This window comes from Muntiacus reevesi, chromosome 20, assembly GCF_963930625.1.
Source record: "Muntiacus reevesi chromosome 20, mMunRee1.1, whole genome shotgun sequence".
Taxonomy (NCBI): Eukaryota; Metazoa; Chordata; class Mammalia; order Artiodactyla; family Cervidae; genus Muntiacus; species Muntiacus reevesi.
Genome location: NC_089268.1, coordinates 30,450,649 through 30,739,006, shown reverse-complemented (window position 1 = coordinate 30,739,006; position 288,358 = coordinate 30,450,649). Strand labels below are relative to the sequence as shown.

The 288,358-nt window shown below is 37.0% G+C and overlaps 17 protein-coding genes, 1 long non-coding RNA gene and 2 pseudogenes across 18 annotated transcripts in view; 6 read left to right on the top strand and 14 right to left on the bottom strand.

Annotated features, from left to right (window-relative positions):
* Positions 1-14,893: 14,893 nt before the first annotated feature.
* On the bottom strand, positions 14,894-15,844 carry LOC136151795 (olfactory receptor 10C1-like). The gene has a single exon (XM_065913217.1). It carries the CDS (start codon positions 15,842-15,844, stop codon positions 14,894-14,896), a length of 951 nt encoding a protein of 316 aa, XP_065769289.1.
* An 8,185-nt stretch (positions 15,845-24,029) lies between these two features.
* LOC136151642 (olfactory receptor 2B11-like) lies at positions 24,030-25,210 on the bottom strand. The gene has a single exon (XM_065912936.1). The coding sequence runs from the start codon at positions 25,208-25,210 to the stop codon at positions 24,272-24,274; it is 939 nt and encodes a 312-aa protein (XP_065769008.1). The 3' UTR covers positions 24,030-24,271.
* Positions 25,211-43,457: 18,247 nt separating this feature from the next.
* Positions 43,458-44,408, bottom strand: LOC136151793 (olfactory receptor 10C1-like). The gene has a single exon (XM_065913214.1). The coding sequence runs from the start codon at positions 44,406-44,408 to the stop codon at positions 43,458-43,460; it is 951 nt and encodes a 316-aa protein (XP_065769286.1).
* Positions 44,409-52,602: 8,194 nt separating this feature from the next.
* Positions 52,603-53,783, bottom strand: LOC136151682 (olfactory receptor 2B11-like). Its single transcript, XM_065913004.1, has one exon. It carries the CDS (start codon positions 53,781-53,783, stop codon positions 52,845-52,847), a length of 939 nt encoding a protein of 312 aa, XP_065769076.1. The 3' UTR covers positions 52,603-52,844.
* An 18,246-nt stretch (positions 53,784-72,029) lies between these two features.
* On the bottom strand, positions 72,030-72,980 carry LOC136151794 (olfactory receptor 10C1-like). Its single transcript, XM_065913215.1, has one exon. It carries the CDS (start codon positions 72,978-72,980, stop codon positions 72,030-72,032), a length of 951 nt encoding a protein of 316 aa, XP_065769287.1.
* Positions 72,981-76,603: 3,623 nt separating this feature from the next.
* On the top strand, positions 76,604-249,547 carry LOC136151537 (uncharacterized). Its single transcript, XR_010660062.1, has 4 exons — positions 76,604-76,691; positions 121,077-121,145; positions 202,917-202,949; positions 249,440-249,547. It is a non-coding gene; the product is annotated as an uncharacterized lncRNA (long non-coding RNA).
* LOC136151597 (olfactory receptor 2B11-like) lies at positions 81,174-82,535 on the bottom strand. The gene has a single exon (XM_065912851.1). It carries the CDS (start codon positions 82,352-82,354, stop codon positions 81,416-81,418), a length of 939 nt encoding a protein of 312 aa, XP_065768923.1. The 5' UTR covers positions 82,355-82,535; the 3' UTR covers positions 81,174-81,415.
* Positions 105,330-106,292, bottom strand: LOC136151816 (olfactory receptor 10C1-like). Its single transcript, XM_065913244.1, has one exon. The coding sequence runs from the start codon at positions 106,290-106,292 to the stop codon at positions 105,330-105,332; it is 963 nt and encodes a 320-aa protein (XP_065769316.1).
* LOC136151536 (olfactory receptor 2J3-like) lies at positions 118,264-119,190 on the top strand. The gene has a single exon (XM_065912743.1). The coding sequence runs from the start codon at positions 118,264-118,266 to the stop codon at positions 119,188-119,190; it is 927 nt and encodes a 308-aa protein (XP_065768815.1).
* Positions 149,708-150,643, top strand: LOC136151544 (olfactory receptor 2J3-like). The gene has a single exon (XM_065912766.1). The coding sequence runs from the start codon at positions 149,708-149,710 to the stop codon at positions 150,641-150,643; it is 936 nt and encodes a 311-aa protein (XP_065768838.1).
* Positions 166,129-167,071, bottom strand: LOC136151735 (olfactory receptor 2B11-like; annotated as a pseudogene).
* LOC136151815 (olfactory receptor 2B11-like) lies at positions 179,480-180,424 on the bottom strand. The gene has a single exon (XM_065913243.1). The coding sequence runs from the start codon at positions 180,422-180,424 to the stop codon at positions 179,480-179,482; it is 945 nt and encodes a 314-aa protein (XP_065769315.1).
* LOC136151778 (putative olfactory receptor 2B3) lies at positions 197,242-198,183 on the bottom strand. Its single transcript, XM_065913180.1, has one exon. The coding sequence runs from the start codon at positions 198,181-198,183 to the stop codon at positions 197,242-197,244; it is 942 nt and encodes a 313-aa protein (XP_065769252.1).
* Positions 226,610-227,554, top strand: LOC136151814 (olfactory receptor 2H2-like). The gene has a single exon (XM_065913242.1). It carries the CDS (start codon positions 226,610-226,612, stop codon positions 227,552-227,554), a length of 945 nt encoding a protein of 314 aa, XP_065769314.1.
* On the bottom strand, positions 234,715-235,658 carry LOC136151811 (olfactory receptor 2W1-like; annotated as a pseudogene).
* On the bottom strand, positions 243,317-248,906 carry LOC136151809 (putative olfactory receptor 2B3). The gene is made up of 2 exons (XM_065913232.1): positions 248,834-248,906; positions 243,317-244,266 (listed from the first exon to the last, which is right to left on the bottom strand). The coding sequence occupies exons 1-2, from the start codon at positions 248,904-248,906 to the stop codon at positions 243,317-243,319; spliced, it is 1,023 nt and encodes a 340-aa protein (XP_065769304.1).
* Positions 249,548-261,303: 11,756 nt separating the features above from the next.
* On the top strand, positions 261,304-264,548 carry LOC136151221 (olfactory receptor 2H2-like). Its single transcript, XM_065912167.1, has 2 exons — positions 261,304-262,214; positions 264,416-264,548. The coding sequence occupies exons 1-2, from the start codon at positions 261,304-261,306 to the stop codon at positions 264,546-264,548; spliced, it is 1,044 nt and encodes a 347-aa protein (XP_065768239.1).
* A 2,822-nt stretch (positions 264,549-267,370) lies between these two features.
* On the bottom strand, positions 267,371-268,318 carry LOC136151220 (olfactory receptor 2W1-like). Its single transcript, XM_065912166.1, has one exon. It carries the CDS (start codon positions 268,316-268,318, stop codon positions 267,371-267,373), a length of 948 nt encoding a protein of 315 aa, XP_065768238.1.
* A 5,833-nt stretch (positions 268,319-274,151) lies between these two features.
* LOC136151219 (olfactory receptor 2W1-like) lies at positions 274,152-275,090 on the bottom strand. Its single transcript, XM_065912164.1, has one exon. The coding sequence runs from the start codon at positions 275,088-275,090 to the stop codon at positions 274,152-274,154; it is 939 nt and encodes a 312-aa protein (XP_065768236.1).
* Positions 275,091-288,082: 12,992 nt separating this feature from the next.
* LOC136151592 (putative olfactory receptor 2B8) overlaps positions 288,083-288,358 on the top strand; it is a 939-nt gene continuing 663 nt past the window's right edge. Inside the window, exon 1 of the mRNA XM_065912838.1 lies at positions 288,083-288,358. This exon is cut by the window's right edge and continues 663 nt beyond it. Within this exon, the coding sequence (XP_065768910.1) occupies positions 288,083-288,358 (276 nt within the window).

Below are 288,358 nucleotides of genomic sequence, written 5' to 3'. Positions count from 1 at the left end.
TGTTGAGTAGAATTGCATTGTGTGTATAATACCACATCTTTATCCATTCATCCATCAATGGACAATTAGGCTGTTTCCATATCTAGGCTATTGTAAGTAATGCCACAATGAACATATAGCTGTACAATCTTTTTGAGCTAGTGTTTTTGTCATCTCCAGATAAATATCAAAAATTGGAATGGCTCAATCATATGATAGTTCTATTTTTAATCTTTTGGAGGAAACTACATGTTATTTTCCATAGTGTCTCCCCCAATTTTCATTCCTATGACTCATGAAAATGTTCTCTTTTCTCCACATTCTTACCAACACTTGTTATTTCTTGTCTTTTTGATATTAACCACTCTGACATGTGTGACTTTTTTAAATTTTGATTTGCATTTCTCTAATAATTAGCCATGTTGAACAGCTTTTCATGTACCTGTGGGCCATGTGAGTGTCTTCTTCAAAAAATTGTTTATTTGGAACTTCTACCTATTTTCAGTTAGCTTTTTGTTATTTTAATATTGGGGTGTATATTTTGGATATTATTTTGATAAATTTTTGCCTATATGATTTGTAAGTGTCTTTTCCCATTCTCTAGGTTGTCTTTTTATTTTGTTCATGATTTTCTTCACTGTGAAGAAGTTTTTTTGTTTGATGTAGACTCGGTTAATTTTTCCTTTTCTTGCCATTGCTTTTCAGGTTAGATACAAAAAACCTATCACAAAGAGTGATTCCAAGGAGCTTACACTTTACTGTTTTTTCTGGAAGTTTTTGATCTTGCATTGGAGTCTTAAATTCATTTTGAGTTAATTGTGTGTATGGTGTCAGATAGTGGTCCAGTTTCAACCTTTTGCATGTAGCTTTCCAATTTTTACAAAGTCATTTATTGAAAAGATTGTTTTTTTCCCACATTATTCTTGCTTCCTTTTGTGCTAACCATGTTTTACTGCTTTCTCAGAAATGTCTCCTGGAATTTAATCTTATTCATTCCCTCTTCCTTGCTTGCTCTCTCCCCCTGTCCTTAAGCTAGAAATTCTGGCTGATGAGTCAGTGTTAGATGCTGTTCTGAACGCAGGGCAAACCCCCTCATCTTCAAAGATTTTTCTTTACCACTCTCATGTCATTACCTCTGGACCTCTTGGAAGAAGCCTCCTTAATTCCAGTGTTCTGGTCTCTGTCTTACTTTAACTGCTCTTAGTTAAAGATTGCAAGATAAGTTGTCAATAAAATATGTGCTCAGCATTTTCTTGGGGAGTTGCTTCTCTGCAAGCTCTCCCTGCACTGTCTGTCATAATCCTGTGTGTTTGTGAGAATTATTCAGTGTGAAACCGCCACATACTTTGCCATAAATTAATCAATAATTAACTGTATGTGGATGGGTTTATATCTGGGCTCTCTGTTTTGATTCATTGATTTCTGTGTCTGTTTTTATGCTGGTACTACACTGTTTTGTTTACTACCACTTCTTTTATTAAAAAATATTAATTTATTTGTTTTAATTGGAGGATAATTTCTTTTACAATATTGTGGTGTTTTTTTGCCATACATCTACATGAATCACCCATGGGAGCACATGTGTCTTACTTAGGATAGTTTGAAACCAAGGAACATGATGCCTCTGGATTTAGTCTTCTTTCTTAAGAATTTTCTGTTTATTCAGGAACTTTTGTAGTTCCCCCAGTATTCTTGCCAAGAAAGTTTCATGGACAGAGGAGTCTGGCAAGCTACAGTCCATGGGATTGCTAAAGAAATGGACACAACTTAGTGACTAAACAACAACAAGAAAGATTTAAAATTAATGCCATTGGGATTTAACAGGAAATTCATTGAATCTGTATATTGTTTTGGGTAATATGGACATTTATATTAATTCATTCAACCATGAGTGTGGAATATATTTCCATTTATTCGTGTGTTCTTAAGTTTCTTTCATCTGTTTCTTATAGTTTTCAATGTTCTAGTTTTTTACTTCATTGGTTAAATTCATTTCTAGGTATTTTATTCTTTTTGATGCAAATGTATATGAGATTGTTTTCTTAATTTCTATTTCAGGGAGTTGTTGGACAATAATTTTTAATAGGATACCATTAGAGCAAAGCTAATCTGAGTAAATGATTCTGGAGGGTTTAAATGTTTTCCTACATGTTTTATTTATTTGTACACTGTCTCACATAAGATTTAATATTCCTGACCATACAATGAAGGGTATACAAAAATAAGTCGAAGAGAAAAGAGAAGAAAAACCCATAAGTGGTTTTTCCAGCAAGGAGGAATAAAGTGACATTAAAAAGTTTTTCAGAACATTTAATGATTTTTAACATAAAGATTAATTGAGTTGCTCTCTTAACCTCTGACTCTCTCTTGCTTAGTCTCTCTTTCTCTTACACATAAACATTCCACATAATAATAATCAGATTTGTATATAGTTACACACAAAATCCATGTTGTTGTTCAGTCACTAAGCTATGTCCAACTCTTTGTGACCCATGGACTGCAGCATACCAGGGTCTCCTGTCCTTCACAGTCTTCTGGAGTTTGCTCAAATTCATGTCCATTTAGCCAGTGATGCTGTCTAACCATCTCATTCTTTGTCACTCCCTCTCATTTTGCCTTCAATCTTTCCCAGCATGAGGGTCTTTCCCAGTTAGTTGGTCCTTCACATCAGGTGACCAATGTATTGCAGCTTCAGCTTCAGCGTAAGTCCTTTCAATGAATATTCAAGGTTAATTTCCTTTAGGATTGACTGGTTTGATCTCCTTGCCATCCAAGGGACTCTCAAGAGTCTTTTCCAGCACTACAATTCAAAAGTATCAACTCTTCGGTGCTCAGTTTTCTTTCTTTCTTTCTTTTAATTGGAGGCTAATTACTTAACAATATTGTGGTGGTTTTTGCCATACATTCACATGAATCAGCCATGGGTGTACATGTGTTCCCCATCCTGAACTTCCCTCCCACCTCCCCGCCTATTGCATCCCTCAGGGTCATCCCAGTGTACCAGCCCTGAGTACCCTGTCTCATGTGTCAAACCTGGACTGGCTATCTATTTCACATATGGTAATACACACCTTTCAATGCTATTCTCTCAAATAATCCCATTCTTGCCTTCTCCTACAGAGTCCAAAAATTTGTTCTTTACATCTGTGTCTCTTTTGCTGTCTCACATATAGAGCCATCATTACCATCTTTCTAAATTCCATATATATGTGTTAATATACTGCATTGGTGTTTTTCTTTCTGACTTACTTTGCTCTGTATAATAGGTTCCAGTTTCATCCATCTCATTAGAACTGATTCAAATGCATTCTTTTTAATAGCTGAGTAATATTCCATTGTGTATATGTACCGTGGCTTTCTATTCCATCCATCTGCTGATGAACTAGGTTGCTTCCATGTCCTGGCTATTGTAAACAGTGCTGCAGTGAACATTGGGGTATACATGTCTCTTTCAATTCTGGTTTCCTTGGTGTGTATGCCCAGCAGTGAGATTTCTGGGACTTATGGCAGTTCTATTTCCAGGTTTTAAGGAATTTCCACATGGTTCTCCATAGTGGCTGTACTAGTTTGCATTCCCACCAACAGTGTATGAAGATTTCCTTTTCTCCACACCCTTTCCAGCATTTATTGTTTATAGACTTTTTGATAGCAGCTATTTTGACCAGCATGAGATGGTACCTCGTTGTGGTTTTGATTTGCATTTCTCTGATAATGAGTGATGTTGAGCATGTTTTCATGTGTTTGTTAGCCATCTGTATGTCTTCTTCAGAGAAATGTCTGTTTAGTTCTTTGGCCCATTTTTTGATAGGGTCATTTATTTTTCTGGTATTGAGCTACATGAACTGCTTGTATAATTTTGAGATTAGTTCTTTGTCAGTTGCTTCGTTTGCTATTACTTTCTCTCATTCTGAAGGCTGTCTTTCCACCTTGCTTTTAGTTTCCTTCGTTGTGCAAAAGCTTGTAAGTTTAATTAGGTCCCATTTGTTTATTTTTGCTTTTATTTCCATTACTCTGGGAGGTGGATCCTAAAGGATCCTGCTGTGATTTATGTCGGAGAGTGTTTTGCCTATGTTTTCCTCTAAGATTTTTATAGTTTCTGGTCTTACGTTTAGATCTTTAATCCATTTTGAGTTTATTTTTATGTATGGTGTTAGAAAGTGTTCTAGTTTCATTCTTTTACAAGTGGTTGACTAGTTTCCTCAGTACCACTTGTTAAAGAGATTGTCTTTTCTCCATTGTATATTCTTGCCTCCTTTGTCGAAGATAATGTGCCCATAGGTGCGTGGATTTATTTCTGGGCTTTCTATTTTGTCCCATTGATCTATATTTCTGTCTTTGTGCTAGTGCCATACTGTCTTGATGACTGTAGCTTTGTAATATAGCCTGAAGTCAGGCATGTACGTTGATTTCTCCAGCTCCATTCTTCTTTCTCAAGGTTGCTTTGGCTATTCGAGGTTTTTTCGTATTTCCATACAAATTATGAAATTCTTTGTTGTAGTTCTGTGAAAAATACCGTCGGTAGCTTGATAGGGATTGCATTGACTCTATAGATTGCTTTGTATAGTATACTCATTTTCACTATATTGATTCTTCCGATCCACACACATTGTATATTTACCCATCTATTTGTGTCATCTTTGATTTCTTTTATCAGTGCTTTATAATTTTCTATTTATAGGTCTTTTGTTTCTTTAGGTAGATTTATTTAGGTGGATTATACCTAAGTATTTTATTCTTTTCGTTGCAACGGTGAATGGAATTGTTTGCTTAATTTCTGTTTCTTCATAGTTAGTGTATAGGAATGCAAGGGATTTCTGTGTGTTAATTTTATATCCTGCAACCTTACTATATTCATTGATTAGCTCTAGTAGTTTTCTGGTGGTGTCTTTAGGGTTTTCTATGTAGAGGACCATGTCATCTGCAAACAGTGAGAGTTTTGCTTCTTTTCCAATCTGGATTCCTTTTGTTACTTTTTGTTCTCTGATTGCTGTGGCTAAAACTTCCAAAACTATGTTGCATAGTAATGGTGAGAGTGGGCACCCTTGTCCTATTCCTGACTTTATGGGAAATGCTTTCAATTTTTCACCATTGAGGATAAAGTTTGCTGTGGGTTTATCATATATGGCTTTTATTATGTTGAGGTATGTTCCTTCTATGCCTGCTTTCTGGAGGGTTTTTATCATAAATGGATGTTGAATTTTGTCAAAGTCTTTATCTGCATCTATTGACACAATCGTATGGTTTTTGTCTTTCAATTTGTTAATGTGGTGTATCACATTAACTGATTTGTGAATACTGAAGAATACTTGCATCCCTGGGATAAAACCTACTTAGTTCTGATGTATGATCTTTTTAATATGTTGTTGGATTCTGTTTGCTAGAATTTTGTTAAGGATTTTTGCATCTATGCTCATCAGTGATATTGGCCTGTAGTTTTCTTTTTTGTGGCGTCTTTGTCTGGTTTTGGTATTAGGGTGATGGTGGCCTCATAGAATGAGTTTGGCAGTTTACCTTCCTCTGCAATTTTCTGAAAGAGTTTGTGTAGGATAGGTGTTAGCTCTTCTCTAAATTTTTGGTAGAATTGAGCTGTGAAGTCATCTGGTCCTGGGCTTTTGATTGTTGGAAGATTTTTGATCAGATCACAGTTTTTATTTCCGTGCTTGTGATGGGTGTGTTAAGATTTTCTATTTCTTCCTGGTTCAGTTTTGTAAGGTTATACTTTTCTAAGAATTCATCCATTTCTTCCAAGTTGTCCATTTTACTGGCATATAGTTGCTGAGAGTAGTCTCTTATGATCCTTTGTTTTCCTCTGTTGTCTGTTGTGATTTCTCCATTTTCATTTCTAATTTTGTTGATTTGATTCTTCTCCCTTTTTTTTCTTGATGAGTCTGGCTAATTGTTTGTCTATTTTATTTATCTTCTCGAAGAATCAGTTTTTAGTTTTGTTGATTTTTGCTATAGTCTCCTATGTTTCTTTTTCATTTATTTCTGTCCTAATTTTTATGAGTTCTTTCCTTCTGCTAACTCTGGAGTTCTTAATTTCTTCTTTTTCTAGTTGTTTTAGGTGTAAATTAGGTTATTTCTCTGATTTTTCTCTTGTTTCTTGAGATACTTGTATTGCTATGAACCTTCCCCTTAGCACTGCTTTTACTGAATCCCATAAGTTTTGGGTTGTCATGTTTTCATTTTCATTCATTTCTATGCATATTTTGATTTCTTTTGTGATTTGTTGGTTATTCAGAAGCGTGTTGTTTAGCCTCCATATGTTTGTATTTTTAATAGTTTTTTTTTCTTTCCTGTAGTTGACATCTAACCTTACTACATTGTGATCAGAAAAGAAGTTTGAAATGATTTCAATTTTTTTTGAATTTACCAAGGCTAGATTTGTGGCCCAGGATGTGATCTATGCTGGAAAATGTTCTGTGTGTACTTGAGAAAAAGGTGAAATTCATTGTTTTGGGGTGAAATGTCCTATAAATATCAATTAGGTCTTTCTGATCCATTGCATCATTCAAAGTTTGTGTTTCCTTGCTAATTTTGTTTAGTTGATCTATGCATAGGTGTGAGTTTATAGGGGTTTAAAGTCTCCCACTATTATTGTGTTACTGTTAATTTCCCCTTTCATATTTGTTAGCATTTGCTTTACATATTTCAGTGCTTCTATGTTGAGTGCATATATATTTATAACTGTTACATTTTCTTGTTGGATTGATCCTTTGATCACTATGTAGTGTCCTTCTTTGTCTCTTTTCATGGCCTTTATTTCAAAGTCTATTTTATCTGATATGAATATTGCTACTCCTGCTTTCTTTTGGTCTCCATTTGCGTGAAATATCTTTTTCCAGCCCTTCCCTTTCAGTCTGTATGTGTCCCTTGTTTTGAGGTGGGTCTCTTGTAGACAGCATATATAGGGATCTTGTTTTTGTATCCATTCAGCCAGTCTTTGTCTTTTGGTTGGGGCATTCAACCCATTTACATTTAAGGCAATTATTGATAAGTATGATCTCATTACCATTTACTTTGTTGTTTTGGGTCCGAGTTTATACACCCTTTCTGTGTTTCCTGTCTAGAGAAGATCCTTTAGTATTTTTGAAGAGCTGGTTTGGTGGTACTGAATTCTCTTGGCTTTTGCTTGTCTGTAAAGCTTTTGATTTCTCCTTCATATTTGAATGAGATCCTTGCTGGTTATAGTAATCTGTGTTGTAGAGTTTCTGTAGAAAGATCAGCTGTTATCCTTATGGGAATCCCTTTGTGTGTTTTTTGTTGCTTTTCCCTTGCTGCTTTTAATATTTACTCTTTGTGTTTGATCTTCATTAATTTGATTAATATGTGTCTTGGGGTGTTTCACCTTGGGTTTTACCTGTTTGGGACTCTCTAGGTTTCTTGAACTTGGTTGACTATTTCCTTCCCCATTTTAGGGAAGTTTTCAGTTATCTCCTCAAGTATTTTCTCATGGCCTTTCTTTTTGCTTTCTTCTTCTAGGACTCCTATGATTCAAATGTTGTGGCATTTAACATTGTCCCAGAGGTCTCTGAAGTTGTCCTCATTTCTTTTATTTCTTTTTTCCTCTCTGCTTCATTTATTTCCACCATTCTATCTTCCACCTCATTTATCCTACCTTCTGCCTCAGTTATTCTACTGTTGGTTCCTTCCAGAGTGCTTTTGATATCAGTTATTGCATTACTCATTATTGATTGACTCTTTTTTATTTCTTCTAGGCCCTTGTTAAGCATTTCTTGCATCTTCTCAATACTTGTCTCTAGTCTATTTATCTGTAACTCCATTTTGTTTTCAAGATTTTGGGTCATCTTTACTATCATTATTCTTAGTTCTTTTTCAGGTAGATTCCCATCTCCTCCTTTGTTTGGTTGGGTGGGCATTTATCATGTTCCTTTACCTGCTGAATATTTCTCTGCCTTTTCATTTTCTTTAGATTGCTGTGTTTGGGGTGGCCTTTCTGTATGCTGAAAGTTTGTGGTTCCTCTTTATTGTGGAGGTTCCTCCCTGTGGGTGGGGTTGGACTAGTGGCTTGTCAAGGTTTCCTGGTTAGTGAAACTTGTGTCAGTGTTCTGGTGGGTGGAGCTGGATCTCTTCTCTCTGGAATGCAATGAAGTATCCAGTAGTGAGTTTTGAGGTGTCTATCGGTTTGGTGTTACTCTGGGCAGCCTGTATTTAATGCTTAGGGCTATGTTCCTGCATTGCTGGAGAATTAGCATGGTATGTCTTGCTCTGGAACTTGTTGGCTTTTGGGTGGAGCTTGGTTTCAGTGTAGATATGGAGGCTTTTGGATGAGCCCTTGTTGATTACTATTCCCTGGAGTCAGGAGTTTTCTGGTGTTTTCCAGTTTTGGATTTAAGTCTCCTGCCTGTGGCTTTCAGTCTTATTCTTACAGTAGCCTCAAGACTTCTCCATCCATACTGCACAGATGATAAAACATGTAGGTTAATGGTGAAAAAATTCTCCACAGTGAGGGACACCCAGAGAGGTTCGCAGCGTTACATGGAGAAGAGAAGAGGGAGGAGGGAGATAGAGGTGACCAGGAGGGGAAGAGGGGAAGTCAGAAGGGGAGAGACCAATCTAGCCAGTAATAAGTTCCCTAAGTGTTTTCCACAGCCCAGAACACCCAGAAAGATTCACAGAATTAAGTAGAGGAGAGAAAGGGGAGGGAGGAGATAGAGGTGACCTGGGGAAGAAGACAGAGAATCAAAAGGGGAGAGAGCAATCAGGCCAGTAATCACACCCCTAAGTAAAAATTGGTACTGAAGATTAGAGTCTTAAAGGTACAACATTGATAACAAATACCAAAAATCAAAGATGAAAAATCTAGAGTAGAGGTTAGACTCTCAAAAATACAATACTAAAAATATTAAAAAATTCAATTACAAAAATTATAAATATATATATATATGAAATTTGCTTTAAAAATAAGAAAGTGAAAGTGAGGTTGCTCAGTCGTTTCCAACTCTTTGCGACCCCGTGGACTGTAGCCTACCAGGCTGCTGCATCCATGGGATTCTCCAGGCAAGAATACTGGAGTGGGTTGCCATTTCCTTCTCCAGGGGATCTTCCCAACCCAGGGATCAAACCCAGGTCTGCCACATTGCAAGCAGATGCTTTACCCTCTGAGCCAGGGTCTTCTATATGTGAGACAGCAAAAGAGACATAGATGTAAAGAACAGACTTTTGGACTCTGTGGGAGAAGGCGAGAGTGGGATGATTTGAGAGAATAGCATTGAAACATGTATATTACCGTATGTGAAACAGATCGCTAGTCCAGGTTTGATGCATGAGACAGGGTGCTCAGGGCCAGTGTACTGGGGTGACCCTGAGGGATGGGATGGGGATGGAGGTTGGAGAGGGGTTCAGGATGGGGAACACATGTACACCCATGGCTGATTCATGTCAATGTATGGCAAAAACCACTACAATATTGTAAAGTAATTAGCCTCTGATTAAAATAAATTAGTTAATTAAAAAATAAAAACAAAAAATAAACTAGGATTTTTTTTTCAAAGTAATAGGTTTAAAAATGAGAATTAAAGGAGTAATAAAGAACTTAAAAATAAAAAAATGATAATAGTAAAAATATCTCTAGGAATTTCTCTGGAGCTGTTGAGGGCAGTGTAGGGTCAGTGCAGTTTCAGATAGTTCCTTGTTCCAGCTTATGCATCTTCTCAAGGTCTACGGGCCCCTTCCAATGCTTAGTCAATGCTAACTACAGGGTTTTAATCTGTTGCACCTGTCACTTCCAGAGTGGTTCCCTTTTCTTTGTTTATTTTGGTTTCCTCTGTTTGCAAGTCTCTTCAGTGTCTAATTTCTGCCTTGACACAAGGGGGTGAAGGTGCTCACTTAGTTAGGCTCACTTGTTCAGTTGTGCTGTGGTGAGGGCAGAACACTGCAAACAAATGTCACTGGCCTGTGTGGGGAGTGCTCACAGTCTATGGGCCACACTGGGTTTGCCCCAGCTCACGTTGTGTGTGCTTTTCTGGTCTACACTGCTCAGGCTCCGGGTTGCTCTGCAGGGGAATTGTCCAAAGTGGGCCCTGGGTTTTGTGTACTTCCTAGGTCTAAGCTGCTCAGATTCAGGTTCTCAGGTACTCCACAAAGGCACAAACTCGGTTGGGCCTGCGTTTTATGCCCTTCCCAGGTCCCAGCAGCTCAGGTGACCAGGTACTTGGCAAGCACACTGTCCCAGGTGAACCATACGTCTTAATCACCTCCCCGGTCCTGGCCACTTGGTTTCTTGGGTACGCGGCATGAGCGCTGTCTCAGGTGTGCTGTGTGTCTCCCCTGGGGGGCTGATCTCTGGCTGTGACCCTCCTGCACTGACCCTACACTGCCCTCAACAGCTCCAGAGAAATTCCTAGAGATATTTTTACTATTATCATTTTTTTATTTTTAAGTTCTTTATTACTCCTTTAATTCTCATTTTTAAACCTATTACTTTGAAAAAAAATCCTAGTTTATTTTTTGTTTTTATTTTTTAATTAACTAATTTATTTTAATCAGAGGCTAATTACTTTACAATATTGTCAACCGTCCAGGGTCCCAGGAAGACATGGTTAGCAACTAGGAACCTGCTCACAGTTTGGTGGGGGATGCTGTCTCTGGGGCCAAGATTGCCCTTTGCTTTCTGGTTCTGGCTATCGCCAGCCTGCCTCTCTGCCTCCCGTGGGTGGATGCGCCCGTCTGCAGTCTCTCCTTCTCTGGTATTCGCTCAGTCCTTTGTTATGTGAGCAGGCCAGGCTGCACCTTAGGTTAGAACTTTTCGCAGGAAAGTTCTCTTTCTCTTTTTTCCCCTCTCTCTGGCTACCCCACAGTTTGGGTTGCTATCTCATGTAAGCTCCCTTAGATTGTCCTCAGGGCATTCAGGCCCGGTCCTTACCCTAAGCATGCAACCTGCGCCTCCCTGTTCAGCCCCCGCTCGCTGGTGGCAGATGCGAGTGTCTGGGCTACTTCTCCGCTGGGGGTTGTGGTTAGGCGCCTATTCTGTGGGGTTTTTTTTTCCCCTCCTGGTTATGTTGCACTCTGAGATTCCAAAACTCCCCACAGGCCCGCTGGTAAAAGGGTTTCCTGAAGTTTGGAAACTTCTCCTTCACGACTCCCTCCCTGGTATGGGTCTCCGTCCCTAACTCTTTTGTCTCTCTTTTTGTCTCTTGTATTTTGTCCTACCTGCTTTCAAAGAGAATGGGCTGCCTTTCTGGGTGCCTGGTGTCCCCTGACAGTGTTTGGAAGTTGTTTTGTGGAAGTTGCTCAGCATTCAAATGATCTTTTGATGAATTTGTGGGGGAGAAAGTGGTTTCCCCGTCCTATTCCTCCACCATCTTCCCTATTTCCAATTGTTTAATTTTTCTAAATTCCATGTAGAAGTGATAACATGGAGTGTTTATATTGATATTTAATATATGTGTGTCATATGTATATATATTATAACCTCCCCTTTATCTCCTTATCCATTCAAATGTTGCTGAACACTAAGGTTGCTCCCATATCTTGACTATTGTAAATAATGCTGCAGTGAACGTTGGATTGTACATATCTCTTCAAATTAGTGTTTTTGTTTTCTTCAAATATATACTCAGGAATGGAATTGCTGGATTGTAGAGTAGTTGTACTTTTAGTGTTTGAAAACCTCTAGGAAGTTTTCCATAGTGGCGCATCAGTTTACATTCCCATCAAGAGTCTAAAAGAGTTTCTTTTTTCCACATTCTTGCCAACATTTGTTGTTTGTAAAGTTTTGGATGATAACCATTCTGATAGGTAGGAGGTAATGTCTCATTCTGGTTTTGATTTGCATTTCTCTAATAATTAATGATGTGGAGCATCCTTAAATGTGCCTGTTAGCCATCTATATGTCTTCTTTGGAAAAATGTCTATTCTTGCTTTCTGCCTATTTTTTGATTGAATTTTTTGGTCTTATTGATACTGAATTATATGAGCTGTTTATATATTTTGGATATTAACCACTTACCAGTCATATATATCATTTGCAAATATTTTCTCCCATTCAGTCGGTCATCTTTTTGTGGATTGTCATTTTGTTTTATAAATATATATATATATTTCCTGTGCAAAAACTTTTTAACATTAAATAGGTCTAGTTTGTTTTTGCTTTTGTTTCTTCTGCCTTAGTATACAGAGTCAAAAAAAAAAATATTGCTATGATTTATCTCAAAGAGTGTTCTGCCTCTTTTCTCTCTTAGGAGTTTTATGGATTCTGGTCTTAAATTTAGGTCTTTAATCGATTTTGAGTTTATTTTTTTAAAAGATGAGAGGAAATGTTGCAGACATTCTTTTACATATAAATGTTCAGTTTTTGATCATTTCAGACTTATAAAACTTTTCAAAACTACTTAACTAAACAGATATGATGATGCTATACAAATTGTTTTTAACTTGCCTTCCATGCCATGCTCAGTCGCTTCAATTGTGTTCAACTCTGCGACACTATGGACTGTAGCCTGCTAGGTTCCTCTGTCCATGGGATTCTCCAAGGCAAGAATACTGGAGTGGGTTTCCATTCCCTCCTCCAGGGGATTTTCCCAGCCCAGGGATGGAGCCTGTGGCAGGATGGAGCTCTTGTGTCTTCTGCATTGCAGGCAGATTCTTTACCACTGAACTCCCCAGGAAGCCTGGCACTTGCCTTAATTTTTAATAAATCATTCATTTTTTAAGATTAATAAACACATGTAAAAGTAATAATCTTTATTGCTTCCAGATAACTCCTGCCTACTTCTATAGCATAATTGTTTAGTTATTTTCACATGTTCAGATTATTTCTATTCTTCATTAGGTGCACACAGATACAAATAAACACTACAGTGTATTATGTTTTGGTCTTTGGTGAACTAAATAGCTTTTGGTAAAATGAGCATATCTGGCAAAACACATTTTGGTTATTAGTGAACATCACTACCATCCTGTGATTGTAGAATTATCACATCTTTTTCTCAGCTTTATTGAGTTAAAATAATAAAAATTGTCAAAAGTTAGACTTAAGGTGGATAATGTGATGATTTTATGTTGTCATTGTGAAATGATTATCACAACCAAGTTAAGTAACATATTTACTATCTCACATAGCTATGTGGGTGATAGGAACAGTTAAGGTCTACTTTGTGAGCAAATTTCAAATACAATACAGTATTATTAACTACAATCAGCATGCTACATGTTAGATTGCTATAACTTATTCACTCTATCTGTAAATATTCATGGCAGCAGTCAGAGTTCTCCTTTCCTTGTCACATTATTACTACTATGAGTAGTTATTCATCACTTATAGATCACAGCACCTCCCTGAGAACTTGATGTTCAAATTTAAGGTAATGCTTCTATAGATGACTAGAGGAACTTGATTGTGTTGTAACTATGTTCATTTCTCTTAAGAGCAAGTTTTTGAATGAGTTCCAAATATATTCTGTCAGGATTCATCTGCACATATGTACATTTTGTAAACTACATAAAAATTAAAATTGCTTTTATTAATTACATTTAATTCAGCTTTCTTCTTCTTTCCTTGAATTTAAATCTGATTTCTTGTTCTTTTAAAAAAATTTTTTTACTATGGGAACTCTTGGTAGAAATTTCTCATATTCTGCAACAAATTCCTCTGAAATTTATGACTTTGTTCTTTTGGATGTTTACATATTTTCATAGTACCTATAACTCAAAAAAGAGTTATTTAACTCTATATCATGTACCAATTATGAGGGATAAAAAAATTTTTAAATGTTTTTATGGAAGGAAATAATTCACATCATAGAGTTCTTGGGGAACTAAGAGTTGCGAGAAACAGATATTTGTGGAAGGGCTACCCCAGTGACCAGAATGTGAAAGTGAAAGTCGCTCAGTCCTGTCTGACACTTTGTGACCCCATGGACTGACCAGGGAATTCTCTAGGCTAGAATACTGGAGTAGGTAGCCTTTCCCTTCTCCAGGGGATCTTCCCAACCCAGGAATGGAACCAGGGTCTCCTGCATTGCAGACGGATTCTTTACCAACTGAGCTATGAGGGAAGACCTCCCAGTGACCAGAACAGAAGTCATATGAACCTCTCATGGACTGGTGGTGGTGGTAGTTTAGTCGCTAAGTTGTGTCTGACTCTTGCGACCCCATGGACTGTAGCCCACCATGCTCCTCTGTCCATGGGCTTTTACTGGAGTGGGTTGCTGTGCTTCCCAGCACAAATCAGGGGATCTTCCCATCCCAGGGGTTGAACTCACATCTCTTACATCTCCTACATTGGCAGGTGGGTTCTTTGCCACTAGTGCCACCTGGGAAGCCCCATGTTAAGTCTGTACATTAGTCTAAACTGAAATATTTTGGAAAACCTGTCTAGTACTGGACTCACCTATCAAAATTCTTTGGTAGCCAGTTTCATTCCAGAACTTGACAATCAGAACTTTAGCAATAAGAAGACTGCTGTCTCCAAAATTACAATTGCTGTTACTAAAGAAGGTTATTACAAAACAATTTGGCAAGTACATGTTTTTCTTCCTTCCTTCCTTTTCTTTCTTTCTTTTTAGATTGAGTGTGCCTCTTTTTCAAAGAGAAATTTTTATGGTCCTCTAGTATCTCATTGGAAAAGACCCTGATGCTGGGAGGGATTGGGGGCAGGAGGAGAAGGCGATGACAGAGGATGAGATGGCTGGATGGCATCACCAACTTGACGGGCATGAGTTTGAGTAAACTCCTGGAGTTGGTGATGGACAGGGAGGCCTGGTGTGTTGTGATTCATGGGGTCGCAAAGAGTCAGACACGACTGAGCTGAACTGAGTATGTTGTTGCTGTTTAGTCACTAAGTTGTGTCCAGCTCTTCTGCAACACCATGGATTGTGCCCTGCAAGACTCTTCTGTCCATGGGATATCCCAGGAAAGAATGTTTAAGTGGGTTGCTATTTGCACCCATGAGTCAAAGCTTTTTCTTGCCCAGAGTTCTCCAAAGAGCTGTCTTGACTTCCTTGTTTCGTAAGCTGTAGATGATAGGGTTGAGCATGGATGTCACCACAGTATAGAAAAGGGCCAGGAGTTTATCTACCCCAGGTGAATGACTAGTCTTGGGCCTCAGGTAACTGACAGACGCTGAGCCATAGAAGAGTGTTACTACCAGTAGGTGGGAGGAACAGGTGGAAAGAGCTTTTCGGCGACCTTCAGGGGATGACATGATCAGCACGGCAGCTAGAATTCTGCCATAAGAAGCAACGATTAATAAAAATGGACTGGAAATGCAAAGAGTGGCCACAACAAAGACTGCCGCCTCATTATGGGATGTATCCCCACAGGCTAGTGCCAGAATAGGGGGGAGATCACAGAAGAAGTGGTTTATTTCACAGGGGCCACAGAAGTCCAAAGAAAAAATATAGTTTGTTTGGCCCAAGCTTACTACACAACCCACTCCCCAAGAAACCATTGCTAAATGGACACACACTCCACGACTCATTCGTGTGGCATAATGAAGTGGGGAGCATATGGCCGTATAGCGATCAAAAGCCATGGCTGCCAAAAGATAGCACTCACTGATCCCAAATAAGGCAAAGAAAAACATCTGTGTAGCACATCCCTCCCGAGAGATTCCTCGGGCCTCACTCACAAGGCTCTGCAGCATCTTGGGTATGACAGAGCAAGTGTATCCAACCTCCAAGAGAGACAAGTTGGCCAGGAAGAAGTACATAGGAGTATGGAGGACTGGATTGGTCCAGATGGCAAGGGCTATGAGAGCATTGCCTGTCAGTGATACTAAGAACATGAGTAGGATGAGGGTAAATAAAAGGAAACACTGTTCGGTGACCTCGGAGAATTTGGTAAATGCAAAGTGTTTCACAGACATGCTATTGTCTCTCCACAAGGAACAATTGATGCTCATGACCTGAAAAAAAAAAAAAAAAAAAGAAAGGCAAGGTCATCAAAAAGATTCTTTTAGCTGGAAAAATAAATCTTCATATTGCTCTTAACAAGCTCAAGTCAGAGATAAATTTCTTACCTCTAATTTGAAAAGTTTGGAAGTTACACTGATCCTGTTGCCAAATCTAGTCAGCAGATATAAAATGGAAAAAAATTTCCTTTTTATATCTAGTCAGCAGGCATAAAATGGAGAAAATTTCGGCACAATTAGCTTTTATCCCATTATTTTATCAAATAAAATTATCATATTTAAATATTTATTTCCTACTCTCTTGCCACTGACTTGCTTTCTTCACTCATTCATTCCACAAGTATTTATTGAATTCAGAGTATTTTCAGAGTATTTTTCAGTTACTGTTCGTGGGTCCTGGGATTAAACAATGGACAAAAAAGGACGAAAACAAGTGGACTCGTTCAAAATTCTGTTAAATAGGAAATAACAACTCTGAATGATTACAGAACCCTTGGGGGATATGATTTTGAAAAATTTGTTCACACATTAAGTATTCTATTATGATGTATTTACACTTAAAACATTTATAAACACTTATCGTGCTCTGTATCTAGTTAAATTAATTAATATAGTTTAATGTATATATTCCCCATGTAGCAACACAATTCACTTAAGGTTATAGTAAAGAAACAGCGATAATAGTCTATTATCTTTTTTTAAACCCAAAACATTTTCTTAAATATCTTTACTTCTAAATAATAGCCTATGCAGTTGCATAATAACTCTGATTGTGGAGAAGTTGCCATCTCTTTTATCAGTTAAATATACAAATATGTTATTAATATAATACTTACTAATTCTATCTTCCTGTACCTGGGAAGAACTGCAATTTCCTCAGTGACACTGATGGAGGAAACAAGGAAGAAATCCCAACCAGAAATGGAGAATACCTCACTCTTTCTTAAGTAGTGACATCACAAATGTTTCATTTCATAAATATATTGTCCCATTTAGACTGCAGACAGTAAATGCAAATGCTTGTGTTGGGAGTGAGAGTCAGGGTCGTGAGGCATGGGAGAAAACAACTGGTGGATGATACACTGGAGGGCTGACTGTGCAAAGGCCAATGCATGCTGTCAGTCATTTGATATTCTTAGCCCCACAGGGTATTCTTAGTCCCACAGAATAAATTGTTATCCTGTGATAAGTACTTCTTACAGCTTCACAAAGTTCAGAGATAATTGAAAAAATAAGATGTCCAGAAAGGTCTGTGAGTGCCTCTAAATAATTAAACTTACAAATAATTATTTTCTGTCTATAAATAATTATTAGATAATAGAGAGATAAATGTATGGGTCTGCCGGAGGTGAGAATACAAACAAATGTAGTCAAATTCCCTTCTCCCTCCCTGTCACTGGGAATAGTACTACACCAAGCAAAATCTGATGTTTTTCATTACACTTTCTGTTTTTTTTCAGGATTTACTCCCTGTTGACCTTTGTCCAGGGACCCTGAGATTCATGTAGTAGAGGTCAGTTTTATGTACATATGAAGAATATTTAATTTTAATCATTGTCTATAGAAAGAGAGTGAGATCCTCCAGGGCAGCTGTCAGGGGTCTGTAGATAGGGTCATCATAGCAGTACAACATCTTGGCACAGACATTCTTCAGACTTTTACCGCATACGTTTTCTGGACTTAAAGCTTCTAATTAATCATTTCTGTGAAGAAAAGATGATGAAGCCCTTCCTGTCTTTCTTGCTGAGTTCTTTTGAGTTAAAATGCAAACATTACAGAGGCAAACTATGAATGAAAAACAAGGAATTAAAGTGCACTTCATCAACATCAAAACCGCTTGTCTCTTACAAGTATCATGTTAAGAAACTCATAGAATGATGTGTGCCATATCCTGTATATAATCAGTCTATAGAAATAATCTATTTAATGTACATATGTGTAAAAATAAGTTTGCTGTACAGCAGAGACAGACACGGCATCTTAAATCAACTATACTTCAATAAAAAGCCTATGTTAAGATTCAGTCATCAAGAAAATAAGCACTGTGATATTAATCTAAAGATATAGGAGTTTCATGCCCAATAATAAATTGTATTTGTCTCTCTCTACTCAATGTGATAAGAGATTAAGTGACCAATGAACACCGACAAGATTCTGATGGTTTGAATTTTGGATTGGAGGTTCAGTGATAGTTAGATGTATGAAGAGATAGAGGAAGGAGACAAGATAATTTTAATAGCTCAATGGATTGGCTTCATGTGCTACCTTACCCAGACCCAAGATCCAAGACAAGTATATTCTATATAGTTCTGCTTTGGAAATAATCTAGCACAAGTGATTCATTTTGTGTCCTTGGCGCATTATGAGAAATGCTCCTTAACTGATTCAGTCCCTTATTAATCTCTGTTCTCTTAATGAAATGTTTCTTTGTTTCCCATCAGTCAAAGGAAAACATGAGACATTATTAGATATTTTACCTGAAACACTTAGTACAGTGCCTGGCATACAAGAAAAATTCAATAAATATCCAACTTTTTGCAGTCCAATTGGCTATACAGTCCATTGAATTCTACAGGCTAGAATACTGGAGTGGGTACCATTTCCCTTCTTCAGGTGATCTTCCCAACCCACGGATCAAACCCAGGTCTCCCACGTTGCAGGCGGGTTCTTTACCAACTGAGCTATAAGGGAAGCCCCAGTAAGTATTAACCTTTGTTACACTGAAATTGTCATTTCTAAATGATCGAATAGTAGATACTGTTTATGGAAATTGGTCATTAGTTTGTAGAGAAGATTTCCCATTGCTCTCTACAATTCACCCGTAGTCATTTCACTAATGAGGACCTAATATTTAGCTGGGTGATGCCTTAACATAACCCAGATGAACTATGTTATCATTTTATTGGAATAACATGCACAGGATAATCTAGGCATTTCTATTACCCAACAACAAGAGATATATCTGTTTCCTGAGAAGTAATTATTTTGGAACAATTTGCGGCAATATTAATGACAGAGCTACTGGCACACTGAGTAGATCTTTAGACGCTTCAGAGAAGGAGAAAAGAACTTGTTAAAATAATCTCCAGAACTGAATAATGCTTTGGGTGTAATCTATCCATTTTAGCATTTTAATTGACCATCTTCCACAACCTTCTTTATTCAAGACATTAATTTTATCACATACCTTTAATCCTAAAATTTGAGTGAAAAAAGTAAATGGTTTTACTTCTGATGAGCCAGTAGCTGATTTTGTCTGCACGCTCCCCATGTAACCTCCCAAAGTTCAGAGGATATAAATCTCCACATCCTCACTTCTAAGACCATGCCCTGAGAAGATTTTGCTGTAGTCAGGACCATGTCTTATTTCATGAAGACTGTGTGTCTCTTAAGAGAGCATCATGTCCTTCCTAGCAATACTCTCATGGCTGACACACAAAGACACACAGACACACACACACACACACACACACAAGCATGCAAGACTGTGCTGATTACATAATGATGATGTTTGCACTTTTCTCATCCTGAAACATTAAGAATTATGAATACTTATACTTCATTTCTTCTTCTTGTTTTGAATCCATATCCTGCCATTTCTTTCTCAGGAGACATATTCTTCTCACTAGAGTATGTCAGGAAGCAGTTTGATTCTCTCAGGAATTCCCTTGGACGGGTCTGTCTCTATGTGTTGGTGAGTATGAGTATTCAGAAAGCAAAAGAAATAAATATAAAAGGTAATGTAAAAAGAAAAGTAAAAGTAAATCAACAGCAATATATAATGAATAACCTATAGTATAGGTAGCTGCTATCATAGACTGTGTACACAATGTGATATTAATTCAAGGGAAATGTACTACTGGAAACAAATATGTATGTGACCACTCTATAATATTAATATAAAATACTCAGATTTAAATTTTTGTTTGAATTAAACTAAGTAGTTATCAAAAGTAATTATGAAAATGGTGTAACTTTCATGTCATATTGATAGTATATTGATGCAGGATGCAGTTAGTATTTACTTTGATTATTATAAAAGACTAAATAAATCATAATAATCTTCTAATCTTCTAGTAACATGAATTTGACAAAGTACCTTTTTGTTTGTATCAAAAGTAGAAAAACCCGAGTCAAAGATATATATTATGATGATGAAAAAACTGTATGATACTTAATATTTTTTGTTTAAATAATATAAAAAAGTGGATAAGATAATAAATACCTATTATTGACATGATATGAAGGCAAAGGAAAAAGCCTACATAAGAGTAAGTTGTCATCTGTTTTTTTAATTGGAGTATAATTTCTTTACAATGTTAGTTTCTGCTGTAAAAGGACGTGAATTATGTGTATATACATACCCCCTCCATCGTGAATCTCCCTTCCCTACCCACAATTCCACCCTTACCAGTCATGCACAGAACGCCAAACAGAGAATCCTGTGCTATACAGCAGCTTCCCGCTAGCTAATTTTGCTACCTGATTCTAAAAAAAAGTTTCAATTCTTCCTCTTTTTTGTGAATATGGCTTTATTCCTCTGTTCAGATTCATATTCCTTTAAAAATTGTTGTGCTTCCTTTAAAAATTGTTGTGCTTCCTTTAAAAATTGTTGGGCTTCCCTGGTGGCTAAGCTGATAAAGAATCTGCCTGCGATGTGGGAGACCTGAGTTCGATCCCTGGGTTGGGAAGATCCCCTGGAGAAGGGAATAGCTACCCATTTCAGTATTCTGGCCTGGAGAATTGTATGGACTGTATAGTCCATGGTGTCTTAAAGAGTTGGACATGACTGGGCAACTTTCAAACATGCATGCTTAATACACAAAAAGTTGGATATATTTAATGTATGCATTTTGATAAATTTGGAATTGGGCCTGTACATATGATACTGCCATCACAAATAATATAAACCATCACCTCCAAAGACTGCTTGTGCTCCATGCATTTTATTTTGTTTGTTTGATTAGCACTGGTCATGAGTTTGTGCACTTTAAAACTTAAGAGGGCAGAAACCCATTCTTGAAGGTGTATTTTGTCACTATTGATTTCTGAGTGGAAGAAAATTACAATTCTGAAATGAGTTGTCTTTACAGGTCTAAAAGATAAAGAAGTGATCTAAACAGCTCTAAAGGGTCTCTATAGCTAAGTTTTCAACTTAAATATTGAATTTTGTCCTGTAAACAGAAGTTACCATTTTGTCTAACTAAGACTAAGTTAAACAAAACTTGTCTTAACTAACAAAAATGATCAGAGATATTATATAACATCACAGAATTTTTATTTTTCTTGCTTTGTGTGCATGTTTGTGTCAAATTTAAAAACCTCTTATGGCACATCAGCTACCTATCAGCCAACTTTTAAAGTTGTTTAGAATTATTTTCAAAGTAAATATAGCAAAGTCTATTTGTCTCAAGAACTGGATCAAGCACCAAGATGGTCTGTTCTGTTTCAAAAAAGTAAATCTGTATTGCAGTTAATTTTTGTTCAGGAAAACATATGACCTATCATCCAATAATTTGCTTACACCTTGATTTGCTAGACCAGAAGACATGCCAGAAATATATCTAAATCACTCTTGTTGTTATTACCTATTATGCTGATTTCTGTATTGGCAGGCAGATTCTCTACCACTGCACCACCAGGGAAGCACCATAATGTTGATTTCTAGCTGTATTTTAAACAGCAAATAAATGTAATATTCTTTAATTTGCTTTAAAAAATGTGATGTTTTATGACAGAGTTTGAAGTTTAATGTGAGTCCTAGAACTAATTTTGACACTTTCAACTTTTAATGATACAGATTCTAAACCTCAAAATTAGACTCACATTGTTGAAGTAGTCAATTTGCTGTCTATTCTAGAAATACAAATTATTTCTTTCTCATCCTGATTCTTGCACAGTTTCAAAAAGCATTCATGGCTGTTCCCATTATGCATGAAATGGTTCCATGTTGTGATTCATTATTAATACCACTATCTTGTTCTCTCACTGATTCAGAAGGCTCATGCTTATGATATATACAAGGAACATTAAGAAATCCATGTGTTTTGCCCATATATTTTATTCATTTTATATTTAATGATACATTCCTTAATAAAAATTATAAAGCATTGCATACTTGCTTGTTAGAGTAGCAATGGGTTGTTAAAGGATTGTAGCATTTAGATAAATGGAGGTTGATAAACTTGTGGCCTTAGGAAACATCACTACAAACAAAACTAGTGGAGGTGATAGATTTCCAGTTGAGCTATTCAAACCCTAAGAAATGATGCTGTGAAAGTGCTGCACTCAATCTGCCAGCAAATTTGGAAAACTCAGCAGTGGCCACAAGGCTGGAAAATGTCAGTTTTCATTCCAATCCCAAAGAAAGGCAATGCCGCAGAATGCTCAAACTACCACACAATTGCACTCATCTCACATGCTAGCAAAGTAATACTCAAAATTCTCCAAGCTAGGCTTCAGCAAGTACATGAACCATGAATTTCCATATGTTCAAGCTGGTTTTAAAAAAGGCAGAGGAACCAGAGATCAAATTGCCAAAATCTGCTGGGTCATCAAAAAAGCAAAAGAGTTCCAGAAAAACATCTATTTCTGCTTTATTGACTATTCCAAAGCATTTGACTGTGTGGACCACAGTAAACTACGGAAAATTCTGAAAGATATGGGAATACCAGACCACCTGACCTGCCTCTTGAGAAACCTGTATGCAGGTCAGGAAGCAACAGTTAGAACTGGACAGGGAACAACAGACCGGTTCCAATTAGGGAAAGGAGTACGTCAAGACTGGATATTGTCACCCTGCTTATTTAACTTATATGCAGAGTACATCATGAGAAACGTTGGGCGGGATGAAGCACATGCTGGAATCAGGATTGCCGGGAGAAATATCAATAACCTCAGATATGCAGATGACACCACCCTTATGGCAGAAAGTGAAGAAGAACTAAAGAGCCTCTTGATGAAAGTGAAAGAGGATAGTGGAAAAAGTTGGCTTAAAGCTCAGCATTCAGAAAACTAAGATCATGGCATCTGGTACCATCACTTCATGGCAAATAGATGGGGAAACAGAGAAAACAGTGGCTGACTTTATTTTTTTGGACTCCAAAATCACTGCAGATGGTGACTACAGCCATGAAATTAAAAGTAATTTTAATTTTACTCCTTGGAAGGAAATTTATGACCAACTAGACGGCATATTAAAAAGCAGAGACATTACTTTGCCAACAAAGGTCCGTCTAGCCAAGGCTATGGTTTTTCCAGTTGTCATGTATGGATGTGAGAGTTGGACTGTAAAGAAAGCTGAGTGCCAAAGAATTGATGCTTTTGAACTGTGGTGTTAGAGAAGACTCTTGAGAGTCCCTTGGACTGCAAGGAGATCCAACCAGTCCATCCTAAAGGAGATCAGTCCTGAGTGTTCATTGGAAGGACTGATGTTGAAGCTGAAACTCCAGTACTTTGGCCACCTGATGTGAAGAGCTGACTCATTTGAAAATACCCTGATGCTGGGCAAGATTGAAGGCAGGAGAAGGGGACTTCAGAGGATGAGACGGTTGGATGGCATCACCGACTCAATGGACATGAGTTTGGGTGAACTCTGGGAATTGGTGATGGATAGGGAGGCCTGGCATGCTGCGGTCGATGTGGCATGGGGTTGCAGAGAGTTGGACACAACTGAGCGACTGAACTGAACTGAACTGAAACTTGTGAGATAAATTCATGGTTGGTCGAAGGTGTAGAGTGCCTCACACTGAATGCACAGTGGCACCTTGCTGCCCACTTAGATGTGGCAAATCTTGCAGAGAGTGATGAAATGTTTCTTATGTGCCAAGGGCATAGGGGAGCTTCCCAGTTGGCGCCAGTGATAATGAAACCACCGGCCAATGCAGGCGATGTAAGAGGTGCAAGTTCGATCCCTGGGTTGTGAACATCCCTTGGAGGCTGGCAGGGCAATCCACTCCAGTGTTCTTGTCTGCAGAATACCATGGACAGAAGAGCATGGTGGGCTACAATCCATAGGGTTGCAAAGAGTCAGACATGACTAAAGTGACTTCATACGCACATAGTCATTGGAAGTCCAGTGATGAATGCTGCCATGCTATTTTATGACTAGCTTGAACTGATTAGTTTATATTATAGTTTACAGTACTTTTATTTTTTAGTGTTTAACAGCCACTATTTCAGTATGTATTAAACAAAATAGAATGATTTTTAAAAATACATTTCCACAGAATGCCCTTACTGGTGTGTATTAGCCAAGTTTCACCCTTGCCTAAGAATATGAGAAACATGACATATTTTGCAAGAAGAACATCTATTAGTAATATGGTATGGGAAAGTATGAGACAAGAATGAGTTATTAAAGAAAGCTCTATATACCTACTAAATGGGTAAATAATTTCATCTGATGTCTACCAACTATCACTTGGAAATGAAAATGCTCCTCATCAGATTGCCCAGTGCCCCCTTTACATCCTTATTCCTCAGAGTGTAGATGAAAGGATTGAGTGTAGGAGTCACCACTCCATAGAAGAGAGCCATGAACTTGGGCTCGTCCCTTGAGATAGAGGAGGGGGGCTGAAGGTACATGCTAATGGCTGGGCCATAAAATAAGAAAACTACTATGAGATGGGAGGAACATGTCCCAAAGGCTTTTTTCCTTCCCTCCAAAGATTTAATCTTAAATACAGCATGTCCAATACAAGCATAGGAAACAAGAATTAAGCATAGTGGCACAGCTAGGAAAAAAATGCATACCACAGAGAGTGTGAGCTCATTAGCACCCTTTTCACCACAGGCAGTCTTTATCAGAACAGGAATCTCACACAGCAAGTGGTCCAGGGTACTGTGACCACACAGTGGTAACTGTAATGTGATGGTGGCCTCTGAGACAGCATAAGTCATTCCACTCAGCCACACAGTGGCCACTAATAAGATACAGATGCACTGATTCATGATGAGGGTGTAGTGTAGAGGCTTGCAGATGGCCACGTAGCGATCAAAAGACATAACAGCCAAAAGCAGACATTCTGTGCCCCCCATTATGTGGAAGATATAAAGCTGAACTGCACACCCCATATAGCTGATAGTCTTCTTAGACGTTCCCAGGTTAAAGAGCATCTGAGGGACAATGCTTGTGGTGTAGCACATGTCCAAAAAGGAGAGGTTGGTGAGGAAGAAATACATGGGGCTGTGCAGACGGGGGTCTAATTTGGACACCAGAATGATGGCTATGTTTCCCATCATGGCCATGGGGTATGTTATAAGCAGAATAATGAATACAGGAAGCTCTAGCCAAGGACGGTCAGCAAAACCTAGTAGAATAAACTCTTCAGGATGGCTTTTGTTAATTAGCTCCATTATCTTCAATTTGTTTCACCTATAGCAGGGAAATGGCAAGAAAGGTAGAAATATTGTGAGAAATGACAAAACACAATTATGCAGTGTGTGCAATTAGGCATCCAGTCATAAGAGATTGGGTATAGTAACTGGGTGGGGGAGGGAGGGAGGAAGATAATGAAAAGAAAGTGACACCATGTGACTTAAATTTCTTTTCATGAGTTTACAAAATAAAGGTAACTACTTTAAGTAATCTAACCTTTTTGAAATTGAATTCTGTTTTATATATAATAAAGATGGGGCTTCTCAGTGGCATCGTGGTAAAGAATCTGCCTGCAACGCAGGAGACGTGGGTTCAGTCTCTGGGCCAGGAAGATCCCCTGGAGAAGGAAACAGCAACCCACTCCAGTATTCTTTCCTGGGAAATCCCATGGACAGAACAGCTTGGTGGGCTTCAGTCCATGGGGTTGGAAAAGAGTTGGACATAACTTAGAGACTCAACAACAATAAAACGATAAAGATGGCAATAACTATGTCCTTGGGCTATGGTGAGGATTAAATGTCAAATAGAAGTGACTCTGTTTTGGATACTCCAAAATAATGCTTTTTATACTTTGCTTGTGTACATATCAGATGAGGAGACAGTTAAAATGATGTTTATTAGTTCCTATCTTCAGGTGCCTAGTACAGTAAATGTGGCATGGGAACTAGGAATCAAATGGGTCTTTTTCAGAATCACTGTTGCAAGATATTACTGAAGCATTAAGACTTAAAGTGTTAGGGTAGCTATAGCCCAAGAAGGACATGATTAAAACCCTGCACTTAAGCATCATCAAGGTAGCCTTGTTCAGATACAAGTATATTATTATAGTTGAAGAGTTATATCATTGTCTTAGGAACTGACAAAGTAGGTTTTATTCAAATTCATCTTTGTAATTTAGAACTGAGCAAGAAATTTAAACATTTTCCTGTCAGTTTTGTGAAGCATAAACTGAGAGAGTTTAACTATGACATATGTTTTCCTTTATTCAAAATTTTGTTTAGAGTGTAAACTTTCTTGCATAACTACTTCGTTTAAACTGAGCTATTGATTTTTCATGTTAAATCTTATTTATCTATCTCATAGGAATTTTTCTTTATTGAGTGGACTTATCCTGTTTGCATATAAGAATTTAGACAGTTATCAATGATTTACTTAATTCTTTGTAGCTACAAATTCAATCTTAATGTCCAGGGAAGTGGACCAGGAGGAAAATCTTTAATCCAGTTTAGGATCAGAGGCTTATTGGTTTAGGGGCAATAGATTACATTTGTAGGGTTGCAAAGCACAGCTTTCACATTCTCTATTTCATTAAATGCTCAAACCCATCCTGGGAAGTGTCACATAAAGTTACTCAGGGTGAAGATGTCACTATATGACCCTTTGATTCCACACTACCCCTAGGTCAGATGTGTGTAATATAATAATAAAATAATAATTCCAACTAATCTTGAATGAGCCCTGTATGTCAAACACTACAGGAAGCATTTTACACCCATTAAATCATTTAGTACCAATCCCAAACCCTTTGACAAAGGGGATTTTAGTATCCATATTTTAAGATATTGTTATTCATCTATCCCAATTGTTTACTAATAACTAGGGAGGTTCTAAATATCAAAAAGCAATCAATTCTTTCAATCAGGTAGTGAGATAGAGTATAAATTCAGATTTCAAGTTTCCAAAGATGTGTATTTAAGTTGTATAATTCTATCCTAGATTTTTAATCTTTCCCATCTCATTCTCATGATATTTCTTTGCTTTTAGCTCTCAAGTATCATGACATTTTAATACAATTTTTGATCTACTTCCAGTGATTTTTCCATCACTGTTTGACCACATAGGGATCTCTTTATCTGTGAAGATTTAAAATCATTTGTGTTTCTACTAACATTTTCATTCTAGTGTATCTTTTTGTAAATAATTTTCATTACACAGTATTTTATTTATATTTACAGTGATTTAAAGTTTTTTGTGGAAAAGATTAGAGAAGAAAGAAAATCTTTTTATCTGATTTCAAAATCTAGATGAAACATGTGAACAATCAATCCATCAGAATTTTACTACATATTAAAAATGTTCACATGATTGAATGAAAGTTACACACTTCATTCAGGTATTTAATATCTGTCAGATACAGTGTTTATTAAAATTTACATGCTTTTAAGGTAGGTTCAAGTTAGAGACTTAGTTGACTTACAAAGAAAACTCTAGTTGCTTTCTGTAGGCACCAAGCTAGTTATTCCCAATGTTTAAAGAAGTCTCCCAGAAATAAAATACTTTCAGATTTTCCTTCGAATATTTGGTGTTATGATATACACACATTCCAATCTTCCCCAAGAATGGATAGCTTTTAAAAAAGTTTTTTTACTTACCCTTATTTAGATAAATATCTCTTAAGAAAAAGGCAGTGTGAAGAAACACACTTGAATTTGTCAAATTTTCAGAGAAAGATAGAGAAACTAGAGTATGCAGTTGAGTACATAAGAATTATCTTCAGAAGTGTGAGTTAGCCATTTGATAAAATGCTACCACAAAGAAAAAACCCAGATTAGGAAGAACTTAGTAGATAGTATCAAGAGTGCCTTGTGGGTGTGCAATTTTATTATATTCCTCAGACTCTTGGGCATTATTTTCAAATAGGCCCATTTATGGTTATCCCAGATGAGTTAGTAGACAAAGTTCCTTGGGACAGAGTTCTCCATGGGAATACTCCTTATGTACAATTAGTTACCTATTGAATTGAAGTTGGTAAACCTCCTCTATTGCTGGATTTGTTTTAAAATAAACTCATTTGATTTCCCAACATCCTGGAAATTAATTTTGTGCTATTCATTTATATTCCTTTCTAACATGCTTTTATGGTCATAATTTTTTAAATTGAAGTATAATTGACATACATTATATTATTTTCAGGTGTAAAACATAATTTGACATTTGTATGCATTTTGAAATGGTCATGATAAATCTAGTCATTGTTGCTCATTATATAAAAGTTACAATTTTTTCTTTGTAATGAGACCTTTTAATATTTCTTTTCTTAGTAATATGCAAATTTGCAATGTAATATTATTGAGTATATTTTCTATGCTGTACATTATACCCCCGTGAGTAGCTTATTTTACATCTGGACACTTTTCAACTCTCCTTCCTTCTGGAAAACATTAATCTTTTCTCTATACATTTTGTTTTGTTTATTCAGTTCCTTTTTAAAAAAAGTGTCCATATATAGAGAAATTATATATGTCTTCATCTGTATGACTTATTTCCTTAGCATAATATCCTCAAGGTCCAACTATGTTGTTGCAAATGACAAGATTTCATTCTTTTCTTTTGTTGAGTAGAATTGCATTGTGTGTATAATACCACATCTTTATCCATTCATCCATCAATGGACAATTAGGCTGTTTCCATATCTAGGCTATTGTAAGTAATGCCACAATGAACATATAGCTGTACAATCTTTTTGAGCTAGTGTTTTTGTCATCTCCAGATAAATATCAAAAATTGGAATGGCTCAATCATATGATAGTTCTATTTTTAATCTTTTGGAGGAAACTACATGTTATTTTCCATAGTGTCTCCCCCAATTTTCATTCCTATGACTCATGAAAATGTTCTCTTTTCTCCACATTCTTACCAACACTTGTTATTTCTTGTCTTTTTGATATTAACCACTCTGACATGTGTGACTTTTTTAAATTTTGATTTGCATTTCTCTAATAATTAGCCATGTTGAACAGCTTTTCATGTACCTGTGGGCCATGTGAGTGTCTTCTTCAAAAAATTGTTTATTTGGAACTTCTACCTATTTTCAGTTAGCTTTTTGTTATTTTAATATTGGGGTGTATATTTTGGATATTATTTTGATAAATTTTTGCCTATATGATTTGTAAGTGTCTTTTCCCATTCTCTAGGTTGTCTTTTTATTTTGTTCATGATTTTCTTCACTGTGAAGAAGTTTTTTTGTTTGATGTAGACTCGGTTAATTTTTCCTTTTCTTGCCATTGCTTTTCAGGTTAGATACAAAAAACCTATCACAAAGAGTGATTCCAAGGAGCTTACACTTTACTGTTTTTTCTGGAAGTTTTTGATCTTGCATTGGAGTCTTAAATTCATTTTGAGTTAATTGTGTGTATGGTGTCAGATAGTGGTCCAGTTTCAACCTTTTGCATGTAGCTTTCCAATTTTTACAAAGTCATTTATTGAAAAGATTGTTTTTTTCCCACATTATTCTTGCTTCCTTTTGTGCTAACCATGTTTTACTGCTTTCTCAGAAATGTCTCCTGGAATTTAATCTTATTCATTCCCTCTTCCTTGCTTGCTCTCTCCCCCTGTCCTTAAGCTAGAAATTCTGGCTGATGAGTCAGTGTTAGATGCTGTTCTGAACGCAGGGCAAACCCCCTCATCTTCAAAGATTTTTCTTTACCACTCTCATGTCATTACCTCTGGACCTCTTGGAAGAAGCCTCCTTAATTCCAGTGTTCTGGTCTCTGTCTTACTTTAACTGCTCTTAGTTAAAGATTGCAAGATAAGTTGTCAATAAAATATGTGCTCAGCATTTTCTTGGGGAGTTGCTTCTCTGCAAGCTCTCCCTGCACTGTCTGTCATAATCCTGTGTGTTTGTGAGAATTATTCAGTGTGAAACCGCCACATACTTTGCCATAAATTAATCAATAATTAACTGTATGTGGATGGGTTTATATCTGGGCTCTCTGTTTTGATTCATTGATTTCTGTGTCTGTTTTTATGCTGGTACTACACTGTTTTGTTTACTACCACTTCTTTTATTAAAAAATATTAATTTATTTGTTTTAATTGGAGGATAATTTCTTTTACAATATTGTGGTGTTTTTTTGCCATACATCTACATGAATCACCCATGGGAGCACATGTGTCTTACTTAGGATAGTTTGAAACCAAGGAACATGATGCCTCTGGATTTAGTCTTCTTTCTTAAGAATTTTCTGTTTATTCAGGAACTTTTGTAGTTCCCCCAGTATTCTTGCCAAGAAAGTTTCATGGACAGAGGAGTCTGGCAAGCTACAGTCCATGGGATTGCTAAAGAAATGGACACAACTTAGTGACTAAACAACAACAAGAAAGATTTAAAATTAATGCCATTGGGATTTAACAGGAAATTCATTGAATCTGTATATTGTTTTGGGTAATATGGACATTTATATTAATTCATTCAACCATGAGTGTGGAATATATTTCCATTTATTCGTGTGTTCTTAAGTTTCTTTCATCTGTTTCTTATAGTTTTCAATGTTCTAGTTTTTTACTTCATTGGTTAAATTCATTTCTAGGTATTTTATTCTTTTTGATGCAAATGTATATGAGATTGTTTTCTTAATTTCTATTTCAGGGAGTTGTTGGACAATAATTTTTAATAGGATACCATTAGAGCAAAGCTAATCTGAGTAAATGATTCTGGAGGGTTTAAATGTTTTCCTACATGTTTTATTTATTTGTACACTGTCTCACATAAGATTTAATATTCCTGACCATACAATGAAGGGTATACAAAAATAAGTCGAAGAGAAAAGAGAAGAAAAACCCATAAGTGGTTTTTCCAGCAAGGAGGAATAAAGTGACATTAAAAAGTTTTTCAGAACATTTAATGATTTTTAACATAAAGATTAATTGAGTTGCTCTCTTAACCTCTGACTCTCTCTTGCTTAGTCTCTCTTTCTCTTACACATAAACATTCCACATAATAATAATCAGATTTGTATATAGTTACACACAAAATCCATGTTGTTGTTCAGTCACTAAGCTATGTCCAACTCTTTGTGACCCATGGACTGCAGCATACCAGGGTCTCCTGTCCTTCACAGTCTTCTGGAGTTTGCTCAAATTCATGTCCATTTAGCCAGTGATGCTGTCTAACCATCTCATTCTTTGTCACTCCCTCTCATTTTGCCTTCAATCTTTCCCAGCATGAGGGTCTTTCCCAGTTAGTTGGTCCTTCACATCAGGTGACCAATGTATTGCAGCTTCAGCTTCAGCGTAAGTCCTTTCAATGAATATTCAAGGTTAATTTCCTTTAGGATTGACTGGTTTGATCTCCTTGCCATCCAAGGGACTCTCAAGAGTCTTTTCCAGCACTACAATTCAAAAGTATCAACTCTTCGGTGCTCAGTTTTCTTTCTTTCTTTCTTTTAATTGGAGGCTAATTACTTAACAATATTGTGGTGGTTTTTGCCATACATTCACATGAATCAGCCATGGGTGTACATGTGTTCCCCATCCTGAACTTCCCTCCCACCTCCCCGCCTATTGCATCCCTCAGGGTCATCCCAGTGTACCAGCCCTGAGTACCCTGTCTCATGTGTCAAACCTGGACTGGCTATCTATTTCACATATGGTAATACACACCTTTCAATGCTATTCTCTCAAATAATCCCATTCTTGCCTTCTCCTACAGAGTCCAAAAATTTGTTCTTTACATCTGTGTCTCTTTTGCTGTCTCACATATAGAGCCATCATTACCATCTTTCTAAATTCCATATATATGTGTTAATATACTGCATTGGTGTTTTTCTTTCTGACTTACTTTGCTCTGTATAATAGGTTCCAGTTTCATCCATCTCATTAGAACTGATTCAAATGCATTCTTTTTAATAGCTGAGTAATATTCCATTGTGTATATGTACCGTGGCTTTCTATTCCATCCATCTGCTGATGAACTAGGTTGCTTCCATGTCCTGGCTATTGTAAACAGTGCTGCAGTGAACATTGGGGTATACATGTCTCTTTCAATTCTGGTTTCCTTGGTGTGTATGCCCAGCAGTGAGATTTCTGGGACTTATGGCAGTTCTATTTCCAGGTTTTAAGGAATTTCCACATGGTTCTCCATAGTGGCTGTACTAGTTTGCATTCCCACCAACAGTGTATGAAGATTTCCTTTTCTCCACACCCTTTCCAGCATTTATTGTTTATAGACTTTTTGATAGCAGCTATTTTGACCAGCATGAGATGGTACCTCGTTGTGGTTTTGATTTGCATTTCTCTGATAATGAGTGATGTTGAGCATGTTTTCATGTGTTTGTTAGCCATCTGTATGTCTTCTTCAGAGAAATGTCTGTTTAGTTCTTTGGCCCATTTTTTGATAGGGTCATTTATTTTTCTGGTATTGAGCTACATGAACTGCTTGTATAATTTTGAGATTAGTTCTTTGTCAGTTGCTTCGTTTGCTATTACTTTCTCTCATTCTGAAGGCTGTCTTTCCACCTTGCTTTTAGTTTCCTTCGTTGTGCAAAAGCTTGTAAGTTTAATTAGGTCCCATTTGTTTATTTTTGCTTTTATTTCCATTACTCTGGGAGGTGGATCCTAAAGGATCCTGCTGTGATTTATGTCGGAGAGTGTTTTGCCTATGTTTTCCTCTAAGATTTTTATAGTTTCTGGTCTTACGTTTAGATCTTTAATCCATTTTGAGTTTATTTTTATGTATGGTGTTAGAAAGTGTTCTAGTTTCATTCTTTTACAAGTGGTTGACTAGTTTCCTCAGTACCACTTGTTAAAGAGATTGTCTTTTCTCCATTGTATATTCTTGCCTCCTTTGTCGAAGATAATGTGCCCATAGGTGCGTGGATTTATTTCTGGGCTTTCTATTTTGTCCCATTGATCTATATTTCTGTCTTTGTGCTAGTGCCATACTGTCTTGATGACTGTAGCTTTGTAATATAGCCTGAAGTCAGGCATGTACGTTGATTTCTCCAGCTCCATTCTTCTTTCTCAAGGTTGCTTTGGCTATTCGAGGTTTTTTCGTATTTCCATACAAATTATGAAATTCTTTGTTGTAGTTCTGTGAAAAATACCGTCGGTAGCTTGATAGGGATTGCATTGACTCTATAGATTGCTTTGTATAGTATACTCATTTTCACTATATTGATTCTTCCGATCCACACACATTGTATATTTACCCATCTATTTGTGTCATCTTTGATTTCTTTTATCAGTGCTTTATAATTTTCTATTTATAGGTCTTTTGTTTCTTTAGGTAGATTTATTTAGGTGGATTATACCTAAGTATTTTATTCTTTTCGTTGCAACGGTGAATGGAATTGTTTGCTTAATTTCTGTTTCTTCATAGTTAGTGTATAGGAATGCAAGGGATTTCTGTGTGTTAATTTTATATCCTGCAACCTTACTATATTCATTGATTAGCTCTAGTAGTTTTCTGGTGGTGTCTTTAGGGTTTTCTATGTAGAGGACCATGTCATCTGCAAACAGTGAGAGTTTTGCTTCTTTTCCAATCTGGATTCCTTTTGTTACTTTTTGTTCTCTGATTGCTGTGGCTAAAACTTCCAAAACTATGTTGCATAGTAATGGTGAGAGTGGGCACCCTTGTCCTATTCCTGACTTTATGGGAAATGCTTTCAATTTTTCACCATTGAGGATAAAGTTTGCTGTGGGTTTATCATATATGGCTTTTATTATGTTGAGGTATGTTCCTTCTATGCCTGCTTTCTGGAGGGTTTTTATCATAAATGGATGTTGAATTTTGTCAAAGTCTTTATCTGCATCTATTGACACAATCGTATGGTTTTTGTCTTTCAATTTGTTAATGTGGTGTATCACATTAACTGATTTGTGAATACTGAAGAATACTTGCATCCCTGGGATAAAACCTACTTAGTTCTGATGTATGATCTTTTTAATATGTTGTTGGATTCTGTTTGCTAGAATTTTGTTAAGGATTTTTGCATCTATGCTCATCAGTGATATTGGCCTGTAGTTTTCTTTTTTGTGGCGTCTTTGTCTGGTTTTGGTATTAGGGTGATGGTGGCCTCATAGAATGAGTTTGGCAGTTTACCTTCCTCTGCAATTTTCTGAAAGAGTTTGTGTAGGATAGGTGTTAGCTCTTCTCTAAATTTTTGGTAGAATTGAGCTGTGAAGTCATCTGGTCCTGGGCTTTTGATTGTTGGAAGATTTTTGATCAGATCACAGTTTTTATTTCCGTGCTTGTGATGGGTGTGTTAAGATTTTCTATTTCTTCCTGGTTCAGTTTTGTAAGGTTATACTTTTCTAAGAATTCATCCATTTCTTCCAAGTTGTCCATTTTACTGGCATATAGTTGCTGAGAGTAGTCTCTTATGATCCTTTGTTTTCCTCTGTTGTCTGTTGTGATTTCTCCATTTTCATTTCTAATTTTGTTGATTTGATTCTTCTCCCTTTTTTTTCTTGATGAGTCTGGCTAATTGTTTGTCTATTTTATTTATCTTCTCGAAGAATCAGTTTTTAGTTTTGTTGATTTTTGCTATAGTCTCCTATGTTTCTTTTTCATTTATTTCTGTCCTAATTTTTATGAGTTCTTTCCTTCTGCTAACTCTGGAGTTCTTAATTTCTTCTTTTTCTAGTTGTTTTAGGTGTAAATTAGGTTATTTCTCTGATTTTTCTCTTGTTTCTTGAGATACTTGTATTGCTATGAACCTTCCCCTTAGCACTGCTTTTACTGAATCCCATAAGTTTTGGGTTGTCATGTTTTCATTTTCATTCATTTCTATGCATATTTTGATTTCTTTTGTGATTTGTTGGTTATTCAGAAGCGTGTTGTTTAGCCTCCATATGTTTGTATTTTTAATAGTTTTTTTTTCTTTCCTGTAGTTGACATCTAACCTTACTACATTGTGATCAGAAAAGAAGTTTGAAATGATTTCAATTTTTTTTGAATTTACCAAGGCTAGATTTGTGGCCCAGGATGTGATCTATGCTGGAAAATGTTCTGTGTGTACTTGAGAAAAAGGTGAAATTCATTGTTTTGGGGTGAAATGTCCTATAAATATCAATTAGGTCTTTCTGATCCATTGCATCATTCAAAGTTTGTGTTTCCTTGCTAATTTTGTTTAGTTGATCTATGCATAGGTGTGAGTTTATAGGGGTTTAAAGTCTCCCACTATTATTGTGTTACTGTTAATTTCCCCTTTCATATTTGTTAGCATTTGCTTTACATATTTCAGTGCTTCTATGTTGAGTGCATATATATTTATAACTGTTACATTTTCTTGTTGGATTGATCCTTTGATCACTATGTAGTGTCCTTCTTTGTCTCTTTTCATGGCCTTTATTTCAAAGTCTATTTTATCTGATATGAATATTGCTACTCCTGCTTTCTTTTGGTCTCCATTTGCGTGAAATATCTTTTTCCAGCCCTTCCCTTTCAGTCTGTATGTGTCCCTTGTTTTGAGGTGGGTCTCTTGTAGACAGCATATATAGGGATCTTGTTTTTGTATCCATTCAGCCAGTCTTTGTCTTTTGGTTGGGGCATTCAACCCATTTACATTTAAGGCAATTATTGATAAGTATGATCTCATTACCATTTACTTTGTTGTTTTGGGTCCGAGTTTATACACCCTTTCTGTGTTTCCTGTCTAGAGAAGATCCTTTAGTATTTTTGAAGAGCTGGTTTGGTGGTACTGAATTCTCTTGGCTTTTGCTTGTCTGTAAAGCTTTTGATTTCTCCTTCATATTTGAATGAGATCCTTGCTGGTTATAGTAATCTGTGTTGTAGAGTTTCTGTAGAAAGATCAGCTGTTATCCTTATGGGAATCCCTTTGTGTGTTTTTTGTTGCTTTTCCCTTGCTGCTTTTAATATTTACTCTTTGTGTTTGATCTTCATTAATTTGATTAATATGTGTCTTGGGGTGTTTCACCTTGGGTTTTACCTGTTTGGGACTCTCTAGGTTTCTTGAACTTGGTTGACTATTTCCTTCCCCATTTTAGGGAAGTTTTCAGTTATCTCCTCAAGTATTTTCTCATGGCCTTTCTTTTTGCTTTCTTCTTCTAGGACTCCTATGATTCAAATGTTGTGGCATTTAACATTGTCCCAGAGGTCTCTGAAGTTGTCCTCATTTCTTTTATTTCTTTTTTCCTCTCTGCTTCATTTATTTCCACCATTCTATCTTCCACCTCATTTATCCTACCTTCTGCCTCAGTTATTCTACTGTTGGTTCCTTCCAGAGTGCTTTTGATATCAGTTATTGCATTACTCATTATTGATTGACTCTTTTTTATTTCTTCTAGGCCCTTGTTAAGCATTTCTTGCATCTTCTCAATACTTGTCTCTAGTCTATTTATCTGTAACTCCATTTTGTTTTCAAGATTTTGGGTCATCTTTACTATCATTATTCTTAGTTCTTTTTCAGGTAGATTCCCATCTCCTCCTTTGTTTGGTTGGGTGGGCATTTATCATGTTCCTTTACCTGCTGAATATTTCTCTGCCTTTTCATTTTCTTTAGATTGCTGTGTTTGGGGTGGCCTTTCTGTATGCTGAAAGTTTGTGGTTCCTCTTTATTGTGGAGGTTCCTCCCTGTGGGTGGGGTTGGACTAGTGGCTTGTCAAGGTTTCCTGGTTAGTGAAACTTGTGTCAGTGTTCTGGTGGGTGGAGCTGGATCTCTTCTCTCTGGAATGCAATGAAGTATCCAGTAGTGAGTTTTGAGGTGTCTATCGGTTTGGTGTTACTCTGGGCAGCCTGTATTTAATGCTTAGGGCTATGTTCCTGCATTGCTGGAGAATTAGCATGGTATGTCTTGCTCTGGAACTTGTTGGCTTTTGGGTGGAGCTTGGTTTCAGTGTAGATATGGAGGCTTTTGGATGAGCCCTTGTTGATTACTATTCCCTGGAGTCAGGAGTTTTCTGGTGTTTTCCAGTTTTGGATTTAAGTCTCCTGCCTGTGGCTTTCAGTCTTATTCTTACAGTAGCCTCAAGACTTCTCCATCCATACTGCACAGATGATAAAACATGTAGGTTAATGGTGAAAAAATTCTCCACAGTGAGGGACACCCAGAGAGGTTCGCAGCGTTACATGGAGAAGAGAAGAGGGAGGAGGGAGATAGAGGTGACCAGGAGGGGAAGAGGGGAAGTCAGAAGGGGAGAGACCAATCTAGCCAGTAATAAGTTCCCTAAGTGTTTTCCACAGCCCAGAACACCCAGAAAGATTCACAGAATTAAGTAGAGGAGAGAAAGGGGAGGGAGGAGATAGAGGTGACCTGGGGAAGAAGACAGAGAATCAAAAGGGGAGAGAGCAATCAGGCCAGTAATCACACCCCTAAGTAAAAATTGGTACTGAAGATTAGAGTCTTAAAGGTACAACATTGATAACAAATACCAAAAATCAAAGATGAAAAATCTAGAGTAGAGGTTAGACTCTCAAAAATACAATACTAAAAATATTAAAAAATTCAATTACAAAAATTATAAATATATATATATATGAAATTTGCTTTAAAAATAAGAAAGTGAAAGTGAGGTTGCTCAGTCGTTTCCAACTCTTTGCGACCCCGTGGACTGTAGCCTACCAGGCTGCTGCATCCATGGGATTCTCCAGGCAAGAATACTGGAGTGGGTTGCCATTTCCTTCTCCAGGGGATCTTCCCAACCCAGGGATCAAACCCAGGTCTGCCACATTGCAAGCAGATGCTTTACCCTCTGAGCCAGGGTCTTCTATATGTGAGACAGCAAAAGAGACATAGATGTAAAGAACAGACTTTTGGACTCTGTGGGAGAAGGCGAGAGTGGGATGATTTGAGAGAATAGCATTGAAACATGTATATTACCGTATGTGAAACAGATCGCTAGTCCAGGTTTGATGCATGAGACAGGGTGCTCAGGGCCAGTGTACTGGGGTGACCCTGAGGGATGGGATGGGGATGGAGGTTGGAGAGGGGTTCAGGATGGGGAACACATGTACACCCATGGCTGATTCATGTCAATGTATGGCAAAAACCACTACAATATTGTAAAGTAATTAGCCTCTGATTAAAATAAATTAGTTAATTAAAAAATAAAAACAAAAAATAAACTAGGATTTTTTTTTCAAAGTAATAGGTTTAAAAATGAGAATTAAAGGAGTAATAAAGAACTTAAAAATAAAAAAATGATAATAGTAAAAATATCTCTAGGAATTTCTCTGGAGCTGTTGAGGGCAGTGTAGGGTCAGTGCAGTTTCAGATAGTTCCTTGTTCCAGCTTATGCATCTTCTCAAGGTCTACGGGCCCCTTCCAATGCTTAGTCAATGCTAACTACAGGGTTTTAATCTGTTGCACCTGTCACTTCCAGAGTGGTTCCCTTTTCTTTGTTTATTTTGGTTTCCTCTGTTTGCAAGTCTCTTCAGTGTCTAATTTCTGCCTTGACACAAGGGGGTGAAGGTGCTCACTTAGTTAGGCTCACTTGTTCAGTTGTGCTGTGGTGAGGGCAGAACACTGCAAACAAATGTCACTGGCCTGTGTGGGGAGTGCTCACAGTCTATGGGCCACACTGGGTTTGCCCCAGCTCACGTTGTGTGTGCTTTTCTGGTCTACACTGCTCAGGCTCCGGGTTGCTCTGCAGGGGAATTGTCCAAAGTGGGCCCTGGGTTTTGTGTACTTCCTAGGTCTAAGCTGCTCAGATTCAGGTTCTCAGGTACTCCACAAAGGCACAAACTCGGTTGGGCCTGCGTTTTATGCCCTTCCCAGGTCCCAGCAGCTCAGGTGACCAGGTACTTGGCAAGCACACTGTCCCAGGTGAACCATACGTCTTAATCACCTCCCCGGTCCTGGCCACTTGGTTTCTTGGGTACGCGGCATGAGCGCTGTCTCAGGTGTGCTGTGTGTCTCCCCTGGGGGGCTGATCTCTGGCTGTGACCCTCCTGCACTGACCCTACACTGCCCTCAACAGCTCCAGAGAAATTCCTAGAGATATTTTTACTATTATCATTTTTTTATTTTTAAGTTCTTTATTACTCCTTTAATTCTCATTTTTAAACCTATTACTTTGAAAAAAAATCCTAGTTTATTTTTTGTTTTTATTTTTTAATTAACTAATTTATTTTAATCAGAGGCTAATTACTTTACAATATTGTCAACCGTCCAGGGTCCCAGGAAGACATGGTTAGCAACTAGGAACCTGCTCACAGTTTGGTGGGGGATGCTGTCTCTGGGGCCAAGATTGCCCTTTGCTTTCTGGTTCTGGCTATCGCCAGCCTGCCTCTCTGCCTCCCGTGGGTGGATGCGCCCGTCTGCAGTCTCTCCTTCTCTGGTATTCGCTCAGTCCTTTGTTATGTGAGCAGGCCAGGCTGCACCTTAGGTTAGAACTTTTCGCAGGAAAGTTCTCTTTCTCTTTTTTCCCCTCTCTCTGGCTACCCCACAGTTTGGGTTGCTATCTCATGTAAGCTCCCTTAGATTGTCCTCAGGGCATTCAGGCCCGGTCCTTACCCTAAGCATGCAACCTGCGCCTCCCTGTTCAGCCCCCGCTCGCTGGTGGCAGATGCGAGTGTCTGGGCTACTTCTCCGCTGGGGGTTGTGGTTAGGCGCCTATTCTGTGGGGTTTTTTTTTCCCCTCCTGGTTATGTTGCACTCTGAGATTCCAAAACTCCCCACAGGCCCGCTGGTAAAAGGGTTTCCTGAAGTTTGGAAACTTCTCCTTCACGACTCCCTCCCTGGTATGGGTCTCCGTCCCTAACTCTTTTGTCTCTCTTTTTGTCTCTTGTATTTTGTCCTACCTGCTTTCAAAGAGAATGGGCTGCCTTTCTGGGTGCCTGGTGTCCCCTGACAGTGTTTGGAAGTTGTTTTGTGGAAGTTGCTCAGCATTCAAATGATCTTTTGATGAATTTGTGGGGGAGAAAGTGGTTTCCCCGTCCTATTCCTCCACCATCTTTCCTATTTCCAATTGTTTAATTTTTCTAAATTCCATGTAGAAGTGATAACATGGAGTGTTTATATTGATATTTAATATATGTGTGTCATATGTATATATATTATAACCTCCCCTTTATCTCCTTATCCATTCAAATGTTGCTGAACACTAAGGTTGCTCCCATATCTTGACTATTGTAAATAATGCTGCAGTGAACGTTGGATTGTACATATCTCTTCAAATTAGTGTTTTTGTTTTCTTCAAATATATACTCAGGAATGGAATTGCTGGATTGTAGAGTAGTTGTACTTTTAGTGTTTGAAAACCTCTAGGAAGTTTTCCATAGTGGCGCATCAGTTTACATTCCCATCAAGAGTCTAAAAGAGTTTCTTTTTTCCACATTCTTGCCAACATTTGTTGTTTGTAAAGTTTTGGATGATAACCATTCTGATAGGTAGGAGGTAATGTCTCATTCTGGTTTTGATTTGCATTTCTCTAATAATTAATGATGTGGAGCATCCTTAAATGTGCCTGTTAGCCATCTATATGTCTTCTTTGGAAAAATGTCTATTCTTGCTTTCTGCCTATTTTTTGATTGAATTTTTTGGTCTTATTGATACTGAATTATATGAGCTGTTTATATATTTTGGATATTAACCACTTACCAGTCATATATATCATTTGCAAATATTTTCTCCCATTCAGTCGGTCATCTTTTTGTGGATTGTCATTTTGTTTTATAAATATATATATATATTTCCTGTGCAAAAACTTTTTAACATTAAATAGGTCTAGTTTGTTTTTGCTTTTGTTTCTTCTGCCTTAGTATACAGAGTCAAAAAAAAAAATATTGCTATGATTTATCTCAAAGAGTGTTCTGCCTCTTTTCTCTCTTAGGAGTTTTATGGATTCTGGTCTTAAATTTAGGTCTTTAATCGATTTTGAGTTTATTTTTTTAAAAGATGAGAGGAAATGTTGCAGACATTCTTTTACATATAAATGTTCAGTTTTTGATCATTTCAGACTTATAAAACTTTTCAAAACTACTTAACTAAACAGATATGATGATGCTATACAAATTGTTTTTAACTTGCCTTCCATGCCATGCTCAGTCGCTTCAATTGTGTTCAACTCTGCGACACTATGGACTGTAGCCTGCTAGGTTCCTCTGTCCATGGGATTCTCCAAGGCAAGAATACTGGAGTGGGTTTCCATTCCCTCCTCCAGGGGATTTTCCCAGCCCAGGGATGGAGCCTGTGGCAGGATGGAGCTCTTGTGTCTTCTGCATTGCAGGCAGATTCTTTACCACTGAACTCCCCAGGAAGCCTGGCACTTGCCTTAATTTTTAATAAATCATTCATTTTTTAAGATTAATAAACACATGTAAAAGTAATAATCTTTATTGCTTCCAGATAACTCCTGCCTACTTCTATAGCATAATTGTTTAGTTATTTTCACATGTTCAGATTATTTCTATTCTTCATTAGGTGCACACAGATACAAATAAACACTACAGTGTATTATGTTTTGGTCTTTGGTGAACTAAATAGCTTTTGGTAAAATGAGCATATCTGGCAAAACACATTTTGGTTATTAGTGAACATCACTACCATCCTGTGATTGTAGAATTATCACATCTTTTTCTCAGCTTTATTGAGTTAAAATAATAAAAATTGTCAAAAGTTAGACTTAAGGTGGATAATGTGATGATTTTATGTTGTCATTGTGAAATGATTATCACAACCAAGTTAAGTAACATATTTACTATCTCACATAGCTATGTGGGTGATAGGAACAGTTAAGGTCTACTTTGTGAGCAAATTTCAAATACAATACAGTATTATTAACTACAATCAGCATGCTACATGTTAGATTGCTATAACTTATTCACTCTATCTGTAAATATTCATGGCAGCAGTCAGAGTTCTCCTTTCCTTGTCACATTATTACTACTATGAGTAGTTATTCATCACTTATAGATCACAGCACCTCCCTGAGAACTTGATGTTCAAATTTAAGGTAATGCTTCTATAGATGACTAGAGGAACTTGATTGTGTTGTAACTATGTTCATTTCTCTTAAGAGCAAGTTTTTGAATGAGTTCCAAATATATTCTGTCAGGATTCATCTGCACATATGTACATTTTGTAAACTACATAAAAATTAAAATTGCTTTTATTAATTACATTTAATTCAGCTTTCTTCTTCTTTCCTTGAATTTAAATCTGATTTCTTGTTCTTTTAAAAAAATTTTTTTACTATGGGAACTCTTGGTAGAAATTTCTCATATTCTGCAACAAATTCCTCTGAAATTTATGACTTTGTTCTTTTGGATGTTTACATATTTTCATAGTACCTATAACTCAAAAAAGAGTTATTTAACTCTATATCATGTACCAATTATGAGGGATAAAAAAATTTTTAAATGTTTTTATGGAAGGAAATAATTCACATCATAGAGTTCTTGGGGAACTAAGAGTTGCGAGAAACAGATATTTGTGGAAGGGCTACCCCAGTGACCAGAATGTGAAAGTGAAAGTCGCTCAGTCCTGTCTGACACTTTGTGACCCCATGGACTGACCAGGGAATTCTCTAGGCTAGAATACTGGAGTAGGTAGCCTTTCCCTTCTCCAGGGGATCTTCCCAACCCAGGAATGGAACCAGGGTCTCCTGCATTGCAGACGGATTCTTTACCAACTGAGCTATGAGGGAAGACCTCCCAGTGACCAGAACAGAAGTCATATGAACCTCTCATGGACTGGTGGTGGTGGTAGTTTAGTCGCTAAGTTGTGTCTGACTCTTGCGACCCCATGGACTGTAGCCCACCATGCTCCTCTGTCCATGGGCTTTTTACTGGAGTGGGTTGCTGTGCTTCCCAGCACAAATCAGGGGATCTTCCCATCCCAGGGGTTGAACTCACATCTCTTACATCTCCTACATTGGCAGGTGGGTTCTTTGCCACTAGTGCCACCTGGGAAGCCCCATGTTAAGTCTGTACATTAGTCTAAACTGAAATATTTTGGAAAACCTGTCTAGTACTGGACTCACCTATCAAAATTCTTTGGTAGCCAGTTTCATTCCAGAACTTGACAATCAGAACTTTAGCAATAAGAAGACTGCTGTCTCCAAAATTACAATTGCTGTTACTAAAGAAGGTTATTACAAAACAATTTGGCAAGTACATGTTTTTCTTCCTTCCTTCCTTTTCTTTCTTTCTTTTTAGATTGAGTGTGCCTCTTTTTCAAAGAGAAATTTTTATGGTCCTCTAGTATCTCATTGGAAAAGACCCTGATGCTGGGAGGGATTGGGGGCAGGAGGAGAAGGCGATGACAGAGGATGAGATGGCTGGATGGCATCACCAACTTGACGGGCATGAGTTTGAGTAAACTCCTGGAGTTGGTGATGGACAGGGAGGCCTGGTGTGTTGTGATTCATGGGGTCGCAAAGAGTCAGACACGACTGAGCTGAACTGAGTATGTTGTTGCTGTTTAGTCACTAAGTTGTGTCCAGCTCTTCTGCAACACCATGGATTGTGCCCTGCAAGACTCTTCTGTCCATGGGATATCCCAGGAAAGAATGTTTAAGTGGGTTGCTATTTGCACCCATGAGTCAAAGCTTTTTCTTGCCCAGAGTTCTCCAAAGAGCTGTCTTGACTTCCTTGTTTCGTAAGCTGTAGATGATAGGGTTGAGCATGGATGTCACCACAGTATAGAAAAGGGCCAGGAGTTTATCTACCCCAGGTGAATGACTAGTCTTGGGCCTCAGGTAACTGACAGACGCTGAGCCATAGAAGAGTGTTACTACCAGTAGGTGGGAGGAACAGGTGGAAAGAGCTTTTCGGCGACCTTCAGGGGATGACATGATCAGCACGGCAGCTAGAATTCTGCCATAAGAAGCAACGATTAATAAAAATGGACTGGAAATGCAAAGAGTGGCCACAACAAAGACTGCCGCCTCATTATGGGATGTATCCCCACAGGCTAGTGCCAGAATAGGGGGGAGATCACAGAAGAAGTGGTTTATTTCACAGGGGCCACAGAAGTCCAAAGAAAAAATATAGTTTGTTTGGCCCAAGCTTACTACACAACCCACTCCCCAAGAAACCATTGCTAAATGGACACACACTCCACGACTCATTCGTGTGGCATAATGAAGTGGGGAGCATATGGCCGTATAGCGATCAAAAGCCATGGCTGCCAAAAGATAGCACTCACTGATCCCAAATAAGGCAAAGAAAAACATCTGTGTAGCACATCCCTCCCGAGAGATTCCTCGGGCCTCACTCACAAGGCTCTGCAGCATCTTGGGTATGACAGAGCAAGTGTATCCAACCTCCAAGAGAGACAAGTTGGCCAGGAAGAAGTACATAGGAGTATGGAGGACTGGATTGGTCCAGATGGCAAGGGCTATGAGAGCATTGCCTGTCAGTGATACTAAGAACATGAGTAGGATGAGGGTAAATAAAAGGAAACACTGTTCGGTGACCTCGGAGAATTTGGTAAATGCAAAGTGTTTCACAGACATGCTATTGTCTCTCCACAAGGAACAATTGATGCTCATGACCTGAAAAAAAAAAAAAAAAAAAAAAAAAAAAGAAAGGCAAGGTCATCAAAAAGATTCTTTTAGCTGGAAAAATAAATCTTCATATTGCTCTTAACAAGCTCAAGTCAGAGATAAATTTCTTACCTCTAATTTGAAAAGTTTGGAAGTTACACTGATCCTGTTGCCAAATCTAGTCAGCAGACATAAAATGGAAAAAAATTTCCTTTTTATATCTAGTCAGCAGGCATAAAATGGAGAAAATTTCGGCACAATTAGCTTTTATCCCATTATTTTATCAAATAAAATTATCATATTTAAATATTTATTTCCTACTCTCTTGCCACTGACTTGCTTTCTTCACTCATTCATTCCACAAGTATTTATTGAATTCAGAGTATTTTCAGAGTATTTTTCAGTTACTGTTCGTGGGTCCTGGGATTAAACAATGGACAAAAAAGGACGAAAACAAGTGGACTCGTTCAAAATTCTGTTAAATAGGAAATAACAACTCTGAATGATTACAGAACCCTTGGGGGATATGATTTTGAAAAATTTGTTCACACATTAAGTATTCTATTATGATGTATTTACACTTAAAACATTTATAAACACTTATCGTGCTCTGTATCTAGTTAAATTAATTAATATAGTTTAATGTATATATTCCCCATGTAGCAACACAATTCACTTAAGGTTATAGTAAAGAAACAGCGATAATAGTCTATTATCTTTTTTTAAACCCAAAACATTTTCTTAAATATCTTTACTTCTAAATAATAGCCTATGCAGTTGCATAATAACTCTGATTGTGGAGAAGTTGCCATCTCTTTTATCAGTTAAATATACAAATATGTTATTAATATAATACTTACTAATTCTATCTTCCTGTACCTGGGAAGAACTGCAATTTCCTCAGTGACACTGATGGAGGAAACAAGGAAGAAATCCCAACCAGAAATGGAGAATACCTCACTCTTTCTTAAGTAGTGACATCACAAATGTTTCATTTCATAAATATATTGTCCCATTTAGACTGCAGACAGTAAATGCAAATGCTTGTGTTGGGAGTGAGAGTCAGGGTCGTGAGGCATGGGAGAAAACAACTGGTGGATGATACACTGGAGGGCTGACTGTGCAAAGGCCAATGCATGCTGTCAGTCATTTGATATTCTTAGCCCCACAGGGTATTCTTAGTCCCACAGAATAAATTGTTATCCTGTGATAAGTACTTCTTACAGCTTCACAAAGTTCAGAGATAATTGAAAAAATAAGATGTCCAGAAAGGTCTGTGAGTGCCTCTAAATAATTAAACTTACAAATAATTATTTTCTGTCTATAAATAATTATTAGATAATAGAGAGATAAATGTATGGGTCTGCCGGAGGTGAGAATACAAACAAATGTAGTCAAATTCCCTTCTCCCTCCCTGTCACTGGGAATAGTACTACACCAAGCAAAATCTGATGTTTTTCATTACACTTTCTGTTTTTTTTCAGGATTTACTCCCTGTTGACCTTTGTCCAGGGACCCTGAGATTCATGTAGTAGAGGTCAGTTTTATGTACATATGAAGAATATTTAATTTTAATCATTGTCTATAGAAAGAGAGTGAGATCCTCCAGGGCAGCTGTCAGGGGTCTGTAGATAGGGTCATCATAGCAGTACAACATCTTGGCACAGACATTCTTCAGACTTTTACCGCATACGTTTTCTGGACTTAAAGCTTCTAATTAATCATTTCTGTGAAGAAAAGATGATGAAGCCCTTCCTGTCTTTCTTGCTGAGTTCTTTTGAGTTAAAATGCAAACATTACAGAGGCAAACTATGAATGAAAAACAAGGAATTAAAGTGCACTTCATCAACATCAAAACCGCTTGTCTCTTACAAGTATCATGTTAAGAAACTCATAGAATGATGTGTGCCATATCCTGTATATAATCAGTCTATAGAAATAATCTATTTAATGTACATATGTGTAAAAATAAGTTTGCTGTACAGCAGAGACAGACACGGCATCTTAAATCAACTATACTTCAATAAAAAGCCTATGTTAAGATTCAGTCATCAAGAAAATAAGCACTGTGATATTAATCTAAAGATATAGGAGTTTCATGCCCAATAATAAATTGTATTTGTCTCTCTCTACTCAATGTGATAAGAGATTAAGTGACCAATGAACACCGACAAGATTCTGATGGTTTGAATTTTGGATTGGAGGTTCAGTGATAGTTAGATGTATGAAGAGATAGAGGAAGGAGACAAGATAATTTTAATAGCTCAATGGATTGGCTTCATGTGCTACCTTACCCAGACCCAAGATCCAAGACAAGTATATTCTATATAGTTCTGCTTTGGAAATAATCTAGCACAAGTGATTCATTTTGTGTCCTTGGCGCATTATGAGAAATGCTCCTTAACTGATTCAGTCCCTTATTAATCTCTGTTCTCTTAATGAAATGTTTCTTTGTTTCCCATCAGTCAAAGGAAAACATGAGACATTATTAGATATTTTACCTGAAACACTTAGTACAGTGCCTGGCATACAAGAAAAATTCAATAAATATCCAACTTTTTGCAGTCCAATTGGCTATACAGTCCATTGAATTCTACAGGCTAGAATACTGGAGTGGGTACCATTTCCCTTCTTCAGGTGATCTTCCCAACCCACGGATCAAACCCAGGTCTCCCACGTTGCAGGCGGGTTCTTTACCAACTGAGCTATAAGGGAAGCCCCAGTAAGTATTAACCTTTGTTACACTGAAATTGTCATTTCTAAATGATCGAATAGTAGATACTGTTTATGGAAATTGGTCATTAGTTTGTAGAGAAGATTTCCCATTGCTCTCTACAATTCACCCGTAGTCATTTCACTAATGAGGACCTAATATTTAGCTGGGTGATGCCTTAACATAACCCAGATGAACTATGTTATCATTTTATTGGAATAACATGCACAGGATAATCTAGGCATTTCTATTACCCAACAACAAGAGATATATCTGTTTCCTGAGAAGTAATTATTTTGGAACAATTTGCGGCAATATTAATGACAGAGCTACTGGCACACTGAGTAGATCTTTAGACGCTTCAGAGAAGGAGAAAAGAACTTGTTAAAATAATCTCCAGAACTGAATAATGCTTTGGGTGTAATCTATCCATTTTAGCATTTTAATTGACCATCTTCCACAACCTTCTTTATTCAAGACATTAATTTTATCACATACCTTTAATCCTAAAATTTGAGTGAAAAAAGTAAATGGTTTTACTTCTGATGAGCCAGTAGCTGATTTTGTCTGCACGCTCCCCATGTAACCTCCCAAAGTTCAGAGGATATAAATCTCCACATCCTCACTTCTAAGACCATGCCCTGAGAAGATTTTGCTGTAGTCAGGACCATGTCTTATTTCATGAAGACTGTGTGTCTCTTAAGAGAGCATCATGTCCTTCCTAGCAATACTCTCATGGCTGACACACAAAGACACACAGACACACACACACACACACACACACAAGCATGCAAGACTGTGCTGATTACATAATGATGATGTTTGCACTTTTCTCATCCTGAAACATTAAGAATTATGAATACTTATACTTCATTTCTTCTTCTTGTTTTGAATCCATATCCTGCCATTTCTTTCTCAGGAGACATATTCTTCTCACTAGAGTATGTCAGGAAGCAGTTTGATTCTCTCAGGAATTCCCTTGGACGGGTCTGTCTCTATGTGTTGGTGAGTATGAGTATTCAGAAAGCAAAAGAAATAAATATAAAAGGTAATGTAAAAAGAAAAGTAAAAGTAAATCAACAGCAATATATAATGAATAACCTATAGTATAGGTAGCTGCTATCATAGACTGTGTACACAATGTGATATTAATTCAAGGGAAATGTACTACTGGAAACAAATATGTATGTGACCACTCTATAATATTAATATAAAATACTCAGATTTAAATTTTTGTTTGAATTAAACTAAGTAGTTATCAAAAGTAATTATGAAAATGGTGTAACTTTCATGTCATATTGATAGTATATTGATGCAGGATGCAGTTAGTATTTACTTTGATTATTATAAAAGACTAAATAAATCATAATAATCTTCTAATCTTCTAGTAACATGAATTTGACAAAGTACCTTTTTGTTTGTATCAAAAGTAGAAAAACCCGAGTCAAAGATATATATTATGATGATGAAAAAACTGTATGATACTTAATATTTTTTGTTTAAATAATATAAAAAAGTGGATAAGATAATAAATACCTATTATTGACATGATATGAAGGCAAAGGAAAAAGCCTACATAAGAGTAAGTTGTCATCTGTTTTTTTAATTGGAGTATAATTTCTTTACAATGTTAGTTTCTGCTGTAAAAGGACGTGAATTATGTGTATATACATACCCCCTCCATCGTGAATCTCCCTTCCCTACCCACAATTCCACCCTTACCAGTCATGCACAGAACGCCAAACAGAGAATCCTGTGCTATACAGCAGCTTCCCGCTAGCTAATTTTGCTACCTGATTCTAAAAAAAAGTTTCAATTCTTCCTCTTTTTTGTGAATATGGCTTTATTCCTCTGTTCAGATTCATATTCCTTTAAAAATTGTTGTGCTTCCTTTAAAAATTGTTGTGCTTCCTTTAAAAATTGTTGGGCTTCCCTGGTGGCTAAGCTGATAAAGAATCTGCCTGCGATGTGGGAGACCTGAGTTCGATCCCTGGGTTGGGAAGATCCCCTGGAGAAGGGAATAGCTACCCATTTCAGTATTCTGGCCTGGAGAATTGTATGGACTGTATAGTCCATGGTGTCTTAAAGAGTTGGACATGACTGGGCAACTTTCAAACATGCATGCTTAATACACAAAAAGTTGGATATATTTAATGTATGCATTTTGATAAATTTGGAATTGGGCCTGTACATATGATACTGCCATCACAAATAATATAAACCATCACCTCCAAAGACTGCTTGTGCTCCATGCATTTTATTTTGTTTGTTTGATTAGCACTGGTCATGAGTTTGTGCACTTTAAAACTTAAGAGGGCAGAAACCCATTCTTGAAGGTGTATTTTGTCACTATTGATTTCTGAGTGGAAGAAAATTACAATTCTGAAATGAGTTGTCTTTACAGGTCTAAAAGATAAAGAAGTGATCTAAACAGCTCTAAAGGGTCTCTATAGCTAAGTTTTCAACTTAAATATTGAATTTTGTCCTGTAAACAGAAGTTACCATTTTGTCTAACTAAGACTAAGTTAAACAAAACTTGTCTTAACTAACAAAAATGATCAGAGATATTATATAACATCACAGAATTTTTATTTTTCTTGCTTTGTGTGCATGTTTGTGTCAAATTTAAAAACCTCTTATGGCACATCAGCTACCTATCAGCCAACTTTTAAAGTTGTTTAGAATTATTTTCAAAGTAAATATAGCAAAGTCTATTTGTCTCAAGAACTGGATCAAGCACCAAGATGGTCTGTTCTGTTTCAAAAAAGTAAATCTGTATTGCAGTTAATTTTTGTTCAGGAAAACATATGACCTATCATCCAATAATTTGCTTACACCTTGATTTGCTAGACCAGAAGACATGCCAGAAATATATCTAAATCACTCTTGTTGTTATTACCTATTATGCTGATTTCTGTATTGGCAGGCAGATTCTCTACCACTGCACCACCAGGGAAGCACCATAATGTTGATTTCTAGCTGTATTTTAAACAGCAAATAAATGTAATATTCTTTAATTTGCTTTAAAAAATGTGATGTTTTATGACAGAGTTTGAAGTTTAATGTGAGTCCTAGAACTAATTTTGACACTTTCAACTTTTAATGATACAGATTCTAAACCTCAAAATTAGACTCACATTGTTGAAGTAGTCAATTTGCTGTCTATTCTAGAAATACAAATTATTTCTTTCTCATCCTGATTCTTGCACAGTTTCAAAAAGCATTCATGGCTGTTCCCATTATGCATGAAATGGTTCCATGTTGTGATTCATTATTAATACCACTATCTTGTTCTCTCACTGATTCAGAAGGCTCATGCTTATGATATATACAAGGAACATTAAGAAATCCATGTGTTTTGCCCATATATTTTATTCATTTTATATTTAATGATACATTCCTTAATAAAAATTATAAAGCATTGCATACTTGCTTGTTAGAGTAGCAATGGGTTGTTAAAGGATTGTAGCATTTAGATAAATGGAGGTTGATAAACTTGTGGCCTTAGGAAACATCACTACAAACAAAACTAGTGGAGGTGATAGATTTCCAGTTGAGCTATTCAAACCCTAAGAAATGATGCTGTGAAAGTGCTGCACTCAATCTGCCAGCAAATTTGGAAAACTCAGCAGTGGCCACAAGGCTGGAAAATGTCAGTTTTCATTCCAATCCCAAAGAAAGGCAATGCCGCAGAATGCTCAAACTACCACACAATTGCACTCATCTCACATGCTAGCAAAGTAATACTCAAAATTCTCCAAGCTAGGCTTCAGCAAGTACATGAACCATGAATTTCCATATGTTCAAGCTGGTTTTAAAAAAGGCAGAGGAACCAGAGATCAAATTGCCAAAATCTGCTGGGTCATCAAAAAAGCAAAAGAGTTCCAGAAAAACATCTATTTCTGCTTTATTGACTATTCCAAAGCATTTGACTGTGTGGACCACAGTAAACTACGGAAAATTCTGAAAGATATGGGAATACCAGACCACCTGACCTGCCTCTTGAGAAACCTGTATGCAGGTCAGGAAGCAACAGTTAGAACTGGACAGGGAACAACAGACCGGTTCCAATTAGGGAAAGGAGTACGTCAAGACTGGATATTGTCACCCTGCTTATTTAACTTATATGCAGAGTACATCATGAGAAACGTTGGGCGGGATGAAGCACATGCTGGAATCAGGATTGCCGGGAGAAATATCAATAACCTCAGATATGCAGATGACACCACCCTTATGGCAGAAAGTGAAGAAGAACTAAAGAGCCTCTTGATGAAAGTGAAAGAGGATAGTGGAAAAAGTTGGCTTAAAGCTCAGCATTCAGAAAACTAAGATCATGGCATCTGGTACCATCACTTCATGGCAAATAGATGGGGAAACAGAGAAAACAGTGGCTGACTTTATTTTTTTGGACTCCAAAATCACTGCAGATGGTGACTACAGCCATGAAATTAAAAGTAATTTTAATTTTACTCCTTGGAAGGAAATTTATGACCAACTAGACGGCATATTAAAAAGCAGAGACATTACTTTGCCAACAAAGGTCCGTCTAGCCAAGGCTATGGTTTTTCCAGTTGTCATGTATGGATGTGAGAGTTGGACTGTAAAGAAAGCTGAGTGCCAAAGAATTGATGCTTTTGAACTGTGGTGTTAGAGAAGACTCTTGAGAGTCCCTTGGACTGCAAGGAGATCCAACCAGTCCATCCTAAAGGAGATCAGTCCTGAGTGTTCATTGGAAGGACTGATGTTGAAGCTGAAACTCCAGTACTTTGGCCACCTGATGTGAAGAGCTGACTCATTTGAAAATACCCTGATGCTGGGCAAGATTGAAGGCAGGAGAAGGGGACTTCAGAGGATGAGACGGTTGGATGGCATCACCGACTCAATGGACATGAGTTTGGGTGAACTCTGGGAATTGGTGATGGATAGGGAGGCCTGGCATGCTGCGGTCGATGTGGCATGGGGTTGCAGAGAGTTGGACACAACTGAGCGACTGAACTGAACTGAACTGAAACTTGTGAGATAAATTCATGGTTGGTCGAAGGTGTAGAGTGCCTCACACTGAATGCACAGTGGCACCTTGCTGCCCACTTAGATGTGGCAAATCTTGCAGAGAGTGATGAAATGTTTCTTATGTGCCAAGGGCATAGGGGAGCTTCCCAGTTGGCGCCAGTGATAATGAAACCACCGGCCAATGCAGGCGATGTAAGAGGTGCAAGTTCGATCCCTGGGTTGTGAACATCCCTTGGAGGCTGGCAGGGCAATCCACTCCAGTGTTCTTGTCTGCAGAATACCATGGACAGAAGAGCATGGTGGGCTACAATCCATAGGGTTGCAAAGAGTCAGACATGACTAAAGTGACTTCATACGCACATAGTCATTGGAAGTCCAGTGATGAATGCTGCCATGCTATTTTATGACTAGCTTGAACTGATTAGTTTATATTATAGTTTACAGTACTTTTATTTTTTAGTGTTTAACAGCCACTATTTCAGTATGTATTAAACAAAATAGAATGATTTTTAAAAATACATTTCCACAGAATGCCCTTACTGGTGTGTATTAGCCAAGTTTCACCCTTGCCTAAGAATATGAGAAACATGACATATTTTGCAAGAAGAACATCTATTAGTAATATGGTATGGGAAAGTATGAGACAAGAATGAGTTATTAAAGAAAGCTCTATATACCTACTAAATGGGTAAATAATTTCATCTGATGTCTACCAACTATCACTTGGAAATGAAAATGCTCCTCATCAGATTGCCCAGTGCCCCCTTTACATCCTTATTCCTCAGAGTGTAGATGAAAGGATTGAGTGTAGGAGTCACCACTCCATAGAAGAGAGCCATGAACTTGGGCTCGTCCCTTGAGATAGAGGAGGGGGGCTGAAGGTACATGCTAATGGCTGGGCCATAAAATAAGAAAACTACTATGAGATGGGAGGAACATGTCCCAAAGGCTTTTTTCCTTCCCTCCAAAGATTTAATCTTAAATACAGCATGTCCAATACAAGCATAGGAAACAAGAATTAAGCATAGTGGCACAGCTAGGAAAAAAATGCATACCACAGAGAGTGTGAGCTCATTAGCACCCTTTTCACCACAGGCAGTCTTTATCAGAACAGGAATCTCACATACCAAGTGGTCCAGGGTATTGTGACCACACAGTGGTAACTGTAATGTGACAGTGGCCTCTGAGACAGCATAGGTCATTCCAGTCAGCCACACGGTGGCCACAAATAAGATACAGACACGCTGATTCATGATGAGGGTGTAGTGTAGAGGCTTGCAGATGGCCACGTAGCGATCAAAAGACATAACAGCCAAAAGCAGACATTCTGTGCCCCCCATTATGTGAAAGAAATAAAGTTGAACTGCACACCCCGTATAGCTGATAGTCTTCTTAGACGTTCCCAGGTTAAAGAGCATCTGAGGGACAATGCTTGTGGTGTAGCACATGTCCAAAAAGGAGAGGTTGGTGAGGAAGAAATACATGGGGCTGTGCAGACGGGGGTCTAATTTGGACACCAGAATGATGGCTATGTTTCCCATCATGGCCATGGGGTATGTTATAAGCAGAATAATGAATACAGGAAGCTCTAGCCAAGGACGGTCAGCAAAACCTAGTAGAATAAACTCTTCAGGATGGCTTTTGTTAATTAGCTCCATTATCTTCAATTTGTTTCACCTATAGCAGGGAAATGGCAAGAAAGGTAGAAATATTGTGAGAAATGACAAAACACAATTATGCAGTGTGTGCAATTAGGCATCCAGTCATAAGAGATTGGGTATAGTAACTGGGTGGGGGAGGGAGGGAGGAAGATAATGAAAAGAAAGTGACACCATGTGACTTAAATTTCTTTTCATGAGTTTACAAAATAAAGGTAACTACTTTAAGTAATCTAACCTTTTTGAAATTGAATTCTGTTTTATATATAATAAAGATGGGGCTTCTCAGTGGCATCGTGGTAAAGAATCTGCCTGCAACGCAGGAGACGTGGGTTCAGTCTCTGGGCCAGGAAGATCCCCTGGAGAAGGAAACAGCAACCCACTCCAGTATTCTTTCCTGGGAAATCCCATGGACAGAACAGCTTGGTGGGCTTCAGTCCATGGGGTTGGAAAAGAGTTGGACATAACTTAGAGACTCAACAACAATAAAACGATAAAGATGGCAATAACTATGTCCTTGGGCTATGGTGAGGATTAAATGTCAAATAGAAGTGACTCTGTTTTGGATACTCCAAAATAATGCTTTTTATACTTTGCTTGTGTACATATCAGATGAGGAGACAGTTAAAATGATGTTTATTAGTTCCTATCTTCAGGTGCCTAGTACAGTAAATGTGGCATGGGAACTAGGAATCAAATGGGTCTTTTTCAGAATCACTGTTGCAAGATATTACTGAAGCATTAAGACTTAAAGTGTTAGGGTAGCTATAGCCCAAGAAGGACATGATTAAAACCCTGCACTTAAGCATCATCAAGGTAGCCTTGTTCAGATACAAGTATATTATTATAGTTGAAGAGTTATATCATTGTCTTAGGAACTGACAAAGTAGGTTTTATTCAAATTCATCTTTGTAATTTAGAACTGAGCAAGAAATTTAAACATTTTCCTGTCAGTTTTGTGAAGCATAAACTGAGAGAGTTTAACTATGACATATGTTTTCCTTTATTCAAAATTTTGTTTAGAGTGTAAACTTTCTTGCATAACTACTTCGTTTAAACTGAGCTATTGATTTTTCATGTTAAATCTTATTTATCTATCTCATAGGAATTTTTCTTTATTGAGTGGACTTATCCTGTTTGCATATAAGAATTTAGACAGTTATCAATGATTTACTTAATTCTTTGTAGCTACAAATTCAATCTTAATGTCCAGGGAAGTGGACCAGGAGGAAAATCTTTAATCCAGTTTAGGATCAGAGGCTTATTGGTTTAGGGGCAATAGATTACATTTGTAGGGTTGCAAAGCACAGCTTTCACATTCTCTATTTCATTAAATGCTCAAACCCATCCTGGGAAGTGTCACATAAAGTTACTCAGGGTGAAGATGTCACTATATGACCCTTTGATTCCACACTACCCCTAGGTCAGATGTGTGTAATATAATAATAAAATAATAATTCCAACTAATCTTGAATGAGCCCTGTATGTCAAACACTACAGGAAGCATTTTACACCCATTAAATCATTTAGTACCAATCCCAAACCCTTTGACAAAGGGGATTTTAGTATCCATATTTTAAGATATTGTTATTCATCTATCCCAATTGTTTACTAATAACTAGGGAGGTTCTAAATATCAAAAAGCAATCAATTCTTTCAATCAGGTAGTGAGATAGAGTATAAATTCAGATTTCAAGTTTCCAAAGATGTGTATTTAAGTTGTATAATTCTATCCTAGATTTTTAATCTTTCCCATCTCATTCTCATGATATTTCTTTGCTTTTAGCTCTCAAGTATCATGACATTTTAATACAATTTTTGATCTACTTCCAGTGATTTTTCCATCACTGTTTGACCACATAGGGATCTCTTTATCTGTGAAGATTTAAAATCATTTGTGTTTCTACTAACATTTTCATTCTAGTGTATCTTTTTGTAAATAATTTTCATTACACAGTATTTTATTTATATTTACAGTGATTTAAAGTTTTTTGTGGAAAAGATTAGAGAAGAAAGAAAATCTTTTTATCTGATTTCAAAATCTAGATGAAACATGTGAACAATCAATCCATCAGAATTTTACTACATATTAAAAATGTTCACATGATTGAATGAAAGTTACACACTTCATTCAGGTATTTAATATCTGTCAGATACAGTGTTTATTAAAATTTACATGCTTTTAAGGTAGGTTCAAGTTAGAGACTTAGTTGACTTACAAAGAAAACTCTAGTTGCTTTCTGTAGGCACCAAGCTAGTTATTCCCAATGTTTAAAGAAGTCTCCCAGAAATAAAATACTTTCAGATTTTCCTTCGAATATTTGGTGTTATGATATACACACATTCCAATCTTCCCCAAGAATGGATAGCTTTTAAAAAAGTTTTTTTACTTACCCTTATTTAGATAAATATCTCTTAAGAAAAAGGCAGTGTGAAGAAACACACTTGAATTTGTCAAATTTTCAGAGAAAGATAGAGAAACTAGAGTATGCAGTTGAGTACATAAGAATTATCTTCAGAAGTGTGAGTTAGCCATTTGATAAAATGCTACCACAAAGAAAAAACCCAGATTAGGAAGAACTTAGTAGATAGTATCAAGAGTGCCTTGTGGGTGTGCAATTTTATTATATTCCTCAGACTCTTGGGCATTATTTTCAAATAGGCCCATTTATGGTTATCCCAGATGAGTTAGTAGACAAAGTTCCTTGGGACAGAGTTCTCCATGGGAATACTCCTTATGTACAATTAGTTACCTATTGAATTGAAGTTGGTAAACCTCCTCTATTGCTGGATTTGTTTTAAAATAAACTCATTTGATTTCCCAACATCCTGGAAATTAATTTTGTGCTATTCATTTATATTCCTTTCTAACATGCTTTTATGGTCATAATTTTTTAAATTGAAGTATAATTGACATACATTATATTATTTTCAGGTGTAAAACATAATTTGACATTTGTATGCATTTTGAAATGGTCATGATAAATCTAGTCATTGTTGCTCATTATATAAAAGTTACAATTTTTTCTTTGTAATGAGACCTTTTAATATTTCTTTTCTTAGTAATATGCAAATTTGCAATGTAATATTATTGAGTATATTTTCTATGCTGTACATTATACCCCCGTGAGTAGCTTATTTTACATCTGGACACTTTTCAACTCTCCTTCCTTCTGGAAAACATTAATCTTTTCTCTATACATTTTGTTTTGTTTATTCAGTTCCTTTTTAAAAAAAGTGTCCATATATAGAGAAATTATATATGTCTTCATCTGTATGACTTATTTCCTTAGCATAATATCCTCAAGGTCCAACTATGTTGTTGCAAATGACAAGATTTCATTCTTTTCTTTTGTTGAGTAGAATTGCATTGTGTGTATAATACCACATCTTTATCCATTCATCCATCAATGGACAATTAGGCTGTTTCCATATCTAGGCTATTGTAAGTAATGCCACAATGAACATATAGCTGTACAATCTTTTTGAGCTAGTGTTTTTGTCATCTCCAGATAAATATCAAAAATTGGAATGGCTCAATCATATGATAGTTCTATTTTTAATCTTTTGGAGGAAACTACATGTTATTTTCCATAGTGTCTCCCCCAATTTTCATTCCTATGACTCATGAAAATGTTCTCTTTTCTCCACATTCTTACCAACACTTGTTATTTCTTGTCTTTTTGATATTAACCACTCTGACATGTGTGACTTTTTTAAATTTTGATTTGCATTTCTCTAATAATTAGCCATGTTGAACAGCTTTTCATGTACCTGTGGGCCATGTGAGTGTCTTCTTCAAAAAATTGTTTATTTGGAACTTCTACCTATTTTCAGTTAGCTTTTTGTTATTTTAATATTGGGGTGTATATTTTGGATATTATTTTGATAAATTTTTGCCTATATGATTTGTAAGTGTCTTTTCCCATTCTCTAGGTTGTCTTTTTATTTTGTTCATGATTTTCTTCACTGTGAAGAAGTTTTTTTGTTTGATGTAGACTCGGTTAATTTTTCCTTTTCTTGCCATTGCTTTTCAGGTTAGATACAAAAAACCTATCACAAAGAGTGATTCCAAGGAGCTTACACTTTACTGTTTTTTCTGGAAGTTTTTGATCTTGCATTGGAGTCTTAAATTCATTTTGAGTTAATTGTGTGTATGGTGTCAGATAGTGGTCCAGTTTCAACCTTTTGCATGTAGCTTTCCAATTTTTACAAAGTCATTTATTGAAAAGATTGTTTTTTTCCCACATTATTCTTGCTTCCTTTTGTGCTAACCATGTTTTACTGCTTTCTCAGAAATGTCTCCTGGAATTTAATCTTATTCATTCCCTCTTCCTTGCTTGCTCTCTCCCCCTGTCCTTAAGCTAGAAATTCTGGCTGATGAGTCAGTGTTAGATGCTGTTCTGAACGCAGGGCAAACCCCCTCATCTTCAAAGATTTTTCTTTACCACTCTCATGTCATTACCTCTGGACCTCTTGGAAGAAGCCTCCTTAATTCCAGTGTTCTGGTCTCTGTCTTACTTTAACTGCTCTTAGTTAAAGATTGCAAGATAAGTTGTCAATAAAATATGTGCTCAGCATTTTCTTGGGGAGTTGCTTCTCTGCAAGCTCTCCCTGCACTGTCTGTCATAATCCTGTGTGTTTGTGAGAATTATTCAGTGTGAAACCGCCACATACTTTGCCATAAATTAATCAATAATTAACTGTATGTGGATGGGTTTATATCTGGGCTCTCTGTTTTGATTCATTGATTTCTGTGTCTGTTTTTATGCTGGTACTACACTGTTTTGTTTACTACCACTTCTTTTATTAAAAAATATTAATTTATTTGTTTTAATTGGAGGATAATTTCTTTTACAATATTGTGGTGTTTTTTTGCCATACATCTACATGAATCACCCATGGGAGCACATGTGTCTTACTTAGGATAGTTTGAAACCAAGGAACATGATGCCTCTGGATTTAGTCTTCTTTCTTAAGAATTTTCTGTTTATTCAGGAACTTTTGTAGTTCCCCCAGTATTCTTGCCAAGAAAGTTTCATGGACAGAGGAGTCTGGCAAGCTACAGTCCATGGGATTGCTAAAGAAATGGACACAACTTAGTGACTAAACAACAACAAGAAAGATTTAAAATTAATGCCATTGGGATTTAACAGGAAATTCATTGAATCTGTATATTGTTTTGGGTAATATGGACATTTATATTAATTCATTCAACCATGAGTGTGGAATATATTTCCATTTATTCGTGTGTTCTTAAGTTTCTTTCATCTGTTTCTTATAGTTTTCAATGTTCTAGTTTTTTACTTCATTGGTTAAATTCATTTCTAGGTATTTTATTCTTTTTGATGCAAATGTATATGAGATTGTTTTCTTAATTTCTATTTCAGGGAGTTGTTGGACAATAATTTTTAATAGGATACCATTAGAGCAAAGCTAATCTGAGTAAATGATTCTGGAGGGTTTAAATGTTTTCCTACATGTTTTATTTATTTGTACACTGTCTCACATAAGATTTAATATTCCTGACCATACAATGAAGGGTATACAAAAATAAGTCGAAGAGAAAAGAGAAGAAAAACCCATAAGTGGTTTTTCCAGCAAGGAGGAATAAAGTGACATTAAAAAGTTTTTCAGAACATTTAATGATTTTTAACATAAAGATTAATTGAGTTGCTCTCTTAACCTCTGACTCTCTCTTGCTTAGTCTCTCTTTCTCTTACACATAAACATTCCACATAATAATAATCAGATTTGTATATAGTTACACACAAAATCCATGTTGTTGTTCAGTCACTAAGCTATGTCCAACTCTTTGTGACCCATGGACTGCAGCATACCAGGGTCTCCTGTCCTTCACAGTCTTCTGGAGTTTGCTCAAATTCATGTCCATTTAGCCAGTGATGCTGTCTAACCATCTCATTCTTTGTCACTCCCTCTCATTTTGCCTTCAATCTTTCCCAGCATGAGGGTCTTTCCCAGTTAGTTGGTCCTTCACATCAGGTGACCAATGTATTGCAGCTTCAGCTTCAGCGTAAGTCCTTTCAATGAATATTCAAGGTTAATTTCCTTTAGGATTGACTGGTTTGATCTCCTTGCCATCCAAGGGACTCTCAAGAGTCTTTTCCAGCACTACAATTCAAAAGTATCAACTCTTCGGTGCTCAGTTTTCTTTCTTTCTTTCTTTTAATTGGAGGCTAATTACTTAACAATATTGTGGTGGTTTTTGCCATACATTCACATGAATCAGCCATGGGTGTACATGTGTTCCCCATCCTGAACTTCCCTCCCACCTCCCCGCCTATTGCATCCCTCAGGGTCATCCCAGTGTACCAGCCCTGAGTACCCTGTCTCATGTGTCAAACCTGGACTGGCTATCTATTTCACATATGGTAATACACACCTTTCAATGCTATTCTCTCAAATAATCCCATTCTTGCCTTCTCCTACAGAGTCCAAAAATTTGTTCTTTACATCTGTGTCTCTTTTGCTGTCTCACATATAGAGCCATCATTACCATCTTTCTAAATTCCATATATATGTGTTAATATACTGCATTGGTGTTTTTCTTTCTGACTTACTTTGCTCTGTATAATAGGTTCCAGTTTCATCCATCTCATTAGAACTGATTCAAATGCATTCTTTTTAATAGCTGAGTAATATTCCATTGTGTATATGTACCGTGGCTTTCTATTCCATCCATCTGCTGATGAACTAGGTTGCTTCCATGTCCTGGCTATTGTAAACAGTGCTGCAGTGAACATTGGGGTATACATGTCTCTTTCAATTCTGGTTTCCTTGGTGTGTATGCCCAGCAGTGAGATTTCTGGGACTTATGGCAGTTCTATTTCCAGGTTTTAAGGAATTTCCACATGGTTCTCCATAGTGGCTGTACTAGTTTGCATTCCCACCAACAGTGTATGAAGATTTCCTTTTCTCCACACCCTTTCCAGCATTTATTGTTTATAGACTTTTTGATAGCAGCTATTTTGACCAGCATGAGATGGTACCTCGTTGTGGTTTTGATTTGCATTTCTCTGATAATGAGTGATGTTGAGCATGTTTTCATGTGTTTGTTAGCCATCTGTATGTCTTCTTCAGAGAAATGTCTGTTTAGTTCTTTGGCCCATTTTTTGATAGGGTCATTTATTTTTCTGGTATTGAGCTACATGAACTGCTTGTATAATTTTGAGATTAGTTCTTTGTCAGTTGCTTCGTTTGCTATTACTTTCTCTCATTCTGAAGGCTGTCTTTCCACCTTGCTTTTAGTTTCCTTCGTTGTGCAAAAGCTTGTAAGTTTAATTAGGTCCCATTTGTTTATTTTTGCTTTTATTTCCATTACTCTGGGAGGTGGATCCTAAAGGATCCTGCTGTGATTTATGTCGGAGAGTGTTTTGCCTATGTTTTCCTCTAAGATTTTTATAGTTTCTGGTCTTACGTTTAGATCTTTAATCCATTTTGAGTTTATTTTTATGTATGGTGTTAGAAAGTGTTCTAGTTTCATTCTTTTACAAGTGGTTGACTAGTTTCCTCAGTACCACTTGTTAAAGAGATTGTCTTTTCTCCATTGTATATTCTTGCCTCCTTTGTCGAAGATAATGTGCCCATAGGTGCGTGGATTTATTTCTGGGCTTTCTATTTTGTCCCATTGATCTATATTTCTGTCTTTGTGCTAGTGCCATACTGTCTTGATGACTGTAGCTTTGTAATATAGCCTGAAGTCAGGCATGTACGTTGATTTCTCCAGCTCCATTCTTCTTTCTCAAGGTTGCTTTGGCTATTCGAGGTTTTTTCGTATTTCCATACAAATTATGAAATTCTTTGTTGTAGTTCTGTGAAAAATACCGTCGGTAGCTTGATAGGGATTGCATTGACTCTATAGATTGCTTTGTATAGTATACTCATTTTCACTATATTGATTCTTCCGATCCACACACATTGTATATTTACCCATCTATTTGTGTCATCTTTGATTTCTTTTATCAGTGCTTTATAATTTTCTATTTATAGGTCTTTTGTTTCTTTAGGTAGATTTATTTAGGTGGATTATACCTAAGTATTTTATTCTTTTCGTTGCAACGGTGAATGGAATTGTTTGCTTAATTTCTGTTTCTTCATAGTTAGTGTATAGGAATGCAAGGGATTTCTGTGTGTTAATTTTATATCCTGCAACCTTACTATATTCATTGATTAGCTCTAGTAGTTTTCTGGTGGTGTCTTTAGGGTTTTCTATGTAGAGGACCATGTCATCTGCAAACAGTGAGAGTTTTGCTTCTTTTCCAATCTGGATTCCTTTTGTTACTTTTTGTTCTCTGATTGCTGTGGCTAAAACTTCCAAAACTATGTTGCATAGTAATGGTGAGAGTGGGCACCCTTGTCCTATTCCTGACTTTATGGGAAATGCTTTCAATTTTTCACCATTGAGGATAAAGTTTGCTGTGGGTTTATCATATATGGCTTTTATTATGTTGAGGTATGTTCCTTCTATGCCTGCTTTCTGGAGGGTTTTTATCATAAATGGATGTTGAATTTTGTCAAAGTCTTTATCTGCATCTATTGACACAATCGTATGGTTTTTGTCTTTCAATTTGTTAATGTGGTGTATCACATTAACTGATTTGTGAATACTGAAGAATACTTGCATCCCTGGGATAAAACCTACTTAGTTCTGATGTATGATCTTTTTAATATGTTGTTGGATTCTGTTTGCTAGAATTTTGTTAAGGATTTTTGCATCTATGCTCATCAGTGATATTGGCCTGTAGTTTTCTTTTTTGTGGCGTCTTTGTCTGGTTTTGGTATTAGGGTGATGGTGGCCTCATAGAATGAGTTTGGCAGTTTACCTTCCTCTGCAATTTTCTGAAAGAGTTTGTGTAGGATAGGTGTTAGCTCTTCTCTAAATTTTTGGTAGAATTGAGCTGTGAAGTCATCTGGTCCTGGGCTTTTGATTGTTGGAAGATTTTTGATCAGATCACAGTTTTTATTTCCGTGCTTGTGATGGGTGTGTTAAGATTTTCTATTTCTTCCTGGTTCAGTTTTGTAAGGTTATACTTTTCTAAGAATTCATCCATTTCTTCCAAGTTGTCCATTTTACTGGCATATAGTTGCTGAGAGTAGTCTCTTATGATCCTTTGTTTTCCTCTGTTGTCTGTTGTGATTTCTCCATTTTCATTTCTAATTTTGTTGATTTGATTCTTCTCCCTTTTTTTTCTTGATGAGTCTGGCTAATTGTTTGTCTATTTTATTTATCTTCTCGAAGAATCAGTTTTTAGTTTTGTTGATTTTTGCTATAGTCTCCTATGTTTCTTTTTCATTTATTTCTGTCCTAATTTTTATGAGTTCTTTCCTTCTGCTAACTCTGGAGTTCTTAATTTCTTCTTTTTCTAGTTGTTTTAGGTGTAAATTAGGTTATTTCTCTGATTTTTCTCTTGTTTCTTGAGATACTTGTATTGCTATGAACCTTCCCCTTAGCACTGCTTTTACTGAATCCCATAAGTTTTGGGTTGTCATGTTTTCATTTTCATTCATTTCTATGCATATTTTGATTTCTTTTGTGATTTGTTGGTTATTCAGAAGCGTGTTGTTTAGCCTCCATATGTTTGTATTTTTAATAGTTTTTTTTTCTTTCCTGTAGTTGACATCTAACCTTACTACATTGTGATCAGAAAAGAAGTTTGAAATGATTTCAATTTTTTTTGAATTTACCAAGGCTAGATTTGTGGCCCAGGATGTGATCTATGCTGGAAAATGTTCTGTGTGTACTTGAGAAAAAGGTGAAATTCATTGTTTTGGGGTGAAATGTCCTATAAATATCAATTAGGTCTTTCTGATCCATTGCATCATTCAAAGTTTGTGTTTCCTTGCTAATTTTGTTTAGTTGATCTATGCATAGGTGTGAGTTTATAGGGGTTTAAAGTCTCCCACTATTATTGTGTTACTGTTAATTTCCCCTTTCATATTTGTTAGCATTTGCTTTACATATTTCAGTGCTTCTATGTTGAGTGCATATATATTTATAACTGTTACATTTTCTTGTTGGATTGATCCTTTGATCACTATGTAGTGTCCTTCTTTGTCTCTTTTCATGGCCTTTATTTCAAAGTCTATTTTATCTGATATGAATATTGCTACTCCTGCTTTCTTTTGGTCTCCATTTGCGTGAAATATCTTTTTCCAGCCCTTCCCTTTCAGTCTGTATGTGTCCCTTGTTTTGAGGTGGGTCTCTTGTAGACAGCATATATAGGGATCTTGTTTTTGTATCCATTCAGCCAGTCTTTGTCTTTTGGTTGGGGCATTCAACCCATTTACATTTAAGGCAATTATTGATAAGTATGATCTCATTACCATTTACTTTGTTGTTTTGGGTCCGAGTTTATACACCCTTTCTGTGTTTCCTGTCTAGAGAAGATCCTTTAGTATTTTTGAAGAGCTGGTTTGGTGGTACTGAATTCTCTTGGCTTTTGCTTGTCTGTAAAGCTTTTGATTTCTCCTTCATATTTGAATGAGATCCTTGCTGGTTATAGTAATCTGTGTTGTAGAGTTTCTGTAGAAAGATCAGCTGTTATCCTTATGGGAATCCCTTTGTGTGTTTTTTGTTGCTTTTCCCTTGCTGCTTTTAATATTTACTCTTTGTGTTTGATCTTCATTAATTTGATTAATATGTGTCTTGGGGTGTTTCACCTTGGGTTTTACCTGTTTGGGACTCTCTAGGTTTCTTGAACTTGGTTGACTATTTCCTTCCCCATTTTAGGGAAGTTTTCAGTTATCTCCTCAAGTATTTTCTCATGGCCTTTCTTTTTGCTTTCTTCTTCTAGGACTCCTATGATTCAAATGTTGTGGCATTTAACATTGTCCCAGAGGTCTCTGAAGTTGTCCTCATTTCTTTTATTTCTTTTTTCCTCTCTGCTTCATTTATTTCCACCATTCTATCTTCCACCTCATTTATCCTACCTTCTGCCTCAGTTATTCTACTGTTGGTTCCTTCCAGAGTGCTTTTGATATCAGTTATTGCATTACTCATTATTGATTGACTCTTTTTTATTTCTTCTAGGCCCTTGTTAAGCATTTCTTGCATCTTCTCAATACTTGTCTCTAGTCTATTTATCTGTAACTCCATTTTGTTTTCAAGATTTTGGGTCATCTTTACTATCATTATTCTTAGTTCTTTTTCAGGTAGATTCCCATCTCCTCCTTTGTTTGGTTGGGTGGGCATTTATCATGTTCCTTTACCTGCTGAATATTTCTCTGCCTTTTCATTTTCTTTAGATTGCTGTGTTTGGGGTGGCCTTTCTGTATGCTGAAAGTTTGTGGTTCCTCTTTATTGTGGAGGTTCCTCCCTGTGGGTGGGGTTGGACTAGTGGCTTGTCAAGGTTTCCTGGTTAGTGAAACTTGTGTCAGTGTTCTGGTGGGTGGAGCTGGATCTCTTCTCTCTGGAATGCAATGAAGTATCCAGTAGTGAGTTTTGAGGTGTCTATCGGTTTGGTGTTACTCTGGGCAGCCTGTATTTAATGCTTAGGGCTATGTTCCTGCATTGCTGGAGAATTAGCATGGTATGTCTTGCTCTGGAACTTGTTGGCTTTTGGGTGGAGCTTGGTTTCAGTGTAGATATGGAGGCTTTTGGATGAGCCCTTGTTGATTACTGTTCCCTGGAGTCAGGAGTTTTCTGGTGTTTTCCAGTTTTGGATTTAAGTCTCCTGCCTGTGGCTTTCAGTCTTATTCTTACAGTAGCCTCAAGACTTCTCCATCCATACTGCACAGATGATAAAACATGTAGGTTAATGGTGAAAAAATTCTCCACAGTGAGGGACACCCAGAGAGGTTCGCAGCGTTACATGGAGAAGAGAAGAGGGAGGAGGGAGATAGAGGTGACCAGGAGGGGAAGAGGGGAAGTCAGAAGGGGAGAGACCAATCTAGCCAGTAATAAGTTCCCTAAGTGTTTTCCACAGCCCAGAACACCCAGAAAGATTCACAGAATTAAGTAGAGGAGAGAAAGGGGAGGGAGGAGATAGAGGTGACCTGGGGAAGAAGACAGAGAATCAAAAGGGGAGAGAGCAATCAGGCCAGTAATCACACCCCTAAGTAAAAATTGGTACTGAAGATTAGAGTCTTAAAGGTACAACATTGATAACAAATACCAAAAATCAAAGATGAAAAATCTAGAGTAGAGGTTAGACTCTCAAAAATACAATACTAAAAATATTAAAAAATTCAATTACAAAAATTATAAATATATATATATATGAAATTTGCTTTAAAAATAAGAAAGTGAAAGTGAGGTTGCTCAGTCGTTTCCAACTCTTTGCGACCCCGTGGACTGTAGCCTACCAGGCTGCTGCATCCATGGGATTCTCCAGGCAAGAATACTGGAGTGGGTTGCCATTTCCTTCTCCAGGGGATCTTCCCAACCCAGGGATCAAACCCAGGTCTGCCACATTGCAAGCAGATGCTTTACCCTCTGAGCCAGGGTCTTCTATATGTGAGACAGCAAAAGAGACATAGATGTAAAGAACAGACTTTTGGACTCTGTGGGAGAAGGCGAGAGTGGGATGATTTGAGAGAATAGCATTGAAACATGTATATTACCGTATGTGAAACAGATCGCTAGTCCAGGTTTGATGCATGAGACAGGGTGCTCAGGGCCAGTGTACTGGGGTGACCCTGAGGGATGGGATGGGGATGGAGGTTGGAGAGGGGTTCAGGATGGGGAACACATGTACACCCATGGCTGATTCATGTCAATGTATGGCAAAAACCACTACAATATTGTAAAGTAATTAGCCTCTGATTAAAATAAATTAGTTAATTAAAAAATAAAAACAAAAAATAAACTAGGATTTTTTTTTCAAAGTAATAGGTTTAAAAATGAGAATTAAAGGAGTAATAAAGAACTTAAAAATAAAAAAATGATAATAGTAAAAATATCTCTAGGAATTTCTCTGGAGCTGTTGAGGGCAGTGTAGGGTCAGTGCAGTTTCAGATAGTTCCTTGTTCCAGCTTATGCATCTTCTCAAGGTCTACGGGCCCCTTCCAATGCTTAGTCAATGCTAACTACAGGGTTTTAATCTGTTGCACCTGTCACTTCCAGAGTGGTTCCCTTTTCTTTGTTTATTTTGGTTTCCTCTGTTTGCAAGTCTCTTCAGTGTCTAATTTCTGCCTTGACACAAGGGGGTGAAGGTGCTCACTTAGTTAGGCTCACTTGTTCAGTTGTGCTGTGGTGAGGGCAGAACACTGCAAACAAATGTCACTGGCCTGTGTGGGGAGTGCTCACAGTCTATGGGCCACACTGGGTTTGCCCCAGCTCACGTTGTGTGTGCTTTTCTGGTCTACACTGCTCAGGCTCCGGGTTGCTCTGCAGGGGAATTGTCCAAAGTGGGCCCTGGGTTTTGTGTACTTCCTAGGTCTAAGCTGCTCAGATTCAGGTTCTCAGGTACTCCACAAAGGCACAAACTCGGTTGGGCCTGCGTTTTATGCCCTTCCCAGGTCCCAGCAGCTCAGGTGACCAGGTACTTGGCAAGCACACTGTCCCAGGTGAACCATACGTCTTAATCACCTCCCCGGTCCTGGCCACTTGGTTTCTTGGGTACGCGGCATGAGCGCTGTCTCAGGTGTGCTGTGTGTCTCCCCTGGGGGGCTGATCTCTGGCTGTGACCCTCCTGCACTGACCCTACACTGCCCTCAACAGCTCCAGAGAAATTCCTAGAGATATTTTTACTATTATCATTTTTTTATTTTTAAGTTCTTTATTACTCCTTTAATTCTCATTTTTAAACCTATTACTTTGAAAAAAAATCCTAGTTTATTTTTTGTTTTTATTTTTTAATTAACTAATTTATTTTAATCAGAGGCTAATTACTTTACAATATTGTCAACCGTCCAGGGTCCCAGGAAGACATGGTTAGCAACTAGGAACCTGCTCACAGTTTGGTGGGGGATGCTGTCTCTGGGGCCAAGATTGCCCTTTGCTTTCTGGTTCTGGCTATCGCCAGCCTGCCTCTCTGCCTCCCGTGGGTGGATGCGCCCGTCTGCAGTCTCTCCTTCTCTGGTATTCGCTCAGTCCTTTGTTATGTGAGCAGGCCAGGCTGCACCTTAGGTTAGAACTTTTCGCAGGAAAGTTCTCTTTCTCTTTTTTCCCCTCTCTCTGGCTACCCCACAGTTTGGGTTGCTATCTCATGTAAGCTCCCTTAGATTGTCCTCAGGGCATTCAGGCCCGGTCCTTACCCTAAGCATGCAACCTGCGCCTCCCTGTTCAGCCCCCGCTCGCTGGTGGCAGATGCGAGTGTCTGGGCTACTTCTCCGCTGGGGGTTGTGGTTAGGCGCCTATTCTGTGGGGTTTTTTTTTCCCCTCCTGGTTATGTTGCACTCTGAGATTCCAAAACTCCCCACAGGCCCGCTGGTAAAAGGGTTTCCTGAAGTTTGGAAACTTCTCCTTCACGACTCCCTCCCTGGTATGGGTCTCCGTCCCTAACTCTTTTGTCTCTCTTTTTGTCTCTTGTATTTTGTCCTACCTGCTTTCAAAGAGAATGGGCTGCCTTTCTGGGTGCCTGGTGTCCCCTGACAGTGTTTGGAAGTTGTTTTGTGGAAGTTGCTCAGCATTCAAATGATCTTTTGATGAATTTGTGGGGGAGAAAGTGGTTTCCCCGTCCTATTCCTCCACCATCTTCCCTATTTCCAATTGTTTAATTTTTCTAAATTCCATGTAGAAGTGATAACATGGAGTGTTTATATTGATATTTAATATATGTGTGTCATATGTATATATATTATAACCTCCCCTTTATCTCCTTATCCATTCAAATGTTGCTGAACACTAAGGTTGCTCCCATATCTTGACTATTGTAAATAATGCTGCAGTGAACGTTGGATTGTACATATCTCTTCAAATTAGTGTTTTTGTTTTCTTCAAATATATACTCAGGAATGGAATTGCTGGATTGTAGAGTAGTTGTACTTTTAGTGTTTGAAAACCTCTAGGAAGTTTTCCATAGTGGCGCATCAGTTTACATTCCCATCAAGAGTCTAAAAGAGTTTCTTTTTTCCACATTCTTGCCAACATTTGTTGTTTGTAAAGTTTTGGATGATAACCATTCTGATAGGTAGGAGGTAATGTCTCATTCTGGTTTTGATTTGCATTTCTCTAATAATTAATGATGTGGAGCATCCTTAAATGTGCCTGTTAGCCATCTATATGTCTTCTTTGGAAAAATGTCTATTCTTGCTTTCTGCCTATTTTTTGATTGAATTTTTTGGTCTTATTGATACTGAATTATATGAGCTGTTTATATATTTTGGATATTAACCACTTACCAGTCATATATATCATTTGCAAATATTTTCTCCCATTCAGTCGGTCATCTTTTTGTGGATTGTCATTTTGTTTTATAAATATATATATATATTTCCTGTGCAAAAACTTTTTAACATTAAATAGGTCTAGTTTGTTTTTGCTTTTGTTTCTTCTGCCTTAGTATACAGAGTCAAAAAAAAAAATATTGCTATGATTTATCTCAAAGAGTGTTCTGCCTCTTTTCTCTCTTAGGAGTTTTATGGATTCTGGTCTTAAATTTAGGTCTTTAATCGATTTTGAGTTTATTTTTTTAAAAGATGAGAGGAAATGTTGCAGACATTCTTTTACATATAAATGTTCAGTTTTTGATCATTTCAGACTTATAAAACTTTTCAAAACTACTTAACTAAACAGATATGATGATGCTATACAAATTGTTTTTAACTTGCCTTCCATGCCATGCTCAGTCGCTTCAATTGTGTTCAACTCTGCGACACTATGGACTGTAGCCTGCTAGGTTCCTCTGTCCATGGGATTCTCCAAGGCAAGAATACTGGAGTGGGTTTCCATTCCCTCCTCCAGGGGATTTTCCCAGCCCAGGGATGGAGCCTGTGGCAGGATGGAGCTCTTGTGTCTTCTGCATTGCAGGCAGATTCTTTACCACTGAACTCCCCAGGAAGCCTGGCACTTGCCTTAATTTTTAATAAATCATTCATTTTTTAAGATTAATAAACACATGTAAAAGTAATAATCTTTATTGCTTCCAGATAACTCCTGCCTACTTCTATAGCATAATTGTTTAGTTATTTTCACATGTTCAGATTATTTCTATTCTTCATTAGGTGCACACAGATACAAATAAACACTACAGTGTATTATGTTTTGGTCTTTGGTGAACTAAATAGCTTTTGGTAAAATGAGCATATCTGGCAAAACACATTTTGGTTATTAGTGAACATCACTACCATCCTGTGATTGTAGAATTATCACATCTTTTTCTCAGCTTTATTGAGTTAAAATAATAAAAATTGTCAAAAGTTAGACTTAAGGTGGATAATGTGATGATTTTATGTTGTCATTGTGAAATGATTATCACAACCAAGTTAAGTAACATATTTACTATCTCACATAGCTATGTGGGTGATAGGAACAGTTAAGGTCTACTTTGTGAGCAAATTTCAAATACAATACAGTATTATTAACTACAATCAGCATGCTACATGTTAGATTGCTATAACTTATTCACTCTATCTGTAAATATTCATGGCAGCAGTCAGAGTTCTCCTTTCCTTGTCACATTATTACTACTATGAGTAGTTATTCATCACTTATAGATCACAGCACCTCCCTGAGAACTTGATGTTCAAATTTAAGGTAATGCTTCTATAGATGACTAGAGGAACTTGATTGTGTTGTAACTATGTTCATTTCTCTTAAGAGCAAGTTTTTGAATGAGTTCCAAATATATTCTGTCAGGATTCATCTGCACATATGTACATTTTGTAAACTACATAAAAATTAAAATTGCTTTTATTAATTACATTTAATTCAGCTTTCTTCTTCTTTCCTTGAATTTAAATCTGATTTCTTGTTCTTTTAAAAAAATTTTTTTACTATGGGAACTCTTGGTAGAAATTTCTCATATTCTGCAACAAATTCCTCTGAAATTTATGACTTTGTTCTTTTGGATGTTTACATATTTTCATAGTACCTATAACTCAAAAAAGAGTTATTTAACTCTATATCATGTACCAATTATGAGGGATAAAAAAATTTTTAAATGTTTTTATGGAAGGAAATAATTCACATCATAGAGTTCTTGGGGAACTAAGAGTTGCGAGAAACAGATATTTGTGGAAGGGCTACCCCAGTGACCAGAATGTGAAAGTGAAAGTCGCTCAGTCCTGTCTGACACTTTGTGACCCCATGGACTGACCAGGGAATTCTCTAGGCTAGAATACTGGAGTAGGTAGCCTTTCCCTTCTCCAGGGGATCTTCCCAACCCAGGAATGGAACCAGGGTCTCCTGCATTGCAGACGGATTCTTTACCAACTGAGCTATGAGGGAAGACCTCCCAGTGACCAGAACAGAAGTCATATGAACCTCTCATGGACTGGTGGTGGTGGTAGTTTAGTCGCTAAGTTGTGTCTGACTCTTGCGACCCCATGGACTGTAGCCCACCATGCTCCTCTGTCCATGGGCTTTTACTGGAGTGGGTTGCTGTGCTTCCCAGCACAAATCAGGGGATCTTCCCATCCCAGGGGTTGAACTCACATCTCTTACATCTCCTACATTGGCAGGTGGGTTCTTTGCCACTAGTGCCACCTGGGAAGCCCCATGTTAAGTCTGTACATTAGTCTAAACTGAAATATTTTGGAAAACCTGTCTAGTACTGGACTCACCTATCAAAATTCTTTGGTAGCCAGTTTCATTCCAGAACTTGACAATCAGAACTTTAGCAATAAGAAGACTGCTGTCTCCAAAATTACAATTGCTGTTACTAAAGAAGGTTATTACAAAACAATTTGGCAAGTACATGTTTTTCTTCCTTCCTTCCTTTTCTTTCTTTCTTTTTAGATTGAGTGTGCCTCTTTTTCAAAGAGAAATTTTTATGGTCCTCTAGTATCTCATTGGAAAAGACCCTGATGCTGGGAGGGATTGGGGGCAGGAGGAGAAGGCGATGACAGAGGATGAGATGGCTGGATGGCATCACCAACTTGACGGGCATGAGTTTGAGTAAACTCCTGGAGTTGGTGATGGACAGGGAGGCCTGGTGTGTTGTGATTCATGGGGTCGCAAAGAGTCAGACACGACTGAGCTGAACTGAGTATGTTGTTGCTGTTTAGTCACTAAGTTGTGTCCAGCTCTTCTGCAACACCATGGATTGTGCCCTGCAAGACTCTTCTGTCCATGGGATATCCCAGGAAAGAATGTTTAAGTGGGTTGCTATTTGCACCCATGAGTCAAAGCTTTTTCTTGCCCAGAGTTCTCCAAAGAGCTGTCTTGACTTCCTTGTTTCGTAAGCTGTAGATGATAGGGTTGAGCATGGATGTCACCACAGTATAGAAAAGGGCCAGGAGTTTATCTACCCCAGGTGAATGACTAGTCTTGGGCCTCAGGTAACTGACAGACGCTGAGCCATAGAAGAGTGTTACTACCAGTAGGTGGGAGGAACAGGTGGAAAGAGCTTTTCGGCGACCTTCAGGGGATGACATGATCAGCACGGCAGCTAGAATTCTGCCATAAGAAGCAACGATTAATAAAAATGGACTGGAAATGCAAAGAGTGGCCACAACAAAGACTGCCGCCTCATTATGGGATGTATCCCCACAGGCTAGTGCCAGAATAGGGGGGAGATCACAGAAGAAGTGGTTTATTTCACAGGGGCCACAGAAGTCCAAAGAAAAAATATAGTTTGTTTGGCCCAAGCTTACTACACAACCCACTCCCCAAGAAACCATTGCTAAATGGACACACACTCCACGACTCATTCGTGTGGCATAATGAAGTGGGGAGCATATGGCCGTATAGCGATCAAAAGCCATGGCTGCCAAAAGATAGCACTCACTGATCCCAAATAAGGCAAAGAAAAACATCTGTGTAGCACATCCCTCCCGAGAGATTCCTCGGGCCTCACTCACAAGGCTCTGCAGCATCTTGGGTATGACAGAGCAAGTGTATCCAACCTCCAAGAGAGACAAGTTGGCCAGGAAGAAGTACATAGGAGTATGGAGGACTGGATTGGTCCAGATGGCAAGGGCTATGAGAGCATTGCCTGTCAGTGATACTAAGAACATGAGTAGGATGAGGGTAAATAAAAGGAAACACTGTTCGGTGACCTCGGAGAATTTGGTAAATGCAAAGTGTTTCACAGACATGCTATTGTCTCTCCACAAGGAACAATTGATGCTCATGACCTGAAAAAAAAAAAAAAAAAAAAAAAAAAAGAAAGGCAAGGTCATCAAAAAGATTCTTTTAGCTGGAAAAATAAATCTTTATATTGCTCTTAACAAGCTCAAGTCAGAGATAAATTTCTTACCTCTAATTTGAAAAGTTTGGAAGTTACACTGATCCTGTTGCCAAATCTAGTCAGCAGACATAAAATGGAAAAAAATTTCCTTTTTATATCTAGTCAGCAGGCATAAAATGGAGAAAATTTCGGCACAATTAGCTTTTATCCCATTATTTTATCAAATAAAATTATCATATTTAAATATTTATTTCCTACTCTCTTGCCACTGACTTGCTTTCTTCACTCATTCATTCCACAAGTATTTATTGAATTCAGAGTATTTTCAGAGTATTTTTCAGTTACTGTTCGTGGGTCCTGGGATTAAACAATGGACAAAAAAGGACGAAAACAAGTGGACTCGTTCAAAATTCTGTTAAATAGGAAATAACAACTCTGAATGATTACAGAACCCTTGGGGGATATGATTTTGAAAAATTTGTTCACACATTAAGTATTCTATTATGATGTATTTACACTTAAAACATTTATAAACACTTATCGTGCTCTGTATCTAGTTAAATTAATTAATATAGTTTAATGTATATATTCCCCATGTAGCAACACAATTCACTTAAGGTTATAGTAAAGAAACAGCGATAATAGTCTATTATCTTTTTTTAAACCCAAAACATTTTCTTAAATATCTTTACTTCTAAATAATAGCCTATGCAGTTGCATAATAACTCTGATTGTGGAGAAGTTGCCATCTCTTTTATCAGTTAAATATACAAATATGTTATTAATATAATACTTACTAATTCTATCTTCCTGTACCTGGGAAGAACTGCAATTTCCTCAGTGACACTGATGGAGGAAACAAGGAAGAAATCCCAACCAGAAATGGAGAATACCTCACTCTTTCTTAAGTAGTGACATCACAAATGTTTCATTTCATAAATATATTGTCCCATTTAGACTGCAGACAGTAAATGCAAATGCTTGTGTTGGGAGTGAGAGTCAGGGTCGTGAGGCATGGGAGAAAACAACTGGTGGATGATACACTGGAGGGCTGACTGTGCAAAGGCCAATGCATGCTGTCAGTCATTTGATATTCTTAGCCCCACAGGGTATTCTTAGTCCCACAGAATAAATTGTTATCCTGTGATAAGTACTTCTTACAGCTTCACAAAGTTCAGAGATAATTGAAAAAATAAGATGTCCAGAAAGGTCTGTGAGTGCCTCTAAATAATTAAACTTACAAATAATTATTTTCTGTCTATAAATAATTATTAGATAATAGAGAGATAAATGTATGGGTCTGCCGGAGGTGAGAATACAAACAAATGTAGTCAAATTCCCTTCTCCCTCCCTGTCACTGGGAATAGTACTACACCAAGCAAAATCTGATGTTTTTCATTACACTTTCTGTTTTTTTTCAGGATTTACTCCCTGTTGACCTTTGTCCAGGGACCCTGAGATTCATGTAGTAGAGGTCAGTTTTATGTACATATGAAGAATATTTAATTTTAATCATTGTCTATAGAAAGAGAGTGAGATCCTCCAGGGCAGCTGTCAGGGGTCTGTAGATAGGGTCATCATAGCAGTACAACATCTTGGCACAGACATTCTTCAGACTTTTACCGCATACGTTTTCTGGACTTAAAGCTTCTAATTAATCATTTCTGTGAAGAAAAGATGATGAAGCCCTTCCTGTCTTTCTTGCTGAGTTCTTTTGAGTTAAAATGCAAACATTACAGAGGCAAACTATGAATGAAAAACAAGGAATTAAAGTGCACTTCATCAACATCAAAACCGCTTGTCTCTTACAAGTATCATGTTAAGAAACTCATAGAATGATGTGTGCCATATCCTGTATATAATCAGTCTATAGAAATAATCTATTTAATGTACATATGTGTAAAAATAAGTTTGCTGTACAGCAGAGACAGACACGGCATCTTAAATCAACTATACTTCAATAAAAAGCCTATGTTAAGATTCAGTCATCAAGAAAATAAGCACTGTGATATTAATCTAAAGATATAGGAGTTTCATGCCCAATAATAAATTGTATTTGTCTCTCTCTACTCAATGTGATAAGAGATTAAGTGACCAATGAACACCGACAAGATTCTGATGGTTTGAATTTTGGATTGGAGGTTCAGTGATAGTTAGATGTATGAAGAGATAGAGGAAGGAGACAAGATAATTTTAATAGCTCAATGGATTGGCTTCATGTGCTACCTTACCCAGACCCAAGATCCAAGACAAGTATATTCTATATAGTTCTGCTTTGGAAATAATCTAGCACAAGTGATTCATTTTGTGTCCTTGGCGCATTATGAGAAATGCTCCTTAACTGATTCAGTCCCTTATTAATCTCTGTTCTCTTAATGAAATGTTTCTTTGTTTCCCATCAGTCAAAGGAAAACATGAGACATTATTAGATATTTTACCTGAAACACTTAGTACAGTGCCTGGCATACAAGAAAAATTCAATAAATATCCAACTTTTTGCAGTCCAATTGGCTATACAGTCCATTGAATTCTACAGGCTAGAATACTGGAGTGGGTACCATTTCCCTTCTTCAGGTGATCTTCCCAACCCACGGATCAAACCCAGGTCTCCCACGTTGCAGGCGGGTTCTTTACCAACTGAGCTATAAGGGAAGCCCCAGTAAGTATTAACCTTTGTTACACTGAAATTGTCATTTCTAAATGATCGAATAGTAGATACTGTTTATGGAAATTGGTCATTAGTTTGTAGAGAAGATTTCCCATTGCTCTCTACAATTCACCCGTAGTCATTTCACTAATGAGGACCTAATATTTAGCTGGGTGATGCCTTAACATAACCCAGATGAACTATGTTATCATTTTATTGGAATAACATGCACAGGATAATCTAGGCATTTCTATTACCCAACAACAAGAGATATATCTGTTTCCTGAGAAGTAATTATTTTGGAACAATTTGCGGCAATATTAATGACAGAGCTACTGGCACACTGAGTAGATCTTTAGACGCTTCAGAGAAGGAGAAAAGAACTTGTTAAAATAATCTCCAGAACTGAATAATGCTTTGGGTGTAATCTATCCATTTTAGCATTTTAATTGACCATCTTCCACAACCTTCTTTATTCAAGACATTAATTTTATCACATACCTTTAATCCTAAAATTTGAGTGAAAAAAGTAAATGGTTTTACTTCTGATGAGCCAGTAGCTGATTTTGTCTGCACGCTCCCCATGTAACCTCCCAAAGTTCAGAGGATATAAATCTCCACATCCTCACTTCTAAGACCATGCCCTGAGAAGATTTTGCTGTAGTCAGGACCATGTCTTATTTCATGAAGACTGTGTGTCTCTTAAGAGAGCATCATGTCCTTCCTAGCAATACTCTCATGGCTGACACACAAAGACACACAGACACACACACACACACACACACACAAGCATGCAAGACTGTGCTGATTACATAATGATGATGTTTGCACTTTTCTCATCCTGAAACATTAAGAATTATGAATACTTATACTTCATTTCTTCTTCTTGTTTTGAATCCATATCCTGCCATTTCTTTCTCAGGAGACATATTCTTCTCACTAGAGTATGTCAGGAAGCAGTTTGATTCTCTCAGGAATTCCCTTGGACGGGTCTGTCTCTATGTGTTGGTGAGTATGAGTATTCAGAAAGCAAAAGAAATAAATATAAAAGGTAATGTAAAAAGAAAAGTAAAAGTAAATCAACAGCAATATATAATGAATAACCTATAGTATAGGTAGCTGCTATCATAGACTGTGTACACAATGTGATATTAATTCAAGGGAAATGTACTACTGGAAACAAATATGTATGTGACCACTCTATAATATTAATATAAAATACTCAGATTTAAATTTTTGTTTGAATTAAACTAAGTAGTTATCAAAAGTAATTATGAAAATGGTGTAACTTTCATGTCATATTGATAGTATATTGATGCAGGATGCAGTTAGTATTTACTTTGATTATTATAAAAGACTAAATAAATCATAATAATCTTCTAATCTTCTAGTAACATGAATTTGACAAAGTACCTTTTTGTTTGTATCAAAAGTAGAAAAACCCGAGTCAAAGATATATATTATGATGATGAAAAAACTGTATGATACTTAATATTTTTTGTTTAAATAATATAAAAAAGTGGATAAGATAATAAATACCTATTATTGACATGATATGAAGGCAAAGGAAAAAGCCTACATAAGAGTAAGTTGTCATCTGTTTTTTTAATTGGAGTATAATTTCTTTACAATGTTAGTTTCTGCTGTAAAAGGACGTGAATTATGTGTATATACATACCCCCTCCATCGTGAATCTCCCTTCCCTACCCACAATTCCACCCTTACCAGTCATGCACAGAACGCCAAACAGAGAATCCTGTGCTATACAGCAGCTTCCCGCTAGCTAATTTTGCTACCTGATTCTAAAAAAAAGTTTCAATTCTTCCTCTTTTTTGTGAATATGGCTTTATTCCTCTGTTCAGATTCATATTCCTTTAAAAATTGTTGTGCTTCCTTTAAAAATTGTTGTGCTTCCTTTAAAAATTGTTGGGCTTCCCTGGTGGCTAAGCTGATAAAGAATCTGCCTGCGATGTGGGAGACCTGAGTTCGATCCCTGGGTTGGGAAGATCCCCTGGAGAAGGGAATAGCTACCCATTTCAGTATTCTGGCCTGGAGAATTGTATGGACTGTATAGTCCATGGTGTCTTAAAGAGTTGGACATGACTGGGCAACTTTCAAACATGCATGCTTAATACACAAAAAGTTGGATATATTTAATGTATGCATTTTGATAAATTTGGAATTGGGCCTGTACATATGATACTGCCATCACAAATAATATAAACCATCACCTCCAAAGACTGCTTGTGCTCCATGCATTTTATTTTGTTTGTTTGATTAGCACTGGTCATGAGTTTGTGCACTTTAAAACTTAAGAGGGCAGAAACCCATTCTTGAAGGTGTATTTTGTCACTATTGATTTCTGAGTGGAAGAAAATTACAATTCTGAAATGAGTTGTCTTTACAGGTCTAAAAGATAAAGAAGTGATCTAAACAGCTCTAAAGGGTCTCTATAGCTAAGTTTTCAACTTAAATATTGAATTTTGTCCTGTAAACAGAAGTTACCATTTTGTCTAACTAAGACTAAGTTAAACAAAACTTGTCTTAACTAACAAAAATGATCAGAGATATTATATAACATCACAGAATTTTTATTTTTCTTGCTTTGTGTGCATGTTTGTGTCAAATTTAAAAACCTCTTATGGCACATCAGCTACCTATCAGCCAACTTTTAAAGTTGTTTAGAATTATTTTCAAAGTAAATATAGCAAAGTCTATTTGTCTCAAGAACTGGATCAAGCACCAAGATGGTCTGTTCTGTTTCAAAAAAGTAAATCTGTATTGCAGTTAATTTTTGTTCAGGAAAACATATGACCTATCATCCAATAATTTGCTTACACCTTGATTTGCTAGACCAGAAGACATGCCAGAAATATATCTAAATCACTCTTGTTGTTATTACCTATTATGCTGATTTCTGTATTGGCAGGCAGATTCTCTACCACTGCACCACCAGGGAAGCACCATAATGTTGATTTCTAGCTGTATTTTAAACAGCAAATAAATGTAATATTCTTTAATTTGCTTTAAAAAATGTGATGTTTTATGACAGAGTTTGAAGTTTAATGTGAGTCCTAGAACTAATTTTGACACTTTCAACTTTTAATGATACAGATTCTAAACCTCAAAATTAGACTCACATTGTTGAAGTAGTCAATTTGCTGTCTATTCTAGAAATACAAATTATTTCTTTCTCATCCTGATTCTTGCACAGTTTCAAAAAGCATTCATGGCTGTTCCCATTATGCATGAAATGGTTCCATGTTGTGATTCATTATTAATACCACTATCTTGTTCTCTCACTGATTCAGAAGGCTCATGCTTATGATATATACAAGGAACATTAAGAAATCCATGTGTTTTGCCCATATATTTTATTCATTTTATATTTAATGATACATTCCTTAATAAAAATTATAAAGCATTGCATACTTGCTTGTTAGAGTAGCAATGGGTTGTTAAAGGATTGTAGCATTTAGATAAATGGAGGTTGATAAACTTGTGGCCTTAGGAAACATCACTACAAACAAAACTAGTGGAGGTGATAGATTTCCAGTTGAGCTATTCAAACCCTAAGAAATGATGCTGTGAAAGTGCTGCACTCAATCTGCCAGCAAATTTGGAAAACTCAGCAGTGGCCACAAGGCTGGAAAATGTCAGTTTTCATTCCAATCCCAAAGAAAGGCAATGCCGCAGAATGCTCAAACTACCACACAATTGCACTCATCTCACATGCTAGCAAAGTAATACTCAAAATTCTCCAAGCTAGGCTTCAGCAAGTACATGAACCATGAATTTCCATATGTTCAAGCTGGTTTTAAAAAAGGCAGAGGAACCAGAGATCAAATTGCCAAAATCTGCTGGGTCATCAAAAAAGCAAAAGAGTTCCAGAAAAACATCTATTTCTGCTTTATTGACTATTCCAAAGCATTTGACTGTGTGGACCACAGTAAACTACGGAAAATTCTGAAAGATATGGGAATACCAGACCACCTGACCTGCCTCTTGAGAAACCTGTATGCAGGTCAGGAAGCAACAGTTAGAACTGGACAGGGAACAACAGACCGGTTCCAATTAGGGAAAGGAGTACGTCAAGACTGGATATTGTCACCCTGCTTATTTAACTTATATGCAGAGTACATCATGAGAAACGTTGGGCGGGATGAAGCACATGCTGGAATCAGGATTGCCGGGAGAAATATCAATAACCTCAGATATGCAGATGACACCACCCTTATGGCAGAAAGTGAAGAAGAACTAAAGAGCCTCTTGATGAAAGTGAAAGAGGATAGTGGAAAAAGTTGGCTTAAAGCTCAGCATTCAGAAAACTAAGATCATGGCATCTGGTACCATCACTTCATGGCAAATAGATGGGGAAACAGAGAAAACAGTGGCTGACTTTATTTTTTTGGACTCCAAAATCACTGCAGATGGTGACTACAGCCATGAAATTAAAAGTAATTTTAATTTTACTCCTTGGAAGGAAATTTATGACCAACTAGACGGCATATTAAAAAGCAGAGACATTACTTTGCCAACAAAGGTCCGTCTAGCCAAGGCTATGGTTTTTCCAGTTGTCATGTATGGATGTGAGAGTTGGACTGTAAAGAAAGCTGAGTGCCAAAGAATTGATGCTTTTGAACTGTGGTGTTAGAGAAGACTCTTGAGAGTCCCTTGGACTGCAAGGAGATCCAACCAGTCCATCCTAAAGGAGATCAGTCCTGAGTGTTCATTGGAAGGACTGATGTTGAAGCTGAAACTCCAGTACTTTGGCCACCTGATGTGAAGAGCTGACTCATTTGAAAATACCCTGATGCTGGGCAAGATTGAAGGCAGGAGAAGGGGACTTCAGAGGATGAGACGGTTGGATGGCATCACCGACTCAATGGACATGAGTTTGGGTGAACTCTGGGAATTGGTGATGGATAGGGAGGCCTGGCATGCTGCGGTCGATGTGGCATGGGGTTGCAGAGAGTTGGACACAACTGAGCGACTGAACTGAACTGAACTGAAACTTGTGAGATAAATTCATGGTTGGTCGAAGGTGTAGAGTGCCTCACACTGAATGCACAGTGGCACCTTGCTGCCCACTTAGATGTGGCAAATCTTGCAGAGAGTGATGAAATGTTTCTTATGTGCCAAGGGCATAGGGGAGCTTCCCAGTTGGCGCCAGTGATAATGAAACCACCGGCCAATGCAGGCGATGTAAGAGGTGCAAGTTCGATCCCTGGGTTGTGAACATCCCTTGGAGGCTGGCAGGGCAATCCACTCCAGTGTTCTTGTCTGCAGAATACCATGGACAGAAGAGCATGGTGGGCTACAATCCATAGGGTTGCAAAGAGTCAGACATGACTAAAGTGACTTCATACGCACATAGTCATTGGAAGTCCAGTGATGAATGCTGCCATGCTATTTTATGACTAGCTTGAACTGATTAGTTTATATTATAGTTTACAGTACTTTTATTTTTTAGTGTTTAACAGCCACTATTTCAGTATGTATTAAACAAAATAGAATGATTTTTAAAAATACATTTCCACAGAATGCCCTTACTGGTGTGTATTAGCCAAGTTTCACCCTTGCCTAAGAATATGAGAAACATGACATATTTTGCAAGAAGAACATCTATTAGTAATATGGTATGGGAAAGTATGAGACAAGAATGAGTTATTAAAGAAAGCTCTATATACCTACTAAATGGGTAAATAATTTCATCTGATGTCTACCAACTATCACTTGGAAATGAAAATGCTCCTCATCAGATTGCCCAGTGCCCCCTTTACATCCTTATTCCTCAGAGTGTAGATGAAAGGATTGAGTGTAGGAGTCACCACTCCATAGAAGAGAGCCATGAACTTGGGCTCGTCCCTTGAGATAGAGGAGGGGGGCTGAAGGTACATGCTAATGGCTGGGCCATAAAATAAGAAAACTACTATGAGATGGGAGGAACATGTCCCAAAGGCTTTTTTCCTTCCCTCCAAAGATTTAATCTTAAATACAGCATGTCCAATACAAGCATAGGAAACAAGAATTAAGCATAGTGGCACAGCTAGGAAAAAAATGCATACCACAGAGAGTGTGAGCTCATTAGCACCCTTTTCACCACAGGCAGTCTTTATCAGAACAGGAATCTCACACAGCAAGTGGTCCAGGGTACTGTGACCACACAGTGGTAACTGTAATGTGATGGTGGCCTCTGAGACAGCATAAGTCATTCCACTCAGCCACACAGTGGCCACTAATAAGATACAGATGCACTGATTCATGATGAGGGTGTAGTGTAGAGGCTTGCAGATGGCCACGTAGCGATCAAAAGACATAACAGCCAAAAGCAGACATTCTGTGCCCCCCATTATGTGGAAGATATAAAGCTGAACTGCACACCCCATATAGCTGATAGTCTTCTTAGACGTTCCCAGGTTAAAGAGCATCTGAGGGACAATGCTTGTGGTGTAGCACATGTCCAAAAAGGAGAGGTTGGTGAGGAAGAAATACATGGGGCTGTGCAGACGGGGGTCTAATTTGGACACCAGAATGATGGCTATGTTTCCCATCATGGCCATGGGGTATGTTATAAGCAGAATAATGAATAGAGGAAGCTCGAGCCACGGACGGTCAGTAAAGCCTAGTAGAATAAACTCTTCAGGATGGCTTTTGTTAATTAGTTCCATTATCTTCAATTTGTTTCACCTATAGCAGGGAAGTAGCAAAAAGTAGAAAAATTTCGAGAAATGATTAAACACAATTATGTATCTCGCACAATTAAGCATCCAGTCATAGGAGGTTGAGTACAGTAACTAACTGGAAAAAACTCAAAGTGAAGTTGCTCAGTTGTGTCTGACTATTTGCGACCCCATGAACTGTAGCCTACCGGGATCCTCCATCCATGGGATTTTCCGGGCAAGAGTACTAGAGTGGGTTGCCATTTCCTTCTCCAGGGGATCTTCCCGACCCAGGGATCGAACCCAGGTCTCCCACATTGTAGGCAGATGCTTTACCCTCTGAACTGGAGGAGAGGACTAATGAAACAAATGTGACACTAGGTGACTTAATTTCTTTTCAGCAGTCTACAAAATGAAGGTAACCTTAAGTAAACCTTAAGTAATCTAACCTTTTTGAAATTGAATTTTCTTTTGTGTATAAAGATACAGTAACTATATCCTTGGACTATGGTGAGGGTTAAATATCAAGTAGAAATGACTGTACTTCAGATTTTCTAAAGGAATGCTTTTCATACTATGTTTGCATACTTATCAGCTGAAGATGCAGTTAAAATGAAGTTTATTGGTTCCTATATTCAAATGTCTAGTAGAGTAGATGTGGCATGGAACCTAGGAATCAGATAGTTCCTTTTCAGAATCACTGCTGCAAGGTATTACTGAAATATTAAGACTAAAACTGTTAGCTATAGCTACAGCTATAGCTATAGCACAAGAAGTGGTGGAGAAAACCCTGCACTTAAGCATCATCAAGGTAGCCTTGTTCAGATACAAGTATATTATTATAGTTGAAGAGTTACATCATCCTCATAGGAACTGACAAGGCAGGTTTTATTCAAATCCATCATAGTAATTTATAATTAAAAAAGAAATTTAAACATTTTTGTGCCAGTGTCCTGAAATATAAATGGAGAGGATTTAGCTGTGACATGTTTTCCTGTACTCAGAATTTTGTTTTGGAATGTAAATTTTCTTACACAACTACTTCATTTAAACTGGGCAATTTGCTATGGAGAACAGTGTAGAGATTTCTTAAAAAACTGGAAATAGAACTGCCATATGACCCAGCAATCCCACTGCTGGGCAAACACACCAAAGAAGCCAGAACTGAAAGAGACACGTGTACCCCAATGTTCAATGCAGCACTGTTTATAATAAGCAGGACATGGAAGCAACCTAGATGCCCATCAGCAGACAAATGGATAAGGAAGCTGTGGTACATATACACCATGGAATATTACTCAGACATTAAAAAGAATTCATTTGAATCAGTTCTAATGAAATGGATGAAACTGGAGCCCATTATACAGAGTGAAGTAAGCCAGAAAGATAAAGACCATTACAGTTTACTAACACATATATATGGAATTTAGAAGGATGGTAATGATAACCCTATATGCAAAACAGAGAAAGAGACACAGATGTACAGAACAGACTTTTGGACTCTGTGGGAGAAGGCGAGGGTGGGATGTTTCGAGAGAACAGCATCAAAATATGTATATTATCAAGGGTGAAACACATCACCAGCCCATGTTGGATGCATGAGACAAGTGCTTGGGCCTGGTGCACTGGGAAGACCCAAAGGGAATGGGTAGAGAGGGAGGTGGGAGGCGGAGTCGGGATGGGGAATACATGTAAATCCATGGCTGATTCATGTCAATGTATGACAAAAACCACTACAATATTGTAAAGTAATTAGCCTCCAACTAATAAAAAAATAAATGAAAAAAAAACTGGGTAATTGGTTTTTCATGTTAAAGTTTAGTCATCTATCTTGCAGGAATTTTTCTTTATTGAGCGGGCTTATCCTTTTGTACATATGAATTTGGATAGTTATCAATGACTTAGCTAACTGTCAGTCAGTTGCTCAGTTGTGTCATTATTTGTGACTGCAGCACGCCAGGCTTCCCTGTCCATCACCAACTCCCGGAGTTTATTCAAACTCCTGTCATTGATGCCATCCAACCATCTCATCCTCTGTCGTCCCCTTTTTCTCCTGCCTTCAATCTTTCCCAGCATCGGGGTCTTTTCAAATGAGTCAGTTCTTCGCATCAGATGGCCAAAGTATTGGAGTTTCAGCTTCAGCATCAGTCCTTCCAAGGACTATTCAGGACTGATTTCCTTTAGAATTGACTGGGTGGATTTCCTTGCAGTCCAAGAACTCCAAGAGTCTTCTCCAGCACCACAGTTCAAAAGCATCAATTCTTCAGTGTTCAGCTTTTTTTTATAGTCCAACTCTCATATCCATACATGACTACTGGAAAAACCATAGCTTTGACTAGACAGACCTTTGTTGGCAAAGTAGCTACAAATCCAATCTTTATGTCTAGGGAAATGGATCGGGAGGAAAATCTTTACTCCTATTCAGGATAGGAGACTTATCAGTTTAGGGGTAACAGATTACATTTGTAGGGTTGCAGAGCTGAGTTTTCACATTCACTAGTTCATCAAATCCTCAAAGTCATTCTGGGAAGTGTCACATAAGGTACTCAGGGTCAAGATATCACCATGACTCTTTGATTTCACACTACCCAAGGTCAGGTGTGTGAAATACATTAATAAAATAATAATTCCAACTAATCCTTAATGAGTGCTGTGTGTCAGACAACACAGGAAGCATTTTACATCCATTAACTCATTTAGTATCTATCTCTAAACCTCATGACAAAGGAAATATTAGTATCCATATTTTAAGATATTATTAATCATTTATCCCTATTGTAGCCTAACAACTATGAATGTTCCAAAGATCAAAAAGCAATCAATTTCTTCAATCAGGTAGGAGATAATGAGAGTAAATATTCAAATTTAAATATTCCAAAACTGTATGTTTAAGTACTATAATCCTATCCTAGATATCTTTCCAGTCTTTTCCATGTGATTCTCATGATATTTCTTTACTTTTAAATCTCAAATATCATGACATTTTTATCCAACTTTTGAAGTGCCTCCAGTGATTTTTCCATCACTGTTTAACCACATAGGGATCTCTTTATCTGTGAAGGTTTAATGTCCACTAAATTTTATTATAGTATATCTTTTACTATATAATTTTCATTACACAGTATTTTATTTATATTTATAGTGACTTTAAAGTTATATGTGGATCATAGAAGATCTTGCTGTGATTTATGTCGGAGAGTGTTTTGCCTATGTTCTCCTCTAGGAGTTTTATAGACCCACCTCCCAGAACATTGGAAATAAAAGCAAAAATAAACAAATGGGACCTAATGAAAATTAAAAGCTTTTGCACTACAAAGGAAACTATAAGTAAGGTGAAAAGACAGCCCTCAGATTGGGGGAAAATAATAGCAAATGAGGAAACAGATAAAGGATTAATCTCAAAAATATACAAGCAACTCCTGAAGCTCAATTCCAGAAAAATAAATGACCCAATCAAAAAATGGGCCAAAGAACTAAACAGACATTTCTCCAAAGAAGACATACAGATGGCTAACAAACACATGAAAAGATGCTCCACATCACTCATTATCAGAGAAATGCAAATCAAAACCACAATGAGGTACCATTACATGCCAGTCAGGATGGCTGCTATCCAAAAGCCTACAAGCAATAAATGCTGGAGAGGGTGTGGAGAAAAGGGAACCCTCTTACACTGTTGGTAGGAATGCAAACTAGTACAACCACTATGGAAAACAGTGTGGAGATTTCTTAAAAAAACTGGAAATAGAACTACCCTATGACCCAGCAATACCACTTCTGGGCATACACACTGAGGAATCCAGATCTGAAAGAGACACGTGCACCCCAATGTTCATCACAGCACTGTTTATAATAGCCAGGACATGGAAGCAACCTAGATGCCCATCAGCAGACGAATGGATAAGGAAGCTGTGGTACATATACATCATGGAATATTACACAGCCATTAAAAAGAATTCATTTGAATCAGTTCTAATGAGATGGATGAAATTGGAGCCCATTATACAGAGTGAAGTAAGCCAGAAAGATAAAGAACATTACAGTATACTAACACATATATACGGAATTTAGAAAGATGGTAACGATGGCCCTATATGCAGGGCAGAAGAAGAGACGCAGAAGTACAGAACAGACTTTTGAACTCTGTGGGAGAAGGTGAGGGTGGGATGTTTAGAAAGAACAGCATGTATATTATCTGTGGTGAAACAGACCACCAGCCCAGGTGGGAAGCATGAGTCATGTGTTTGGGCCTGGTGGGCTGGGAAGACCCAGAGGAATCGGGTTGAGAGGGAGGTGGGATGGGGGACCAGGATGGGGAATTCGTGTAATTCTATGACTGATTCATATCAATGTATGACAAAACCCACTGAAAAATAAAAAATTAAAAAAAAATAAAGTTATATGTGGAAAAAGACTATTGAAGAAAGAAAATTTTTTATCTGATTTCAAAACATCTGGGTCAATCATGTAGACAAGCTGATCTGCCATATTTTTACTACATATTAAAAATGTTCACATAATTGAATACAAAATACACATTTAATTCAGGTATTTAATATTTGTCAGATTTAGTGTTTATTGGGCTCCTCTTGTGGCTTAGATGGTTAAGAGTCTGCTTGTAGTGCAGGAGACCCAGGATTCATCCCTGGGTTGGGAAGATCCCGTAGAGAAGGAAACAGCAGCCTACTCCAGTGGGCTGGAAAATCCCATGGATGAAGGAGCCTGGCAGGCTACAGTCCATATGGTTGCAAAGAGTCAGGAATGACTGAGTGACTTCACTTTCACACTTTTAAAGTGTTTATTAAAATGTACATGTTTTTAATGTAGGTTCAAATGAGAGAATGAGTTTGATTACAGAGAAAAATCTAGTTTCCTTCTACAACACCAAACTAGTTATTTCCAGTGTTTAAAGAAGGTGCTCAGAATTGAAATGCTTTCTGGTTTTCCTTCGAATATTTGGCACTATGATGTACACACATTCCAACCTTCCCTAAGAATGGATAGATTTTAAAACAAGAGTCTTTTTACTTACCCTTATTTTGATAAATAACATTTAAGAAAAAGAAGTGTGAGATATCAAGGAATGCACTTGATTTTTTCAAATTTTCAGAGAAAGATGAGAAACTGGAGTATGCAAATAAGTATTTAAGAAATATCTTAAGATGTGTGAATTTTCCATTTGATGAAAAGCTGCCACAAAGAAAAAAGCCCAGCTTAGGAAGACCTTAGTAGATAATATCAAGAGTGTCCTGTGGGTGTGCAATTTTATTATATTCCTGATACCCTTGGGCATTATTTTCAAACAGCCCATTTATGGTTCTCTCAGATGAGTTAGCAGACAAAGTTCCTTGGGACAGAGTTCTCTATGGGAATGCTCCTTATGTAAGTTTGTTTACCTCCTGAGTGGAGGTTTGTATTAAACCTCCACTATTGTTAGATTTGTTTTAAAATAGACTCATTTGATTTCCCAACATACTGGAAACTAATTTTATTTTATTCATTTATTTTCCTTTCTAAATATGTTTAATTTTCATGATTTTTAAAATTGAAGTATAAGTGACATATATTACATTATTTTCAGGTGTACAATATGATGATTTGACATTTGTATACATTTTGATCACAGTAATTATAATTACCATTGATCATTATACAAAGTTACAATTTTTTCTTTGTGATGAGATCTTTTAAGATTTATTTTTTTAGTAATTTTCAAATTTGCAGTGTAATGTTATTGACCATATTCACAGTGTTGTACATTACATTCCCATGACTAATTTATTTTATAGCTGGAAATTAATCTGTTGATTCCCTTCACCCTCTTTCCCACCTTTCAACCCTCATCCTTTCTGGCAAACACCAGTCCTTTTCTATAAGTTCTGTTTTGTTTGTTCATTTGCTTTTTAAAAAATATTCCTCATACAGTTTGTGTCTTTGTTTGTGTGACTTATTTTCTTAGTATAACTTCCTCAATGTCCATCTGTGTTATTACAAATGGCAAGATTTCATTCTTTTCCTATGGCTGGGTAGAGTTGCATTGTGTATATGATGCTACGTCTTCTTTATCCATTTTTCCATTGATGGACACTTAGGCAGTTTCCATATCTTGGCCATTGTAAATAAGGCTGCAATGAACATATAGGTGCATATCTCTTTTTGAATTAGTGTTTTCGTCTTCTCCAGATATACACCAAGAATTGGAATTGCTGGATTATGTAATAATTCTACTTTCAATTCTTGAAGGAATCTCCATATGATTTCCATAGTGTCTTCACCAATTTTCTTTCCCATGAGCTGTGCATATGTTCTTTTTTCTTTACATTCTTGCCAACACTTATTATTTCTTGTTCTTTTGATAAAAGCCACTGTGACAAATATGAGGTGATACTTTTGGTTTTGATTAGCATTTCTCTAGTAATTAGTCATGTTGAACATCTTTTCACGTGTTTGTTGGCCATCTGTATGTCTTCTTCAAAAAATTGTCTATAACTTTTACTTGTTTTCAGTTGGATTGTTTGTTGTTTTGTTATTGAGTTATATGGGTTCTTTATTTTGGATATTGTTTTTGTAAATTTTTGTATATAATGATTTGTAAATATCTTTTCCCATTCTCTAGGTTGCCTTTTTTATTCTGTTCATGGTTTCCTTCACTGTGAAGAAGCTTTTACGTTTGATGCAGACTCATTGGATTATTTTTGCTTTTCTTGCCATTGCTTTTGGGGTTAGATAAAAAAAAACTACTGTCTGGAGTGATGTCAAGGAGCTTACTGTCTACATTGTCTTCTGTGAGTTTTGTGTGTTTTCATCTCATATTGGAGTCTTTAATCCATTTTGAGTTAATTTTGCGTACAGTGTCAGGTAGCGGCCCAGTTTCCTGTGTACAAATTGTGTACAAAATCTACAAAAAGATCTTAATGACCCTTGTAACCACGATGGTGCAATCACTCACCTAGAGCCAGATATCCTGGAGTACGAAGCCAAATGGGCCTTAGGAAGCATCACTATGATCAAAGCTAGTGGAGGTGATAGAATTCCAGGTGAGCTATTTCAAATCCTAAAAGATGATGCTGTTGAAAAATGCTGCACTCAATATGTCAGCAAATTTGGAAAACTCAGCAGTGGCCACAAGACTGGAAAAGGTCAGTTTTCACTCCAATCCCAAAGAAAGACAATGCCAAGGAATGCTCAAACTACTACACAATTGCACTCATCTCACATGCTAGCAAAGTAATGCTCAAAATTCTCCAAGCTAGACTTCAACAGTACATGAACTGAGAACTTCCAGATGTTCAAGCTGGATTTAAAAGAGGTAGAGGAAGCAGAGATCAAATTCCAACATTTGTTGGATCATTGAAAAAGCAAGAGAATTCCAGAAAAACATTTACTTCTGCTTCATTGACTATGCTAAAGCCTTTGACTGGGTGGATCACAACAAACTGTGGAAAATTCTTCAAGAGATGGGAATACCAGACCACTTTACCTGCCTCCTGAGAAACCTGTATGCAGGTCAAGAAGCAACAGTTAAACCAGCTATGGAACAATGGACTGGTTCTGAATTAGAAAAGGAGTATGTCAAGGCTGTATATTGTCACCCTGTTTATTTAACTTATATGTAGAGTATATCATGTGAAATGCTGAGCTGGGTGGAGCACAAGCTGGAATCAAGATTGCTGGGAGAAATATCAACAACCTCAGATAGACAGATGACACCATCCTTATGACAGAAAGTGCAGAGGAACTAAAGAGCCTCTGATGAAAGTGAAAGAGGAGAGTGAAAAGTTGGCTTAAAACTCAACATTCAAAAAATGAAGATGATGGCATCTGGTCCCATCACTTCATGGCAAGTAGATGGGGAAACAATGGAAACAGTGACAAGCTTTATTTTCCTGGGCTCCAAAATCACTGTAGATGGTGGCTGCAGGCTTGAAATTAGAAGACACTAGCTCCTTGGAAGAAAAGCTATGACAAACCCAGACAGCATATTAAAAAGCAGAGATGTTACTGCCTATAAAGGTCTGTCTAGTCAAAGCTATGGTTTTTCCAGTCATCAGCTATGGATGTGAGAGTTGGACTATAAAGAAAGCTGAGTGCCGAAGAATTGATGCTTTTGAACTGTGGTGTTGGAGAAAACTCTTCAGAGGCCCTTGGACTGCAAGGAGATCCAACCAGTCCATCCTAAAGGAAATCTGTCCTGAATGTTTATTGGAAGAACTTTTGCTAAAGCTGAAGCTCCAATACTTTGGCCACCTGATGTGAAGAAATGACTCATTTGAAAAGATCCTGATGCTGGAAAAGTTTGAAGGCAGTAGGAGATGGGGACGACAAAGTTTGAGGTGGTTGGATGGCATCACCAACTCAATGGACATGAGTTTGAGTAAGCTCTGGGAGTGACTGACAGGGAAGCCTGGCATGCTGCAGTCCACGGGGTCATGAAGAGTCAGACATGAATGAGTGATGGAACTGAACTTCCAGTTTTTACAACACCATTTGTTGAAGAGACTGTCCTTTACCACATCATTATTGCCTTTTTGTCATAAATTAATCAACCATATGTGGGTGGGTTTGTTTATGGGCTCTCTATTTTGTTACATTGATTACTATGTCTTTTTTTTTTTTTTTCCCATTGGGTTTTGTCATACATTGATGTGAATCAGCCATAGAGTTACATGAATTCCCCATCCCGGTCTCCCATCCCACCTCCCTCTCCACCCGATTCCCCTGGATCTTCCCAGCCCAACAGGCCCGAGCACTTGACTCATGCCTCCCACCTGGGCTGGTGGTCTGTTTCACCACAGATAATATACATGCTGTTCTTTCTAAACATCCCACCCTCCCCTTCTCCCACAGAGTTCAAAAGTCTGTTCTGTTCTTCTGCGTCTCTTCTTCTGCCCTGCATATAGGGCCATCGTTACTATGTCTTTTTAAATGCCAGTAGCATACTGTTTTGTTTTCTGTTGATTCTTAATATAGTTTGAGATCAGGGAGAATGATGCCTCTGGATTTGGTCTTCTTTCTTTAAGATTTCTTTGACTATTCAGGAACCTTTATAGTTCCATAAAAAGATTTAAAATTATTTGTTCTAATGCTGTGTAAAATGCCATTTGAATTTGATAGGGAATTCTTTGAATCTGTATATTGTTCTGGGTAGTATGGATATTTAAATTAATTCCATCAATCTGTGGAATATATTTCCATTTATTTGTATGTCCTTCCATTCCTTTTTCAGTGTCTTGTAGTTTTCAATGTACTGATCTTTCACTTCTTTGGTTAAATTCATTTTTAGGTATTTTATTATTTTCAGTGCAATTGTATATGGGACTGTTTTCTTAATTTTTCTTTCAAATAGCTGTTAAGCAACAATTTAAAATAAGATATCATCAGAGTAAAGCTAGTTTGGGTAAATGATTCTGGAGGATTTAAATGTGAGTTCCTTAAATACCTTATTTTGTTTATTTGTAGAATATCTCACATAAGACTTAATATTTCTGACTATACAATGAAAGGGCACAAAAATGAGTTGGCAAGAAAAGAAAAAAAAGCCACCCATAATTGGTGTTTTCAGTGAGAAGGAATAAAGTGACATTTAAAAATTCTTTAGAACATTTAAAAACTTTTCTAATATAAGGACTCAAGACAGTCTCTCTTTCAAGCTCTCACTGTCTTTCTCTTAATCTCTCACTTACACATAATAGTAGTCAGATTTGTATATAAGCCTTAAGACTTATAAGTCACACTCATAGATTCCTTAGAAAACTAGGAATAAAACCACCATATGACTCAGCAATCCCACTCCTAGGCATATAGCCTGAGGAAACCAAAATTGAAAAAGACACATGTACCCCAGTGTTCACTGCAGCACTCTTTACAATAGCTAGAACATGGAAGCAACTTAGACGTCCATTGACAGATGAATGGATAAAGAAGTTGTGGTACTTTTACACAATTGAATATTACTCAGACATAAAAGAGATGCATTTGAGTCAGTTCTAATGAGGTGAATGAACCTAGAGTCCATTATACAGAGTTAAGTAAGTCAGAAAGAGAAAGATAAATATTGTATACTAACACATATATATGGAATCTAGAAAGGTGGTACCAAAGAATTTATTTAAGGGCAGAGATGGAGAAACAGACATAGAAAACAGACTTATGGACATGGGCAGAGGAGAGGAGAGGGTGAAATGTATGAAGAGAATAATATGGAAACTTATATTACCATATGTAAAATGGATAGCCCATGGGAATTTGCTTTATGTCTCAAGGAACTCAAACAGTGGCTCTGTATCAGCCTAGAGGGATGGGCTAGGGAGGGAGATCTGAGGGAGGTTCAAGAGGGAGGAGACATATGTATACCTATGGCTGATTCATGTAGAGGTTTGATGGAAAGCAATGAAATTCTGTAAAGCAACTATCTTTCAATTAAAAAATAAATAAATTAAAAAATTAAATTCTTACATAGAAAAAAAGTTTCACTCATCCATGAGTATATTATATATTTTGAAAAAAGCATATCTAAATGTACTGAATAACAGCTATAAACAGATATATCTCTCTTTGAACATTCTCTTTCCATGGTTTATAATCCCACTATCTTTTCCCTAAATTTAGCCACTAGTATAAAGTGAATCATGTTTGTTCTACTTTACAAGTGTGATGGGTAGATATATTTCATTCCTCTTCTGTCCAGATTTTATTGCATTAGGTATGTAGAAGGATGTGCACTAACCTTCTCCTGTGAGAACTCCAAAATTACAGCTTGTTGTTGAACAGCCATCAACAGGAGTATGTTGGATCCCACCAAAAAAAGATACCCCATGTCCAAGGGCAAAGAAGAAGCCCCAGCAAGATGGTAGGAGGGGCAAAATTGTGTTTAGAATCAAACCCCATACCAAGCCAGAAATGCTTGGAGGGCTCAAACAAAATCTAGTGCACACCAGAAGAACCCACAGAGAATGAGCCAGACCTGCCTTTGAGTGTTTGAGTATCTCCTGCGGAGGTATGGGTCAGCAGTGGCCTGCTGCAGGGGCAGCGGCTCTGGGTGCAGCAGACCTGGCTATGGCATAAGCCCTTTTGGAGGAGGTCGCCATTAACCCAAAACAGAGCCACCAGAATTTACACGGGACTGGGGAAACAGACTCTTGGAGGACACAAACAAAACCTGTGTGCATCAGGAACCAGGAGAATGGAGCAGTGACCCCCACAGGAGGACTGACCCAGAATTTCCTTGAGTGTCCAGGTGTCTCCAGCGAAGGTGTGGGTTGGTGGTAGCTTGCTGCAGCTTCGGGGGCAGCAAGTGAGGCTGGAAATGGAAAACCACTTCAGTATTCTTGACTTGAGAACCCATGAAGAGTATGAAAAGGCAAAAAGATAGATCTTTGAAAGATGAACTCCCCAAGTCGGTAGGTGCCAATATGCTACTGGAGGACAGTGGAGAAGTAACTCCAGAAAGAATGAAGAGGCGGAGCCAAAGCAAAAACAACACCCAGTTGTGGATGTGACTGGTGACTGAAGTAAAGTCTGATGTTGTAAAGAATACTGCATAGGAACCGGGAATGTTAGGTTGATGAATCAAGGTAAATTGGAAGTGGTCAAACAGGAGATGGCAAGAGTGAACATCGACGTTTTAGGAATCAGTGAACTAAAATGGATTGGAATGGGTGAATTTAACTCAGATGACCATTATATCTACTACTGTGGGCAAGAATCCCTTAAAAGAAATGGAGTAGCTCTCAGAGTCAACAAAAAAGTCTGAATGTACTTGGATACAATCTCAAAAACAACAGAATGATCTCTGTTCATTTCCAAGGTAAACCATTCATTATCACAGTAATCTAAGTCTATGCCCCAATCAGTAATGCTGAAGAAGCTGAAGTTGAATGGTTCTACGAAGACCTATAAGACCTTCTGGCACTAACACCCCAAAAAGATGTCCTTTTCATTATAGGGGACTGGAATGCAAAGGTAGGAAGTCAAGAGTTACCTGGAGTAACAAGCAAATTTGACCTTGGAGTACAGAATGGAGCAGGGCAAAGGCTAATAGAATTTTGCTAAGAGAACACACTGGTCCATAGCAAACACCCTCTTCCAACAGCATAAGACAAGACTCAACACATGGACATCACCAGATGGTCAATGCCAAAATCAGACTGACTTTATTCTTTGCAGCCAAAGATGGAGAAGCTTTATATAGTCAGCAAAAATAAGACAAGGAGCTGACTGTGACTCAGATCATGAACTCCTTATTGCCAAATTCAGACTTAAATTGAAAAAAGTAGGGAAAACCACTAGACCATTGAGGCATGACCTAAAACAAATCCCTTATGATTGTACAGTGGAAGTGACAAACAGATTCAAGGGATTAGATCTGCTAGAAAAGAGTGTCTGAAGAAATATGGATAGAGGTTCATGACATTGTACAGGAGGCTGTGATCAAGACCATCTCCAAGAAAAACAAATGCAAAAAGGCAAAATGGTCGACTAAGAAGGCCTTACAAATAGCTGAGAAAAGAAGAGAAGCAAAAGGCAAGGAGAAAAGGAAAGATATACTCATTTGAATGCAGAGTTCCAAAGAATAGCAAGGAGAGATAAGAAAGCCTTCCTCAGTGATCAATGCAAAGAAATAGGGGAAAACAATAGAATGGGAAAGACTAGAGAGCTCTTCAAGAAAATCAGAGATACCAAGAGAATATTTCATGCAAAGATGGACACAATAAAGAACAGCAATGGTGTGGACCTAACAGAAACAGAAGATATTGAGAAGAGGTGGCAAGAATACACAGAAGAACTATTCAAGAAAGATCCTCAAGACCCAGATAACCATGATGGTGTGATCACTCACCCAGAGCCAGAAATCCTGGAATGCAAAGTCAAGTGGGCCTTAGGAAGCATCACTATGAACAAAGCTGGTGGAGGTGATGGAATTACAGTTGAGGTATTTCAAACCCTAAAAGATGATGCTGTGAAAGTGCTGCACTCAATATGCCAGCAAATTGGAAAACTCAGCAGTGGCCACAGGACTGGAAAATCTCAGTTTTCATTCCAGTCCCAAAGAAAGGCAATGCCAAAGATTGCTCAAATTACCACACAATTGCACTCATCTCACAGGTTAGCAAAGTAATGCTCAGAATTCTCCAAGCCAGACTCAACAGTACGTGAACCATGAACTTCCAGATGTTCAAGCTGGTTTTAGAATAGGCAGAAGAACTAGAGATCAAATTCCAACATCTGTTGGATCATCGAAAAAGCAAGAGGGTTCCAGAAAAATGTCTACTTCTGCTTTATTGACTACACCAAAGCCTTTGACTGTGTGGATCACAACAAACTGTGGAAAATTCTTAAAGAGGTGGGCATACCAGACCATCTTATCTGCCTCTTGAGAAATCTGTATTCAGGTCAAGAAGCATCAGTTAGAACTGGACATGGAACAAGAGACTGGTTCCAAATCAGGCAAGGAGTATGTCAAGGCTGTATTATAAGGTCACCCTGCTTGTTTAACTTATATGTAGAGTATATCATGTGAAATCCTGGGCTGGGTGAAGCACAAACTGGAATCAAGTTTGCCAGGAGAAATATCAATAACCTCAGATATGCAGATGACACCACCTTTATGGCAGAAAGTGAAGAAGAACTAAAGAGCCTCTTGATCAAAGTGAAGGAGGACAGTAAAAAAGTTGGCTTAAAATTCAACATTCAGAAAACTAAGATCGTGGCATCCGGCCCCATCATTTCATGGCAAATAGATGGGGAAATAATGGAAACAGTGAGAGACTATATTTTTGGGCTCCAAAATCACTGCAGTTGGTGACTACAGCTATCAAAATAAAAAACGCTTGCTTCTTGGGAGAAAAGCTATGACCAACCTAGACAGCATATTAAAAAACCCTGGTGTTCACATTAACAAATTGAAAGACAAAAACCATATGATTATCTCAATAGATGCAGAGAAAGCCTTTGACAAAATTCAACACTCATTTATGATTAAAACTCTCCAGAAAGCAGGAATAGAAGGAACATACCTCAACATAATAAAAGCTATATATGACAAACCCACAGCAAGCATCACCCTCAATGGTGAAAAATTGAAAGCATTTCCTCTGAAATCAGGAACAAGACAAGGATGCCCACTCTCACCACTACTATTCAACATAGTATTGGAAGTTTTGGCCACAGCAATCAGAGCAGAAAAAGACATAAAAGGAATCCAGATAGGAAAAGAAGAAGTGAAACTCTCGCTGTTTGCAGATGACATGATCCTCTACATAGAAAACCCTAAAGACTCTTCCAGAAAATTACTAGAACTAATTAATGAATATAGTAAAGTTGCAGGATATAAAATTAACACACAGAAATCCCTTTCATTCCTATACACTAACAATGAAAAAACAGAAAGAGAAATTAAGGAAACAATACCATTCACCATTGCAACAAAAAGAATAAAATACTTAGGAGTATATCTACCTAAAGAAACAAAAGACCTATACATAGAAAACTATAAAACACTGATGAAAGAAATCAAAGAGGACACAAACAGTTGGAGAAACATACCGTGTTCATGGATTGGAAGAATCAATATTGTCAAAATGGCTATTCTACCCAAAGCAATCTATAGATTCAATGCAATCCCTATCAAACTACCAACGGTATTTTTCACAGAACTAGAACAAATAATTTCACAATTTGTATGGAAATACAAAAAACCTCGAATAGCCAAAGTAATCTTGAGAAAGAAGAATGGAACTGGAGGAATCAACCTGCCTGACTTCAGACTCTACTACAAAGCCACAGTCATCAAGACAGTATGGTACTGGCACAAAGACAGAAATATAGATCAATGGAACAGAATAGAAAGCCCAGAGATAAATCCACGAACCTATGGACACCTCATCTTTGACAAAGGAGGCAAGGATATACAATGGAAAAAAGACAATCTCTTTAACAAGTGGTGCTGGGAAAACTGGTCAACCACTTGTAAAAGAATGAAACTAGAACACTTCCTAACACCATACACAAAAATAAACTCCAAATGGATTAAAGATCTAAATGTAAGACCAGAAACTATAAAACTCCTAGAGGAGAACATAGGCAAAACACTCTCCGACATAAATCACAGCAAGATCTTCTATGACCCACCTCCCAGAATATTGGAAATAAAAGCAAAAATAAACAAATGGGACCTAATGAAAATTAAAAGCTTTTGCACAACAAAGGAAACTATAAGTAAGGTGAAAAGACAGCCCTCAGATTGGGAGAAAATAATAACAAATGAGGAAACAGACAAAGGATTAATCTCAAGAATATACAAGCAACTCCTGAAGCTCAATTCCAGAAAAATAAACGACCCAATCAAAAAATGGGCCAAAGAACTAAACAGACATTTCTCCAAAGAAGACATACAGATGGCTAACAAACACATGAAAAGATGCTCAACATCACTCATCATCAGAGAAATGCAAATCAAAACCACAATGAGGTACCATTACACGCCAGTCAGGATGGCTGCTATCCAAAAGTCTACAAGCAATAAATGCTGGAGAGGGTGTGGAGAAAAGGGAACCCTCTTACACTGTTGGTGGGAATGCAAACTAGTACAGCCACTATGGAAAACAGTGTGGAGATTTCTTAAAAAACTGGAAATAGAACTGCCATATGACCCAGCAATACCACTTCTGGGCATACACACTGAGGAATCCAGATCTGAAAGAGACACATGCACCCCAATGTTCATCGCAGCACTGTTTATAATAGCCCGGACATGGAAGCAACCCAGATGCCCATCAGCAGATGAATGGATAAGGAAGCTGTGGTACATATACACCATGGAATATTATTCAGCCATTAAAAAGAATTCATTTGAATCAGTTCTAATGAGATGGATGAAACTGGAGCCCATTATACAGAGTGAAGTAAGCCAGAAAGATAAAGAACATTACAGTATACTAACACATATATACGGAATTTAGATAGATGGTAGCGATAACCCTATATGCAAAACAGAAAAAGAGACACAGAAGTACAGAACAGACTTTTGAACTCTGGGGGAGAACGTGAGGGTGGGATGTTTTGAAAGAACAGCATGTATATTATCTATGGTGAAACAGACCACCAGCCCAGGTGGGATGCATGAGTCAAGTGCTCGGGCCTGGTGCACTGGGAGGACCCTGAGGAGTCGGGTGGAGAGGGAGGTGGGAGGGGGGATCGGGATGGGGAATAGGTGTAACTCTATGGCTGATTCATGTCAATGTATGACAAAACCCACTGAAATGTTGTGAAGTGATTGGCCTCCAACTAATAAAATAATATTTAAAAAAAATAAAATAAAATAAACTTCTATCAGTAAAATTTAATATTGTTTTGGAGGTGAGAATTATAGTATTGTCATACTGACTGCTTTTTAATCAGGATTTTAGTGCATGTAACTATTATTTTTAATCAACCCAATGCTACCATTATTTATAGCATCTCTTCTTCATGGAAGGCAGTTTGTTTTATTAGTGGAATTGTTTTGATCTAAAGAGCTATCCTTAACCAAAACATAGTGTTTTCTGTGTGTTCTGTATTTTTCAATTTTCTGATTAACAAAAAAAATAAGTAATATTTTTTTGAATTTTTCTCCTATGTGTTCATGTGTTTAGATAACTTGTCATGCTTTCATTTGCAGAAGATTAGAAGGTTTCAGATGTGTATTTGTGCAGTATTGCATTTCATATTAAGAAGCCAAGTTCAACAAATAAAAATTATCTTTCAGTGAATTCAACATAATGTTTGAATTGAAAACTAAACAAATGGAGAGTCTCTGAGAAATGAATAAATTGAAAACTATTAGAAAAAAAAACAAAAACAAAAACAAAAACCCTGGTGTTACTTTGCCAACAAAGGGTCGTCTAGTCAAAGCTATGGTTTTTCCAGTCATCATATATGGATGTGAGAGTTGGGCCATAAGGAAAGCTGAGCGCTGAAGGATTGATGCTTTTAAACTGTGGTGTTGGAGAAGACTCTTGAGAGTCCCTTGGACTGCAAGGAGATCTAACCAGTTCATCCTAAAGGAAATCAGTCCTGAATATTTATTGGAAGGACTGATGCTGAAGCTGAAACTCCAGTACTTTGGCCACCTGATGTGAAGAACTGGCTCATTGGAAAAGACCCTGATTCTGGGAAAGATTGAAGGTGGGAGGAGAAGGGGATGACAGAGTTTGAAATGGTTGGATGTCATCACTGACTCAATGGGTGTGAGTTTGAGTAAGTTCCATGAGTTGGTGATGGACAGGGAGGTCTGGTGTGCTGCTGTCTTTGGGGTCATGAAGGGTTGGACCCAACTAAGCGATTGAACTGAACTGAACTGATGTTTTATTCTGTGCTGTACCTCAAGTGAAACCAGAAAAAGAGAATCTGTAATACATAGAAGCTATGACTCCTGTGTGATACTTCCAGGAGCTATGACTTTTGGTTGAGCAACACAGGCAACCTTATGTTTCCCAGCTAAGAGGGAGCAAATGGAAAATAACACAAATTAGCTGTTCTCTCATTCTCTAATCCTCAACTGTTCACTCTCATTGGCTGAACCCAACCAGCAGCCATAAATCAAGGAATTCTTTAATTCTTTTGTTTTGAATACTTGAAGTATACTGAGGTATCCAAATCAAAAGAACTAAAGAATTCTTTGATACCTCAAGCCTTAGGTTTGAGAGAGACTCCCAAATGTGACCAGTTCCAGGGTAGTGCATGTGTAGTACACATATAAAAATCCTTTGTTGGTGTTTAAATTCTTCTCACACCTTTGTCAGTTCTTTTTTTGTTCAACTTTTCTCATTTTCCCAGTTGGAATGTGCATCTATTTTATGCTGGGATCATAGCTTATATAACTCTCCATTTAAAAACAGGCCAAGATCATTTCTGGCTTCCATACTGTTTTTTTTTCAAACTTTAAACTTTTTATTTTTTTGGGGGGGGGGTGTAAAGCCAATTACCAGTGTTGTGGTTGTTTCAGGTGAACAGTGAAGGGACTCGGCCATACATATACATGTATCCATTCTCCCCCAGAACTCTCTCATTCAGGCTGGCCCATAACATTGAGCAGAATTCCCTGTGCTATATAATAGGTCCTTATTGGCTATCCAATTTGAATATGGCAGCGTGTAAATGACCTTTCCAAACTCCCAACTGTCCTGTCCCCCTGGCAACCATAAGTTTGTTTTCTAAGTCTATGAGTCTCTGTTCTGTAAGTTCATTTGTATCATTTCTTTTTAGTTTCCACATTTAAGGGATTTCATACTGTATTTCTCCTTCTCTGTTGGCTTCCAGAACTTTTTTTTTTCATTTATTTTTATTAGTTGGAGGATAATTACTTTACAATATTGTAGTGGTTTTTGTCATACATTGACATGAATCAGCCATAGATTTACATGCATTCCCCATCCCCATCCCCGCCCCCCCCCCCACCTCCCTCTCCACCCGATTCCTCTGGGTCTTCCCAGTGCACCAGGCCCAAGCACTTGTCTCATGCATCTAGCCTGGGCTGGTGATCTGTTTCACCCTAGATAATATACATGTTTTGATGCTGTTCTCTTGAAACATCCCACCCTCGGCTTCCGCCACAGAGTCCAAAAGTCTGTTCTGTACATCTGTGTCTCTTTTTCTGTTTTGCATATAGAGTTATCATTACCATCTTTCTAAATTCCATATATATGTGTTAGTATACTGTATTTCTCCTACCTAAAATGCTGTTTCCCTGATTTCATCATGGCTGGCTTCTTTCTGTCTTTCAGTTTCATATTCTTTTAAAATTTCAATCAAAAGACTATGTATTTTCTAAATTATTTTGCTTTCCAAGTATTTCCAAAATTATTTTGCTCTGAAAGATGTAAATTTCATGATGCTAGTAACTCAAAAAATATAATAGAGTCATCTTCTACATACTATGTCAGTTGATTTTTACACACACACCTAAACCTTTTCATGGCAGATAAATTGATAAATCAATAATTAAAATATATTTCTTTTTTATACAAAACATATCTGAAATACCTTTGCTACATTCCATATATTTTGGTATGCTGTGTTTTCATTCTTCTCAAATTCTTTGCTAAGACATTTATTTCTTCTGAGACATTTATTATTTATGAGTGCATTATCTAATTTCTACCTACTTGTGTGTTTCACAATATTTTAAAAATTTATACTAATATCATTACATTGTGCATAGAGAACATACTTTCAGTCACTTAAAATTTATGGTGACCTTTTTTCATGGCCTAACAAATGATCTACTCTGTAGAATGTTCCATATGCAATGAGAAACATATGTATTCTGTTTTTGTTGGGTGCAGTGTTATGTAGATGTCTGTTAGTTTTCGTTTGCTTATAGTTTTCTCTGCTGATTTTATGTATAATTGTTCTTTCCATTATTTTAAGTGGGATATTGAAGTTTAACTATTATTGTGGAATAAATTATTTCTACAGTCACTTCTGTTAGTTTTTACTTTACATACTTTGGCAATCTGTTACTAGATACATATGTGCTTGTAACCATTATATCTTGATGGATAGCATAAATTTATCACTATGAAAAGATTTTTTGACTGTGGTAAAAATTCTTGTCTTTATGTCTATATTCTGTTATCAGTATAATTAAATAGTGCTCTCTTTTCCCTTCATCTTATTAGCATTTTATTGAAGTATAGCTATTTTAGAATATTATAGAAATTTCAAGTATATAATATAGTGACTCAGTATTTTTATAGATTATCAGTTCAGTTCAGTCACTCAGTCGTGTTTGACTTTTTGTGACCCCATGGACTGCAGCACTCCAGGTCCCCCTGTCCATCACCAACTCTCAGAGTTTACTTTTACTCATGTCCATTGAGTCAGTGATGCCATCCAACCATCTCATCCTCTGTTGTCCCCTTCTCCTAATCTTTCCCAGCATCGGGGTCTTTTCCATTGAGTCAGTTTTTTGCATCAGGTGGCCAAAGTATTGGAGTTTCAGCTTCAGCATCTGTCTTTCCAATTATTATACTCTATTAAAAATTATTACAAGAAAATGGCTATAGTTAACTGTATTATACAATATATCCTTGTTGCTTGTCTATTTTATACATAGTTTGTATCTATTAATCCCATACTAATCCAGTACTTACTCCTATCTTGCCCCTCCTGTCCCTCTTTCCTTTGGGAATCTCTAGTTTGTTCTTTATATTTATGAGTTTGTTGTTACATACATTTGTTTTATTTTTTAGATTCCCATAGAAGTGATGATATGGAGCATTTGTATCAATATTTCAATATTTAAGATATATATATATATATATCTCCTTTATCTCCTTTATGCATTCAAGTGTTGATGAACAGTAAGGTTGCTCTCACGTCTTGGCAAGAAGATGCTGGTATGAACGTAGCACTGCATGTATCTTTTCAAATTAGTGTTTTTTTTTTTCTTCAGATGTATCCCCAGGAATGGAATTCCTAGATTGTATTATATGTTGTATTTTAGTTTTTTGAGAAACCTCCATAATGTTTTTCATAGTGACTGCACAAATTTACATTCCCATCAAGAGGAATTTTCTTTTCTCCACATCCTTGCCAACATTTGTTGTGCATACATTTTTTTGATGATCGCCATTCTGATGGGTGTGAGGTGACATCTCATTCTGGTTCTGATTTACATTTCACTAATAATTTGTAATGTTGATCTTTAATGTGCTTGTTAGCCATCTATATGTCTTCTTTGGAAAAATGTCTATTCATGCCTTCTGCCCATTTTTTTGATTGCATTATTTGGTGTTTTTGGTACTGAGTTGTATGAGCTATTTATATATTTTGGATATTAATCTCATACCAGTCATATCATTTGCAAATATTTTCTCCCACTTAGTAGGTTGTCTTTTGGTTATGAAAAGATTGTTTTCTTTGCTGTGAAAAAACTTTTAACATTAATTAGGTTCAATTTGTTTGTTTGTTTGTTTTTGCTTTTTTTCCCTTTGCCTTAGCATACAGTTTTAAAAAAGTATGGCTGTGATTTTACTGAAAGAGTGTTCTGCCTATGTTCTCTTCTAGAAGTTTTATGGTTTCTGGTCTTTAATTTTCATTTTAGACCTTTCATTTAGGTCTTTAATACTCATTTTGGGTATACATTTGCACTTTGTATATGATGAGAGGAAATGCTCTAATCTTATGCTTTTACATGTAACTGCCCAGTTTTTTATATTTTTGAACTTATAAGACTTTACAAAATTAGCAAACCAAGCAAAAATGATCATGCTATACAAATTGTTTTTACTTGTTTTAATGTTTAATAATCATTTTTCTAGATTAATAAACATTTTGAATAATAATCTCTAATGCCTGCATATAATTCCTGCCTATTTCTATAGCATAATTGTTAGTTGTTTTTTCATACTCAGATTCTTTCCATTTTTTGTTAATTGCATGCAGATATGAATAAAAACTACAATATATTATGTTTGGGTCTTCAATGAATTATATAGCTTTTGGTAAAATGTGTCCAGTAAAACAAATCTTGGTCATTTGTGAACATCACTGTCATCCTTTAATCATAGCATTATCACATATTTTTCTTTTTCAGCTTTATTGAGATAAAATGGAAAAAAAAGTCGAGTTAAAACTTAAGGTGGATAATGTGATGATTTTATATATGTGTTCATTGTGAAACGATTGCCAAAATCAAGTTAAATAACATCACCTCACATAGATATCTTTTGTGTATGTATGTGGTAGGAACACTTAGGTCTACTCTCTTAGCAAATTTTAAGTATACAATACAGTATTATTAACTACAGTCAGACTGCTATATGTTAGATCACTAAAATTTATTCATCCTATTTGTAAGTTGTCATAACAGCAGAGTTCTCCATTCCTGTCATGTTATCACTACTGTATGGGTAGTTGCTAAATCCTCATAGACCACAGCCCTTCTTCCCCAAGGACTAGATTTTCAAATCCAAGGTAATTTCTTCTATAGATACCTCACGATACTAGATTTTGTTGTAACTATGTTCATTTCTCTTAAGAGCAAGTTTTGAATAATTTCCAAATATATCCTGCCAGGATTCATATGCACATTTGTGCATGTTGTAAATTACATAAAATCATTAAAATTATTTATATTAATTATTTTAAGCTCAGTTTTCTCCTTCCATCCTTGAATTTAAATATGATTTATCTTTCTTTTCAAAAACATTTTTTCTATGGGGACTCTTGGTAAAAATTTCTCATGCTTTTCTTTTACTATTCTGCCACAATTACCTCTGAATTTTAAAAGTTTGCTTTTTTGGAGTTTACACATTTTTATAGTATCCACAACTCAAAAAAGAATTATCTGACTCTTCATATACCAGTAATTAAGGATGAAGAATTTAAAACATTTTAATGGAAGAAAGTAATGAACATCATAGAGTTATTAGGGAATTAAGAGTCATGTAGGACTGGAATATGTGGAAGCACTACCCCAGTGACCATGGCAGAAGTCATATGAACCTCTCAGAGGAGAGAAAATGCCTGAGTATGGAGTGAGAATTTCCTAGGCTTCTGAGATATAATCTGGTAAATTATACTTTAAACCTGTACTTTAGCCTAGACTGAAATGTTTTAGAAAGCCAGTCTAGTATTAGATTCACTTATTAAAATTCTTTGGTAGTCAATTTCCTTTCAGAATTGGGCAATCAGAACTTTTGCTATAAGAAGAGAACTATCTCCAAAATTAAAATCGCTGTTACTAAAGAAGTTTCTTACAAAACACCTTGACAAGTACAGAGTTTCCTTCCTTCCTTTCTGTCTTCCTTCCTTCCTCCCCCACAACTCCTACACTCCCTCTCGCCTTCTCTCCCTCTTCCTTTCTTTCTCTCCTTCCACCCTTCCTTCCTCCTTCCATACTCCCTCTCTTTATCCCTACCTCTGTCTTTCTTTCTTTCTTTCCTTCCTCTGAGGTTGAGCGTGCATCTTTTTCAAAGAAATTTGTGTGGTCCTTTGGTATCTACCCGTGAGTCAAAACATTTTTCTTGCCCAGAGTTCTCCGAAGAGCTGTCTTGACTTCCTTGTTCCGTAAGCTGTAGATGATGGGGTTGAGCATGGATGTCACCACAGTATAGAAGAGGGCCAGGAGTTTATCTACCCCGGGTGAATGGCTAGTCTTGGGCCTCATGTAACTGACAGACGCTGAGCCATAGAAGAATGTTACTACCAGTAGGTGGGAAGAACAGGTGGAAAGAGCTTTTTGACGGCCTTCAGGGGAGGGCATGACCAACACAGCAGCTAGAATTCTGCCATAAGAAGCAATGATTAATAAAAATGGACTGGAAATGCAAAGAATGGCTGCAACAAAGACTGCCGCCTCATTATGGGATGTATACCCACAGGCTAGTGCCAGGATAGGCGGGAGATCACAGAAGAAGTGGTCTATTTCACAGGGGCCACAGAAGTCCAAAGAAAAAATATAGTTGGTTTGGCCCAAGCCTACTGTGCAACCCACTCCCCAAGAAACCATTGCTAAATGGACACACACTCCACGACTCATTCGTGTTGCATAGTGAAGTGGGGAGCATATGGCCATATAGCGATCAAAAGCCATGGCTGCCAAAAGACAGCACTCACTGATACCAAATAATGTAAAGAAAAACATCTGTGTAGCACATCCCTCCCGAGAGATTCCTCGGGCCTCACTCACAAGGTTCTGCAGCATCTTGGGTACGGTAGAGCAAGTGTATCCTATCTCCAAGAGAGACAAGTTGGTCAGAAAGAAGTACATGGGGGTATGGAGGACTGGATTGGTCCAGATGGTAAGGGCTATGAGAGCATTGCCTGTCAGTGATGCTAAGAACATGAGTAGGATGAGGGTAAATAAAAGGAAGCACTGTTCGGTGACCTCAGAGAATTTGACAAATGCAAAGTGTTTCACCGACATGCTGTTGTCCTGCCACAAAGAACAATTGATGCTCATGACCTGAAGAAAAGAAAGCAAAGTCATCAGAAAGATTCATTCAGATAGAAATATAAATCCTTATATTACTCTTAACAAGCTCTAGTGAGTCACAGAGATAAATTTCTTACCTCTAATTTAAAAAGTTTGGGAGTTACACTCATCCTAAACATAAATCGGAAAAAAAAATTTCAGTACAATTTTCTTTCACCACTTCATTTTATCAGATAAAGGTCTTATGATTTCTATTTCTTTCCTATTCTTTGGTTGCTTAGTTGCTTTCTTCAGTTGTTCACTCAACAAATATTTATTGAACATTGGAAGATGGCGGAGGAATAGGACGGGGAGACCACTTTCTCTCCTACAAATTCATCAAAAGAATAACTGAACGCAGAGCAAACTTCACAAAACAACTTCTGATCGCTAGCTGAGGTCATCAGGCGCCCAGAAAAGCAGCCCATTGTCTTCCAAAGGAGGGAAAAATTTTTTTTCTCTTCTTTTTTTTTCTTTTTCTCTTCTATTTTCTATTTTTCTTTTTCTCTTATTTCTTTTAAAGTCCTCTAGTACTCCTCTACTGCTCCTTAATTTTCATTTTCAATACACTATAACCTTACAAAAAAGAAAAAAAAAGAAGAGAAGCCCTATTTTTAAACCGAACCTCATATATATTGCTAAAAATTTTTTTTTGGGTGTTTTGGTTTTTGTTTTTAATATAGTATTTTTAAGAGTCTAACCTCTACTCTAGATTTTTAATTTTTGTTTTTCAGTATATGATATAAACTGTGAACATTTAAGAATCCAATATTCAGTTCCCATTTTTATTCAGGAGTGTGTTGATTATTCTCTCCCAATCTTGACTCTCTGTTTTCTACCTCAGAACACCTCTATTTCCTCCTTCCCCCTTCTCTTCCCAATCCAATTCTGTGAATCTTTCTGGGTGTCTAGGCTACGGAGAACACTCTGGGAACAGACAACTGCGTAGATCTGTCTCTCTCCTCTTGAGTCCCCTTTTTCTCCTCCTGCTCATCTCTATCTCCCTCCTCCCTCTCCTCTTCTTCATGTAACTCTGTGAACCTCTCTGGGAGTCCCTAACGGGGGAGAATCTTTTTGCCATTAACCTAGAAGTTTTATTATCAGTGCTGAATAGTTGGAGAAGCCCTGAGACTACAGGAAGAATAAAACTGAAATCCAGAGGCAGGAGACTTAAGCACAAATATTTATTGAACACTGAGTATTTTCAGATTATTTTGCATTTCCTATTGTCGTGGGATTAAACAGTGGGAAAAAAGGGTCAGAAACAAGTGGACTGATTCAAAATTCTGTTAAATATGGAGTAATAACTCTGCATGATTACAAGAACTCTTGATGGGTATGATTGTTTAAAAATTTGCTCACACATAAAATATGCATTTACACTTGTTTTAAATAATTTATATATATTTACCTTGCATGGTATCTAATTAAATTAATTAATATAATTTAATGTCTATATTTGGCAGGTAGCAAAGAAATTCAGTTAAGGTTGTGGCAAGAAAAAGAGACAATTGTTTACTTATCTTTTTTTAAAACCCAAAACATTTTCTTATAATCTTCACTTTTAAATAATAGCCTATGTTGTTGTATAAAAGCTCTGGATGTGGAGAAGTTGTCATCTCTTTTGTCAGTTAAACACACAATTTTTTTTTTTAAACTAATTCTATCCTCCTGTATTTGGGAAGAATTGCAGCTTTCTCAGTGACACTGATGGAGAACCAAGGGGGAAATTCTGACCAAAAAAGGAGAATACCTGTCTCTTTCTTAGGTAGTGATAATCGCAAAGATTTCATTTCATAAGTATCCTTGTTCCATTTAGACTGTAGACAATAAATGCAAATGCCTGTGTTGGGGGTGAAGTCGGGGGATGTGGGGAATGGGAGAAACCTAGTTGTGGATGGCACACAGGGAGGGTTGATTGCACAAAGGCTAATGCATGCTGTTAGTCATTCTATATTCTTAGATGCACAAGATGAATAAAAAGTCATCCTGTGTTAAGTACTTTTTAAAACCTCATGAAATTCATAGACTTTTGAAAAAATAAGTTGTCCAAGAAAGTGAAATGAGTGCTTTGAAATATTTAAACTGACAAGAATATAAATAAAACTATACCATGTAAAATCTGATTTCTTCATTGCACTTTCTATTGTTTTCTGGATTTGCTCTGTTGACCTTTGTGCAGGCATCTTGAAATCCATGTAGTAGAGGTCAGCTTTATGTTCATAGCAAGAATGTTTAATTTTAATCATTGTCTACAGAAAGAGAGTGAGATGCTCAAGGACAGGTGTCAGGAGTCTGCAGAAAGGACCATCACAGGCAGTATAACAGTTTGGCACAGACATTTTTCTCTCACCTGATACATTTTCTTGACCTAAAGCCTCTGATTAATCATTTCTGTATGAATGATGAAGCCTTTCCAGTCTTGCTGAGTTTAATTCAAAACATTGAATTAAAATGGAAACATTATAGAGGGAAACCATGAATAAAAAATAAGGAATTAAAATTCACTTTTATCATCATCTAAACTCAACTCATATGGCCTGCAGTATTCCCTATTATTACCAGATTATTTAAATAACTATATTCAGTCAGCCATCAAGCAAATAAGCACTGTGATATTAATATAAAGACATAAGAGCTTCATGCCCTATTTTAAATTGTATTTGCCTATTCCTACTCAATGTGATAAAAGATTATGTGGCCATTGGACACTGACATGTGTGTGAAGGTTTGAATCTTGGGATGAAGTTTCAGTGACAGAGGAAGGAGACAAGATAATTTTAATAACTCAGTGGCTTGGAATCATGTACCACCTTACTGCTGCTGCTGCTGCTAAGTCTCTTCAGTTGTGTCCGACTTTGTGCGACCCCATAGATGGCAGCCCACCAGCCTCCTGCGTCCCTGGGATTCTCCAGGCAAGAACACTGGAGTGGGTTGCCATGTTCTTCTCCAATGCATGAAAGTGAAAAGTGAAAGTGAAGTCACTCAGTCGTATCCGACTCTTAGTGACCCCATGGACTGCAGCCTACCAGGCTCCTCCGTCCATGGGATTTTCCAGGCGAGAGCACTGGAGTGGGGTGCCATTGCCTTCTCCGATGTACCACCTTACCCAGCTTCAAAATCCAAGACAAGTACATTCTATACAGTTCTGCTTTGGAAATAATCCAGCAGAAGTGATTCATTTTTGGTCAGCACCACATAATTAGAAATGCTTCTTAGCTGACTCAATCCCTGATTAATCTCGGTTTTCATAATGAAATATTTGGTTCGTATTAGTCAAAGGAAAAAGTCTGGGACATTATCAGATATTTTTACCTGAAACAGTACAGTGCCTGGCATACAAAAAAACCTCAGTAAATATTAACCTTTGTTATTCTGAAATCGCCATTTCAAAATGCTTGAATAGTAGATACAGTTTATATAAATTGGTCATTAGTTTGTAGAGAAGATTTCCCATTGCTTTCCACAATTTACCCATAGCCTTTTCATCAAGCATCTGATATTTAGCTGAGTGTTGCCTTAACATGGCTCAGCAGAAACTATGTTATCATTTGTTTGGAGTAACATTTACAGGATAATCTAGGCATTTGCATTACCCAACAATAAGAGATATGCCTTTTTCCTGAGAAATAATTATTTTAGAACAACTTATAACAATTTTATGACAGGGATACTGGCAAACTGAGTAAATCCTTATACTCTTCAGATAAGGAGAAGAAAAGAACTGATTAAAATAATCTCCAGAACTGAATAATGCTTTTGGTATTGCCTATCCATGTGCACATTTTAATCCACTGTTTTCTACAACCCTCTTTTCTTTTAAAGCATCAGTTATATCACATACCTTTAATCCTAATATTTGAAGAAAAAAGTAGATAGTATTTGCTTTTGATGAGCCACTCCCAATTTTTGTCTAAACACACTCTGTATAACCTCCCAAAATTCAGAGGATGTATAACTCCTTAATCCTCTTTTCTAAGACCATGGACTGGGAAGATTTTGTTGTAATCAGGGCCATGTCTAATCCCAGGATGATTGTCTTCTCAGAGAGCACTATGTCCCTCCTAGCCATGCCCTCAACTACACACACACACACACACACACACACACACGTGTGGGTGCGTGAAGGGCTGTGCTGATTACGTGATGATATATTTGAACTTTTCTCTCCATGAAAAAAAAAAGGTATATGAATATGTTACACTTCATTTCTTCTCCCTGTTCTAAATCCTTATCCTGTCTCTCTTGCCCAGGAGACATATTCTCAGAAGTATGTCAGGAAGTAGTCTGATTCTGTCTCTCAGGGATTGCCATGGACACATCTGTCTCCATTTGTTGGTGAATATGAACATTTAGGAAGCAAAATAAATAAATATAAGAGGTAATGTAGGGATTTTCATAGTGGTAGAGTGTTTAAGATTCTGCACTTCCAGTGTAAGGGGTATGGGTTCAATCCCTGGTCGGTAAACTAAGATCAACATGCCTCACAGTATGGCAAAAAAAAAGATAAAAGGTAAAACAATAGTAAAAGTACATCAACAGTAAAATATAATGAATAACCTATATTATATGTAACTGCTATCATAGAGTGCGTACACAATGTGATATTAACTCTGAGGAAAGGTACTACTGGAATCAAATATTTATGTGACCACTCTATGCTATTAATATTACTATAAAATTCTCAGATTTAAAATTTTTGTTTGAATTAAACTAAGTAGTCACCCAAAATAATTATGAAAACAACAAATAACTTCCATATCATATCAATGCAGTTAGTATTTATTCTGATTATTATAAAACATTCTAATAAATCTTAATAATCTTCCAGATACACAGGAATTGATAAAAGTATCTGTCTTATCAACATCAAAAGTATTGATAAAAGTATTTGTTTCTGTCAAAAGTAATAAAAAAAAACCTCAGTAGTCAAAGATATATATTAAGATGATGAAAAAAGTAGATGATACTTAATACTTATTGTTTAAATGATTTAAAAAGTGGATAAGGTACTGAATACCTACCATTGACATGATCTAAAGGGAAATGAGAAAGATTAGGGAGGAGGAAGTTGTCATTTGGATATAAATTCTGCTTCTTGCAGCCCCATTAGATGAATTATGCATAGGAAGAGAACAGATGGTGGAATAGGAGGATGAGGAAACTCCCTCCCCTAATGAATGCACAAAAATTGTATCTACATGTGGAGGAGTTCTTACTGGAAACTAACTGGAGACTGGGAGAAAGACTCCTGTACAACCAAGACTAAAAGAAATATCCAGATGGAAGCCAGTTAGGAAGAGAAGCATCAGGTCAGGACCTGTACCCTTGGGATGGGACTCAGAGGAAAAGAGAGATTACATGGGCAGAGATCCTCCCCAGGGAGTGAGTGGTTCCAGCCAGATACTGGGCACCTCAGCTCTGTGTTCCTCGACAGAGATGAGCCCCTTTGACTGATTGCAGGGCTTGTGAGATTAAGAGAAGGTCTGTGGGAGCCTTGGACTCCATTCCTTAGAAGCCGTGCACACTTGCTTGCTCCTAAAGCAGTGAGGAGAGAGAGGACTGAAAACTGCATGAGTGACTGACCAGTTTCCCAAAACTGCCCCTGGCTCATGTCCCAGCCTGAGCCTAGGGAACACTCCAACTCTGCTTGCTTCAAGATGCAGCTCCACATTTACGTATTCCGTATTCCTCTCTCTCTGTCCTCTTTCTGGGATCCCTGTAAGCTGAATGCTGGTACCTTTGATGTTGTCCTAGAGATTCCTTAAATTGTTTTCATTTTTAAAGAGAAATGCATTTAATTATTTATTTAATGTTTAAGTCCTTACACTGTATTTTTGCAAGCTGGTGAACACTGACAAATTATTTCTCCCACAGAACTATAACCACATGTTCCCAGACAGTGTAAATATATGGTTTTAATCAATTACAAAATAAAACAAATTATCAAATGTTAAGTTACACAGCTCCAAAGGCATATAAAATATTAAATGTCTGCTCAATTCATTAGCAGAAACCACTTTTTTTTTTTTTTTTTTTTTTTGGTGATAGAGGTTGGGAATCACACTTCAAACAAAAGTAAGTTGGAAAACAACTTCAGACAAGTATGGGAAAATTACAAGAATTTCAGAAATTTTATGATTAAGAATTGTTTTAGCCAGAATTATTTTTTAATGAATAAAATTCCTCTTAATTTCACACAAATTACACCCACCTTGAAAGAGAAAGTGTTAGTCACCGAGTCGTGCTCAACTCTTTGTGATCCCATGGACTGCAGTCCACTAGGCTCCTCTGTCCATGGGATTTTCCAGGAAAAAATACTGGAGAGGTTTGCCCTTTCCTTTTCCAAGGGATCTTCCTGACCCAGGGATGGATCCTGAGTCTCCTGCCCTGCAGGCAGATTCTTTATCGAGCTATCAGGGAACACTCACCTTATTTCTCTCCGTATGGTTCTGATTCAAAGTGAGAGTTATTATAGATATTTCCTCCCTAAAAGGTTATTCTTTAGTATTTTCTAAGGAATTTATTCAACTAACATTTATTTAAAAAGTAACACTGATCATTGGTTTTTCAGGGATTCATACACACACACTAAAGACATAATGGTAGACTTGACACAAAATAGATAGGGAATTCATTAAATACAGGGGAAGCATAGTGTCTGTTGAAGATGGTTAGCAAAAAAAAATAGCTACCTTTTTCTCTCTCCATACCCTCTGCAATGTGTGTGATTAGCTCCTTCCATGCATAAGTGATGTGTTAGTGTTTCTCAAGTGTTTCCTCCCTTGAGTTTTGACTGGTCCTGTGACTTGCTTGGCTAATAGAACGTGTGTGGTAGAGGGATACTGTGCTGGACTTCAGAGGTGTTGCATGCTTCCACTCTCTCCCTTGGAGCCTCATGATCTTACCATGTGAACAAGTGTTAGCAAAAAGATAAAGTACTACATGAAAGGGGATTCATTTATCTTAGTAAGGAGTCATTCAACTTCTAAATTTATGAACGAGTCCTTACTATACAGCACCATCATCAAAAGGCCAACTGAGATCACGGATGCCTTCTTTCTCAAGAATAGTGTTGTAAGTTTCTTCACACACTCTTATTATTGTGGTAACTTCAATACTCTTATGATTGTGGTAACACTTTGCTGACAATGGTCCGTATAGTCAAAGCTGTGGTTTTTCAGTAGTCATGTATGGATGTTAGAGTTAGACTATAAAAAAAAAAATGAGTGCAGAAGAATTAATGCTTTCGAACTGAGGTACTGGAGAAGACTCTTAAAGTCCCTTGGACAGCAAGGAGATCGAACCACTCAATCCTAAAGGAAATCAGCCCTGAATATTCATTGAAAGGACTGATGCTCAAGCTCCAATATTTTGGCCACCCAATGCGAAGAGCTGACTCGAAAAGACCCTGATGCTAGGAAAGATTGAGGGCAGAATGAGAAAGGAGCGACAGAGGATGAGATGGCTGGATGTCATCATTGACTCAATGGAAATGAGTTTGAGAAACCTCCATGAGATAGTGAAGGACTCTGATGTTGGGAAAGATTGAAGGTGGGAGGAGAAGGGGACAACAGAGGATGAGATGGTTGGATGACATCACCGACTCAATTGACTTGAGTTTGAGTAAACTGCGGGAGTTGGTGATGGACAGGGAAGCCTGGCATGCTGCAGTCCATGGGATTACAAAGAGTTGGACAGGACTTAGCGACTGAACAACAACAGTTACTCTTATCATTGTGGTACTTCTAAAGTTCCTCTGTACAGTTGTTTAAGTTTGCATTAATTTGATTGTGAGTAATAAGAAATTTCATGTTCTTGTATATGAGTTCCACAGGATCTTGGTGGTTCATTTGAAGCATGTTAATTTAGTTAAAAAGTGCTCAATAGGGGGGAGGAGCCAAGATGACGGAGGAATAGGATGGGGAGACCACTTTCCCCCTTACAATTCATCGAATTGAACGCTGAGCAAACTTCACAAAAAATGCTCAATAAGATTATGAAAAAATTTAAAAATTGAATACAGAAATGATGCAAAGAAACTGAATCTACTTCAATATACTCCACTTGAAATACTCAGTGCTTTAGAGTATGGAGTTGAGAGTAATGGGAAATGAAATGACCCTCCTAACAAGAAGCAACAGTTCTTTGGTCCAGTAATACTAAGGTGATAGAAATGAAGTGTACTGAGGTTTACTCCATCCAGGTCAGAAGTCTTGTAAAAAATGCTCTGTGAATTTCAGTTCAGTTCTGTGTCCAGGTTACTCACTGGAAGCTTCTTATTGGAGTGGTAGTGAATTTCTACAGATCACATGTCTGCATAGAAGTTGTGCTATGCCTGGCAATAGTCTCCACTGCCCTTCAGAAACTTCATAAATGTGTGACAAAGAACACCAAAGAACTGAGGAATATGTCTCCTCACTGAAGACTGTGGTCCAATTGTACATCCTGTCCCCAGGTGGTGGCGACACAGGTGGTGGCAGTGGCAGGACAAGGGGAGAAGGTGGTTGTCACAGGCTGGTGGTGAATTTTTTGGCTTTGACAAGGGTGCTGGACTCCATCCTGCAGTGAGCAGCACCAAGTAGCTCACTTTTGGAAATTCTGTTTTCTTTTTGCTCGTCTTATTTGGTGATTTTAAAGTAATCTTTCAAATCCCTTATGTATTTTTCTCTATCACCTAGTCAGCTGTTCATTCCTTCTAGTGTGTTTTAAATTTTAGTTATTGTATGCTACAGTTCAGACTTGTTCTTTTAAAATTTTCTATTTTCTTGGTAAAATTCTTACAGTTTTCATCTATTCTTTTCATCCATTTTTCCTCTCGCACTTTCCATTTATTCAGTTAGCATTCTTATCACTAATGCTTTCAATTTTTTTGTTGTTGTTCAGTTGCTCAGTTGTGTCTGACTATTTGTGACCCCGTGGATGTCAGCAAGGCAGACTTCCCTGTCCTTCACCTTGTCCCGAGCTTGCTCAAAGTCATGTCCATTGAGTTGGTGATGCCATACAACCGTCTCATCCTCTGTCATACCCTTTTCCTTCTGCCTTCAATCTTTCCCAGCATCAGGGTTTTTTCTAATGTGTCGGCTCTTCACATCAGATGGCCAAAGTATTGGAGCTTCAGCTTCAGCCTCAGTCCTTCCAATGAATATTCAGTATTCAGGATTGATTTCCTTTAGTTTTGACTAGTTTGATCTCCTTGCAGTCCAAGGGACTCTCAAGAGTCTTCTCCAACACCACAGTTCAGAAGCATCAGTTCTTCAGTGCTCAGCCTTCTTTATGGTTCAACTCTGACATCCATACATGACTACCGGAAAAATCTTAGCTTTGACTAGATGGACCTTTGTTGGCAATAACATCTTGGCTTTTTAACATGCTGTCTAGGTTGGTCATAGCGTTTCTTCCAAGAAGCAAGCATCTTTAATTTAATGGCTGCAGTCACCATGTGCAGTGATTTAGGAACCCAAGAAAATAAAGCTTGTCACTGTTTCCATTGTTTCCCCATCTATTTGCCATGAAGCAATGGGACCGGATGCCATGATCTTTGTTTTTGAATGTTGACATTCAGCTTAAAACAGCTGGCTTTTTCACTCTCCTCTTTCACCTTCATCAAGAGGCTCTTTAGTTCCTTTTGACTTTCTGCCTTAAGGGTGGTGTCATCTGCATATCTGAGGTTATTCAATACTTTAGTAAATTGTTTATTTCTTCTCATTTTTTTTTCAGGAGTTTTTTCTTGCTTTTTCAACTGAGACAAATTACTGTCTTCTCATTTTGCTTGACTTCCTCTGTTTTTATGAAATTAGGTGAAACAGTTACCGCTGGCAATCTTAAAATAGTGTACAGATTTGGGAGTGTCCCTGTATAGTTCGTGTGTGCGTAGTGGCTTTGGGGGGAAAAGCTGAGTTTGATTTGAATCCAAGACAGATATTTCTTCAGAGTGTGCCGGCAGGTACCACCTGATTAGGAGGTAGGGCTAGAGATGAAGGGGCTAGGGCCAGAGTCAGGTGTGAACCAAGACTTCCTCTCTGCTCAATTGCTGTCACCACCCTATTTAAGGCAAGCGTGGGTCCCACGTTGCTGGAACAGAAGCCCTGAGGGTTGGGTTAGTTGGCTCCATTCCCTTATAGTGTGTGCTCTTCTCCCTCCCAGCACTGGCCCCCTCAATCCCAGAGGGGAGCAGTGCTGGAGTAAGAGAGGTTGGGGATGTTTATTTGGCGATAGTCAGTGTACTGGGTGTGGTGGTCTGGCTGCCGTCAGAGGTCTGTTCTGCTCGTGATGTGCTGCCTGTATAAGTACCAATAATGGCTGCCCCCTCCCTGCTCAGAGACCATTTGATTTTTCAGCTCCTGCAGCATTTCACACTGAGCTTTTCCCTCTGTGGTGGTAACCCTCCCTCCAGTGTGGAGCTGTGAGTGTTTGCTCAGCTCAGGGTGGGGCATGCACAAGGGCAGTCTAGGGAAACAAGTCAGCTAACTGAGTGGTTTCAGTTGGTCCTTTCCACCCTGCTTTGGGAGAAAGCAGGAAACTGTTCTAACCTAGGACAACTCCTTGAAGGGCATTAATTGCTACTTTGGGATTTATACTCCCAGTAGTCTCAGTCAAGGAAAACAAAACACAGTATTCTTTTGTTTCCATAAGGGCTCTGTTTGCTCTAGGAAAAGGGGTCCATTCCCTGACACAGTATATGCACTAACTAGTTCCTCCTTCCAGCTAATATGAGATCTTTTTGGTAGACTCAGGATCCTTTCTTGTGTTGTAGTGATAATCATAGTTATTTTCAGACTCTGCTTTCCTGCACTGATGTAGTAGATTAGAATACGTGGTGTGTAGGCAGACATTTATGTTGGTAATTTCAAAGAGATCATTGGTCCACAGATAAAGAGGCATAGATTGGGCAGACAAATACAGGGAATCCTCCATAATGTTGTATTTCAAAAATAGAGAAGAGATATTTCATTTTACAGCCCATGAAAGCAAACTTTGGTGAGGTCTTTATTTTCCTTTCCTACTGTAAGTAGAAATTTAATCCTAAATTTCCTACCAGTTTTCTACTTACATCTATTTTTAAGTGAAAAAATGTTGGGGTCTCATATCTTTTTTTAACTTTTATAAGAATGCTGAAGGATGGGTCATGAAACAGATAAATATATCTCAGAGCTGCTACTGTTTAAAATTAATGTATTATGTTATTCATGCAACTGTGTAAGGAAGAAGAAAATTATATCTGCATCAGAAGAAACAACAAAAGCATCTGGGTTTATATTTCTCATGATATACTGTCTCATTCTAAAGAAAATTTTTAAAATCTTGAAAATTTCCTATTACCCCTCAAATGGCAGTGATCTCTAAGTGGTGTATCTTTGTAATTCACTCTTTGACCATTGCTAGTTTTTGATTCAGCCACAGTGAACTTCATTATCCAGTGGACTCAACCACACCCTCTTTGAGGAGATCTGAACTGCAGCCTTGAGCAGGAAGTGCCTCTTTCCAAGCTTGTCCTTTCTTGGATACTGTCCCTTGGCCCAAGACATCATTTAGAGTTCTAACGACATTTTTTTTTAACAGTTCCTCTCCTTTTATAGATTAATAATTCTTTACAATTAATCTTATGTTTAATTACAAAAAATTTCTTTTAGGCAGTGTGCTATCTGATTATCCTCCATGGTTTCTGAGCTGTAGACAGTAGTCTAGCATAACAATTAGTTAAAGACTAAGAATTTTAAAGCCTGTATCAGACTTACAAGTGTGAAGCTAACTGTTTTTAATGTTCCTGCTGAGATTCAAGTATTTGTCTACTGCTAACATCTTTTTCAGGAGTTGCACTTGTAAAACACAAGCAATTAAAAGATCCCAAAAGAGGTAACTACAGGTGGCTCTGATGTGATTTTTTTTTTTTTTTTTTTTTTGCTCTTGCAGTGTTTCTAGGGTATATATGATACTTGCCTCACATAACAAGTAATGAATGACCATGAAAAAAATGAATGCAACCTCTGAAGGCTACTTTGTTCTACTGGGCTTTTCTAATTGGCCTCATCTGGAAGTAGTTCTCTTTGTGGTTGTCTTGGTGTTCTACTTGATGACATTGACAGGCAACCTGTTCATCATTATCTTGTCATACCTGGATTCCCATCTCCACACTCCTATGTACTTCTTCCTCTCAAATCTCTCTTTTCTGGATCTCTGCTACACCACCAGCTTCATCCCTCAGTTGCTGATCAACCTCTGGGGTCCAGGAAAAACCATCTCTTACACTGGTTGCATGATTCAACTTTATTTTGTCCTTGCACTGGGATGCACAGAATGTGTGCTACTAATGGTCATGTCCTATGACCGTTATGCAGCTGTGTGTAGACCCTTGCATTACTCTGTCCTCATGCACCCTCGTTTCTGCCATCTGTTGGCTGTGGCTTGTTGGGTAAGTGGCTTCACCAACTCAGCACTTCATTCCTTCTTTACATTTTTGGTACCCCTGTGTGGACATCGCCAAGTGAATCATTTCTTCTGTGAAGTTCCAGCACTGCTTCGACTGTCATGTGTTGATACCCATGCTAATGAGCTGTCCCTCATGGTTACGAGCTCCATTTTTGTTCTCTTACCTCTCATCCTCATTCTCAGCTCCTATGGGGCCATTGCCCGGGCAGTGCTGAGGATGCAGTCAACAACTGGACTTCAGAAAGTCTTTGGGACGTGTGGAGCCCATCTTATGGTCGTATCCCTTTTTTTCATTCCAGTCATGTGCATATACCTCCAGCCACCATCAGGAAATTCTCAAGATCAAGGCAAGTTCATTGCCCTCTTTTATACTGTTGTCACACCTAGCCTCAACCCTCTAATCTACACCCTCAGAAACAAAGATGTAAGAGGGGCAGTAAAGAGATTAATGGGGTGAGGATGGTCTGTTTTACTGGTGATGTGAATGGTAAAGTGGAACATCTCTACACCAATGGTTTTTCCAGTCATCCACTCATCAATCTTTCTTTCATTCACTCAGTTAGCACTTAATGAGTGTGTACACTCACAAGGTCACAAAGTTCGTGGTAATAGATATGAATTAGACAAGGTCTGTCTAAATACTAATCATTCTTTAGTGGTGATGACAGCCATGTAAAAATGGATGAAACATGAATATTAAGTTTTTAGTGCACAAACCTAATAAAAGTATAATTTTCTTAATTGTAAATGAAGCATAGAATGTTATAAAAATTGATAAAATTCAGGTATAATTCCTTAAAAAAAGGCTAGAATATGTTGTTTAATTTCTTTCTTTGTAGGCAGAATTTGTCATACAATTTGTCTTCCATCTTTGGTTTAATGAAAGACATTTTGAAACACTTTAAATATTTTCTCCAACATTGTTATTCTTTTTCTGAATACTAGTTAATATTGAGAGGAGTTTTGGTCTGTATTCCGTAATATCCCATTATCATTAGTAACAAAGTGACTTGCATGAGTCATAACTCGAAGTGCTCTCAGTAATGCAGCAGAAGTAAGCATCTCATATTTCTGTTTTTTTCAGTTCAGTGAAAAGTGTAAAGAAAGTGGAAATAAGTTTAAAGCTGTGCTATATAGCTCATAAAGTAATGGTCATCATAGGATAGGTATTGTTAGGTGAAATAAGTGCTTGTAGCACCTGGATAACCCAAGAAGCAGTAAATAATATCTAAGGCAACCAAGTGCTAGGCTCTGAAAAATATTTTGATGAATCCAATGGGTACTTGAAGGAATTACTTGAAAATATGTTGGAAAAATTTTATGATAAAATCTATATGAAAATGGTAGTTTTTTCTTTTCTAAGCTTGATCTGATTTGAATTATTTGTGGTTAGAAAGTTCTTATGAAAATTAGCATGTATTTTTCAAATAAATAAATAAATGCACTTTTAATTGAAGTAATAGTGTTGTTTCCTATATTATTGATACCATCTCCATCTGAAATAAGTGTACTGTGTATGTAACACTTTAAACTGCACTATATTGAGCTAAAAAATGGAATAAGGAATAAAGTAAAATCTTGGCAACACCTGAGTTTTGTACGGTTCTTAAATGTCTGTTTTAGTTTTGGGGGCCTCTAAAGTTTAGATATGATTGATTCAAGTCCTTTCCCCTAAATTATTAAAAAGAAAAACATCCCACATCTTCCTCTCAATTTCTTGTGTGGCTCTCATGTACGTTGATTCTGATGTCTTTGTCTTTGCCTTTGTGTGTCTGTGAGTTTTTTTCTCTAACTAGCCATAAACAATAATATGGGGTGTGTACATTTGTCCTTAAGCTACTTTTCAAGAAATGAAGAACCAAGAATCATACCTATAAAAGAACTTTTAGTAAATAATCGGGGCCACACAAAACAACTATCACAGAGCAAAAATCTTTTAAGAACTTAAAAGACATAGCTTAGTTCTTTAAACAACCTTGTACTTATGGAATTCTTATTGTTTGGTATACCTCATACAGTACCAGAGTATCTCACTATCTAACTTGAAAAAGCTTTGAAATTTTCCATTTCTTCTTTTCCTTTTATGCTTGAAAAACACAGAAATATCTTTTTGTATGTGTAGACTATTTTTCTTGAAATGCAAAATTTTAGTGTTTATGATTTTGAATCCTAGCCATGTTGCTGTAATATTTATTTGTAATCTAAAGTAAAGATTATTTTCAAAAAATTCTCCCAAAGATCACCACAGATACTGTTGTTTTTATTGCTTTATTTTCATACTTTTTAAATAAAACCTTTTTATCACAGGCAGGATATAAGTATGTTTTTTTTCTCATTTTCTAGATGAGAAAACTGAAGAGAAGAAGATATGAGGCTTACCTAAGCTTAAGCAACTTGTATATGACAAATCAGGTAATGACAATAGATTTTTACCTGAGTTCTCTTGTTATGGTCAACAACAACTAGGAGATCTGAGACTCTATCATTGCCAACACTAAACCTCCAACCAATATTTGGTAAATTGACATTTACACAGCACACATGAATTTGGGTCACAGGCAACTTTACTGAAGAACTGACAATGAAAGCATTTTCTCAGCTAGGAATGGAAGCTAAATGCACTGAAGGATCATCTTCTTCTTTTATCTTATTAAAATTTTCCTCCTCTTCAGGACAATATCTCCCAATCTTTTCCCACTTTTCATACTGATTCCTGTGCAGCATATTCCCTAAGCACATGCTCAATTATTTGTTCTTAGTGTATCTCAGCAGTGCAGGATTATTGGCACAAATATGCTATCAGATAGTTATAGAAACTAGCTCTGGCTTCCAGTTCAGATTCACTCATTCTCTACTATTTTATTAGCCTCATTGTCACACACTGTATTCTTTTTACAAATATGAAGCTGAAAGATCACTGGTTATCATATGCTATGACAACATCAAGTGATTTCAAGCATAATAAAGTTTCAAATACAAATATACCATATTCGAATTACAATTCAATAACATTAAAATTTACAGAAAAGAAAATAGTACAGATTTAGACCTCCATCAGATTTCATAGTGTTAATGTTTTAGCATGGGTGTTTTGCCATTCTGTCTATAGTTATATAATATTAATATGAATTTAACTATTTTTCTGAAATAGTATATATGCACAACCATCCCTAACTGTTCCTGAGAGTATTTCCTAAAGTGAAGATCTAATTCAGGATAACAAATGAGATTTAGGTGTTATGTCTCTTGGTGTCCTTTAATCTGAAACCATTTTTCAGTTTTTCTTTGCCTTTAATAGCTAAATATTTCTGAAGAGTATAGGCCATTTATTTTATACAATGGTTTTCAATTTATATTTGCCTAGTGACACGACTGAAGCGACTTAGCAGCAGCAGCAGCAGTGTTTATGCAGAATTAGAATTTTCCTTTTTGACAATGAAACTCCACAAAACTGATATTGTGTTGACCTGAGCTGCATCTTATTAGAAGGAACCTGGTATTTGCTTATTCTATTACTGATGATATGAACTTTGAACACTTGGATAACATGGTGTCTTTTAGGCTTCTCTACTGTAAAGTTACTATGTTTATTTGGTAGTTCACAAGAACCTGGTGGGGAGAAGGTCATAATTAGGTGGAATTCCAATTTCCTTTAATTTTCATCCATAATTTTTATTTATTTATATTTTTCCTCCAGCTTTATTGAGGCATCATTGACATACAACATGTTCAAGTTCAAGGTGTACATTGTGATGATTTATAATGCATATATTGCAGATATTTACAAAAAAAAATTAACCCATCTGTTCTTCCATTTACTATACATTTTTTTTTTTTTTTTTTTTGTAGTGAGGATATTTAAGATCTACTCTTTTAGTAAATTTCAAGTATATAATACAGTAGGTGGCACTAGTGGTGAAGAACCTGCCTGGCAATGCAGGAGACTTAAGAGACTAGTGTTTGATTACTAGATGGAGAAGATCACCTGGAGGAGGGCATGGTACCCCACTCCAGTTTTCTTGCCTGGAGAATTCCACGGGTAGAGGAGCCTGGTGGGCTACAGTCCCTGGAGTTGCAAAGACTGAGCGACTTAACACTCATTTAATGTTATAGTCACCATGTGTAAATCAAATCCCCAGAAAGTATTTTAGTGCTGAGAATTTGTACTTTTTGACCAACATTTTCTGTTTCTCCCAATCTCAGCTACTAGTAACCGTCCTTTTACTAACTATTTTTCTGTTTGCCTTTTTTTTTTTAATTTCACATAAAAGTGAGAACATACAGTACTTGTTTTTGTCTTTCTAATTTATTTTACTTAGCATAATGCCCTCAAGGTTCATCTATATTTTTGCACAAGGCAAGATTTTCTTCTTTCTCAAGGTTGAAGAATATTTGACTGTATGTAGAATATTCTTTATCCATTCATCTTTTGATGGGTTCTTAGGTTGTTTTCATGTCTTCACTATTGTGAATAAAGCTGCTTTCTCTGTTTTTCTGTGCTGATCTTCCTAAAGGTTTGTCAGGTTTCTCTTTCAAATAAACCAACTCTTAGTTTTGTTGGTCTTTTCTATTGCTTTTCTTGTATCTCTATCATTTATTTCTGCTCTTTGTTATTTTCTTTCTTGTTTCTAACTTTGGGCTTAGTCTGTTTCTTTTTCTAGTTACTTGAGATAAAGATAGATTGCTTTTTGTAATTTTTTCTTTTTATCTTTATAAACTTGCCTATTAGAATTGCTTTTGCTGCATCTTGCAGGTTTTGGTATTTTGTATTTCCATCTTCATTTGTCTTAAGATATTTTTTGATTTCCCGCCTCTTTTTTTTTTGACCAATGTTTGTTCAGGAGTGTGTTGTTTAGTTTCCATTTGCTTGTAATTTTCCAATTGTCATCCTGTAATTGACATCTAATTTCTTATGCTTCTGGTAAGAAAAGATACTTGATATGAATTCAGTCTTCTTACATTAGCAAAGGCTTGCTTTGTGACTTAACATATGTTCTATGCTGGAGAATAATCTGTGTCCACTTGAAAAGAATGTATGCACTGCTGCTGTTGGATGAAAATTTAATCTACCAACTATCTAACAAAGAATTCAAATAATCCTTTAAAAAATTCGGTGCAAGTACAAGAAAACAGAGGTATACAACTAAATGAAATTAGGAAAATATTATATGAACAAAATGAAGTTCAACAAAGAATGGTATGGAATTAGATATTAATAACAGGATGAGAATTGAGAAGTTAGCATTTCTTTACAGTATGTATTGTGTTTGGTGGTATCAAACCTTCTTGATTAGTCATGATATTTGTGGTCTTGCCTGGGTATCTATGCATCTGAGGACGTAGGTTCCTGTACTAGTCTTTATAAATCTGCTTTGGCAGGCAAAGGCCTCTACCAGTCAGCTTGTCTAGAGAGTCTATGTGTGCATTCTAGTGGCATCCATGGTCAACTGCTGCTGGAGTATTTTGGTGACCTGGTGCTGGGGTGCATCAAAAGCCTGGAATAGCAGTCAACCTGGTACTGGGGCCCTCCAATATCATGAGTTAACAAGTGCTGTCTAGACCCTGGTTTGTGGTTACTGATTGGAGCTAAGACCAGAGGAGATATCCTGGACTGTGGGAGTTGGCCAGGGCAGAAATATACCAAGAAACCTGAGTGTCCTGGCCTGCTGGGAGCCTGGTACTTAGGAGATGCCCATGGTCATGGAAGCTGGTCAGGAACTTGATGCCATGGGTGGGTTGGTGCCCTGCTTGATTGGGAGCCTGGGTTCACAAGATCTATTTAGGATCTTGGAGCAAACGAAGATTCCTCTAGGCAAGGGAAACTTCTGGAGCCACCAAGCTACTTGTGACTACTGGAGGTGACTGGCACTCAGGTGGTCAGGAAGCTTAGGTTTGCAGCGCCCTCTGAGAGCTTGAAGCCTTCAGCCACTGGTCTTATTATCAAGCATCCTTTATTAATTCTTACAAGAAACAATGATTGTTATTTTGCACCAAATGGTGATTTTTAAGGTTCATTTATTCTTGTGCAGAAAAGGGAACGTTTGTGATTATTGCAGAGATTATAAATTGATGCAGTCACTGTGGAAAACAGGATGTGGAGGTTCCTCACAAAATGAAAAACAGAAGTACCATCAGTTCAGTTCAGTTCAGCCACTCAGTCATGTCTGACTCTTTGTGACCCCATGGTTTGCAGCACACCAGGCATCCTTGTCCATCATCAACCCCCGGAGCTTGCTCAAACTCTTGTTCATCAAGTTGATGATGCCATCCAACCATCTTATCCTCTGTCATCCTCTTCTCCTGCCTTCAATCTTTCCCAGCATCAGGGTCTTTTCCAATGAGTCAGTTCTTTGAATCAGGTGGCCAAAGTATTGGAGCTTCAGCTTCAGCCTCAGTCCTTCCAATGAGTACTCAGTATTCAGGGTTGATTTCCTTTAGGTTTGACTGATTTGATCTCCTCACAGTCCAAGGGACCCTCAAGAGTCTTCTCCAACACCACAGTTCGGAAGCATCAATTCTTCAGTGCTCAGCCTTCTTTATGGTCCAACTCTTACATCCATACATGACTACTGGAAAAACCATAACCTTTGACTAGACGGACCTTTGCTGACAAAGAAGTACCATATGATCCAGCAATTTCTCTTCTGGGTATTTACTGGAAGAAGACAAAACCATTAATTTGAAAGAATATAGGGACACCAAAGTTCATTGTGGCACTACTAATGGCCAAGATATGGAATCAATCTAAGTGTTCATCAGTAGAGGAATAAAGAAGACATATATATATATATATATATATATATATATATATATATATATATATTGGGCTTCCCAGGTGGCTCAGTGGTAAAGAGTCCACCTGCCAATGCAAGAGATGGAAGAGAGGTGAGTTTGATCCCTGGATTGGGAAGATCCCCTAGAGTAGGACATGGCAACCTGCTCCAGTATTTCTTGCCTGGGAAATTACATAGGCAGAGGAACCTGGGGGGCTACGGTCCATGGGATCACAAAGAGTCAGAGAAGACTGAGTGACTGAGCATATGCTCAGTAATGGAATATTAGTCAGCCACAAAAAGGTATAAAATCTGCCATTTACTTCAACATGAATAGATCTATATGGCATTATCCTAAGTGAAATAATAAAGAGAAAGACAAGTAACACATGATCTCACTTATGTATGAAATAGAAAAAATCAAGCAAGCAAGCAAATAAAACAAAACAAACATACTCATAGAAACAGAGAACAAATAGGTGATTTCCAGAAGGGGTGCAAAATATGAAATGGGATTAAAACATGCAAACTTTCATTTAGAAAATAAATAAGTCTTGGGAATGTAGTACACAACATAAGGAATATTGTCAGTTCCCCATAATATTGCATGGGGACAGATGGTTATTAGACTTTTTGTGGTGATCATTTCATGGTGCCTGCAAATGCCAAATCACTACATAATACATCTGAAATGAATATAATTGTTCAGTTGTTCAGTTGTGTCCAACTGTTTGTGATCCCATGGACTGCAGCATGCCAGACTTCCCTGTCCCTCACCATCCCCCGGAGTTTGCTCAAGCTCATATCCATATCAACTATACTTCAATAAAAAAGAAAAAGTTACATCATTTCTTGTACACTTATTACTTAATTTGGTATGTAAATAATGTCTCGTTGTTATCTTTTCTCAAATTGTTCACATCCCAATCCCTGGAACCTGTGATTATGCATTGTCTTTCATAGTATAAGAACTTTTATAGATAAAAATAAATTAAGAAAATTGAGATGAGGAGATTAACCTGAATTACCCAAGTGAGCCAACATAATCACAAAGATTCTTATAAGAGGAGGCAGGAGGTCAGGGAGAGACAGGATACTAAGCTTCTGACTTTAAAGATAGAGAAAAGGATTATAGGTGGCCTCTAGAAGTTGGAAAAGACCAGTAAGTAGATTCTCTCCTAATGTCTGCAGAAGGACACAGTCCTGAGGACCTATTTTAGCCTCCTCATCTCCAGAACTCTAAGGTACTAAGCATTTGTATTTTTTTAAGCCACTGAGTATATGGCAATATGTTATAACAATGATGGGAAACTGGCACAGTTGGCATTCTACTGGAAGGAAAAGTTTTTTGTACCATATATATTTATATACACTGTATCATATATCATTTTTAATAAGATGATCTTGACTAATCTCAGATTTTCCTTTGGGATAAGACTAATTTACCTGTTTTGGTCATATGACCTCTTCTGTAAACAAAGAGATGAAGTTACCCAATGAGCAGTTCACCAGAAATGCATGGAGTGGACCAAATCAAGAGTAAAGAGTCTCTTGATGAAAGTGAAACAAGAGAGTGAAAAAACTGGCTTAAAACTCAACATTCAGAAAACAAAGGTCATGACATCTGGTTCCATCAGTTCATGACAAATAGATGGGGAAACAAAGGAAACAGTGAGAGACTTAATTTTCTTGGGCTCCAAAATCACTGCAGATGGTGTCTGCAACCATGAAATTAAAAGATGCTTGCTCCTTGGAAGAAAAGCTATGACAAACCAAGACAGCATATGAAAAAGTGGAGACATTACTTTGCCTACAAAGGTCCATATTATCAGAGCTATGGTTTTTCCAGTAGTCATGTAAGGATGTGATATTTGGACCATAAAGAAGGTTGAACTTGTAAGAATTGATGCTTTTGAACTGTGATATTGGAGAAGATTCTTATGAGTCCCTTGGGCAGCAAGGAGATCAAACCAGTCAGTCCTAAAGTAAATCAACCCTGAATACTCAATGGAAGGACTGATGCTGAAGCTGAAGCTCCAATATTTTGGCCACCTGATGTGAAGAACCAACTCATTGGAGAAGACCCTGATGCTGGGAAAGATTGAAGGCAGGAGGAGAAGGGTACAACAGAGGACAAGATGGTTGTATGGTATCAATGACTCACTGGACATGAATTTGCACAAACTCCAGGAGATGCTGATGGACAGGGAAGCCTGGCGTGCTGCAGTCTGTGGGGTTGCAAAGACCAGACATGACTGAACGACTGAACAACAACAACAAATATCAAATCAAGACATGGCACTACTGCTGACAACATTTATTAGTTATTCTTTTCCTTCTTCTGAGAAATAGAGTTTTTATATTGTGTTTGAGAATGAGGCAACACTGGTATGGATTTGGGGAGTCATTTATGGCGGGACTGTAAATCCTTGAAATTGAAGACTTTCCAGGTTAACTTAATTCTTTAAGACTTCTTAAATTTGAAGTTCAGATAAGTTAACAATTTGAATTCAACTCTGCATGACTACACTTGTGATCTAACCAAAAATGAAACAGGGATTGGTTACTGAAGGCGGGAAAATAATTTTTTTTTTTAATATTAGGTGCTGTGGGTCCCAGAAAGATAGGCATAGTTTAAGAGAACATTGACTATTAATATGGACATGTAAGTTTGTAATCTCCAAGCTTCTTAAACAGTGATCCTTGTACTGTACATGTGTGAAAAGGCCTTTATCCTCTCAGACTTTGCAGTTACTAATTAGGGCCTAGGAAGGACAGAGTCACTGTAGTCAGTGTCTTCTGGACAAGAGTAGACTTGTACATTTCCACCTTATGTTGGCATTGGTGGAAACCAAGAAAATGAAGATATTTGGTGATGTTTGTTAATCCTCCCCCACTGATGGCTTCTCCCAGCTGCTAGGTGCTGATTTATCTTCCAAGCAGGACCTTCTTGATGTCCTTTGCAATTTGTTGTTTAATAGAAAAGTCCTGGAAGCTTGAGGCAGATCTGTTGCTGTGGAGAACATGCTTAGTGCTACAGGTTTCTACTTATGCAAATCCTGGAGAAGCTGAGGCCCACCATGTCAGGGTTGCTAGAAGGCAGGACACTCACACAGGATCAGAAGGCTTCACCTAAGAGTTGGTGTTAAGTCTAGGTTTATTTGGGCTTCCCAGATGGCGCTAGTGCTAAAGAACTTGCCTGCCAATGCAAGATATGTAAGATGTGGGTTCAGTCCCTGGATTGGGAAGATCCCCTGGAAGAGGGCCTGGCAACCCAGGAGGGCACAGTAACCCACTCCAGTGTTCTTGCCTGGTGAATCCCATGGACAGAGGAGTGAGAAGCATGGTGGGCTACGGTCCATAGGTTTGCAAAGACTCAGAAATGACTGAAGCGACTTAGCAGACAAGCACTAGCTTTAATCTATGTATTTTTATTAAAGGTTCACTTTATGCAAATAAAAAAAAAGTTTATCAGAAGATTTTCTTCTCCAGTTAAAGCAAATATAAAGTTGCTAATAAATTAGTCTGATTAAAAAATAATATAAAGGCCTAACTTAATGGAATCTATTCTTGAGAAAAAAGCATCAAGTGCTCTAAGTCTAAAGGAGTTTTGGGTTTAAAATATAAACTTAAAAAGATGGAGAGGAAGGACTTTTTTTTTAACATTTACATGTATCTATTCTTTTTCAAATTCTCTTCCCATTTACGTTATTTCAGAGTATTGAACACAGTTCCCTATGCTATACAGTAGGTCCTCATTGGTTATATATTTTATGTATAGCAGTGTGTACATGTCAATCCCAGACTCTATCCCTCCCCCACCCTTCTCCCTTAGTAACCACAAGTTTACTTTCTAAATCTGTAAGTCTTTCTGTTTTGTAAATAGGTTAGTTTGTGTCATTCTTTTAGATTCCACATATAAGTGATATCATAGATTACTAGTCTTGTCTGTCTGACTTACCTCACTTGGTATGATAATCTCCAGATCCATCCATGTCCCTGCAAATGGCATTATTTCATTCTTTTTTATGACTGAGTAATATTCCTCTCTCTCTCTGTATATATATATATATATACACATATTCCATTATATATATATATATAAGTATACTACAATATTCCATTGTATATATGTATGTATATGTATATATATTTATGAATGTATATATACAATGGAATATTGTAGTATATGTATACATATGTATACTACATCTTGTTTATCCTTTCATCTGTCAATGGATATTTCTGTTGGTTTGATATTTTGGTTGCTTCTATGTCCTGGTTATTGTAAAGAGTTTCAATGAACATTGGGGTGCATGTATATTTTCAAACCAAGTTTTTCTCTGGATATATGCCTGGAATGGCATTGCTGCTGCCGCTGCTGCTAAGTCGCTTCAGTTGTGTCTGACTCTGTGAGACCCCCACAGAGCCTGTGCTGCCACCCACCAGGCTCCTCCATCCCTGGAATTCTTCAGGCAAGAATACTGGAGTGGATTACCCTTCCCTTCTCCAGGGGAATGAGTACCAATACTTGTTCTTGTGCAAATGGAATGTATTAGATAGAACATAATCAGAACTAGGATATTCATTAATATGTAAATAAAGAACACAAGAAGGCTATACTAAGAGGTATGTACCTTGCCAGCAAATAGCCCTATTAATATGACCTTTCTGGTATGCCTTTTCTATTTAGACTCATTCAGTAAACTCGGATTCAGTCAGTAGTTTGTAGTATCTCTTTTTATGCTGTAAATTGTCTTGCATAACTACTTGATTTTAAACTGGGTAACTGATTTTTTTGTTAAAATTTAATGATCTATGTTGTAGGAGTTTTTCTTTATTGGGTGGGATTATCTTATTTTTAAGTAAGAGTTTGGACAGTTATCAGTGATTTACTCAATGCATTGGAGAAGGAAATGGCAACCCACTCCAGTATTCTTGCCTGGAGAATCCCAGGGACAGAGGAGCCTGTTGGGCTGCCATCTATGGGGTCGCACAGAGTCGGACACGACTGACGTGACTTAGCAGCAGTAGCAGTAGCAGCATGTAGCTACAAAGACAGCCTTTGGGTCCAGGAGAAAAATCTTTTTTCCAATTTAGAATCAGAGATGTTGGTTTAGGGGCAACAGACTACATTTGTAGGGTTGCAAAGCACAGTTTTCATTTTCTCTGTTTTATTAAATCCTCAAAGCCATCCTGGGAAATGTCACACAAAATTTCTCTGGGATAAGATGTCACTATGGCCCTTTGATTCCACACAACACCTAGGTCAGATGTGTGTAATAAAAAAATAAAACAATAATTCCAACTAATTCTGAATGAGGCTGGTGTGCCAAACACTACAGGAAGCATTTTATACCCATTAAATCATTTAGTACTGATCCCAAAACGCCTCGACAAAGGAAACTTTAGTATTCCTATCTTAAGATATTGTTAATAATTCATCCCAATTGTGTGCTAATAACTAGGAAATTTCTTAAGGATCAAAAATCAATACATTTCTTCAATGAGGTAGAGAGATAATGAGAGTATAAATTCAGATTTCTACATTCCAAAAATGTATATTTAAGTGCTATAATTCTACCCTAGATCTCTAATTTTTTCCCATATCAATCTCATGATATTTCATTACTTCTAACTCTTGCATACCATGGTATTTTAATCCAATTTTTGATCTACTTCCAGTGATTTTCCATCACTGTTTAACCATAGTAATTTAGTCGCTAAGTCATGTCCAACTCTTTTGACCCCATGGACTGTATCTGCCAGGCTCCTCTGTCCATGGGATTCTCCAGGCAAGAATACTGGAGTGGGTTGCCATTTCCTTCTCCAGGGGATCTTCCTGACCCAGGGATTGAGCCCAGGTCTCCTGCATTGTAGGCAGATTCTTTACCAACTGAGTACAAAGAAAGCCCATAGGCCTATGGTTTAACCATATAGGGATCTATTGATCTGTGAAGGTTTAAAGTTCTTTGTGTCTCCACTAAATTATCATTCTAGCGTATCTTTTTATATATAGTTTTTTATGCAGTATTTTATTTATATTTGAAGTGATTTTAAAGTTATGTGAGAGAAAATATTATTTTTTTATTATTTTTTATTTTTTTTATTTATACATTTTGAAATGATCATAGTAAATCTAATTACCATTGGTTATTATACAAAGCTACAATTTTTCTTTGTGATGGGATCTTTTAAGATTTATTTTCTAAGCATTTAAGAAATTGCTAAGAAAGAAAATATTTTTATCTGACATAAAAACATCTGGATAAAACATGTGGACAAGTCGATCTACCAGATTTTTATTAACTACATATTAAAAATGTTCATATGATTGTATGAAGGCTACACACTTCATTCGGGTATTTAATATCTGTCAGATATAGTGTTTACTAAAATTTACATGTTTTTAAGGTAGGTTCAACTGAGAAACTGAGTTGATTACAAAGAAAAATCTCGTTTTTTTCTATAGGTACCAAACTAATTATTTCCAATGTTTAAAGACGGCTCCCAGAAATGAAATACTTTCCAATTTTCCTATGAATATTTGGCACTATGATATACACACATTCCAACCTTCTCTAAGAATGGATAGCTTTTAAAGCAAAAGTCTTTACTTACCCTTATTTTAGATAAACATCACTTAAGAAAAAGGAAGTGTGAAGGAACATACTTGAATTTTTCAAATTTTCAGAAAAGGACAAAGAAACTAGTTTGCAGATGAGTGCTTAAGAAATATCTTCAGAAATGTGAATTTTCTATTTGATATAATGCTGTAGGAAAAAAAAAAACCCAGATTCAAAAAACCTAAATAGATATTAATATCAAGAGTGCTTTTTGGTGTGCAAATTTTTTTTTTTTTTTTAATATTCCTGAGCCCCTTGGACATTATTTTCAACAGCCCATTTATGGTTATCCCAGATGAGCTAGCAGACAAAGTTCCATGGGACAGATTTCTCCATGGGAATGTCCCTTATGTATACTTAGTTACTTACTGAACTGAGGTTGGTATCATCTCCTCTATTGCTAGATTTGTTTTAAAATAGACTCATTTGGTTTTTCAACACACTGGAAACTAATTTTATTTTATTTATTTTCGTTTTTAGTGTGTCTTTTACTTTTACATTATATGACATAATGATTTGATACCTTGTATACATTTTCAAATGATCACAGTAAATCTAATTACCATTAGTTATTATGCAAAGTTACAGTTTTTCTTTGTGATGAGATCTTTTAAGATTTATTTTCTTAGCAATTTTTAAATTTTCAATGTAATATTATTGAATATATTCACCATGCTGTAGATTGCACCCCATGACCAATTTATTTTATATCTGAATATTATACTGCTTGATTCCTTTCACCCCCTCTCCATCACCTCAACCCTCCTCCCCTCTGGCAAACACCAATCTTTTCTCTATAAATTTTGTTTTGTTTGTTCATTTGCTTTATTAAAAAAGTACCCCTCGTATAGTTGAAATCATATGGTATGTGTCTTTGTGTGACTTATTTCCTTAGCATAATACCCTCAAGGTCCATCTGTGTTGTTGCAAATGATAAAATTTCATTCTTTCCTTATAGCTGAGTAGGATTGCATTGTGTTTATAATAACACATCTTCTTTATCCATTCATCCATCGATGGACACTTGGTCTGTTGCCATATCTTGGATCTTGTAAATAATGTTGCAAATGAGCATATATGTACACATATCATTTTGAATTACTGTTTTTGGTGTCTCCAGATAAATACCAAGAATATGAATTGCTGCATCACATGATAGTTCTATTTTTAATTTTTTGGAGGAACCTCCATATTGTTTTCCATAATGTCTGCACCAATGTTCAGTTCCATGAATCAGGCATATGTTCCCTTTCTTCATATTTTTTTCCAACACATTATTTCTTGTCCTTTTGATAAAAGTCACTATGACAAGTGTGAGGTGATTTTTTTAAATTTTAATTTGCATTTCTCTAATAATCATGTTGACAACTTTTCATGTGTGAAGTGGTGACATGGACTATTTGTATTTCAGTACGTGTGTGACATATATATTGTAACATCTCCTTTATCTCTTATCCACTAAGATTGCTCCCATATGTTGGCTATTATAATTAATGCTGCTATGAACATTGGATTCTATGTATCTTTTCAAATTAGTGCTTTTGTTTTCTTCAGATATATATCCAGGATTGGTAGTTGTATTTTTTTTTATTTTTTGAGAAACCTCCATAATGTTTTCCATAGTGGCTGCACCAGTTTACATTCCGATCAAGAAGAATTTCCTTTCCTTTTCTCCACATACTTGCCAAAATTTATTGCTCAAAGATTTCTTTTTTCGATAGCCATTCTGATAGGTGTGAGGGTGATATCTCTTTCTGGTTTTTATTTGCAGTTCTCTAATAATTAGTGATGTTGATCATTTTTTAATGTGCCTGTTGTTCATCTGTATGTCTTCTTTGGAAAAATATCTACTCATGCCTTCTGCCTGTTTTTTGATTGAGTCATTTGGTTTTCTGAATACTGAGTTGAATGAGCTATTTATATATTTTGGGTATTAACCCCTTATCAAGCATATCATTTGCAAATATTTTCTCACACTCAGTAGGTTGTCCTTTTGTTACTTATAGATTGTTTTCTTTGCCGTCAAAGGCGTTTAACCTTAATTAAGTCCAATTTGTTTGGTTTTGCTTTTATATCTTTTGCATTAGCATACAGATCCAAAAAGATTTCTGTGACTTATCTCAAAAAGTGTTCTATGTTCACTCCTAGGAGTTTTATGGCTCCTAGTCTTATTATTACTTTTAGGTCTTTAATCTATTTCTTGACTTTATTTTTGTATATGGTTAGAGGAAATGTAATTTTATTTTTTACATGTAACTGACCAGTTTTTGATCATTTCAAACTTGTAAAACTTCAAAATTAGTAAATGAAACAAAAATTATCATGCTACATAAACTGTTTCTAACTTGCTTTAATTTTTAATATCATTCATTTTTTTAGATTAATAAACACTTAAAAATAATAATCTCTAATGCCTATAGATAATTCCTGCCCATTTTTGTAGGATAATTTTTAAGTAGTTAATTTTGCATGCTCAGTTTATTTCCATTCTTCATTGACTACACACAAATAAAAATACAAATAGAAACCACAATATGCTGTTCTGGTCCTAAATGAATTTATTAGGTTTTGGGAAAAACAGGATATGTGGCAAAACACATCTTGGTCATTAGTGAGCGTCACTACCATCCCCTGATTGTAACATTATCATAACATTTTTTTCTTCTTCATCTTTATCAAGATAAAATTGACAAAATTGTCAAGAGTTATGACTTACAGTGTATAATGTGATGACTCTATGTATGTGTGCACTGTGAAATGATTGCCACAATCAAGTACATATTGATAACATATATTAATATAACATGTTAATTATTTTCAGTTCAACTTTCTTCTTCTATCCTTAAATTTAAGTATTATTATTTTAAAAAATTTTTTATTATGAGGACTCTTGGCAAAAATTTTTCATATTATTCTGCAACAAACACCTCTGAATTTTAAGAGTTTGCTTTTTTATGTTTATACATTTTTATATACTCACAACTCAAAAAACAATCATTAATTCTATATTATGTACCAATAACTGAGAATGAAGAATTAAAACATTTTTATGGAAGGAAATAATTCACCTCATAGTTATTACAGAACTGAGAGTCATATGAGACAAACGTATGTGGGGGAACTACCCCAGTGACCAGTGCAGATGTCATACAGACCTTTAAGGGGATAGAAAATGCATGAGTATACAGTGAGAATTTCTGAGGCTTCTGAGTATAAATCTGGTAATTTATACTCCAAACCTGTACTTTAGCCTAAAATGAAATATTTTGGAAAACCAGTCTAGTGTTGACTTCACCTTTAAAATTCTTTGCTAGCCAACTTCCTTCCAGAACTTCAGCTATAAGAAGAGAGCTGTCTTCAAGATTACAATCACTGTTACAGTCACTGTTATTAAAGAAGCTTCTTATAAAACACACAGACAAGTACAGTGTTTTCTTCCTTCCATCCTTCCTTCTTTCCTCCGCTTTTCTCCTTCCTCCCTCTCTCCCTGCTTTCTTCCCCCCTTTCCTTCTTTCCTCTTAGGTTGAGTGTGCATCTTTTTCAAAGAGGAATTTATATGTTCCCCTAGTATCTTACCCATGAAATCTGTAGAATAGACTTCTCTAAATGAGGTTGCTTTTCTTGCCCAGAGTTCTCCGAAGAGCTGTCTTGACTTCCTTGTTCCGTAAGCTGTAGATGATGGGGTTGAGCATGGATGTCACCACGGTATAGAAGAGGGCCAGGAGTTTATCCACTCCGGGTGAATGGCTAGCCTTGGGCCTCAAGTAGGTGACAGATCCTGAGCCATAGAAGAGCGTTACTACCAGTAGGTGGGAAGAACAGGTGGAAAAAGCTTTTCGGCGACCTTCAGGGGACGGCATGATCAGCACGGCAGCTAGAATTCTGCCGTAAGAAGCAATGATTAATAAAAATGGACTGGAAATGCAAAGAATGGCCACAACAAAGACTGCTGCCTCATTATGGGATGTATCCCCACAGGCTAGTGCCAGGATAGGCAAGAGGTCACAGAAGAGGTGGTCTATTTCACAGGGGCCACAGAAGTCTAAAGAGAAAATATAGGTGGTTTGGCTCAAGCCTACTATGCAACCTACTCCCCAAGAAACCATTGCTAAATGGACACACACTCCACGACTCATTCGTGTTGCATAGTGAAGTGGGGAGCATATGGCCATATAGCGATCAAAAGCCATGGCTGCCAAAAGATAGCACTCACTGACACCAAATAATGTAAAGAAAAACATCTGTGTAGCACATCCCTCCCGAGAGATTCCTCGGGCCTCACTCACAAGGTTCTGCAACATCTTGGGTACAGTAGAGCAAGTGTAGCCAATCTCCAAGAGAGACAAGTTGGCCAGGAAGAAGTACATGGGGGTATGGAGGACTGGATTGGTCCAGATGGTAAGAGCTATGAGAGCATTGCCTGTCAGTGATACTAAGAACATGAGTAGGATGAGGGTAAATAAAAGGAAGCACTGTTCCGTGACCTCAGAGAATTTGACAAATGCAAAGTGTTTCACCGACATGCTGTTGTCCTGCCACAAAGAACAATTGATGCTCATGACCTGAAGAAAAGAAAGGTGAAGTCATCAGAAAGATTCTTTCAGATAGAAATTTAAATCCTTGTATTACTCTTAACAAGCTCTTAAAATATGCTTAAAAGAAGAAACCTTGGAAGAAAAGGTTTGACCAACCTAGACAGCATATTAAAAAGCAGATACATTACCAACAAAGGTCCATCTAGTTAAAGCTATGGTTTTTCCAGTAGTCATGTATGTATGTGAGAGTTGGACTACAAAGAGAGCTGAGCGCCGAAGAATTGATGCTTTTGAACTATGATGTTGGAGAAGACTCTTGAGAGTCTGTTGGACTGCAAGGAGATCCAACCAGTCCATCCTAAAGGAAATCAGTCCTGAATGTTCATTGGAAGGACTGATGTTGAAGCTGAAACTCCAAATACTTTGGCCACTTCATGCAAAGAGCTGACTCATTTGAAAAGACCCTGATACTGGGAAAGATTAAAGGTGAGAGGAGAAGGGGACGATAGAGGATGAGATGGTTGGATGGCTCAATGGACATTAGTTTGAGTAAACTCCGTGAGTTGGTGATGGACAGGGAGGTCTGGAGTTCTGCAGTCCATGGGGTCGCAAAGAGTCAGACATGACGGAGTAACTGAGCTGAACTGAACTGAACAAGCTCTAGTGAGTCAAAGAGATAAATTTCCTACGTATAATTTAAAATTTACAAAGTTTGTAAGTTAGACTCATCCTGAAACTGAATCCTACTTTATGTTCACTATCTCAGCTGATTTGTTGAAGATATGTCTAGTCAGCAGGCATACAATGGAAAAGAAATTTCTGTACAATTCTGTTTCATCCCTTCATTTTCTCAAATAAAGTTCTTCTCATACCTATTTATTTCCTAATCTTTTGCCACTGACTTGCTTTCTTCACTCATTTAGTCAACAAGTATTTATTGAACACAGAATATTTTCAAGTATTTTTCAGTTACTGTTGTAGGTCCTGGGATTAAACAATGTAAAACAAGATAGAAACAAGTGGACTCTTTCAAAATTCTGTTAAATATGGACTAACAAATCAGCACAATTACAGGGACGCTTTATAGATATAATTGTTGAAAAATTTTCACACATCAAATATTCTATTATAATGCATTTACACTTATAGCATTTATAAACATTTACCTTGCATTTTGTGAAATTAAATTAATTAATAATTTAGTATCTATATTCCTCATGTAGGAACACATTTCAATGAAGGTTTTGACAAAGAAAACAGACAATAGTTTACATATCTTTTTTAAAAACTCAAAATATTTTCTTAAATATCATCAGTTCACAATAATAACCTATACAGTTACTTAAAAACCCTGGATGTGGAGATGTTGTCATTCTTCTTGTCACTTAAATACCCAAATATTTTTCAAACTAATTCTATCTTCCTGTATGTGAAAGAACTGCAGTTTCCTCAGTGACAATGGTGGAGGAAGCAAGGTGGAAATCCCAACCAGAAAAGGAGAATGCCTGGCTCTTAAGTAGTGACATTGTAAAGATTTCATTTTATAAATATTCTTGTCCCATTTAGACTCTAGACAGCAAATGCAAATGCCTGTGTTGGGGGTGAGAGTCAGGGGATGTGAGGAATGGGAGAAACCTGCTGGTGAATGGCACATGCTGAGGGCTGACTGCACAAAGGCTAATGCATGCTGTTAGTTATTTAATATTCCTAGACCCACAAGATGAATTAAAAAGTCATCCTGTGGTAAATACTTTTTAAAACCTTGCAAAATTCAAAGATGAAAAAAATTACATGTCCAAGATAGTGAAGATCTGTGAGTGCTTCTAAGTATTTAAACTGACAAAGAATTATACTTTGCCTAGAAATAAAAATTAAATCATATAGAAATAAATGTATATACCCACTTGGAAGTGAGAATAGAGACAAATAGTCAAATTCTCTTCATTCCTGTCACCAGGAATAATTCTACATCATGTAAAATCTGATTTTTTTCATTATCCTTTCTATTGTTTTCGGATTTAATCTATTGACCTGTGTCCAGGGAACCTAAGTTCCATGTAGTAGAGGTCAGTCTTATGTACATACGAAGAAAGTTTAATTTTAATACTTGTCTATAGAAAGAGAGTGAGTTGCTCAAGAGCAGGATGTCAGGAGTCTGCAGAAAGGAGCATCATGGGCAATACAACAATTTGGCACATTCTTCTGTCTCTCACTTGATATATTTTCTTGACAAAGTTTCTGATCCATCATTTCTGTGTCAAGGAAGGGTGATGAAGCCCTTCCTATCTTTCTTTTTTTTCCATTTATTTTTATTAGTTGGAGGCTAATTACTTTATAATATTGTAGTGGTTTTTGTCATACATTGACATGAATCAGCCATGGATTTACATGTATTCCCCATCCTGATCCCCCCTCCCACCTCCCTCTCCACCCAATTCCTCTGGGTCTTCCCAGTGCACCAGACCCAAGCACTTGTCTCATGCATCCAGCCTGGGCTGGTGATCTGTTTCACCCTAGATAATATACATGTTTTGATGTTAAAATGGAAGCATAGAAGCAAACCACGACTGGAAAAATCAAGAACTAAAATGTACTTTATCAGTCTCAAAACCTCCTACCTTTTAAAAGCCTCGTGTTAATGATCTCATGAAATGTTGCCTACAATATTCCCTATTATTACCAAGCTATCAAAATCACCTATATTCAGAGTCAGTCGTCAAGCAAATGGGCGCTGTGATATTAATCTAAAGATATAGAAGTTTAATGCTCAATGGTAAATTGAATTTGTCTATTCCTGCTCAGTATAGTAAAAGATTAAGTGACCATTGGACATTGACAAGGTTCTGACAGTTTGAATCTTGAGATGGAGTTTCAGTGGTAGTTGGGTATATGAAATAAACAGAGGAAGGAGACAAGATAATTTTAATACCTCAATGGCTTGACTTCATGTGCCACCTTACCCAGCCTCAAGATCCAAGAGAGGTGCATTGGAAACAATCCAGCATAAGTGTTTAATTTTACATCAGTGCCACATAATTAGAAATGATCTTTCTCTGACTCAGTCCCTTATTAATCTCTGTTCTCATAATGAAATATTTCCTTTGTTTCCTAACAGCTAAAGGAAAATGTTTGAGACATTATTAAAATTTCACCTTAAACAGTACAGTGCCTGGCATACAAGGGAAACTCAATAAATATTAACTTGTGTTATTCTGAAATGGTCATTTCTAAAATGCTTGAATAGTAGATACAATTTATATAAATCGGTCATTAAATTTTGTAGAGATGATTCACCCATAACCATTTTATCGAGAGCCTAGTATTTAGCTGGGTGATGCTTCAACATAACCCAGCAGAAACTGTCATTTGATTGGAATAACATATACAGGATAATCTAGACATTTCTATTACCCTCAAATAAGAGATTATCTATTTCCTGAGAAGTAATTATTTTGGAACACCTTATCGCAATTTTAAGACAGGGATCCTGGCAAAATGAGTAAATTATATTACTCAGAGAAGGAAAAAGAGCTGATTAAAATAATATCCAGAACTGAATAATGATTTTGGTGTTTATTCATTTTCACATTTTAATCTACCATTTAATGCAGGCTTCCTTTTTAAGGCATCAGTTATACCACATACCTTTGATCCTAATATTTGAGGAAAAAAGTAGATGGTATTTTCTTCTGATGAGCCACTCCTGAATTTTGTCTGAACATTCTCAATATAACCTCCCAAAATTTAGAGAATGTAAACCTCCCCAATCTTCTGTTCTAAGTCCATGCACTGACAAGCTTTTGTTGTAGTTAGGACCATGTCTGAACCCAGACAAGATTGCGTGTCTTCTCTGATAGCATTATATTCTTCCTAGCAATGCCATCAGCTACACACACACACACACACACACATACACACACACAAGCATGCTTGTCTGTGCTGTTTTCATGAAGATGTATTTGAACCATTCTTGCCTTGAAAAAAATGGTATATGAATAGTTTTACGTCATTTCTTTTCCTTGTTATGAATCCTTATCCTGCCTCCCTTCCCCAGGAGACATATTCTTCTCACTAGAGTATGTCAGGAAGCAGTTTGATTATATCTCTCAGGAATTCTCTCTCTCAAGTCTTTATTTATGGTAAAAATGAATATTTAGAAAGCAAAATGATAAATATAGAAGGTAATATAGGGAATTCCATGGCAGCGCAGTGGTTAAGACTTGCATTCCAGGGCTTGAGGCACTGTTTCCTTACCTGGTCAGAGAACTAAGTTCCCACACGCCGTAATGTGGGCCCCCCCTCAAAAAAAAAAATTACTGTAGAACAAAAGTAGAGTGAATCAACAGTAAAATATAACAACCTATCATAACCAGTAAAATAATATAATCTATCATTTAGGTAACTGCTATCATAGACTCTGTACACAATGGGATATTAATTCAAGAGAAATGTACTACTGAAATCAAATATTTACGTGACTACTCTATACTATTAAGATGAAATACTCAAAAAATATTTATAATTTTTGTTTGAATTAAACCAAGTAGTCATCAAAATATTATGAAAATGACATAAGTAACTTTCATATCATCCTATATTGAAGCAATTATTGTTTATTCTTATTACCATAAAAGACTCTAATAAATCATAATAATCTCCTAATTACAACTGAGTTTGACAAAGTACCTGGTTGTTTCTATCAAAAGTAATAAAAAAGAACCGAGAATCAGAGATATATATAGGGTGATGAAAAAAACTGTGTGACACAATATTTATTATTTAGTGATATTAAAAAGTGGATAAGGTAGTGACTACCTAATATTGAATATATCATTGACATGATGTAAAGGCAAAGGAGAAAGACTAGGGAAGAGAAAGTTGTTTAAATAGAAAACACCCCTCACCAAAGCCCCATTAGATGAATTATGCATAGGAAGAGTACAGATGGTGGAGTAACAGGATGGGGAACTCCCTTCCCCAATGAACACATAAAAAAGACATCTACATGTGGAACAATTCTCACTGGAAGGTAACTGGAGACTAAGAGAAAGACTCCTGGACAACCAAGGCTGTAAGAAATATCCACATGAAATCCAGTAGAAAGAAAAGTGTCAGGTCAGGTCCTGTGCCCTGGGAGGGGACTCAGAAGAAAAGAGAGATTACATGGGCAGAGATCCTCCCCAGGGAGTGAATGATTCCAGCCAGATACTGGACACACCAGGGAGTCCAGCACAGGGAAGATGAACCCCATAGACTGGCTGGAGAGCTAGTTGGACTAATAGAAGGGCTGGGGGGAGGTTGGACTCCATTCCTTAGGAGCCATGCATACTTGTTTGCTCCTGAAGCAGTGAGGAGAGGGAGGACTGAAAACTGCATGAGTGGCTGGCCAGTTTCCCAAGACTGCCCCTAGGTTCATGTTCCAGCCTGAGCCTAGGGTTTGCTCCAGCCCTACTTGGTTCAAGATGCAGCTCCACATTTACATTTTCCACACTCTTCTCTCTCTTTTCTCTTTCTGGGATCCCTATAAGGTGAATGTTGGTACCCTTGATGTTGTCCCAGAAATTCCTTAAATTGTTTTTATTTAAAAAAAAAAAAGTGCTTCATTATTTATTTAATGTTTAATCTTCCCTGGTGGTTCAATGATAAAGAACTTGCCTGTCAATGCAGGAGTTGTGGGTTCAATCCCTGGGTCAGGATGGATCCCTGGAAAAGGGAATGGCAACCACTTCAGGATTTTTGCCTGGAGAATCCCATGGACAGAAGGAACCTGGTGGGCTATAGTCCACAGGATTGCAAAAGAGTAGGACATGACTTAGCATTTAAACAGCAGCAACTATAAGCTCCCCTACTGGATTTTTAAAAGATGATGAAAACTGACAAATTATTTATCCCACAGAAATATAATCACATGTTCTCAGGCCATGTAAATATATGGTTAAGCTAGCATTAATATATTTCACTATTTTATCAATCACATAATAAAACAAGCTGTCAAATATCAAAATACTAAGTCACACAGCTCAAAATGCATATAAAATATTAATTGTCTGCTCAATTCATTGGCCGAAACCCACTTCTTTATTTTTTTGCAAGAGAGGTTGGGAATCACACTTCAAACAAAAATAATAATAAGTTGGTAAACAACTTCAATTAATTGAAGTGTGAAGAAATTGCAAAAATTTCAGAAATTTTATGATTAAGAGTTGTTTTAGCTATAATAACAGAGTATTTCTACCTTTAAAAACATTTACTAAATTAAAGTGCATAGTCTACATGTTCTACAAGAGACAGAGGCAATATTTTACTAAAAATATTTAATAACCCTTCCCATTCTTTTTTATGCCCTCCTTGAAAGTTGCATCTAAAAGGGCAAACATTAAAATGAACTGTAAGGCCTTTTTTGTCTGGAAACATTAAAGATAAGCTTCTGTACAATGTGGATTTTCAGAATGGAGGTTTTCTATAATAGTAAAAAATGAGTCTTATAGAAAGACTTTAAATAATCACTGTAAAAGAAAAAGGAGTAAATCTGATATATAATGGTATGAATATGGGAGATGTAAATACACTGTGAACAAATATCCTTATGGACCCTGCTTTCCATGTTTGAAATGGTGGAAGGAATAAACCTCATATGGTCCAGAGTGTTCATAGTTTCTGAGATTTTAGTTCTATATGATACTGAAAATATTAATACGCTAGTATTGTGCTGAGTATCTTGGCCCCGAGTCTTTCTAATTTTCTTATAAGAAACATTGATGAGTCTGGCATGGAAACAAATTTAAAGATGTAACTCAATACTGCATGATTTCATGAAAGGTCAATTTGTACAAATGATAAGCACATTTGGAATGCTGAACAGTAAGAATCCTTTGCTAAGTGTCTGAATAGGTTGATTATAACCCCAACATGGGGGTTGCAGTTCTGCCAGGCTTGTGGCTTGGTAAAACTGCTTTTCAATACACCTATGGAAACTTCATCAGACTTATCCACCAAGCCAATGTACTGGCTACTCTATATGACAAATTTGGTCCCATCTCAGGTTCCACCTCCAAGCAATGGCACCAGGCAACCCAGTTTTATTGAATGCAACAGTCGTTTCAATAGCATTGGAGTGTTTGAAATGCAGCTGCATTTTAAGATGTTGTTGCTGTTGTTTAGTTGCTAAGTCACATCTGACTCTTTGTGACCCCATGAACTACAGCACACCAGGCTCCCTTGTCCTTCACCAACCTCCTGGAGTTTGCTCAAACTCAATGTCCACTGAGTTGGTGATGTCATCCAACCATCTCATCCTCTGTCATCCCCTTCTCCTCCTGCCCTCAATCATTCCCAGGATCAGGGTCTTTTCCAATGAGTCGACTGCATCAGGTGAAAAAAGTATTGGAGCTTTAGCTTCAGCATCAGTCCTTGGATAAACAATACAGGCTGTGGAGTCAGGGCAGGGCAGCAGTAGTCCTCACAGGAGGTGGCAGCTTCATAGGTTGTGGCAGGGGCACAGACTCGATTGTGCAGCAAGAAACTCTGGGAAGCTCATTTTTAAAAATTTGTTGTATGGAAAGAGTAACATGGGAACTTACATTACCATATGTAAAATAGATAGCCAATAGGAATTTGCTCTATGGCTCAGGAAACTCAAACAGGGGCTCTGTATCAACCTAGAGGAGTGGAATGTGGAGGGAGATGGGAGGGAGTTTCAAAAGGGAGGGGATATATGTATACCTGTGGCTGATTCATGTTGAGGCTTGACAGAAAACAGAAAATTCTGTAAAGCAATTATCCTTCAATAAAAAATAAATTGATTAAAAAATTTGACTTTTCTTTATGTTGGTCTCACTTGGTGATTTCCATTAATCTGTCTTTCAGATAATTTATGCATTCTTCTTTATCACCTAGTCTGCTGTTCATACCTTCTATTGTGTTTTTCATTTTTGTTATTGTATGCTACAGTTCTGACTGGTTCTTTCTTATAATTTCTAGTTCCTTGTTAAGATCCTCATTGTGTACATCTATTCTTTTCCCTAATTCAGTTACTATTCACACTACTAATACTTTTAATTTTTTGTCTAGCAAATTGTTTATTTTTGTCTCATTAGTTGCTTTTTCAGAAATTTTCTCTTGCCATTTCAATTGGGACAAGTTACTCTGTCTTTTCATTTTGACACTTCGTGTGTCTCTATGAAACTCAATGGAAAAGTTACCTATGGTGGGCTTGAAGAGGTATCTTTATATGGGAGCATCCTTATACTGTCTGCATGGGTCCAATGACTTTGATAGCAGAGCTGGATTTGACTTGAACACAAGTCATGTCTTTCCTCAGGGTGTGCTGTCAGCTATCATCTTGTTAGGAGGTGGGGTTAGAGATGAGGGGCCAGAGCCAGGTGTGAGTCAGGGCTTCCCCTCTGCTCACAGTCCTATTTAGGGCATGGGTGAGTCCCAAGTTGCTAGAGCAGAAGACTTGAGGGTTGGGTTAAGTTGGCTCCATTCCCTTATAGTATGTGTTTGTCGTCTCTCTCCCAGCACTGGCCCCCTCAGCCCCAGAGGGGAGCAGTGCTGGAGCGAGGAGCCGAGGTGTTTATTTCGCAACAGTCAGTGTAGTGGGTGTGGTGGTCAGGCTGCCCTCAGAGGTCTGGTCTGCTTGTGATGTGCTGCTTGTGTAAGTGGCAGTAATGGCAGCCCTTCCCTGCAGCCATGAAATTAAAAGACACTTTATCCTTGGAAGAAAAGTATGACAAACGTAGACAGCATATTAAAAGCAGAGACATCACTTTTTCAACAAAGGTCCATATAGTCAAAACTACGGTCTTTCCAGTAGTCATGTACGGATATGAGAGTTGGACCATAAAAAAGGCTGAGCACCGAAGAATTGATGCTTTCAAAATACAGTGCTGGAGAAGACTCTTGGACAGCAAGGGGATTGAACCATCCAATCCTGAAGAAAATCAATCCTCAATATTCACTGAAAGGACTGATACTGAAACTAAAGCTCCAATACTTTGGCCACCTGATGTGAAGAGTGGACTCATTGGAAAAGACCCTGATGCTGGGAATGATTGAGGGCAGGAGGAAATGGGGACAACAGAGGAGGAGATGGTTGGGCGCCAACATGGACTCAATGGATTTGAATTTAAGCAAGCTCCGAGAGATGGTGAAGGACAGGGAAGCCTGGTATGCTGCTGTCCATGGGGTCACAAAGAGTCGGACATGACTGAGCAACTGAACAACAACTCCCTGCTCAGGGTTGGGGCTGCCTTAACATCTCACAGTGAGATTTTTTCGTGGTCTGCACTGCTCTCCCTCCAGTCTAGAACTGCAAGCATTTGCTCAGCTCAGAGCGGGGATGCACCAGGGCAGTATCGTGAAACCAGTTAGCTAGCTGCACAGTTTCATTTGGCCCTTGCCACCCTGCTTTGAGAGAAAGAAACTGTTCTAACTAAGACAACTCCTTGAAGGGCATTAATTGCCACATTGGGATTTACTCTCCCAGTGGCCTCAGTCAAGGAAAACATAGCACAGTATTCTTTTGTTTCCATGAAGGCACTACTTGCTCTAGGAAAAGAGGTCTATCCCTGGACACACTACGTGCTCGAATGAGTTCCTCCTTCCAGCTAAAACCAGATCTTTTTGGTAGACTCAGGACTCTGTCTTGTGTAGCAAGGACAATCATAGTAATTTTCAGACTCTGTTTTCCTATACTGATGTAGTAGATTAGAATATATGGTGTAAGTAGCCATTTATGTTGGTAATTTCAAAGAGGTGAAAACCAAAGATCAGATTGGTCCACACATGAAGAGGCATAGATTGAACAGACAAATACAAAGCACGTGAACAGACACAGAAGGGAAAGACATGAAAGGAGTTATTTGAATACTGCTTAAGCACTAGATAAGAGTATTAAGGATTAAAGCTGACCAGTGTTATAGTGATGGAGAAGAGAAGCTCATGTCTACCAGTATTTCCTCCATAATGTCTTATTTCAAAAATAGAGAAGAGATATTTTATTCAACAGTCTATGAAAGCAACCTTTGATAAGGTCCTTATTTACTTCTCTGGTAAGAAGAAATTTAACCCTAAAGTCCACCTTTTTTCTACTATTTTTTTTTTTTTTTGGTATCTTATATCTCTTTCTAATGTCTATAAGAATGTTGAAAGATGTGTCATGCAAAAGATAAATACATCTCAGAGCTGCTGCTTTGTTTTAATTAATGTATCAATACTAGATTACTCATGCAACTGTATAATGAGGAAGAAAATTATATCTGCATCAGAAGAAGCAACAAGAGCATTTGGGTTTATATATCTCATGATATACTATCTCCTATTCTAGGAAAGTGCTTAAAAATCTTGAAATTTTCCTAAAATGGCAGCGACCTCTAAATTAAATCATCTTCATAATTTACTATTCAACCATTTCTATTTTTTGATTCAGTCATGGTGAACTTCTTCACCATCCAGTGAGTTCAACCACACCTTCTCTGGTGAGGTCTGAGATGTAGCCTTGAGCCGGAAGTGCCTCTTTCCAAGCTTGTCCTTCCTTGAATACTCTGTCTTGGTCCAAGTTATCATTTAGAGTTCTAGTTACATCTTTATAGTTACTTTCCTTCTATAGTTTAATAATACTTTAATCTTCTATTTAATTACAAAAAATTTCTTTTAAACAATGTACTGGCTTATAATCCTGCATGGTTTCTGAGCTATAGAAAGTAGTCTAGTTAATGAATAATCATTAGCAATTAGTTAATGATAAGAGTTTTAAGGCCTGAATTAGTCTTACAAATGTGAGGCTACATTCTCTCTAATGTTCCTGCTGAAACTCCACCATTTATCTACTGCTAATGTCTTTTCAAGAGTTGTACTAATCAAAATGTGAGCAATTAAAAGACCTCAAAAGAGGTCTGGTGGTTCTGTGATTTCTTTCTTTTTTTTTTTTTTTTTTTGCCATAGTTTATTAGGAAGCAAGAGAAAACAAATTGGCTGTGGAAAGAGGAAGCAAAAGTGATATGGCAATGGAATGAGGAATGAGGCAAAGCAATCACAGAGAGGAGGAGGGATATTTAAATGTTGGTTGTTATACCTTATCAGGGTAACTGTATAAAAAAAGGTGGCATTAATTAATCTTTCATATGAAGGACTGAAAACCCATAAGAGAAAAAGAATCTCTTAAGATTTATCACTATCTATGAAATATACTTCATTTTTTTAACCAAAAAGAAATGCGAGATCCTCTAGGCACAATATCTTAAATGATAAAGTCATTTAATGGTTTCAGTAAATAGAATTCTTTACTAAGTTGGAGAATAAAAATATATATAGACATTAAAATTTATGATTAGAAAAAAAATTATGATTAGAATTTAAATATGGTCTCCGTTATTGTCCTAATGAAATAGAAATACTTTAGAAACCACTTCAGACCCTGTGTTCATGTTTCTCAGCTCTGTGATACACATCTGTACATTTTCAACTTTAAGCACTTGTAGTCTGGTTCTTCTCCATCATCCTCCATCTTCACACCCTTCCTTACTTCTTTATTCTTTCAATGACTTTATATCTTTATATCTTCCTTTTCTTAAAAATTTCTCCTTTCAAATCAGCTATATTCATATGTTCTTTGGGAGGCATTTTATCACTGTTCTCCCCATCTATTTCACAGAGTCAAATCATGTGGACTCTAATTTTAAGTTTTGTGTGTAAGCTGATGTGTATGTTTCTTGTCTCTTTTTTTGGTATCTCTATTTAGGTTTCAGTTTAGAAATAAGCTGTGAGTGCAAGTAAACAAATAAGGAGGAAAAGCTTTTCTATAGGAATATATAATTGAAGCTTAATGTTTTTCACACTCTATAAACATCTTGAAATCATAAATAAATTTGATATCATTCATTATATCTTTTATTCTATATGTAAGATTATGAGCTTATAATTATTGTTTTCTATAATCATATAAATAGAAATTATCTGAAAATGCTGAGAAGAAAATTAAAACTGTTTAAACAAAAGATTATTTGTTTCATGAGGATTTTCTTCTTTCATTATGTTAGGAATTTTCAAGTTGCTATTTACCCTGATGTCATCCTTGGATGAGTGAGAAAAACCTAATAGTTAAGAAGTTATTTTTCTATAATAGGACAAACATTTGGATGAAATATAAAAGTAAAGAAAAGCATTAATTTACTTTCTGGAGTTTTTTTATTCTGGTAAAATATAAAATTTGTAGAAAAGTTGTAAAATGGTACAGAAAACTGCTATTAACCTTTTAACCAGATTCAACAATAGTCTACACTCTGCCTGAAAAGATTTATTTTATCACCTATCCTCTCTCTCATCTGTTTCTCTGTCTGTCATATCTGTATCTATGTATTTATCATCTGTCTTCATTTCAAACTCTTTCTTGAATTTGATATTTTTAAAGAGTGCAGGTCAGCTATTTCACCCATCTTGTCTCCATGTGAGTTTATCTCATGCCTTTTCATTATTAGCATCAAGCTATGCATTTTTTGGCATGAACATGACTGAAGTGACACTATTCTCTGGTTCAGAGCATTGTATCAGTAGTCACATGATTTTGGTTTGTAACATTAGTGATGTTAACACTGATTATTTTGTTACAGTGGTCTACTAGGTTTTTCTGTTATAAAGTCTATTACTTTACATTTTATAATTAACAAGTAACTTGGGAGGAGATATTTTAAACAATGTAAATGGCTCAACATTTCTTCATTCACTAGTTTTTAGCATATATTTAAGTTTTTCTAACGCCACCATTCCTCCTATATTTGCTATTTAGTATCCAGCTGATAGGAACAGACTTTTGTTCTCCACTATACATTTATTCTTTTTTAAGTTGATCACTATTAGCTTGTGGATTCTTATTTCTTTCAATTCGTTGGTACCATAGTTTCTCTTAATGCCCATATTGTCTTACAACTGAGCAGTGGTATGCCCTTGAAACTGGTTTTTTAAATTTCTTGTGTCTCTGTGATTCTTGGAGACTTTCCCTACACTTTTAGGCTGTATGTAATTCTTTCCTCAGGTAACAAGATATGAATGATGATGGAAAAAAGAATGCAACCTCTGAAGCCCAGTTTGTTCTATTGGGTTTTTCTGATTGGCCTCAGCTTGAGTTACTTCTTTTTGTGGTTATCTTGATGTTCTACTTGATGACATTGATAGGCAACCTGTTCATCATTATCTTGTCATACCTGGATTCCCATCTCCACACTCCCATGTATTTCTTCCTCTCAAATCTCTCTTTTCTGGATCTCTGTTATACCACCAGTTCTATCCCTCAACTGCTGGTCAACCTCTGGGGCCCAGAGAAAACTATCTCTTACAATGGTTGTATGATTCAACTTTATTTTGTCCTCGCACTGGGATCTACAGAATGTGTGCTACTGATGGTGATGTCCTATGACCGTTATGCAGCTGTGTGTAGACCCTTGCATTACACTGTCCTCATGCACCCTCGTTTCTGCCATCTGTTGGCTGTGATTTGTTGGGTAAGTGGCTTTACCAACTCAGCACTTCATTCCTTCTTTACATTTTTGGTACCCCTGTGTGGACATCGCCAAGTGGACCATTTTTTCTGTGAAGTTCCAGCACTGCTTCGACTGTCATGCATTGATACCCATGCTAATGAGCTGACCCTCATGGTCACGAGCTCCATTTTTGTTCTCATACCTCTCATCCTCATTCTCAGCTCCTATGGGGCCATTGCCCAGGCAGTGCTGAGGATGCAGTCAACAACTGGACTCCAGAAAGTCTTTGGGACATGTGGAGCCCATCTTATGGTTGTATCCCTTTTTTTCATTCCAGCCATGTGCATATACCTCCAGCCACCATCAGGAAATTCTCAAGATCAAGGCAAATTTATTGCCCTCTTTTATACTGTTGTCACACCTAGCCTCAACCCTCTAATCTACACCCTCAGAAACAGAGATGTAAGAGGGGCAGTAAAGAGATTGGTGGGGAGAGTATGATCTGGCATACTTGTGACATCAATGATGAAATGGAGCATCTCTTCACCAATGGTTCTTCAACCTATCCACTCATCACTCTTTCATTCACTCAGTTAGCACTTTTTGAATGTGTACTCTCACAAGGACACAGAGTTTGTGGTTGCAGATATGATTAAACACAGTCTGCCTAAATAGTAATCACTCCTCAGTGGCAATAACAGCCATGTAAAATATGGATCAAATGTCAATATTAATTTTTTTTAGTGTACAAACCTAATAAAATAAAGTATCATTTTCTCAATTGAAAATGAAGCATAGAATTTATTGTAAAAATTAATAAACTCAGTTATAATTCTATGGAAAAATGCTATCCTTAATTAAAAAACGTAGAATATGTCATTTAATTTCTTGCTTTTTAGGCAGAATTTGTCGTAAAATTTGTCTTCTATCTTTGGTCTAATGAAAGACATTTTTAAACACTTTAAATATTTTTTCCAACATTGTTATCCTTTTTTGAATGCTAGTTAATACTGAGAAAAAGTTTAGTCTGTAGTGTTTAATATAACATTATAATTAGTCAGAAAAAACCTTTTTTGAGTTGTAGCAAGAAGTGCCCTCAGTAATGCAGCAGAAGTAAGCATCTCATATTTATCTTTTTCTTCAAGTCAGTGAGAAGTGTAAAGGAGGTAGAAATAAGTTGTAAAGCTGTGCTATCTAACTATAAAGTCATGGTCATCAAAGGCTAGGTATTGTTAGGTAAAGTAAGGGCATAGCACACCTGCATAACCTAAGAAGCAATAAAGAATATCTGAGGTGACCAAATACTAGGCTCTGAAAAGTGTGTTGATGAATCTGATGGGTATTTGAAAGAATTACTTGAAAACATATTTGAAAATGTTATGATAAAAGCTGTATGATATGTTAATTTTTTACTTTTAAGTTTGATATGATTTGAATATTTGTGGAAACATGTATATTATCAAGGGTGAAACAGATCACCAGCCCAGGTTGGATGCATGAGACAAGTGCTTGGGGCTGGTGCACTGGGAAGACCCAGAGGGATCAGGTGGAGAGGGAGGTGGGAGGGGCGATCCGGATGGGGAATACATGTAAATCCATGGCTGATTCATGTCAATATATGGCAAAAACCACTACAATATTGTAAAGTAATTAGCCTCTAACTAATAAAAATAAGTGGAGAAAAAAGGAAAAAAAGTTCACTATAAAAATCAACATATATTTTTCAAATAAAGAGATGCAATTTTATTTAAATAATAGTTTTTTTCTCTATATTATTGATGCCACCTCCATATAAAATAAGTGTCCTAGGTATATAACACTTTAAACTGCACCCATATTGAACCCAAATGGAATAAGGAATAAAGTAAAACCTTGGCAACACCTGAGTTTTGTATGATAACTTAAATGTCAGTTTTACTTTAACACGGGTTCAATCCCTGAGTTGAGAAGAACGCTTGGAGAAGAAATGGCAACCCACACCAGTATTCTTGCTTGAAAAATCCCACGGTCAGAAAAGCCTGGTGGGCTACAGGCCAAATGATTGCAAAGAATCAGACATGACTGAGCGACTAAGCAAAAGCACAAGACAAAGTTTAGATATGATTCATTCAAATGCTTTTTCCTGAATTATTGAAATGAAAAGCACATCTGAAACCTTCCCCTCAGTTTCCTGTGTGGCTTGCAGCTACACTGATTCTGATGTCTATGTCTTCCCCTTTGTGTGTCTGTGATTCATTATCTCCAACAAGGCATAAACAATGATACGGGGTATATACATTTGTCCTTAAGGTCTTTTCCAAGAAATGAAAAATCAATAATCATATCTATAAAAGAAGTTTTAGTAAATAATTGGGGCCACACAGAGTGAACCATTACAGAGCAAAAAATCTTTAAAACACTTGAAAGATATAGTTTAGTTCTTTGAACCATCTTGTGAAAATCTTACTGTTTGGGATCCCTAATGTAATACCCAAGTCTCTGACTATGTAACTTAAAAAAAATTGAAATTTCTCATTTCTTCTTTTCCTTTTCTGTGTGATTTATCCTTTTGTATGTGTAGAATATTTTTCTTGGAATGCATAATTTTAGCATTTAAGCTTTTGAATCCTAGCCACACTATTATTTTATTTAATTTGTAATCCAAAATAAAGATTAGTTTCAAAAAATTTTCTCAAAGATTACCACAGATACTATTGATTTTATTGCTCTGTAATTTTCAAACTACTTACATGAACCTTATGCAGGCAAGATATAGGAATGTTCTTTCTCACTTTGTACATGAGAAAACAGAAGCGAAGAAGATATGTGACTTACTTAAGCTTAAACAACTTGTATGTGACAAATCAAGTAATAAAAATAGATTTTTATTTGAGTTCCCTTGTTATGGTCAGGAACAACTAGGATGTCTGAGACCCCTGTCATTGTTAACCCCCACCCTCAAACCAATATTTGATAAATTGACATTTACACAGCACATGTGCATTTAGGTCACAGGCAATTTTATTAAAGAACTACCAATGAAATCAGCCTTTTCTCAGCTAAGAATGGAAGTGAAATGCACTGAAGGACCTACTTCTTCTTTATCTCAGTAAATTTTTCCTCCCCATTGGGACCGTATCTCCCAATCTTTGTCCACTTGTTCCTGTGCAGCATATTCCCCAAATGCATGCTCAATTATTTCTCTTAATATATCTCAGCAGGGTAGGATTATTGGCACAAATATGCATCAGATAGTTACAGAAACTAGCTCTGGCTTCCAGTCCAGATTTTCTCATTCTCTACTCTTTTTTTGGCCTCAGTGTCACATACTATATCTCTTTTTATGAACGTGATGCTGAAAGGTCACTGATTATCATATGCTATGACAACATCAATTGATTTTAAGCATAATAAAGTTTCAAGTACAAATTCACCATATTCCAATTATAATTCATCAACAATAAAACTTTATGGTCCAACTCTCACATCTGTAAAGAAGGCTGAATGCTGAAGAATTGATTCTTTCCAATTGTGGTGCTGCAGAAGACTCTTGGGAGTCCCTGGGACAGCAAGAAGGTCCAACTACCCAATCTTTTTTATTTTTTATTTTTTTTTTATTTTTCAGTGGGTTTTGTCATACATTGATGTGAATCAGCCATAGAGTTACACGAATTCCCCATCCCGGTCTCCCATCCCACCTCCCTCTCCACCCGATTCCTCTGGATCTTCCCAGCCCAACAGGCCCGAGCACTTGACTCATGCCTCCCACCTGGGCTGGTGGTCTGTTTCACCACAGATAATATACATGCTGTTCTTTCGAAACATCCCACCCTCCCCTTCTCCCACAGAGTTCAAAAGTCTGTTCTGTACTTCTGCGTCTCTTCTTCTGCCCTGCATATAGGGCCATTGTTACCATCTTTCTAAATTCCGTATATATGTGTTAGTATACTGTAATGTTCTTTAACTACCCAATCTTAAAGGAAATCAACCCTGACTATTCATTGGAAGGACTGATGCTGAAGCTGAAGCTCCAAAACATTGGTCACCTGATGCGAAGAGTCAATTCATTGGAAAGGACCCTGATGCTGGGAAAGATTGAGGGCAGGAGGAGAAGGGTGTGACAGAGGATGAGATGACTGGATGAATCATTGACTCAATGGACATGAGTTTGAGCAAATTCTGCGAGATGGTGAAGGACAGGGAAGCTTGGCTTGCTGCAGTCCATGGGGTCACAAAGAGTTGAACACAACTGAGTGACTGAACAAGACAATATAACTTACAGAAAAGAAAAATAATATGAATTTGCCATAAGCTTTCACTAGATTTCACAATATTTGCCTTTGGTGCTTTCTTGTTCTGTCTATAATAGTATATTAATATGCAGTTAAATATTTTTCTGAAATATTATAAAGTATAATGTATGCCCATCTCTAACTGTACCTGAGAGTCTTTCCTAAAGATATAATCCAGTATAACAAATTAGATTTATGTGTTATGTCTTTAGTATCCCTTAATCCAGAACCATTTTTTGTTTTTCTTTGCCTTTAATTAACTAAATATTTCTAAAGAATATAGGTCATTTATTTTATACAATATCTTTCAATGTATATTTGCCTAGTATTTATGCAGAATTAGAATATTCCATTTTTACAGTAAGATCCCACAGGGCCCATGATTTTTTTATTTATATTTTAATTTTTCCTCCTGCTTTATTGAAGTATCATTGACATACAACATGTATTAGCTCAAGGTATATATTGTGATGACTTATACATGTATATATTGCAGATATTTACCAGAAAATAGTCAGTTTAACTTATCTATTCTCTCACCATATGTTTTTTGTAGTGAGGCCATTTAAGATCTACTCTTTTGGCAAATTTCAAATATATAATGTGATATTGTTAATTACAGTTACCATGTGTAAATTAAATACCCAGAAAGTATTATTTTAATGTTTATAGGTTGTATTCGTTGATCAACATTTTTTGTTTCTCCCAATCCCAGCCTCTAGCAAGCATTGTTTTACTATTTCTCTGAGTTTACCTTTTTAAAAAATTTTACATAAAATTGAGAGCATACAGTTCCTTTTGACTTATTTTACTTAGCATAATGCTCTCAAGGTCCATCTATATTTTTGCAAAAGGCAAGATTTCCTTCTTTCTCAAGGTTGAAGGATATTTCACCGTATATAAAATATTGTTTATCCTTTCATCTTTTAATGGATTCTTAGATTGTTTCCATGACTTGAGTTTTGTGAGTAGAGCTGCTCTCTCTGTTTTTCTGTGCTAATCTTGCTAAAGTTTTGTCAGTTTTATCTTTTCAAAAAAACCAACTCTGAGTTTTGTTGGTCTCTTCTATTGCTTTTCTGGTGTCACTATCATTTATTTCTACTCTGATCTTTGTTATTTTCTTTCATCTTTCTGTTTTAAAAAAGTTTATTTATTTTAATTGGAGGCTAATTACTTTACAATATTGAAGTGGTTTTGCCATACATTGACATGAATCAGCTATGGGTGTACATGTGTTCCCCATCCTGAACCCCCTTCCCACCTCCCTCCCCATCCCATTCCTCTGGGTCATCCCAGAGCACCAACCCTGAGCACCCTGTCTCATGCATCTTTCATCTTTCTATTTGGGGCTTAGTATGTTTCTTTTTCTAGTTACTTGAGGTAAAGGTAGGTTGCTTGTTTGTAAATTTTACTTTCTTTTTATCCTTGTAAATTTACCTGTTAGTATTAGGATGCAAACTGCATTCTACAAGTTTTGATATGTTGTATTTCCATTTTCATTTCTCTTAAGATAGTTTTTGATTTCCCATTTGATTTTTTTTTTTGATCAGTGGTTGTTCAGAAGTGTTTTGTTTAGTTTCCACTTGCTTGTGAAATTTCCAATTGTCATCCTGTTATTGATATCTACTTTCATGCCTTTCTGATCAAAAAAGGTACTTGGTATGAATTCAGTCTTCTTTCATTTGCTGAGGCTTGTTTCATGACTTAACATATGTTGTATGCTGGCGAATAGTCTGTGTCCACTTAAAAAGAAAGTGTTCACTGCTGCTGTTGGATGGAATGTTCTATATCTTTGGTAGGTCCATTTAGTCTAAGGTATAATTCAAGTCCTATGTCCTTTTTCTTTTTGGATGATAGATCCATTCTCGAAAGTGGGGTATTAAAATTTCCTACCCTTAGTATATCACTGTCTATTTCACCTTTTTTGATTCCCTTATGTTTGCTTAGTATATTTAAGTGTTCTGATGTTGGTTGGAAATCTACCATTGTTAAGTAAGCTTTCTGCTGCTTTCTCCCTCCCATCTCCTTCCTACCACTTTCTGGGACTCCGATAATGCATCGTTTCTCTTAATGGTATTCCATAATTCACATATGCTTTCTCTCTCTTTTTAAAGATGTCCTATTATTATTATTTTTGAAAGTGCTGGATTTTTCCTTGCTGTGTGTGGGCTTTCTCTAGTTGTGAACGAGGGCGACTTTTCCTTGTGGTGCACAGGCGCCTAATTGTAGTGCCTTCTCTTGTTGCAGAGCACAGGCTCCAGGCGTGTGGGCTTCAGATTTGCTGCACGGGGGCTTAGTAGTCCTGGTGCATGGACTTAGTTTATTCATGGCATGTGGGAGCTTCCTGGACCAGGGGTCCAACCCGTGACTCCTGCATTGGCAGGCAGATTCTCAACCACTAGACCACGAGGGAAGCCCCTGCTTTTTCTCTCTTCTTAATTATTTTTCTTTTTGCCCTTGTAGAATTTCAAATAAGATGTCTTATAATTCACTAATTCTCCCATCTATTTGGTTCAGTCTGTTTTTGAAGTTGCTTACTGAATTCTTCAAGGTAGTCATTGTTATAGGATTTCTTTTTTATATTTTAATTTCTTTGTTGAACTGAAATTTGAATTTATAATATTTTCCTAATTTTATGTAGCTGTGTCCCTCTGTTTTCTTGTACCTCACCAAATTTTTTTAATTAGTTTATTTTTTATTGAAGAATAATTACCTTACAGAATTTTGCTGTTTTCTGTCAAACCTCAACATGAATCAGCCGTAGGTATACATATATCCCCTCCTTTTTGAAACTCCCTCCCATCTCCCTCTCTATCTCACCACTCTAGGTTGTTACAGAGCCCCTGTTTGAGTTTCCTGAGCCATGCTTTTTTAAAAGGGATTATTTGAATTCTTTGTTAGACAGTTCATAGATCCACATTTCTTTAGATTAAGCATTGGATTTTATTACTACCCTTTGGTGGTTTCATGCTTCCTTGATTAGTCATGATATTTGTGGTCTTGGCTTGGTATCTGTGCATTTAAGAATGTAGGTGCCTCTTCTAGTCCTTATAGACTGGCTTTGCCAGGCAAAGCCCTTCACTAGTCTACTTGTGCAGAGCATCTATATGGGCATTCTTGTGGCATCCATGATAAACTGCTATTGGAGTATTTTGGTGACCTGGTGCTGGGGTGCATCAAAAGCCTGGAATAGCAGTCAATCTGGCACTGGGGCCCTCCAGCATCAGGAGTGAACAAGTGCCCTCTAGACACTGGCTTGTGGTCATTGAATGGATGTCTAAGACCAGTTAAGATATCCTGGACTGTGGGAGTTGGCCAGTGCAGGAATATGCCAGAAGTCTGGGTTGTCCTGGCTCATTGGGAGCCTGATACTTAGGAGATGCCATGGCCGTGGGAACTGGTCAGGAACTTGATGCCATGGGCATTGGTTGGTGCTGTTTGACTGGGAGCCTGGGTTCACAGGAGCCACTTAGAATCTCGGAGCCAACGAGCTTCCTCCAGCCAAGCGAGGCTTCGGGGACCACTGAGCTATTTCTGACTACTTGAGGCGGCTGGCACTCAGGTGGGTAGGAAACCTAGATTTACAGCACCCTCTGAGAGCCTGCAGCCATCACTCACTAGCCTTATTATCAAGATTCTTTATTAGTTCTTCCAAGGAACAGTTATTGCTATTTTGCTCCATGGAATGGTGATTTTTAAAGTTCTATTATTCTTGTGCAGAAAAGGGAAGATTTATCTACTGTTGGAGGGATTGTAAATTGGTACAGCCACTATGGAAAACAGGATGTGGAGATTCCTCAAAAAATGCAAAAAAAAAAAAAATGTCATATGATTCAGTAATTTCTCTTCTGGGGATTTACCTAAGGAAAACAAAAACACTAATTTGAAAAGATATATGCACACCAACGTTCATTGTGGTGTTACTAATAGCCAAGATATGGAAGCAATATAAGTGTCTATCAATAGAGGAATAAAGACATGCCACATATATACAATGGAATATTATTCAGCAATAAAAAGTAACAATATGTTGCCATTTACTTCAACATGAATAGATCTAGAGCATATTATGTTACGTGAAATGAATTAGAAAGTGAAAGACAAATACCATATGATCTCACTTACATGTGGAATATAAAATCTTTAATTCTTCCTCTTATTTGGGAATTTAATTAGTTTTCTCCCTCTATTCAGATTCGTATGCCTTTACAAATAGGAATATACAAAAAGTTGAATAAATTAGTGTATGCATTTTGATAAATTTGAACACATGGCTATGTATATGATACTGTCATCACAAACATAATCTGTCACCTCCAAAAGACTTCCTGTGCTTCTTGCTTTTTTTGTTCATTTGATTTTTGAGAAATGCACTGGTCATGAGTTTGTGCACTTTAAAATTTAAGAGGGCAAAAGCCTATCCTTGAGGGTGTATTTTGTCACTACTGCTTTCTGTGTGGAAGACACAATTCTGAAATGAGCTGTCTTTACAGGCCTAAAAGATAAAGAAGTAATCTGAACAGCACTAAACAATTTCTTTAGCTAAGCTTGTAACAAATCTTGTTGGGTCTTTCCCTCCAAACTAAGGTTGTCTTAACTAATAAAAATGATCAGAGATATTATGTAACATCACAGTTTTATTTTCCTTGCTTTGTGTGTGTATATCTCTGTGTGTGTCAAATTTAAAATTATTTTATGGCAAATCATCCCCCAATCAAATATTGAAATTGTTCTAGAAATTTTTCCAAATATACCAAATTTTTCTAAATATACCAAAGTCAATTTGTCTCAAAAACTGGACAAAGCATGAATGGTCATTTCTATTTTAAAAAATGGATCTGGGTTGGAGCTGATTCTTGTCCAGGAAGTTCAGTTCAGTTCAGTTGCTCAGTCGTGTCTGACTCTTTTTGACCCCATGAACTATAGCACGCCAGGCTTCCCTGTCCATCACCAACTCCCAAGCTTGCTCAAACTCATGTCCATTGAGTTGGTGATGCCATTCAACCATCTCATCCTCTGTCGTCCCCTTCTCCTCCTGCCTTCAATCTTTCTCAGCATCACTGTCTTTTCTAAGGAGTCAGTTCTTCATGTCACATGACCAAAGTATTGGAGCTTCAGCTTCAACATCAGTCCTTCAAATGAATACTCAGGACTGATTTCCTTTAGAATTGACTGGTTTGATCTTGCAGTTCAAGGTACTCTCAAGAGTCTTCAAAACCACAGTAAAAAAAGCATCAATTCTTCAGTGTTCAGTCTTCTTTATGGTCCAAGTCTCACATCTATACATGACTACTGGAAAAACCATAGCTTTGACTAGACAGACCTTTGTTGGCAAAGTAATGTACCTGCTTTTTAATATGCTGTCTAGATTTGTCATAGCTTTTCTTCCAAGGAGCAAGCTTCTTTTAATTTCATGGCTCTAGTCACCATCTGCAGTGATTTTGGAGCCCCCCCAAAATAGTCTCTCACTATTTCCCTTGTTTTCCCATCTATTTTCCATGAAGTTGTGGGACTGAATGCCATAATTTTAGTTTTTTGAATGTTGAAATGTTGAGTTCTAAGCCAGATTTTTCACTCTTCTCTTTCACTTTCATCAAAAGGCTCCTTAATTTCTCTTCACTTTCTGCCATAAGGCTGTTGTCATCTGCATATCTGAGGTTATTGATATCTCTCCTGGCAATCTTGATTCCGGTTAGTGCTTTATCCAGCCTGGCATTTCTCATGATGTACTCTGCATATAAGTTAAATAAGCAGGGTGACAATATGCAGGCTTGATGTACTCCTTTCCCAATTTGTAACCAGTCTATTGTTCTATGTCTGGTTCAAACTTGCTTCTTGATCTGCATACAGATTTCTCAGGAGGCAGGTAAGGTGGTCTGGTATTCCCATCTCTTTTAGAATTTTCCACAGTTTGTTGTGATCCACACAGTGAAAGGCTTTGGTGTAGTGAATAAAGCAGAAGTAGATGTTTTTCTGGAACTCTCTTGCTTTTTCTATGATCCAATGAATGTTGGCAATTTGATCTCTGGTTCCTCTGCCTATTCTAAATCTAGCTTGAACATCTGGAATTTCTTGGTTCACTTACTGTTGAAGCCTGGCTTGGAGAATTTTGAGCATTACTTTACTAGCATGTGAGATGAGTGCAATTGTGCAGTAGTTTCCTTTGCCTTTTCTAAATCCAGCTTGAACATCTGGAAGTTTTTGGTTCACATACTGTTGAAGCCTGGCTTGGAGAATTTTGAGCATTACTTTGCTAGCATATGAGATGAGTGCAATTGTGCAGTAGTTTCCTTTGCCTTTTCTAAATCCAGCTTGAACATCTGGAAGTTTTTGGTTCACATACTGTTGAAGCCTGGCTTGGAGAATTTTGAGCATTACTTTGCTAGCATATGAGATGAGTGCAATTGTGCAGTAGTTTGAACATTTTTTGACATTACCTTTCTTTGGGATTGGAATGAAAACTGACCTTTTCCAGTCCTGTGGCCACTGCTGAGTTTTCCAAATTTGTTGGCATGTTGAGTGAAGCACTTCCACAGCATCATCTTTTATGATTTGAAATCACTCAGCTGGAATTCCATCACCTCTACTAGCTTTGTTTGTAGGGCGCTTCCTAAGACCAACTTGATTTTGTATTCCAGGATGTCTGGCTCTAGGTGAGTGATCACACTATTGTGGTTATCTGGGTCATAAACATATTTTTGGTATAGTTCTTCTGTGTATTCTTGCTACCTCATCTTAATATCTTCTGCTTCTATTAAGTCCATACAGTTTCTCTCCTTTATTGTGCCCAGCTTTGCATGAAATATTCCCTTGGTATCTCAAATTTTCTTGAAGAGATTGCTAGTCTTTCCCATTCTATTGTTTTCCCCTATTTCTTTGTACTGATAACTGAGAAAGGCTTTCTTATCTCTCCTTGCTATTCTTTGAAACTCTGCATTCAGATGGGTCTATTTTCATTTTCTCCTTTTTCTTTAACTTCTTTTCTCAGCTATTTTTAAGGCCTCCTCAGACAACCATTTTGCCTTTTTGCATTTCTCTTTCTTGGGATTGATTTTGATCACTCCTCCTATACAATGTCACAAACCTCCATCCATAGTTTTTCAGGCACTCTGTCTATCAGATCTAATCCCTTCAATCTATTTGTTCCTTTTACTGCATTATCGTAATGGATTTAATTTAGGTCATACCCGAATGGTCTAGTGGTTTTCCCTACTTTCTTCAATTTAAGTCTGAATTTTGCAATAAAGAGTTCACGGTCTGAGCCACAGTCAGCTCCTGGTCTTGTTTTTGCTGACTGTATAGAACTTCTCCATCTTTGGCTGCAATGAATATAATCAATCTGATTTCAATATTGACCATCTGGTGATGTCCATGTGTAGAGTAGTTTCTTGTGTTGTTGGAAGAGGGTGTTTGCTATGACCAGTGTATTCTCTTGGCAAAACTCTCTTAGACTTTGTCCTGTTTCATTTTATACTCCAAGGCCACTACTCTGTTACTGTTACTCTGGGTATCTCTTGACTTCCTATTTTTGCATTTTAGTCCCATATGATGAAAAGTACTTTTTTTTTTTCTTTTTTTTTTTTTCTGTTAGTTCTAGAAGGTCTTGTAGGTCTTCATAGATCTGTTCAACTTCAGCTTCTTTAGGTTGGTGGTTGGGCACAGACTTGGATTACTGTGACATTGAATAGTTTGCCTTGGAAATGAACAAATATTATTCTGTCATTTTTGAGATTGCACCCAAGTACTGCACTTTTGATTCTTCTGTGGTCTATGATGGCCACTTCATTTCTTCTAAGGGATTCTTGCCCACAGTAGTAGATATAATGGTCATCTGGATTAAATTCACCCATCCCGGTTCATTTTAGTTCACTGATTCCTAAAATGTCAATTTTTACTCTTGCCATCTTCTGTTAACCACTTCCAATTTACTTGATTCATAGACCTAACATTCCAGGTTCCTATGCAATATTATTCACTATAGCATCAGACTTTACTTCCATCACCCGTCACATTCACAATTGGGAGTTTTTTTTTTTTTTTTTTTTTTTTTGCTTTGCCTCCATCTCTTCATTCTTTCTGGAGCTATTTCTCCACTCTTCTGCAGTAGCATATTGGGCACCAACTGACCTGGGGAATTTATCTTTCAATATCATATCGTTTTACCTTTCATACTGTTCATGGGGTTCTCAAGGCAAGAATACTGAGTTACCGAGATGGTGGAGTAGAAGGATAAGTGCTCATCTTCTGCAAGAACTCCAAAATTGCAACTCATTGCTGAACAACCACTGACAGAAGAATGTTGGATCCTACCAAAAAAAGATACCCCATGTCCAGGGGCAAAGGAGAAGCCCCAGGACAATGGTAGGAGGGGTGAAATTGCATTTAGAATCAAAACCCCATACCTGCCAGAGATGCTTGGAGGACTCAAGTAAAACCTTGTTCAGGAAAGCATATGATTCATCATCCAATAATTTGCTTAAATCTTGATTTGCTAGACCAGAAGACATGCCAGAAAAGTCCAATTCTCTCTTGTTATTCTTACCTATTAATTTTTCACTATACAACCTTATGTTGATTTCTCACCATATTAGTTAAACACCAAATAAATGTAAAATCCTTTAAGTTGCTTTAAAAATGTGAAGTTTTTCACAGAACTAGAACAAATAATTTCACAATTTGTATGGAAATACAAAAACTTGAGTTGCCAAAGCAATCTTGAGGAAGAAGAATGGAACTAGAGGAAGCAACCTGCCTGACTACAGGCTATACTACAAAGCCACAGTCATCAAGACAGTATGGTACTGGCACAAAGACAGAAATGTAGATCAATGGAACAAAATAGAAAGCCCAGAGATAAGTCCACACACCTATGGATACCTTATCTTTGACAAAGGGGGCAAGAATATACAATGGAGAAAAGAGAATTTCTTTAACAAGCGGTGCTGGGAAAACTGGTTAGCCACTTGTAAAAGAATGAAACTAGAACACTTTCTAACACCATACACAAAAAAAATGGATTAAGGGTCTAAACGTAAGACCAGAAACTATAAAATTCCTAGAGGAAAACATAAGGAAACACTCTCCGACATAAATCACCGCAGGATCCTCTATGACCCACCTCCCAGAGTATTGGAAGTAAAAGCAAAAATAAACAAATGGGACCTAATTAAACTTAAAAGCTTTTGCACAACAAAGGAAACTATAAGTAAGGTGAAAAGGCAGCCTTCAGAATGGCAGAAAATGATAACAAACAAAGCAACTGATAAAGAATTAATCTCAAAAATACACAAGCAACTCCTGCAGCTCAATAAACGAACCAATCAAAAAATGGACCAAGAAACTAAACAGACATTTCTCCAAAGAAAACATACAAATGGCTAACAAACACATGAAAAGATGCTCAATATCACTCACTATCAGAGAAATGCAAATCAAAACCACAATGAGGTACCGTCTCACGCCACTCAGAATGGCTGCTATCCAAAAGTCTACAAACAATAAATTCTGGAGAGGGTGTGGAGAAAAGGGAACTCTCTTACACTGTTGGTGAGAATGCAAACTAGTACAGCCACTATGGAGAACAGTGTGGAGATTTCTTTAAAATCTGGAAATAGAACTGCCATATGACCCAGCAATCCTACTGCTGGGACATACACATCAAGGAAACCAGAAGTGAAAGAGACACGTGTACCCCAATGTTCTTCGCATCACTGTTTATAATAGCCAGGACGTGGATCCAACCTAGATGTCCATGGACAGACAAATAATAAGAAAGCCATGGCACATATACACATTGGAATATTACTCAGCCATTAAAAAGAATACAGTTGAATCAGTTCTAATGAGGTGGATGAAACTGGAGCCTATTATACAGAGTGAAGTAAGTCAGAAAGAAAAACACCAATACAGTATGCTAACACATATATATAGAATCTAGAAAGATGGTAATGATAACCCTATATGTGAGACAGCAAAAGAGACACAGATGTATTGAACAGTCTTTTGAACTCTGTGGGAGAGGGCGAGGGTGGGATGATTTGGGAGAATGGCATTGAAACATGTATATATTCATATGTGAGATGAATCTCCAGTCCAGGTTTGATGCATGAGACAGGGCACTCAGGGCTGGTGCACTGGGATGACCCAGAAGGATGGGACGGGGAGGGAGGTGGGAGGGGGGTTCAGGATGGGGAACACATGTACTCCCATGGCAGATCCATTACAATATTGTAAAGTAATTAGCCTCAAGTTAAAATAAATAAATTTATATAAAAAAACTCAAAATTAATAAAATAAAAATGTGAGGTTTTATGACAGAGTTTGAAGTTGCTTATGAATTCTAGAACTAATTTTAACAGTTTCAACTTTTACTGATACAGATTCTAAGCACCAAAACTATACTCACATTGTTAATCAAGTTGCTTTCCAGTCTAGAAATACAAATTTTTTCTTTTTCATTCTGATTCTTGCACAGTTTCAAAAAACATTCCTGGCTATTCCCATTATGCATGAAAATTTTTCCATGTTGTAGTTCATTATTAATATCACTTTCTTGTTCTCTCACTGATTCAGAAGGCTCATGTTTTTGATATATATGAAGAACATTAAGAAATCCACACATTTTGTCCATATATTTTATTTATTTTAGCATTTAACCATACATTCTTTGGCTAAAAATACAAAGCATTGCAAGGTGTTTGTTAGAGTAACAATGTGTTGTTAAAGAATTAGTAGCAGGATTCCCTGGTGGCTCAGATGGTAAAACATATGCCTGCAGTGTGGGAGACCTGGGTTCAATCCCTGGGTTGGAAAGAACCCCTGGAGAAGGAAATGGCAACCCACTCCAGTACTCTTGCCTGGAAAATCCCACGAACAGAGGAGTCTGGTCCATGGGGTTGCAAACAGTTGGACATGATTGAGTGACTTCACTTTCTTTCTAGATAAATGGAAGTTGATAAACTTGTGATACTCATAGTTGGTCTAAGGTGTAGAGAGCCTCACACTGAATGCACAGTGGCATCATGCTGACCTCTTAGATGTGCCCAGTCTTGCAGAGAGTGATGAAATATTTCTTAGGTGCCATGGTCATAGGAAGTCCACTGATGAATGCTTGTCATGGAATTTTATGATTAACTTGAAATAATTAGTTTTTATTGTAATTCATAGTACATTTGTTTAATGTTTACAACTACTATTTCAGTATGTATCAACCAAAATAGAATGATTTTCTAATACATTTCCACAGAATGCCCTTGCTGGTGGGTATTAGCCAAGAATTACCATTGTCTAGGAATATGAAGGGAGAAGGCAATGACATCCCACTCCAGTACTCTTGCCTGGAAAATCCCATGGATGGAGGAGCCTGGTAGGCTACTGTCCATGGGGTTGCTAAGAGTTGGACATAACTGAGCAACTTCACTTTCACTTTTCACTTTCATGCATTGGAGAAGGAAATGGCAACCCACTCCAGTGTTCTTGCCTGGAGAATCCCAGGGACAGAGGAGCCTGGTGGGCTGCTGTCTATGGGGTCGCACAGAGTCAGACGCGACTGAAGCGACATAGCAGCAGCAGCAGGAATATGAGGAACATGACATATTTTGCAAAAAGAACATCTAACATGATCTGTGAAAATATGAGGCTAGAGTGAGTTATTAAAGAAACCTCTATAAAACCTACCTCAATGGTTATATAATTTCATTTGATGTCTGCTAACTCTTACTTGCAAGTGAATACACTCCTCATGAGGTTGCCCAGTGCCCCCTTTACATCCTTATTCCTCAGAGTGTAGATGAAAGGGTTGAGTGTAGGAGTCACCACTCCATAGAAGAGAGCCATGAACTTGGGCTGGTCCCTTGAGATGGAGGAGGGGGGCTGAAGGTACATGCTAATGGCTGGGCCATAAAATAAGAAAACTACTATGAGATGGGAGGAACATGTCCCAAAGGCTTTTTTCCTCCCCTCCAAAGATTTAATCTTAAATACAGCATGTCCAATGCAAGCATAGGAAATAAGAAAGAATTAAGCACAATGGCACAGCTAAGAAAAAAATGCATACCACAGAGAGTGTGAGCTCATTAGCACCCTTTTCACCACAGGCAGTCTTTATCAGAACAGGAATCTCACATACCAAGTGGTCCAGGGTATTGTGACCACAGAGTGGTAACTGTAATGTGATGGTGGCCTCTGAGACAGCATAGGTCATTCCACTCAGCCACACGGTGGCCACTAATAAGATACAGATGCACTGATTCATGATGAGGGTGTAGTGTAGAGGCTTGCAGATGGCCACGTAGCGATCAAAAGACATAACAGCCAAAAGCAGACATTCTGTGCCCCCCATTATGTGGAAGAAATAAAGCTGAACTGCACACCCCATATAGCTGATAGTCTTCTTAGAAGTTCCCAGGTTAAAGAGCATCTGAGGGACAATGCTTGTGGTGTAGCACATGTCCAAAAAGGAGAGGTTGGTGAGGAAGAAATACATGGGGCTGTGAAGATGGGGGTCTAACTTGGACACCAGAATGATGGCTATGTTTCCCATCATGGCCATGGGGTATGTTATAAGCAGAATAATGAATAGAGGAAGCTCTAGCCAAGGACGGTCAGCAAAGCCTAGTAGAATAAACTCTTCAGGATGGCTTTTGTTAATTAGTTCCATTATCTTCAATTTGTTTTACCTATAGCAGGGAAGTGGCAGGGAAGGTAGAAATATTTTGAGAAATGACAAAACACAGTTATGCAGGATGCACAATTAGGTATCTAGGCATAGGAGATTGGATACAGTAACTTGGGAAGGGAGATAATTAAATTAATGTGACACCAGGTGACTTAATTACTTTTCATGACTACAAAATAAAGGCAACTACCTTAAACAAATAACCTTGCTGAAGGTCAATTTCCTACTCTGTTTAATAAATATGGGAGTAACTATGTCTTTGGGCTATGGTGAGGATTAAATAAGTGACTGTTGTTCTGATACTCCAAAGTAATGGTTTTCATACTTTGCTTGTGAAAATTTTAGCTGAAGAGACTGTTAACATGATTCCTATCTCCAGGTGTCTGATAGAGTAGATGTGGCATGGAGCCCAGGAGCCAGAGGTGTCATTATCAGAAACACTGCTGCAAGACATTACTGAAATATTGAGAAGGTTAAAAGCATTGATGTAGTTATAGGAGAAGACCAGACTGGAGACAACCTAGGAAGCCTTATCAGGATAGCCTTGCTCAGAATTTATGGTTATCAGGGAGGGAAGAGTTTATTGAAGGGATAGTTAGGGAATTTGGAATTGACATGTACATACAGCTATATTTAAAATGGATAATCAACAAGGACCTACTGTTATAGCACAGGGAACTCTGCTCAATATTATGTAACAACCTAAATAAAAACAGCATTTGAAAAAGAATAGATATGTGAATATGTATAACTGAATCACCTGGCTGTAGAGTAGAAACTAACACAACCTTGTAAATCATCTATATTCTAATATAAAATAAAAAGCTAGAAAAAAAAGTTTATTCAGATTCAGATATATTATTATAGTTGAATAATTATATCTTTCCTATGGGAACTAAGACTTGCTTCCCTTGTGGCTCAGCTAGTAAAGAATTCACCTGCAAAGTGAGAGACCTGGGTTCGATCCCTGGGCTGGGACGATCCCCTGGAGAAGGGAAAGTCTACCCACTCCAGTATCCTGGCCTGGAGAATTCCATGGACTGTACAGTCCATGGGGTTGCAAAGAGTTGGATATGACTGAGTGACTTTCACTTCACTTCATGGGAACTAAAAATCCTTATTTTATTCAAATCCATGTTAGTAATTTAGAATTGAGCAAGAAATTTAAGCACGTCAATTTCCTGAAGTATATAATGAGAGAATTTTGCTATGTAGTATGTTTTTCCATACTCAAAAATTTGTTTTTGAATGTAAATTTTCTTGCATAGCTACTTAGTTCAAACTGGGCATTTGATTTTTCATGTTAAATTTTAATTATGTATCTTGTACAAATTTTTCTTCAGTGAGTGAACTTATCCTGTTTTTATATAAGAGTTTGGATGATTATCAATGATTCACATAATTGCATATAACTACAAACAACCTTTAAGGCCAGGGAACTGATGTCAGGAGGAAATTCCAATTCAGGATTGGAGGCATTATTCACAGGCATATGACATTATTCATAGGCATAAAGTACTTCATATACTCATGACATAATGCCCTCCATTTCTTAAAGATTTTGGCTGTGCTGTGCAACTTGGGAGATCTCATCTCAGTTCCCCCACCAGGAATTGAACCTGGACCACAGCAATAAAAATGCCTTATCCTAAGTGCTATAACCACTAGACAACCAAGGAACTTCTCCCTCTCTCTCTCTTTTTTTTTTAAGCTATGAGGCATGTGTGACAATAAAATCAACTAGTTGAGTAAAGCAGTTTTTGAGAAAATTTAAAAAGTAAAGTGAATTTTTGTTTATCCTTTTTTCCCTGTTTGGTGTTAAACTGTGTTTCAGGAAATCTATTATCTTCTATAAGACAAAAAATAATCAGATAGGAAATTAAAGTAGTGTATACCAGTGACAAAATTCTGAGTTACTCTGCCAATTAATAATTGACTCAATGGAAACAGAATTATACTTGCAAAGCATAGTTTTCACATACTTTATTTCATCGAATCCTCAAAGCCATCTTGTGAGCTATCTGTCACACAAAGCTACTCAGGGCTAAGATGTGAATATGGCCCTTTGTTTACACACTAACTCTAGATCGGATATGTATAATACAGTAATAAAATAATAATTCCAACTCATCCTGAAAGAGCTCTATGCACCAAACACTACAGTAAGCACTTTACACCCATTAAATCTTTAGTACCTAGCCCCAAACCCTATGGCAAAGGAAGTTTTAGTACTCATATTTTAAGATGTTGTTAACCAGTCATTCTTATTGAAGTTCTAAATATCAAAAAGCAATTAATTCCTTAAATGAGATAGTGAGATAATGAGACTGTAAATTTAGAGTTTCACGATTCCAAGGAAAGCACATGTAGAGATATTTTCTAAGTGAGTATGTTTCCTACAACTTGTTCAACCCTGACACTATTTAAGGTGTTAAAAGAGCATTTCAAATGTAGGAATATATCTTGACCTAAGTTCTCTTTATGGTGAAAGTTCTTTTTGTAGATGTATATGGAATAAAAGCATGGTATGAATTAATTTAGCTGTTAAAATAAATATTAAAAGAGGCAATCTGCCCACATTATTAAATAATTCCACTATATGACATCTATTGTCTATTTGGTTAACATTGTTATACTTACCTTCTTGTATTTTTTAACCATGGTTCATTTTTCAATCTTTTTAAAGAGTAATTTTAGTCTTGATCCTCCATGAATTCTTCCATAATTTTTTCTAACTCTAATGACAGTGTTCAGCCAAGTATAATCTCAGCAATTGTATTAAATTTGTATTATTTGGAATTTTATATATATTATTCACCTTAGCAAGTGCAGTTTTGTTTGTTAATGGTGATCACCCCAGAGCCTCCTTCATTTCTCCATATATTTTCCAGGAGATACTACAAAAGTTGTCCTAAATAATGTGATTCTCTTTTCATGTATATTTACACTGTATAATTCTTTCTTAGGTAACTAATTTTTCCATATCATTCTCATGATATTTCGTTATTTTTAGTTCTTGTATTCCAAGGATTTTTATCCTACTTTTTGATATACTTTCAGTGATTTTTCATCACTATTTTCCCTTGGAGATAAATAGGAATCTATTTAGCTTCCACTATTTAAACCAGTGTTAAAAGTCACCTTACCAGAGTACCAACTTATTCCTTTTGATTTCTCCTTTATATCTCCACTAACATTTTCATTCTGGTGTGTCTTACTTGTGCATCATTTGTATCCCACATTATTTTCTTTGTATTTGTAGTGATTTTTAAGTTTATATTTAGGGAAAGATTGCAGAAGAAAGAAAAGTTTTTATCTGATATCAAAGCATCTGGATGAAACATGTAGACATGTCAATCTATCAAGTTCTGACTACATATTAAAAAAATATGCACATGATGGAATGAAAGCTACACACTTCACTCAAGTATTTATCTGTCAGATTGGTATTTATTAAAATTTACATGATTTTAAGGTTAGTTTATGGAGAAGGCAATGGCACCCCTCTCCAGTACTCTTGCCTAGAAAATCCCATGGATGGAGGAGCCTGGTAGGCTGCAGTCCTTGGGGTCATAAAGAGTCGGACACGACTGAGCAACTTCACTTTCACTTTTCACTTTCATGCATTGGAAAAGTACATGGCAGCCCACTCCAGTGTTCTTGCCTGGAGAATCCCAGGGACAGAGGAGACTGGTGGGCTGCCGTCTATGGGGTTGCACAGAGTCGGACACGACTGAATTGATTTAGGCGCAGCAGCAAGGTTGGTTTAAGTCAAAGACTGAGATTGATTACAAAGATAAATCTAGTTGCTTTCTATAGGTATCAAACTAGATACTTCGGAAGTTTTAGAGAAGGCTCCTGGAAATGAAATGCTCTCTGCTTTTCCTACATATATTAGTTACTTTGAAGTAAACACATTCCAACCTTCTCTAAGAATGGGTAGTCTTTAAAACAAGTGTCTTTTTACTCACCTTATTTTGATAAATATAATTTAATAAAAAGGAATTATGGAGGCACACATGAATTTTCAAACTTTCAGAGAAGGACAGAGAAACTATAGTGTGTCTAAGCATAAGTGTGTCTAAACTATAGAATGTCTAAGCATTACCTTCAGAAGTGTGAGTTTTTCATGTGACACAATGCTGCCAAAAAGGAAAAAAGTCCAGAATAGGAAGACAGTAGTAGCTAATATCAAGAATGCTTTGCAGGTATGCTTTTTGTATTATATTCCTAAGACACTTGGGCATTCTTTACAAACAGCTCATTTATGCTTATCCCAGATGAGTTAGCAGACAAAGTTCCTTGGGGACTGAGTTCTCCATGGAAATGCGTCTTATGTATAATTAGTTATCTACTGAATTGGGGTTGGTAGCAAGAGTCTTCTACTACTAGATTTGTTTTTTTTTTTTTCCCCCATTTATTTTTTATTAGTTGGAGGCTAATTACTTTACAATATTGTAGTGGTTTTTGTCATACATTGACATGAATCAGCCACAGATTTACATGTATTCCCCATCCCGATACATGTATTCCCCATCCGGATAGATTTGTTTTAAAATAAACTCATTTCTTGACACACTGAAAACTACTTTTATGTTATTTTATTTTTAAAATTTTATTGTCGTGATTTTTAATTGAAGCACATTTGACAGCAACAATACAGTATTTTCAGTTGCACAACATACTGATTTGATGTTTGTATATGTTGCAAAATGATCACAGTAAGTCTAATTACCATTTGTCACTATGCGTGCATGCTAAGTCACTTCAGTCGTGTCTGACTCTTTGCAATCCTATGGACTGTAGCTTCCCAGGCCCCTCTGTCCGTGGGTTTCTTCAGGCAAAACTACTGGAGTGGATTGCCATGCTCTCTTCCAGGGGATTGTCCTGACCCAGGGATCGAACCCGCATCTCTTACATCTCTTGCATTGGCAGGTGGGTTCTTTACCACTAGTGACAGCTGAGAAGCCCCTTTGTCACATACAGTGTTACATATTTACCCCAGAATTTTTAAGATTTACTTTCATAGCAACTTACTTACAGATTTGTAATGCAATATTATTAACTATAGTCACCATGGTATAATAGTGGCACACTACATTTTTTTTGTTTTGTTTTTTCATTTGTTTCTTGATTCCACATGTAAATAAAATCATATGGCATATGTCTTTGTCTAACGTATTTCATTTACCATAATGTTCTCAAGTTCCATCCATGTTTTCTCAAGTGGCAAGATTTCATTTTTTGCTACTCCGTTGTATATATGTGACACATCCTCTTTATCCATTCATCCATTAGTGGTTAACTTAGGCAATTTCCATATCCTGGCTATTGTAAATAATGGTGCAGTTAACATACAGGTGCATATCTTTTTGAATAGTGTTTTCATTTTCTCCAGATAAATACTAAGAAGTGGAATTGCTGAATCATAAGACAACTATATCTTTAATTTTTTGAGGAAACTTCACACTATTTTCAATAATGGCCACACCAGTTTTTATTCCCATGAATAGTGTACTAGGGTTCTCTTTTTTCCACCTCCTTACCAATACTTGTTATTTTTAATCCATTTGATAATAGCCGTTCTGATAGGTGTGAGGTGATATCTCATTGTAGTTGTGATAGGCATTTCCTTAATTGTTAGTGATGTTGAACATTTATTCATGTGCCTGTATACCATCTATGTCTTCTTTAGAAAAAGGTCTATTTAGAACTTCTGCCCATTTTGCAATCTAATTGTATGAATTCTTTGTTTATTTTGGGTATTAATCCCTTATTAAATATATAATTAGAAAATATATTCTCCCATTCTGTAGGTTGCCTTTTTATGTTGTTCATGGTTTTCTTTGCTGTGCAGAAGATTTTTAATTTGATGTACTCTCATTTGTTTATTTTTGCTTCTCTTGTCATTATGTTTGAATTCAGAACTCCCCAAAAAATCACCAGTGGCAATATCATGGATTATTTCTTTTTAGCTCTGCCATTGCTTTTTATAGGGATTGCATTGAATTTGCAGATTGCCTTGTGTAATGTGGACATTTTAACAATATTCTCCCAATCCATAAGCACAGAATATCTTTACATCTGTTTGTGTCTTTTTCAGTGTTTTCATTAGTGTTTTATAGTTTTCAGTGTAAGTCTTTTACCTTCTTAGTTAAATTTATTTTTAGGCATTTTATTCTTTTGATGCAATTGTAAATGGAAATGTTTTCTTGATTTCTTTTTCTGATAGTTTGTTGTTGGACAATAAATTTAAATAATATGCTATTAGTACAAACCTAGCTTGAATAGGTGATTCTAGAGAATTTATATCTGAGTTCTTTGAATATCTTACTTTGTTCATTTGTAGACTATCTTACATAAAATTTAACTATTTCTGGCCATAAAATAAAGGAGCATAAAAATCAGTTCAAGGGAGAAGAAAAAGAAAATCATTAAGTGGTCTTTCATGTGAGGAGGAATCAAGTGATACTTAAAAAATACCTTCAGGAGATCAAGATGGTGGAGTGGGAGGGCACGGGGCTCACCTTTCTCAGAAACACATCAAAACTATAATGACATATGCAGGGACTCTTGCTCAAATTGACCTGGGGACAGCAGAACAGCTCTACTATAACCAAGGCTATAATGAAAGATTCATATGCAATTGGGTAGGAAGAGAGAAGCAGTTTGGTTGGGACTCACATCCCTAGGAGGAGACACGAAAGAAGAGGGGGATATCACAGGCTTGGGTACCCTCTCTGGGGAGCAAGGTGCTAAGGCCCATATTAGGCACCTCAACCCTGGGGTCTGACACCAGGAAGAGGAGACCCCTCAGCTGGTTTGAAAACCAGTGGAGCTTACTGGAGTAAGAAACAGAGACTCTGCTCTTGAAGAGTGCAGACACTATCATGCTTACTCCCAATCTAGAGCAGAGACTGCATGTTGAAAGCTTTCTGGGCTCTGGCTGACTTGCCAGAACCACCCCAGCATGTGCAAGAGCCTACATTGGGTTCCTGCACCAGGCCTTCTTACTCCAGTGCTATTCCCCACTGAGGAGGAGATGTCTATTGGCAATGAGAGTGAACACATCGGATGGGAGCTGAGACATCTCAGTTCACTGGCCCTGCCTGTGAGCAGGGTAGAGGCAGCCATTACCAGCTTGCAAGTCCCTGGGGGAGGATGGAGCTTCCTTCAGACTAATTTCAGACCCAGCTCTCCCAGCAAAGACACTGGGCACACAAAAACTGCATAGGGATGCTCCCATACAAGCACGTGGCTCAAAGACCTGGATAGGCAATGATTTCATTTAATTTTGAAGAGACAGAGAAAGTTAAATGAGAAAACAGAAGAATAGGTTTCAAATGAGAGAACAAGAAGCAACTGAAAAACCCTAATGAAACAGATAATTTACCTGATAAAGTTTCAAAGCATTTGCAATAAGAATGCTAACTGTACTGGGGAAAAATTGATGAACACTGAAAATTTTACCAAACTAGAAAATAGGAAAAGCCTTAGTTATAATGTCCATTTTGTCTGATATGAGTATTGCTACCCCTTCTTTCTTGTTTCCATTTGCATGAAATATCTTTTTCCATTCCCTCACTTTCAATCTGTGTGTGTCTTTAGCTCTGAAGTTAGTCTCTTGTAGGCAGCATATAGCTGGGTCTTGTGTTTTTATCCAATCATCCACCATGTTTTATCACTGGAGCATTTAGTCCATTGACATTTAAAGTAACTATTGATGGGTAAGTACTTATTGCTATTTTATTATTTTCTGGTTGTTTTGGTAGTTATTCTCTGTTCTTTTCTTCTTTTATTATTTTCTATTGATTTTTAGCTAGTATTCTTCTGTTCTTTTCTCCCTTGTTTTTGTGTATCTATTGTAGGTTTTTGATTTGTCATTACTATGGCTTCGATATCTATATCTACTTGTTTTAAACTACCAAGTCATTTAAGTTCAAACACTTACTGAAAGATCTATAGTTTTTACTCCTTTTCTCCTTATTTTGTGTTTTGGATATTATATTTTATACCTTCATGTTAATCACGTACTGTTTATTGTAGTTACAGTTATTTTATAATTTTTTGTCTTTTAATCTCTATATGTAAGTAGTTAATATTCTGCTTTTACTGTATAATTGCCTTTCTTATTGGGATTTTTCTCTTTCCTATAGATTCCTATTTGTTTTCCACTTAGAGATGACCCTTTAGCATTTCTTTTACGGTAGATTTAGTTGTGATAAACCCTTTACTTGTCTGAGAAGTTCTTTATCTCTCCTTCAACTCTAAATGATAATCTTGCTCAGTAGAATATCCTAGTTGTAGGTTTTTCCCTTTCAACACTGAATATGTCATACCACTCCCTTATGACCTGCAAAGTTTCTGCAGAAAAACCAACTGAGAACCCATAAGGATTCTCTTGTATATTACTCTTTTTTCCCCCTCTTACTCTGTTTGTAATACAATTCTCTCTTTTTCTTTAACCTTTGCCATTTTAATTATAATATGTCTTGGTATGGGTCTGTTTGAGTTCAACTTTTTTGAATCTTCTGTCCTTTCTGTACATGAATATTTGTTTCCTTCTTCATATTTTGGCAATTTTTATCCACAATCTCATCAAATACATTTTAAGATCCCCCCTTTTCCTTCTGTGAACCCTATAATGTGAATATTGGTGCACTTAATGTTGTCTCAGAGAGCTTTTAAGCTGTTCTCAGTTTTTAAAATTTGCTTTTCTTTTTGCTGTTCTGATTGAGTGATTTCCATTATCCCTATCTTCTAGATCACTTATGAGTTCTTCTGTATCAATTACCCATCTATTCATTCCTTTGACTGTTTTTTTAATTTCAGCTTTTGAATTCTTCACTTCTGATTGAGTATATTTTATGTTTCTAGTTCCATGCTAAAATTCTCACTGTGTTCATCTATTCTTTTCTTTTCTTTTTTTTTCATCTATTCTTTTCTTTAATTCAGTTAACATTCTTATTACTAGTGCTTTGAATTCTTTATCTGGTAAAGTGTTTATTTCTGTTTCATTACTTTTTCAGGGGTTTTCTCTTGCTTTTTTAATTGAAACAAGTTCCTCTGCCTTTTCATCTTGCTTCACTTTCTCAACCTCTATGAATTTAGATAAAACAGTTACCTTTTGTGGTCTTACGTGAGTGCCACTCTGTGGGAATGTCCCTGTATGGATTGCATGTGTCTGATTTCTTTGGTGGGAGAACTGGATTTGACAAGGATACATGTCACTTCTTTCCTCAGGATTTACTAACAGCCATCACCTTAGTAGAAGATGGAGGGACTGAAGCTGGAGCTGGGTATGAAGTGGGATTCCCCTCTGCTCATGACTGTCACCTCCTAATTGGGAGTGGGTTTTGACCCCAGGTTGCTGGAGCAGAACCCCTGAGGCCTGAGCCCAAGCTGGCTCTTTTCCCTTTAAGAGTGTGCTTTTTCCTCTCACACACCAGGACCGTTGCCCCATAGTGGGGGAAGCAAGGGAGGGCCCAAGCAGGCTCTTAGCTCGTGTTGGCAGTAGGCAGATCCGGACTGTCCCTGATGCACTGCCTGGGCAGGGGCCAGCAAATATTTCCCTCACTCTGCTCAGATGCAGTCTTGGATCCAAGTCCCCTTTGTCTCTCATAGCTGATTATTACCCCCCCCCCCCCAACCTCTGCCACCTTACCCCTTTATGGAACCACACCACAGGGAAGGCAGGGCCCACATGGACACTTGGCATGTACCAGTGTGTGAACTGTGGCAAACTGGCCCCTGTCAGAGTTATGGGTTGTTTCTGGTGTGATGCTTGAGTATGCTCCAGCAATGGCCACCACCTGACCCAATGCCAGCCCGGGACTGAGTCACCTCTGTGTCCCATTTTTGAGCTTTCTTCTTGGTCACGACACGCCCAGATCCAGGGCTGCAATACAATGTGAATTAAGTGAGACTGAAGTGTTTTCTTGGCTTGGGTCAGGGCATGTGCAGAGGCTTTCTCCAGAAACCCTGCAGCCACTGGAGTAGTCTTCACTCCACCATCTTTGCCCTGCCTTGAGGGTAAGCTAGCGATGTGTACTTGTCACCAGCAGAGTCAAGCTTCCCACAGCCCTCCTGTTAGTCCCAGTGATTCTCTGGTCAGTCAAGAGGACTCGTCTGCCCTGTGTAGGACCCCAGGACTGGATCACTCAATCTGTAGCTCCAACCACTCACTCCCTAGGGGCATATCTCTGCCCATATTTTCTCCTTCTTTTTCTGAGTCCCCATCCGGGGCAGCCATCTCAAATGATTGATCTCCTGCTTTGAACTCTTTATCAGGTGAATTATCTCATTTCATTAGGTTTTTTTTTTTTTTCCAGGTATGTTCTTTGTTTGAAACATATTACTTTGTCTTCTCATTTTAACTTCCTCTGTTGTTATCAAATTAGGTGAAATAGTTACTTATCCTGGTCTTGAGGCATCCTTAGGCATTCTGTGTGTGCCCAGGGGCTTCAGAAGGAGAACTGGATCTGAAGTGAGCATGGGCTGCATCTTCTCTCCATGTGTGTGGGCAGCCACCACCTTGGTGTGAGGTATGGCTGGTGTGGAGGGGCTTGAGTCAGAGTCGGCAGGAGTAAGCACCTCTCTTGTGCTCACCATCCTTTTGGAGGTGGGTTCAGGGCCCAAGGGGCTAGACAAGGAGCTCGGACAGAGTTGGGTTTCTCCTGGGTATGATGGTTGTCTCTACCTTGGTCGAGTCCTTTCCTGGGCCTGAGGGCATGAGGTTGCACTTTTGGGCTGGTTTCACTTTTCCCCAGTATGCATGCCTTGGTTGGAGGATGGGTTGGGTCAAGAGTGGTTGGTGCCATGCCAATAAGGTGGCCTCATGCCCACCAGTGACAGTGTTCTCCTGCCTAGAACTAGTTTCGCTCCTCTCATGTGTGAGTATGGACACATACCCTGGCGATGGCTGCCTTGGCCCTGGTCAGGGCACGACTGGGGTCCAAGCCAGCTCCTTTCCCCCTAAGTGTGGGTGTTCTCATTGGCCAACAGCCTTGGCTACAGAGGAGAGCAACACCAGGGCGAGAGGGGCTGGAGCTGGAGGCTGGTGTGGGCTGGGATCTTGCTGGTGCAGTCCTGGCAAGCTGGCCAGAGCCCATGCAGTTTTCAGTCTGTAGCTTCTGCGCTGTGATCAAGAGTAAGCGTGACTGTGGGTGTTCTCTTTAAGAGTGGAGTCTTGGTTTCTTATAGCGCTGATCTAAGCCCCATTGGTTTTCAAACCAGCTAAGGGGGGTTATTTTCCTGGTGTCAGATCCCAGGGCTGGAGTGCCTAATATATGGCTGGAACCTCTCATTCCCAGGGAATTTTCTGAATATTTACTTAGTTATTTTTCCTCTATCTATTGTTTTCATCCAACTACCATTCCTGTTGTTTATATTTGGTTTCATGTGTCTATTCTCTAAATCATATGTTTTCTTGGATAATTTCTTATAGTTTCTTCTTTTTGTTTTTGGTTTGTTTGAGATAGTTTTAAATATTTACTTACCCATACTGGTAATTTAGTTATCAACAGTAACAATTCAATTGTCAATTCTTTGTTGTACAATTTAGTTTTAGGAAACCAATTTTGAAAAATTTTATTGCACATAAATGAGAGTTTCACTACTGATTGAAGTACTTAGCTGAATTTCATGGAATATTTAATTTTAAGGAAACCATATTGTCTAGGTATTCAATTTGGTATTGTTGCATTTGCCTTAGTGTTTGCTAGGGGTTGTGTTTTTAATTTTTCTGCTTATGCATTTACAACTTTCTTTTAAAGCTTGGAGCATTTGAAATTCTTCAGTCTTTTGGCAAATTGTCACCTATTTTGGAGAGGGAGGGTCAGCTTATACCTTTTCCCATATTTGAGATCCCTTTTGACCTCTGTCTCTAATGGATATCTCAATTTGTTTTTCTGATAATGGTCCTCACAAATTCTGCATGTACTTCAAAGTTAACTGAGGCAGTTTCAAAAGATAATTTTCTGGACATGATTTCTTAAAATTCTAATATGGGGGGTCTGTAGAGGAGTCAGTCCTTAAAAGTTTAAGGATATAATGTGTGCCAAAGCTGAAAAACAGCCCTCTAGCAAGTACAACCAGGTGTGTCAAATGTGCCTACACATGGGAAGATTTGTCACATAGAGATATTTTTAGAACATGTCTTTCAATACTTTCTAAGACACAATTTATATACATATAAATTTTAATACTTTTATAAATTTCATCTAAAATGTTGTACCATATGTTTATTTTATTTATTATGATAGCTACATATTAAAAAGCTACATTTTAGGGAGAATTTTGAGAGGAGGTAAAATCAAAAGTGCTTTTAGAACAGGGGCTCTTCCAAGCCCTATATGGAGTTTTGAGCTTCATACACAAAACTAGCTATGTTTATTCTCTTCTTTGATGGTACAATGAGACAAGAAGCCTCGTCATTGCCCTTTTCATGTCTTTGTTCCTTAAAGTATAAATAAAAGGATTAAGCATAGGAGTTACCAAACTGTAGAAAAGGGACATTAGTTTGTTCTTATCCTGGGAGTTAGTAGAAGAAGGTTGCACATACATGCTAATTACCGGTCCATAGAAGAGAGTTACAACAATAACATGAGAACTACATGTGTTAAAGGCCTTCTTCTTTCCCTCTGAGGACTGAATTCTGAGCACTGTAGCTACAATGAACCCATAAGAGACAAGAATAAGTGACAAGGGAACCAGGGAATAGAAAGTGCCCACAATAGAGAGCATAGCTACATTGAATGTGGTGTCAGCACAGGACATCTTGATCATCACTGGGACCTCACACAGGAAGTCATCTACCTTGTTGTTGCCACAAAGGGGCAGCTGGATGGTGAGGGATGACTGAAGCAAGGAGTTAGCCAAACCACTTAGCCATGCCATGACCACTAGGAAGATACAGAGTTGCTGTTGCATGATAACTGGGTACCTCAAGGGCTTGCAGATGGCCACATAACGATCCAAGGACATCACAGCTAAGAGGATGCATTCAGTGGCTCCCAGGAAGTGAAACATATAAAACTGGGTCACACAGCCTCCATAAGTGATAGACTTATCAGGGCCCCAGAGGTTCAGCAGCAGTTGAGGGGTGGTGGTTGTAGTAAAACAAAGGTCCAGGAAGGAGAGGTTGGAAAGGAAGAAGTACATGGGGCTGTCAAGTTGAGGATCTACCCTGGATACCACAATAATCGAGATGTTTCCCACTAGTGTGCAGATGTAAGCAGCGAGCACTATTGTAAAGAGTGGCATTTCCAACCAGGGATGGTCAGAGAAGCCCAAGAGAATGAAAAACTTTGGGGTACTTGCATTGCCTGCATTCATGATGGTTGCTCTTGTTTGTGAATTGAAGTCAAAGGGAAGATTTGCATTTCAGTATTAAATATTCTTGATGGTCAATTTATTCAGTTAAATAACATGGGTTATGAAGAGATTTTTCTCTGTGATGAAACTCCAGTGATGTGATTTGATATTTGCAAGATGAAAAATTATGAGACAAAATGCCCCAAATAATGTTTTTGTAGTACACCTAAAAGGAAAACTAACAAATCTTGATATTTTACCTAGGAAATGAAATATAGCAAATTTTCATAGTTTAATTATTAGAGAAAGGGGGACTCACAATTGCTCTTATAATAGTGAAAATAACAAAATAGAAGACTGTTTCCCAAGAACCATCCATGCTGACTTACTGCCTGTGTTCATTTCCTTCCTCCTTACTCAGTTGAGCTTCATCATTCTCTGGTTGAAGTTTTGAGTTGATTTCTGGGTAATTTCAGAATTCACTGGGCTCCAGCTGGATTCATCTGCTTTACACAGAAATAAGACATAGTGCTTTTCCTTAATCCTATGCCTCAAATCCTAAAATGACTTTTGCCAAAGTAAAATTTTGTCATAAAAGGAAACGTATACCTAAAAGAAAATGATTCCTTGCAACATGTTCAGAACTTAAAAAAACAAGACAGGCAATAATTGATTTTACAGACTGGCTATATAAGATTATTAAAGGTATCAGTTCTTAAAAATACAGTATGATATATATTAGTGCTTTTCATACTGTGAGTTGTAATCTATCACACATTTAACACACATTTAACAGTTATATACCATTTTATTGATTTTATAATATTTGTTTCCATTACAAGTGTGAGTATATGTATACATGTGTGACTGGGTTTATTATATAAAATATAAAACTTGCTTTAGGCAATGGTAAAATGTTTGAAAAAGCACTGGTGTAGTAGGATATGAAATCAGAAAACTGGATCCATTTCACTGTAATGATTAACAAATGTATCGTTTATGCACTACTTAAATATTTGGAACCTCACTTATCTACCTTGCTGTGCTATAAGGATTAACCAATCCAATATGTGTGGCTACACTTTTGCAAATACTACTTAATGTTTTGTTAGTTATTTTCATGAAATATAGTGTCCAGTTTGATTAGGAGTCTCTATCTTCTAATTAATTTTTCTTAGGTTATATCCAAATATTAACACTGTACTTATCTCCACCAAAAGAAGTCTCATAAGATTTGCATTTTCTTCCCTTTCATTTCCACAAATTACTCATATCCGTTGGCTTTAACATGATGTTAATGATTTTAAGATTTTATGTCAGCACACATATATTTAAATTAATGAAAATGACCGCTAACACAAACAGTATGTCTAGATTCATTTTTCCAAAATGGGAGCATTTAAATACTATTAATACTAAAGGTGCCAATTTACTTACACGTTTTTTTAGTATGCAGCTTTGCACAAAAACTTGTACAAAATGATATAAATCAATCAGGCTAAACAGATCGCAATTACTTACATATAATACTTTAAATCAATGTTGATATTCAACGGTAGTACTTCCCTTTATTGACATTGATATTTACTTTCCATCAGGATTAATTGGAGATAAGGACTGTATATTTTCTGTGTTCAGTACATTTACTTCTTATTGTAGGTCTTTACTTCTTATTGTAGGTCCTTAACATTATATATATATTTGACTTAAAGCATCTTAAATATGTTTAGATATGAAAACCCATTTTACTCCAAAATGATTGCTCAGGGAAGGTTCTTCCTCTTTATATAAAGCTGTGGGACATTTTCTCCATACAGGTAATAAACCTCAGTGGAAATCTCTTGGCAAGAAACATGATAGAAATTCCCTAACGAGTATACTACTTTCTTCTTGCCATAGTAAAATGAAATGATAAATTGTGGCATTTTCCTTGTTGAATGAATTTAGGAAAATGAATTTAGGACTAAGAATCCTAGAAAATGCAATCTACCTAAAAAATTTCATGAAAAATCTCCTTGGATAGCAGAGAAAATTCAAGACAATTATTCTGGGGGTCAAGATACAATTTTCTTTTATTTTTTTTCTCAGGATGTTATTTCTTGAGATTCCTGCAAATAATTTTATTTCTACACACAGAGAGAAGAGGCAGTCACCTTCTAATATTATTTTTAAGGAACAAAAAGGTTCTTGTCTTCAAATATTTCTCCCATAGTAGCATGGTATAATATAGACTTTTAACCTGACCTAATGCTGACTATGTTAAAGTTCTTCATTTGGTTTAAACAAAAAATGTGTCATGAAGAAATTAATGTTTCAGTGTTTCATTCATTTATTTAAGCAATAAATATTTGTTGAATGCCTGCTATGTATCAGTCACTTTTCCTGTTGCTTCAAATATAACACTGAGAAAATTACAGACCAAAATTTGCCGTAATGAAACTTATTTGTAATAGAGAAGTAATAGATTGATGCTTATTTGCAGTATGTCAGTAAACTTGGCTCCAGAATTATTGAAATGCTAGTGAAATAACTCAAAAAGGGCAAACCAATATGTGGCAAAACAAGATTTTCATTGGTGGTTTTAAACAATTATATAATGTTCACTTGTACAACATTATAATGTGACATCTGTATACACTAGAAAGTGATCACCATCACATGTCTACTTGCCATTCATCATCTTACAGTTGCCCCCTTCACCCATTTTACTCATGTCCCAGTACACTTCCCTTCTGGTAACCACTAATTTATTCTTTGTACCTATAAGTTTATTTTTGTTTTGTTTGTTTTATTTTTTAGATTCCACATATGAGTGAAATCTTACAGTAGAAATCTCTGTGCTTCCTATATCTGAATACCTGTTTCCTTCTTCAGGTTCAGGGAGGTTTCAGACCTAATTTTATCAAATACATTTTTGACTCCTTTCTCTCCTTTTTCTGAGATCCCTATATGATGAATGGTAATGTGCAGGATGTTGTCCCACAGTTCTTGTAAACTATTCTCATTTCAAACAAAATGGTTTTCTGTTAAAAAAAGTTTTTTTTTCTGTCTAACTGGGTGATTTGCATTCATTTTTCCAGGTGGCATATGCATTCTTCTATATTATTTAATCTGCTATTAATTTCTCCTACTGAAGTTTTCATTTCACATACTATGTTCTTTAGCTCTGACTGGTCCTTTATTATATTTTCCAGTTGTTTGGTAAAATCCTCACTGTGTTGATCTATTTTTTACCCAGTTCAGTTAAAATTCTTATTACTATTGCCTTGAACTTTTTATCAGGTAAATTATTTGCCTGTTTCATTAGTTTTTTTCAGGGGCTGTTGTTTCTTGGTCTCTTATTTAAAACGTATTCTTTTGTCATCTTATTTTGTTTAACTCTCTGTCTCAGTGAAATTATGTGAAACTGTTACCTATCTCAGTTTTGGAGGTGTGTTTTTGTGTGGGTTCATCCCTGTCAGTCTGTGTGTGCCCAGGGTGTCTGGAGAGACAGCTGGACCTGAAGTGAGCACTGGCCATGTCTTCCCCAGGGTCATTTTAGCAATATTAATCCTTCCAATCCATAAGCACAGTTTATCTTTCCATCTGTGTTGCCTTCAATTTCTTTCATCAGTGTCTTATAGTTTTCCAAGTACAGTGTACAGTTACTCAGAATAGCATATTTTCTTACATAGCTACTACACTTATCAAAACTGGGATATTTTATAGCAATATAACTATACTATTATCTAATCCACAAGTTATATTCAAATCTTGTTGATTATCTCCAAAATGTGCTTTATTTTGTTCCCCATGCAGGAGCTAATCATTACAGAAAGGTACATGAGGCTGGTTTGTATTAAAGCTGATGCTGTTAAGTTCAGCCACTTGATTAAGGTGATGTCTCCCAGGTCTCTCCTATGACAAGTTATGATATTTTTTCCTTGGAAATTAAAATGTAACTAGACGGGAAAGGCCTGAAATTATATAAATATCTTGATCCTGATCAAATTTTAACCCACCAATTTTAACATCTATATTTTAATTTTTTTTTCAGTTTTATTGAGATATAATTGACATAGAGCATTATATAAGTTTAAGTTGTATAGCACAATGATATATCATGAAAATAAGTTAGTAAATTTAGTGTACATTCATTATCTCACAAAGATACAAAATAAAAGAAATTAAAAAATATTTTTCCTTGTGCTGAGAACTCTGAGGATTTACTCTCTTAACAACTTTCATATGTAACATACAGCAATATTAATTATATTAATCCTGTTGTGCATTGCATCACTATAACTTATTTATCTTATAATAGGAAATTTGTACATTTTGACCACTTTTATCCAGTTCTCTCCCACCCCATACCCTGCTCATAATAACAACAAATCTGATCTGTTTCTGTGAATTTGTTGTTGAAGTATAATTGAACTACAACACTGAATGAGTTCCTGGTGCACAGCATATTTTTATACATTTCAAAATGATCACCACAGTAAATCTAGTTACCATCTATCATCATATGAAGCTATTACACAGCTATTGACTACAGGCTCTACACTGTACATTTTATCCCCATGAAGCATTTATTTTGTAACTGTACATTTGTGCCTGTTAATTTCCCTCAGCTACTTTTTCCTCCCTCCGACCACCTCCCATCTGGCAACTACCTATTTGTTCTCTGTATCTAGGACTCTGTTTCTGTTTAGTCATGTCTGTACATTTGTACTATTTTTAGATTCCACATATCAGTGAAATCACACTGTCTGTGTCTATCTGACTTGTTTCACTTCTCATGATACCCTCTAGGCCCATCTATGTTGTCACAAATGGCAAGATTTCATTCTTTGTCTAAGTAATATTCCATTGTAGGTTGATTCCATGTCTTGGCTATTGTAAATTAATCTGCAAATGAACATAAGGGTGCATATATCTTTTTTTGGGGGGGAAGGGTTTGGAAGTACTTCTTTATTTTTTAATTTTTAAATTAACTTTTATTGGATTTCCAATGCTGTGTCAGCTTCTACTGTACACAAAATGCATTAGTTTTACATATACCTTTTTGAATTAGTAATTTTTTTTCCTCTGGATAAATTCCCAGGAGTGGAATTTCTGGATTATATGGTAGTTCTATTTACTTTCTGAGACAGTGTTTTGCTCTAGAATCATTTTATTTTAAATTTTCTGTTTTTAATATTTTAAGGAACCTCCATATGTTTTCCATATGCAATTTCCAATGCAAATTGGTTTAGCACAACAGTGCATGAGGGTTCCCTTTTTTCCACATCCTTGCCAACATTTGTTATTTGTTGTCCATTTGATAATAGCCATTCTGATAGGTGTGAGGAGATATCTCATTGTGGTTTTGATTTGCCTCTATCTGATGGCTAGTGGTTTTGAGCATCTTTTGAGTGTAAGTCATCTGTATGGAACTTTTTGGAAAATATATATTTAGGTTCTCTGCCCATTTTTAAATCAGATTTTTTGAGTTATGCTTTGTCTATTTTAAATATTAACTTCTTGTCAGATATATTGTTTGCAAATATTTTCTCCCATTCAGAAGGCAGTCTTTTTGTTTTGTTGATAGTTTCCTTTGTTTTTTGTTTTTTGTTTTATATTATTTTATTAGTTGGAGGCCAATCACTTCACAACATTTCAGTGGGTTTTGTCATACATTGACATGAATCAGCCATAGAGTTACACGTATTCCCCATCCCGATCCCCCCTCCCACCTCCCTCTCCACCCGACTCCTCAGGGTCCTCCCAGTGCACCAGGCCCGAGCACTTGACTCATGCACCCCACCTGGGCTGGTGGTCTGTTTCACCATAGATAATATACACGCTGTCCTTTCAAAACATCCCACCCTCACGTTCTCCCCCAGAGTTCAAAAGTCAGTTCTGTACTTCTGTGTCTCTTTTTCTGTTTTGCATATAGGGTTATCGCTACCATCTATCTAAATTCCATATATATGTGTTAGTATGCTGTAATGTTCTTTGTCTTTCTGGCTTACTTCACTCTGTATAATGGGCTCCAGTTTCATCCATCTCATTAGAACTGATTCAAATGAATTCTTTTTAATGGCTGAGTAATATTCCATGGTGTATATGTACCACAGCTTCCTTATCCATTCATCTGCTGATGGGCATCTGGGTTGCTTCCATGTCCTGGCTATTATAAACAGTGCTGCGATGAACATTGGGGTGCATGTGTCTCTTTCAGATCTGGATTCCTCAGTGTGTATGCCCAGAAGTGGGATTGCTGGGTCATATGGCAGTTCTATTCCCAGTTTTTTAAGAAATCTCCACACTGTTTTCCATAGTGGCTGTACTAGTTTGCATTCCCACCAAAGTGTAAGAGGGTTCCCTTTTCTCCACACCCTCTCCAGCATTTATTGCTTGTAGACTTTTGGATAGCAGCCATCCTGACTGGCGTGTAATGGTACCTCATTGTGGTTTTGATTTGCATTTCTCTGATAATGAGTGATGTTGAGCATCTTTTCATGTGTTTGTTAGCCATCTGTATGTCTTCTTTGGAGAGATGTCTGTTTAGTTCTTTGGCCCATTTTTTGATTGGGTCGTTTATATTTCTGGAATTGAGCTTCAGGAGTTGCTTGTATATTTTTGAGATTAATCCTTTGTCTGTTTCCTCATTTGCTATTATTTTCTCCCAATCTGAGGGCTGTCTTTTCACCTTACTTATAGTTTCCTTTGTTGTGCAAAAGCTTTTAATTTTCATTAGGTCCCATTTGTTTATTTTTGCTTTTATTTCCAATATTCTGGGAGGTGGGTCATAGAAGATCTTGCTGTGATTTATGTCGGAGAGTGTTTTGCCTATGTTCTCCTCTAGGAGTTTTAGAGTTTCTGGTCTTACATTTAGATCTTTAATCCATTTGGAGTTTATTTTTGTGTATGGTGTTAGGAAGTGTTCTAGTTTCATTCTTTTACAAGTGGTTGACCAGTTTTCCCAGCACCACTTGTTAAAGAGATTGTCTTTTTTCCATTGTATATCCTTGCCTCCTTTGTCTAAGATAAGGTGTCCATAGGTTTGTGGATTTATCTCTGGGCTTTCTATTCTGTTCCATTGATCTATATTTCTGTCTTTGTGCCAGTACCATACTGTCTTGATGACTGTGGCTTTGTAGTAGAGTCTGAAGTCAGGCAGGTTGATTCCTCCAGTTCCATTCTTCTTTCTCAAATTACTTTGGCTATTCGAGGTTTTTTGTATTTCCATACAAATTGTGAAATTATTTGTTCTAGTTCTGTGAAAAATACCATTGGTAGCTTGATAGGGATTGCATTGAATCTATAGATTGCTTTGGGTAGAATAGCCGTTTTGACAATATTGATTCTTCCAATCCATGAACACGGTATGTTTCTCCAACTGTTTGTGTCCTCTTTGATTTCTTTCATCAGTGTTTTATAGTTTTCTATGTATAGGTCTTTTGTTTCTTTAGGTAGATGTACTCCCAAGTATTTTATTCTTTTTGTTGCAATGGTGAATGGTATTGTTTCCTTAATTTCTCTTTCTGTTTTCTCATTGTTAGTGTATAGGAATGAAAGGGATTTCTGTGTGTTAATTTTATATCCTGCAACTTTACTATATTCATTAATTAGCTCTAGTAATTTTCTGGAAGAGTCTTTAGGGTTTTCTATGTAGAGGATCATGTCATCTGCAAACAGCGAGAGTTTCACTTCTTCTTTTCCTATCTGGATTCCTTTTATGTCTTTTTCTGCTCTGATTGCTGTGGCCAAAACTTCCAACACTATGTTGAATAGTAGTGGTGAGAGTGGGCATCCTTGTCTTGTTCCTGATTTCAGAGGAAATGCTTTCAATTTTTCACCATTGAGGGTGATGCTTGCTGTGGGTTTGTCATATATAGCTTTTATTATGTTGAGGTTTGTTCCTTCTATTCCTGCTTTCTGGAGAGTTTTAATCATAAATGAGTGTTGAATTTTGTCAAAGGCTTTCTCTGCATCTATTGAGATAATCATATGGTTTTTATCTTTCAATTTGTTAATGTGGTGTATTATGTTGATTGATTTGCGGATATTAAAGAATCCTTGCATTCCTGGGATAAAGCCCACTTGGTCATGGTGTATGATTTTTTTAATATGTTGTTGGATTCTGTTTGCTAGAATTTTGTTAAGGATTTTTGCATCTATGTCCATCAGTGATATTGGCCTGTAGTTTTCTTTTTTTGTGGCATCTTTGTCTGGTTTTGGAATTAGGGTGATGGTGGCCTCATAGAATGAGTTTGGAAGTTTACCTTCTTCTGCAATTTTCTGGAAGAGTTTGAGTAAGATAGGTGTTAGCTCTTCTCTAAATTTTTGGTAGAATTCAGCTGTGAAGCCATCTGGTCCTGGGCTTTTGTTTGCTGGAAGATTTCTGATTACAGTTTCGATTTCCTTGCTTGTGATGGCTCTGTTAAGATCTTCTATTTCTTCCTGGTTCCGTTTTGGAAAGTTATACTTTTCTAAGAATTTGTCCATTTCATCCAAGTTGTCCATTTTATTGGCATAGAGCTGCTGGTAGTAGTCTCTTATGATCCTTTGTATTTCAGTGTTGTCTGTTGTGATCTCACCCTTTTCATTTCTTATTTTGTTAATTTGGTTCTTCTCTCTTTGTTTCTTAATGAGTCTTGCTAATGGTTTGTCAATTTTGTTTATTTTTTCAAAAAACAAGCTTTTAGCTTTGTTGATTTTTGCTATGGTCTCTTTAGTTTCTTTTGCATTTATTTCTGCCCTAATTTTTAAGATTTCTTTCCTTCTGCTAACCCTGGGGTTCTTCATTTCTTCCTTCTCTAATTGCTTTAGGTGTAGAGTTAGGTTATTTATTTGGCTTTTTTCTTGTTTCTTGATGTGCGCCTGTAATGCTATGAACCTTTCCCTTAGCACTGCTTTTACAGTGTCCCATAGGTTTTGGGTTGTTGTGCTTTCATTTTCATTCGTTTCTATACATACTTTGATTTCTTTTTTGATTTCTTCTATGATTTGTTGGTTATTCAGAAGCGTGTTATTTAGCCTCCATATGTTGGAATTTTTAACAATTTTTTTCCTGTAATTGAGATCTAATCTTACTGCACTGTGGTCAGAAAAGATGACTGGAATGATTTCAATTTTTTTGAATTTTCCAAGACCAGATTTATGGCCCAGGATGTGATCTATTCTGGAGAAGGTTCCGTGTGCACTTGAGAAAAAGGTGAAGTTGATTGTTTTGGGGTGAAATGTCCTATAGATATCAATTAGGTCTAGCTGGTCCATTGTATCATTTAAGGTTTGTGTTTCCTTGTTGATTTTCTGTTTAGTTGATCTATCCATAGTTGTGAGTGGGGTATTAAAGTCTCCCACTATTATTGTGTTACTATTAATTTCCTCTTTCATACTCGTTAGTGTTTGCCGTACATATTGCGGTGCTCCTATGTTGGGTGCATATATATTTATAATTGTTATATCGTCTTCTTGGATTGATCCTTTGATCATTATGTAGTGTCCTTCTTTGTCTCTTTTCACATCCTTTATTTGAAAGTCTATTTTATCTGATATGAGTATTGTGACTCCTGCTTTCTTTTGGTCTCCGTTTGCGTGAAATATTTTTTTCCAGCCCTTCACTTTCAGTCTGTATGTGTCCCTTGTTTTGAGGTGGGTCTCTTGTAGACAGCATATATAGGGGTCTTGTTTTTGTATCCATTCAGCCAATCTTTGTCTTTTGGTTGGGGCATTCAACCCATTTACATTTAAGGTAATTATTGATAGGTGTGGTCCCGTTGTCATTTACTTTGTTGTTTTGGGTTCACGTTTATACAACCTTTCTGCATTTCCTGTCTAGAGAAGATCCTTTAGCATTTGTTGAAGAGCTGGTTTGGTGGTGCTGAATTCTCTCAGCTTTTGCTTGTCTGTAAAGCTTTTGAATTCTCCTTCATATCTGAATGAGATCCTTGCTGGGTACAGTAATCTAGGTTGTAGGTTATTCTCTTTCATTACTTTCAGTATGTCCTGCCATTCCCTTCTGGCCTGGAGGGTTTCTATTGATAGATCAGCTGTTATCCTTATAGGAATCCCTTTGTGTGTTATTTGTTGTTTCTCCCTTGCTGCTTTTAGTATTTGTTCTTTGTGTTTGATCTTTGTTCATTTGATTAATATGTGTCTTGGGGTGTTTCGTCTTGGGTTTATCCTGTTTGGGACTCTCTGGGTTTCTTGGACTTGGGTGGCTATTTCCTTCCCCATTTTAGGGAAGTTTTCAGCTATTATCTCCTCGAGTATTTTCTCATGGCCTTTCTTTTTGTCTTCTTCTTCTGGGACTCCTATGATTCGAATGTTGGGGCGTTTCACATTGTCCCAGAGGTCCCTGAGGTTGTCCTCATTTCTTTTGATCCTTTTTTCTTTTTCCCTCTCTGCTTCATTTATTTCCACCATTTTATCTTCTACCTCACTTATCCTATCTTCTGTCTCCGTTATTCTACTCTTGGTTCCCTCCAGCGTGTTTTTGATCTCATTCATTGCATTATTCATTTTTAATTGACTCTTTTTTATTTCTTCTAGATCTTTATTAAACATTTCTTGCATCTTTTCAATCTTTGTCTCCAGGCTATTTATCTGTACCTCCATTTTGCTTTCAAGATTTTGGATCATTTTTATTATCATTATTCTAAATTCTTTTTCAGGTAGATTCCCTATCTCCTCCTCTTTTGTTTGATTTGGTGGGCTTTTTTCATGTTCCTTTACCTGTTGGGTATTTCTCTACCTTTTCATCTTGTTTAGATTGCTGTGTCTGGAGTGGGCTTTCTGTATTCTGGAGGTCTGTGGTTCCTTTTTATTGTGGAGGTTTTACCCAGTGGGTGGGGTTAGACGATTGGCTTGTCAAGGTTTCCTGGTTAACGAAGCTTGCGTCAGTGTTCTGGTGTGCGGATCTTGATTTCTTCTCTTTGGATAGCAATGGAGTGCCCAGTAATGAGTTTTGAGATGGGTCTATGTGTTAGGTGTGACCTTGGGGAGTCTGTATGTTGACGTTCAGGGCAATGTTCCTGCGTTGCTGGAGAATTTGCATGGTATGTCGTGCTCTAAAACTTATTGGCTTTTGGGTGGTGGTTGGTTTCGGTGCAGGTATGGAGGCTTTTGTATGGTCCCTTATTACTTAAAGATCCATGTAGTCAGGAGTTTTCTGGTGTTCTCAGGTTTTGGGCTTAAGTCTCCTGCTTCTGGATTCAGTTTTATTCTTCCTGTAGTCTCAGGACTTCTCCAACTATACAGCACTGATAATAAAACTTCTAGGTTAATGGTGGAAAGTTTCTCCCCCGTTAGGGATACCCAGAGAGGTTCACCGAGTTACATGGAGAAGAGGAGAGGGAAGAGGGAGATAGAGATTGGCAGGAGGAGAAAGAGGGGGACTCAAGAGGAGAGAGACAGATCTACGAAGTTGTCTGATCCCAGAGTGTTCTCCGTAGCCTAGACACCCACAAAGATTCACAGAATTGGATTGGGAAGAGAAGGGGAAAGGAGGAAATAGAGGTGTTCTGAGGTAGAAAACAGAGTCAAGATTGGGAGAGAATAATCAACACACTCCTGAATAAAAATGGGAGCTGAATATTGGATTCTTAAATGTTCACAATTTATATCATATACTGAAAAACAAAAATTAAAAATCTAGAGTAGAGGTTAGACTCTTAAAAATACTATATTAAAAACAAAAACCAAAACACACAAAAGAAATTTTAGAAATATATATGAAGTTTGGTTTAAAAATAGGGCTTCTCTTCTTTTTTTTTTTTTTTTCTCTTTCTTCTGTAAGGTTATAGTGTATTGAAAATGAAAATTAAGGTGTAGTAAAAGGAGTGCTAGAGGGCTTTAAAAGAAATAAGAGAAAAAGAAAAAGTGAAAATAGAAGAGAGGAAGAAAAAAGAAAAGAAAAAAAAGAAGAAGAAAAAGAAAAAAAAAGAAAAAAGAAAGAGAAAAAAAATTGTTTTGCCTAATTAAAAAAATCGTAAAAATCTATGAAAATGAAAGTTAAGGAGTAATGGGGGAGTAATAGGGAATTTTTAAAGGAAAATAAAAGAGAACCAAGAAAAAAGAAAATTTTTTTTTTCCTTACTTAAAAAAAAAAGAAAAGAAAAAGAAAAAATATATCTAGGAATTTCTCTGGTGCTGTTGCGGTCAGTGTGGGTTCGGCTCAGCTTCAGATAGCTCCTCGTTCCAGCTTACACTTCTCAATATCTACAGGCCCTTCCGGTGTAGTCAGTCGGTGGTTTCTTCAGGGATTTTAATCTGTTGCACCGGTCCCTTCTGAAGCGGTTCCCTTTGTTTATTTGGGTTCTGTTGCCGGTCTCTTCGGCGCCTAATTTCCGCCCTGACACAGGGGGCGGAGGTGGATTCTTATTCAGGTAGCTAGTTCCGTAGCGCTGCGGGGAGGGGCTGTGCGGGGAGGGGCTGTGCGGGGAGGGGCTGTGCGGGGAGGGGCTGTGCGGGGAGGGGCTGTGCGGGGAGGGACCGGCACTCCAGGGAGAGGCTTGCGCTCTTTTCTCGGTCTGCGCTGCTCAGGATCCGGGCTGCTCTGTATGAAGCGCGCGCCACGATGCGTGCGGCTCCAGCCCTCCGGCGATTCACAAAAGCGCGGCACACAAAGCTGGGCCCGCGCTCCGTCCCCACGCCGCCCGAGCGGCCCAGGCAGCCAGGCGCTTGACGGGCGCTCTCTCCCCGGGTGCAGCGCGTCTTCTGCCGTGCGCGGTCCCAGTCTCAGTCCCCGCCGGCGCCAGTCGGGCGCGCACGCCCTCTGCCCTCCGCGTCCCCAGCCCCAGTTCCCGCCCGCGCCATCCGTCTCACCACGACCCTCCCGGCGGACTTCGGCCGCCCAGAATCTCGGTCCCTTTGTTCTGCGAACGGCCGGCAGTGTGTTCAGGCCGGTTAATTTTCTCTCTCTTTTGCTGTCCCACAGTTCAAGCTGGCAACTCACAAAAGCTCCCTCTGATTGTCCTCAGGGCACTCAGGCCCGGATCCAGCCCCAAGTAATGCCGCCAGCTCCTCTCCGTTCCGCCCCCACTTGCTGGTGGCGGATGCGGGCGTCTGGGGTACTTTTCTGCTGGGAGTTGCTTTTAGGCTCCTAATCTGTGGGTTTTATTTATTGTATCCCTCCCAGTCAGATTCAAACTCTGAGATTCCAACACTTCCCCCAGGCCCGCCAGTGCGAGGGTTCCCCGGTGTCTGGGAACGTCCTCTATTAAGTCCCTTCCCAGGAGGAATCTCCGTCCTTAGCTCTTTTGTCTCGCTTTTTATCTTTTATAATTTGTCCTACCTCCTTTCGAAGACAATGGGCTGCTTTTCTGGGCGCCTGATGACCTCAGCTAGCGATCAGAAGTTGTTTTGTGAAGTTTGCTCTGCGTTCAGTTATTCTTTTGATGAATTTCTAGGAGAGAAAGTGGTCTCTCCGTCCTACTCCTCCGCCATCTTGGGTCCGCCCCCCCCCCCCCCCCCCCCCGTTTCCTTTGTTGTGAAAAGGATTTTTTTGTTTGATGTAGTCCCCTCTTAAAAATTTTGCCTTCATTTCCCTTGCTTGAGGAGATATAGCAAAAAGAATTAAAATTTGCCATCTCCAGCAGTATGGATAGACTTGGAGGGCATTATTTTACGTGAAATAAGTCAGACAGAGAAAGGCAAATACTGTATGATATCACTTATGTGCAGGACCCTAAAAAACACAAAAACTAGTGATTATAGCAAAAAAGAAGCAGACTCACAGATACTGAGGACTGGCTAATGGTTATCAGTGTGGAGAGGAAAGTGGGAAGGGCAATACAGGGGTAGGAAAAAAAAAGGGTTTTATGGGATTTTATGGAATCATGTGTGTGAATCTTGAAAACTGTAAAGTGCTATAGAATTTAAAGAATCTTTCACTTAATAAATAAGAACCTAGGTATATTAGTAAGATATAATGCACATGAAGAGAAACTATAACCTTGATTCCTAGAGGGATAAACTAATATGCCAACAATGTTAAAGGATGATTTCTCTTCCATAAAACTGTTTGCTTTTACTAAAATAGAGTACTGCACTTGTGTAATTTTTAAAAGAGAAATGATTACTAATAACTATGTGACAATCACTAGATTTTCATTTTTACAGAGAAATTCAATTTCTTTAGCCTTTGAGAGTTTAAGTTTATATCCCACCATGGAATTTCATATGACCATTTTCTTCACTTCAGAGAGTTTTATATCTCTGAAAATTGTTAAAAGAATAAATGAAAATTTGGGTGTTAGCTAAAATTATCAATAGTTTTGACAACAGATATTTAAATTTTTGTCTCCAAAATTAAGTTTTGTGAGTGTCTTGGTGAGCAAAACCAATCTTCACTCTTTGTTACAGTCTAGTAGTAGGTAATGGCACTTATCAAATGATCACTTAAAAGGATAAATGCCATAAATGAGAGGTACACGGTAAGCAAGTAAATTTGTGGGTATTTGACTAAATCAGGGAGACCACAAAAAAGATTTTCTAATAAATGATGAGGCCTGAGCAACTAGTAATTAGGTAGAAGGATTTGTTGTAGTTCAGTTGCTCAGTTGTGTCCAACTCTTTGAGACCCCATGGTCTGCAGCATGCCAGGTGTGGAAAGATAAGAATGCTCAAATATTCTGTGCTTTAAGGAAAAATGTTCAGTGCAAGACAGAAGGCTGTATGGCTGGGAAATAAACATTTATGTTTAACTCGTGAGCAATGGAAAGCCACAGATAATCTCCAGTGCAAGTAGGAAAAGTGGAATGATCATGTGTGCATTGAAATGATGACCCTGGCTGTATTTCCTAAAGTGTGTTGCAGAGTCTGCAGGAGTGCATAAAGACAGACTGGGTAATAGGGTAGGTCTAGATAAAAGAGGATGGAACCAGGAGTGTGAAGATGGAAAAGAATGGAGGGGTGGGAAGTACAAAGGAGGAATGACTGATTTGTCTTGGTAATGGTGTTGATATGGAAAATTATGCAGAGGATGGTTTCAGATATGGCTAATGGTTTCTGATTTGCAAATTCACAACAAGTGAATCCATTTACTAAAATAGCTTTAGAAGAAGGCTTTGTGGTGGAAAGAGCAGGTGTTCAGCTTTTGATTGTGTTGAGTTGGAAATGTCTATCATATGGCAGTGGTACAAACTGGTTGGGAAATTTTTTAAAAGGCACCTATACTGAGATATAATTGTATTCATTCGTTCACGGCATCTTTAAATGCTTATTGCTTTCTTTTTGTGCTAAACAAACATTTTAAACTCCATATATTTAAACTTTTTCCCTTACCCATTTATTTGAAATGTCACATTTAGTAAACACATGCTTATTATATATTCTGCTGTAGTCTGTACTTAGGTTTTTAGATAGTTTGTACTACTGCTACCTTCTGTGCTCTAAGTATTCTGCTTTCATAACTGGATAAAGTCCAAACTTTTCAGTTATCATCTCCAGCCTCTTTTTGTGTGTTTTGTAACCTATTCTCTGCTGCCTAAAATGCTGTCCCACCTATGCCCTTACATTGCTAAGTGCAAGTAATCATTTAAGTGTCTGCGTTTAAGAGTCATTCTGGTGGAGAGGGAGGTGGTAGGGGGAATCGGGATGGGGAATATATGTAAATCCAAGGCTGATTCATGTCAATGTATGACAAAAACCACTACAATATTGTAAAGTAATTAGCCTCCAACTAATAAAAATAAATTTAAAAAAAAGAAAAAAAAGAGTCATTTCCTCTGCGAACTAGAATATTTTTTAGTAGAGGAACTGTGATTGTTTTCTCTCTGGTCTAGTGCTACCTAGTGATCAATAAATACTTACTGACTACCCAAATAAAGAATGAATTATTCAGATCAATATCAAGAAAAACTTCCTATCAACATTTTTATAAATAAGATCATAATTTAGAGGAGATCCTATGTGTTTGGTGCAGAGCTTGGGATAAGCAAGAATTTGGGGAATGAAGGAATAAAGGAAAAAAATGCAATTCATCAGAAATAAAGGGATGAATTAAAAAGAGGGTTGGAAATAAAATTTAACTGAGGGCTTCCTTGATGGCCCAGTGGTTAAGAACCCACCTTGCGATGCAAGGGACACTGGTTTGATCCCTGACCTGGGAAGACCCCATATGCCACAGAGCAAGTAAGCCTATGTGCCACTACTGCTGAAGCCCACGTGCCCTGGACCTTGTGCTCCACAACAGGAGAAGCCACTGCATTGAGAAGTCCTCTCATCGCAACTGCAGTGTAGGTACTGCTCGCTGCAACTAGAGAAAGCCTGTGTGTAGCAACAAAGACTCAGCAGAGTGAAAAATAAATAAATAAATATTTAAAAAGTTCAACTGATATTTGCAGATTCTGGAATGAGACGTACACACTTAGCTAGTTTAAAGCCAGCTATTACTAGATTTGGTACAGACTACATGCTTGGGACAGTTCTGAAGGGTGCATATGAGGACTTGTTTGCTATGGGAAAACCTCTGTCTTGGGATTGCTAGTTATGTAGCCACAAAGATATGGAACTCCCTAACTAAGGTGGTAGACAAGATAGTTCTCTAACATGTAGTATAAGTGGGAAGGTGAACCATCCAAGTGTTCTGAATAGTCAGGCATTGACAAGAAGGAATTAGTATGGTTTGGCCTCAAGAAACAAAGTGCATTGAGGAACCTTATAGAAAGCAAAGAAGCTTTTAATTTAGAAAAATATAGCTTATGGTTTCAGCATTGCTTCCTGAAGCAAGGAAGATTTTCTAACTGTTGGCCTAATTCCGTAAACTTGTAAAAGCCTGAAAAATAGAAAAATCAGTTCGAACCTTATTACTGTTTTGAAGAGAAAAAAAGACTCAGAAGATTCTCATCATGATGGAACACTTCTTACTTTTTATGGTAAAATACTAACAGCATCAGCCTCTTAAAGGCCTTCTTCATATCTTTATTTCTAAGGCTATAGATGAGGGGGTTCAACATGGGTGTGAATATCCCATAGAAGAGGGAAACAATTTTCCCCCAGTCCTTAGAGGTGGAAGAAGGTGGTTGTAGATACATGTATATGCCTGTTCCAAAAAAGAGAGAGACTACAACCATGTGAGACCCACACGTCCCAAAAGCTTTTCGTCGTCCTTCTGCCGATTTGATTCTCAATACTGCTTGAGCTATGAAGCCATAGGAGATGAGGATCAATGTCACTGGAATCAGCAGAATTAACACACTGAAGAAAAAAAGCTCAGCAACAATCGGCTTTGTGTCAGCACAGGACAACTTGAGAAGGGCAGGAACCTCGCAGAAAAAGTGGTCCACTTCTTGATGACCACACCGTGGCATGTTAAGAGTCAAGGAGGACTGCAGTACTGAGTTGCTGAAGCCAGTGAACCAGGAAAAGGCTATCATCCTCAAGCAGAACCAAGGGTTCATGATGACAACATAGTGGAGGGGTCTGCAAATCGCCACATACCTGTCAAAGGACATAACAGCGAGGAGGAGACACTCAGTAGCACCCAGGGCCAGGAAGATGATGAGCTGGGCCACACAGCCAGCATAGCTGATGGTCTTCTTGTTGTGAGAAATATTCGTCAGCATATGAGGGACTGTGCTTGTGGTGTAACAGAGATCTAAGATGGACAGATTAGTAAGAAAGAAATACATGGGAGTGTGAAGCTTGGGATCCAGAATGCACACCATCATGATAGACACATTGCCAAAGATGGTGGTTGTGTATGATATTAATAGTAACATAAAAAGAGGTTTTTGTAGCCAGGGCTTGTCTGAAAAGCCAAGTAGTACAAATTCTTTCGGGGAGCTCTCATTTGCCCAATTCATGATGACGCACTTATTTTTCATTCCTAAAAAGTATAAAATAGGAAAGTGATCAATAGATAATATTGACTACCCTTATTGTAACAGAACTGAATTTAGGATAATTACAGTGAATGATTCAGCACCAAATATATAGTCAATTAAATAAAACGCTGTGAAATATAATATGGGTATTGTATGGTTAGAAAATAGGTCTTCTGTTTTAGTATTTATGTTTGACTTTATGAAGCAAATCATCACATTAAATGCCAACAATATGAACCTGTATGCATGAAACATGGGCAGTTACATGTGCTCAATACATTTGAATTCTTCTGCCTTTTCTTATACTGCTAACTTACCTAAATAAATATTTTAAGAATAAACACTGTTTTAATCCAGTAGTTTTTAATCCATGCTCAAAATGCTGAGTAATATAGAGGTTATAAGACCATCATGTAAAACAACTTGATCTAAAGAAATTATGCTTGTTTTAGTAGTATATTCTTGGGATATTTTTGAGCTATCTCTCCTAAATGACACATATGAACATCCATTCCCAAAAAGAGCTATGATGAGTATTAGATGCTTTGATTCATGGTAAAAAAATTATGACTAACTTGTGATTTATAATGATGATCACAGTTGACATCTCCCAGCATCTCCAAATACCTTGATGAAAACTGCAAAATGCATAAGCTAAATGTTGGCTTACTACCATGTGACAGGCATTGCTTAGTGACTGAAATAATTCTTTCTAATTCTCATCAAAACCCTAATAAATGGATATGATCTACACTTTATTGCTACTGTGACTCAATGAGAATAAATAATTTGCATACTCTGTAATCTTTTTTTAAATTTTTTTAAATTTATTTTATTTTATTTTATTTTTTTTACTCTGTAATCTTAAGGCCAAGGCTCAAAACCAGGATTTAAAGGCCATTCATTTTTATATATACCTTAATTCCACCTAAATATAGAGAAAGCAGCAAAGGAAGACACAACAGTTGTAAACAATGGAATCAAGGAGCCAAAAATCCAATAAAGTTGATTTTCTTCAATCTGTGGAAGTTATCAGTTATTTAGTTATATGACCCAAGGGCACCTAAATTCCTTCAGTCTACTTTGCATGTTTAAATTATCATTGCTTAGACCTACCCCATTTGAATTTACAAGCATAAAAATAGATAGTACTGCTAGATTGACTTAAGAAAGAAGATAAAATAAGAATTGACATACTTTATACCAGAGTGAATACTTTTTTCCCCAAGTTAGTAACACTGATATATATAAACTATAACTTTAGCATGGAATGGCTACATGAGAATGAATAGAGATGGTGCTAAGATCTATAATTCTTTCCATTACATGAAGTTTTAATTTTGGCTTTTTAGCTACAAATATACATTATTTAGTAAATACCAATAACACTCTCTCAGTTGAAAAATAGAAAAGGATGTAAGATTTGACTTATTTGTGTGTACATTTAAATTTTCACATGAAAAAGTTCATATATTGATAAAGGATAGTTAAGATGAAAAATGTGCAGTTTATGACGAAAATGGTTAATATATTAAAATATGAGTAATTAGTACAAAATAATTATGAGAAAAGACTACAACTCCAATAAAAAAAAGAGCAGTGGATATAAATAGAGAGGTTGGACAAGAACAAATATGAAGCAAAGGTAAAAATAGAAAAGATGTGCAACTTTTTCATCAATAAAGAAACAAATCAAAACAGGGAAATGCTACTTTGTCTACTCACTGCTGCTGCTGCTGCTAAGTCGCTTCAGTCGTGTCCGACTCTGTGTGACCCCATAGATGGCAGCCCACCAGGCTCCTCTGTCCCTGGGTTTCTCCAGGCAAGAACACTAGAGTGGGTTGCCATGTCCTTCTCCAGTGCATGAAAGTGAAAAGTGAAAGTGAAGTCGCTCAGTCATGTCTGACTCTTTTGCGATCCTTGGACTGTAGCCTACCAGTCTCCGACATCCACTGGATTTTCCAGGCGAGAGTGCTCAGAGTGGGTTGCCATTTCCTGCTCCTGTCTACTCACTAGGTAGTGTTTTTAAGATGGTAACGATGGCCCTATATGCAGGGCAGAAGAAGAGACGCAGAAGTACAGAACAGACTTTTGAACTCTGTGGGAGAAGGTGAGGGTGGGATGTTTCGAAAGAACAGCATGTATATTATCTGTGGTGAAACAGACCACCAGCCCAGGTGGGAGGCATGAGTCAAGTGCTCGGGCCTGGTGGGCTGGAAAGACCCAGGGGAATCGGGTGGAGAGGGAGGTGGGATGGGGGACTGGGATGGGGAATGTGTGTAACTCTATGGCTGATTCATATCAATGTATGACAAAACCCACTGAAAAATTAAAAAAAAAAAAATGTTTTGGGGAAAAAAAAATAAAATAAAAAAAAATAAAAAATTGCCTTAAAAGTTAGCTTTTCAGAACATTGCCTCTGTAGCTAGAGTCTCCCAGCATTTTATATCTGATCTGTATAAATGAAAGCGAAAGTGTTAGTCGCACTGTCAAGTCCAACTCTTTGCAACCTTGTGAACTGTAGCCTTCCAGGTCCTCTGTTCATGGGATTCTCCAGGCAAGAATACTGGAGTGGGTAGCTATTCCCTTCTCCAGAGGATCTTCCCAACCCAGGGATTGAACCCAGGTCTCTGGCATTGCAGGCAGATTCTTTACTCTCTGAGTACGATTCTGGGTAAATTGGTTAATATCCTTGTGTTCAAAATTCACAGATTCTGTATTGATAATAAGAGAGTTATTGTATAGGTTTAATGCAGCAATGCCTACACATCTGAACTTAGGACAGCTCTGTAACATAGTAAGCATTTAGTGAATGTGAACTAGTTGTCACTAATAGCATCAAGAGCATTAATCATTATCAGTAAGTATTAATAGTAATAATGTATCATTATCTCCACTTCCTGTGTATATGAAAAAACAGACAAACAAATTACTATTGGTGGAGACAAAACATTACAATTTTATGATATTATAGTATGAAATGATTAAATGTGCATGTCATTTTTTCTTTGTGTCTAGCATAGTACTGAGAACATTGTTTCCCAGTAAATGATAGTCAAGTCAATGGTTAGTAGGAGATATTGAGCTGCCTGAGGGCAGGAGAGATAAAAACACTTTACTCAGCAGCTTTTTTTATTTCCTATTTCTGTTTCTTCACATCTTTTGTTCAATACTCTTTCCCACATTTTGTATGTCACTGACGTCATTGATGTCAATGATGCTCATTCATTAGTCCATTTTTTACATTATCAGAAAAATGAAATTATCCTTTGTAAAGGACATTTTCAGCCCACTGTTATCATAACTCTTCTCTTATTTCTATATCCTCTACTAATTAAAAGAATCCTAAATACTCCTTTTTTTTTTTTTTTTTTGCTTAAAAAGTCTCACTCACTCTTTTTTTGTATGACAATATAATGGGCAAACATTCATTCAAAGGAGTGAAATGACAGCAAGTAATTTTGGAGCCACTGAAAATATTTGACCTTTATTTCAACATTCCCAGGAAGCAAATTGAACTCTGGTTATTGAATGTGAAGCAACCTAGAGGCAGGGAAGTATATGAAATGATCTTGAGAGATCTTTCCCACTTAATAGTAATAACATAATTCTCTTTAGTGGATATCACTCACCTTTTCTCTTTTCTAGTATTGAAAAGATATCTACACCATTCTTTGTGCTATGTTTTGAAGGAAGTTTGGTCCAAAAATAGGATGAAAAATGCAGTGACTTTTTGACACTTCACCTCTTGTGAAATTCTTACTCAGCTACATTTTGCCCACAGATTGTGAGTGAAATTAGCATGTAACTGGACTGAATCAAAAACGTATGAGAAAAGTTCATATGATGAGGTAAAAGTATATTAGAGATAGTGTCTTCAGTCGCCCAGGTGTTTTTGATCGACCCTGGCTCTTCTCAGCAAGTTCCTAATACAATGAGAAGCTGATTTTATAAATACCAGCAACAGTGATAGAGTCATGGAGAGAAGGTTTAGCTTTAACTGAAGGCTTATCGTTCATACAATGCTCTGTGCTCTTTTAGCCCTAGGGATTCCGGAGTCCCTCAAGTTTAATTGGTCATTGTGTCCAGAGTGAAACTATATGAACTCTTTTTCCTATAAGGGTAGCATAATACTGGCACATAGATGGTTCACACATATTAAAAACTAGATTGAAAATACTAGTCATGAAGTGTAGACCATGAAAAAGTTTGGGATTGTTTAATCAGGAAAGTACAAGACTACATGAACTTTTAATCCATTCTTTTAAATAGTCTTAAGGTCAAATACTGAGACTACTGATGGTGTATATGGGATAATGGTATTTCTGTTGTTCATTGGTTTTTTGATGAATGTGCTTGGTCTAAACCTGCTAGAGAGCTCCACATTAAAAAAACTATATCATACAAAGTTACAACATAAAAATTAACACACAAATTTAAGGTTAGCATGAATTCCTTGGGACAGAATTGCAACTAACTCTTGAACAACATGGGCATAATTGTGAAGTCTACTGATACACAAATTTTCCATAAATACATAAAAATATATATATATAGCATCGTGTGTAAGATGTGTGGAAGAGGATAGTGTATCCTCGTGTAGGCATGAGTGATACTTAATATAAAATTAATGCTTTAGTATTTTATTGCTTATAACTTTGCTTTCAAAGAATTACATTATCATACAGAATACTTCTTTCTTTCTTTCACAGATAGAGAAACTATGTTTCAGCCTATTACCACAGGTAAGTAGTTTTAAAAAAATATATAATATTCTCAATACTGTATTATGAATATGACTATATAACATAGGCCATCAACATTTTTAAATGATTCACTTTGTATATAAAGTAGGCTACTGTGAAGCAATTATATCAGTTATTTATTTATAAAACATCAGTAATTAGCTCATTTTTTGTTATCAATGTATAAGTCATTATACCTTAAAATAAACATGAATTTATTTTTCACATTGTCTTTTTATTTCTTGATTTCTAATAATACATATATACAGTGTTTTGTATCATATAAGACAATATTAATGTAGGTACTGACAGACAGATGATTCATCTTGTAAACAGAGGATGTAAACTTATGGTATCAATAAATAAAGTACATACTATAAATGTATTTTTTCATCCTTTTGTACTTTTAATAACATTTTCTTTTCTGTGGCTTCCTTTGTTGTAAGAATACATTATATAATACATGTAATAGGTGTTAATAAACTGTTTATATTAACAATAAGGCAACAGGCTAGTCGTAGTTAAGTTTGGGAAGTCAAAAGTCATGGATTTTTGATTGATTGCAGAGTCAGCATTCCTAACTTTTGCATTGTCAAGGGCCAACTGTAGTAGAAACATATGGAATTGGAACAGGAATAGTCTTTGGAAATAAGTTGATTTATTACTTGATATGTGCTCACATAAGATTTGGTATGATGAAGTTGAACTGTCAGCATAGCTATAATCTCAAAGAACATCTTTTGCTAGTAGTTTAATGTATTTGTTTTCACTTGCTTCTCTTTTGTGTAATGCATTTTTTATAAATTGTAAAATCACCTATGTAGAATATAATCATTTTCTAAATTGTTGCATTTCTTAGCACCTGCGCTTATTGTTCAGTTCACTCACCCAGTTGTGTCCAGCTCTTTGCAACCCCATGGACCGTATCACACCAGGCTTCCCTGTCCATCACCAATTCCTGAAGCTTGCTCAAACTCATGTCCATCAATTCAGTGATGCCATCCAACCATTTTATTCTCTGTCGTCCCCTGCTCCTCCTGCCTTCAATTTCTTGCTCAGCATCACGGACTTTTTTAATGAGTCAGTTCTTTGCATCAGGTGGCCGAAGTACTGGTGCTTCAGCTTCAGCACCATTCCTTCCAATGAATAGTCAAAACTGATTTCCTTTAGGAATGACTGGTTTGATTTATTTGCAGTCCAAGGGACTCACAAAAGTCTTCTCCAACACAACAGTAAAAGTGCATCAATTCTTTGGTACTCAGCCTTCTTTACAGTCCAACGCTTGCATCCACACATGACTGCTAGAAAAACCATAGCTAACTAGACAGACCTTTCTTGGCAAAGTAATATGCTTTTTAATATGCTGTCTAGGTTTGTCATAGCTTTCCTTCCAAGGAGCAAGTGTCTTTTAATTTCATGGCTGCAGTCACCATCTGCAGTGATTTTGGAGCCCAAGAAAATAAAGTCTCTCACTGTTTCCATTGTTTCCCCATCTATTTGCCAGGAAGTGATGGGACTGGATGCCAAGGTCTTAGATTTTTGAATGTTGAGTTTCAAGCCAGTTTTTACATTCTCTTTCACTTTCATAAAGAGGCTATTCACTTCCTCTTTACTTTCTGCCATAAGGGTGGTGTCATCTGCATATCCGAGGTTACTAATATTTCTCCTGACATTTAATTCTGGCTTGTGCTTCATCCAGTCCAGCAATTTGCATGATGTATTCTGCATATAAGTTAAATAAACAAGGTGACAATATACAGCCTTGATGTACTCCTTCCCCAATTTGGAACCAGTCTGTTGTTCCATGTCCAGTTCTAACTGTTGCTTCCTGACAGTTCTCAGCTGGCAGGTCAGATGGTCTGGTATTCTCATCTCTAAGAATTTTCCAGTTTGTTGTGATCCACACAGTCAAAGGCTTTGGCGTAGTCAATAAAACAGAAGTAGATGTTTTTCTGGAATTCTCTTGCTTTTTCTGTGATCCAATGGATGTTGGCAATTTGATCTCTGGTCCCTCTGCCTTTTCTAAATCCAGCTTGAATATCTGGAGGTTCTCAGTTTATGTACTGTTAAAACCTAGCTAGGAGAATTTTGAGCATTACTTTGCTAGTGTGTGAGATGAGTGCAATTGTGTGGTAGTTTGAACATTCTTCAGCATTGCCTTTCTTTAGGATTGGAATGAAAACTGACCTTTTCTAGTCCTGTGGCCACTGCTGAGTTTCCCAAATTTGCTGGTGTATTGAATGCAGCACTTTCATAGCATCATCATTTGGGATTTGAAATAACACAGCTGGAATTCCATCACCTCCACTAGCTTTGTTCGTAGTGATGCTTCCTAAGGCCCACTTGACTTTGCATACCAGGATATCTGGCTCTAGGTGAGTGATCACACCATTGTGATAATCTGGGTCATTAAGATCTTTTTTGTATAGTTCTTCTATGTATTCTTGCCACCTCATCTTAATATCTTCTGTTTCTGTTAGGTCCATACTGTTTCTGTCCTTTATTGTGCCCATCTTTGTATGAAATGTTCCCTTGGTATCTCTGGTTTTCTTGAAGACATCGCTAGTCTTTTCCATTCTGTTTTCCTCTATTTCTTTGCACTGATCACTTAGGAAGGCTTTCCTATCTCTCCTTGCTATTCTTTGCAACACTGAACTCAGATGGGTATATTTTTCCTTTTTTCCTTTGCCTTTAGCTTCTCTTCTTTTCTCAGCTATTCATAAGGTCTCCTCAGACAACCATTTTCCTCTTTGCATTTCTCTTTTTGGGGGATGACTTTGATCACTCCTCCTGTACAATGTTATGAACCTCCATCCATATTTCTTCAGGCACTCTATCAGATCTAATCCATTGAATCTATTTGTCACTTCCACTGTATAAACATAAGGGATTTGATTTAGGTCATACCTAAATGGTCTGGGGCTTCCCTTGTGGCTTAGATGGTAAAGAATCTGCCTACAATGCAGCAGACCCAGGTTTGATCTCTGGATTGGGAAGATCCCCTGAGGAAGGAAATAGCAATCCACTCCAGTATTCTTGACTAGAGAATTCTGGACAGACAATCCTGGTGGGCTACAGTTTGTGGGGCTGCAAAGAGTTGGACATGACTGAGTGGCTACATGTTCACTTTCTTTTCTCTGAAAGGTCTAGAGGTTTTCCCTACTTTCTTCAATTTAAGTCTGAATTTTGCAATAAGCAGTTCATGATCTAGGCCATAGTCAGCTCCTGGTCTTGTTTTTGCTGACCTTACAGAATTTCTCCATCTTAGGCTACAAAGAATAATCAGTCTGATTTCAGTATTAACCATCTGCTGAAGTCCATGTGTGGAGTCTTCTCTTGTGTTGTTGGAAGAGGGTGCTTGATATGACCAGTGTATTCTCTTGGCAAAACTCTGTTAGCCTTTGCCCAAGACCAAACTTGCCTGTTATTCCAGGTCTCTTGACTTCCTATTTTTGCATTCCAGTCCCCTATGATGAAAAGGACATCTTTTTTGGGTGTTAATCCTAGAAGGTCTTGTAGGTCTTCAACTTCAGTTTCTTCAGATTAGTGGTTGGGCATAGACTTGGATTACTGTGATATTGAATGGTTAGCCTTGGAAGTAGAGATCATTCTGTTGTTTTTGAGATTGCACCCAAGTACTACATTTTGAACTCTCTTGTTGACTATGAGGGCTACTCCATTTCTTTTAAGGAATTCTTGCCTGAGCAGTAGATATAATGGTCATCTGAATTAAATTCACCCATTCCAGTCCATTTTAGTTCACTGATTCCTAAAATGTTGATGTTCACTCTTGCCATCTCCTGTTTGACCACTTCCAATTTGCTTTGATTCATAGACCTAGCATTCCAGGTTCCTATACAATATTGTTCTTTACATCATCAGACTTTATTTCATCACCAGTCACATCCACTGAGTGTTGTTTTTGCTATGGCTCCATCTCTTCATTCTTTCTGGAGTCATTTCTCCACTCTTCTCCAGTAGCATATTGGGCTAACCTACCGACCTGGGGAGTTCATCTTTCAGTGTCATATCTTTTTGCCTTTTCCACTATGAGCCAGCCCTTATTGTACAACATTCTTTTAAAAATTAGTAATTTATAGTTATTTATATACTTTACCATTTTCCTATTAAATATTTGCATTTCCTTTTTTATTGACCTCTAGTTGATTTACAACATTATATTAGTTTCAGGTGTACATAATAATGATTCAGTATTTTTGTAGGTTATATTCCATTAAAAGTTATTATAAGAAAATGGCTATAATTACCTGTGTTATACTATACATCCCTGTTGCTCATCTATATTATGCATAGTAAACCCCATACCACAAATATGCCCCTCTCCCTTTTGCATAATCACTAGTCTGTTTTCTATATCTGTGAGTCTGTTTCTGTTTTGCATGACTGTAAATGGAATACTACTCAGAGGTAAAAAGAAAGACATCTGGCTATTTGTGACAACATGGATGGGCCATGAGGGTACTATGCTAAGTGTAATAAGCCAGAGAAAGACAAGTACATATGATTTCACTTGTATGTGGAATCTAAAAGAAAACAAAACAAATACAGAGTCACAGATACAGAGAATAGACAGGTGGTTGCCAGAGGGGAAGAGGGGTCAGGGAATGGAAAACAGGATAAAGGGATGAAGAGGTACAGATGTATAGTTAAAAACAAATAAGTCATGGGGATGTAATATACAGCAAAGGAATTGAAGTTAAAAATATTATATTATCTTTGTGTGGTGGCACAGGGTAACTAAACTTATTGTTGTAATCATTGCCCAATGTATACAAATGATGAATCATGATATTTTACACCTAAAACTAGTATAATATTGTATGTCAATTATGCATCAATAACATTAAAAATAAAAATAAACTGTTTGGAGAGTGCCTCTTCTATGGTCATTGTTCTCTGGTGGGCATTGACATGCAACATATAAGTTCATATGCTTTGTTCCCACTCCTGTAGACCATTGCATGCACTTCCACCAGACTGCCTTGCCTCTGATTTTTAAATCTTGCCTTTTCTAGGCCTCTAATCAATAGACAAGCCCTTTCCTCTCTCCAATAGCTTGTGTATGCTCAATTTCTCCTTCTATGCAAAGGAGACAACCTAATGTGCTGTGTGTATTAATAGCTCTACCCCCTGAGAGAATTTCCTCTCACTATTGCCCTTTGGGGTGACACCCAAGTTAGGATCTTTTGTAGCATTTGTTCACTTATGGCTCACAACAACATATAAAGCTGACTGTATATTAGAGTCCTGAAATTTTTCTTTCCCCAGGATCTGGTCGTTTGGGGATCCTTATGAGGCCACAGATATAGTTTAAGAGTGCAACACTGATGTAACAGATGTCGGTTAAGTGTCTGTGCCATTAGTTCACATAATTTATGTCCTCTGGACATGATCTGATCAGATCCAAATGTTTGGTTTCCAGTTGTATGTTGGATTTTTACTGCATGAATCTGACCTTATGAGATGGTGGATCTGACAACATCAAGCTCAGATAGGAAGCCCCAGTTACATAATCACTTGATGCCTATACTACATCAGAATAACTGCTTTGTAAGTATTAGGTTAGTGCAAAAGTAATTGTGGTTTTGGACTGTAAATTTTTTTAAAGCATTATAACTAGGCTCAAACATATCTTTATTAATCAAAACAGGAGCCATTATAATCAACACATTTTTGCCAATGAGAAATAAGTCTGTTTATTCCTGTAGCATAAAAATCTATGCTTTGGGATAGATTTTGGAAAGCATTTCCAAACTCTTGGAAAGCATTTTCTGCCTCCTGATGGTAGTGATAGTTGTTTCCTTGCAAAAAATTTTCATGCTGCTTGAAGAAGTGATAGTTGGTTGGCGAGAGAGGTCAGGTGATTATGGCAGATGAGGCAAAACTTTGTAGCCCAATTCCTTCAACTCTTGAAGTGTTGGTTGTGTGATGTGCAGTCAGGCATTGTCGTGGAGAAGAATTGGGCCTCTTCTGTTGACCAATGGCAGCTGCAGGCATTACAGTTTTTGATGCATCTCATTGATTTGCTGTGCATACTTCTCAGATGTAATGGTTTCACTGGGATTCAAAAAGCTATAGTGGATCAGACCAGCATCAGACCACCAAACAGTGACTCTGACTTTTTTTGTGTGCAAATTTGGCTTTGGGAAGTGTTTTGGAGCTTCTTCTCAGTACAACCATTGAGCTGACCTTTGCCATTTGTCATATAAAATCCACTTTTCACAGCACATCACAATTCGACTGAGAAATGATTTGTTGTTGTGTAGAATAAGAGAAGATGACACTTCAAAATGATTTTTTTTCAATTTTCAGTCAGCTCGTGAGGCACCCACTTATCAAGCTTTTTCATCTTTCCAATTTGCTTCAAATACTGAATGACCACCAAATGGTGAATGTTGAATTCTTTGGCAACTTCTCATGTAGTTGCAAGAGTATCAGCTTTAATAATTGCTCTCAATTGGTCGTTGTCAACTTCTGATGGCCAGCCCCTTCGCTCTTCATCTCCAAGGCTCTCATCTCCTTTACAAAGCTTCTTGAACCACCATTGCACCATACATTTGTTAGCAGTTCCAGGCCCAAATGGGTTGATATTGCGAGTTTTCTATGCTATATACAACCCATTAAGAATTCAAATAAAACGAGTTGCTCAAATTTTCTTTTTGTCTAACATCATTTCTACAGTGTAAAATAAATATAAAGTAAACTCAAGTAATGTCATTAGCAAAAATCATAAAGTGAAAAATGCCAATTAAAACATTGTATAATATATCCACATTGATATGAGAATGTATTTCAACATCAAACAACAAAGTTCAACAGTGCAAAACAGCAATTACTTTTGCACCAAGCTAATACATCTAATTTACTCTTATGTGAGGCATTTCCCTGGTCCAAGACTCTAAAAGTCTATATGACAATGTTTTTCCTTTTTGGCTATCAGAGATGCCATATAAAAAGTGTTTACTTAACTATTACAGATATAAATAGCACCATGAATATATTTTTTTACATGTTTCAAGCAACATGATAACTCTCACTGCTGCTTATACCTGCTAGAAATCTCTCTCTTACTCTTAGCTCTGTTTATAACTTATAGCCTTCTCTGTCACCTGATGGTTCATAGCAGATTACCTGGTGTGGCATGTGCCAACTCCAAATCAATTGGATTCCATCGAATATTGTGCCTCTTTGTGTGAAGTAGCAAAAATGCAATACATTTTTCATAATATTAGAGAGAATGTACAAGCACACCTAAGATGATTGAACTTCTAAAACTTCACTTAATGTTCACTTCAGTTGCTCAGTTGTGTTCGACTCTTTGCAACCTCATGGACTGCAGCACACCAGGCTTTCCTATCCATCACCAACTCCCAGAGCTCACTGAAACTCATATCCATCAAGTCGGTGATACCATCCAATCATCTCATCCTCTGTCATCCCCTTCTCGTGCCCCTTCAATCTTTCCCAGCATCAGAGTTTTTTCCAATGAGTCAGTATGTTGCATCAGGTGGCCAGAGTTTCAGCTTGGAGTTGAAGTTTAGCATCAGTCCTTTGGAGTTTCATTTGGAATTTAACATCATTTGGCGTTTCAGCTTCAGCATCAGTCCTTCCAATGAATATTCAGGACTGATTTCCTTTAGGATGGATTGGTTGGATCTCCTTGCAGTCCAAGGGACTCTCAAGAGTCTTTTCCAACACCACAGTTCAGAAGCATCAGTTCTTTGGCTCTCAGCTTTCTTTATAGTCCAACTCTCACATCCATACATGACTACTGGAAAAATCAAAACTTTGACCAGATGGACCTTTGTTTGCAAAGTAATGTCTCTGCTTTTTAATATGCTGTCTAGGTTGGTCATAACTTTCCTTCCAAGGAGCAAATGTGTTTTAATTTCATGGATGCAGTCACTATCTGCAGTGATTTTGGAGCCCACCAAAATAAAATCTGCCACTGTTTCCACTATTTCCCCATCTATTTGCCATGAAATGATGGGACCTGATGCCATGATCTTAGTTTTTTGAATGTTGAGTTGTAAGCCAACTTTTTCACTCTCCTCTTTCACTTTCATCAAGAAGCTCTTTAGTTCTTCACTTTCTGCCATAAGTGTGGTGTCATCTGCATATCTGAGGTTATTGATATTTCTCCCAGCAATCTTGATTCCAGCTTGTGATTCATCCAGTCCAACATTTCTGATGATGTACTCTGCATATAAGTTAAATAAGCAGAGTGACATCATACAGCCTTGATGTACTTCTTTCCCGATTTGGAACCAGTCTGTTGTTCCATGTCCAGTTCTATCTGTTGCTTCTTGACCTGCAAACAGATTTCTCAGGAGGCAGGTCAGGTGGTCTGGTATTCTCATCTCTTTAAGAATTTTCCACAGTTTGTTATGATCCACAGTCAAAGTCTTTGGTATAGTCAATAAAGCAGGAGTATATGCTTTTCTGGAACTCTCTTGCTTTTTTGATGATCCAGTGGATAGTGACAGCTTGATTCTGGTTCCTCTGCCTTTTCTAAATACAGCTTGAACATCTGGAAGTTCATGGTTCTTGTACTGTTGAATCCTGACTTGGAGAATTTGGAGCATTACTTTGCTAGTGTGTGAGATGAGTGCCATTGTGCGGTAATTTGAGCATTCTTTGGCATTGCCTTGGACCAGTTCATGGACCACAGCCTTGTGTAATTCAGTGAAACTATGAGCCATGCCATGTAGGTTCGCCCAAGATTTACAGGTCATGGTGAAGTGTGCTAACAACACATGGTCCACTGGAAAAGACAATGGAAAACCACTTCACTATTCTTGCCTTGAGAACCCCATGAACAGAATGAAACGGTAAAAAGATAGGACACTGAAAAATTAACTCCCCGAGTTGGTAGGTTAGCCCAATATGCTACTGGAGAACAGTGGAGAGATAACTAAAGAAAGAATGAAGAGATGGAGCCAAAGCAAAAACAGCACCCAGTTGTGGATGTGACTGGTGATGGAAGTAAAGTCTGATGCTGTAAAGAACGATATTGCATAGGAACCTGGAATGTTAGGAGATGGCAAGAGTGAACATCGACATTTTAGGAATCAATGAACTAAAATGGGCTGGAATGGATGAATTTAACTCTAATGACCATTATATCTACGACTTGGGCAAGAAGGGCTTCCCTTGTGGCTCAACTGGTAAAGAATCCACCAGCAATGAGGGATACCTGGGTTGGGAAGATCCCCTGGAGTAGGGAAAGGCTTACCCACTCCAGTATTCTGGCCTGGAGAATCCCTTGGACTGTATAGTCTGTGGGGTTGCAAAGAGTCAGGCATGACTGAGCAACTTTCACTTCACTTGGGCAAGAATCCCTTAGAAAAAATGGAGTAGCTCTGATAGTCAAGAAGAGATCAGAAGTGCAGCACTTGGGTGTAATCTCAAAAACAACAGAATGATCTCTGTTCACTTCAAAGGCAAACCATTCAATATCACAGTAATCCAAGTCTGTGCCCCAATCAGAAATGCTGAAGAAGCTGAATTTGAATGGTTCTATGAAGACCTACAAGACCTTCTAGAGCTAACACCCCAGAAAGATGTCCTTTTCATTATAGGGAACTGGAATGCAAAAGTAGGAAGTAAGTCAAGAGATTCCTGGAGTAACAGGCAATTTAGGCCTTGGAGTATAAAATGAAGCAGGGCAAAGGCTAATAGGTTTTGCCAAGGGAATGCAGTGATCCATAGCAAATACCCTCTTCCAATAACACAAGAAAAGACTCTACACATGGAGATCACCCTGTGGTCAACACCAAAATCAGGTTGATTATATTCTTTGCAGCCAAAGATGGAGAAGTTCTATATAGTCAGCAAAAACAAGAGCAGGAGCTGACTGTGTCTCAGATCATGAACTCCTCATTGCAAAATTCAGACTTAAATTGAAGAAAGTAGAGAAAACCACTGGACCATTCAGGTATGTCCTAAATCAAGTCCCTTGCAATTATCCAGTGGTAATGACAAACAGATTCAAGGGATTAGATCTGAGAGAGAGTTCCTGAAGAACTATGGACAGAGGTTCATGATATTTTACAGGAGGCAGTGATCAAGACCAACCCCAAGAAAAAGAAATGCAAAAAGGGCAAAATGGTTGTCTGAGGAGGTGTTACAAATAGCTGAGAATAGAAGAGAAGCTAAAGGCAAAGGAAAAAAGGAAAGATATACTCATTTGAATGCAGAGTTCCAAAGAAAAGCAAGGGGAGATAAGAAAGCTTTCCTAAGTGATCAATGCAAAGGAATAGAGGAAAACAATAGAATGGGAAAGACTAGAGATCACTTAATGTGGAGGGCCCTAAATCTTCGTAAGGTTTATCTTCCACCCTCTGACATGCATGCCATAGAATATTCAGACTTCTTGAAATTTCTTGCTCTTTAGATATGATTTAGGGCTTCCCTGATAGCTCAGTTGGTAAAGAATCTACCTTCAATGCAGGAGACCCTGTTTTGATTCCTGGGTTGGGAAGATCCGCTGGAAAAGAGATAGGCTACCCACCCAAGTATTCTGGTCTGAAGAATGTCTACAGGGTTGCAAAAAGTCAGACATGACTGAGCAACGTTCACTTTCACTTAGATCTGATTAGGATGCTCCCATCAGTATTGTGGAACAGTTATATTCTGTGAAATATCAGGACAGTCAAGATTTTTGCAGACAGACTATATTTTGTCAGAAAAGGTACAGTTGATTTAGATCCAAGGTGGGACAGTGAGTATGTCCTATTGCCCTCACATAAATGTAAATTGCTTTTAATTCTCTGTACTGATGGGAATTGAAAATGATACACTTAATAGATCAACCATATGCTAGAGCCTATATTAATCTTTTCTTGTTAAGATTCTACAACAGATACACAGCTGCAAATAGAGCAACCATTTGTTAGGTTTAAGGTTATACACCTTCATGTGCCTTAGTACCCCTGGTACTAAGTGGATGGGAGTCATTAAACAATTTATTCTCCATATTCTGGTTCAAAGTCTGAACTAATCCATGCATTTTATTCAGGACACAGTATTGCTTCTGATCTTGGCTGATGAAAGGCCGGTCTATGGATTTTCCCTTGGCTTAAAAAAAAAAAAATAATTAATTTATTTTAATTGGAGGCTAGTTACTTTACCATATTGTGGTGATTTTTGCCATTCATTGACATGAATCAGCATGGATGTACATGTGTCCCCCGTCCAGAAATCCCCTCCCACCTCCCTCCCCATCCCATCCTTCTGAGTTGTCCCAGTGTACCGGCTTTGAGTGCCCTGTTTCATGCATCAAACTTGGTCTGGTGATCTATTTCATATATGGTAATATACATGTTTCAATGGTATTCTCTGAAGTCTTCCCACCCTCACCTTCTCCCAGAGTCCAAATGTCTGTTCTTTATATCTGTGTCTCTTTTGCTGTCTCTCATATAAGGTCGTCATTATCATCTTTCTAAATTCCATATATATGCATTAATAAACTGTATTGGTGTTTTTATTTCTGACTTACTTCACCCTGTATAATAGGCTCCAGTTTCATCAATGTTATAACTGATTCAAATGTGTTCTTTTTAATAGCTGAGTAATATTCCATTGTGTATATATACCACAGTTTTCTTATCCATTCGTCTGCCAATGGACATCTAGGTTGCTTCCAGGTCCTAGCTATTGTAAACAGTGCTGTGATGAACATTGGGGTACATGTGTCTTTTCAATTCTGCTTTCCTCAGTGTGTATGCCCAGAAGTGGGATTGCTGGGTCATATGACAGTTCTGTTTCCAGTTTTGTAAGGAATCTCCACACTGTTCTCAATAGTGGCTATACTAATTTGCATTCCCACCAACAGTGTAGGAAGGTTCCCTTTTCTACACACCCTCTCCAGCATTCACTGTAGACTATTTGCTAGCAGCCATTCTGACTGGCATGAGATGGTACCTCACTGTGGTTTTTATTTGCATTTCTCTGATAATGAGTGATGTTGAGCATGTTTTCATCTGTTTGTTAGCCATCTGTATGTCTTCTCTGGAGAAATGTCTGTTTAGTTCTTTGGTCCAGTTTTTGATTGGCTCATTTATTTTTCTGGTATTGAGTTGCATAAGCTGCTTGTACATTGTAGAGTCATTCTTTGTCAGTTGCTTTGTTTGCTATTATTTTCTCCCACTCTGAAGGCTGTCTTTTTACCCTACTTATAGTTTCCTTCATTGTGCAAAAGCTATAGTTTCCTTCATTGTGCAAAACTTTTAAGTTTAATTGGGTCCCACTTGTTTATTTTTGTTTTTATTTCCATTACATAGAGGATCCTGCTGTGATTTATGTCAGAGGGTGTTTTGCCTATGTTTTCCTCTAGGAGTTTTATAGTTTCTGGTCTTAACATTTAGATATTTAATCCATTTTGAATTTATTTTTGTGTATGGCATTAGAAAGTATTCTAGTTTCATTTTTTTTGCAGGTGGCTGACCAGTTTTCCCAGCACCACTTGTTAAAGAGATTGTCTTTTCTCCATTGTATATTCTCGCCTCTTTTGTCAAAGATAAGGTGTCCATAGGTTCGTGGATTTATCTCTGGGCTTTCTGTTTTGTTCCATTGATCTATATTTCTTTCTTTGTGCTGGTACCATACAGTCTTGATGACTGTAGCTTGTAGTATAGTCTGAAGTCAGGCAGGTTGATTCCTCCAGTTCCATTCTTCTATCTCATGATTACTTTGGCTATTTGAAGTTTTTTGTATTTCCATGCAAATTGTGAAATTATTTGTTCTAGTTCTCTGAAAAATACCGTTGGTAGCTTGATCAGGATGGCATTGAATCTGTAGATTGTTTTGGGTAGTATAACATTTTCACTATATTGATTCTTCTGATCCATGAACGTGGTATATTTCTCCATCTGTTTGTGTCCTCTTTGATTTCTTTCATCAGTGTGTTATAGTTTTCTATATATAGGTCTTTTGTTTCTTTAGGTAGATATATTCTTAAGTATTTTATTCTTTTCATTGCAGTGTTGAGTGGGATTGTTTCCTTAATTTCTCTTTCTGTTTTCTCATTGTTAGTGTATAGGAATGCAAGGGATTTCTATGTATTAATTTTATATCCTGCCACTTTACTATATTCATTGATTAGCTCTAGTAAGTTTCTGGTGGTGTCTTTAGGGTTTTTTATGTAGAGGATCATGTCATCTGCAAACAGTGAGAGCTTTACTTCTTATTTTCCAATCTAAATTCCTTTTATTTCCTTTTCTTCTCTGATTGCTGTAGCTAAAACTTCCAAAACTATGTTGAATGGTCGTAGTGAGAGTGGGCATCCTTGTCTTGTTCCTGACTTTAGAGGAAATGCTTTTAATTTTTCACCATTGAGGATAATATTTGCTGTGGCTTTATCATATATGGCTTTTATTATGTTGAAGTATGCTCCTTCTATGCCTGCTGTCTGGAGAGTTTTTATCACAAATGGATGTTGAATTTTGTCAAAGGCTTTCTCTGCATCTATTGAGATAATCATATGGTTTTTAACTTTCAATTTGTTAATGTGGTGTATCACATTGATTGATTTGTGAATACTGACGAATACTTGCATCCCTGGGATAAAGCCCACTTGGTCATGATGTATGACCTTTTTAGTATGTTGTTGGATTCTGTTTGCTAGAATTTTGTTAAGAATTTTTGCATCTATGTTCATCAGTGATATTGGCCTGTAGTTTTCCTTTTTTGTGGCATCTTTGTCTGGTTTTGGTATTAGGGTGATGGTGGCCTCATAGAATGAGTTTGGCAGTTTACCTTCCTCTGCAATTTTCTGGAAGAGTTTGAGTAGGATAGGTGTTAGCTCTTCTCTAAATTTTTGGTAGGATTCACCTGTGAAGCCATCTGGTCCTGGGATTTTGTTTGTTGGAAGATTTTTGATTACAGTTTTGATTTCTGTGCTTGTGATGGGTGTGTTGAGATTTTCTATTTCTTCCTGGTTCAGTTTTGTAAGGTTATACTTTTCTAAGAATTCATCCATTTCTTCCAAGTTGTCTATTTTAGTAGCATATAGTTGCTGATAGTTGTCTCTTGTAATCCTTTGTATTTCTGTGTTTTCTGTTGAGATTTCTCAATTTTCGTTTCTAATTTTGTTGATTTGATTCTTCTCCCTTTTTATCTTGATGAGTCTGGCTAATGGTTTGTCTATTTTATTTATCTTCTCAAATAACCAACTTTTAGTTTTGTTGATTTTGGCTATGGTCGCCTTTGTTTCTTTTGCATTTATTTCTGCCCTAATTTTTATGATTTTTTTCCTTCTACTAGCCCAAAGGTTCTTCATTTGTTCTTTTTCTAGTTTCCTTAGGTGTAAGGTTAGATTATTTATTTAATCTTTCTCTTTTTTTTGAAGTTTTATATTTATTTATTTATTGGTTGCTGCTGTTGCAATAAGATTTCACATGCAAGTGAGAGAAATGGGGTGGTGAGTGTCAGAATTAGAATGATTTTCTGAGGTAAGCTTGTATTGCTATGAACCTTCCCCTTCCCCTAACCTTTTTAGGTTTTGGGTTGTCGTGTTTTCATTTTCATTTGTTTCTATGTGTATTTTGATTTCCTTTTGATGTCTTCTGTGATTTGTTGGTTTTTCAGAAGCGTATTATTTAGCCTCCACATGTTTGTATTTTGATAGTTTCTTTCCTGTTCAGTTCAGTTCAGTTGCTCAGTCGTGTCTGACTCTTTGTGACCCCATGAATCGCAGCACGCCAGGCCTCCCTGTCCATCACCAACTCCCTGAGTTTACTCAAACTCATGCCCATCGAGTCGGTGATGCCATCCAGCCATCTCATCCTCTGTTGTCCCCTTCTCCTCCTGCCCCCAATCTCTCCCAGCATCAGGATCTTTTCCAATGAGTCAACTCTTCACATGAGGTGGCCAAAGTACTGAAGTTTCAGCTTCAGCATCAGTCCTTCCAATGAACACCCAGAACTGATCTCCTTGAGGATGGACTGGTTTGATATCCTTGCAGTCCAAGGGACTATCAAGAGTCTTTTCCAACACCACAGTTCAAAAGCATCAATTTTTCGGCACTCAGCTTTCTTCATAGTCCAACTCTCACATCCATACATGACCACTGCAAAAACCATAGCCTTGACCAGACGGACCTTTGTTGGCAAAGTAATGTCTCTGCTTTTTAATATGCTATGTAGGTTGGTCATAACTTTCCTTCCAAGGAGTAAGCACCTTTTAATTTCATGGCTTCAGTTACCATCTGCAGTGATTTTGGAGCCCCCCAAAATAAAGTCTGACACTGTTTCCACTGTTTCCCCATCTACGTCCCATGAAGTGATGGGACCAGATGCCACGATTTTAGTTTTCTGAATGTTAAGCTTTAAGCCGACTTTTTCACTCTCCTCTTTCACTTTCATTAGTTGACATCTAATCTTACTTCATTGTGATCAGAAAAGATGCTTGAAATAATTTCAATTGTTTTGAATTTACTAAGGCTAGAGTTATGGTCCAGGATGTGATCTATCCTGGATAACGTTCCATGTGCACTTGAGAAAAATGTGAAATTCTTTGTTTTGGGGTGAAACCATGGAGTAAGTCCATAAGCCTTCTGGACTAATTGTGAATTCCCCAGGCCAGAATGCTGGGCAGGGTAGCCTTTCCCTTCTCCAGGTATCTTCCCAACCCAGTGATTGAACCCACACCTCCCACATTGCAGGAGGATTCTTTACCATCTGAGCGACAAGGGAAGCCCTAGGGTGCATTGGGGAAATGCTAAGTAGAATATTTATTGTGTATTCTTGAAATGGCATTTCAAAGTTCTTTCTTAAGGGACCTTCCCTTCCCTTTGTGCATTAGCATCTAGATTTGAACACAGACTTAGATATGAGACCTGGGTGAAGGATCATTAGTTTTATTGCAGTTCCCATTTCCATTTCAGCAACATAATATTTTTGATAAATCTACTCCACCAACTTTGTAATTGTCTTTATGTATGTCTCAAACCTAGGAAAGTTATAATCTAATAGTCATCACCATAGATGTTTGTGGATTAAGACACTATTAGTGCCGAGCCAGCCCTGTTATCTATTATGTTATTTGTAGCTGGGTTCAGGTAGTGAAGAGCTGCCATGTCACCTCTGCTCATTTGAAATTTTATCATTCACGTTCTCAGTAGGGATCTCAGTTTCTTGAAAGCATCTTCTATTGTTAGCCTTGGTCTGCACTTTGTCCCTTTACTAGTACATTCTCTACTCACTTAATAGAGTGTGTCCTCTGGGACATAAGAAGAAGTGCAGTTAGATGATAGATTCTCTGTTGGTACAAAATAAATCCATTCTAACATTCCCAACTCTGAGCCCTGTTACACTTTATTATTATGTCAAGGCAACTGCAGCAATGCTATCACATTCACTGTACATATAAATCTATAAAAGTTTTCTACTACATCCCTGTAGTATTAATATATTAGAACTGAATCCAGCATTTCTTTCAAGAAATTGAATTCTTAAGTACTGCAAAAGTGTTCCAATGTCTATAAGCTTTTCCATACCCAGATTTGTATTCTGTTTCTCCTCTAAGAGAGTTTACTGATGGTATGTGTTAGCCAGGTACAACAGATTTTAGAATAATCTATTTTCTCTTATAGTAGGGATCATAGTTATTTCTCTGGAGTTGTTGAGTAAGGACAATGAGAAACTTTGAGAAGGTCTGAAGCATCTTGCTAGGAACATGTTTACATGATCTCTGACAAGTGGAGTTTTCTCTCCTCTGACAAGAGGGAGGAGACTGCTTTTGTCAGTTTTAGAGATTCAGAGAAATCTGAAAGGAAGTTCACATTTTTGATGTGCAATCGTACATATCCACCATCTTAAGTGGTAAGGTCTGGCTTCATTCCTCTTAGAGTCCTGACTTTAATATAAACAGTCTGTTGAGATGTGCATTTTTTCTTCTTTGGAGTCCTGTCACTCTTAAAACCAAGTCCTGTGTCTGATTTTCAACTCTCTTTCCTATGTAGGATATGAGAATCTCTTTAAGTGCTTCCATGGAAGTTTACTTGCTTTTGTAGCATTCCCTAGTTATTGGTTCTCAAAGTTGCTCCCTGGACCTGCTTCATTATCATCAACTAGGACTTTATTAGAAATGCCAATTCTTGGGCCTTACCCCAAACCTAGGGTATCTTAAACTCTGGATGTGGGACCCAGAAATCTGCATTTTAACCAACAGTTTGAGAATCATAGCCTTAGACTGGTAATTGGCTGACTGACTGGAGCATACTACTCTTTCTACTTTTTCAAGGCTGCCAAGATAATCAGTGAAAGCTCGCAATGTTGACAATTATCTAAGTATCATTACCCTCATATCTTTCAAGGACTAGATGTACTTCAGTGCTTCTCCTTCTACCTGTATGGTATGCCAAACCACAACATGTAAGAGTATTAGTAGTAGTGATGTTAGAGCATGTTGAGTTACCACTATTCCACTTACCCTTACCTGTGGAAGGTTTGTCACAATTTGGCTGGTGAGTGAATTATTTCCTGAATGCTCTTCTAAGAGTCTGCTTTCAAATACTGCTTCCAGACCAATTCCATTTAGGTCCTCCAGAAAGCAGAGCTTGAGAATAGAAATTAGATTCAAACAACTAGTTTCAAGAATAATGAGTAAAGGACAGGAAAAATGAGACAGGTAAGAAAAACAGAGAGTGTAAGGGCATATTAGTCACGTTGTGTGCAATGGGAGATCAGTTCTCCCGGGACTTCCTGGAAGACACATACAATTTTTTCACATGAAGGAAGGCTTGCTGGAACACTTATCCACTTGCTACCATTCTCCCTTGTTTGAAAGTTTCCTCTAGGGTCATTAAGTCTCTTGCATTTTTGGGCAGCACTTGTCTTTGTGCCAATTAGTCTACCACAGCGTTATACAAGGCCTTGGGGCCAACCAGGAAGGTGTATATAGCATGCTTGAGCTAATATCCTGTCAGGGTAGATGAGATGAATCTGAGTTCACACAGAACTGTCCCCTAAAGTTCTGCTGAAATCAGAGGTGGCCTGTGCATTCAGATATACTTCACCAGAGGCATCTGTTTTAGAAGGTAAGCTGTAAATATTGTATTCCACATTTGTAACCACATTAATTGGGATGCATTTGCTCTCCACAGAATCTCCTCTAGGTGCTATTTTGAGAAGAAGAGATGAGTTAAAGGAAAACCACAGACAAAATTGATGTTTGTGAGAAGAGGACAGTCTCAACAGAAGTAGAGAATTCTTGTAATATTTTGCATACTGAATATGAGCTAAACTAAGACTGTTTCCTCCTACCCAAGAATTTTTTGAGAATAGTTGATCAAGGACTGGTCATTGGATATACCTCTTCCAATGATCTGTAATTAAACAGGAGCTTAGAGAGAAAAGGTTGATTCATGGAAATACAAATGTGTAGATACAAATATAGGTAGATATATACATATAGAATATACTTTTTTTTTTAAGAAGGAAAAACGAGGAAAAGTGAAAAATCTAACCTTATACAAAGAACACAAACCGAAAGTTACTGGAAGTGGATAACAGTCACAGATTGGAATAAGAGGTAACTTGATTTTGGAGATGGGAAAATCTGTAAGACTCTGAGATTTTTTAAAATATCAACTTATTTCTTCTACTAAACATTGAGCTCAGATTCATAATAAAAGTGCTAACATTTCAACTCCAATTTGCAAAATTTTACATAAAATAAAGGAACAGTGGCACAGAAAAGAGAATAGAGGATCAGAGAGTATATGTGGATTTTTAAAAATACATGTCATTGTAAAAATAGAAAAAAAAAAAAGAAGAAAATCTAAGAAAAATAAAAATATGAGACATGAGAGATTATTTTGCATCTTAATTTCCTTTAAAATAGTTGTGCTTGTGAGTTTCTTGTAGATTAATATACTCTAAGCACGAGAACTATTGATTGAGAGAACTTTAAATAAATCTACTTTTAGTTTTTAGATAAAGTCAAATGTGATCATGATAATTGTAAGAGTAGGGTGGATAGATAAAAAGTAATAGGACTAAAATATTCAGGACATATCTTCCAGCAAGCTGTGTAAAAGCAAAAATATGTGCTGGTGGTTCATTCGCTAAATCATGTCTGACTCTTGTGACCCCACGGGCTGTAGCCTGCCAGGTTCCTCTGTCCATGAGATTTTCCAGGCATGGATACTGGAGTGGGTTGCTATTTCCTTCTCCAGGGGATCTTCCTGACACAAAGACTGAACCTAGGTCTCCTGCACTGCAGTCAAATTCTTTACTGACTGAGCTACCAGGTAATTCCTAAACATATACTGATGTAAAATGTTGCATGATATCATTACATTATTGAAGCTGCATTAGACTGAGATTAAGGATTCACCCCTGTGACTATATAATAGATTGTATATATCAGATAGTGTCATAATTTTTCTTAGAATTCTAGCTTGAGTGTTCCATTTGATGCAATGTATTATTTTTATAGGAATTTAAATGTTTCAATGATATTCCCAAGCTTTTGATTTTCTCTAGTTCACATTATCATCTTTAGAATTATTTAAAATGATAAAAAACAAAGCATAACTGCTGATAAAATATAGGAAGCTAACACAGGCATATTTAACCATCTGATAATTTTTTGGTGAGGATTAAATAACCTAATTGATTTAGCAAATTGGTAGTTATCCGATAAGAACTCAGTCAAGCAGAGATATGCTGCTGCTCCTGATTTTCAGTGTCAGTTTCATCTATGGATCTCTAATTAAAATTTATTTTTATCCATTGATTATATGTACATTTTCTTAAATTTATATTTGTAGAATGACTTGGTAAATAAGTAATAAATTATGAATAAAGTGATGGAAACATCTGGAATTTCCCATCAGAGCTTTGATAATTTAGTTCAGTTCTCTAGTATTTGGTAAACTGAAAACTGTTCTGGAAAAGGAATATTTTTATTTAAATGTTGGCATAAGTCAAGCTTTATGAAACATATTGATTTGGGTGAGAGAAGTGAGCCCAAGAGTTTACATTTCTTGGAAGGATATGCAGTTCAAGGAGTCACTGAAGGTCATAAATTTGTAAAATCCTTTTCAAATCATTAACATTTATTATTTTCCTTCAAGGAGTCTTGTTGGGAGACTCCCTTGGCAAAAGCTTGAAATGAAAATGCTTGGAATTGTAAAAAATGCTATATAAAAGTTGAAGAACTGACAGATTTTGTTATGATATATGAATAGGAAAATTCGTAGGAAACAGAAAAGCAGGAAAGTGAAACAAGAGAATATAGAAGTAAAAAAAATTAATAACAGAAAAATGGAGAAAGAAGAAGGAAAAGGAACTCTGGATGCCATCTTTCTTTTGGATGTTGAGAAAATACTGCCAGTGATTGAGTGGAAAGAATATTTCCTCAAATCATTTTTAATCTACTGGACAGATAAATAATAGTACATATTTCAAACTTGTTTTGTAATCTCAGATTTTATAGAAAGAAAAGCATGTTAAAAATAGTTATGTCTATACTGCAATATGAAGATTGATAATTTAAAGTGGTGAGAAGTGGGTACAATTACTTTTCAGTTCTTTGCAAGGAAGAAATGTATTATGACATTTCTTTTTTCTAAGTGATATAACTTATGTGTGTGTGCTGCGTGCTAAGTCGCTTCAGTTATGTCCAACTCTATGTGACCCTGTGGGGTGTAGCCTACCAGGCTCCTTTGCCCATGGCATTCTCCAGGTAAGAATACTGGAGTGGATTGCCGTGCCCTCCTCTAGGGGATTTTCCCAACTCAGGGGTCAAAACAGTGTCTCTTATGTCTCCTGCATTGGCAGGTTGATTCTTTACCACTAGTGCCACCTGGGAAGTCTGATATAACTTATACTGTCTATAAAAGCCTGCTTCTGTATTTTGATGTTTTGTCCCTGGAGCAATCAATTGAACAGTATCATCATCAGGCTCATTATAAGTAACAAACGTTGAGGAGTTACTATGGCCAGGAACTCCTTCACATTTAGTTTCTCAACAAGCATAGACAGGTTCTATGATTCTCCCACCTCCCCTCCATTTTTCAACCATATAATCTAAGGAAAAAACTAAGATAAGAATGTTAAGTTTAAACAACTTCCTCATCACAAACCATAAAGTATTATTTTATTTAATTTATTTATTCATTTTACTTTACAATATTGTATTGGTTTTGCCATACATTGACTTGAATCTGCCATGGGTATACATGTGTTCCCCATCCTGAACCCCCCTCCCGTTTACCTCCCTATCCCATCCCTCTGGGTCATCCCAGTGCACCAGCCCCGAGCACCCTGTATCATGCATTGAACCTGGACTGGTGATTCGTTTCACATATGAATTTACATGTTTCCATGCCATTTTCCCATATCATCCTGCCCTCGCCTTCTCCCACAGAGTCTAAAAGACTGTTCAATACATTTGTGTCTCTTTTGCTGTCTCAACTTACAGGGTTATCGTTACCATCTTTCTAAATTCCATATGCGTTAGCATACTGTATTGGTATTTTTCTCTCTAGCTTACTTCATTCTGTATAATAGGCTCCAGTATCATCCACCTCATTAGAACTGATTCAAATGTGTTCTTTTTAATGGCTGAGTAATAATCCATTGTGTATATGTACCACAGCTTTCTTATCCATTTGTCTGCCCATGGACATCTAGGTTGCTTCCATGTCCTGGCTATTATAAACAGTGCTGTGATGAACATCGGGATACATGTGTCTCTTTCAATTCTGGTTTCCTCAGTGTGTATGCCCAGCAGTGGGATTGCTGGGTCATATGGCAGTTCTATTTCCAGCTTTTTAAGGAATCTCCACACTGTTCTCCAAAACAGCTGTACTAGTTTGCATTCCCTCCAACAGTGTAAGAGGGTTCCCTTTTCTCCACACCCTCTCCAGCATTTATTGCTTGTAGACTTTTGGATAGCAGCCATTCTGACTGGCATGAGATGGTACCTCACTGTGGTTTTGATTTGCATTTCTCTAATAATGAGTGATGTTGAGCATCTTTTCATGTTTGTTAGCCATCTGTATGTCTTCTTTGGAGAAATGTCTGTTTAGTTCTTTGGCCCACTTTTTGATTGGGTCTTTTATTTTTCTGGAATTGAGCTGCAGGTGTTGCTTATATATTTTTGAGTTTAATTCTTTGTCTGTTGCTTCATTTCCTATTATTTTCTCCCATTCTGAAGGCTGTCTTTTCACCTTGCTTATAGTTTCCTTTGTTGTGCAAAAGCTTTTAAGTTTAATTAGGTCTGATTTGTTTATTTTTGCTTTTATTTCCAATATTCTTGGAGGTGGGTCATAGAGGATCCTGCTGTAGTTTATTTCAGAGAGTGTTTTGCCTATGTTTTCCTCTAGGAGTTTTATAGTTTCTGGTCTTGCGTTTAGATCTTTAATCCATTTTGAATTTATTTTTGTGTATGGTGTTAGAAAGTGTTCTAGTTTCATTCTTTTACAAGTGGTTGACCAGTTTTCCCAACACCACTTGTTGAAGAGACTGTCTTTTCTCCATTGTATATTCTTGCCTCCTTTGTCAAAGATAAGGTGTCCATAGGTACATGGATTTATCTCTGGGCTTTCTATTCTGTTCCATTGATCTATATTTCTGTCTTTGTGCCATACTGTCTTGATGACTGTGGCTTTGTGGTAGAGACTGACGTCAGGCAGGTTAATTCCTCCAGTTCCATTCTTCTTTCTCAAGATTGCTTTGGCTATATGAGTTTTTTTGTATTTCCATACAAATTGTGAAATTATTTGTTCTAGTTCTGTGAAGAATACCATTGGTAGCTTGATTGGGATTGCATTGAATCTATAGATTGTTTTGGGTAGTATACTCATTTTCACTATATTTATTCTTCCAATCCATGAACATGGTATATTTCTCCATCTATTTGTGTCCTCTTTGATTTCTTTCACCAGTGTTTTATAGTTTTCTATATATAGGCCTTTTGTTTCTTTAAGTAGATATATTCCTAAGTATTTTATTCTTTTCATTGCAATGGTGAATAGAATTGTTTCCTTAATTTCTCTTTCTGTTTTCTCACTGTAAGTGTATAGGAATGCAAGGGATCTGAGGAAGGATTCAAGCTCAGAAATCAAGAGAGTGTTGGGAAGGCTGAATGAGGAAGAGAAAGAGAGAAAGAGGAATGAAGATTGAGGGATGGGAGCAAGGTATTCATACAAATTGCAATACAAGGACACAGAGAAATAAGAGCACAAAATGAATAAAGAAGATGAAAGAGAAAGTGATTCAATGTTAAGGTGTATCAAAACTTTATGATAAATGTTATAAACATATGATCTTTGAGAGGAAAGATGAAATGATATAATATTTAATAAAGTCAATTTTACTAATACATATATTTAATATTTATTTTGTGTACTGTTTCTAATGCAGAGTTATAAAAATGCAACATATGAAGAAGATGTAAAGGAAGAAGAAAAAAATAGAGTGATGAGTATCAAAGATTAAAACAGATCACTAAATCCTGTATTGTTTTCCCAAAATAAGGATTCAAAAATCTCATTCTTGAGTAAAAAAGAATCAAATAATTCATATTGCCCCTCCTCCTGTTTCTGTACTGGAACCCCACAGGGTTCCAGTCTTTAAGCAACTACTTTTGAACCATTCCCTGAAGAGACAATTGCTTTAGAAGCTATGTTCACAATTTGCAATGACAGCCACAGTGATTTCATCCTTCTGGGCTTCTCTGACAAGCCATATTTGGAGAGAATACTCTTTTCGGTAATTCTGATCTCTTATTGCTTGACTATTACAGGAAATATGGTCATAATTCTTGTTTCTTTGAAGGATCCAAAACTCCACATCCCGATGTATTACTTTCTTTCCAACCTATCTCTGCTAGATCTCTGTTTCACCAGCAGCTGTGTTCCACAGATGTTGATTAATTTCTGGGGTCCAGAAAAGACCATCAGCTACACTGGCTGCGCCATTCAACTCTATGTCTTCTTGTGGCTTGGGACCACTGAATGTGTCCTGCTTGTCATCATGGCTATGGACCGCTATGTGGCAGTGTGTCATCCACAGCAATATACCACTATCATGCACCCAAAACTTTGTCTGCAGCTGGCCGTCCTAGCATGGGGGACTGGCCTGATTCAGTCTCTGATTCAGTCTCCTGCTACCCTCCGGTTACCTTTCTGCTCCCACCAGAGGGTGGATGACATAGTGTGTGAAGTCCCAGCCCTCATTCAGGTCTCCAGTGCAGACACCATCGACATTGAAATCCAGATACTCATAGCTGGTATTATTCTCCTGGTGGTGCCCTTGATTATTATCCTTTCCTCTTACATTGCTATTGCTAAAGCTGTGCTGAGAGTAAAATCAACTGCAGGGAAGAAGAAAGCATTTGGCACCTGCTCTTCTCATCTTCTTGTAGTCTCCCTCTTCTATGGCACTGTCACAGCTGTCTATCTTCAACCCAAGAGTCGCTACACTCATGAACAGAGTAAGTTTCTCACTCTTTTCTACACTGTTGTAACCCCAACACTTAACCCACTCATCTATACTCTAAGGAACAAGGAGGTAAAGGGGGCACTAATAAGGCTGGGGAGGAGGATCTGGAATATTCAGAATAACTAAAGATGTTGACATATGTTGGATGTTTTCTTAACCTGAGAAAGAAAATAACTTTATCATAGAAAGCTGAAGATATACCTCCCAACTTTAGAGTAGTAGAGAAGGAGCTGCATTTTGTTCAAGCTGAGATTTCAGTCCTATTCATCAATCACTGATTAAGCCTTATTTGCTTCATGGTGCTGATTTAGGCACAGTATATGGTAGAAATGAATATATTTATTAGTCATATTTAAGAGCACATAATATAGTTGAATTGGGGCAACAAAAGAAACACAAACTTGCAAAATAAAAGACTAAATATAACATTTCATGCCTTTCCATTATTTCTCTTTCCTTTGTTCTATTTTCCTCCACTATAGTGTTTCTATTTCCCAACTATTACTTCCATCTAAACACCTAGTCCTGACAAGGCTCCTAACATTTTTAGAGAGTATTCAAGAAATACTTAGGTAATCTAATCAGTGGTTCTAGTTCTGAGTTACTTCTGCCTTCTTCCCTCAGTCTGTCCTTTGTTGATGTGTGATGTGCCTAGAAATCCCCAGTTCACCAGTGTTTGCCAAGCAGAGGTCAGTACTTACTGCTGTCTGGTGCTGCTGCTCTACAAACCTGTAGCCAAGTTTCTTAGTTTGAGACCCAATATTCTGGGCCTCCAATGATAAGAATTGACTTCATTTTTCCTCATTTTGAGTCTCTGTCATAATGCAATGGCTTTCTTTTTATCAAATCCAATTCTTATTCATTCTTTTTTTTTTTTTTACTAGTCATCTATTTTGTACTAGATTCTAGGTATATAATGGTAGATAAGTCCCTTGTGTCTCAGCTGGTAAAAAATCCACCTACAATGTGGGAGACCTGGGTTCGATCCCTGGATTGGGAATATCCTCTGGAGAAAGGAAAGGCTACCCACTCCAGTATTCTGGCCTGGAGAATTTCATGAACTGTATAGTCCATGGGACTGCAAAGAGTCAGACACGACTGAGCAACTTTCACTTTTCAAGACACAAAAAATCATCAACATCATGGAGCTTATTGTCCAAAGCTGTATAGAGATATTAACCAAAATATTTTTAATTTATCATCTTAATGGAGAGAGACTTACTCTTCAACTCCTGCCTTGGTCTGATTACCATGCCTCATGCCTTTTGACTTTTGAATATTATTCACCAAAATTTATTTATTGATGTTTTTTATCTACCACTTACAAGTGTTCACTACTCTAGTTTGTTTCACTGAAATCAAGGGTATAAACTGTTGATTCTCCTGTAAGACAATCAACTATACCTCCCATCTGCTGATGCCTATTGCATGTAAAGATGGAATTACTATGAGGCCCTATTCCATCCCATTTTCCTATACTGATGAACTGTATTACTTGTTTCTGATTTGGAGATTTCATATCAAATTTTTTAAGGGATGAATTCTTATCCACGATCTTAAAAAAGTATTGCTACTCAAACCGACACTAAACTGGTAAGAAATAACAATACATTTCTCACTGTTGATAAGAGAACAATGGTTATATAAGCATTTGCTATCTTTCCACTCTATTCAAAGATTAAAGGAAGTAAATGGGAAGGAATCTAAAAGGACAGAGGTTGTTTTGTGATATTTTGCTTTAAGATAGTAAAGCTGGAGCAGCTCTAGGGAATGTTGAGGTTTATGGTGTGGACATAGTAATGAGTACCTGAAATGAAAAGTGGTATCTACCTTGGAGATGCAAACAGGGATGCCGGCATATTCAAAAGTTCATCTTACTTTTGACATAGGCTGCAATGATACCAGGTCTTTTAATAAGTAAAAAGTTGTGCATCTGATGCCAAAATGTAAATGCATGTGGAGAGAGGTCATGATACCAGTAAATGACAGCAGTATGAAGGGAAGAAGGTACACGGTTCCTCAGGCTTTAGAATTCATAGATTCACATGGTGTACTAGTTAAAAATTAAAGTACTTGTGTTTCATACTCAGAATTTCTGATTTAAAGCATTTGATTGTGCCCTGGGATGGGCATTTAAAATAACACCATGGGTGATTCTGATGCAGGCTGTTTAGGACCACACTGTGGAAAGTTCTAGTCTAGATAGTTGCTCAGCCAAAATGACACGAGCTTCAAATGAATCCATGTACTTTAACTATGGTGAAACAGACCACCATCCCAGGTGGGATGCATGAGACAGGTGCTCGGGCCAGGTGGGACCCAGGGGAATCGGGTGGGAGGGAGGGGGGAGGGGGGATCGGGATGGGGAATACATGTAACTCCATGGCTGATTCATGTCAATGTATAACAAAACCCACTGCAATGTTGCGAAGTAATTAGCCTCCAACTAATAAAAATAATTGAAAAAAAAAGAAGTGAAAAAAAATTAAAAAAATAAAAATAGGAGCAAAGGGAAAAATGATCTAGAAATATAATAAAGCCAATAGCTCAAATCCCACTTTCTGAAGTAGTGAGTGTAGGATTATTTTCTCATAAGGGAGTTGTGGTTGAAATACTGTCTTCAAGAGAGGGTCTTAATTCAGTTAACACTAAGAGGTATAGAAAATGTTAAGTAAATTATTTGAGGATACAGGTGAATTATTAATTATGGGAGAGGAGATCCCAATGGTACATTGGAAGGTTATAGGAAGGATAAGTGCAGATGGGTGGAAACAAAAGGGATTCTACTATGGGTCTAATAGCATGGGGAAATGTTTGTTGTGTTCAGTGGCTCAGTTATGTCTGACTGTTTGTGTCCACATGGACTGAAACATGCCAGAATTCCCTGTCCTTCACCATGTCCCAGAACTTGCCCTAACTCATGTCCATTGAGTCAGTGATGCCATCCAACCACCCAATCCTTTGTCGTCCTCTTCTTCTCCTGCCTTCAATCTTTCCCAGCATCGGGGGCTTTTCTAATGAGTCAGCTCTTAATATCAGGTGGCCAAATTATTGGAGCTTCAGCTTCAGCATCAGTCCTTTCAATAAATATTCAGGATTGATTTCCTTTAGGATTTACTGGTTTGATCTCCTTGCAGTCAAAGTTACTCTCAAGGGTCTTCTCCAACACCACAACTCAAAAGCATCAATTCTTTTGTGTTCACCTTCTTTATGGTACACTCTAACATCCACATATGACTACTGGAAAAACCATAGCTTTGACTATACAGGTCTTTGTTTGCAAAGTAATGTCTCTGCTTTTTAATATGCTGGCCAAAATACATTCACCTTTTGGGAGATGACTGAAGAAACAGTGATGAGAGGCACTGTGGACTTAGCTATGTCCTTACTTAGTAGTTGACATGATTTTTTTTCCCACCCTAACCACAAATTTTTATGGAATGAATATTGAGAGCCAAGCACTGTTATAAAACCATAAATAAGTCATAAAATATTGACTCCTTCATAGACATTCTAGATGATAGTCAATGTTTCCTGGGATAAGTGACTAATTCAGGAAAAGTCTGACTATATCATGCATTCAGGCATTCTATTACTTTTAAATCTCTAGAATGGGGTGGGGCAACACCTGAAATTTAGTGTCATTTTCCGGCACATGTGTTGTATATCGTGGCAGATTGAAACTTCTGATGGTTTCAAGGTAAGTTCTGTGTATATATTGGTCTGTAATCCATCCAAGTTCCTGAACATAAGACCTGCTAGAAGACAGGAATACATGTTCACCAGTATAAAACCCATGATCAGCGGTATGTGCATTTATTTACCTATGTGTTTGCATGTCTGCCTTTCCTGTGTGTAGCCACAGAAAAGGAATCATATGTGAAAAAATAACACTTAAAATGTGGCTATTATAAAAGTTATAAAACTTATCCCTTTTCAGGTGGACAGTGGGAGAATTCAGTAAGAGCAGTATTTGAAAGAGCAAATAAGAACAATAAAAGCAAAAATCACTAATCATCAGAGAAACATTTATGAGTGTAGAATCCACAGAATTTAAAAATTGGGCTTAAATTTACCTTTTGTATTCTTTTCTTTCTTACCAAGATAACCTATACTTTAGCAGTGACATTATTATTCTACAAAAACACTCAAATGCCTATTCCATCTGCCTTTGAATGTTATTGGATTTTTGTGTATGTTAATATATTATTCATACTTAAAACCAGATGCAACTGTTAAAATGTATTATGCCCTTCTCAATACACTTTATTCTTTTATTAATGTACTGCCTAGATATTTTGTAAAAATTCACATGTTTCTGTGATGCTAGCCTTAGGATAGAATCATCTTACTCATACTGTGTGGTCGGTGCTAAAATGCTGCAGCCTATTGATTAAGTTGTTGAATTGAATGATAAGGAAAATCCTTAAAGAATGAAACATGAGTTCATAGAATAGGAATGATGAATGAAGTTTTTTTTTTAATTTTCATTCATTTTTTAAATTGAAATATAGTCAATTTACACTGTTGTGTTAGTTTCAGTTATACAGCCGCATGAACGACTGAACTGAAATAAACCTATATTATAATAACCTAGAACACACATACCACAGCTTCTTTATCTACTTTTCTGTCAATGGATATTTAGGTTGCTTCCATGTCTTCAGTTCAGTTGCTCAGTTGTGTCCGACTCTTTGTGACCCCATGGACTGCAGCACACCAGGCTTCCCTGTCCATCACCAACTCCCGGAGCTTACTCAAATTCATGTCCCTTGAGTTGGTGATGCCATCCAACCATCTCATCCTCTGTCATCCCCTTCACCTCCTGCCTTCAATCATTCCCAGAATCAGGGTCTTCTCAAATGAGTCAGTTCTTTGCATCAGGTGGCCAAAGTATTGGAGTTTCAACTTCAGCATCAGTCCTTCCAATGAATATTCAGTACTGATTTCCTTTAGGATGGATTGGTTGGATCTCCTTGCAGTCCAAGGGACTCTCAAGTCTTTTCCAACACCACAGTTCAGAAGCATCAATTCTTTGGCTCTCAGTTTTCTTTATAGTCCAACTCTCACATCCATACATGACTACTGGAAAAATCAAAGCTTTGACCAGATGGACCTTTTTTGCAAAGTAAAGCCTCTGCTTTTTAATATGCTGTCTAGGTTGGTCATAACTTTCCTTCCAAGGAGCAGTGTGTTTTAATTTCATGGATTCAGTCACCATCTGCAGTGATTTTGGAGCACCAAAAAATAAAATCTGCCACTGTTTCCACTGTTTCCCCATCTATTTGCCATGAAATATTGGGACCAGATGCCATGATCTTAGTTTTCTGAATGTTGAGTTGTAAGCCAATTTTTTCACTATCCTCTTTCACTTTCATCAAGAGGCTCCTTAGTTCTTCTTCACTTTCTGCCATAAGGGTGATGTCATATGAATTTCTGAGGTTATTGATATTTCTCCCAGCAATCTTGACTCCAGCTTGTGATTAATCCAGTCCAGCATTTCTGATGATGTACTCTGCATATAAGTTAATTAAGCAGGGTGACAATATACAGCCTTGATGTACTCCTTTCCCAATTTGGAACCAGTCTGTTGGTTCATGTCCAGTTCTAACTGTTGCTGCTTGACCTGCATACAGATTTCTCGGGAGGCAGGTCAGGTGGTCTGGTATTTCCACCTGCTTAAGAATTTTCCAGAGTTTGTTGTGATCCACACAGTCAAAGGCTTTGGTATAGTCAATAAAGCAGAAGTAGATATTTTTTCTGAAACTCTCTAGCTTTTTCGATGATCCAATGGATGTTGACAATTTGATCTCTGGTTCCTCTGCCTTTTCTAAATCCAACTTGAACATCTAGAAGCTACGTATGGTTCCATGTCTTGGCTATTTTAACTTGTGCTGCTATGAGCATTGGGGTGCATATATCTTCTTAAATTAAAGTTTTCTCTCATGCCCAGGAATGGAATTTCAAGATTATATAGTAACTCTATCTTTAGTTTTTATTTTTTTTTCCATTTATTTTTATTAGCTGGAGACTAATTACTTTACAATATTGTAGTGGGTTTTGCCATACATTGACATGAATTAACCATGGATTTACATGTATTCCCCATCCCGATCCCCCCTCCTACCTCCCTCCCTACCCCATCCCTCTGGGTCTTCCCAGTGCACCAGCCCCGAGCACTTGTCTCATGCATCCAACTTGGGCTGGTGATCTGTTTCACCCTTGATAATATACATGTTTCGATGCTGTTCTCTCAAAACATCCCACCCTCGCCTTCTCCCACAGAGTCCAAAAGTCTGTTCTAATGAGATGGATGAAACTGGAGCCCATTATACAGAGTGAAGTAATCTAGAAAGATAAAGACCAATACAGTATACGAATGCATATATATGGAATTTAGAAAGATGGTAACGATAACCCTATATGCAAAACAGAAAAAAAAGACACAGATGTATCTTTAGTTTTTAAAGGAACCTCCATACTGATATCCATAGTGGCTGCTCCAACTAACATTCCCACCAACAGCGTAGGAGGGTTCCTTTTTCTCTACAGCATCTCCAGCATTTATTATCTGTAGACTTTTTTTTTCATTTATTTTTATTAGTTGGAGTCTAATTACTTTACAATATTGTAGTGGTTTTTGTCATACATTGACATGAATCAGCCATGGATTTACATGTATTCCCCATCCCGATACCCCCTCCCACCTCCCTCTCTACCTGATCCCTCTGGGTCTTCCCAGTGCACCAGGCCCGAGCACTTATCTCATGCATCCAACCTGGGCTGGTGATCTGTTTCACCCTAGATGATATACATGTTTCGATGCTGTTCTCTCGAAACATCCCACCTTCACCTTCTCCCACAGAGTCCAAAAGTCTGTTGTGTACATCTGTGTCTCTTTTTCTGTTTTGCATAAAGGGTTATCATTATCATCTTTCTAACCCAATGTTCATCACAGTACTGTTTATATTATCTGTAGACTTTTAAATGATGGCCATTCTGACTGTTGTGAGGTGATACCTCACTGTAATTTTGATTTGGATTTCTCTAATGATTGGTGATATTGAGCATCTTTTCTTGTGCCTGTTGGCCATTAGTTAGTGACTTTGAAAGGCACTTTTAGCTGAGAATCAACTTGGCATTTAGGATATTGACATTAAAATATAAGCACATTTTTCTAGGTACTGTTTTCACTTTTAGGTAAAGGCTGCTACTAAAATAATTTTACAATAACTAAAGGTTACACGGGGCCAATTTCTTTATTGGAAATGTCTTGTGAAAAGATGTTAGTGTCTTACTGTTTCTCCAGAAAGTTTTTCTTTTCTTATCAGCCTCTTCATGGCCCCCTTGAACTCCTTATTCCTTAGTGTATAGATCAGTGGGTTCAAGCTGGTAGTAACAATGGAATAAAAGATACTGAGTAGTTTACCCTCATCCTGAGATGGACTGTTTCCTGGTTGGATGTACATGTAGATAACAGTCCCATAGAAGATGGATACCACAATGAGATGGGAAGAACAGGTCCCAAATGCTTTTCGTCTCCCAGCTGCAGACTTGATCTTGAGCACAGCTACAGCAATGAAGCCATAAGAAACCAGAATGAGAAGTGGTGGGAGGAAAATAAAAAAAAAAACACAATGGAAATAAGATTTCTTCCATGACTGTGGTGTCCACACATGCAATATTGACCATTGCAGATATCTCACAGAAATAGTGATCCAGGTGGTGGTTTTCACATCGAGGAAGACTCATAGCATAGGGCGAGAGTATCACACAATTAATGATACCAATTATCCAGGTCATGGTCACTAGGCCTTGACAGAGGGTTCGTTATGGTCATATAGTGCAGAGGCTTGCAGACAGCACTGAACCTGTCATAAGACATCACAGTCAGAAGCATGCATTCAACTGAGCAGAGAACCATATCAGTGAAAAGTTGGAAAGCACAGCCACCAAAGGTAATTCTCTTGTCTTTGCCCCAGATATTGACCAACATCTGAGGGACAATGTTTGTGGTATAGCAGAGATCCAAAATGGCCAATCTTCTAAGGAAGTAGTACTTGGGAGTTTGGAGATGGTCATCGAGAAAAGATAGCAGGATGATGGCCATATTTCCCATCAGGGCAATGATGTAGAAGGAAAATACAACCCAAGAGATAATCATCTCCATCTGAGGCTGGCCTGTGAATGCAAGGAGCATAAACCCACCAAAGTAGCTGTCATTGATCATTCTTTTTCTTTTTTCTTAAAAGCAATTCTGAAGTAGAATAATCAATATAGTAGAAATCATATGGGTATATTCAGAAACTTCACTATCAGATTCAAATCAGGATTATATGAATGATATTGATAACAGCTTTATTATCAAACACATAAATGTATTTTTTCAGTGGTACAAATAAAATAAAATTTAAGGTATGATAGTTAAATGATAGATCATTATATAAATTTTTGAATATCAAATGAAATGTCCAAATGTAGATTATAATGGAGAAATTGACAAAACCTAGAAATCTACATCAATGACTGGAGTGTATAAAAGGGAACTTTGCTCACTTTCATGTCATTTAATGTGATTCTTCACTGGAAGAATTTTCTCTGTGCCCACAATATAGCATAGCAGTTCATGCCAGACGATGAAGAATTTAAATCAGTAATTTTGTTTTATCTTTTAAAATATAATTATTTTTATATAGATTCCATTAAGAAACAAGGTCATTAGTATTAAATAAAGCAATAATTTCTGATTCTGTCTGATTTTAACATCTATATTTTAATTTTTTTTCAGTTTTATTGAGATATAATTGACATAGAGCATTGTATAAGTTTAAGTTGTACAACATAATGATATATCACGAAATGATGACCACAGTAAGTTTAGTGTACAACAAAAGAAATTAAAAGTATTTTTTCTTGTCCTGAGAACTCTGAGGATTTACTCTCATAACAACTTTAATATATAACATACAGCAATATTAATTATATTAATCCTGTTTTGCATTACATCCCTGTAACTTCTTTATCTTATAATTGGAAATGTGTACATTTTGACCACTTTTATTCAATTCTCTCCTCCCCTATCAGTTCAGTTCGGTTTAGTCATTCAGTTGTGTCTGACTCTTTGCGACCCCATACCCTGCCCCTAATAACAACAAATCTGATCTCTGTTTCTATGAGTTTGTTGTTGAAGTATAATTGAACTATAACACTGAATGAATTCCTGATGCACAGCATATTTCTATACATTTCAGAATGATCACCACAGTAAATCTATGTACCATCTATCATCATATGAAGCTATTACACAGCTATTAACTACAGGCTTCACACTGTACATTTTATACCCATGATGCATTTATTTTGTAACTGTAAATTTGTGCCTTAATTTCCCTCAGCTACTTTTTCCTCCCTCCAACCCCCTCCCATCTGGCAACTACCTATTTGTTCTCTGTATTTAGGATGCTATTTCTGTTCAGTCATGTCTGTACATTTGTACTATTTTTTAGATTCCACATGTCAGTGAAATCACACTGTCTCTCTCTATCTGACTTGTTTCACTTCTCATAATACCCTCTAGGCCCATCTATGTTGTCACAAATGGCAATATTTCATTCTTTGTCTAAGTAATAGTCCATTGTATATATATTCCACATCTTATTTATCTCTCCATCTACTGATGGGCATGTAGGTTGATTCCCTGTCTTGGCTATTGTAAATTAATCTGCAAATGAACATAAGGGTGCATATATCTTTTTTGGGGGGCGGGGTGGTTGGAGGTACTTCTTTATTTTTTAATTTTTAAATTAAATTTTATTGTATTTCCAATGTTGTATTAGTTTCTACTGTACAGCAAAGTGAATCAGTTTTACATATATCTTTTTGAATTAGTGATTTTTTTCCTTTGGATAAATATCCAGGAGTGGAATTTCAGTTCTATTTATTTTCTGAGACAGTGTTTTGTTCTAGAATCTTTTTTTTTTTTTTAATTTAAACATTCTGTTTTTAAGTTTTTGAGGAACCTCCATATGTTTTCCACTGTGGCTAAATCGATATACATTCCCACCAACAGTGCATGAGGGTTCCCTTTTTTCCACATTCTCACCAACATTTGTTATTTGTTGTCCATTTGATAATAGCCATTTTGATAGGTGTGAGGAGATATCTCATTGTGGTTTTGATTTGCCTCTATCTGATGGCTAGTGGTTTTGAGCCTCTTTTGAGTGTAAGTCATCTGTATGGAGTTTTTTGGAAAATATCTATTTAGGTTCTCTGCCCATTTTTTAAATCAGATTTTTTGAGTTATGCTTTCTTTGTATATTTTGAATATTAGCTTCTTGTCAGATATATTGTTTGCAAATATTTTCTCCCATTCAGTAGGCAGTCTTTTTTGTTGTCGATAGTTTCCTTTGCTGTGGAAAGGATTTTTTTGTTTGATGTAGTCCCCTCTTAAAAATTTTGCCTTCATTTCCCTTGCTTGAAGAGATATAGCAAAAAGAATTAAAATTTTCCATCTCCAGAAATATGGATGGACTTGGAGGGCATTATTTTATATGAAATAAGTCAGACAGAGAAAGGCAAATATTTTATGACATCACTTATGTGAGGGACCTAGAAAACACAAAAACTAGTGACTGTAGCAAAAAGGCAGATCACAGATACAGAGAGCAAACAAGTAGTTATCAGTGAGGAGAGGAAAGTGGAAAGTACAACATAGGCCTAGGGATGAAAAGGGTTTTTATGGGATTTTATGGAATGATGTATGTGAAACTTATGAAAACTGTAAAGTACTACAAAATTTAAAGAAACTTTCTTTTAATTAAAAGAATCTAGGTATACTAGTAAGATATAATGCGTGTAAAAAGAAACCATAACCATTATTCCTAGAGGGATAAACTAATATGCCAACAATGATGAAGTTAAATATAGTAAATTTAAGAATAAATTCTCTTCCATAAAACTGTTTGCTTGTCCTAAAATAGAGGTAATGCATTTATGTAATTTTTAAAAGAGAAAAGAGTACTAATAACTACATGTGACAATCACTAGGTTTTCATTTTCTACAGAGAAATTCAATTTCTTTAGCCTTTGAGAATTTACGTTTATATCCCACCGTGGAATTTCATATGACCACTTTCCTCACTTCAGAGAGTTTTATATCTCTGAAAATTGTTTTAAAAGAAAATGAAAATTTGGATATTAGTTAAAATCATTCATAGATTTGACAACTGATATTTTAATTTTTGTCTCTAAAATTAAGTTTTGTGAGTATCTTGGTGAGCAAAACCAAACTTTGCTCTTTGTTACAGTCTAGTAGTAGGTAAAGGCAATTATCAAATGATCACTTAGAAGGATAAATGCCACAGATGAGAGGTACATGGTGAGCAAGTAAATTTGTGGGTATTTGCCTAAATAGGGGAGACCACAAAAAGATCTTATAATAAATGATGAGGTCTGAGAAATTAGTAATTAGATACAGGTGGGTGGGAAGAATACTTTAGGTGGAAGCATTTGTTGTAGTTCCATTGCTCAGTTGTGTTCAAATCTTTGCGACCCCATGGTCTGCAGCATGCCAGGCATGGCAGGATAAGAATGCTCAAATGTTCTTTGCTTTAAGGAAAAATGTTCAGAGCAAGACAGAGGGCTGTATGGCTGGGAAATAAACATTTATGTTTAACTCATGATCAATGGAAAGCCACAGGTAATCTCTAGTGCAAGTAGGAAGAGTGGAAAGATCATATGTGTATTGAAATGATGACCTGGCTGTATTTCCTAAAGTGTGTTGCAGAGTTGGCAGGACTGCATAAAGACAGACTGGGTAATAAGGTAGGTCTAGATAAAACCCTAAAGACTCTTCCAGAAAATTACTAGAGCTAATCAATGAATATAGTAAAGCTGCAGGATATAAAATTAACACACAGAAATCCCTTGCATTCCTATACACTAACAATGAAAAATCAGAGAGAGAAATTAAGGAAACAATACCATTCACCATTGCAACAAAAAGAATAAAATACTTAGGAGTACATCTACCTAAAGAAACAAAAGACCTATACATAGAAAACTATAAAACACTGATGAAAGAAATCAAAGAGGACACAAACAGATGGAGAAACATACCATGTTCATGGATTGGAAGAATCAATATTGTCAAAATGGCTATTCTACCCAAAGCAAACCATAGATTCAATGCAATCCCTATCAAGCTACCAATGGTATTTTTCACAGAACTAGAACAAATAATTTCACAATTTGTTTGGAAATACAAAAAACCTCGAATAGCCAAAGTAATCTTGAGAAAGAAGAATGGAACCGGAGGAATCAACCTGCCTGACTTCAGACTCTACTACAAAGCCACAGTCATCAAGACAGTATGGTACTGGCACAAAGACAGAAATATAGATCAATGGAGCAGAATAGAAAGCCCAGAGATAAATCCACGAACCTATGGACAGCTTATCTTTGACAAAGGAGGCAAGGATATACAATGGAAAAAAGACAATCTCTTTAACAAGTGGTGCTGGGAAAACTGGTCAACCACTTGTAAAAGAATGAAACTAGAACACTTTCTAACACCATACACAAAAATAATCTCAAAATAGATTAAAGATCTAAATATAAGACCAGAAACTATAAAACCCCTAGAGGAGAACATAGGCAAAACACTCTCCGACATAAATCACAGCAAGATCTTCTATGACCCACCTCCCAGAATATTGGAAATAAAAGCAAAACTAAACAAATGGGACCTAATGAAAATTAAAAGCTTTTGTACTACAAAGGAAACTATAAGCAAGGTGAAAAGACAGCCCTCAGATTGGGAGAAAATAATAGCCAATGAAGAAACAGACAAAGGATTAATCTCAAAAATATACAAGCAACTCCTGAAGCTCAATTCCAGAAAAATAAACGACCCAATCAAAAAATGGGCCAAAGAACTAAACAGACATTTCTCCAAAGAAGGCATACAGATGGCTAACAAACACATGAAAAGATGCTCAACATCACTCATTATTAGAGAAATGCAAATCAAAACCACAATGAGGTACCATTACACGCCAGTCAGGATGGCTGCTATCCAAAAGTCTACAAGCAATAAATGCTGGAGAGGGTGTGGAGAAAAGGGAACCCTCTTACACTGTTGGTGGGAATGCAAACTGGTACAGCCACTATGGAAAACAGTGTGGAGATTTCTTAAAAAACTGGAAATAGAACTGCCATATGACCCAGCAATACCACTTCTGGGCATACACACCAAGGAAACTAGATCTGAAGGAGACACATGCACCCCAATGTTCATCACAGCACTGTTTATAATAGCCAGGACATGGAAGCAACCTAGATGCCCATCAGCAGATGAATGGATAAGGAAGCTGTGGTACATATACACTATGGAATATTACTCAGCCGTTAAAAAGAATTCATTTGAATCAGTTCTAATGAGATGGATGAAACTGGAGCCCGTTATACAGAGTGAAGTAAGCCAGAAAGATAAAGAACATTACAGCATACTAACACATATATATGGAATTTAGAAAGATGGTAACGATAACCCTATATGCAAAACAGAAAAAAGACACAGAAGTACAGAACAGACTTTTGAACTCTGTGGGAGAAGGTGAGTGTGGGATGTTTCGAAAGAACAGCATGTATATTATCTATGGTGAAACAGATCACCAGCCCAGGTGGGATGCATGAGACAAGTGCTTGGGCCTGGTGCACTAGGAAGACCCAGAGGAATTGGGTGGAGAGGGAGGTGGGAGGGGGGATCGGGATGGGGAATACATGTAAATCCATGGCTGATTCATGTCAATGTATGACAAAACCCACTGAAATGTTGTGAAATAATTAGCCTCCAACTAATAAAAAAAAATAAATTAAAAGAAAAAATCATTTAGTTGTAATTCTGCAACTTCAGCAAATAAAAAAAAAAAATAAAAGAAAGAAAAAAAAAAAAAAAGAGGATGGAACCAGGAGTGTGAAGATGGAAAAGAATGGAGGGGTGGGAAGTACAAAGGAGGAACGACTGATTTGTCTTGGTAATGGTTTTGATATGGAAAATTATGCAGAGGATGGTTTAAGATATGGCTAATGGTTTCTGATTTGCAAATTCACAACAAGTGAATCCATTTACTAAAATAGTGAGCTTTAGAAGAAGGCTTTGTGGTGGAAAGAGCAGGTGTTCAGCTTTTGATTGTGTTGAGTTGGAAATGTCTATCATATAGCAGTGGTACAAATTGGTTGCTAAAATAGTGAGCTTTAGAAGAAGGCTTTGTGGTGGAAAGAGCAGGTGTTCAGCTTTTGATTGTGTTGAGTTGGAAATGTCTATCATATAGCAGTGGTACAAATTGGTTGGGAAATTTTTTAAAAGGCACCTATACTGAGATATAATTGTATTCATTCATTCACGGCATCTTTACATGCTTATTGCTTTCTTTTTGTGCTAAACAAACATTTTAAACTCCATATGTTTAAACGTTTTCCCTTACCCGTTTATTTCACATGCTTATTATATATTCTGCTGTAGTCTGTACTTGGGTTTTTAGATAGTTTGTGCTACTGCTACCTTCTGTGCTCTAAGTATTCTGCTTTCATAACTGGATAAAGTCCAAACTTTTCAGTTATCATCTCCAGCCTCTTTTTGTGTGTTTTGTAACCTATTCTCTGCTGCCTAAAATGTTGTCCTACCTATGCCCTTACATTGCTAACTGCAAGTAATCATTTAAGTATCTGTGTTTAAGAGTCATTTCCTCTGCGAACTAGGATATTTTTTAGTAGAGGAACTGTGATTGTTTTCTCTCTGGTCTAGTGCTACCTAGTGATCAATAAATACTTATTGAGTGACTATCCTAATAAAGAATGAATTAATCAGATCAATATTAGAAAAACTTCCTATCAACATTTTTATAAACAACATCATAAATTAGGGGAGATCCTGTGTGTTTGGTGCAGAGCTTGGGACAAGCAAGAATTTGGGGACTGAAAGAATAAAGGAAAAAAATGCAATTCCTCAGAAATAAAGGGATGAATTAAAAAGAGGGTTGGAAATAAAATTCAACTGAGGGCTTCCTTGATGGCCCAGTGGTTAAGAACCCGCCTTGCGATGCAAGGAACACTGGTTTGATCCCTGACCTGGGAAGATCCTATATGCTACAAAGCAAGTAATCCTGTGTGCCACTACTACTGAAGCCCACGTGCCCTGGAACTTGTGTTCCACAACAGGAGAAGCCACTGCATTGAAAAGTCCTCTCATCGCAACTGCAGTGTAGGTACTGCTCGCTGCAACTAGGGAAAGCCTGTGTGTAGCAACGAAGACCCAGCACAGTGAAAAATAAATAAATAAATATTTTAAAATTCAACAGATATGTCCAGTTTCTAGGATGAGATGCACACACTTAGCTAGTTTAAAGCCAGCTATTACTAGATTTGAGACAGACTACATGCTTGGAACCATTCTGAAGGGTGCATATGAAGACTTGTGTGCGATGGGAAAACTTCTTGCTTGTGATTGCTTGTTATTTAGTCAGAAAGACATGGAAATCCCTAACCAAGCTGGTAGACAAGATAGTTCTCTAACATATAGTGTATAAGTGGGAAGGTAAACCATCCAAGTGTTCTGAATAGTCAGGCATTGACAGGAGGGAATTAGCATGACTTGGCCTCAAAAACAAAGTACACTGAGGAACCTTATAGAAAGCAAAGAAGCTTTTAATTTAGAAAAATATGTTTATGGTCTGAGCATTACTTCCTGAAGCAAGGAAGACTTTTCTAACTATTGGCCTAATTCCATAAACTAGTAAGAGCCTGAAAAATAGAAAAATCAGTTCGAACATTATTACTATTTTTAAGAGAAAATGAGACTAGAAGATTCTCATCATGATGGAACACTTCTTACTTTTTATGGTAAAATACTAACAGCATCAGCCTCTTAAAGGCCTCCTTCATATCTTTATTTCTAAGGCTATAGATGAGGGGGTTCAACATGGGTGTGAATATCCCATAGAAGAGGGAAACAATTTTCCCCCAGTCCTTAGAGGTGGAAGAAGGTGGTTGTAGATACATGTATATGCTTGTTCCAAAAAAGAGAGAGACTACAACCATGTGAGACCCACACGTCCCAAAAGCTTTTCGTCGTCCTTCTGCCGATTTGATTCTCAATACTGCTTGAGCTATGAAGCCATAGGAGATGAGGATCAATGTCACTGGAATCAGCAGAATTAACACACTGAAGAAAAAAAGCTCAGCAACAATCGACTTTGTGTCAGCACAGGACAACTTGAGAAGGGCAGGAACCTCACAGAAAAAGTGGTCCACTTCTTGATGACCACACCGTGGCATGTTAAGAGTCAAGGAGGACTGCAGTACTGAGTTGCTGAAGCCAGTGAACCAGGAAAAGGCTATCATCCTCAAGCAGAACCAAGGGTTCATGATGACAACATAGTGGAGGGGTCTGCAAATCGCCACATACCTGTCAAAGGACATAACAGCGAGGAGGAGACACTCAGTAGCACCCAGGGCCAGGAAGATGATGAGCTGGGCCACACAGCCAGCATAGCTGATGGTCTTCTTGTTGTGAGAAATATTCATCAATATATGAGGGACTGTGCTTGTGGTGTAACAGAGATCTAAGATGGACAGATTAGTAAGAAAGAAATACATGGGAGTGTGAAGCTTGGGATCCAGAATGCACACTATCATGATAGACACATTGCCAAAGATGGTGGTTGTGTATGATATTAATAGTAACACAAAAAGGGGCTTTTGCAGCCAGGGCTTGTCTGAAAAGCCAAGTAACACAAATTCTTTCGGGGAGCTCTCATTTGCCAATTCATGATGACGCACTTATTTTTCATTCCTAAAAAGTATAAAATAGGAAAGTGGTCAATAGATAATATTGACTACTCTTATTGTAACAGAACTGAATTTAGGATAATTATAGTGAATCATTCATTGCCAAGTGTATAGTCAATTAGATAGAATCCCGTGAAATGTAATATGTGTATCATATGGCTACAAAACAAATCTTCTATTTTTGTATTTATGTTTGACTTTATGAAGCAAATCATCACATTTAAATGCCATAATATGAACTTGTATGCGTAAAACATGGACAGTTATATGTGCTCAGTTTATTCAATTCTTCTTCCTTTTCTTAACTTCTAACTTACCTTAATAAGTATTTTAAAAATAAAGGCTGTTTTAATCAAATAATTTTTAATTCAAGCTCAAAATGCTGAATAATATAGAGGTTATAAGAGTATCATGTAAATCTGAACTTGATATAAAGAAATTATACTTGTTTTAGTAGTAATTTCCTGGTATATTTTGAGCTGCCTCTCTTAAATGACATATATGAACATCCATTCCCACCGAGCTATCATAAGTATGAGATGCTTTGATTCATGGTAAAAAAAAATCATGGTTAACTTGTGATTTATAATGATATTCAGAGTTGACATCTCCTGGCATCTTCAAATAACTTGATGAAAATTGTAAAATGCGTAAGCTAATTGTTGACTTACTACCATGTGACAGGCATTGTTTAATGACTGAAATAATTCTAATTCTCACCAAAACCCTAATAATAGATTTTATCTACATTTTACTGCTACAGTGACTCATTGAGAATAAATAATTTGCACACTCTGTAATCTTGAAGCCAAGACTCAAAACCAGGATTTAAAGGCCATTCTCCTTTTTATATATACCTTAATTCCACCTAAATGTAGAAAAAGCACAAAAGAAAAAAAAAGAAAAAGCACAAAAGGAAGACACAACAGTGGTAGTCAATGGAATTAAGGAATGAAAACTCAAATAAAGTTGATTTTCTTCAGTCTATGGAAGTTATCAGTTATTTACTTATATAACCCAAGGGCACCTAAAGTCCTTCAGCCTATTTTGTGTGTTTAAATTGTCACTGGTTAGACCTATCCCATTTGAATTTACAAGTATAAAAATAGATAGTGCCACTAGATTGATTTAAGAAAGAAGGTAAAATAAGAAGAATTGACATACTTTATACCAGAATGGAATACTTTCCCCCCCAAGTTAGTAACTGCTGCTGCTAAGTCACTTCAGTCATGTCCGACTCTGTGCGACCCCATAGAAGGCAGCCCATCAAGCTCCCCCGTCCCTGGGGTCCTCCAGGCAAGAACACTGGAGTAGGCTGTCATTTCCTTCTCCAATGCATGAAAGTGAAAAATGAAAGTGAAATCACTCAGTCGTGTCTGACTCTTCGCCACCCTATGGACTGCAGCCTACCAGGCTCCTCCATCCATGGGATTTTCCAGGCAAGAGTACTAGAGTGGGGTGCCATTGCACTGATACATAAACCAAAACTTTAGCATGGGATGGCTACATGAGAATGAATAGAGATGGTGCTAAGATCTGTAGTTCTTTCCATTAGTTTTAATTTTGGCTTTTTAGTTACAGATACATTGTTATTTAGTAAATACCAATGATACACTTTCAGTTGAAAAATAGAAAAGGGTGTAAGACTTGACTTATTTGTGTGTACTTTTAAATTTTCACATGAATAAGTTCATGCATTGATAAAGGATAAATGCAAGATGAATGTGCAGTGTTTATGGCAAAAATGATTAACATATTAAGATATAAGTAATTAGTACCTAATAATTATGAGAAAAGACTAAAACTCTAGTAAAAAAGAGCAATGGATATAAATAAACATGTTGGAGAAGAAAAAATATGAAGCAAAGGTGAAATTAGAAAAGATATACAACTTTTTCATCAATAAAGAAAAATCAAAAGAGGGAAATGCTACATTGTCTACTCACTAGGTAATGTTTTTAAAAAAATCACCTTAAAAGTTAGTTTTTCAGAACACTGCCTCTGTAGCTAGAATCTCCCAACATTTTATTTTTGATCTGTATAAACAAAAGTGAAAGTGTTTGTTGTTCAGTTCAGTTCAGTTCAGTCGCTCAGTCGTGTCTGACTATTTGCGACCCCATGAATCGCAGCACGCCAGGCCTCCCTGTCCATCACCAACTCCCTGAGTTTACTCAAACTCATACCCATCGAGTAAGTGATGCCATCCAGCCATCTTATCCTCTGTTGTCCCCTTATCCTCCTGCCCCCAATCCCTCCCAGCATCAGGGTCTTTTCCAGTGAGTCAGCTCTTCACATGAGGTGGCCAAAGTACTGGAGTTTCAGCTTCAGCATCAGTCCTTCCAATGAACACCCAAGACTGATCTCCTTGAGAATGGACTGGTTTGATATCCTTGCAGTCCAAGGGACTATCAAGAGTCTTCTCTAACATCACAGTTCAAAAGCATCAATTCTTCGGCACTCAGCTTTCCTCACCGTCCAACTCTCACATCCATACATGACCACTGGAAAAACCATAACCTTGACTAGACGGACCTTTGTTGGCAAAGTAATGTCTCTGCTTTTTAATATGCTGTCTAGGTTGGTCATAACTTTCCTTCCAGGGAGTAAGCGTCGTTTAAATTCTTGGCTGCAATCACCATCTGCAGTGATTTTGGAGCCCCCCAAAAGTAAAGTCTGCCACTGTTTCCACTGTTTCCCCATCTATTTCCCATGAAGTGATGGGACCCGATGCCATGATCTTAGTTTTCTGGATGTTGAGCTTTAAGTCAACTTTTTCACTCTCCTCTTTGACTTTCATCAAGAGGCTTTTTAGTTCGTCTTCACTTTCTGCCATAAAGGTGGTGCATCTGCATATCTGAGGTTATTGATATTTCTCCCAGCAATCTTGATTCCAGCTTGTGCTTCTTCCAGCCCAGTGTTTCTTGTGACATACTCTGCATAGTTGAGTCCAACTCTTTGCGACCCCATGGACTATAGCCTGCCAGGCTCCTCTGTCCATGGGTTTCTCAAGGCAAGAATACTGGAGTGGGTAGCCATTCCCTTCTCCAGGGGATCTTCCCAACCCAGGGATCAAACCCAGGTCTCTGGCATTGCAGGCAGATTCTTTACTGTCTGAATATGGTTCTGGGCAAATTGGTGAATATCCTTGTGTTCAAAATTCACAGATTCTGTATTGATAATGAGTGTTATTGTATATATAATGCAGCAATGCCTACACATCTGAACTTAGGACAGCTCTGGAACATAGTAAACATTTAGTGAATGTGAACTAGTTACCACTAATAGCATCAAGAGCATTACTCATTATCAGTAAGTATTAATAGAAATAATATATCATTATCTCCACTTTTCATGTATATGAAAAAACAGACAACCAAATTGTTATTGGTGGAGCCAAAACTTGTTATAATTTTCTAATATTATAGTATGAAATTTTTAAATGTACAAGTCATTTTTTCTTTGTTTCTAGCATAATACTGAGAACACCGTTTCCACTTAAATGATAGTCAAGTCAATGGTTAGTAGGAGATATTGAGTTGCCTTTGGGCATGAGAGATAAAAATGCTTTACTCATCAGCTGTTTTTTTCCTATTTCTGTTTTTTCACATCTTCTATTCAATACTCTTCCCCACATTTTGTATGACACTAATGTCAGCTCATTCATTAGTTCCCTTTTTACATTACCAGAAAAATGAACTTGCCCTTTGAAAAGGATATTTTCATCCCACTGTCATCATAACACTTCTCCCATTTCTATATTCTCTACTAATTAAAAGAATCCTGAAATACTCCTAATTTTTTTTTTTGGCTTAAAACTTCTGCTGACTCTTTTTTTTTCTTTTTGTATGACAATATAAAGGGCAAACATTCGTTCAAAGGAGTGAAATGATAGCAAGTAATTTTGGAGCCACTGAAAGTATTTGATCTTTATTTCAAGATTCCCAGGAAGCAAATTGAACTCTGGTCATTTAATGTGAAGCAACCTAAAGGCAGGGAAGTATACAAAATGATCTTGAGAGATCTTACCCATTCAATGGTAATAACATAATTCTCTTCAGTAGACATCACTCACCTTTTCTTTTTTCTTGTGTTGAAAAGATGTCTACCCCATTCTTTATGCCATGTTTTGAAGGAAGTTTAGTCCAAAGACAGGATGAAAAATGCAGTGACTTTTTGACATTTCACCTCTTGCGAAGTTCTTATTAAGCTACATTTTGTCCACAGACTGAGAATGAAATTAGCACATAACTGGACTGAATCAAAAACATATGAGAAAAGTTCATATATTGAGGTAAAAGTATATTAGATATAGTGCCTTCAGTCATTCAGGAGTTTTTGATTGAGCCTGGCTCTTCTCACCAAATTCCTAATACAATGAGAAGCTGATGTTATAAATACCAGCAACAGTGATAGAGTCATGGAGAGAAAGTTTAGCTTTAACTGAAGGCTTACCGTTCATACAATGCTCTGTGCTCTTTTAGCCCTAGGGATTCCAGAGTCCCTCAAGTTTAATTGGTCATTGTGTCCAGAGTGAAACTACGTGAACTCTATTCCCACCTGTACAGGTAGCATAATACTGGCCCATAGGTGGTTCACACATATTAAAAACTAGATTGAAAATACTAATCATGACGCATAAACCATGAAAAATAAGCTTGGGATTGTTTAATCAGAAAAATACAAGACTACGTGAACTTTTAATCCATTCTTTTAAATAGTCTCAGGGTCAAATACTGAGACCACAAATGGTGTATATGGGATAATAGTATTTCTACTGCTATTGTTTTTGTGATGAATGTGTTTGGTCGAAACCTGCTAGAGAGCTCCACGTTAAAAAAACTATATCATACAAAATTCCAACATAAAAATTAACACATAAATTTAAGGTTACCATGAATTAACTGGAGCAGAATTACAGTTGACTCTCCAACAACATGGGCGTGAGCTGCAAAATCCACTTATACACAGATTTTTTTCAATAAATATATAAAAATAAATGTATAGAGCATCATGTGTAAGACTTGTGTGGAAGAGGATAGCATATCCTCATGTAGGCGTGAGTGATACTTAATATAAAATTAATAATTTAGTTTTTTATTGCTTGTAACTTTGCTTTCAGAGAATTACATTATCATACAGTATACTTTTTTCTCTCTTTCACAGTTAAAGAAACTATGTTTCAGCCTATCATCACAGGTAAGTACTTTTTAAAAAAAATAACAGTATTCTCAATACTGTATTATGAATATGACTATATAACATTTACCATAAACATTTTATAATGATTCACTTATTAGTGTATAAGGTAGACTACTGTGAAGCAATTATATCAGTTATTTATTTATTTATAAAATGTAAAGTAATTATCTATCTCCTTTTTTGTTATCAATGTATGTCATTATACCTTTAAATAAATATGAATTTATTTTTCGAATTGTCTTTTTATTTTTTGATTTCTAGTAAAACATGTATACAGTGTTTTGTATCATATAAGGCAATATTAATGTAGGTACTGACAGATGATTCATCTTGTAAACAGAAGATGTAAACTTAAGGTATCAATATATACAGTACAGTACTGTAAATGTATTTTCTCTTCCTTATGCTTTTAAAATATCATTTTCTTTTCTCTAGCTTCCTTTGTTGTAAAGAATACATTATAGGATACATATAACAGGTGTTAATAAACTGTTTATATTATCAATAAGTCAACAGTAGGCTAGTAACACTTAAGTTTGGGAAGTCAAAAGTCATGGATTTTTGACTGAGTGTGGAGTCAGCACTCCTAACTCCTGCATTGTTCAACTGTAGTAGAAATGTATGGAATTGGAACAGCAATAGTTTTTGAAAATAAGTTGATTTATAACTTGATAGGTGTTCACCTAAGATGACATGATGAAATTGAACTGAGCTTCAGCATAGATATAATCTCAAAAAACATCTTTTGCTAGTCGTTTAATGTATTTGTTTTCACTTGTTTCTCTTTTGTATAATGCATTTTTTATAAACTGTAAAATCATCTGTGTAGAATATAATCATTTTCTAAATTATTATATTTCTTAACACTTGTCCCTATTGTTCAGTTCAGTCTCTCAGTCGTGTCTGACTCTTTGTGACCCCATGGACTGCAGCATGCCAGGCTTCCCTGTCCATCATCAACTCCTGGAGCTTGCTCAAACTCATGTCCAAAGAGTCAGTGATACCATCCAACCATCTCATCCTTTATCGTCCCCTTCTCCTCCTGCCCTCAATCTTTCCCATCATCAGGGTTTTTACCAAAGAGTCAGTTCTTCACATGAGGTGGCCAAAGTATTGGAGTTTCAGCTTCAGCATCAGTCCTTCCAATGAATATTCAGGATTGATTTCCTTTAGGATTGACTGGTTTGATATCCTTGCAGTCCAAGGGACTCTCAAGAGTCTTATCCAACACCACAGTTCAAAAGCATCAATTCTTCTGCACTCAGCTTTCTTTACAGTCCAACTCTCACTTCCATATGTGACTGCTAGAAAAACCAAAGCTTTGATTAGACAGACCTCTGTTGGCAAAGTAATATCTCTGCTTTTCATTATGCTGTCTAGGTTTGTCATTCTTTTCTTCCAAGGAGCAAGTGTCTTTTAATTTCATGGTTGCAGTCACCATCTGCAGTGATTTTGGAGCCCAAGAAAATAAAGTCTCTCACTGTTTCCATTGTTTCCCCATCTATTTGCCACGAAGTAATGGGACTGGATGCCATAGTCTTAGTTTTTTCAATGTTGAGTTTTAAGCCAGCTTTTTCACTCTCCTCTCATTTTCAACAAGAGGCTCTTCAGTTCCTCTTCACTTTCTGCCATAAGGTTGGTGTCTTCTTCATCTCTGTGGTTATTACTATTTCTCCCAGCAGTTTTGATTCTGGCTTGTGCTTTATCCAGCCCAGCAGTTTGCATGATGTATTCTGCATATAAAATAAATAAACAGGGTGACAATATACAGCCTTGTTATACTCCTTTCCTAATTTGCAACCAGCCCATTGTTCTATGTCTGGTTCTACTGTTGCTTCTTGACCTGCATACAGTATTCTGAGGAAGCAGGTCAGGTGGTCTGGTATTCCCATCTCTTTAAGAATTTTCCACAGTTTGTTGTGATTGACACAGTCAAAGACTTTGGCATAGTCAATAAAGCAGGAAAAACATTATTCTGGAACTCTCTTGCTTTTTTGATGATCCAGCAGATGGCAATTTGATGTCCGATTCCTCTGACTTTTCTACATTCAGCTTGAACATCTGGAAGTTCATGGTTCATGTACTGTTGAAAGCTGGCTTGGAGAATTTTGAGCATTACTTTGCCAGAGTGTGAGATGAGTGCAATTGTACGGTAAGTCCTGAATTTTTTTCCTCCAACATCTGGTCATTTGGGGATCCTCATGAGACCATAAAGTATAGTTTAAGAGTGCAGCACTGATGACAGAGGTAGGTGATAAGTATCTGTACCCTTAGTTCACATAATTTAAGTCCTTTGAACATGCTCTGTTCAGATCCAAATGTTTGGTTTCCAGCTGTATGTTGAATTTTTACTGCATGAATCCAACCTTATGCAATGGTGGATCTGACAATATCGAGTTTAATAGGAAGCCCCAGTTGCATAATCACTTGATGTCTATACTACATCAGAATAGGAGCTTTGAAAGTATTAGGTTAGTGCAAAAGCAATTATGGTTTTGTACTGTAAATATTTTTAAAGCATTATAACCAGGCTCAAACATATCTTCATTAATCAAAATAGGAGCCATTACAATCAACACATTCTTGCCAACGAGAAATAAGTCTGTTTAGTGAAAGTGAAAATCGCTCAGTCATGTTCGACTCTTTGCGACCCAGTCCCCGGAATTCTCCAGGCCACAATACTGGAGTGAGTAGCCTTTCCCTTCTCCAGGGGATCTTCCCAACCAAGGGGTTGAACCCAGGTCTCCTGCATTGCAGGCAGATTCTTTACCAGCTGAGCCACAAGGGAAGCCCAAGAATACTGGAATGGGTAGCCTATCCTGTTTCCAGTGGATTTTCCCAAACCAAGAACCAAACAGGGTGTCCTGCACTGCAGGCAAATTCTTTATCAACTGAGCTATCAGGAAGTCCAAGTCTGTTTATTTCTGTAGCATAAAAATCTCTGCTTCGGGATTCAGTGTACTCTTGGAAATCATTTTCTGTCTCCTGCTGGTTGTGACAGTGGTTTCCTTGCAAAAAGTTGTCAAAATGCTTGAGGAAGTGGTAGTCAATTGGTGAGAGGTCAGGTGGTTATGGCAAATGAGGCAAAACTTTGTAGCCCGATTCCTTCAAATTTTGAAGTGTTGGTTGTGTGATGTGCAGTCAGGCATTGTCTTGGAGAAGAATTGGGCCTCTTCTGTTGACCAATGCTGGCTGCAGGCATTACAGTTTTCAGTGCCTCTAATCGATTTGCTGAGCATGCTTCTCAGATGTAATAGTTTATCTGAGATTCACAAGACTATAACAGTGGATTAGACCAGTAGCAGACTACAAAACAGTGACCATGGCCTTTTTTTTGGGGGGGTGCAAATTTGGCTTTGGGAAGTGCTTTGGAGCTTCTTCTCAGTACAACCACTGAGCTGGTCATCATCCATTGTCGTATAAAATCTATTTTTCACTGCACATCACAATCTGATTGAGAAATAGTTTGTTGTGTAGAATAAGAGAAGATGGCACTTCAAAACGAAGATTTTTTAAATTTGCATTCAGCTCATGAGGCACCTACTTATCGAGCTTTTTCACATTTCCAATTTTCCTCAAATGCCAAATGACCACAGAATGGTCGACATTGAGTTCTTGGGCAACTTTTCATGTAGTTGTAAAAGGATCAGCTTTGATGATTGCTCTCAGTTGGTTGTTGTCAACTTCTCATGGCCAGTCACTTTGCTCCTCATTCCCAAACCTCTCGTCTCCTTTGTAAAACTTCTTGAATCACCACTGCACTGTACATTTGTTAGCAGTTCCTGGGCCAAATGAGTTGGTGTTGTGAGTTGTCTCCACTACTTACAACCCATTTTGATCTCAAATAAAAAGAATTGCTTAAATTTGCTTTTTGTCTAACATCATTTCTATAGTGTAAAATAAACATAAAGTAAATAGCAAGTAATGTCATTAACAAAAATCATAAAGTGAGAAATGCCAACTAAAATGATGTATAACATAGCCACATATATTTAAGAATGTATTTCAATATCAAGTAACAGTGTTCAACAATGCAAAATAGCAATTACCCTTACACCAACTTAATACATCTAATTTTCTCTTGTGTGAGGCATTTCCCTAGTCCAAAACTCTAAAATTCTGTATGCCACTCTTTTCTTTTGGCTTTCAGGGATACCATATGAAAAGTGCTTACCTATCACAGATACTACTACTACCACAAATATATTTTGTTACATGTTTCAAGCAACATGATAGCTTTCACCACTGCTTCTACCTGCTAGAAATCTCTCTCTTGCTCTTAGATCTATTTATAATTTACAGCCTTCTCAGTCACCTGATGGTTTATAGCAGAATATCCAGTGTGGCATGTGCTACCTCCAAATCCACTGGATTCCATCAAATATTGAGCCTACTTGTATTAAGTAGCAAAAATGAACTGTTTTTCTTAATATTAGAGAGAATGTACAAGCACACCTAAGATGATTGAACTTCTGAAACTTCACTTAATGTGGAGGACCCTAAATCGTTGTAAGTTTTATCTTCCACCCTTTGACATGCATGCCATAGAATATTCAGACTTCTTGCAATTTCTTGCTCCTTAGATCTGATTTAGGGCTTCCCTGACAGCTCAGTTGATGAGAATCTGCCTGCAATGCAGGAGACCCCAGTTCGATTCCTGGATTAGGAAGATCCTCTGGAGAAGGGATAAGCTCCAACTCCAGTATTCTGGCCAGAAGAATTCCATGGACTGTGTAAACAAAGAGTTGGACACGACTGAGCAACTTTCACTTTCACTTGGATCTGATTAGGATGCTGCCATCAACATTGTGAAATAATTATGTTCTGTGAAATATCAGGACAGTCAAGATTTTGGCAGACTATATTTTGTCAGAAAAGGTACAGTTGATTTAGATCCAAAGGTGGAACAGTGAGTATGTCCTATTGTCCTCACATAAATGTAAATTGCTTTTAATTCTCTGTACTAATGGGGATTAAAAATGATACACTCAATAGATCAACCATATGCTAGAGCCTATATTAATCTTTTCTTGTTAAGATTCTACAACAGATACACAGCTGCAAATGGGGCAGCCATTTGTTAGGTTTAAGGTCATGTACTTTCATGTGCCTTAGTACCCCTGGTACTGAGTAGATGGGAGCCATTATCAGTTTATTCTCCATCTTCTGGTTCAAAGTCTGAACTAATCCATGAATTTTATTCAGGACACAGTATTGCTTCTGATCTTGGCTGATGAAAGGCAGGTCTATGGATTTTCCCTTGGCTTTTATTCCATTAGGGCATAAATAAGAGAATCCTTCCATTGGCTAAATATATCTGTCCTCTTTATGCATTCAGAGACCATTAAATACCATGGAGCAAGTCCACAAGCCTTCTGGACTAATTGTAAACTGAACTTAGGCCAAGACTTCATTTATCTCCTATGCCTCTAAGCCTTCACTATCATTGGGGGTCATTATGATATTTTGTGTGCCCTGCATCAAATAAGACTCGATATTGGATGGCCCTCACAATTTTGGTCTCAGTACTTGTCTTTCCCCTTGTTCAGTTAATTTGGTAAATGGCTATAGGTTGCATTAGAAAAGTGAAAGTGAAAGTCATTCAGTCGTGTCTGACTCTTTGCGATCCCATGAACTATACAGTCCATGTAATTCTCCAGGCCAGAATACTGGAGTGGGTAGCCTTTCCCTTCTCCAGGGGATCTTCTCAACCCAGGGATCAAACCCAGGTCTCCTGCATTGCAGGTGGATTTTTTTTACCAGCTGAGCCACAAGGGAAGACTTATAGTGCATTGGAGAAATGCTAAGTAGATTATTTATTGTATATTCTTGAAGTGGCATTTCAAAGTTCTTTCTTAAGGTAATTGCCCTTTCCTTTAATTGATGGAATCTAGGTCTGAGAACAGACTTAGATATGACACCTGGGTGAAGGATCATTATTTTTATTGCTGTTACCATTTCTGTTTCACCAACTCAATATTTTGACAAATGTATTCCATCAACTTTGTAATTGTCTCTATGTATGTCTCAACCCTAGGAATATTATAATCTACTAGCCATCACCATAGATATTTGTGTATTAAGGCTCTCTCACTGCTGAGCCAGCCTGCTGTTCATTCTGTTAACTGTACCTGGGTTCAGGTAGTGAAGAGCTGCCATTTTGCCTCTGCTTATTTGAAATTATATCATTCACATTCTTAGTAGGGATCCTAGTTTCTTGAAAGCATCTCCTCTTGTTAACCTTGGTCTGCAGAGGACATTAAGCTTCCCAGAGATATTTTGCCCCTTTACTAGTACATTCTCTACTCACTTAATAGAGTGTGTCCTCTGGGACATCACAGGAAGTGTGGTGAGATGATAGATTCTCTGTTGGTACAAAATAAATGCATTCTAACATTCCTAACTCTGAGCCCTGTTACATTTTATTATTCTGTCAAGGCAGCTGCAGCAATGCTATCACATTCACTGTACATATAAATCTATAAAAGTTTTATACTACATCCCTGTAGTATTAATATATTAGAACCGAATCCAGCATTCCTTTCAAGAAATTGAATTCTTAAGTACTGCAAAAGTGTTCCAATGTCTATAAACTTTTCCATACCCAGATTTGTATTCTGTTTCTCCTCTAAGAGAGGTTACTGATGGTATATGTTAGCCAGTTACAACAGATTTTAGAATAATCTATTTTCTCTTATAGTAGGGATCATAGTTATTGCTCTGGAGTTGTTAAGTAAGGACAATGAGAGATTGTGAGAAGGTTTGAGGCATCTTGCAAGGACCAAGTTTACATGATCTCTGACAAGTGGAGTTTTCTCTCCTCTAACAAGAGGAAGGAGACTGCTTTTGTCAGTTTTAGAGGTTCAGAAAAATCTGAAAGTAAGTTCACGTTTTTTGAGGTGCAACATATATCCATCATCTTAGGTGTAAGGGTATGGCTTCATCCCTTCCAGAGTCCTGACTTTAATATAAACAGTCTACTGAGATGTGTATTTTTCTTCTTTGCAGTCCTGTCACTCTTATAACCAAGTCCTGGGTCTGATTTTCAGCCCTCTTTCTTATGCAGGACATGAGAATCTCTTTAAGTGCTTCCATGGAAGTTTACTTGCTTTTGTAGCATTCCCTAGTTATTGGTTCTCAGAGTTGCTCCCTGGACCTGCTTCATTGTCATCAACTAGGACTTTATTAGAAATGCCAATTCTTGGGCCTTACCCCAAACCTAGGGAATCTTAAACTCTGGATGTGGGACCCAGAAATCTGCATTTTAACCAACAGTTTGAGAATCATAGCCTTAGGCTGGTAATTGGCTGACTGACTGGAGCATACTACTCTTTTTTTTTTTTTAAGGCTTCCAAGATAGTCAATGAAAGCCAGCAATGTTGACAATTATCTAAGTATCATTACCCTTATATCTTTCAAGGGCTAGATGTACTCCAATGCTCCCTTCTATCTGTACGCCAAACCACAACATGTGAGACTATTAGTAATAGTAATGTTAGAGCATGTTGAGTTACCACTATTCCATTTACCCCTATCAGTGGAGGGTTTGTCACGATTTGACTGGTGAGTGAATTATTTCCTGAATACTCTTCTAAGAGTCTGCTTTCAAATATTGCTTCCAGACCAATTCCATTTAGGTCCTCCAGAAAGCAGAGCTTGAGAATAGAAATTAGATTCAAGCAACTAACTTCAGGAAAAATGAGTGAAGGACAGGGAAATTGAGACAGGTAAGAAAAACAGAGAGTGTAAGGGCATATTAGTCAGGTTGTGTGCAATGGGAGATCAGTTCTCCCGGGACTTCCTGGAAGACACATACGATTTTTTCACATGAAGGAAGAATTGCTGGAACACTTATCCACTTGCTACCATTCTCCCTTGTTTGAAAGTTTCCTCTAGGGTCATTAAATCTCTAGCGTTTTTGAGCAGCACTTTGTGTCAAGTAGAGTCCCACAGTGTTACACAAGGCCTGGGGCCAACCAAGAAGACATATACAGCATGCTTGAGCTAAGACACTGTCAGGGAGGGTGAGATGAATCTGAGTTCACACAGAACTGTCCACTAAAGTTCTGCTGAAATCAGAGATGGGCTCTACATTGAGATATACTTCACCAGAGGCATCTATTTTAGAAGGTGAGATGTAAGTATTGTATTCCACATTTGTAACCACATTAATTGGGATGCATTGGCTCTCCACGAAATCTCCTCTAGATACTGTTCTCAGAAGCAGAGGAGATGAACTAAAAGAAAAGCACAGACAAAATTGATGTTTGTGAGAAGACAATCTCAACAGAAATAGATATAAAGAGAATTCTTATGGTATTTTGCATAGTGAATATGAGCTAAACTAAGACTCTCTCCTCCTACCTAAGAATCTTTGAGAATAGTTGATCCAGGACAGGGCAGGGGATAGACCTCTTGCAATGATTTGTAATTAGACAAGAGCTTAGATGAACGGAGACACAAATGTATTAGATAGAAGTATAAATAGATATATACATACAGAGAATATCTTTTAAAAGACAAAGAAAACCAGGAAAAGTAGAACAATCTAGCTTTATACAAAGAACACAAACCAAGAGTTACTGGAAGTAGATAAAAGTCATAGGATAAAATAGGAGGTATTTTGATTTTGGAGATGGGAAAATCATCAACTCAGAGTTTTTAAAACATTAACTTGTTTCTTCTACTAAATGTTGAACTCAGATTCATAATCAAAGTGGTGACATATCAACTCTAGTTTGAAAAAGTTTACAAAAAATAAACGAACAGTGGCACAGAAAAAAGAATAGAGGCTCAGAGGGTATATATGGATTTTCAAAAATTGATATCATTTTAAAGAAAAAAAAATCTAAGTAAAATAAAAATATGAGATATGAGGGATCTTGTGCATCTTAATTCCTTTCAAAATATTTGTGTTTGTGAGTTCTTCCAGGTTACTATCCTGTAAGAGATACTAATGAGAACTATTGATTGAGAGAACTTCAAATAAATCTAGTATTTAGATAAAATCAAATGTGATTCATAATAGGTGGGTAAGAGCAGGATGGGTAGATAGAAAACAATAGGACCAGAATATGAAGGAAATGTCTTCCAGCAAGCTGTGTAAAAGTAAAAACATATACTGATGTAAAAAGCTGCATGATATCGTGTCACTGAAACTACATTAGACTGAGATTAAGAATTCACCCCTATGAATTCATATAATAGATTGTAAATATCAGGGCATATCATAATTTTTCTTAGAATCTTGGCTTGAGTGGTCTGTTTGACATAATGTATTATTTTGAAAAGAGAGTGAAAATATTGGTCCCTCAGTTGTGTTTGGTTTTTTGTGACCCCATGGACTGTAGCCTGCCAGGTTCCTCTGTCCATGGAATTCTCCAGGCAAGAATATTGGAGTAAGTTGCCATGCCCTTCTCCAGGGGATCTTCCAACCCAGGGATTGAACCTGGGTCTTCTGCCTGCAGGCAGATTCTTTACCATATGATTTTAAATGTTTTCAACACATTTCCTTTCCATGCATTTGATTTTCTCTAGTTCACATTTTCATTTTTAAAATTATTTTAAAGTGATAAAAAATGTAGCACAATTGCTGACAAAATTTAGGAAGATGACTCAGGCATATTTCACCACCTGATACATTTTTTTTATGTGTGAGGATTAAATAAGTGCTAAGCCACTTATCAAACTATCAAGTTACATGGTAAGAACTCAGTCAAGCAGAGTTTTGCTGCTGCTACTGCTTAACAATGTCTATTTAGTTTATGGATCTCTGATTAAAATTTCTTTCTATCCATTGAATATATGTACATTTTCTTAAGTCTGTGTTTGTGGAATGATTTGGTATATAAGGAATAAATTATGAATAAAGTGATAGATACAGCACCTGAAATTTGCCATCAGAATTTTGATAATTTAGTTTGTGTGCTTAGTTGCTTAGCCATGTCTGACTCTTTGCAACCCCATGGACTTTAGCCTGTCTGGCTTATCTGTCCATGTGGACTCTCTAGGCAAAAATACTGGAGTGGGTTGTCATGCCTTCTTCCAGGGGATCTTCCCAACCCAGATATCAAACCCAAGTCTCCTACATTACAAGCAGATTCTGTACCGTGTAAGCCACCAGGGAATTAACTGTTTTGGAAAAGGAATACCTTTATTTAAATGTTGGCATAAGTAATACTTTATCAAACATTGATTTGGATGAGAGAATGGAGTCCAAGAGTTTACATTTCTTGAAGGACTGGAAGCTAAAGGGAGTCACTGAAGGGCATAGATTTGTACAATCTTTTTCAAATCTTTAACTTTGATTATTTTCCTTCTGTGAGTCTTGTTAGGAGACTCCCTTGGCAAAAGCTTATTGTAAATGAAAATACTTAAAAATATAAAAAGTGTATTAAGCTTTAAGTGTATTAAAGTTGAAGAGCTGACAGATTTTGTTATGCTACACAAATAGGAAAACTGGTAGGGAACAGAGAAGCAGGAAGGTGAAGGAAAGAGTACAGAGTCTTTAAAAATTAACAACAGAAAAAGGGAGAAAGAAGGAAAAGGCATAAAGAGTGTTATCTTTCTTTAGGATGTTAAGGAAATACCACTAGTGATTGAGTGGAAAGACTATTTCCCCAAATTTTTTTTTAATCTACTGGAAAGATAAATAATAGATAGTACATATTTCAAATCTGTTTTGTAATCTCAGGTTTTATGGGAAGAAAAGCATATTAAAAACTGATATGTCTGCACTGCAATATAAAGATAGATTATTTAAAGTGATGAGAAGTGGGTCCAATTACTTTTCAAGGGAGAAAATGCAGATATATGACATTTCTTTTTTCTAAATGATATAACTTATATTCTCTGTAAAACTTTGCTTCTGTATTTTGATGTTTTGCTGCTGGAACAATCAACTGAAAAGTATCATCAGGATTATGATACGCAATAAACACTGAGCAGCTATTATGGGCCAGGAACTCTCTTCACATTCGTTTCTTCTTTTTTGTGGCCACATCCCACACATGGTATGTGGGATCTTAGTTCCCTGACCAGGCATGGAGCCCACACCCTGCCTTGGGAGGGCAGAGTCTTAACCACTGGACCACCCGGGAAATCCCCATATTTAGTTTCTTCGAAAGGCATAAGTAGGTTCTATGATTCCTCCACCTCCCCTCCATTTTTCAAAAGATAATTTAATAATAAATAAGAGCAGTAAGTTTACATAACTTCCTTAGATCACATATCATAAAATATCTGAGGAATAATTCAAGCTAGAAAATCAAGAGAGATAGTGGAAAGGTGGAATGAAGAAGAGAAGGGGAGGATGAAGAGAGAGGAATGAAGACTGAGGGATGGGAGAAAAGTATTCAGACAAGTTGAGATACAAAAACATAAAAATGAAAACAAAAGGAAAAAAGAGAAAGAGAATGTTATTGAACAGCAATTTATATAAAAATTTATGCAGTAAATGTAATAAATGTGTAGTCTCTGAGAGCAAGGATAAAATAATCTCATAATACTTATCAAAGATATTTTGACTAGAAGGTATTCAGTATTTATTTATATAATATTTATAATATAAAGTTCTAATCAGATACAAAATATGAACAAGGTAGGAAAGATGATGAGAAAAATAAAGAAAATGAATTGTGGGTATGAATGATTAAAACAGATTACTAAATTTTGTATTTTTTTAAATATAGGAGGGAAAAAATCTCACCCTTGAGCCCTTGAGTAGAAAGTAATCAAATAATTCATACTGCCCTTCTCCCTGTCTCTGTACAGGCCTTTGAGCAACTACTTTTGAACCACTTCCTAAAAAGACAATTGCTCCAGAAGCTATGTTCACAATTTGTAATGACAGCCATAGTGATTTCATCCTCCTGGGCTTCTCTGACAAGCCATATTTGGAGAAGACACTTTTCTGGGTGATCCTGATCTTTTATTGCTTGACTATTTCAGGAAATTTGGTCATAATTTTTGCCTCCTTGAAGGATCCAAAACTCCACATCCCGCTGTATTACTTTCTTTCCAACCTATCTCTGCTAGATCTCTGTTTCACCAGCAGCTGTGTTCCACAGATGTTGGTTAATTTCTGGGGTCCAGAGAAGACCATCAGCTACACTGGCTGTGCCATTCAACTCTATGTCTTCCTGTGGCTTGGGGCCACTGAATGTGTCCTGCTTGTCGTCATGGCTGTGGACCGCTATGTGGCAGTATGTCATCCACTCCAATATACCACTATCATGCACCCAAAACTTTGTCTGCAGCTGGCAGTCCTAGCATGGGGGACTGGCCTGATTCAGTCTCTGATTCAGTCTCCTGCTACCCTCCGGTTACCTTTCTGCTCTAACCGGAGGGTGGATGACATTGTGTGTGAAGTTCCAGCCCTCATTCAAGTCTCTAGTGCAAATACCATCTATAATGAAATCCAGATGTCCATAGCCAGTATTATTCTCCTGGTGGTGCCCTTGATTATTATCCTTTCCTCTTACATTGCTGTTGCTAAAGCTGTGCTGAGAATAAAGTCAACTTCAGGCAAGAAGAAAGCATTTGGCACCTGCGCTTCTCATCTTCTTGTAGTCTCCCTCTTCTATGGCACTGTCACAGCTGTCTATCTTCAACCCAAGAGTCGCTACGCTCATGAAAAGGGCAAGTTTCTCACCCTTTTCTACACTGTTGTAACCCCGACTCTTAACCCACTCATCTACACTCTAAGGAACAAGGAGGTAAAGGGGGCACTAATAAGACTAGGGAGGAGGACCTGGGATATTTGGAATAACTAAAAATGTTGGACTTTTGCTTAACCTGAGAAGAGAGAATTACCTCATTCTCTCTGAGGTCTTCAAAAAAATCTGAAGATATACCTCCCAACCTTACAGTAGTAAAGAACTGCATTTTGTTCAAACTGAGACCCTTATTTGCTTCATGATGCTTATTTAGGCACAGTATGTGGTAGAAATTAATATATTTATTAGTCATATTAAAGAAAACATAATATAGTTGAATTGGGGCAACAAAAGAAACACAAGCTTGCAAAAGAAAAGACCAAGTAAAACGTCTCATGCCTTTACATTTATTTCTTTTTGCTTTGGTCTATTTTCCTCCAAACCCAACCACTCTATTCATCTAACCATCTAGTCCCAGCAAGGCTCCTAACATTTTCAGGGATTGTTTAATAAACACTCAGGAAATCTAATCAGTGATTCTTGGTTCTGAGTTACTTCTGCCTCCTTGCCTCAGTCTGTCCTTTGTCTACGTGTAATGTACCTAGAAATCCCCAGTGCCAAAGTATTTGCCAAGCAGAGGTCAGTACTTATTGTTCCCGGTACTGCTGCTGCTCTACAACCCGGTGTGTCCAAGTTTCTTAGTCTGAGCTCCAATATTATGGGCCACCAATTATGGGAATAGCCTTCTTTTTTCTTCATTCTGAGTCTCTGTCATAATTTTTATCAGATCCAATTCTTATTCATTCATCTCAGAGATATTTATTGATTTTTTAAATTAGGCTTCTATTTTATACCAGATCCTGGGTATATAATGGTAGATAAGATATAAAAATTCATCAAGGTTATGGAACTTACTGTCCAATGGTATAAAGAGATATTAAGCAAAATATTTTTATCAGCGTAATAGAGACTTGTTCTTCATCTCCTGCCTACGTCTGATCACTATGCCATGTGCCTTTTGAATATTATCCACCCACCAAAATTTATTTATTGATGCCTTTTAGCTACTGCTTATGAGTGTTCACTACTCTAGCTTATTTCACTGAAATCCAGGTATAAATTGTTGATTCTCCTGTAAATTGCCTAATCAAATATGTCTCCCATCTGCTTATGCCTAATTCATGATAGATGGAATTAGTATTAAGCTGTATTCCGTCCCATTTTCCTGTACTGATAAAATGTACCACTTGTTTCTGATTTGGAGATTTCATATCAAAATTTTTTAAAACTTAGATTCTTATTTTCAAACTTAAAAAACTACTGTTACTGAAACCAACAGTAAACTGGTCAGGAATGACATAATATTTCTCACTGTTGATAAGAGAACAATGGTTATATAATCATTTTGTTGTCTTTTCACTCAATTCAAAGATTAAAAAGAGTAAATGGGAAGAAATCTAAAAAGACAGATGTTGTTTTGTGATATTTTGCTTTAAGATTGTACAGCTGGAGCAGCTCTAGGAGTGATGAGATTTATGATGTGGACATAGTAATGAATTCTTGAGACTGAGAAGTGGTATTTACCTTCGAGATGGAAACAGGGATGCCAGCATTTTCAAAAGTTCATCTCACTTTTGACACAGCCTGAAATGATACCAAGGCCTTTAGTAAGAGGAAAGCTGTGCATCTGATGCCAAAATGTAAATGCATGTGGAGAGAGGCCATGATACCAGTAAATGAGAGCAGTAAGAAGGGAAGATATACAGTTCCTCAGACTTTAGAATTCATAAGATTCACATGGTATACTTGTTAAAAATTAAAGTACTTGTGTTTCATACTCAGAATTGCTGATTTAAAGCATCTGATTGTGCCCTGGGATGGACGTTTTAAACAACACCATAGGTGATTCTGATGCAAGCTGTCTGGGACCAACCGTGGGAAGTTCCAGACTAGATAGTTGCTCAGCCAAAATGACATGAGCTTCAAATGAATCCATGTATTTTAAAAATAGGAGCAAAGGGAAGAATGGTCTAGAAATAGAATAAAACCAATAGCTCAAATCCCGCTTTCTGAAGAAGTGAGCGTGGGATTATTTTCTCATAAGGGAGTTGTGCTTGAAATACTGTCTTCAAAAGAGGGTCTCAATTCAGTTAACACAGGAACTGAAAAATAAAGGTATAGAAAATGTTAACTAAATTATTTGAGGATATAGGTGAATTATTAATTATGGGACAGGCGATCCCAATGGTACATCAGAAGGTTTTAGGAAAGATAAGGGCAGGTATGTGGGAAAGGAAAGGGATTCCACTAAGGGAATAACAGCATGGAAAAACGTAGATCATCAAAATGCATTTACATTTTGGGAGATGAGTAAAGAAACAGTGATCAGAGGCCCTGTGGACTTAGCTTTGCACTGACATTTTTGTTGATATGATTTTTTTCCGCTCTAACCACAAATTTTTATGGAATGTATACTGAGATCCAGGCACTGTTATAAAACCACAAAAAAGTCAGAAAATATTGATTCCTTTATGGATATTCTAGATAATAATCAATATTTCCTTGTATAAGTCACTAATTCAGGAAAAGATTGGCTATATTATGGATTCAGGCATTTTATTCCTTTGAAATTTAGTGTCATATTCTGGCACATGTGTTGTAGATGGTGGTAGATTGAAACTTCTGATGGTTGCATGGTAAGTTCTGTTTATATTTTGTCCTGTAATCCACCCGAAGTCCTGAACATAGGACCTGCTAGAGGACAGGAACGTATGTTCACCAGTATAAAAACCATAATCAGTGGTATGTTCATATACGTACCTGTGTTTGTTTGCATGTCTGCCTTTTTTAGTGTGTAGCCATAGAAATTCAGCTATATGTGAAAAAAGTAACACTTAAAACATGGCTATTATAAAAGTTATAAATCTTGCCCTTTTTCAGGTTAACAGTAGGAGAATTCAGTAAAAATAGCATTTGAAAGAGCAAATAAGAACAATAAAAGCAAAAGTCACTAATCATCAGAGAAATATTTGAGAGTATAGACACCACAATTTTTATTAACAATTGGGCTTAATTTTACCTTTTGGATTCTTTTCTCTCTCTATCAAGATAGCCTATACTTTAACAGCAATATTATTATTCTGAAAAAACATTCAAATGCCTATTTCATCTGCCTTTGAATGTTACTGGATTTTTTACCTGTTAATATATTATTTATACTTAAAACCCGATTCAACTGTTAAAATGTATTATGCCCTCCTCAATGCATTTTATTCTTTTATTAATGAACTGCCTAGAAAATTTTATCAAAATTCACGTTTCTGTGATACTAGCTTGAGGATGGAATCATCTGACTCATACTGTGTGGTCAGTGCTGAAATATTTCAGCTTCTTGATAAAGCTTGAACTGAACTATAAGGAAAACACTAAAGAATGGAGCATGATTTATAGAATAGGAATGATGAGTGAGGGCTTTTTCTTTTACTTTTCATCCATTTTTAACTTGAGGTGTAGTTAATTTACACTGTTGTGTTAGTTTCAGGTATACAGTCAAGTGATTCAATTATATATATGTATATATCTGAATATATATAATATATATGAGCGTATATATATATATATTCAGATTCTTTTCCATTTGGGTTATAGACTGTTATAAGATATTGAATATAATTGCCTGTGCTTTACAGTAGGTCTTTGTTTATCTATTTTATACATAGTAGTGTATATATATTAATCCCAAATTCTACTTTAGCTCCCCGCATCCCCTTTGGTAACCATGAGTTCGTTTTCTATGTCTGTGAGTGTATTTCTCATGTTTTGTAAAAAAGTTTGTTTGTATCATTTTTTAAGATTCCACATATAAGTGATATCATATAATTATCTTTGTCTGACTTATTTTACTTAGTGTTATAATGTCTAAGTCATCCATGTTGCTGCAAATGGCATTATTCTTTTTTTTTTTTTTTACTCATTTTTTATGGCTGAGTAATAACCTATGGACTGCAAGATCAAACCAGTCAATCCTAAAGGAAATCAGTCCTGGATATTCATTGGAATGACTGATGCTGAAGCTGAAATGTCAATACTTTGGCCACCTTATGTGAAGAACTGACTCTTTGGAAAAGACCCTGATGCTGGGAAAGATTGAAGGCAGGAGGAAAAGGGGATGACAGAGGATGAGATGGTTGGATGGCATCACTGACTCAATGGACATGAGTTTGAATAAGCTCCGGGAGTTGGTGATGAACAGGGAAGCCTGGTGTGCTGCAGTCCATAGAGTCACAAAGAGTCGGACAAGACTGGACAACTGAACAACAACAATAACCTATATTAAAATAACCTATAACACATATACCAGAGCTTCTTTATCTATTTTTCTGTCAATGGACATTTAGGTTGCTTCCATGTCTTGGCTATTGTAACTTGTGCTGCTATGAGCACTGGTTGGTGGAGCAGGAAATGGAAACCCACTCCAGTATTCTTGCCTGGGAAACCCCATGAAGAGAGGAGCCTGGAGAACTGCAGTCCATAGGGTTGTAAAGAGTCAGACATGACTGGGCACATACACACACGTGAGCACTGGGGTGCATATATTTCTTTTTTTGAATTAGAGTTTTCTCCAGATACATGCCCATATAATAACTCTATTTTTAGTTTTTAAAGGAACCTCCATACTTATTTCAATTGTGGCTGCTCCAACTTACATTCCCATCAACAGGTTCAGTTCAATTCAGTTCAGTCGCTCAGTCGTGTTGGACTCTTTGCGACCCCATGAATCGCAGTATGCCAGGCCTCCCTATCTATCACCAACTCCCAGAGTTTACTCAAACTCATGCCCATCGAGTCGGTATTGCCATCCAGCCATCTCATCCAGTGTAAGAGAGTTCCTTTTTTCTCCACATCCTCTCCAACATTTATTATCTGTAGACTTTTAAATGATGACCATTCTTACCAGTGTGAGGTGATACCTCATTGTAATTTTGACTTGGATTTCTCTAATCATTGATGATTTTGAGCATCTATTCATGTGCCTGTTGGCCATTAGCTAGTGACTTTGAAAGGCATTTTTAGTTTAGAATCAGCCCTTGGGATTATAGGACACGGACATTAAAATATACGCACATTTTTCTAGGTATTATTTTTACTTTTAAGTAATGGCTCTACTAAAATAATTTCACAAGGAATTAAAAGTTACACGGGGCCAATTTCTTTATTGGAAATGCCTTGTGAAAAGATATTAGTGTCCTATTGTTTCTCCAGAAAGTTTTTCTTTTCTAATCAGCCTCTTCATGGCCCCCTTGAGCTCCTTATTCCTTAGTGTATAGATCAGTGGGTTCAAGCTGGGAGTAACAATGGAATAAAAGATACTGAGTAGTTTACCCTCATCCTGAGATGGACTATTTCCTGGTTGGATGTACATGTAGATAACAGTCCCATAGAAGATGGATACCACAATGAGATGGGAGGAACAGGTCCCAAATGCTTTTTGTCTCCCGGCTGCAGATTTGATCTTGAGCACAGCTACAGCAATGAAGCTATATGAAACCAGAATGAGAAGAAGCGGTGGGAGGAAAATAAAAAAACACAATGCAAATAAGATTTCTTCCATGACTGTGGTGTCCACACATGCAATTTTGACCATTGCAGATATCTCACAGAAATAGTGATCCAGGTGGTGGTTTTCACATCGAGGAAGACTCATAGCATAGGGAGAGAGTATCATGCAATTAATGATACCAATTATCCAGGTCATGGTCACTAGGCCTTGACAGAGTTGAGGGTTCATTATTGTCATATAATGTAGAGGTTTGCAGACAGCATTGTATCTGTCATAGGACATCACAGCCAGGAGCATGCATTCAACTGTGCATAATGTCACATCGATGAAAAGTTGAAAGGCACAGCCACTGAAAGAGATTTTTTTGTCTTTACCCCAAACATTGACCAACATCTGTGGGACTATATTTGTGGTATAACAGAGATCCAAGATGGCCAAATTTCTAAGGAAGAAGTACATAGGAATTTGGAGACGTTCATCTAGTAATGGCAGCAGGATGATGGCGATATTTCCTATCAAGGCAATAGTGTAGAAGAAAAAGACAACCCCAGAGAGGATCATCTCCAGTTGAGGCTGCCCAGGGAAACCAAGGAGTATAAAACCACCAAAGTAGCTATCATTGATCATTTTCTTATTTCCTTAATATCAGCTGTGAAAATAAAATATTAACATATTGGAAACCATAGTGAGTATGTTTTTAAACAATATTACAGGTATATATTGCTAAGATAAACATCACACAATTAAAAAATTAGTATTTAAATCTCAAATTATTCTAGCTTTCCTGTTTATCCAATTTGGTATAAAATTTATTTAAAGGGCAATTTGCCTCCAGAGTTTATACTTTCATGTACTTTGTCTCCTATGTCAAGGCAGAAAACTGAGAAGTCTCAGAAGAAAATCCTGAGAAAAATGGTTGAATGAAGCCAGATGAACTTCCCTTTACAAATCAGGATGGTGAAAGGGGCTTGGGAATTTGCAACCAATTGTTGCCTCCTTCATCCAAGGATTCATAGAAAATGAAGGCTGCATAACTGTTATGACTTTTCCAATAGTTACGCAGAAAGGTTCAATCCTGCTGTCCATGTTCACTCTGCTATATAAATCTTCTGATCTTATATTTTAAAATGCAGACTTTCCTTTTGGCTAAAAACTTGTATTTCCAAACAATATTTTTCTTTTTCCATCCCTCCCCAGAAAGAGCATTCTCCCTCTTTCATTGCAGACATCACTTTTTCTTTTTTTAAAAAAATTGCTATTTATTTTAACTGGAGGCTAATTACTTTACAATATTGTGGTTCAACTGTACTTTTGATTCCAAATTATATCATTTCCTATTACCTAATTCTTTTAAAATGTACCCATTTCTTAGTTTTATACTCAATCATTAATATTTATTTGTGTCCTATCCCTCATCTTACAGGAGCTCCAGTTCTACTACTTATGCATTTAAAAAGTTAAACAACTTCAGGAGAGGGGATCATGTTATTTTTATGTTTATATCCCTAGTGACTTTTCTCAGGATTAGCACAGAAAAAAATCTGTAAACACTTGATGTTGGTCCAAAGAGGCTTTGATGACCACACATGGACACTTCTTTTCCTATCTAACAAAACTAGTGTCTTTTTTCAAACTCATTTCTGCTATGAAAATGTCTCTCAAGCACACAAATGCATTCCTAGTTTCTAAACTGGTGGTCTTTTCTAAATTATTTTTCTGCTTGAATTCTCTATGGCAGGTAAATGCCTTCTATATTAGACCTGTCCTTTGCCGTCATAAATGGTTCTTTTCAATTTTTCACTACCATTTCCCTCAGTGGAATTTCCATTCTTTTCCTCCTTTCTTCCTGTATTTATAAACAACATTCTCTAATGGATCTCCTTTCCCCCATAGTTCCTCTGCCTATGTGACTTCAGTTACTAATTCTGTATACATAACTACGAATTCTATTTTTTCTGGTCCCTTCATCTTTTGCAGCTTCAAATTTACAAATTTAGCTAATTTGTGGGGATTTCCACTGGGTTTTACTCCCATATCAATCACACATGCAAAATGAATTCATTCTGTTTTATATCTTATAACAAAAGCTTTTAATCCATAGAGCTACCTCATAAGGTATCTCCTAGGTTCTTAACAAATGCTTGTTAAAATAAATTTATGAATTTGGGGCGTAGAAATTAAAAACACAAATACACATTTTCATGTGAAATCAATTTAGGATTTAATGTATGTTTCAAATTTTGAAGAAAAGAAATTGTTATAGAAACCAGAAACTTTCATGCAAATTCTTTAAATTGGAAGTCTTATCAAATGTTTTAAAAACAGCATAATTTCTTTTCCCCACTTACCCTAATTAAGCTTAGGGAGCTTTTCTGCGGTGGTGATTTAACCAAGGACTTTCTGGATGAGAAAAATCTAACTCTTCTAAAGTAGGAAAAGTTTCTTTGTTTCTTTCCCTAAATAAGACTGAATATGTAATTCTTCATTACATAGCTCATTATACCAATCCTCCCACTTGCCATTGAGATCCTATGTGATAGTGGCCGGAGGCAGCCACTGCCTGTCATCTTTCGTAGTTTATGTACCCATTCAAGAAGAATCTTCCCATTATACATTTCAGAGAAGAAAACACCTTCAGTGTGAAAGATAACAAGTAGTTTTCCCTAACCAGCAGTGATAAAATTTGTTGAGTCTGGGAAGACCTTGGGGACACTAGGTTACTCATTAACAATTAAATATGTATTGTATAATTATCCAAGGAAGAAGATCATTAAAAAAAAAAAAAATCTCCCAGGAGAAACTCCCCGAGTTAATACTATTAATATAAGATTAAATAAGTAACGACAATTTTACAAGTCAGTATACATTTCTTATATGTGGTTTGATCAATAAAATACTTTTATTGATGGCTTTATTATTCTACTTTATATGGGAGAACATTGCTTGTCAAGAAGTTATAGATTATCACAAGGTAACAGACATAATGAACAATACAGATGAGACACACAAACCTATATATGATAGTTATTGTAGTTTTTATATTTTCTATCACCTCTAATTTGTATACCCTAACTTTCAAATATATTTTCATAACAATGAAATACCCAATTTTGGCAAAGAAGGACAATTTCAGCAATAGGTGAGCCCATAGAAGTGTACCAGACTCACTACCACAGACAGAAAGGGTGAGAAAATTATGGTGCAATCATTGGATAGCTTTAAGATTGCAAACCATAATTTATTAAACATTTGCCTGTTACTTCCATTGAGGGCACACTGATCAATTACACACTCCCTGGAAATTGCCATTTTATATGTATGTAATTCCAAAAAATATTCAGCAGTTTTTGCTGTTGAATAGTTTTAGTAATGACATCAGAAAATGTAAGCATTGTCAGTGATCCTAAGATTATTTGTAATGGCAGATTAAAACTCTATTATTAGTATGATGAAAAATCATTACTTCTCCTTCTCTGAGAAACTGCCTCAACAAGGAAAATAATAAAAGCATAAATGCAAACTTCATTTCAAAATCTGACCTCTGAAACATAGATCATAAAATACAAAAATATTCTGGAATTAGAGAAGGCCAGACAGGTGTGGAGCAATGCAGGTAAAGGATGCCCACTACTGCAAATAGCTGAAAGAACCCATATGTCTGTGGATATGGCCTGTGGTAAATTATCTGACTCATTAAAACAACAGGAACAGGAAATGAGGCATTATCAATGGGAGAGTTCCTAACCCTGAAATGACTTCTAGAAGAAGTTAAGAAGAAACCACTGAGCTAAATGATATTTGAAAGATACAGTCTATTGTTTGATCACTGGACATGAGTAAGACTGCACTGTGAAAAGACTTAATGTAGAAAATCTTAGTTGACAGCATAAAATTATAGCCTAGAAAACTCACTTCTACACACAACCCTGGGTCTGAAGGAACATTCATTTTTTAATTTAATTTTTGTTTTATATTGGAGTATAGTTAATTTACAATATTGAATAGAATTCCCTGTACTGTACAGTAGGTCCTTGTAGATTATCTATTTTATATATAGTAGTGTATATATGTTAATGCCGAACTCCTATTTATTCCTCCCCCTGCTTTTCCCTTTGGTGACCGTAGTTTGTTTTCTCTGTCTATGGGTCTGTTTCTGCTCTGTAAATAAGTTCATTTATATCACTTGTATGTAGAATCTTAAAAAAAAAAAAAAAGTGTTACTATGAAGCAGACTCCAGACTTCATTTAGATCTCACCAGTTACTACCTTAGTGTCCTCTTTCTGTTCCAGGATCCAATCTAGGATGCCAAATTGCATTTACTGTTATATCTCACTATCTTCTGGTCTGTGACAGTTTCTGTCTCCTTTTTTCCCATTTTTAAAATGATGTTGACAGTTGACAGTTTTGAGGCATACTGTGAGGTATTTTACAGAACGTCCCTCAGTTCATTCTGTTTTAGTATTTTTCTCATGATTAGAGTGGGACTATGGATTTTTAGAAAGACCACTGCAGAGGTACCATCTGTCCTGGTATTCTTGTCATATCATCTCAGTGGTACATGTAACAGCACACTCATAGAAACAAGTAGAATAGTGAGGAACTGGAAACACATGCTCAGAAACAGGAATAAATTTAGTATCTTTTGTTATATCTGTATATAAGGTATTTCATAGTCATTTTAAATTATGATATAGGTTAATATTTTTAAACATAAAAAAGTAGATTGAAAAGCAGGAGACATAGCAATATTTCATTTACTAATTACAAAATATCTTTATGAATATGTGGTTTAAAAACTCTGCACACTGCCTCACAACAACCCTACGGGAAAGACACTGTGGTCCCAGAACCTGCCTCTGAGGGCCCTGAGACCCACGGCTGTAATAGCTGTGTACCCTTTATCAATAGGAGCCAATATCCACACCCACATGGAGGTCAACCCTAGGACCTGGGAAGCAGAAAAACATTTTCCATCAGAAGGAGTATCTGTTTTTCAAAGGCATGATATACGTGATGGGGCTAATGATGTCTCCTAGATTTATTGCAAAGAGTAAATAAGATAACAGGTGTGAAAGTAGATGACTGAAAAGGTAATTGCAGATGTTGGCCTTGGGAAGAGTGGGTCATATGGGGGAGGGCATTCTGCTGAGAAAAATCCTGTTCTTCCTTTAAATCTTTTTTGTGGACACATGGACTCACTTTTTCAGATTTAACCCTCTGCCTGTTGGTTGCCTGAGCTCATAGTCTAGAGGCCTTCCTTTCCAAAATGGGACCTAACCAAACTTAAAAGCTTTGCACAGCAAAGGAAACCATAAACAAGATGAAAACAGAGCCCTCAGAATGGCAGAATATATTTGCAAATGAAGAAACTGAAAGGGATTAATCGCCAAAATATACAAACACCTCATGCAACTCAATATCAAAAACAAAACAACCCAATCAAAAGTTGTGTGGAAAGCCTAAATAGACATTTCTCCAAATAAAAAAAAAAAGAGAACATTTCAGTGACCAGTAAAATCACCTTTACTTGTGCCAGTTTTTCCAAATACCAGAGCAAGAATTTTACCTTTTCTCAAAACAGGTGCCACGGTAATACCCCCATGCTGACCCCTAAAATAAGAAATTTGGAAAATCAGTGGGAAAAATAAAAGCATTAATATTGATATCTTAAAGATGGTTAGTGGTATGTGACATAAAATGCCTTTCATTTTGTGATCACAATTACTTTTTGGAGTAATTATATGGGTAGAGGAAAATACCAAAGGAAAGAAATTTTTTGATGTGGTCAATTAACATTGCATCACTATGAAGATGATTGATAACTAGAACTCTTGATCTTCTTAGTTAATAGTGGTTTTACTGCTGTCAGTAAAGAACTGCTTCTAACCCCTTAAAATTATGAGAATATCTAGTTAGCATAATGAAAGGAAAGTATTACAATTAACTGAGAAATGTAATTAAAATTTGGACATGTATAATCTAAAAGAATCAGAGCATACTATAAATTAGTTTTAGTTTTGGTGCCTCAGTTTACAACTTATTTTAAATATTTTTTGTACATGTATCATCATACATTAGTTATTCAATAATGCATTAGATTTGATAATAATTTTCTGTATATTTCATGAGTACTTCTCTCAGGTGAGAAGTGACTTCCCTGGTAGCTCAGATGGTAAAGAGTCTGCCTGCAGTGCTGGAGACTCGGGTTCAATCCCTGGGTCAGGATGATCCCCGGAGAAGAAAATGGCAACCCACTCCAGTATTCTTGCCTGAGAATCCCATGGACAGAGGAGTCTGGCAGACTGCAGTCCATGGGGTTGCAAAGAGTTGGACATGACTGAGTGACTTCACTTTCATGTTCTTTATCTCAGGTGATGACACAACATAAATTGTCTACATATAAAAGTTGTAAAGGACACATTTCCATACTGGAAATTTCTGGGAGGAAGAATCAGTGTCCTATTGTTTCCACAGAACTTGCTTTTTCCCAATCAGTCTCTTTATGGCCCCCTTGAACTCCTTATTCCTCAGAGTATAGATCAGTGGGTTCATGCTGGGAGTAACAATGGAATAAAAGATACTGAGAAGTTTACCCTCATTTTGATTTGGACTGTTTCCTGGCTGGATGTACATATAGACTACAGTTCCATAGAAGATGGATACCACAATGAGATGGGAGGAACAGTTTCCAAATGCTTTTTGCCTCCCCGTTGCAGATTTGATCTTGAGTACAGCTACAGCAATGAAGCAATAAGAAACCAAAGTGAGAAGAAGAGGAGCAAGAACTATAATCAGGCACATGGCAAATGTGGTTACCTCCATGGCTGTCGTGTCCACACATGCAATCTTGATCATTGCAGACATTTCACAAAAGAAGTGATCCAGGTGGTGATTTCCACATCGAGGAAGACTCAAGGCATAGGGAGAAAGTATTATGCAATTAATAACACCAACTACCCAGGCAGTGCCTACAAGGCTCTGGCAAAGTTGGGAGTTCATTATGGTCATATAGTGCAGAGGCTTGCAGATAGCACTGAACCTGTCATAAGACATAACAGCCAGAAGGATGCATTCAACTGAGGAGAGAACCATATCAATGAAAAGTTGGAAAGCACAGCCACCAAAGGTAATTCTCTTGTCTTTGCCCCAGATGTTGACCAACATCTGAGGGACTATGTTTGTGGTATAGCAGAGATCCAAAATGGCCAAACTTCTAAGGAAGAAGTACATGGGAGTTTGGAGATGGTCATCAAGAAAAGACAGTAGGATGATGGCCATATTTCCCATCAGGGCAATGATGTAGAAGAAAAATACAACCCAAGAAATAATCATCTCCATCTGAGGCTGGCCTGTGAATCCAAGGAGTATAAATCCACCAAAGTAGCTGTCATTGATCATTCTTTTTTCTTAATAGCAATTCTGAAAGTAGAATTATCAATATAATAGAAATCATATGGGCATAATCAGAAACTTCACTATCAGATTCAAATCAGGATTATATGAATGATATAGATAACAGCTTTATTATCAAACACATAAATGTATTTTTTTCAGTGATACAAATAATATAAAATTTAAGGTATGACAGTAAATAAACAGGGGAAACAGAGTCAGACTTTATTTTTGGGGGCTCCAAAATCACTACAGATGGTGACTGCAGCCATGAAATTAAAAGACGCTTACTCCTTGGAAGGAAAGTTATGACCAACCTAGACAGCATATTAAAAAACAGAGACATTACTTTGCCATTACTTTGCCAACCTTGCCATCTGGTCAAGGCTATGGTTTTTCCAGTGGTCATGTATGGATGTGAGAGTTGGACTGTGAAGAAAGCTGAACGTCAAAAAATTGATGCTTTTGAACTGTAGTGCTGGAGAAGACTCTTGAGAGTCCCTTGAACTTCAAGGAGATCCAACAGTCCATCTTAAAGGAGATTAGTTCTGGATGTTCATTGGAAGGACTGATGCTGAAGCTGAAACTCCAATACTTTGGCCACCTCATGCGAAGAGTTGACTCATTGGAAAAGACCCTGATGCTGGGAGAGATTGGGGGCAGGAGGAGAAGGGGACGACAGAGGATGAGATGGCTGGATGTCATCACCGACTCAACGGACATGAGTTTGAGTAAAGTCCGGGAGTTGGTGATGGACAGGGAGGCCTGGCGTGCTGTGTTTCATGGGGTCGCAAAGAGTCGGACATGACTGAGCGACTGAACTGAACTGAACTGAATAGATTATTACATCAAATATATAATGAAATGTCTAAATGTGGATTATAATGGAGAGATTGACAAAACCTAGAAATCTACATCAATGACTGGAGTGTTTAAAAGAGAACTTTGCTCAATTTAATGTCATTTAATGTGATTCTTTATTGAAAGAATTTTCTTTGTGCCTATAATATAGCATAGCAGTGCATGCTAAAAGATGAATAACTTAAATCATTAGCTTTGTTTTATCTTTTAAAATATAATTATTTTATGTAGATCCCATTAAGAAACAAAGTCATTAATATTAAATAAAGCAGAATAATTTCTGATTCTGTCTGAAGAAAAGTTTCTTGGAGTTATTTTCAAATATAGAGATTCCTGGTACTTCTCTAAAAAGTTTAATTAATTTATTGATTAATTGACTGGGAGATAAGTACAATAACCATTCTTATTATTCTAACAACCACAGGAAGGTAGAAATCTGTTATCAGCCTGCTTCTTTTACCCCATTATTATAAAATAATTACAATAAAGCTTGAAATATGTGTTTACATGTCAGGAACAGTATACCCTAAAATGAGGGAAATATAATAATATCACTTATATCAACATTATTCCCTATTCTGTCACTTTATTTTAGTGAGCACTCTGATTTATAACCAGGTCTTTCTTTCTCAAGGACCTTCTCTTCACCACCATGCATGTGTCTTTTTGCAGATAACCTCCCACTTTCTTTCTCAAAAAAGCAATTCTCATCTAATTCTGTACATACAACAGTAAATTCAAGTCTTAAATAAAATCAGGAATAAAAGGACTGGAAGACACTTGATATATCATTGAGGGTCAGGATATTGGAAGTTAGGAGTGTAGGGCATTTGTAACAATAATATCCCTTCTTTCTTAAAAAAAATTGCTCTAAACCTCTTTTATTTTTTTAATTTAATTAAAAAATTTTTTAACATCGAATGCATTTTGTTTTGGGGTATAGGTGATTAAAAATGTTGTGATAGTTTTAGGTGAACAGTGAAGGGTCTCAGTCATACATATACATGTATCCATTCTCCCCAAACCCGCCTCCCATCCAAGCTAGCACATAACATTGAACAGAGTTCCATATTCTATACAATAGGTTTTTGTTGGCTGTCCACTGTAAATATAGTGGTGTGTACCTGACCTTCCCAAAGTTCTTAACCATCCCACCCTGCAGCAATCATGAGTTCGTTTTCTGTATCTATGAGTCTGTTTCTGTTTTGTAATTAGGTTCACCTGTATCATTTCTTTTTAGAGTTCAGATATAAGGGATGTCATATGATATTTCTCCGTCTCAATCTGACTTACTTCACTCAGTATGAGACTCTCTAGATCCATACATGTTGCTGCAAATGGCCTTATTTCATTCTTTTTAATGGTTGAGTAAGATCCCATTGTATATATGCACCACATCTTTTCCATCCATTCCTCTGTCAATGGACATCCAGATTGCCTTCATGTCCCGGCTACTGCTAATAGTGCTGCAATGAACATTGCGGTGCATGTATCTTTCTGGGCCATGTTTTTCATTGGATACACTCTCTCCTAAAGCAGGATGTTACACCACTACTATTACTTCTTTTCAGTTCATTCTTTACCTTCACTTCCCTTCACTGCATCTTCTCATTCATTTCTCCTCCCCTCCAGCTATCTCCAATGTTCTATAACCAATTTCTGCTTTTCTCTTTGCTTCATTGATCCTTTATTCTTGTTAGCTTCAGTTACTAGCTCTGGACAGATATGTGTGTGTGTGTGTGTGTGTGTGTGTGTGTGTGTGTATGTATATATATATATATATTCTGCCATATATCTTTACTAATTCAACTTTCCTTCTCTACTTTCAGATAGGCAATTTTACCAGTGTACTCAACATCAGCACAGGGCTTTAAATCAATATCACACCGGTTTACATCTCATTTCACAGCATCACAGTTCAAAAATGAGTTCATGATTTTTACTCCTACAACAAATCTACTGCTTCTTTTGTGTGGTGCACATTAATTTTATTAGGTGAATTCTCCCTAAAGTAACTAGTAGGTTCTTAATAAATATGGGAACTCATTAGAAAAGACCCTGATAGTGGGAAAGATTGAAGGCAGGAGGAGAAAGGGTTGACAGAGAATGAGATGGTTGGATGACATCACTGAATTGATGGACATGAGTTTGAGCAAACTGCAGGAGTTGGTGGTGAACAGGAAGCCTGGTGTGCTGCAGTCCTTGGGATCACAAAGAGTTGGACACAACTCAGTGACGGAACTGAACTGAACTGATGGGATAAATATTTAATCGTGAGCATGTGAACAGAAAGGTATAGCAATTTTTAATTTTAGGATCTCCATTTCAACAGATATTAGTTTAGAGATCAATAGATATTCTAGATAACATGATGAGGAGAACTGGTGTGAAAGCCAGAGGTTGTAGGCAAATCATTTTGATTTTGAGAAACACCTTATAATATTACCCAAGACAACTTAATTTCTCCTCCACTTACCTTAATTCAGCTGAGTAAGCTTTTTAGTACTGATGATTCAGCCAAGAAAAATTTGGAAAAAATATTATTTTCTAAAATAGAAATGAATATTCTTTACTAAATCTAAACAGAGCAGAACCATCCCTAGGCTTCCACTACTTCTGCCCAGTTCTCACTGTGAACCTTCATGCTTATGGACGGAGGCTGCCCCTGCCTCTCACCATTCCTAGTTCATAAGCACAGTTAATAAGAATACTTTTGTCTCCTCCAGTGAAAAAGAATCCAACAAAGAGACACATGTGTGCTGTGAATAATAACTAATTAGATTTCTCTTAAGAGCAATGATGAAATTTGTTGAACAATGATGAAATACCTTGGGATCCGGAGTATCTCATAAGCAATTAATGTATACTGATAATTGTTCAGAAACACAAAAGCAAAGGAAAACAAACAAAAAAAAAACCAACAAATCTCCTTAAGAGAATTTATCAATTTCAAAAGTCAGCTCCTTTTGTCCATTTTGGATTGAGACTAACATCATCATTACTATTACTCCTTATAAGTGATGCTAATAGGAGTGAAAATAATTACAGTGGTTTTATATTGTGCTTTACTAGTCATATACATTTTTGGTATGTTATGTCTTATTGATCCTTAAAAACTTTTAAATGGATGTTACTTCTGTTTTTTTATGTGGGTGAAAACTGGGTATCATAGAAGTTTTGTGACAAGCCCTGCATGACCAAGTAGTAAACAGTATAGGTGAAGCATTTGTCTACATCTTCTGACTCCATGATCTGTTTTTTAGTTGAGTGTATCTTATAAATAATCTAATGGTTTGAAATATATGTAATTGACAAATATATTTATGATTTCAGCATATAATAGCAATTTATCAAAATGAAGGAGAGGAGAAAGAAATATAATGGATATAAATGTAACATAGATATACCTGTGATAATGATCGATAGAGGTAAACTTAGAAATATAGTGTAAAATTTAGAAATGTTGCTTCTTCCATTCATAATATATTTTACAGTGTAACCTACTGTAACTACCACTAGACATGGGTTAGAAAAACAGCTTTGCCTAGTTTTCCTTCTTGAAGGTTTATTTTGTAGGAGCACATGTATCAGTCCTATAATGATCTTAGAGACTGATCGTCAATGAAAGTAAAAATTTCAGTGATCTCCTAGTTAAATAAGAACTTCCTTGTTCTTCTTTCAGAAATAAGCCCAGAATTAGTAAATAGAATAAAATACAAAAATCTAAGATACATCTGAAAATTAGAACAATTAAATAATGGTTTCTAAAACTAGAACAATCAAAGGGGGATGCTTAAGATAATGTCCATCATCACTGAACTCAAAACTAACTGAAAAGCCAACTTTCTCTAACAAGTGGGAAGGTTTGGAGAAAACGACACCACCACCAGAAAAAGAAAAAAGTCACGTGTTATAGTACCAAGGCTACTTAGTACTCTAGCTTGATCTCATCAGTTCCCTCTTAGATTGTCTTCCTGCCAGTCTTCAAGTCTTCATTTCACTCTTCTCCACAGCAGTGCTCCCTGGTATGCCTGTCATCCCAAGTCCAAATTCCAAAGATTCCTAAATGTCCTTAGAGAGGTTTGTTTTTTTTTTTTTTTTCATTTATTTTTATTAGTTGGAGGCTAATTACTTTACAATATTGTAGTGGTTTTTGTCATACATTGACATGAATCAGTCCTGGATTTACATATATTCCCCATCCCGATCCCCCCTCCCACCTCCCTCTCCACCCGATTCCTCTGGGTCTTCCCAGTGCACCAGGCCTGAGCACTTGTCTCATGCATCCAACCTGGGCTGGTGATCTGTTTCACTATAGATAATATACATGCTGTTCTCTCGAAACATCCCACCCTCGCCTTCTCCCACAGAGTCCAAAAGTCTGTTCTGTACATCCGTGTCTCTTTTTCTGTTTTTCATATAGGGTTGTCATTACCATCTTTCTAAATTCCATATATATGTGTTAGTATGCTGTAATGTTCTTTATCTTTCTGGCTTACTTCACTCTGAATAATGGACTCCAGTTTCATCCATCTCATTAGAACTGATTCAAATTCAGTCTTTTTAATGGCTGAGTAATATTCCATGGTGTATATGTACCACAGCTTCCTTATCCATTCTTAGAGAGGTCTTATCCTCAGACCCCAGTCTAACTATCCTATCTCTTTGTTTCTGCTATGTTAACTATACAGTCTATTTTGGTGAATGCTGTATGTGTTTTGTAAAAAAAAAGAAAAACAATTTTGATTCACTTCAATTAGTTCAAGTTGGCTGAGTTGTTTTCAAATACATTCTATATCATTATTATTTTCTTGTCTAGTTGTCCTACTCACTATTGAGAGAAATGTGTTGATAGTTCCAATGATATTTGCACATTTGTCTCTTTGTCCTTTAATGTTTTCAACTTCTGCTTCATGAAGTTTGAGATTTTATTAGTTGCACACACACTTGTGACTGTTACCTATTTAAAATAGATTGACAATTTAATCTTTATATAATATTCCACTTTTTCTCCTATAATGTTTCTTGTCTTGGAGTCTGATTTATTTGATATGAACATAGTTAAGTCTGCTTTTAAAGCTTTGTGTTTGCATGGTATATTTTACTAACTCTTTTAGTAAAAAGAGTTTAAAAAGAGTCAATTTATCTTTTATTTTTAAAATCTATTTCTTGAAAACAAGATATAGTTGGGTGTTGTTATTTATTAAGCATAACAATTTCTGCCTTTAGTTTGGAATGATAGTTCTGTTTTTGTGTAATGTAAGTGAATTAAAATATGGTTGGGTTTAAGTCTACAATTTTTTGCTTGTTTTCTATTTGTCTCAATTCTTCTGTTTTTGTTTTATTTCTCCTTTGTTGCCTTCTTTTGTATGAATTCATTTTTTTTTACTATTTCATTTTATCTCCTTTATTAACTTCTTAGGTTGTGTCTTTTTGTTGTTGTTGTTCAAGTTGCTTTAGTGGTTAAAGTACATATTTTTAACTGATAGGAGTGCACCATCAAGCCATTTTATTCTAATACAGAAATAATAAAAGAAAATTAAAGCAATATAATTCCATGCCCTTTCTCTTCCTTGTGCTCTTATTGTCATCTATAGATTTTATTTCAGTATATGCCAAATACCACATGTGCATTTTTCCACACACATTTTTATTTTTTAAACAGTCAGTTGTCTTTAAACCAATTCATGCATACGTACATAAAACAGAAAAATCTTTGATATATTTATCCACATATTAATACTTGTGTACCTCGTTTGTTCTGTATTTTCAGACTTCCCTTCAGCCTGAAATGCTTCTTGAACTTTTCTTGTAGAGTTTTTCTCATGCAGATGAGTTATTTTAAACATTTATAAAATCTGAAAATGTCTTATGTTGCCTTAATTTTAAAGATCGTTTTCACTGAGTATAATATTCTAAATTGATAGCTTTTTCCACATCTTAAATATGACATTTTATTGTCTTTTGGCTTTCTTTGTTTCTGATAATAAATCACTCATTGTTATTATTATCACCTTGTATTCAATCTTTCTTTTTCTCTGACTTCTTTCAAGCTTTTCTCTTTGTTTTTAGTTTTCATCAGTTAGATGTAAGTTGGCTACATTAATTTTATTTTTATTTATCAAGATTTGGGTTTGGTGAATTTTTAAAAATGTGTAGTGTGTTATTAACCAATTTTGTATTATTCTAAGCAATTATTCAGCTTCCCTGATAGCTCAGTTGGTAAAGAATCCACCTGCAATGCAGGAGACCACAGTTTGATTCCTAGATCAACTGGAAGAACTGACTCATTGGAAAAGGCCCTTTCCCACTTGGGAAACATTGAAGGTAGGAGGAGAAGGGGATGACAGAGGATGAGATGGTTGGATGGCATCACTGACTCAATGAACATGAGTTTGAGTAAGCTCTGTTGGTGATGGACAGGGAAGCCTGGCGTGCTGCAGTCCATGGTCGCAGAGTTGGACACGACTGAGCAACTGAACTGACTGACTGAAACCATTATTATCTTTTCAAATAATCTTTCTAATTCATTTTTTCTCTTGTCATGATATGAGACTTCAATTACTCATATGTTAGAGGAGTTGATTTATCCTACAGAACATGAATGCTCTGTGTTTTGTTTTCTGATACCTTATTTTTTATATCTAATACTTACACTTTTTTGTATAATGCTCATCTCTTTGATGAAGTTCCCTGTATGTTCATAAATATTGTCTGCCTTCACCACTAAAAATTTAAACATATTTGTTACAGCTTTTTAAAAGTCCTCATAATCCTCAGGAAAATGTAAATTTAAACATAATAAATGAGATATCCCTTATGTACCAAATAGAAAGAATATTTTTTCCCAAAAGTTGACATTTCCAAGTGAAGAGGCTATAAAGGAAATAAATGCTCAACTTTGAAAATTTGCTGGCAGTTTTTAATTAAAAATGAGTACACTCAATACCATTTAAACCAGAAATTTCAATCCAAAGTACAGATCCAAAGAAATGTTTGATTTTTTCCCCTTGGTTATGCCATGTGGCTTGTGGGATCTTAGTTACCCAACCAGAGTTAGAACTCAGGCCCTTAGCAGTGAAAGTGGGGAGTCCTGACCACTGAACCACCAGGAAATTCCCCAGAAATACATAAATTTGTCCACTGAAAGACATATCCAATAATGTATATATTGACACTATTTGTAATAGCCTTCCAATGAAACTACCCAAATGTAGGCAATAAAAATAAATTGCATTATATTCATAAATATATAAGTATCTGATAATGAGAATGAATGATGTAATATACATGTAAAAACATAGATGAATCTTACAGACACAACATTGAGACACAAAATTGTACATGTTAGATGAGTTTAGTTATTTAAATTTCAAAACCAAGCAAATATGACTTATGGTTTTGGTAATCAAAAGAGTGTCTTAGGGGATAGTGACTAGGAAGAGACACAGGGGGAGCTTCTGACCTGATGGATATATTCTCTCTTGCTTCTATGTGCCACTTCACAGGAGTCTTTCAACTCTGTAAAAATTCATTGAGCTTATATTTATGACTTTTTCATTTTTCTATATATGTTTTACTATTATACAATAAAAATGTAATAAGAGAAGTTAGACCACAAATTACAACCAAAAAAATCATATCCATATTGTTGCTAAAGGGCCAATCTCCTAATATATAAAAAACTTCCCCAAACCAAGAGGAAACTAATAAACTCAAAGTAAAATGGACAACAACATCTTCAAATACCGACAACTATTTCACAAATAGGCAGCAGCATCTGAACATACAGAAAGAACAGCAACCTCATTCATTATAACAGAAATACAAAATACAATGACATGAAGATACAATTTCTTAACTATCAGGTTGAAAAATAAATCCAAAAGTTTGACAACATATTATATTGGTGAAGCTCTGGATTACCAAATGATGTAATTCATATTAAGCTTTAATAAAAAGCTGCCAAGCCCTAATAGCTCAGTTGGTAAAGAATCTGCCTGCAATACAGGAAACCCTGGTTCAACTCCTGGGTTAGCAAGATCCCCTGGAGAAGGGATAGACTACCCACTCTAGTATTCCAGCCTGGAGAATTCCATGAACTATGGGTCGCAAAGAGTCAGACATGACTGAGTGGCATCCACTTCACTTTCTTTCACTTTCAAGCACAAAGTAAACACCACTTATTCATTTTAAGATTCATGAGTGTGTATACTATGGCAGAATTATGTATAATTCACTTGCTTTGTAAGCAGTTTATGATGCTATTTTTTGTATTTTCCCCATGGCCCAAGCACTTTTCTCCATGAGTCTTAATTGCAACTGGGAGATTGGTTCCCCAAGGTCAGAATTTCTAGCATGTCCCATCCTAAAGTCACTACATTCCCTGAGGAGTAAAAAACAAGGAGACCCTAGGTATCCTTGTATTCTTTTAAATATGGCATAAAAAAAAAAAAAGAGGAGAGTCAATATTGTGATGAGATTTAGACACAAGGAATTTGTGCTAGGACGAACTAGCGAGAGTGAGACACCTTACAAGCTGAACAATGCAGCAAAACTGAGAAGTGAATGACACAGAACCTCTGAGAGGCTTCTTTCAGAGAAAAAGGAAACTTAATTCCAAAAGAGGGGAAGTTACTTTTACTCTTTGTGCTATTCTTAGTCTTAGAACCTGTGGCTTGGAAGACTGCCACTTTGACAATCAACAGGTTCGTTTGTGAAAACCGAGAAAACAGCAGAAGGGAGAGGTGCAATCATGGCATGTGAATTAAGATAATTTTATTAAAGACAAAATTAATCAGAGATAAAGAAAAAGGAATAATGATATTTAAATATTTGAATAGCAAGAGTGAGTAGGGTATTTAGTTTCCATCGGGTAACTTTTTTTCTTTTTTAATTTCCAAGATTGTTAATTTTGGGGAGAGTTCACTGGCAGGTGAGGAAAATTATGCTGAGTAATCCTTCTAAAGCATGAACTGACCTCTCCCCCTAGGTCAATGTAGATTTGGTAAGAAATCTTAGAGTTTTGGGAGATGACCCAAATAATCAAGTGGATGAGCGCCTATTTACTAAGGAACTGTATTTCTACATATTTGTAATTTGTAATCTAGAGAGGATTCCTAGTGGATTTAGGGGTAGTACAAATTCATTTCAGCAACGTGACAACAGGGTACAGAAAGTTTGCTGACGTGCAACTTGCACAAGCTTCAGTGAATTTATTATTATGCCAGTTCGGTAGCATAAAAGGTACAAAGAGATACTGTACTTGTTTCTAGGACCAATTTGATTACACACTTCCTGTTCACAATGTCTTATTCTGTCAAAGATAAATTAAAAATTCCATTTTATACTATCTTATTCTAAGAATGCATACAGTAAGAAAGCATATACTAACTGTACTATATACTAAGAAAGCATGAGGAAAAATGTTTTGAATGAGTGTTGTGAGGTATTTGCTTAGATTAAGTAGGATGTAAAAGTATTTTCTGAATACATATTCAGCTTATATTTATCATATGACACTTGGTCTTCAGAAAATGTCCCTATATAGTAATTGCTATTCTTAGCAATTGTTCTTTTCAGGAAACATTAAAATCAGAATCCCTTCCTTTCTTTCTTTCTTCTTCCTGTCCTTGCTTCCTTCCTGCCTTCCAAAAGGAGTAGTGAATAATATCCTTTGAGAGGTGAACATTACAACTGGCCACAGACTAATTTTTTAATTAGTTGAATTCTGACTTTGGTGACTTCATTTCTGTCTCATAGTCTTATGCCCCATTATGATTCCTTCTCAGTTTGGGAAGTTTTCTACACTGCCCATATAACCATCCATGCGTAGAAGATTACATATGCTGTAGAAGGACCTCTTCTTTCCATAAAAATGACTCTCATATTCATATCAAACAGATCACAATATGAATGGTGAATGATGTATATATGGAAACAGTATAAATTTTATCAGGACACTATGCTAATCCAAAGGGTTTGAGCTTTTATTTTTTTTTCCTTACTGCCTGTCAAATAATTCTGCATATTTGTATTATGGATTTGATTAATCATAAAAAACGAATACTCCAGTATTCTTTCTAGGAGAATTCCATGGACAGAGGAGCCTGGCGCGCTTCAGTCCATAGGCATCATGAACAGTTGGATACAACTGAGCAACTAAAACACACATACACACACACACAAGAAGCATGCTTAATCACTGAATATAATTTGGAAAAATGGAACATAATTATATAATGAAAATCATTAGTAATCTCAAACCCAATTATTTTTTGTAGTTTTCTCATTCTTTTGTAAGCATAATTTACATGCATTTTAGCAATATTAAAAAATGTCATATTTTATATTATGCATGTTTTATATACTAAAATATGATGATGATGAATAGGCATTGCATGTATGTAATTAATTTTATTGATTATAACCATCTAATCAATAGATAAATTATATTCAACATTTTGCTATTCTGAAACATTAAATTTATTTTTTCTAATTTTTAAAATCATGTAAATATACCAGCAATGCCTATCCTAGCATGTAAATATGTATGTACATTGATTTTATATCTCAAGTGTTTTCTTAAGGAGAAGTTGACAAATGATATTATTAATATCATTTAAAATAACATTCCTTTATTCTTTTAAATTATTGGTGATATTTAAAAATTTTCAGTATGAAATTTTATTTGCATTTATATGCTAATCTTTTGAAATTGCACCTTTATTTAGTATTAATAATTATTTGCTATATGAACTTAATTTTAATAGGATTTTTAATAATTAGATCTCAGGATAGTAATTATGTATAAATTATGTCAAAATATTTTATTCTTCCTAGTCTTTTTACTTCTTATTTAATTTTATTATTTCACTATGCTAGCTGATAAACCATCTCACTGTTCTTTCCAGGACACGATCCTGTTTTGCTTAATGTACTTTTCAATATCTAAGTCCAGACAAGAGTATCCTTGAATCCAGGCATACAGATAATTAAAGATAACAGATTTCATATCCTTACTAGCTAATATCCAAAGTAACAAATAAGATGTTATTAAGTGAATGTTTATTCACATGTTACAGGTTTATTCATGAATCCTGTGGCTACATACAATAGTGTTTAAAAAACAGGATTTTGTCAGAGGCAGAGTCAAGGAGTCTGATGCTTACACTACCATTTACTACCTATGTAATTATAGGCCATTTATTACCTATGTAATCCAGGACTCACACCAGAGAGTTTGTATAATATTTTTCACAGCTTTTTCCACTTTACTACAGCCCATTTTGAGAATTTTTATCCTTAGAAGTGTGGCTAAATGGAGGGAATAGTAAAAACATACATGGAAAACACAAACTTTTTAAATATAAATATATATATATTTACATATATATATATATCGAAACTTTTCTGGATAAATATATACTATTTGGTAAAAATGTGTTCAACATAGGTAAAATAAGTGAAAACTTTAGTCCCACTTATGTTAACTTCTACTAACTATTTCTTGGCTAAATGTGATAATAAATTAATTCTATAAGGGATTGTCTTTGGTCCTTGGAATTTTATCCATATTAACTTAATTACAATAAGCAGAAAGGAGACATACAGTAATTAAAAAGGAGGATTTATATTCTTTAACTGACAGTTCCTATCAAAGATGATAAATTTCATCTGTTATGATATAAATGTATTCAGATCAGCAAGAAAGTGAACTGAATTGAGAAAAAAATAAGTTAGAAAATGTATCGAGTGAATTAGAGGTTTAATGAAGCTCCAATGAAGTCTTGGTGTCTCTCCATCTTAACATTTCCAACACTTTCTTTTTGCAATGAATATTGTGTAATACATCTTTACAATATTTACTTTTGTAATACCTCGACTTAGCTATGTGCTTACCAAATGAAAGTCATGGCTTAAAATATGGTTGTTAAAATATAGATATATTATCGTTAACTCTCATTCTTCTTGCCTAGGTAGTAAAAGGAAATACATTAATGATTTTATTTGTTTCAGCATCCCCTACCCAGTTCCTCTGTTACATGTAGGTTCATGAACCAGCATTAAGTTCTAAGCAAAGGCTAATCAAGCTCCAAAATCTGACTGTGGTGTTTCCAGCAAGTAGAGTCACAGCAATGAGAAGATTCAATAACACTCTTCATCACTCCAAGGGCTTTGTTCTGGTGGGCTTCTCTGAATGGCCCAAACTAGAAATGGTTCTTTTCGTGGTCATCTCCATTTTCTACATAATGACTCTCCTTGGGAATTCAGCCATCATTATCTTATCACGCCTTGATCCCAGACTCCACATCCCAATGTATTTCTTTCTGGCTAATCTCTCTTTTTTGGACCTTTGCTATACTACCTCCACTGTCCCCCAGATGCTGGTCAACATACAGGGTGGCCAGAGA

Bases quoted from the DNA above. Each gene is read 5' to 3' on its own strand.
- LOC136151219 (XM_065912164.1), bottom strand. From the start codon at position 275,090: ATGATCAATGACAGCTACTTTGGTGGATTTATACTCCTTGGATTCACA.
- LOC136151795 (XM_065913217.1), bottom strand. From the start codon at position 15,844: ATGAGCATCAATTGTTCCTTGTGGAGAGACAATAGCATGTCTGTGAAA.
- LOC136151597 (XM_065912851.1), bottom strand. From the start codon at position 82,354: ATGGAACTAATTAACAAAAGCCATCCTGAAGAGTTTATTCTACTAGGC.
- LOC136151815 (XM_065913243.1), bottom strand. From the start codon at position 180,424: ATGAATGCAGGCAATGCAAGTACCCCAAAGTTTTTCATTCTCTTGGGC.
- LOC136151544 (XM_065912766.1), top strand. From the start codon at position 149,708: ATGAATGATGATGGAAAAAAGAATGCAACCTCTGAAGCCCAGTTTGTT.
- LOC136151221 (XM_065912167.1), top strand. From the start codon at position 261,304: ATGTTCACAATTTGTAATGACAGCCATAGTGATTTCATCCTCCTGGGC. The intron at 262,215-264,415 runs AGGGAGGAGGAC...TAAGGGCAGGTA, and splicing joins AAGGGGGCACTAATAAGACT to TGTGGGAAAGGAAAGGGATT.
- LOC136151536 (XM_065912743.1), top strand. From the start codon at position 118,264: ATGACCATGAAAAAAATGAATGCAACCTCTGAAGGCTACTTTGTTCTA.
- LOC136151220 (XM_065912166.1), bottom strand. From the start codon at position 268,318: ATGATCAATGATAGCTACTTTGGTGGTTTTATACTCCTTGGTTTCCCT.
- LOC136151793 (XM_065913214.1), bottom strand. From the start codon at position 44,408: ATGAGCATCAATTGTTCCTTGTGGAGAGACAATAGCATGTCTGTGAAA.
- LOC136151778 (XM_065913180.1), bottom strand. From the start codon at position 198,183: ATGAATTGGGCAAATGAGAGCTCCCCGAAAGAATTTGTACTACTTGGC.
- LOC136151794 (XM_065913215.1), bottom strand. From the start codon at position 72,980: ATGAGCATCAATTGTTCCTTGTGGAGAGACAATAGCATGTCTGTGAAA.
- LOC136151809 (XM_065913232.1), bottom strand. From the start codon at position 248,906: ATGATTAGTATTTTCAATCTAGTTTTTAATATGTGTGAACCACCTATG. The intron at 244,267-248,833 runs GTGGGAATAGAG...ATGAAAAATAAG, and splicing joins GTATTATGCTACCTGTACAG to TGCGTCATCATGAATTGGCA.
- LOC136151814 (XM_065913242.1), top strand. From the start codon at position 226,610: ATGTTCACAATTTGCAATGACAGCCACAGTGATTTCATCCTTCTGGGC.
- LOC136151816 (XM_065913244.1), bottom strand. From the start codon at position 106,292: ATGAGCATCAATTGTTCTTTGTGGCAGGACAACAGCATGTCGGTGAAA.
- LOC136151642 (XM_065912936.1), bottom strand. From the start codon at position 25,210: ATGGAGCTAATTAACAAAAGCCATCCTGAAGAGTTTATTCTACTAGGT.
- LOC136151682 (XM_065913004.1), bottom strand. From the start codon at position 53,783: ATGGAGCTAATTAACAAAAGCCATCCTGAAGAGTTTATTCTACTAGGT.